The following is a 241,785-nucleotide window of genomic DNA, read 5'->3' as shown; positions in this document are numbered from 1 at the left end:
TATTTGGCATTTAATCAAGCACCGGCGAGCCGTCAAGATCTTGTGATAATTTCCCTTACCACAACTTCCACAACTAATGTAAACAAATTGTAATGTTTACCAGGCTGTTAACTCTTTATTATACTACTAACAACATATTCAAGAATGACCAAAATCATTATTTTTTAACTTTAACTCCATCATTTCATAGAATTTTTTTTTTGCTTGCATATTTTAAAATGTTTTGAAATAGCCCCCAACAAATGCATTTAGCTGATTTATCAAAATGCGCAAATTAAACATGGAAGCCAGGAAAATGAATGTATCGCTTACTCCAATTATAGTCTTCCTAGATAAACATAAATATCGCCTGTCGGTCCTTTCATAAGAGGAAGAGGAAATAAACCGATAGATGAATAAATGTTTGCTAAATACCAAGGAATTGCTCTTTCCATTAATATTGACTACGATTAATTAATGTTTGTTTTCAAGGAAGCTTACAGAAAATCTTGCAATATTGCGTAAAAGATAGTAGGAAAATAGGATCAGTCAGCATGAACACTGGTGTATATTCCTTATCATGTGTTGCTCTTTATTAATATTTAATTGTTCATCTATTTGAAATTTAAATATTAGTAGACTCCCATAGCCTACCAGTTTAGATTAGCCGTATTAGCACAGTAACCATAATACAGAAACTATTACGTTCAGCTTTTTGAATGACTTGTCAGAGCATTAAGTAACAGCGAAAAGCTGACAGCTTAGTCCAGCGTGAAGCTACCACTGGGGTTGAACTTTACTCCAGTTGTCACATCAGTTGCAGGTGTTTTTAATACTGACTTGGCAAAAGGAAAGGAGCCTTTTCAATGTTACATACAAAGCTCTTGTATGTCAACCTTATAGTTACAATCATCATTCACACAGTGCATTTAAACGTATAATTAATAAACTGGTTAAGCCTGTTATACAAGACACATATAAATGCTTGAAACACACAATCTGTTTGGAGTCCATGGCAACAAACACCTTGTAAAGGGATATAATTTACAATAGATATAGTAACTGGAGTGTTTATGTTAAAAATGTAAGACTGCCAATAAGATCTAAAAAGATGTAACAAATGTGGCTTGCATGTAACAGTTATGAAAGATATTTATATGCATTTTATCAGAATGTTAGCACCTATATATATATATATATATATATATATATATATATATATATATAACATATATTTAAACAATTTAAATAATAAACAAATATTAAAATGAATTTTAATAAATTTGCAACATACTTTAAACTGCTATGCTGTACATTTCATTTCAAGTCATGAATGTTGAAATTATCTGTAAATTCAATAAAAATAGTTCTTTAAAAACAGATGATATGCAGTGTAAGTGTTATATTTTATGCTGTGCACAGCCAACCCACATATGCTCGCACAAGAAACAATTAGTCACAAAATCATTATTTCCAGCTAAGACTTTTACCCTAAAGCAGTTTTGCATTTAATTATAAATTATCTATCTCTACACAATGTGTTTGCATTTTAGTTCCAGAATACGACATTTTCTGCTGTTCTTAAAAAGAGAAATATTGTGTTCCATGAATTTCAGATGTAACACTAACATCAAAGAACAGTCAAGCATCTGTCCGTAGCGCAATGACGACTTTTACTGACGGTTTAGTGACCATTTTCTACATCCAGCAGTAAAATGTACCACACAACTGCACAGAGAAAATGCAAATGTCGGAAAGCTCTCCATGTCTTTAACATCACATACGGAATATATTGATTTTTCCAATGTGCAAATGCCACTTTTAGCACTAAAGTTTATTGCATTTTTTCCCACCATACAAAAACAAACAAGAAAAATCATATAAGGCTGCATTTAAGCTGCCCCTTAATGGATTGAGCAGACCCAGGTCATGAAAGAAAATTGCAGTGCACATTATTATAGATCAGCGTGACCACTTTACTGCCCGAGCCATCCACTCAAGGGTCTGGAGTTCATCTGATTTCCAGTACAAGTGCACAGGCTCATTTGTTCACTGCACAATGAAAGACAGCTCATCAGCCAGTATCGCACTGCACTGCTAAAAGGGCCATTGACTAATTTTCTTTGTGTTGGTGGAATTATTAATGATTAAAACCAGGTGTTATGAATCGCATGTTTACAATGTAATGGCAAGCATGTAGGAGCTTGGCTTTGGCTTCCAGCCCTCAGCGTTTCTCAACGACTTTATTGACTCGTGACTCAAAATGAACTTCACCTATCATCACTCTCGTGTTTCACCTCTGAGTTCAGGCAAATTTCCATTTGCATAGTGTGTGGGGGTTAACCTTCTTACATATAACTCCACATCAAGACCATCTGGAGTAAAAGCAATCTATTTATATTGTTAAAGGAGCATTTAAAAATATGGTATTAATATTTATACTCTAGATCGGTGTTTCGCAACTCAACACACCTGTACCAGGTATTCGGTGTTCTTGATTGTACAATTTGTTCTCCATTGTTTGTTTCAGGTGTACTGTGAGCTGGGAGGGACCAAAAAATGCATCCCCATGGATTGAGAAACAGCACTCTAGATACTTAATAGATAGCAAAAAATGCAAATGCAATATTTCTTTCCAGCGTGAAAACACGAATTAATCAACATGAATTTATTGTGATCGACTGATAACACATGCAACTCATTCGGCATAACTCTTACTTTCAGTGCATTTTCGGAGATTCTTTTCTGCCAGGACCGGCGATAGATTCAGGATCTGTATTGCCTGGAAAGCAGTTTACATGTGAAGAGAGTTAATTCCCCAAGGAAGATCTCCAGGAAACAAACAAACAAAGCAGGAAGTAACCCACATGGGCAGTGTTCCTGTCCTCTACGACTCACCGCCCCCACCCATCCTTATATCAATGCAAAAGTCAACCGAAACCTTTGCGCTATTTAATTCAGAAAGCTACCATGTATACTTTAATGATCTATCTTTATAGTATTGCATCCAGGAAATATATTTCTGAAACCAAGTACAAGCAGGGAGTCGCAGTGGCTCAGTGGCTAGCATTGTCATTTTGCATCTCCAGGGTTGGGGGTTTGAATTCTATTTCTGCTGTTTGCATGGTGTCATGTGACAAGCATTTAGGCTAATTAGCATATATAAATTCATTGTGTCCTGTAATGGACTGCCACCCCGCATCAGGGTGTACCCCTGTCTTGTGCCCAATGCCAGTGTTTCCCAATTCGGTCCTTGAGGACCCACAGTTGTTCCATGTTTTTGCTCCCTCCAAGCCTCCTACCAGACTGCATATTTTTGCTCCCAAAGGAGAACTGGGAGGGAGTAAAAACGTGAACTGTCTTATGGTCCCCGAGCACTGGATTGGGAAACACTGCCCTATGCTAATCACTATAAGCATGTGTGGAAACGCTCCGCATTTTCCTCCTATAGGAGCTGCTAAATACCCATTCATCATGTCCCACCCCTCAACACATGGCACCCGCATCGGCGTCCTTTGATTTGCATGCAGTAAGCCAACCGTTTCTTTCCACTAAACAGACTGCAGACTCTGTCTAGCGATGCACTTGGAGAGCAGTGATGTTCATGCATCTTCTCCCACTACCCATCATTCATTTGGCTGTTATTGTAATATTATTTATTTGCAATTAAGTTACACTATATTAATTTAGAAATGTAAAAGCTATATTATACTTGAAAATGTATAATAATGTGAACATTACACCCCTTTTATTATTTGTTTTACTGGACTTAGCTTAACAACATAGTCTAAAGTTCTGTCTGCCTATTAAATTATCCCACAAGCTCCACAATACATTACCATGCCTAATTAAACAATTTTTTTCTCTACCCAAGTAAAAAAAGCATATTTAGCGCAGTCTTGTAAATGTTTGAAGAACACTTTTAATAGTTCAGAAAATGCCCTTTTATACCACTGCATATTTTTGTTAAAAAGCAGATGAAAGCATCTTTCTGAATAATTGTTTTCCAGTTCTAGGATGAAAATAAGATCTGAAGCAGCTATGACACAATTGGGTTTTGTGCATTATAATGGACACAGATGAGTTTTTAGTGATGATTACATTTTCTTGATATATGTCACTCACTACAATTGCAGCTGCAACTTGATTATTAGGGTGTTTCCCCAACTGAAGGCAAGATTGACTTTTGGACCCTTGGTTGCCTGCAGCAACAGTGCCTCCTGCAGGTCGGTCAGACACCTGCAATCAGCCAGTTGCCAGTAGTAAGTAGATTGAAGTACTTTTAGTCTTAAAACCTTCATCGCAAACATGCAAAACAAGAATTAGCAGACTGCACTCTTGCTGCATCTGATTTCTAGATGTTTAAATGTGTGTAGATCTAGTCGCTTTGTGTTACGCACAGGGGACACTGACACATTTGAGCGAAGCGGGAAGCTGACCACGCCCAGCTCCCATACACGATAACTCGATCTAATGCTTGAAGGAAGCGAGCAAGCCTGGACAGAGACAAGGATGCATACACACGATCTTATCGTTCCGCAGCTAATGCCAAATTCCTTCGTTACTAAAGCTCTCCCAGGCACCAATTTGACCCCCCCTGGAGACAGGTCCCCAGGGACAGCTGCCATTTCACACGTGCACACAAAGAGGAATATACACAGAGAAGTGAAAATACGCTGGAAGCTGGTGAGGCAGCGTGAAACGCCTTCTTTTTCCTAGTGTCTGTGCGATTGCTGTCAGAATAGTTAGTCCAGTTCCCCCTAAAAGATTTATCAACCCAGGAATGTGGAAAGTTCTAGTAAAGGGCTGCAGTCCGAGTCAGACAACAAAAAAACTACACCCACAATTGGTAGCATGCTGTTAGAAAAAGAATAAAAGCAGCAGTCCTTTATTTAGTATATTTAAATATTTTAAATGTATTTCCTTAGGCCTATATAGGTGTTGATAGGTGGCAAAGGGGCAATACTTATATGCATCATGTCTGAAAATGTCAGTCCTGTGATTAAAAACCATACACAAATTTGAATCATTATCATTACGGAACTTTTCTGTAAACATATTTATTTGACTGTCTTAAATTATTTTCCCAATGTGAATGACTTGCATCGTTTATGCTATAGTGTATATAACCTTTAGGGCACAGCAGTCATGCCCTGGTTAAAAAAAATGCTTTTACATTTTGCCCTTCCTGATGAGGGTTGATGTCAATGACCACTTTTGACATCTGAAATCAACTGGTAAACAAACACAGGTCCGCGCAAAGCGACGATGAGTAATCACTTTTTTGGATGGCCCAAACCTCAGTCTGTCGCACATCCGCTTTCTTGAAGGCTCTTGTCACCACAAACATACTTCAGCAATTACCTTGCACCCACACGCTGACAAGTCCAGAATCTCATAATTACAGCCCACTGCACCGACTCGTTCCAGCTGGATATGATGTGTCTTGGGACTGGAAAAGGAGTCAGGAAAGGGAGACTGGAGCCCGATTAAAAGTCCCCCTGGAGCCGGAGAACTGATAGATTGGAGACATGCAGTCTGACACAATTCTCGCTATTCAGTAGGGTATTCAGTCCACTAATCCAAAACGGTGTGGGCAATCTTCCTTCTCCTCCGCTACCCCCAAGTTCCTACCACCAGGGGAGAGGTGTGCGTACCTTAGATGCTCATTCTAGTGGGTGTTCATTACTTGCCGCTGGCAGATGAGTGTCAGTTCAGCGCGGTAACCATGTGTCGCGCATAAAAATAGCAGCGCGGTCTGAAGCTGTGGAATTTCACAATGTCATTTCTAATGGGGTCGGAGGCATCGTCGCTGATGGCGCCACAGTTTGCACTATAAAAATAATAATTAAAAAAAGCGCTGCATTAATTCCATTCTCCTTTTGCATCGATCTCATAACTAAGGGAGCCTGTCAATTTAATGTTGGTTGCAACCAAACAATGTGCTGTCTGTATTGTAGATTCATTTGCATTGGGTATCAGAGGATCGTAGTGATGACAAGATTACAGGAAGTTGCATTGTTTAAACAAGTCTACGTTAATTCTGTGGGGGCTCAACAGACTTCACGCTGCCTATTTTTGTAACTTATTCATCCTAGAAGTGGACTTATTTAAAAAACAACCCCATCGGTCTCGTGAAGTATGTTATCAAACATGCAATATAAAAGCAATATAAAATCAGTTCCAATTAAATTGTTTATTTATTAGTATTTTAATAAACGTTTAATCAATATCTGAGCTTGTAAAGCATATGAAGGGCTTTTAGTTTTGCGTCTACTTCCACCTAGTGAGCAGCTGAAGGTATTACATGGAAGATATACTTTTATACTTCTGTTCATGTCCGAACTTTTTTTTTCACGGTTCTGACCGCTTAATTGGTATATCAAAAATATATATGCATCCTGTTTGTGCATCATATTGCTTCTTTGCTACCGTTAACTTATTTAAGTAAATACACTGCGCTAATTTTACAATTATAATTAGTATTACCATCACGAACAAGGGATCTTCTGTACATCTGTCGGGCCAGTCTACCGTCTGTCTGAGATCCAAATACAATCATACCGTACACCATATACAAAATAATAACTGATATCTTTCACGAAGTCATTAACCGCGCTCCACGGGTTGGTCCCTCCTTTCCGGTTACGAAACGCAGTGACAGAGGCCATCTTGCTTTCATTTTCACTTGTCTGACATTTGTTTCTATTTAATAAAAGCGTTTACCAATCTGTCTGAATACTACTGTGTAGGAAGAAGGGTAACAGAAAGACGAAAATGCGTTCTCGTTGACCCTCTTAAGGTAGGCGATTAAGCCAGTTAATTCAGCAAAATACACTGATACTGAAATCCGCAGTTAACTATATCATGCAATTATTAGAGATGCATTTGCACCCAGTCCTTATCAGGAACGAAATGATTACAGGGAGTGTGTTGTATGTCCTGCATCTAAGCAGTTATTTATTTTATATACATTTACGGTTTTACAGTAAATGTTTTAGAGAATATACCGTAGCCTATAGTGCATTCGTCAGTCATTGCATCAACGATGGCTGGTGTTCTCAGTTGAATTGCTCATGATTAAGAACTGAGTATACTTGCAAGACGTGTATGACTGCTATACTAAAAAAAATAGTTTAGAAATTTAGTTGATTTCGTATTCATTTAATCCTGGCCTTGTAAACTTTTTTCATATAAACACCTACCAGCATTATTCGACGTAGCACGTACATCATATTAAATATCCCCGAAATAAATGTGGTCACGAGGTTTCCCGCTTGACATTTGCACAAGCACTGCTTACTTAAGATTACAGCTGCAAAACCGCTATGTTATCATTTAAAACGTGGCGCATTATGTACCAGCCTGGTGCTTCATGAACCCTTGAACCTGTGGTCAGCGGTCAGGTTTCACCCTGTAGCGTGTAAATATATAAGTTTTATTATACGTGTTTGCTTGAATCTGGGATCCAGTCGTTTTAATTGTTGACGACCCATAGTTGCTCGCGATATGGTCAGTCACATCCACTTTCTTAATACCTGATGTATGTATGGAAGTAATTCCTTTTGTTGGCGTATTAATTAAATTATGACTGGAAAGACTAATTCCTACAGCAATGTTGCTGATTTATCTTCAGATATGAGCTGAAAAACCTTTTGCCACATATCTCACTGGTTGGAAGTTTGAATCCTGTGTGTACCCAGACACATGCGAACCACAGCGTGTCTGTTTGTATTGTGGTGGACTGGTATCTCATTCATGGTGCCACGGGGACGGACTCAGTGATCACTATGACGCTTTACTGAGCGAGTTGTTGGGTGGATGTAGTAAGTTCAGAATGAGAAATACTGTTTTAATAGTAACCTGTGTGCCTTTTCAGAGGATCTGTCTGCCCACTTAGGCCAAGGTGGAAGACAATCATGAAGCGGTGTAAGTAATGAGGTACATAACCATAAGCACATTTGACTGACATGACGACCTTATTTATGTCATTTTTTTTTTTTTTACCTTTTTGCAGAATGGCAAGGGCCAAGTTAAAAACATACGTGACCGCGGCCGGATTTTTGCTGGTCGTATTCATCATTACCACTATCTTGAAGTCGCTGCAGCCAGAGGGCTCTGCGTTAGGGAGTCCGTTTGCTCTTGGGCTTTTCCCGCATCTCAGGAAGACTGAAAAAAGTGATACTCATCTGCACGTTCCGGAGCATATTGTGACTACTAGAACAGCCCCAGCAGAAGGGGAGAGACGCCCTGAGGAGAGAGCCATGAGTCTGCAAGTGGCACACAAGGACTTTCCGGCACCCAATTACAACCTGCATGCATTCTACTACTCATGGTATGGCAACCCGCAGTTTGACGGCAAGTACATCCACTGGGACCACCCCGTTTTGCCTCACTGGGACTCCAAAGTGGACTCGCGGTACCCCAAAGAAAGGCACAGCCCCCCGGAGGACATCGGGGCCAACTTTTATCCTGCACTTGGAGCCTATAGTTCCAGGGATCCATCAGTCGTTGAAGCCCACATGCAGCAGCTTCGGACGGCAGCTGTCGGTGAGTCAGTGTTGGATTCTCCTTGGTCCCACATTGCACATTTTTTCGACACGAAGCTTCATTAACATTTTAGCAGCCGTAGAAATCTCGCCAAGTGGTCTTGACCTATTTGTGATGTTCTGAAGATGTCTTCCATAGGCACTGGAAAGACTGAGCTTTGAGTCTTGTTATGGTCTGCCCTCTTGTGAATTTATAGAGTATAATTTATAATTTTCTGTTTGTATATATAAATGTGTTGTCTTGGAAACAAATGCTCCTCTCAGAAGGAGTATATATAAAACAAAAAAGCTGTACATTAATATATTAATATAAACAGCATGTACCTCTTCTAAAAGATAACTATCTCCCTCACAGAATATGGGCTCTTAATGGAGAACACTAGGTCACCTGGATTTGAGCTCGGACTTGATGTTTTATCATATGTCCAGCCAGCTCGCGAAATAGGCCGATTAAAAATTATGACATTGCTCCAGCGGAGAAAGATAAATAGCTTTGCCCAGGGAGAAGATGAAATGTAATCACTCGGCTCACGTTAATGGATTTTAGCTGTGCTTAAACTCACCCCCCACCCGCTCCTCGCCACCACCCTTTGCTTGCTGCCCCAAGGAAAATCTCACTTTTAAATAATGAAAGGGAGGAAAATAGAGCACAGTGTTAAATGTATGCAGCAAACACAGTAAACCTGGTTTGGCTCCCACCAGCTCCTGTGCACTGTCTGTAGAATGGAGGCTACCATGCATTGACGTGTGTGGCTCAGTGTAGTGGGGTCATAAAGTCCCCGGTTGAGGTCTCATGGTTGGCAGATTGATTTCACCATCAAGCCCTTGAACGAGGCTCTTAAACTCCAATTGCTCCAATGTCCAGCTTAACCTGCCTTCTTCGCTTGTGATAAAGGCGTCTGCCAAATGTGTTTGAGTTTTCTGCGTTGTCCCGTAGGTGTCATAGCCCTTTCCTGGTATCCACCCAATACAAAGGATGACAATGGTGAGCCTACTGATGACATCACCCCCCTGGTTTTGGACGTGGCTCATAAGTACCAAATGAAGGTGGGTCTGCGAAGTTAAGGGCGTGCGGAGCAGTGGACAAATGCGTCGTTTTCCTTAGGAATTACCTAGTCTTTATCCCATAGCCTTTAGCCTTCGTTTATATAGGTTTTGGGCAGTAGTTGAATATGCACCTAGTTACACGATAAGACAAAAGAGCTGGATGTGAAGCTATCTGTATGCTGACTAGGTCAGACTAGATTTATAACTATTCATTTAGAAAAGGCAACCTCAAAATGCCCCTTAAAAGCATCGCACCCACCTGCCTCATCTGCTTCTCAACGCCTCAAGGTGTTCCCATGGTCCCAACGGCGTCATTTCGTCTGCGATTAGGGTGCCTCTCTACTCATCAGAGTTTGCATCTGTTTAGAAACTTTCCTGCTTTGCTGTACGAGGAATGAAATTATATTACACAGCTCCTTAGAGATGGAGGCATTATTCCTTAGGGTTAGGGAAATTTTCAAACTTTTCTGATTCTCTGACACATTTTCCCCCTGTTTTTCCATCTAGCCAGGAGCTGTGCATCACAGGGTGAGCTGTTAAGTGGGCACATACATGCGAAAACATGTAAATAATACATTTTGGTGGCTTATGATCAAATGTCATCAGCAACTGCCTGTAGGACGGCTGAAATTCTGGAGCACTAAGTCACATGACCAATTCTGAAGAGTCCTTGGGCTCTCTGAACTAGATCATGATTTTCTTTTATCCTCTAATAACTCGAATGCATGGACTACATCCAACCCTGATGGCAGCTGAAAGAGCATATAGCCAAGGACCCACCAGCCTGAACTGTGTCCAGTCCGTTTAACCCCAGCCACATGCAGATGTGATGCTTTCACTGCCTGTCTTGCGTCGCATGTGATGACTTGGGTTGCGCTTTTGTGGCAGAGGATTGCATCACAAAGCACACCAAGTGAAATCAGCCAGCAAAAGGCCTTTAGTCTTTTTTCCCTCCATTTCCATAGTAACTGGGCAAAATACCGTCTATGCCTATTGACAGGGTAGATAAAACAATTCTAGGTACGTCCAGTTTAGCTATTACAGTTTATGGCAGTTTTCTGTGGTGTTCTGTTTAAATTGCAACATAGGTGGGTAAAGCAGTAAAGATTAATGGCTTTGTATGCAATTGTACTGTAGTAACCTGCATTTTCATCTCTGTCAGGTTGCTTTCCATATAGAGCCATACAAAGGAAGGGATGAGCAAAGCATGTTCAGCAATGTCAAGTACATTATCGAGAGGTGAGTTTTATTATAGGTGAGCATTATCCTGCTTTTAAGGAGGATAGAAGTTGCATCAGATATAAATTTGTTTCTTTGAACAGGTATGGGGGCCATCCTGCCTTCTTTCGCTACAAGTCTACTGATGGAGTGACTCGTCCCCTGTTCTACGTGTATGACTCGTATCTGCTAGGTCCAGAAAAATGGGCAAACCTTTTAAAGCGCAACGGTCACCATAGCATAAGGAACACGCCGTTCGACGGCCTCTTTATAGCTCTGCTGGTCGAGGAAAACCACAAGAGCGACATTCTGGCGTCCGGCTTTGACGGGATCTACACCTACTTCGCCACCAACGGTTTCACCTACGGCTCATCGCACCGCAACTGGAAGCCCATCAAAAGCTTCTGCGACAGGAACAGCTTGCTCTTCATACCCAGTGTCGGCCCGGGCTACGTGGACACCAGCATCAGACCGTGGAACTCGCAGAACATGCGGAACCGCATCAACGGGAAGTACTACGAGACCTCATTTGATGCTGCAGTGGAGGCCCGGCCGGACATCGTGTCCATAACCTCCTTCAACGAGTGGCACGAAGGGACCCAGATTGAGAATGCTGTACCCAAAACATCCGGCAAAACTGTTTACCAAGACTACCTGCCTCACAAATCTGACGTGTACTTGGAGATCACCCGCAAGTGGAGTGAAATTTTTGTTAAAGAAAGAAAGAAATGGCTAGTCTGACAGAAAGCACATGGCGTCAAGTAAAGAAAATCAGTCCAGCTATTTTGGAGTGAGAGTCTTTGGCAAACAATTTCTTTTTTTTATTTTATTTTACTTTACAGTTTCATCCAATGTGACTTACAGTAGAGTGAACGATTTTTTTTTTTCCTCTGTGCTCCCTGAGATTTGAACCTACATCCTTTGTGTTGGCTTGTTGAGCTATAGGGTTTCATGAACTAATCGCACCTTAGAGATGTAAGAGAACACCATTGGTTGGTGTTTAGGCTGTGGGAGGAAGCTACATGCTAGAATCATTCCTTCCAGGTGTGCAGGATAAATGCTATTGGCCGAGCTCACCTGTCACTCAAAATGAGAGGCGTAAATGAGACCTGCAGACTGATGACGTTGAGTGTCACATGCTTTGTAAATCTGTGTTATGCTCTTTACATAGATCTCCGTATCTAAAATGATCAAGCATAGGGGTGTGTCCAGCCTGTGCCCCTTCCCGCGGTATACGAGAGGACAGTTAAGATGAGCGATTCTTAACCCACGGGTCGCGGCAAGTACTAAAAGGGTCACGAGGCAAGGCTGGAAATGGAAGCATTTTAAAACCAGCAAGCTTTTATGCTGATTCATGATCAGATTTCCCAGCCTAGAATTAACCTGTATAAATGGGTCTTGGGTCTGCAAATGCTTAGCGCCAAACTAGTGAACCCTCAACCAATCCAAGAAGCCGAACCGCAGATGCTTAATTTAAAATTCGCTGGCACATCCGATCAGATTTGCGCGATAGGCATTCATTGGAGTAAATTGCAGAGTGCACTGTGTGCTTGATAATAGCGTTAATTTAAAGCTATACTTAATACAGGGTCATGACTGAGCAGCCATGGAAAAAATTAGGTCACGGTGCAAAAAAGGTTGAGAACCACTGGTTTAGAGAATGCCATTCTCCCTAATCACAGGTTTGTGGACTGTGGGAGGAAACCTGCACCAATGTGGAGAATGTGCAGACTCAGAGGCAACAAAAACCCTTATGGATTCTCTCTAAGCATCTGACCATTAGTGGCTGGAACCTGGTGCCACGGCAACAGCGGGACACAGACTTTTTACATTCCGGAACCACGACGCGATGGTCAGCCTTCCGAAGTCATGTCTGCATGCTGACAGCTCTCGTTCTGCACAGATCGTATTGTGTTTCAGGTAAAATGTGTTATTTAATAAAATGAAATCTAATAAAATCCCAAAAAAAGTTCTTTTGAAAATGCTGATTTGTAATTTTGTGGTTTTCCTTTGGCACGTTCTTTAACATAATGGTCTAAATGATAATTACCGTAATCTTAAAAAATATTTAAATTGGATGTTCTGCTAATTTCACAAAAATACCTGTGCTGGTTTAATAAGCATTTTAACTGAACACTTAAGATTTCCAGACCAGATATAATGCACTTTTAAATTATACAAAGGCACGTTTCATGATTTAAAAAATATGAAACACTTCTAAAAATATGCATGTGCATTTGTGAGCAATTACAAGCAATTTTCTCTTCGTTTTACAATTCATATGGTTGCAAGAGCTCATCATGAACTGTCAACTTACTGAATCCTTTTTTTTTTGCCTGTGACATGCAGCACCCAGCTATAAATAGTAAGGCAAAGTATGTTAAATACACTGGGAAATGATTGACAGGACTCCAGGGACTTCTGGGATTTCTGGTGTGTCTGGAAGCGGCACCTGTTGTTGGTTTAGCTCAGCGTTGCTTGACGTTCTGGAATCTGCCGTTATCTGTTTATGTTTGGTGTGTTTTTTCATGCCCTCATCTTGAATGGTTCCTTCTAAGCATAGCCTCCAAGTCTTGGACTATTCCAGCAATGCAGCGCTAATGTTCTGTGCTACTAAAACCCTGAACCAGGGTTCTCCAATTCCGGTCATGAAAGGCCAGATTACAAGGCACTTTGCAGATTTCCTTGCTGAAACGCACCTTATTCAGCTCACCGGTCAGTTATCAGATTTAATAGGTGTGTTTGAGCAGGAAAATCCGCAAAGTGTGTCTCAGACCCGCCCTCCAGGACTGTAATTGGGAAACCTGCCCTAATCTATACCTATGTGTGCAACGGGGCCACAGGAAATTATAAACACACCGCAGGCGTTGTTTTATGTTTACATGTTTATTACCCTAAATTAAGAAAGGTCACAAAATTCCAGGTTCAATTGCAGGTTAAACAGATTTTTTTTTGCTGCTGCAGTTCCGCTGTTTTGCATATGATGTGTGTTGCTCTTTTGACGCCTTTTCAAATCAAATGCTCTTCGTTGCACGAGTTAACAAGCCAGACTCATCAAACCCCAGTGGATCATCCGCTTAGCAATGACCCAGGAGGCATCACCATTTGGTCACCCCGAAGAGGTTGCAACGTTCTCCAAGATAGTACCACCTGACCTTTTTTATTTCCTGCTGGAGCCTCGTCCATGGAAGACCTTCTCAGTCCAGTTGGGTGCTTTGCAAGCAGTTTGTCACCTTCTGTGACTAACGGGCAGTTATGTCACGCTCATGCTTTCCCTCAAGAGGCTTGTAATCCTGTCATTCTGGAACATATCTGACAGCTGGATACAAAGTTGGGCTCTAGTAGTGCCACCAGGAAGAGTCATCGTTTTTTTTTTATGAAAAGAAAGAGAACATTGATATGGAAGACAACCAAGGAGACAAATGCGATGGATCTGATTGGCTCATTGGTAAAAGGACATTTAAATAAGAGATGTCACATGAAGCAAAACCGTGGTTCCCAAATAGTATGCCCTTAATTCCTGTTTTATTGCAAAATATATGATGAGGGATAAAACATATATTTGCTGAAACATGTTGGGATGCGATTTTCCTTCAGTCAGTTTTAGGGGAATTGACCTGAGTTTCTTGTGGTATTTCATTTACGTATGTATATTTATATATTCTTGGTCTGAGCTTTGAATTGATGTCCATTGTCACATTCCCCTGAAAAGAACTGGCACAAAATCTGGCATTCGTCTCGTCAAACCGAGGCAGAAAATCACACATGGGTAGTTTTCCGGGTACGATTTCCTGGGTGGGTTTTAAGGACTGCAAAGTCGCTACTCTGCCACAGACCGAGCTTGGAAACCGACGATGTGAGAAAATCTGAAAATGCAAATTCTTCCACAGAACAGTTATTTGAACACAAATAGGAAGAAAGTTCTCATAGGTATCGATTTCTGTTGTACATTTCGGAGGGACTGAAACAAACTACACCGTGCTTAGCAACCCCTTTTGTTTGTAACATTTGTTTACGGTCGGCAGGATGACTAAGGCTGTCAGATCAGCCTCACGCCTCGTAGCTTCTCCATAATGAGTCTTTACAGCTATTTGTTGCTTGTATTACGTACAGTGGGCTTGTCAGCAACTGCCTACTTCATTAAAATGAAGTGACAGAAATTCCACAGGGCTCTATGTATTTGTCAGGGTGTGATGTATTTTCTCAGTGCTATAACATGTGCATATATGGTCTTATCTTACTCTTGCACCTGAACAGATCGTCTAGTCCACGTCTAGTACAGCATGCCAGTCCAACTTTTCTAATTATAATTAATTAGCATAATTAAGGAAATGCTCATTTATGTTCTCTGAAAGCTTCCTTGCAAAGGCAGTACTCAAATTGGTTTCATTAAAACCATTTCAGACCCAATTTTCTTGTTGTATCACTGTTCCAAACAGTTAAACACAACTTGTATAGATTAAATAAACACTTCTGAAGCATTGTTTCAAAAATGCCGTTTGCCTTATAAAGGGTCACATTAAAATTGTACCTACTGCTTCATTCCTCTGCTCTTGACCTCTGGAGCCACTGTCGTTCCCGGATCTCTGTACAAAGGACAAAAACTGCAGCCTGGTGAATTTCCCGGGCTATTTTTGCAACGCAAATTCACTCTATAATCCTCTTGACAAATGATACTACCAGATGGCCTTGGCTATCATCAATAATTTTTTAGAAACGTGTCATCGATCTGCATGGTGAGTTCATCTTAACACTTTTATTTAAACATTCGTCTGTTGAAAAATAAAACTATTGCATCCAGTCTGAAAGCAAATGTTTGCATCTGTGGCCTTCAGAAGGATTAATGTCATTTTCCTTCTGTATCGCTGTCTGAGTTACATGACTTTAAAGATTCATTTCATTACAGAAAACTTCAATAATTCAACTGGGATTTCTGCGATGCTACATGAATACATATATATCATCTATTTGCTTAAATATATTATTAACTTCATAGTCATTGTATAGAAAAAGCAACATTCTAGAGTCCAAAGTTGCCTTACAAATACCATGTGATTAAGAAAGGTTTGTATAAAATGCTAACTTAGGATCATTAGGTTTAGATTGCAGCAGCTCTCAGTTTTCAAAGGATGCGTTTGCCAAGGACAAAACACTGGCTCTGTGATCCCAGGCCAAGGCAGGACTCTCAGCTACTGTCGAGGAGGGGATTCACCATGAAAAGATTCTAGTTTGCACCACAAGGGTATGACCACGGCCTGCTCTGTGTGTTCACTTTTCATTTTCTATTTTGTTCAAGGTCTTTTTGTTAGTTTTTACAATAAAATCTCTGTCCACATCCCTTTCTCCAACATCCCTACTGTCCTTTACAGAGAAATATCAGCACATTATTCCATGTGTAAGAATCCAAACGTTGCAACAATGACACAGAAATAAAAGGAAAATAAACAAAAGGAGATAAAAAGTGGGCATAGAGTTGGCGCACACAAAATGGGATAACTTCAAGCATAAAAGGACATTGTATCATTTAGTAAGGTTTTATATCATTATATTTCTTCTACTTTTCATTTTTTATGTGTCAATATCACTATATAAACAGGATTAGTGATTATTTTGGGGGTTAAATATCATTAACAATGTAACAAAAGAAATAAGCAAATTAAATCCCTCAAATGCCCATATTAAATTCTTAAACTGCACTTGAGCCAGAATGACAAAATGTTGAACCTTTGCTGCAGTTGCTATAATGATTTATTAATACTTTGCACACAAACACGGGCCTGCAATCGCTTCCTTACGGGTCTCTCAGTCTTGTCGGTCCCATCACTACGACGGGTTTTTGATGGTCCTGCGGATAAACTTCTCCCTTAAAAGGTCCCAAAATGTTCCAGGCACTGTGGCCTCTCTGCCCCCCAGAGATTACGGCTAATAGGAGGGAACGTATTTATAGATGGACTTTTCCATGTGTGTCCTCCTTAATCTCTGCCCTGCTGCTTTCCGACGTTGCTGAAATCCCCCACCCACTAGCTCTGTGAGCATCAGGTCAGCAGACAAGGTAAGCTTGCAACTAACCATCAGTCTTAAACCACAAGCAAAAGAAAACTGCATTCAAAACTTCATTCTGTAGTGTTCCGGAGAATTGCAGAATTTTTTAAGTAGACCAGGTTGTTGGGTGACCAGTCTGGAAATGATCAACCTTCACTTGCACATATGCTGAAGCCACCCTCCTTGTTAACCAGACAGATGAAAATAGACTTTGCAATGCTTGGTAAGACCATAGTAATGGCTAGTTATTATTTTCATATACATCTGGGGAGGAGAAGGCTTCAGTGCTGCATTTTTAGCTTCAGTGAGTATATGTTACTGATGATATTGCCTCAATTAGCACTGCCTAATTTGAAACTGTGGTGTTTTCCTCATGCTCAGTCTGTAAGGGTGAGGTGCTGTGTGATACCCTTTAAATCAAACTGCATTCTAATTAACCTGATCTCAGAGTTATCGATCTTAAACCTCAGTATTCATCATTCCGTTCAGGTCAGTTTGAAGGTAGAGTAAAAACTGCCGTTAGCTTTCTGCCAAATTTCTACCAACCCATCTGTCTTCTCTCAGAATCTACCGCTAATGGGTTCTACCTCCCATTTAGGCCAATCAGGTGGAGAGCTAATATGTCCAGTGAGCGATTCGACTGCCATTACTGCAAGGACTGTTTGCTGGGGAAGAAGTACGTGTTTAAAGACGACATTCAATACTGCACGAAATGCTACGAGAACTTGTTCTCCAACTGCTGTGAGGAATGTTCAGCGCCAATTGGGTGTGACTCTAAAGTAAGTGAGATTTGGTGAGGTAACAGCTAATGCTGCCATGTTAACATGAGTCAGGCTTTCACATTTGTTCTCTTCCTCAGGCTCTAATGCAAGGTGCAAGCTTTTAAGTGACCTAATTCGAGGAGCTTGGTGGGATTCCTTCACAGGCAGTTCAATGTTTGGTCACATCTCCGTTTGATTAATTTTATTAATTATTTTAGTAACTGCAGCATTTTCAACCCTGTTGAACGTGGATTTAATGCTTTTGGTAAACTCCAAAGTTATAAGTGTTTCCTTTCATTTAGGTATATAGTTTAGTTAAAACTGCCATTGTGAGAGTATTAACTGACAGATCTGCAGTCATTTATTCTGAGCTTTGGTGAAGTCAGCCTGTATATTTGTATGGATTCCATCAGTAATATTACTGTTAGCAAATTTTCAACATGTTTGGAAGAAAACTTTAGTAACCTGGATACACTGAAAATAATCTGAAGTGCTCAAACTATTGCTCAGTATATTAGTATTTTTTCCATCATATTTGTATGTTTAGTCAGCATTGTTACTCTTGTGAAGGTCTGTTTTTTGTTAACAAAATACCTTGATTGTAGGACAAGAACCTCAAACCCAGAAATCAGTAAACAATTATGTTGCTGTGACGATTCCTTAAATAAAAATTTGACCTCATTTATTTGTTAGGATCTGTCGTACAAGGACCGCCACTGGCACGAACCGTGCTTTAGGTGTGCCAAATGCGGCCGCTCACTGGTGGAGAAGCCCTTTGCAGTTAAGGATGAACTCCTGCTCTGCACTGAGTGTTACTCTAACGAGTACTCATCCAAGTGCTCTACCTGCAAGAAGCCCATCCAACCAGGTGAGACACTGCCACTGCTGAGATGTACACTGTCCGAAAAAAGGATATCGCGCTGGTACAATTTTGTTCCCCACGGTACAAACAACATTAACATTAACCCCAGTGGTGCGAAAATGTTCCTCAGAGTCCATTTCTATACCTTCTAAACCACATGTCCATGTTTCGTGGGAGGAAACTCGAATGCCTGGAGAGAAACTATCCAACCACAGGGGGAACCTACAAACTCCACACATAGACAGATAGGGGTGATCCCGGTGCTGTGAGGTCACGGTGTTACCCAGTGAGACACTTTGCCGCCAAGGCATGCCCATTTATATGATAAACGAGTTATCCCTGGAAGTTTGACATTAGCGGTCACGTCTACCCTGGGGTCAGATTGACCCCAAAGGCACATGTCAGGTGACTTCCCATAGTAACATAATTATCGTAGGAGCGTGTAAGAGTTAGAGTGACAGTCTTTGTCTAATGGCGCACTCTCCCATGCTTGAGGTTCTCGCAAAATGGAGTACAAGGGCAACAGCTGGCATGAGACCTGCTTCCTCTGCCACCGCTGCCAGCAGCCAATCGGAACCAAGTCCTTCATCCCAAAGGAAAACAGCTACTACTGCGTGCCCTGCTACGAGAAGCAGTTCGCTTACCAGTGCTGTGCCTGCAAGAAGGTGGGCTCTTTCACAGCACAGTGGTCGATGTAAAGCCAGTTACAGACCGGTGCCCTTTCTATAAAGTGCTTGTTTGGGTTTTTATAAGGCCATAACGACGGGGGGGGTGACGTACCACGACAAACCCTGGCACCGAGAGTGTTTCCTGTGCATCGGTTGCAAGAAGCAACTAGCAGGCCAGCGCTTCACCTCCCGGGACAACTACCCATACTGTCTGGACTGCTTCAGCAACCTCTACGCCAAGAAGTGTGTGGGCTGTACGAAGCCCATCACCAGTGAGTATCTAAAAGCATACTGTGAGTCACGGAATACTGCACTGAGAAGCCTGGTGGTTTTAAACCAGGGGTCTCCAACTCCTGGTATTTACCTGAGAACAAGTGCAGCTCATCAGTAGGTTGAACGGGGAACCAATTGGACGTCATTGAATGGATGCTCTGCTTAATGATACATAATCGTAATACATGATACATAATCTAAACCCTCTATAATCCATAGTTGTGTATTCCTTGAAAATGAATCTAGAACTGTCTTGCTTTATTGCTGAAATTCCTCCTACCCAGTTTACACATTCCAAACCAAGACCTAGATAAAAAATCTAGAGTTCCAAGTACTTTTATGGTGGGTTATAAACATGGTGTAATGTGTAGCTGGGAGGTGCAGGATCGGAGTGATTCTGTAGATGCAGCCATTGGTGACTGGTCATTGTTTGGTCCTTGTGGGGGTCGGTAACCATAGCGCCTGTGTGGCAGGTCTGGCCGGGGCGAAGTACATCTCCTTTGAGGAGCGGCAGTGGCACAGCGAGTGCTTCACGTGCGTGCAGTGCGCCGTCTCGCTGGTCAGCCGCGGCTTCCTAACCCACCGCGATGACGTCCTCTGCACCGACTGCAGGAGGGAGACATGAAACCACGCCAATGGGGGACACTCCCAAAGCCGTCAGATTGACCTCAGAACCTCCCCCTGCTCCCAAAAGCACAGAGCCAGGCTTCTCTGCACATCTGCTTGTCTACAAACACGTGAAAGTGAAGTTGATAAACAATTATTTAATCGGAATCCTTTTCTTTCCATGTACAAAAGTACAATGCATTTGTTCTGGTGCAGCTGGTGGCATGAAATTAACATTTAAACACACCACCAAGCCAAATGCACACAAAGTAATAAATATAATAAAGATAAAAAGAAAGATAATAAAAATCTGCTATTAATAAATAAATAAACATAGACATATAAATCAGGGTCAATTCATTGATTCTGAAGCATGACTATATATACATTTTAATCCTGGATACACTGATATGTCTGGAAATATTTAAAATATAAATTTAGCAGATTTATTGTATCAAATACAATGCAAATGATGAATTGTTAATGTTCACTGAAAAAAGGCGGACTTACACGTGCAGATAAGGAATTCGCACAATGCTGAACTTGTAATATTTTATTTGACACAGCTTGCTAATCAGATGATATAACTGTGATACCTGATTGCCATAATTATAAGAAACATCTGTATTTATCCATATTTATGTCTTGCTTTTGTTGAACTGAATAAAATAAAAGCTTTAAAAACTGTGACGGTAAAGTCATTTCATAACCCTCATAAATTCTTACTTATATTGGTCATAATAAGCATTAGGCAATAATTACAGAATAAGCAATAATTACATCCATATGAAACCTTCCCAGCCCTGTGCTCTATTCCTCCTGAGATCCAAGTTGGATTCATTGATATTCCATGTCACTTTCAGCTGCTTATGATCTTACACTTTAATAACGCCATTGATGGGGCTTTTTCTGCGTCACAGTACTGCTTAGTGAGGAACAAACGGCCCGGAATCGCTGACTGAAACTTCCTCTCAGGATGCAAGTCACATGTCAGGGTCAAAATACACTGTAAACGAGCTTCTACTTTAACGGCAATAAGACAGGACTGCTGGAAAAGGTATGTTCATGTTTTCTGCTAACAGCTCCGTGTGTTGCCGCCTTCATGGCATGTGTTACATTATATGTAATATAAATCATATGTCATTTCATAACACAGAGGAAGTTTATGCAGGCAAACCTACTTTCTGTTTCAGCTGTGATCTCTGCTGTAAATGTTTTGGACTGGTTTGAACAATAAACCCACTGACTGACTAATTTATAAAGCATTTAAGTTATTTTACTTGTTTATTTCTGGTATATATAAATCTTCCATTATAATACTGTGAACCTCACATTGTCTCCTTTAGTGGCTCATTTGAAGAAAAACGTTATCGTTGCCAAAGAGGACAATGAGCCTGACAGCTTTCGTGCCCTTGTTAGTCCTTGAGAAGCCAGCCGCAGGTAAAGAAAAGCTTAAATCTGGCTTCCAAGTCCTGGAAGGTTGTGGTAGGAATCTTTACCTCGGGAGCAGAGATGGTACCATACAGCACTTCACTCTGCTAGAACCTGAAGGGAATCAGCAGACAGTTCGGGAAACAAGGAGGAAACAGCTGGGATCAAAAGACCTGATAACCCAAATGAAGGTCCTTCCAGTCCTGAACCACCTTCTGGTGCTCTGCAACGGTTCCATCACAGCTCTCAATATGTTCTCCTTGGAGCCAGTCCCCACCCTGTCGAAGATCCGCAACGTCTCCTTAATGACTGTCAATGACTCCTACAGCCTTACCCAGCCCCTAGCCGTTGAGCTTTTCACGCTGTCCTCCAGGAGAAGAGCTGTGAGCATCCACGTGGTGTCAGTGAATAAGTGGGAATGTGTCAAAGAGGTATCGCTGTCCCAGGACCCGATATCGTTGGCTGTGGATGGGCCCTGTCTTTGCATAGGCACAGATAAAAACTACATACTCCATGACCACAACAGTGGCATGACCCTTGACCTTGTCCCACATGATTCCACCAATCAAAGAGTCATTGTACAAGCTGTGGGGAAGGGCGAATTTCTTTTAAATGGGCCAGGATCCTTGGGTAAGAAAATATATCAAATATATATTTATCTACTCTACCAGCCGTGTTTATGAGAATGTGATTGATTTTTTATTATTTTTTATAATGCAAACATGGTATGAAAAAACAAAATCGTGAAACATTATACATTCTCAAATAAAAACACGGGCATTTCATGAAGTTAATTCCAAACAGGCATATTTGTGAACAACCATGGGATTTCCCAGCGTCCACCATTGCAGTGGTCACAGGGGGCCTTGGCTGCAGTAGGGTACCCTCCCTATGTGCTCGCCCTGCAAAGCGAAGGGCTCTTTATCTACAGCATGTTGGATCAGCACCTCAAGCAGACCGTCCCTTTGCACAAGGCAATAGGCCTGCTCTCCACAACAGGTAAAACTTCCACCTGCCTCTGTGTGAATGTCCACTATTTATTCGCTAATATTGTAGCCATCTTTGCTAAGAGTCATGAGACTTGTACAGGTAATACACCTGCAAGGTTATGAGGCAGTGGCAGCCCTGGATGGGATGCCAATGGATCACAGAAAAAGACCAGTAATTAGTAGTAAATATGCTTTTGACTGCATTCCAAATAATGTCAAGTCAAGCAGGACTTCACTGTTGTGTCACCCATACATAAGTATACAGTGGTACAGGACGTCGTTCCCCCTGGACCATGGTGCAACATAAAACACATGGGAAAATTTTGTAATTTTGTATGTACAAAATTACAGTGTTAAAATACACAGTATATACATGAATAGAATGTGCTTTGTAAAAAAGCAGGAATGTAGCAGCAGAAGATTTCATACTGTGTATTGTGTACAGAAAGTTAACTATGTAGCATAAAAAGAAATGTAGTATGTATGTTTGTACATAATGTAGTATGCTATAATACTCTTAATATGTAACACCCTTAATATACCTGTAATTTGTAACATGCAAAGCATACTGACCCAGAAAATGTATTTCTGTTTCGCACTGCATTCTGTTCTGTTACTGATCTTAGTGTTTTTAAGAATAAATCACTATTTTCCTTCTCTTCTCTTCAGAGAGTGTGTTTGTTTTCACGGAAAGAGAGGTTTACAACCTGCTGCCCGTCCCCCTCGATGAGCAAATCACGGCCCTTGTGAACAGCGAACGTGTGGATGAAGCCTTGGAACTTCTGCAGGGTGCAAAAGGACAGTTATCAAAGGATACATACGAGGTAAAAGATTAACTGTCTTAATCAGGGGGATTTTATTTTCACCATGATGTCCATCCCAATATTGCGCTTTTTGCAGTATAGCATTAACAGCAGTTACCTGTGTTATAATATGCCGCATTTCCAGCAGTGAATGTGTCAATGCGTATGTTTCCAGACACTTCAGAAGGACACAGCCTGCACGGCTGGCTTTGTGAAGTTTTATCAGGGATGTTTCCAAGAAGCCAAGGAGCTTTTTATGTGAGGATGACTCTTTTTTTAAAAAAAAATTAAACACATTTGGTCAATTAAGTCGCCCTAGCTAAGTTACTTACATAGCTAAGAATGTTCTCAAAAGCAACAAGTATGGCCATATTATATTAGCTTTAGTAACCCACAGTGGCGTACCTAAAAATTCTGGACCCCCTTAGAAGATGTTACCTTCCCTCCCATCCGATTTTATGTGTACTTTTACGTAGGGCCCCTGTGAAGTGCTGGGCCCCCTGAATCTGCCAGGGTATACATGCCCCTCCGACACCCCTAATAATGCAGGTCAAGTACCACATTCAAAGGCACTTCAGGGATGAGTCCCTTAAGACTTGAGCCAGCAAACTTTGGGTTACGAAGTTGAGTTTTTAACCAGCATGCTCCCCAAATGCATGCTTTAAAAATATAGTTGCCCTTGCCTCTTTTTCAGAGAAAGACAATTCCATCTTTTGGTTACGTATCCAATGTGGTTTCCTTCCACAGCAAAGGTGACATAGACCCTAGAGAAATTATTAGCCTGTATCCCGACCTCCCGTCTCTCGGTGACGGATTTACGTCACAGCTAGCGGCCGTCTTCAACTCCAGGGATCTCCGTGCAATGAGGACAGAGGACTACGCCACTTTTCAGCGCTACCAGGAATTCCTGGGCGGGTTCCTAAGCGTCGTCCGGGGGACGGACCAAAGTCACGGGCACAGCCAGAACGTTGACTGTACACTCCTGAAGCTGTATGCGGAGGGAGGATGCCACAAGGACTTGGACCAGCTCCTGTCTTCCGGGAATGACTGTCTTCTCGACATGTGTGCGCCATACCTGGAGAAAAACAAGAGGTAGGAGGTGTGTTATTAAAACTACCTGCCGTTGGCTTTTAAAAGTTCTCCTGATTTTCTTTGCCACCACCTTTATAATACCTGGCTGAAAACAACCTCGATAATAAGTCCTGATTTATGATTACTTAGGAAAGCACATTTCCATTTGGTTGAATATTATTGGTCCTCTGTTCACTTCACCCCTTTTGCTCTCCATAGGTGAGATCACGCTTGGCAACAATGGGCAACCACCCATAGCGGCGCCCAGGTTGCTGTTGGTTAAGGGCTTTGAGCCTAGAGATGTGCCAAGGCTGGGCGTGAACCGGCAACCTCCTGGTCACAGGCGCAGAGGCTTAGCCCACTGAGCCACCCACTGTAGTTTTGAATAATATTAAAGGTGACACAGAAAGATAGCTTGGGGAATGTATGCTTTAGGATATATGCTGGTTCAAATCCTGATCTGCAGTGATTTCACCACAGGGCCCTTGAGTAAAGCAGTTACTCCTCAGTTACTCCTCAGTTACTCCATGGACCGGCTGACCCTGCTTTCTCAGCTGTACATCGCTTTAGACAACAGCGTCTACCAAATAAACGAAGCGTGTAGCTTAAATGCGAGTACAGCCTCTTGAAGAGATTAGTGAAGATGAATGTCATGCAGTTCTAATTAAGATATTATTTTCTTTAAGATTCTTCTCTCTTGGTTTGCTGTATCAGAGTCATGGCCAGACAGATGATGCGGTTCAGGTAATGACCTCCGAACTGATGAAATAATGAAATAGTAAACTAATAACCAGCCATATTATAATAAAGTGATGGAAAATGGGCAATACTAAGTGATATACAGACACACACTAATTAATATACAGTATCCTATAATATTAAAATGTGTAGTATTAAGTGCTGCTTATAAGCAGTGCAGAATAAGAACAGAAATACATTTAGAGATGTTTTAATATATTTTAAGGATATTTTGACAATAGCAGTGCGCTATTATTTTATACAGTTGCCCACAGTCAGTGCATTTGGAATTAAAGTAAGCGGTACTTTATGAATGTAGTAACTTTGTGATAATTTCTCTGTTTCTTAGTTGCGGCACTTTTGACCAGCAGCATTTCGACTAACTAACGTGCCGCATGTCGTTGCAGACCTGGGTGAAAGCTGTGGACGGCTTCCTGCCCGACAGCTCGTGCCCCGATATCTACGGGCACATCGTGAAATTCCTGAGCCAGCAAAAGTGCAGGAAGTTCCTCTGGAAATACGCAGACTGGATTCTACAGAGGGATCAAGAGGTACCTTATCTGGCGCAAAAATGCAGATTGACGACTATTATGCGGTTGCTCTGCACATAGTCTCAACATTCCCACACCTTATGGATGAGGCAGAACTGCATACAAACACACACAGAATGATAACTTACCAAAGGATTTAGCAAGGATTTATTCGCAGCTGTGTTTTCAACTTTGGCAAAGGCAAGAAAGATGTTGGCAAGATACAATGCCTTATTAACTGTATATTTACAATATTTTGACAGGAGACTGTGTATACTTTTAAATATATACTGTATCTGCCCATCCAACTTTCATATTTATATTCACATTTTATAATTGTATATAGACTGATGAAAATCCAAATTGCTGAAATTCTTCCAAATCCTATTACATACTGTAGATAGATTTCCGTCAGTATATAGTAACTGACAGAATGTGCAATATTTAGGAGCAAGGGTGTAGGCAGTACCTTTAAACTGGCTGTAGAGGGCAGCAGGGATTTTAAAATGCACAGTCAGAAACATGCAAAGACAATTTTACATACTTTACTTTAGAGTAAACGACAAGAATTATATATAAACAAATAGCCTTGCTCCAAACAGCGAATCATAGCGTTAAGTGGTTCTCTTACTGACTGGCTAAGCATTAGAGTGGTTAAATGAGCATGCACATAAATAATCACTGTTACTAAGGTACTATATTTAATAGGAAAATGTAAAGCATTGTTTGCCTGTAATCCTTTAGGTTGGAGTGTAGATCTTCACTAACAGAGGAGACAGCCAAGAATCACTCTTAGGGGAAGATATTGAATTTTTAACTAAATACCCAAAAGCTTTGGAGCTGTATCTTGAACATTTAGTTAAGGACTTCAAAAGTAAGGTCAGTGCTTTAGAATCTCGTGTTTATGTAATATGTTGAAACTTCTGGATAAAATAATTGTTTAAATCATCATTTCGTTTTTTTTAATTCTTCAGAGTAGTGTTGACAGAGATTTTGGGCCCCAGCAAAGAGTATCGTACTGGGCCCTCAACCTAACCCATTATGTTCCAAATTTTTTTAGGGCCCTTGAGTACAATTATCCTCCCCTTTTCCTTCCCATTACGACACCCTGATTTTTCAGGTTTGTAATTCCACTTTTCTAGGAGGAGAAATATCACACCCTTCTTGCCACAACGTATGTTGACCATATACTGCGGGATTTGGAACATGGACAACCCATGGACACTACAACCAGACATAAACTCCAACAATTCCTACAAGAGTCCACTTTCTACAGTGCAGAGGACGTTCAAGGTGAGTAATAGGACAAAAATCTCATTTCATTAGTTATTTTATTGAAAAGGTACATGCATGTTCAAATCTTTAAAATCTTCCTTTTGAGTAAGACGTTCCTGGATTCAGAGTTCCTGATACATTTTAGTAACAACATTATGATGAACCAACTTCATAAGGAAATTTCATTTTCTCATTTTGATGTTTTCCATTACTGTAGAAGCACTCAAATGCACTCCTCTTTATGTGGAGAAGGCCATCTTGCATGGAAGAGCTGGAGAACCTTTGAAGGCTTTGGAGGTCTTGGTCCACAAGGCAAAGGACCAGCAGGCTGCAGAAGATTACTGCAGGAGAACCTCAGAGGGCCAGAGCACGGAATTCATTAACCAGCTCTACCTCACCCTACTGGGAATCTACCTGCAGTCGCCCGATTTATTGGGCGCTGCGGTCGACCTGCTCAATGGCAACAGCTCTGCCTTCAGTTTGGTCGACGTGCTCCAAGTGCTGCCTGATTCCTGGTCCTTGCAGCTGGTGGACAAGTTCCTGATCGAATCTCTCAGGTGGAACTTCCACAGCAGACGAATGAGGTGGATTGAGAAGAACCTTGCCCAAGCGGAATATCACAGACACAAGATAGCCTGGGTGAGTACAGTAGCGTAAAAGGAGGAGCGGTCATATAAAAAGAACAAATGTACTGAAAATACAGGAGAATGTGTATTTGTTTCGTACTGAAACATATTCAGTTCTCCTTTATAGGACAATATGACTTCTGCGACGAATATGTTTTTGTTTTTGGATACAACATTCATCACATGATCAAATAATCCCATTGTGACATCACACCATTGTCTTCCTGACAGATCATAGACGCTAGAGGAATGATGAAAGTGGAGAAGTGGCAGCTGTGCCAACGGTGTGGACGATACCTCATGGAGCCCATCTTCCTGCGTTCTCCGAAAGGGGAACTGATTCACAAGCACTGTGGCATGTGACAGAATGAACGGCATTATGGGAATATGCCCAGATGGGTGAATTCATTGTAAATGTATGGCTTCTGCAGTAAATGAGATTTCTTTGTACATTTCTATTTAGGTAATGTAAAAAAAAACAAAAAATCACACATAGGTTCACCAACTGACTTTGTTCATCAGTGTAGAATATAGAGGCATTCCCCAGATAACGAACATTCCCTAAGTCTGTCTTTAAGTGGAATTTGTAGGTATGTCAGAAAAATAATACAGTAGATAATGACAGTAATTATCATACAGTAATAATAAAGGTATCATATCTACATACGATCTGTATCTGTGCCTCAGGCCGACGAACTGCTGAAGCTGTGCTATGTAACTCGGATGTTCTTAACCCGAGGACTGCCTGTACCTTCATTTAAACAGGTACATTTGCCTTCAGAACCACTTCAAGTTTAGACGAGATGCACATTCCACAGAGCCAGTCTGCACGCCACTGTTGTACTGAGCTGTTATTTTTGCACTTGCGGCCTTTCCGGTGGCTTTAATAAGTCTGGCTGCTCTCTCCTGACCTCCGTCATTAGCGTGGTGTTTTCGGAGACCTAACTGCCACTGACTGTAGGATTTTTGTTTATCCCCTGGAAAGCCTAGATGCTTTAATGTGTGAAAATCCCAGGAAGGTGGCTGTTTGTGAGATCCTGGAACGACCATGCCCGGCCCAATCCAGCACGTCGCATTCAAAGTCATTTTGATCAGGGGTCTTAGACATTCTAATGCTTAGCCAAACAGTAACTTAACCTCTTGACCCTGTCTGTGTGCTGTCTGTATTCCTTAGCAGTCACTTGATTCACCCTTTGGTGGAGCAGGTTGTCTGCAATAGCGGGCAGGTGTGACTAATCAACTGACCACTTGTATTTATCTGTACTCTGATTTATTTCTGAAGAATGAACACAGGTTTCTGCTTGTTTTGGGCAAACACTCCATCTTCTCCTAGAAAACACATCCAGTCATCAGGCTCCCTCCCCACCTTCATGAAATGCTTCAAGACCCATCTGTTCCAGGAACTCCTCTACTAGCCTGATGGCTTTTTGGCTTCCATGAATATTCTTTTGTTGCCCTTCTGGCTGTTTCATAGTTTTATTGGATTCTTTCTTTGTTAGAAGTTGTTGTGTAGCTCTTGCTCCTATACTGCTTACACTTGTACCTGGGCATCAACTTAAAGCTCAGCCTAGCTGCACTTATGCCTAGTCACCAGGTCATTACACCTATAGGAACTGTTCTGACATTCCATTACAAATCCATGGGCATCAATGTGGAGTTGGTTCCCCCTTTGCAGCTGTAAGAGCTGCCACTCATCTGGGAAGGCCTTCCACAAAATTTTGGAGTGTGTCTGTTAGAAGAGCATTTGTGAGGTTAAGCATTGACGTTGGATGTGAAGGCCTGGCTCTCCATTCTAGTTCATCCCAATGGTGTTCAGTGGGATTGAGGTCAGGGCTCTGTGTGGGACAGTCAAGTTCTTCCACCCCAAACTCATCCAAACATGTCTTTGTGGACCTTGTCTTGTGCACTAGGGCAAAGTCATGCCGGAACAGTAAAATGTCTTCCCCAAACTGTTCCTATGAAGTTGCAAGCATAGAATTATCCAAACTGTCTTGGTATGCCAAAGCATTAAGAAGTCCCTTCACTGGAACTGAGGGTCATAACACAACTGCTAAGAAACAACCCCATACCATTATCTCTCCTCCACCAATCTATACAGTTCTCACAATGCAGTCAGACAGGTAACGTTCTCTTGGCTTCTGCAGACTCATCCATCAAACTGCCAGACAGAGAAGTATGATTAATCACTCCATAGGGCATGTTTTCATTTCTTTACTCCATCCAATGCTTGGTATTGCGCTTGGTGATGTGAGGCTTGCATGCAGCTGCTCGGCCATGGAAGCCCATTCCATGGAGCTCCCAGTGCACAGTTTTTCTGTTGGGGTTAATGCCAGAGGAAGTTTGGAACTCTGCAGTTATTGAGTCAACAGAGCATTGGCAACTTGCGCAATGTGCCTCAGAACTTGGCAGCCCTGCTCTGTTACTTTACCTGGTCTACCACTTTGTGGCTGAATTTCTGTTGTTCCTAAACACTTCCACTTTGCAATAATACCACTTACAACTGATCATATATTATCTAGCAGAGAAGAAATTTCATGTACTGACTTATTGCAAAGGTAGCATCCTATGACTGTACCATGCTTGAATTCACTGAGCTCTTCAGAATGACCCATTCTTTCACAAATGTTTGTAAACCTTACTGCATGGCCAGGTACTTGATTTCATATACCTTAATCCATGATTAAGAGGTGTGTCCCATTACTTTTGTCCATATACAGCAGTGCATGTTTGTAATGTGCTGTTTGCCTCATTTGTACGTCGCTTTGAACAAAACTTTCTGCAAAATATGTAAATGTAAAACAGTATTGGCTCCAGAAAAGCCAGAACTTTTGTTGATCCCTGGCTCAAGGAGCTTGAAGCATGGGTAAACATGGTTAAACATGGTGAAACGTAGATAAGTCAGGTCATCCAGCATGTCTCCTTTCCTGAGGCATCTGGATGCAAAAATCGCAGCTGGGCTGGTTACACTGAACTCTGAAAATGCATCAGTGCATGGAATACGGCGGTAAGCTGAACCAGGGCGAGAAGACACGCTGCACAAAAGACAGAAGAATGAGATGCAGATAAGCGATGTGGGAACCCTCTTAACTGCACACAAACACCATGTACATGGTCACGCCATTAGATCTAAGAACTGGCACGCCAAACAAACATTTCACATTTATGACCTTTCATTTATTTATCGCTGCGTGTGTGGTCCTTAGAGAAAAATAATCGAAAGGTCATATACAGTTGTTATCTGAATAACTGATCCCCACCCATGAAAGGATTACTGTAATTAAAACCCTTTAAAGTCATACAAATATTTTTTTAACTGAATTTCATTGTACTACTAACAAAATCTGCGTCGGTAGTTCATTTGCAAATAAATAAATAGGGTTTCCCATCAAAACCTCACACTTTCAAAGCTTTCACTGTGCTCACAAAATTCTTAAAAGTTCTTGAATTACACATGCAAACTGCAGTATCGATTGATAGGTATTTTACAATGCACTTTAGCACTTGTGCATTATTTTAGTGTGTGAGCCTATAGATAAACGTTGAAAACCTTTATATACAGAGTCATGCTCAGATTTGGTCATATCCTTCACATTTTAAGGCTAACTATTTTGTAAGGACATGTTTGTTGCGTGCAGATCAGACATGTGCAAATTTACCCTGTTTACAGCATGACTCAAATGGCAGGAAAATGCGGTATATTTTTTAAATTTGTTTTCACAGGTTTGGTTATTTTTTGTGGTCTTGTAGTCAATATGTACCCAGACAGGTGTCTGGGATACCAGTGATATTTTTGCAATATACTGCTTTAAAAAATGTTTTTTAAAAGTATATTTTATGCTAAAGTGAGTACAGAGGATAACAGTTTTGCTTTTTGTGGTAAAGACACGTGCCACTGCTGCGGTCGCGGTCTTGTATAATAATATCTTTCCTTAGTTACAAGATGGTGCAGGTGAGTCTGTGGAAATCAATGTCTACATTATACCGCTGCTGCTGAGCAACTGAAAACGCAGCCAAGAATCCAGTGATTCCCAGTCTATGTAATCGCCCGCTCTGAGATCCAGTAAAAACAGAGATAGATAAATGGATACGACAAGATGTACAGTAAAAGTATGTAATCACCAAGATAATGCCGACCCTTTAAAAACTAAGACTACCAGCTGTTGTTCGTTTCATGTAAGCTGTAAGTTTAGCTATTGATTATTGGACAAATAACAAATACTTTGTATTAAAAGCTATATATGTCACGCGACGTGCCGAACGAGTGATCGCTTTGGCAGCGCGAGCGAACAGGAACGAGCAGGCAGGCAGAAAACGGGGCGAACTGGGGGTTTATTGGGGAACAAAGTACAAACACCAGGTAACATCAATGATGGACGAAGGACTCAGGTAAGACACGGACTGAAATACACAGGACTGATTGAAAATAATCAGACACAGCTGGGTACAATCGGGAAAGAACACGTGGGTAATCCGGGGGCGTGGCACACACGAGGAGCCGACGAGCAGGGCATGACAATATATATATATATATATATATATATATATATATATATATATATATATCCATCCATCCATCCATCCATCATCTACCGCTTTTCTGGGTTGGGTCACAGGGGCAGCAGTCGAAGCAGGGAAACCCAGACTTCCCTCTCCCCAACTACTTCGGTCAGCTCCTCCGAGGGAATCCCAAGGTGTTCCCAGGTCAGCTGAGAGACATAGTCACTCCAGTGTGTCCTGGGTCTTCCCCGGGGCATCCTCCCGGTGGGAAAAGCCCGGAACACCTCCCCAGGGAGGCGTCCAGGAGGCATCCTAATCAGATGCCCAAGTCACCTCATCTGGCTCCTCTTGATGCAGAGGAGCAGCAACTCTACTCTGAGTCTCTCCCAAATGACTTAGCTCCTCACCCACTCTCTAAGGGAGAGCCCAGCCACCCTGAGGAGGAAACTCATTTCGGCCGCTTGTATTCGCGACCTTGTTCTGTTGGTCACTAACCACAGCTCATGACCATAGGTGAGGATAGGAACGTAGATCGCCTGGTAAATCGAGAGCTTTGCCTTTTGGCTCAGCTCCTTCTTCACCATGACAGACCAATGTGCCGCATCACTGCTGACGCCACACCGATCCGCCTGTCGATCTCCAGCTCAGTCCTTCCCTCTCTCATGAACTTAGAGGTGCTGATTTTCATCCCAGCCACTTCACACTCGGCTGCGAACTGCTCCAGTGAGAGCCGAAGGTCACGGTCTGTTGAGGCCAACAGAACCACATCATCCGTAAAAAGCAGAGACCTAATCCTGAGGTCACCAAACTGGACACCCTGAACTCCCTGACTGTGCCTAGAAATTCTGTCTATAAAAGTTATGAAAAGAACTGGTGACAAAGGGCAGTCCTGGTGGAATCCAACCTTCACTGGGAACGAGTCCGACTTACTGCCGACAATGCAGACCAAGCTCTGACACTGGTTGTACAGGGACCGAACAGCCCTTATAAGGAAGCCCGGCACCCCATACTCCCAGAGCACTCCCCACAGGACTCCGCGAGGGACGCAGTTGAATGGACTCAATGTCCCCCGCCTCCCCCGGGACATGGGCGAAGTTCTGCCAGAGGTAGGAGTTTAAGCTCCTTCTAACAGGGGATTCCACCAGACGTTCCCTTGGGTCTGCCAGGTCTGACCAGTTTCCTCCCCCTCCAGCGGAGCCAACCCCACCACCAGGTGGTGATCGGTTGACAGCTCCGCCCCTCTCTTCACCCGAGTGTCCAAGACATGCAGCCGCAAGTCCGATGACACGACCACAAAGTCGATCATCGAGCTGCGGCCTAGGGTGTCCTGGTGCCAAGTGCACATATGGACACCCTTATGCTTCAACATGGTGTTCATTATGGACAATCCATGACGAGCATAGAAGTCCAATAACAAAACAGTGCTCGGGTTCAGATCGGGGGGGCCGTTCCTCCCAATCACGCCCCTCCAAGTCTCACTGCCATTGCCCACGTGAGCATTGAAGTCCCCCAGCAGAACAAGAGAGTCCCCATGAGGAGCACTCTCCAACACCCCTTCCAAGGACTCCAAAAAGGGTGGGTATTCTGAGATGCCGTTTGGCGCATAAGCGCAAACAACAGTCAGGACGTGTCCCCCCACCCGAAGGCGAAGGGAGGCTACCCTCTCATCCACCGCGATAAACCCCAATGTACAGGTGCCTACCCCTGCCCGGCGCCTCTCCCTGTGAGCAACTCCAGAGCAGAAGCGAGTCCAACCCCCCTCAAGGAGACTGGTTCCAGAGCCCAAGCCGTGCGTCGAGGTGAGCCCGACTATATCTAGTCGGAACCTCACAACCTCGCGCACTAGCTCAGGCTCCTTCCCCACCAGAGAGGTGATATTCCATGTCCCTAGAGCTACCTTCTGCAGCCGAGGATCGGACCGCCAAGGTCCCCGCCTTTGGCCACTGCCCAACTCACACTGCACCCAACCCCTTTGGCCCCTCCTACAGGTGGTGAGCCCATTGGAGGGGGGGCCCACGTGCCTTCTTCAGGCTGCGCCCAACCAGGCCCCATGGTGCAGGCCTGGCCACCAGGTGCTCGCCTCGAGCCCCAGCCCCAGGCCTGGCTCCAGGGGGGGGGGGGGCGGTGACCCGCATCTGGGTGAGGGAAAAGGTGGATCTAACTCATCATCATAAGGGGTCTGATGAGCCGCACTTTGTCTGGTTCCTCACCCAAGACCTGTTTGCCTTGGGTGACCCTACCAGGGGCATAAAGCCATGAGCAACTTAGCTCCTGGGATCACTGGAACATGCAAACCCCTCCACCACGATTGGCTCCAGGAGAGGTATATACGTGTATATATATATATATATATATATATATATATATATAAACTGCCCCTTAAGTTTACAGTGACTAATTTATAAAATGTTTTAAATGTTTTCAGCTACATTCATTATTATTTAACGCGTATAATTATCAGTACACTGTTACGTTAAAAGTATTCAAGGCATATGGTAATGTGGTTACCTCCCACAGATTTATGGTTCATAAAGGTCATCGATGCCACAGACAGCTGGATTTGAAACCATTTTTATGGTTGCTGTATGCTTTTGAAAGCATCAATGAAACGCTTACATGAAGGAGAGCCCACAAAAATATAAAAATCCATAGGATGGCCTTTCATTTTCCTACCGCAGCCGAACTGCGACAGAGGAAAACGGCAGACCGAGCTGAACAGGCACGGCTTTGTGTGTCATCGCTGCTCGATGATTCACTTTTGCTGAGCTGCCGGTATACAACCGTCTCCACTTCTACACTTAAAAAAATCTGTATGATTTATGATTGTGATTGTTACGTGACTTTCCTCCAGTTTCCCCCCACAGTCCAAAAACACGCTGAGGCTAATTGGAGTTAGTAAATTGCCCGTAGATATGTATATGTGAGTGAATGGTGTGTGAGTGTGCCTTGTGATAGGCTGGCCCCCCATCCTGGGTTGTTCCTTGCCTCGTGCCCATTGCTTCTTGAAATAAGACAATTATGACTGACAGGACAGTGTACTTTGAAAAATAAAGAACTTTATTGATATATACATGACAAAGATGAAATATATGTATAACTGAATTTCAATTGTTTATATAGCAAGTGCTAACAGTAATTGGGGGTCTGAGTTGTTAGCTGCAGTTTTTTTGTAATTGTATTATGTGGGACAGATACAGCAGAGGGCACTATTGTCTCATCAATCACTCACTAGAATACTGGCATAGATAAGAGATACACATACTGTATGAGAAGAAAAAACAATATATGTGGCCTTTTTAAAGTTTACCCCCATGTATGAATCCTGTCATTGGAATCGTGAACGAGAACACAGCTCGCTAGAAAGAGAATCATAGTTTAATTCACCAAACAATAGACATGATAAAAGAAAAGCTGTTTTGGGAGACACTTTCAGATTATAGGACAGATTATATTAAATTGCTTTTTCATGACTGAGCTAGCCTGCTTACTGTTTATTTATCAATCAATGAACATCTAATATCTTATATGTAAATCTTGTTTTTTTTCCAGTAAAAAATATTAACTATAAAATTAAACAATGGCCAAAAAACATTTAAAAAAATGTATATGCTCTATGAAATCCTGTTTGTCAAGGCAAACAAGATTCCCACCAAGCTGCCGGACTGTACGAGTTTACCTGTATGCTGTTCGGTCTCTGCTCACCCACCGCCGGACTGTACGAGTTCACCTGTATGCTGTTCGGTCTCTGTTCACTGAGCTACCGGACTGTACGAGTTTACCTGTATGCTGTTCGGTCTCTGTTCACTGAGCCGCCGGACTGTACGAGTTTACCTGTATGCGGTTCGGTCTCTGTTCACTGAGCCGCCGGACTGTACGAGTTTACCTGTATGCTGTTCGGTCTCTGTTCACTGAGCCGCCGGACTGTACGAGTTTACCTGTATGATGTTCGGTCTCTGTTCACTGAGCTGCCGGACTGTACGAGTTTACCTGTATGCTGTTCGGTCTCTGTTCACTGAGCTGTTTTCAACAGCTGTTGCATGGGTCTAACAGAATGCCGTGAAATTAAACTGGAATACTTCTTCGAAGAAAGCTTTTCACTGTATAACTGTTTTGTTTCACATGAAAAGGCTAAGCTACAATTTTAATTAGGGCTTAGATATGAGATTGTTAAACAGTGATCATTAACAACCTATTCCAATGAAATGCAAGGAGCTAAAACAAAAGACTGTTTTTGAACTAGTTTTCAAACTCACTGGCCACATTAAAGAACATAAAGGCTAACATAACTTCCTCCACTCCCAGCTCAAATACAAAAGTACATTCTGAGGTAATGTGTTGCTTTTTTAAACCACTAATTGCATCTTACAGTTGCTTGGTATAGTTCAGGTAAACATGAGTTTAAGCAAAGTTACATTTCAATTTTCTTTTTTTTTTAATGCGTCTGCTAAAATGTGTACAAGCCTGTGTTTTTAATTTATTTATTCCATATTACAGTATAGCTATCATGTAACAAAGTGTGTTTAAAAATGAAATGGTTTGAATACTCTGAATTCACTGTATCAACTGATGATGTGAGTAGTGGAATGTTTCTGAAAAAAATGCAGTGGTTGATGTTTGTGATGTAACCATAATTGATGATCTATAAACATTACATGCAAATGGCATTGTGGACTTAAATAAGCTCCTTGATGAGGTTTTTAGACACAAATGTGCTTCTTGATGCCATTTGTGGTGGTTCTAGCATCTCAGAAATTTTTCACGGTCCACGGTTCACACACTACAGCACATAGAGTTTACAGTGAACACTGCGATAAACATCCAGTCAGTGGCGCTGTTAAAAACATTTTGTTAATGAGGAGAATGGCCAGACCTGTTAAAGCTACCAGGGAAAGCGGCAGATCATCACAACATTGGTGTGCAGAAAGGCACGATACGGAACTCTTTATGATGGATAGTCAACACGTTTTTAATATCCCACAGTTGCCGCCCAAATACACAAATCTTTGGCGAATGCAGTGGCTCACAGGAATTACACAGTGGCTTACAGGAGATTACACTGCAATCCATTTTCCATCTATCGCGGCTACAGTTTCCGGCAGAGAAACCAGTACTGTGATTCAAAAGTCTGTACATAATCAGTCATTTTCCAACCCCCTTGTTCATTACAGGGTAATGAGCTGTAGGAGCCAATCACAGGTGGCAGAGGATAACGGGCAGGAAGGATGCCAGTCTGTCACAGGACACACACAATTACACACCATGGGCAATGCAGAGACATGAATTCAACTAACTGCACGTCTCTGAAAAACAGATCAACATGAGGGAACACATGAATTCCACATGCGCAGAACAAGGGCAAGGTTTGAACCCCCTAACACAGGAAGTGTGTGGCAAGTGTGCTTCCCAGCAAGCAGCCTGTACCTAACCATTTAATCTGAATACCTGAGGTCACAGAGAGGATGCAAACAGTGTATTTGCCCAGTAATACTGCTCCCACCCACTGGATACTTATAAACTCCCCCCCCCCACCCCAGAGAGACAGAACCCCTTAATCTGAGCCTTTGGGCTCACAATGACACGTTTGTTGAATATTTTTGTTTCCAGACGCTGGCGGCCGTGGGCGGGTTCGAGATTCTTTATCACGGGGGGCGGTCGTCACATCCTCGCCGAATGTTTGGAGAACGCCCTTTTTCCTCGAGCCTGCTTGTGCGAGAAACGCACAAGCCCCCACAGGCTACGGCCCGAGATCTATAAAAAGCCCAGACCATCCCTCAGAAACTGGTTTCACACATCAAAGCGAACGAGAGGGAGGCAAAAATTAACAGTTTCAGAGAAAATTGAGCTAAACTACCCAGCTGACTTTCACAAGCAAATACATCACAGGCCATACAGTACTACACTACAGTTTTGCACATTTTCTTTTTTTTCCTTTTTTAATTTTGATTTTCTGCTTTTGGATAATGTCGACATTATACAGCTGTATATCTTTCCAGTGCTCCATATACTATAAAAGCCATGACAAGGTATTTTCCATACATGAAGCCTCATGTTCTTAATACATTTAACATAAATCTTAGAAAATATATTAGATTTGTAGGGCATGTTCAAATAAACATATGGCTGTTTCTAGCCTTTGATGCTGGCAAAAAATATCACTGACCTAAGTTTTAATTTGCTTAAAAACAGGTATGTGGATTAAATCATGGGAACATTCTCCTCAAACATAATACTGGTCAAACATTTCCGTTTTTAGAAGAGGGACCACAAATTACTGCATCATGTCTCTCCTGATGCATATTTCAATCTTTCGGTGGTTAACGAAAGACGAGTTATTTGTGTTATCCTTAGTAACAATAATGGTACGGTAGGCAAAACCTAAAAGGAGAGACCCCTCTTTTTTAATGTCTGGCTTTCCTAAGGGGACTAATTTTATAAGTGAATGTAAAGTTAAAACATAAATAAATATCTTAAGGGTGAGGATGCCTCTATTTTTTAACTCGTGTGCAAACACTGTTATTTACTGTTCTTTCTATACATTCGGTTTTGGCGGCAAACCACCCGAGGGGAAAGTTGAAAGTCCAGAGAAAGTCCAGAGAGAGAGAGAGAGAGAGAGAGAGGAAGCCCTTCACCACAAGGTACCGCTGGGGTTTTGGAGCTTAGCTACAGGGCAAGGATCATCATGTTGGTTTTTCCCATGCCCGGTAGACTCGATCTCCATGACTCATCATGGACTCAGAGACAATGGGTGGCTTTCTTCACTGCTCTGACAGAACGACTCTTCGAGACAATTGCCTCATGAGCTGTACACTTACGGTAAATGATGCACAAAGGGAATACATTTTGAGCTTAAATTCTTGCAAACGTCAGCAGGTTTTCGATATTCACATATATATACTTCTGAACATAATTCTTGGTTCACTGACCACTAACTACTCCACAAATGGGGCTTTCAACTTAGTCATCAACATGTAACGTTTGACTTTAGGAAAAGAAAAAACATGTACGGTGTCACAGACTAAGCAATAAGCAACAACGAAAGAATGAAAAAGTAGAATTGGTTTGTTCAGTGGTAGGTATCCGTTTTATGGCATTTTATTTACTATAGTTCTGTCTTTGAATTCCCTTTACTTATCCATTCTTGTAACTGTATAAAATGCAACAAATAGATAAATCAATATGCTATATAAACTCACATGTAATATAGATATGCTAGTTACCCTCTGTAACATGTACAGTAAGCCAGTGTTTCCCAACCCAGTCCTCAGGGACCCCGAACAATCCACGTTTTTGCTCCCTCCCAGCACCCAGCCAATCAGTAACATCGAATACCTGGTACATCTGCGCTAGGAGCTGAGAGGAAGCAAAAACATGGACTGTCTGGGGTCCCCGAGGACTGGGTTGGGAAACACTGATGTAAGCTGTATAAGTTACTGAATACACATGACTGATCAACCATTAAATACTCCTACTATATTGAAAGAAATATATCAGAAAAATAAGAAATGCTTTCACAGGAAACATTTGAATAACACAACACTGAGAAATCAACTGTTTCTCATATTATGAACTAGCATTAATCAGGTATAATGCTATTCAGGCAGACATTTATAAACACTATATAACACTCATTAAACAAACATACAAGCCAATACATGTTTGATTAACAGGAACTTTCCTCATTTTCAGTGTCATGCTCGTATCATGGCTGGTAGCTAGAAACTGTGACTCCTAGACAAATGTCACTTTGGGCTATTTTCTAAAGAAATAGAGGATGCCACCCACCATCAATAACATTGCTGAGTTTGGGGACTCCCCCACAGTAGAATTTAAGGGGGGGCATTTATTGTTCCCTGAGTGTATAACTTATAATGGGGTGTATTCAAGGGTCCCTACAATGCTGGACCCCCTGAATCTGGCAGGGGATCCCATGCCCCTCCTACCCCTTCTAACCTCCAGCACTCAGAAACACCAAGGAAAATGAACAACGATGAGCGGATTCCTCTGCGATTCCCAGCCTGAAGCTTTATCTCCTCAGGCTTACCGGCTCGAATTTGTCTGGAGTCTGACATCATTGATTACAGAGTAAACGCAGCCTGTGTTATATTTAAAATACAAAAAAGCTCTGTCTCGCACATAATTACAAATTTAGCACCGATGCCTCCCCGCAGGCGAACACGCCCAGTGCCACAATGCTAGAGGACGGCTCTATTAAAGATTTTATGACGCAGAATACAAACTGCCATAGTTACGCGGATCTCTCAGAGCCCAAAACCAGATCAGAGGTTTAATGCGCGCTGTAGTTACAGGGGCATACAGCTTATGTAAGCCATATTGTCTTATTTTAGATTTTATGCCTTATTTGCCACTACAATCAGCCAGTCCGCGTTTAAGTTCTCCCCCAGCATGATGCCACCCCTAATACGGTAATAATTACTAGGCCGAAAGCCCCAGCCATGGCAGCATTAGACCTGACGTAGTTCTGTGAACCATTTTACACTTCAGTAAACTCTGGTAAGTGTTAATTTTTTTTGGGGGGCGGTAGAAAGAGAAACCCCCCCCCCCATACGAGAGAAAATATGGTTCAGTGCCATCCCTCCCCCTACAAAAACCTTTTACCATCACCACTCCCCTCCCCCCCCCCCACCCTCTTCACAACCTTCACTTTGCTGGGGGTCGACAAATCTAACCATCAACACCCCCCCTTTTATTGTACTTTTAAATCATTGTCAGACTGGCCTCCAGAGGACCCCCCAAACACACAATTCCAGCACTGTCGATAAGCAGACCATCGTAGCATGAGCAACAGCAAGGGAGGGTTAGGGTTTTATCTGGGGATGGGGGATTAGAGAGGTGTTACGAAAGCGGCCGGGAACAACAGAAACAAAAGAAAACAAAACGAGGGAGGAAGCCAACACGCAAAAGGCAATGGGGTGGGGAGTTACAGAAGAGCTAGAGGTGAACACTGGGTCAGGCCCCCCAACCTCAGCACGTTTGCTGGCATGAGAGCAATGAGCCGCAACTTGCACGTCTACAGTGTGGCTCAACAAGGAGGAAGCAAAGAGGGGAAAAAAGGAGAAGAAATGAAAATATTCCTGTCATTCCTGAAGCTTTTGAAACCAAACAACTCGGCAGTGAAACCGTGCAACCAGATAATAGCCGAATCTGTCTACCCAGCCAGATCATTTTGCCCTTAAAAAAAAAAAAAGCGATGTTTACCTCACGCCATTATTGCGACACGTACTGTGAAATAAAGCAGGGAACAGAGGGGGATATTTAATGAACTTAAGCAGTAAGCTGTTGCAGTATTTTTTTTATCACTGATTGATATTTAATAGCGAAAATCACTTTAGTCAGCAGCCAGCGCAGCCACAGTGGCTGTATGGTAATAAGTCTGGAGAGTCCCAACCTGCAGCAAGGTGCTGCAGGTCACGTCTTTCAGGGCTGGACAGAAGATATGTAGTGTGGCCCCCTCTAGTGGTCAATGCATGTCACAACGTCTAATGTTAATATTTGTATTTTCATAATTTTTATGTATTAGCTCGTGTGAAGCTTTATATCTTACCATCTAATACACAAGTTCAAGCATTGGTAGTATAGTACACTATAGGGTAGTGATTGTCAAATAGTGCACATAAAAATATATATCTTTAAAGACATTTAATTGCTTAAAGGTGGTCTGGCTGTTAATGACAGATGCTCCTTCATGTATTAGTCAGAGCCCAATCTTAGGCTTATTTAATGCATAAAAATATTTTCGTTTTGGGTTAATTCTATTTTGTAAGGATCGTTTCTTATTTAACATGAGTTGTTTAATTCAGAATGCAGTGCAAGGATAACTGTCTGCAATAATGTTTAAAAACGTACAGAACAGTCAGCAGGCCTACTGTACCTAAATAAAGGAATAAATTTTTTTAAATAATATATTATTCTTGTGTTTTATAGACCTGATATGTACAATTAATTAATCTAGTACCCTAAGCACTAGATACTGCATCTGTTTAAAGACTCTTGTGATGTGATTCGTAAACATATAGCGATGTTGATAGGCTGCCATGGAAAAATAATCCCAAAACGTTCCTCTCCCTTCCTGTGTTTGAACACAGGATTCCTGTTTACAGTATTACATGTTTACTCTTTATTTTCCTTTGAACATTGAACTGGTGTTTACTCCCTGAATGAACAAATAAAGGTCAGAGAAGCATTGTGGCAGAACTGCAGATGGTCCCAGAAGGTCCCATGAACTGAGGGTCAATATACTCGAGGTTCCACAGTGCGAGGCTATGCGAATGTTCTACTGATGCATCAGTACTGCAAGACTTCACCCCTGGTTCTACTTTTCACCATGGCTGGTTCTTCGTGTTTTATGGGGGAGGGGGGAGGTGTTCGGCTGGGTGTTCTGTTCCACAGATCTACTTGTTAAAAAAAAAAACTGTCTAATCAGATAAACCACAAGAACTCGCAAGTATGACATCAGACCTCGACTGTTGTTATAAAAACACGGATACCGTTGCCAGGCAATGCGGAGGGCAATACAGTTAAACCTTTATAAGAAATCAAATTTTTATAAGTTAAACTTTAATTTCTAAGTTAATTAATTAGAAACAATATGTTGAATTACATTTATTTTGAATCTCATTGTATAGCATCCACAAAAATGTATTAAAAACCATGAAACTGTATAATGTGGTTCATTGTATTTGAAACAATATATTTGGATGTAACAGTGTGTGCTTTTCTGAAGGTGCCTAATGAACCCCCATGACCTCATTCATACAGCAGAACCGAAGAAACTAGTAGCATTTGTCCCTCAGAAGTCGCCGGTCTGCTGGAGGGTTTCTGGGAAAAAGGTGCTGAAACATAAAAAGTAACATCGAGCCAAAGTGCAGGTTTCATCTCCACATTAGTGGAGAAAACCAAGTTAAGTGTGTAATTTTCTCAGCAGCAATTGTCTGTGCTTTCAGCCAAGCCCAAAGATGGGGCGCAGCCACAAAACACTTTTTAGCCTTGGGATTATAAATAGTAACAAAATCGGACTAAATACCTATTATTACCAATTTTGTTGTTACAAGGGCGTAAAACAGTTTCAAAATATGCACAAAAGCTAAATAAAATGTGCTGAAAAGTTCCGTCATAGTTAACAGTAAATTAATACTTGAATGATATTTGCATATACGTGTGAAAACACTACAGAAACACTGATTAGCACTGTTGCCTCACACCTTGGGATCTAGGGGTCGAGTCTCCAGCATGGCTCCATGCATGTTGAGTTCTCATGTTCACGCTATGTTGTGGTCAGTTTTCTTCGAAGCATTCTGGTTTCTCCACAGTCCAAAAGCGTGTTGAGGTTTAGTGGAGTTACCAAATTGCCCATAGGTGTGTATGTGTGAGTGTGCCCTACGTGGCACATGAATGATTATGTCAACAGAAGTTGACTAAACTTGAGGGGAATACCGCTTTTCCTTGCTGATGCCACAGTAGATCATGCTACCACAGAAAGATGCAAACAGGACATATGTGGGATGTGTTAAAGCCTGAATTGACAAGCTTTGATCCCCTTGTGCCCCAGTTCAGCCAGACTTTGCTAGACTTTTGGTTTAATCGAAACTTGTTATAGCCACGTTGAACGAGTTGAAGGAAGATCTATCTTCGATTTCTCAAAACTCTAAAGCCAGGCAGCCATGTGTCATGTATATGTAACTCCCTTTAGCTGTGAGATTCTGTGAGTTTGTGCTGAATTTGCCTCTTGCTGCCTAAATCAGACTCTTCATTACCACCAGACCATCAGATGATGTTTCTCTTTTGCGGCTACAGCCAGTACATGCTACAGTCACAGGGAGGTCCGTCAGGGAATAACTCTGGGTGTGGTCACCCTGGGCCCCTTTTCGGAAGACCAGCAAGTGCGCTTTCGCCGAGATACAATTTATTCACCTCAGTTACGCAGCCAGTGCCATAACAGGTCTTTGAGAAAATAACATAATACACCCAGCAAAGAGAATTGTGCAAATAGCTAATTCTGTGCACGCAAATCCTATAATCCCAAATCCCCAGCGGAAGAAGCAAAACACTTCCCCATTTCCAAATAATAAAAAAAACCTTTTATTTTTAACTTTTGAACTTTAATTTAACCATCCAATAAGGAAAAGGGGTAAGACTTTATTAGACGGGGCACAAATATTTAGTAGTAGCTCGATTGCTATTGAGGTATAAATCACAAAAATGTATCAGATACTTGAGATAAAAGATGCGTCATGATTCAATAACGATGAACAAAAACAAGATCAGCATTTCACTTGCGTTATTCATTGCTCGTTCCTTCAGTAGTTCACAATGATTTACCAAATTAGAAATAGTAAATACAGTAGCTGCTTGCGATAAAAGACGCGTCACGATTCATTAATGATGAACAAACATGAGATCAGTATGTAGCTAAGATGTAGTTTGTGGTTAATTAATACAATACCAAGAGAATCATACTATATTATTTGCGCCCCTTCATGTAAAGTGTTACCAGAACATAATGACAGAATCTACAGCAACATACATGAATGAATATTTGATATGTCAGTGTATATTTCCAACTTCGGGATTTGTAAGTAAGTGAATACAATATTAACACTCTTAGAAGACTGTCTTGGAACAGAAGGCACTTTGGATTTTAGGTTTGGGACGAATACAGATACACTGGATTCAATGTCTTGGTGAAGTTGGCCAGAGCTGCACACTTTATCAGTGAGATACAACAACCACACCGGTGTAAGCTACAAACTGAAGTGGGTCTAATTTTAAGATATCTGTCCATACGTACTTTTGTAATCGTGAAATATTGGTTAAGTGCTGTCCATGGTACTGACTGTTGATTTTTCTACAAAACCGATACATGACGCTGACATGGTGGAGTGATTACCATGCTGGACTCAACCCCATCTTTCACACCTACGGACAATCTGACACACAAGCGGAGTTTGCATGTTCTCCTGTGTTGCCGTGGCCTATCTCTGGTTTTCCCCCACAGTCCAAAAACACATTAAGGTGAATCGGTATTGTGTGAAGGGTGAGTATGCCCTGTGATGGGTTGGTGTCCTGTCCGGGGCTGTTCCCTGCCTTGTGCCCACACCTTCTGGGATAGGCTCTGGACCCCCGCTTAGGACAAATGGGTATGGAAAACGGCTAGGTGACCTAAGCATGGTTGTCCTATGGTTTCAAATCTCAGCATTCTGCAAATGACCTCTGACTAAGAGTACTCATAAATTTTGCATAGGTTTAACCAGTAGCCTGATCTGCTTATATAAACGTTCCAGTTTTAGTTTCTTTAAATCAGTGAGGAATTGGTGGTATCACACTTCAAGGAGTCATCATTAACAGGTTCCTTAAAGAAAACAAAGTAGTAGAAAACAAAGCATTTGGGGTGAGGAAGCCCTGCTGCTTTCAGAGAGATCACCGTACGTGGCCTTCAAGGACGTGTCGAGAACATGCCCTTATTTTCAGCTAAGAGAACTTAGTAAAATTTAACCGGCTTCGTACATCCGAACATATAGGAAGCGGATGCCCAACCGCTGGCTGGAAGCATCGGGAGGGGAAAGGCCATAAAGCCTGACCTTGGTCCGCCTGCGGCTGGATAAATCGACTCTGCGGCACACCCTGAACATGAGCCGTGAGCCAGACGGAGAGCGAGCAGGACACGAAGCTGGCTGAGTCGAGCCAGGAGCCGTGCCAGACTAGGGGGTGGCTACTGGATAGAAGGAAACAAAAATCGACAGGCAGGAAGAGCACCCAGACGGAGTAAACATGACAAGCCGGATGGGGATGGGGTCCAGACCAAGGCTAACCAGAGGGGAGACAGAAATTTCCCTGTAACAGCAAATGGCTTCTGTTTAGGTCTAGCTGGAGAATGACCCTAATTAGCTAACCCTCTGAGAGCCAAGTGAAAGTGACACAAAGGAGTTTTGTGAGGTCAAGGCTGCTGTGGAATGGTAGATGTTGTTGGGGGACTGAATGAGAATTTACTAGGAGCTCATTGTCCTGCGTTGGCCTCACTGTGCCAAAAGGAGGTGGGATAGATATGAATAGAAAGTATCAGAGGAAATGAATTAGATATTGGGCTGGATGTCAAGCGGGATGCCCAACTAATGGAAAAACACCTGAATCAGCGCAGAAAATTCCCAGAAAATTATGATTGACTTGCTGCTTAGCTGTCACGGTTAGTGAAAGCATAAAGTTATGATTATTAATATAATGGACCATGAAAATGTAATTGGAGCAATTCTGGTTAAAATTCTGGGATTCTGGTATCCCAGTACTCTGCAAATGATCTCTGACTTCATCATGGGCTCCCCTCATTTTGCGGGTAGGGAGTGGCTCGGCAGGTTAGGATGTTGGACTTGTGACCGGAAGGTTGCCAGTTCAAATCCCAGAGCCAGTGAAGTGATGTCAGAAAATGTCTAACCTCCCAGTTTCTCCAGGGATTGTGTGACTCTGCTCTTTCCAAAAATGTATGTCGCTTTGACTAAAAGCGCCTGCCGAACGGGATAAAATAAGCCGATGTTTTGATAACCAGTGCCGAGTTCTTCTCCATCCATACAAGCAGCTAGTGCCGTATAACTGTCATGGCATGACAGAGTACAATATGTCTTTCTGATTTATTAGCAGGACATTTGTGCCCTACCACAGTTGTTCTAAATCTGACAGCTGTGTTTTGCTTGAGGAAATTGGAGATTTTGGTTGGCTGGCTAAGCGGAAGTGTTTTTGACCTTGTGTATTTTTGTTACACATTCGAGCCAAGTGCTTCTGGTTTGGCGTCCCATTTTCAGTGCTCACGTGTTCTCCTGAATCATGCCAAATACGCTTGTTTTATGTATTGTCATCTTCTGACTACGAGCCTTGCAGGTAGAGCTGTTGCTTCCTGCCTCGAATGGTTTTGGCTGAGGGCTGGGGTGTGCGCACGGTTTTTCGTCTCTCTGATCTGGCCCAGCTCTGTGTGCTGCGGTTCACACAAAAGCATCGGGTTCATTGCAGCTGAGTGAGTTTGGGAACAGGGGTATTGTTGTAATATAAGAGCCATTTTGGCAGGTATTGCAGGATACGCTGATTTGTTAGATATTTAAAAATGTCATCGCCCTTACAGCCCAGTGAGACCTCCCTGATATCATCGGCTGTTTTTTCTTTCCTTGCCTTTAACATAACTTAGCCTGATAGTGAGATTAACATTATGCCTCTTTCTTACTGCTAATTTGCCCGGTGAAAGATTAGAATTTCTTGCTTTATAATCATTTTTCTTTTCTTTTCCTGTCTACCAGCATTAAAATTAGCCGAACGCTACGCTCTGTGTCCCAAAGTGGCTGAACGTCTCGAGCGGTTTTTTGCGGCAAATTTACTTGTACCAACTTAACTGTGCTTGGCTATATTACTTCAGCTTTAAAAATACACCCTATGGTGTGTAATTTAGGTAATCAGATATCGAAAACATCTGTTACTCCCGCAGTGGTTGGCAATAAAGAAACGCACCAGTGTACTCAGTCATGAAACGCAGGGATATCTAGGTCTTTCTATCGTATGCATTAGCACACCGTAAAACAATGGCTGTCAGTATATTTTGGCTTTTCCAATCCATTCTAATCCTCTAAACCAGTGTTTCCCAACCCAGTCCTTGGGGACTCACAGACATTCCACATTTTTTCTCCAACCCAACTCCCCGCCAAATAGTCCACGCTTTTGTTCCCAAGTGGGGATCCAGGATGGAGCAAAAATGTGGCATGTCTGGGGATCCCCCAGGACCGGGTTGAGAAACACTAAACTAAACTATAAGTGTGTTTTTATAATGGAAAAGTATTTTCTCAATGCAGTGCACAAGAACAACGCTCAGCTATATAAACATTTAGCCAAAAATATACCTACAGTAGCAGATGAAACTAAGCCAGGATCTGAGTCTTAGAGACACTAATGTACAAAAGGGTTGCAGACAGTTTTTGGAAAAGTGTGAGTAATTTAATGCAAAGGTTCATTTTATAAACAAGACATTTATAAAATGAAGTTCTCACTAGAAGTAAAACAGGACGTGTCCATATTCTTTTCCTTTGAACTACTAAACGACTAAACACCTATTTTAAAACTCAGGCCACAAATTAAGCAGCTGTAATTTGATGAAAATTGTAGGTTTCACCGATAGGGATAGTCCACTTTGTTGGAAAGCCGTATATTTTAGGGGAAAAAAAAAACATTTTCACTCTCACTTTTCCAAACAGGAAATGTGTGCCTCAATTTATTTATGTCCTTTTAAGACATAAAACGTTACATAGAGCTTTAATTCCAAATGACACTATTATGTAATTTAATACATTTATATTATTTTTGCACTGCCTAGGTAGATGATAATAGCATGACATTAGTAGTGTGATGTCCTTTGAAAAAGGGAGCCAAATATCACGCCGTCTGAATGTCAACGGAGGGGTTTAATTGGCTATGCAATTTCTGTTGGTAAATTTCCCCTTATTTCCATATGACAAAAATTTAACATAATTAAAGACATTTTTAGTGTATGCCTTTAATTGTTGAAGCACAAATAAATAAATGGTATTACAAATGCCACAAATGTGGGGAAAAGCATATTTTTAATGAGGCAAGAAAAGATTCTTGCAAAGATTATAACAGATTTTTTTCTATAAATTAGATGTAGACTGATTTGCTAAGAAAGTATTTCGTTAAATGAGTCTGTAGCCTGTTACGCAGTGCTGATCTATACTATATTGTCCATTAATTAAACCGAAAAATTTGAACATATTTAAAAAAAAAATAAAACCTTTATTACCCAAACAGCCAGATGCCAAATCATAAGCCGTTAAGTCTGCCAGTGAGTCTAATGTAACACATCATTAAGGAAGTGGAATGAAAAAGAAACAAAGCTTAAATTTAACCACGGCAGTTAAAATCAAAGCCTTCAAATTCACATCAAGCTCCTTGCTTGACAGACAAGGTAGTGCCTTGTAATGGCGTTTCCTCCCTGCCGGTTGGATGCACGTAGCTGGAAAAAAAATGTACCTTGTGCCCATAAGTAAAGTTGCAGAACTGTGGAAGGTCTGAAACGATTGTGGCTCCCGTTTATTTTATGCAACGGGGAGAGATCTAAAAATGGAGGACCATCCGAAACAACCAGCTGCGTTATTCCCGAGCCGTGGTTAGAAGCTACCACATCAGCCACATGTAGCGGCGTTAGTTTAGCGACAGGAGGACTGCTTCGTTACGCAGAGGGAATCGTGGTAAACACGACCTAAAATCTTCATCTTTTAAAAATATTTCCCATACAAGCACTGCTACAACTGTTTCGGGGTGTCACGTAAGACTCAGATTCAGATGACTCGCACGTACTTACATATTACGAAGTTGTGTCATACAGACACGACTTGTTTTCGTGAAACAACGATCAGACTATGTGCTACATGGTTTTTGTTGTTGTTGTTCCCTGTAGCTTCTAAGATGGGACTGAAGAAGACGTGTCGGTTGGAAATATTGACTGGAAGTAACCCGACAAGTCTGGTGCATCTAAAGCTATTTTGGGGGGAATTTACGCTAAATTACTTTGGTTTCTTGTTCTAAATACCACCGCTGAGTGAAAATCTGAGGTCACGTTATAATTCTTTCTCTGGAAATAGGGGAAAGCCCTACTTGTGGATCCCTCCTTGGTCAGAAAGGGCTCCCCAGTGCTTATTAAAGTACAGTTTTGAGGCTTATTAAAATTATAGTGAAACTCTGACATACAGTCCTCTCTTGGCTTGAGATCAGTTGGCTTCTATCTGGGCAAACCTCCCTTACTGATGGCAAATTTGAGCTCAGTTGTTGTGATTCTGACCAATTCATTTATTGTGGTCAACAGGCCCAAAAAGATGATCTTAGGTGCTACCGCTCCATCCATCCATCCATCCATCCATCCATCCATCCATCCATCTTCCAGCTGCTTGTCCAGGTCAGGGTCATGTGGCTCTTCGGAGCTTATAAATACAAAGAAATACATTAAGCTACAATTTATAATGCTATGTAACTTTCTTTGGGTAAATTATTAGAAAGAACCAGCGAATCCACAAGTATTTTTACAAGCTCTACAGTGAAGAAAAGAAACAATAAACATTTTGCTGGCTTAGTGGTGTTTAGTAGCCTTAGTTCTCCTAGTACTCTGCTAGTTTTTGCGTTCTGTCTACTTCAGGATGTTGAGGCCCTTCTGCTATTTTTATTGTGTGGGTGGCGGCAGAGCTGTGCATAACTGCATGTGAGCAGCCCCCTCTACCTCTTTGTGTCTGACTTTAGCAGTTCCCAGCATCATTTAAGTTTCAAGCCATTTAGAGCACTCATTTGCCATCTGTCCTGCTGCTTTTCTTTAAAGAATACTTGCAGCCTGAGAGATTTTTGTATATCATAATTACGGTGAGCTTACATCTGCTTTTTCGGGACTTTCTTAAGTCCTTCACACCAAAATAAAAGAGAGCACAGTCAGCGAAGAAGGGTGTTTGGGGAATGACAGGCCAAGGGCCTGGAGTCTTTGAGGCGACAGTGACCATTCACATGTTCCCAACCACAAATGTGCTGGATAGTTTGGTAGCTTCCACCTGTCCAGCTTATACCTGCTTATCCAGTCAACATTGGGCTGTTTGTTGAGGAAAATCCAGGATGTAATACCTGTCCATCCCAGGGGGCAGAAAAACACGGAGATTAGAAAATTAGAGCAAATTAGAAATGGGTCATTTCGCCGAGTTGATTCTTTGAACATTTTGGAACAACTCATTGGGAGGTGGACTTGGACAAAAAAATTATACATAATGCACTATATTGCCAAAAGTATTTGAACATCGGCCTTTACACACACATGAACTTTAATGACATCCCACTCTTAATACATAGGCTTTAATATGGATTTGGTCCACCCTTTGCAGCTATAACAGCTTCAACTCTTCTGGGAAGGCTGTCCACAAGGTTTAGGAGTGTATTTATGGTAATTTTTGACCATCCTTCCAGGAGAGCATTTGTGAGGTCAGGCACTGATGTTGGATGAGAAGGCCTGGCTCACAGTCTCCGCTCTAATTCATCCCAAAGGTGTTCTATTGGGTTGAGGTGAGGGTTCTGTACAGGCCAGTCAAGTTCCTCCACACCAGACTCGCTCATCCATGTCTTTATGAACCTTGACTTGTGCACTGGTGTGCTGTTATGTTAGAACAGGAAGGGGCCACCCACAAAGTTAGAAGCATGAAACTGTCCAAAATGGCTTTGAATGCTTCAGCATTAAGAGTTTGCTGCCAGTTCTGTTGTCCTGCTAGTCTTTACTTTTTGATTAAACCCCATGTTCCCCGGTTCCTTACGTCCCGTCCTTGTTTCCCTGGTCAGTGCCCCGGCAACACGTGACAGGAACGCTAATGGTTACATAAATATTGGAAAATAGTTCATTTACTATTTTGTAATTGTAAGTACTCGTTAACGTAAATTCAACGCACAAAAATTATGAATTTAATTGAAAGGTGCTAATGTTTACGTACATAGGAAATGCGTCCCGAGTTCCCCTCTCGAGACACATTTGCTATAAACACTGAAATGATTCGTTTACTCATTTTACCTTACAGTGAATGCAAAACAAAACGGCAGCCAGTGTGGGGTTCTATGAATTAGTATAGAGGTAACATTAGTATACTGTACTGTAAAATGCTAGTGTGACAAATATCCGTTAGATCTCTATTTTTACATCAAACATTTGGGTTTTTTTAAAGGTAATGTATTAAGCTAACTTTTAAATGAAATTAAAATGTTTTGGGAGCATATTTAGGATTTAAACTATAGAAATAAGCACATATTACCATTTTTAGTGACTCCTTATTCGCGGCAGGTTCTGGAACGTCACCTCGCCAGTGTCCGAGGTCTCACTGTACAGTGTATGTGATCGCACACAATCTCCTAAAATCAAAATATAAGCACAACCGCCATTTTCCTTTTTTTCGCCTGAACCAATCTTCAGATTTTCATGGACAACTGGAGCCAAATCTGCAAAAAACAAGACACAGCTGTGTTTAGCTGGAACCGCTGCTACGCTGAAGACAGTTACGTTCTTTTTTTCCACTCATCGAACATCTGATGTGTGCAGTTCCATCCTATTTCAGCTTGCCTTGTGGTCACCTAAGCTTGGTGGCCAAACCACCCATCTGAGCCTATATCCAGATATGACATATCATGCCTCCCTGCCTGTTATTCTCTGGATTCTCATTCAGTGACTGAAAGCCAAGCAGCACGTCTAGTTTTTTTTTTAGTATTCTTTGTTTGTCCTGAACCTGTGGCGTCTTCCTGAGCAACACGAGAAAAAATTACCTTCTGGCCCTGCATCTCTGCTATTGGCTAATACTGCATCAGCCAACCATCCTGTCCCAACTCTCAGAGCCAATCAGATTGTCTGGAACAGTGTAGCGGAGAGACTAAGAAAAAGGTAGCAATTAGCATCGCAGTACCATGCAGTAACAGCCTGACAGTTGCTAGTTTAACCCCTAGGAAGTCACGGCTATATTCCTGGGTAAGATACTTAGCCTGAATTGTTCATCGATCATCTATACAATTAAAATGTACTGCTGCTTGTGTAGGTATAGTCTTCCTAAATAAAGATGTGACTTCAATAGGCATGTTTCCCCAATAGGTGACCTTACAGTTCTAACCCCCCCCCCCCCCCATACCCCTTTGTGGGCAGGTGTTTCTCCTCCATCCATCAGAGACACTTTGGGATCTTATTAAGATTCTCAGAAACTCACGAACAAAGTGAACAATAGTTTCTGTAACTGTAGCCAGCACCTTATTATAAAACGTGTGTAGCGAATAAAGAATGCTATCGGCACGTTTTACACTCCAGACCTAAAAATAAAAGGGAAACGCGGACCCCTCCGGTCATTTAACACCCGCAGAAATAATGGTGCATGGCAGGAAAGGACATCGGTTTTCCTTTCCTAGGTTTTGAATAAAGGTTTAGCGACACTCTAACAAGCGTAATTAGACCACATTTTAACAAGTGATCAAATGATACTGACTTTGTGAAAGCACCTCTGTGATCACCAAATAGATTTTTAACTATAAAGCAAATAAAATTTAGGGGGGTCACGGTCAGGGGCGCTGTAAAGGGGGGGTAAACGATGACGATTCTCGGGGCCCGTGACTGAGAGGGGGCCCAGAGAAGCCCCCAATAAACTGTGTTGGGGGCCCTGTCAAGATTCTTTTCATGGGGCCCAAAATCCTTAGCAGCGCCCCTGGTCACGGTATTCTGAAAACCTTCATAGGATGGCTTGTTGCATGCAGTCTACCTGATACATTAGATATTTCTACTGTACTACACGCAATTTCACACAGAATTCTCCAGACTGCATCATTTTAAAAATATACACAGTTATAACTAGGTTTCAACCAGCCTTGTGCTCTTTCCTGCATAAGCTTGAGGTCCCATGGATGGATGGATGGATGGTTGGCTGGTTGTTTGAAACAAGCATTGTCCATAAATGGTTTTTGGATTTATACCTGCAGATTCAAAGTCAATCCCTGCAGTTACACAGCCCATTTAAAAACTTGCACCTTTCACAAAAGGTTGAAACAAATACAAGAAGGTCAAATGAAATCACTATGATATTCTGGGTAATTTTTGAAGTTGTACATGCTTGTTGAAAAACAAATAGTTTAGCTACCCAGACTGATTACGGAACCTCGTCCAAAGCAATCCAAAATAAAGAGTACTTTTCAAATAGTATTTTTAGATGTTCTTGGGGCCACCAGGAAGAACAAACTGTGGGTTTCAAAGGATCATAAACAAGTGTTTTGAAAGTGAATACTTAGAATAATATCTGAACCAATCCAAACATCAGGCATGTAGCATTAAACTGAACTTGTAAAACACAACCATGTTTTTGTTACACTGCACACTTGTTTACTTTCATGCCGACTGACAACAGTCCATTCCGCCTCGCCTTTTTGTCCTTCATTCTGAAAATTGCGATAGATAAAAGGCATGAATGCATCCAGAAATGTCACAGCAAAACAACATAAAACACCCCACATGTTTACAACATGCAATTTGAATTCTGAGCCTAACACAAGGCTGTCTGGATGCACAGAGGCAGTAAAGTTGGAGGGATAGGTGTGAGTGTGCAGTGCCTGGCGAGGGGGGGGGGGGGGGGATGGGGGGGGGAGGCCATACATACTGCACCATGGAGTCAATCCTATTCCTACATGCATTTGATCCAAGGATGGGATCGGAGTTACAAGCCATCGCATGAAGAATGTAATGAAAAGGAATGGTAGCTAAATAATGCCAACCGCAGTTTTATTCTGTGAAATCAAGAAACTCTTTTAACTTTTATTCTTCGCTTCTGTGGAGGTAATATGCAAGGCGGTAAATTATATGGTTTACTGCAAAATGGCTCCCATAATTCCATGCAGACTGTCGCGGGTTCAATTCCCATAATCAGTGTCATCTCAGATGAGGAATTATACTTAAGTACAGCATGAATTTGATCACTGTCTTATCTTCTTAAACCTCATAAAACGGGCTTTGCTCGCCTATGTTTCGCATAAATCGTCTGTTTTATTATATATCTGGAAAGCAAAGTTAGTAAGGCAGGCTTACACTTAACATTTTTTGAGGTGTGGTATTTTCAGCCTGTTGGCATAAATCTAGACAGGTATTACGTTAATTAAGTCATAGTACGGTTCATCCACCCATCGTCCAATAGCTTGTCGGGTACAGTGTCAGAGAGGGAGTTGGAAGTCATCCCAAGGCAGGGGAACACCCTGAACGGCATGCCAGTCCCTCACAGAGCATCTCAAATTGTCATCAAAAGGTTTATTAATGAAAGGATAGATGAGCAGTTAGCCGTCAGCACACAGGATGGATTTTAGTTTCCTCTGACTTTTGAAGCTGTTGGAAAATACTGAAATGAAACGCTCATGTTTTGCGATAACTTGAACTCCGCACTGGGTTTTGGCCTGAGGTTTTCAAGCCCTCTTTTAACGCACACCAAGCCTCATCGCGGTCATACTTTCGATAGCGATTCCTAGACATTTGTCTTCGTGTCCCTGTAATTGTCTTCGGATTCGGGCTCCGCGGCCACCATCAATCCTTCCATTCATAAAACTGCAAGTAGCTCTTAGTGGCCTATTGAGTTTACTGAGATGTTAAATCTGTGCGCCATTCACTTCCCAGTTAAGGAGAGTTATCTTTAGCTTCTGCTTACATCTTCCTGTAACTAAGTCTCCCATACATTAACCCCTCATTATATTCTCTTCCAGGGTTTGTGAGATATTCGATGTTACCAAGAGGAAAACCAACAGCATTACTCTCTGTGTACGTGTCCAAAAACAGTTGCGGATAACGGATAGGTCCAGTGTTTCTCCAAGCACTAAAAAAGCCCACGTTTGTGTCAGCAGAGACGGAACCAGATCTAATGGAGGGAACCAATCAGATTTGAGAAAAGGATCTGAAGATTGACCTCCTGATCTAAAGATTGAATTCAAAGAGAAGGTGGATTATAATAATATGTTTTCATCTCTAATGTTTCCCTGGATTTTAGGTTTGCGTTACAATTGCAACTGTACATGGATGCATTCAATTAGGTTATAAACCAAGGCCGTAGGTTTGGTTTCATGATCGGAAGTTACTAAATCACCCTCCACACCTGCTGAACACACATGGTTCTCCTACAATATTGGTGGGTACATGTCCCTACCATCTATACCCTAATCTACACCATTGTTATAAAGTAGGTTGTTAACTTAATGTGTTGGAGCACAAATACACTGATTTTAATGATCACCATAGCTACACAAGAAACCAGGGTGAAAGAGTGCATATGTAGGTCTATACTGGGGATCATTGGCCAGAAGCAGACCCACCCATACATCTTCCCTGACTGTTTGTCCACTACAGGATAGTGGGGATCCTGTGGAGCAGGGCTGTCAAACTGCAGTCCTGGGGAGCTAGAGTCTTGTGTAAGATACTGTAATGTATAATAAAACAATGTAATATAAACATAATACACACACACATACACACAGTCGCCCTGCGATAGGCTGGCCCCCCATCCTGGGTTGTTCCCTGCCTCGTGCCCATTGCTTCCGGGATAGGCTCCGGACCCCCCGCGACCCAATAGGGTAAGCGGTTTGGAAAATGGATGGATGGATGGATACACACAGTCCTCTCCATCCCTGCAATTCCTTCATGCCCCACCAGGGGAACATGCCCCACAAGTTTGAATACTTCTAGCTCAGAGTATGAGGTATGAGAGAATGACAGTCCCTTGCCGGTGACAGATGTAATACCACATTAGAGACAATCCCACACAAATTCCAGGCACGTGGGGTTCAGGGTGGCAATGGATCCCCCAACCCTGAATATGTAAGGCTGGACCACAAACCACTGAACAACTGTACCCCCCCCAACCCTAACACTAACCCCCCCCCCCCCCCCGACAAGAAGAATAGATGACTGTAAATATGTTGCAATTAGAAAAACTGTAAATTTTTCTCATAAAAAATCCTTAATTGTATTTTTAATGCCCGTCAGTCAGTTCATTGTCTCTGTATTTTCTCAAACTACAATATATGGCATCAAAGAACAAAGAAACAGATGACTCCACCCCCAATGCCCTCATCCTGCTATTTGCCCCACCCCCATATACCCCCACAATACCAGATGCTAGGTTCCCATATCATATTAATAACACCAGCTGTGACCATCTAATGAGAAAATAAATTAAGCAGGGCTGTGCTGTCACGCACATTCACACGTTGCTACAACAAGCAGGCAAGATGGAGTGAGTATCTGATGTCTTCTCTATTAAGTGTAACTTAATTGTCAGTGTTAGGGTGATTCGTCACATCACTGAAGTGCAGTGTTTAATAGATTAAAATGTTTCCAGTGAGGGGGGCCAGCAATATCCAAACGATGCCATTGGTTCCCCTTATATAATGAACCAGTGACCCTAATTCCTAGAGGTCATGACAACAGTTGACAAGCCACCACATCAAGCAGATGTACAGCGACAATGAGTCCAACAGCAAAAACCCAGGCTGAAATACCAAACCACAAGCCCATTTTATAGGTCTACTAATGGGGGATTCTTACCTCCCAAAAGAAGATTAATCATTTAGAAGATTTTTCACAGTAAAACATCTGCGAAACTGTAAAGAGGAAGGCGTCTCGCCGTGTGAGCTTTAAAAAAGTAGCTATTCTAAAGGGCTGCAATACATAGCATCACTTTTTCTTCCTCTCGACGCAAGTGAGGGTGCGCACATTAAAGATATATGTTTTAATTTCGTTATTCTTTTGCATTCGGGTAAGTAATACCATCTCGCGCACGCTAAACAAAAAAAAAAGATAAGTACATTTTGCTGCCGTGCGGTCTGCGAGACTCTCAGAAATGAAAATAAGATGGAATTATCTGAATCTACCAACTTGTAAAGTGTTGAATCCACTCCCTTCCACTCTGTAATTTAGCTAAATGGGGCTCGGCCAGGCTGCTCCTGCTTTCTTTCTGTGGGCAATAAAACATAAGGAGGGTTTCGAAGAATAGTTCTTTTTTTTTAAAGAAATAGCCGTTTATTCATTATTTTTCTATAAAATCGTAGAGACACGTGCTAAATGAAGACTACATGCTCTGTTGTCTTTGAATATCTCAATGTAGACCTGTATTCCCCAGTGACATGATAAAATACATCCAGGCTTCGTTAAATTAACCGAATGGATGCTGGTGAATCACGTTGAATGGAACGCAACGAAATCGCTTAGTATTACATTGCGATTCCTCTGTATTCACATCAAACACCGTTGGCTTGACGTGTTAGTCCAAGCATTAAGGTGAACTTAACCAGTTCATGCACACGCCGCATGTTTCAGTTCACAAAGACAAAACGTGCTCAAGCCGTTATTTATCAACGGTGATTAAATTTTATAATTATAGGGTTTGTGGAGGTAGCAATTTGGAATAACCATACTTAATGAAAGCTAATTATAAAATTCGTTTAAGCAACCTTGCCGTTCTCGGAATGCATAATCATACTCTTTTCTAAGAATGCCGCCAAACATAAAGTTCTGTAAAAATCACCTGCATGACCCGGAATAATCACTCATTCAGCACTCATGGCACACGAATACACGAAATCCGTCAATCTTCACGCTTATGGGTCTTAATGGAATAAAAACGTAGGGATATCAGTTCAAGCCATACATTGGATTAGTAGTATGGAAAATGTATAGCTGCATTGATTAACACAGTTTTTGTTTATATATTCTATATATTGTGTCCTGATGTCCCACTCAAAGTTTGTCAAGACCTGTCCTTTGAGTGTTTACACTTATTTTTCTAGATTTAATTAAAATGCATGTTTGTTTAGGCGAAACAGTGTGAAAAGTATTAGATTCGCAGACTGAAGTGTGAAACCATCTAGAGAGCATTTGTTTCTGAAAACAGATCGTTAAACAATTCAAATAAAACAATTACAAATCCAAATATTTAAGCAATAAAATGAATTCAGAGAAATTGGTGTAATGCGCCCCCTGGTGTACAAATAAAATAATACATCCCCTTCAAACCAACCACTTAAGTAGTTGTGCTCATTTACTAAGGCGAACGATAATGAAAACACAAGACAGATATAAATGTATTTTTCCTGTGCTTTCTTTTTTTGGCTGTTTTTATTTTTCATGAAAGAAACACACAGAAAACATACACAAGTAAAAGACTGTACATTGGCTGCCCTGGAAATAGCCTGTCAATGAAAGACTGACTATATTCAACCATGCAAGCCAGCTGACTAAACATAAAACAAATAAAATGTTCATTTGGTCCTGCGGAGTCTAAAGCTTGTTTGCAGATGGTCTAGTATTTGGTCTAATCTTAAGTGCTACATACTTATACTAAGATGCACGGAGTGTGCAGAGTTCTGTGTGTTTTATTCATTCTTTTACGTATTCACTGTGTATGCAAAACTAAACTAAACTAATTAAAAAAAAAAAAAAACATGTGCAAAAAATAAATATTTTCAGAACAGCAACTGTACAAGGTGGCGAATAAATGTCGCACAAAGTGTGAAGCTGTTTTCTAAAATACATGACAACTTTGTATAATAAAATAGAACCACAATAATCATTCGGTCCATACTGTCATCTCTGTTTCAAATTAAGACATTTTTATTAATTTATGTGGTGTCAAGTGACAAACATACAGTAATGATTATACCACAATTTTAAAAAATCATATTTATACTTAAACTCTGCCAAATGTGCAACGTGACATGAATCATCTTCTTGCTTTGCAACTTATACAACTAAAAAAAAAATGTAACTGCAAGACAATATAAATTCATTAATCTAAAGAGCCTAGTATCCAATGAAGCCGTTACGGAAAGAGTTTTTTTGTTTAAAGAAATGTATAAATATACTGTAATTTTATGCTTTGGGATTTTCTGGGACTGGGAAAGGGGCTATAATGGATTTAAATATCGTGAACTAACTACCATCCTGATCTAACATGCCCTGATGGGGCAGATCTGACTCCTAATTACAGCTTACATCAGTGGGAGGGAGGTGTCTGCAAAGTGCACCAGGTCCTGTTTCAGCCATGTAGATATGGTATAAATACCCACATTACAGCACTGAACAGCAGCAGTGTTCCAGGCAGCCTCTAAGCCAAGGAATACAGGAACGCAGAAGCGGGTCTTCCAGAACCTCTTTGTTTTTGGTGCTCAGGCATGTTGGTATGTATGCAATTTGTTGTCCCTGTATCACCTTCAGTCTTAGACGCTGCCCCATGCAGTTTGCTCCTTGCCTGACCGAGGGTTTCTGCTCCGTACTTGCATAGCTAGTCTTTTTTTTGCTGGGATATAGTGAGAGAGATTGCTGTGAGAATCAGACCGCAGCCTCCCGCAAGATAACATTTGCAGTGTCTCTCACGCGCCGCTTACAGTCGGTGGCTTTGGAAATCCAGGGAGGTGCCCAGCTGGAAAGGCATGAACCGAAGGTGGTGGCGTTTCTTTTTCAGATTTAGCCTCAGAAGATGGAGCTACGAGTCACAAGTGTCCTTCTTCTCCTCCTGGGCTTGACCGTGGTACATGGAGAACGTTACTACGTCAAGAAAGCCGCAGCCCCAGTCAAGGGACCTCAGTATCAGCCGTACCCCGTGAAGGGCCAAAGTAAGTGCACCTGCTTTTGTGCTTTTTATTCCCACTGCGTATAGAAGCGAGGATTTCTGAATCCGCAGACCTGTCAAGCATTAGAAACTCAGATTTTAAAATTTAGCTTTAAGACTAAAGAACTGCACACCCTAAAGCTGAATTTCTGGAGTTTTAAGCTCATGCATGCCTCCAGTGTCTATAGTGAAGGTGCTGGATGCGGTCAAAGGTACAGTTTGGACGAGTAGCTGTATTTCTTCCGTCTGCAGTCTTTCCATGATGATTTGCATTTTCACTGGATCTGCAGTTCCATTGTTAAGGGTCTTTCATTCCACTGGATTTTTGATATTTGAATGCCTCATGCATTACCACTGTCTTCTTTGACTTTTGTGCTACTTTAGTTGTCTTTCTCATATTTAAAGCCCATTTTCCTGAATATATTAATCATCTTTAGTTTTTTTTGCCTGCAATTCGGATTGAAAACAGAAAAAAAACTGACTGATCTGATTGGATGTGACTAATAATGTGTGGTCACATCTGTTTTGATTCCACTGGAGGAAATATGAAATATAGATGCAAATATGGACATCTAAGTATCCAATCAAACACCATCACATTAGATGTTCTTCATATATATACATACTGTATATATGAAGGGGATTAAGATTCAGTGAAAACCTTATGAGGCTTAAACTATTCTAACAATTCACTGTTACTCAACATCACTGCTTTAGGATCAGCTTTGGAATAGAGCTTTATAGTAAATTGCATAAAAGCATTGAAAATCTGCACAGTTTCAGATGAGGTAACAGGAACAGAGAAACAATTCTGAGTAGGAGTTGTGCATCTGGACCACAGTTAACTTTTTTTGTAGAATCTGCAGAAAGTGCTCCATTTGGTGCAAAGAAAAAATTTGTTTCATGCAAGCTCTCTGCTCACTGTAGTCTTTTTAGTACTTTGAATCCGGAATTGTTCTGACTTTGTGGCTTACATTATAAAAAAAATGGATACACCCACAGCTAGTAACAGATGCTTCTTTTTAAAAAACACATAAAACACAGCAGAGAAAGACAATAAAAGGCAGGTAACTCGCGTATTTAAAATTTACTTTATATTCTGTGGGTGGGTTAATTTAATAGGTGCTGAAGTGATATCACTTAAATGAGTATTTGTATGTGAGAGTGACACTCATATTCTATTGTAACGTCTTGTTTCAAGCATCACATATCACCGCATTGTGTTTGCTTCAGTAGATACTTACGGCTACATTCATTCTTAAAAGCATGCTCAAGCCAAGCTTACCAAGTCAGTAAAACGTGCCTCTGTGCTGTGGGTCAGATCTTACTTGTCAAATCAAGGATTGAAGGAGAGAGAGAGAGAGACATCTCACCAGCTGCCACAGGAGGCATGGCAGCATCAGATTAACTGGAACTGTTTAGCTGCTGAATGCACGCTTAAGATCTCGCCTGGATCCAGCTCCTCCCACAGCCGCTGGCCTCTCGCCAGGGACACTTATGCCGTGGCCTCGGTTGACGGCAGTTCTCCTTAATGGCAAAGAGGCATTTGAATCCAAAAAAAGGAAACAGTGGACTTGACTTGATGGAGTTTTCCGTCTTGATTATAAAATGACTGCGAATGCAACAGGAAAAAGAAGCTTTAATCAGACATTTTTCATTACTATAAAGATTTATTTAAGCTCTACATGCTTAAATAAAAGGAAATAATTGCTAGGCAAAGCGTATTCACTCATATTCCATTTAACCAGTATACCTCAAAATAATTGGATTTTGCCATTTGATAGCAAATAGTAATAATAATAAAAATATATTCAAATAGTAGTGTATTATCATGACAACCAGCTGCACTAATATCATTACTATACCACTTTATTGCTATTTTACCATGATATCAGAAGCCATTTCACTTACCATGTAGCCTTGCTATGCATTATTAGGGTGTGTGTATACATATATATATATATATATATATATATATATATATATATATATATATATGCCTTCTTCAGAGGTGGACATTTTCGGTCCAGAGTGTAAAAATCCAGACCAAGATTTTGTTTCAACCAACCAGTTTAACATAAGGAGTCACTGTCACAGAGTACTCACCTGGTTGGTTGAAACAAAACCTTGGTCTGGATTTGTACTTTCTGGACCTGAAATGTCCATCTCTGACCTTCTTAAGGTGTTGTTGAAGTGTTTGTGTATCCAGAAGTGGAAAACTCTGGTTCAGAGAGTACAAACCCGGAACAAGATTTTGTTTCGACCAACCAGTTGAGTATAAAGAGTCAAAGTCAACTGATTGGTTGAAAGAAAATCTTGGCCCAGATTGGTACTGTTTGGACCTGATCTTATTTTACTTTGTTTGTATTGTTTTTTAAAGCCATGGCGGGAGAGCCAGGTATCCCAGGGGAACCCGGTTCCCCAGGAGCACCTGGACCTGCTGGGCCCCCAGGCCCCCCTGGATTTGGGGTGCCAGGACCTGAGGGCCCACCTGGACCCCCGGGACCAGCTGGATACTCTGCACCTGGGAAGCCAGGCACACCTGGTGGACCTGGAAAGCCTGGTGATAGAGGTGCACCTGGACAAAGGGGAGACAACGGAGCTTCAGGACCGCAGGGTCCTCGGGGCATGCCTGGACCTCCTGGTATTCCTGGGCCTGCTGGTTTTTCAGCACCCGGCAAACCCGGAGCATCGGGCCCGGTTGGGCCTATGGGACCAAGAGGCGAGTCAGGCCCTAAGGGACATACTGGTGCTACTGGTGCTCCAGGACTGAAAGGAGAGAGAGGCTATGGCATTCCAGGAGCACCAGGTGAGAGAGGTGTGACAGGACCAGGCGGTCCTCCTGGGCCAGCTGGCCTCCCTGGTATTGGAAAGCCAGGCAAAACAGGGTATCCTGGTGAGCCAGGAAAGTCAGGGGCACCAGGCAGGGATGGGAGCCCTGGACCCATGGGATTACAAGGCCCAAAAGGTCACACTGGGGCTCCTGGAATAGGAATGCCAGGAAAATCTGGTGATAATGGTGCTCCTGGTATGCCTGGTCCTATGGGACCAAAAGGCCCCCAGGGTGCAACTGGAGCACCAGGAGAACCTGGTATTCCAGGCTATGGAAAATCAGGAGTTCCTGGACAGAAAGGAGAAAGAGGAGTTTTTGGTAGTCCTGGTACAACAGGTCAGAAGGGCGAACCAGGGTCCATGGGACACACTGGGCATACGGGTGCTACCGGTCCTATGGGCCCAGCTGGATCTCAAGGTGCAAGAGGCTTTCAGGGAGAACCAGGAGTGCCTGGGGCTAAAGGTGACATAGGTGCAGTTGGACCACAGGGGGCCAGGGGACTTAAAGGTGATCAGGGAGCACAGGGATTTGAGGGCAAACCAGGTTACCCAGGTGCTGTAGGCTCAGTTGGACCAAGGGGAGCAACTGGTGCTCCAGGCAGTAAAGGTGAACAAGGCTATACTGGTGCACCTGGTTCTCAAGGGCCATCAGGACCTCAAGGACCTAAAGGCCATCAAGGACACGATGGGGCACCAGGAGAAAAGGGACTGGATGGAAATCCTGGGCCAAGAGGAGCAACTGGTTCTCCAGGTCCTGCTGGTCTACCAGGTGCTAAGGGTCACCCAGGTCTTCCTGGATCTCCTGGCCCTGCAGGTAGTATGGCTAAGGGAGTGCCAGGTCCTCAGGGTCCTCCCGGACTTCCTGGTGCTAGGGGGCAGGACGGTTCACCAGGACATTCTGGACCTCCTGGCCCACCTGGTCCTCCTGGTGAGGTCATTTTTGAGAAAAGCATGGGGCCGAGTGGCATCATGATGCCTGGCGATCTCGTTAAGGTCCCCGTGTCCGCGTTTTCAGCTCTGCTGAACAAGGAATATAATCCTACAACTGAACCCATTCAGTTTGACGTTATTGTATACAATGCTGAGAATCATTATGATCCCAGCACTGGCATTTTCACTTGTCATGTTCCGGGTATCTACTACTTCCACTATAGTCTGCATGTCAACGGTGCTGATGCATTGGCAGGGCTGTACAAAAATGATCAGCCTGTCGTGTTTACTTATGATGAGTATAACAAAGGCGTTTTGGACCAGATGTCTGGAAGCACGGTGCTCGCACTGCAGGAACAGGACACAGTGTATGTGAAAATGCCTAATGTCGACGCCAACGGTATTTTTGCCGCTGCTCATGTGCATTGCTCTTTCTCTGGGTTCCTGATCGCTTCCACGTGATGTGGAGTCTTCGAGTGACACTTCTCAGTCCACAAACAAAATCCCTAGAGAGCAACGGCCATGTTTCATTGGCTCGTCAGCCAAGCAGGTTATTTTTTCTTTGGGGGGGGGTGGGGGGAAGAGAGGGGGGGAAACGATAGCAACTTGAATATACAAGCAGTGGGTGCCTGTAAGAAGGAAGTTATTTTACGTTACAGTTTATCGGGGATAGGCTGCAGTTTAATTGATATCAATGGTCAAGGGCTTCTTAAGTGGATGAAGAGAGCAGGTTGAGTGTGATGAGATTTTCACAGTGATGTTTCCTGATAATTACTTATTTCTTGTTTCTTTTGTACGGTTTAAAGGAAACTATTTTTGTTTTTATGTTTTTTTTTTAAAACAGTGTTACTAGTAGTATAACCCGTATTGAATAATCGGTAAAGATGCGGTTATATTTTGAAGAGTGTCGAGTTTGACCTTCTGAAAAGCTGTAAAAAGACAAGAACACAACAAAAGAATCACTTCTGGGAAAAAGTAAAATTACGTACTGTATGTTAACAACTGCATTCCTGGAATTCTGTATGCTTTGTACAACGTGAGCAAAATAAAGATTTTCATTCTTACTTCTTTGTATGTATTTTGTGCAATTTGTTGCGAATTTTTTTTTTCTTTAACAAATAATCCAAAGAAATCTTTCTGAAACAAAGAAAAACTTCCAGAGTATTTCAAATCTTAGTAAATAAGAAAGCAAAATGGCTGTTTACTTATAAGTATTGAAAATAGTCAAGGAACAATATGTCACCCTGGCAGAATCTTGGGAATATATAAAAACGAAAATACAAATAGCAGTAAGAATAACCGCATATGAAATGAGATGCTATTTTCAAGCAGAGTGGGGTGTGGTTTTTATGTAGTGGGCTGGTCAGAGGAAAATATAGTTTTCAGACTGGTCAGGGGAAGGAGGGCTGTTTTATGCCAAGCGTGCCATAGGACCAACCGCAGTCCAACAGCAGTCCGGGAGATTATTGTCACATTGGAATGTGGGTGTGATCTGAAACAAGGCCTGATGGACGTGGCCAATCCCAAGGTAGCAGAAACACACCCTTCCCAAGGCTGTGTGTTTAAATAGCAAGAAGTCAAACTGAATCTGAAATAAGCTGAAAAACCATCTATATTTTAATCATGAAGACAAAACAAAAATAAAATAACTGATGCTCACTATGTTGCAGAAAGTGAATTTATACAAGAAATTCAAGTAGACCAACACTTAAGATGGTCCAGCCTCCCACTGGCAGATATTAAGTTGTTCAATCATCCAAGTTTACTTATACCAGAGGACAAGGGTAAGGTAGCCACATATATAAATTAACAGTCAAGACTGGATTGGAGTTAAATACCTAGTTCTCAGCTACAGAACCAAGTAAAAACTAAAGACTAGTTCAGTGTTTCCCAACCCAGTCCTCGGGGAACCCCGAACAGTCCACGTTTTTGCTCCCTCCCAGCCAATCAGGAACACCGAATATCCGGTACAGGTGCGCTAGAAGCTTGAGAGGAAGCAAAAATGTGAACTGGCCAGGGTTCCCCGAGGACTGGGTTTGGAAACACTATTAGTTTCACACACTTACTCAAACTCAGATGTCGAATCTTCACACTTGGACACAAAAAAGTAATTTGCACATTAAGCACAATTAGTCCGATGGTCATACAAAATTTTATTAAGGTCATAAAAATCAATAAACCTATGCAACTTGGGTTTTACAAAATGACACGGCCCAATTAAGTGTTTCCTACAAATCAAATCGACTATCTAAAGCTAACTGACCTAATCCCCTCCTGTTCTGCAACAATGACAATTGTCAACTTTAATGGTACAGCTCAGACAAATGATTTGGAGACTAACCCTCATATGTATAAAATCCCATTGCACATTTAAATTTCATAAATACAGGAGGTGTCAACTACTGCTCAATCCACCTCCAAACAGCAATCCCTTTACACATTGCGTCTTCATAGAACAGGTTGTAAAATTTGCCAAGTCTGTGCACAAAAAGCCATTTAATACTGTTAGAGGGATGGGAATACAGTAGGTCGACCCATTCCTGTTTTATTCCTCTTCCACATGCACATCACTGCCCCTCGGAATGGTAACTGGACAAAAAAGTGGGTTCTGTGCAGGAATTGAATCAGTCGCAGACAAGTTCACCTCCCCCAAAACCAGTGCCTATTAACACTCAGATGCAAGTTCTTCGGTTCTCCTTCGGGTGTTCCGTCGCGGTCCCTGCTTATTCCGCGGTATCGGCAGGCGCCTCTGTCTCCGTCACAGTTTCTTGCGTTGGAGGTTCGGTGACAGGGACGTCCGCGGCTGGGGGCTCTGCCGTTTCAGGCTGGGCGTCATCCGGAGGGGACTCCACTTTCGTTTCCTCTACTGCTTCTTCGGACTTGGCTTCCTGTGGAGAACTCGCCTCCTGGCTTGCCTCGGTGGTACCTTCTCCCGCACTAGGAGAGCCCGCAACCACATCGTTGCCCTCTGCTGGGGCCTCTGCCGCCCCCTCAGCCACTGCTGCTTCCTCCTCTTCTCCTCCCTCCTTCTTATTCTTCTTGAAGTTGAAGCCGCTAAGCTTGAAGGGCTTCTTGAAGGAGAAACGCTTCTTTTTCTTGGAGTCGCTGCAGTTGGAGGTCGTGGCCCCATCCTCTGTGGGCTCATCGGTAGCAGCTGTGGCCTCGGTCTTCTCCTCTGCCGCCTCCACCGCAGCCCCACCCTCGACTTTGGCCGCCTCCTCTTTCGGACCATCATCGGCTGCAGGGCTGCCATTCACTTGGGCCCCATCCTTTGCACCATCTTCCCCTGCTGGGGATGCATCACCATTGGCCTTTGCATGTCCATTCTCCTGCAGGGGTACATTGGTCATGTCAGGAGTACTACATGCCACACAATCACAATCATGCCTATGTTTGTTGCGTTTATATAAGGGTATACCTAATGAGTGTTAAACCACAATGAAAATGTAGTCACATTGAATCTTAATCATATACAGTTTGTATGAACAATATTATGGCTTTAAACTTTGTAAAATCACAGCCTCCCCCACCCCCCAAAAAAGTGTATGATGGCCATAAACCACTGCACATTATTGTCACTGGTGAATATTTCCAGTGGACACCTATACTTTAAATACAACACGTCAAGAATAAGACAAGCTTTTGGCAATGAAAAACCGTACTCAAACCTTAACCTGGTCAAACGTCCAGTCTTTGAAGCTCATAAACAATACAGAGCACTAAAGTTTGTTTTCCCTATTTCATCTCCAAAAAAATACCCCCCAAACGTCGCCATTTTAATTTGTAAAATCGTTAAAATTTTGCGTTCGTATGTATTGCGGAAATGCCCGTTGGGAGGGGAGGGCGCGACCTTCGTGCTGGCGTCCACTTTCGGGCCGAAGACGTGCTGCCCCAAAACGGTTGTCCATTTTAAACCGAAAGTCTCTGGCTAAACCATTCGTTATCGTCATCTGAAGAGACCCCAAATTCCAAGCTTTATCCATGCATTTAATGGCAAGGCTGTTGAGACCAACACAGCCATACTATGCACGCACCTGGAAGACACAAAAGCGGTCTAGACTGCAACCCATTGTCGCACCGCAAAACCACTGGGATTAATCTAAGTGTTCGTTCATTCCTGGTACAGTATGGTAATTACACTTAGATTTTTGCAGAGTGAGGGGGGAATTGTTTTTTAAACACCGGCAAATGAACGAGATTTGGCGTAAACGACAAAGCTTTTGTCTGCGTTGGCCGCAGTATGAATGAACCAGCAGCGCCATCCTTAAATTACACTCAATGGTGTTAAGAGGAGTCGTCTACAGCATTGATTGTGGCGGCAATTTAAAGATAAAAAAGCGAACAATCAAACGTAATACTTTGTATTATTGCTTCCAGTCATCTTCCACGCCACTCGTTTCCCCCAAATCCCTTAAGAAAAATGTCTTAATTTGGATGCAAAGCAAGCAATCTTTGTCTTAGCTGCTCCCCCAATGCGTGAAGCGGCGTGAAAAGACCAAGCGCTAAGCATCGTCTGTCTGCACACAATCCTGAAATCAAAGAGTTAACAAACCAGTTAAACCAGTAATCCCCCCGTTTTTTGAAAGTTCCCTGGTGGGATTTACCTGTCCATTAGACTTGGCCGACGACACCGCGGCTTCTCCCGGCTTTTCGGACTCGACTTCCCCCTTTGTTGTGGTCTTGGAAAACTGCGCTCCCATGCTTTCGGTCCAACAAAAGAAACCAACCGATGCGATAAACGAACAAAGACACTCGCAGACTTGCAGAAAGAGCCTTTCTTATATTAAAAAATAATGCACAAAGTTTACCCTGGTGAGAAGAACTCCCCGATCTTGCCCAACAAAGCCTGAAGGACGGAAGCAATATAAAATTCCCGATTTGCGGCTATCGGCGGATTGGGAGGGGGAAAATGGAGAAGTATGGCCCTCTACTAATAAGATGCGGAGTACAACGCCCAAGTGCACAGATGAATGGGCATTCCCGGCGATGACGGCATTCCCGTACGAATCAAGCCAATCAAGGGTCTCATCGGGGAAAAGAGGGTGAGGCATCACACAGGACAAACAATGAGATTGAGTCGGATTGTTAAAATCCGCGGCCAAAATCACTTTATTCCGAATCATGACCTCTGTGGAGTTCAAACCTTTCATACAAACATGTGCTTTGTGCATGAGAAGGGATGTTGCATCTATGTAATATAAGAGGTAATCGTGCACAGTTATCTTGTAGTACTGTTAATTGTTCCGCAGTGATAATATGAAGTATTTAAATAGCCTAATGAAGTAATTAAGTACAAACAAGTAGTGCGATATAAGTTACACCATCACAGAATGGAGATCAATGTGCATGTCTATCGATGCAGTAGACAACTAAGATGAATTTCCTTTAAAAAATTTAACTGTTGAAAGAAAACACTGTTGTGGCTTCCCACAAACCTCCATTGGTCCGAAGTCTGCATAACCTATTACAGATCTCCGTATATCCATGGATCGTTAAAATTGATGTTTAAAAAGTTTCATCTTCAGGGAAAAAATGTTTTGAATTCCTGCTGGAAACAGAGAAAAACTCTCCTCTCGAACCTGGATTTCTGAAATGTCCTCATCTTTATATATTATTTTGTTATGCAAGAACTCACATACAAATAAATATATTTTCACCAAAATGTATTATCCAAACTTTAGAAGCTGACAAAAGACCAGAAGTTAAACAGAACAAATCGAAAGACTCATATTGCTGCTTAGTTGAAGACAGACACAGAATCCTAGTGACCTAGACTGAGTCAGTTTGCATCAGTCCCAGTTGGGATTATTTACCCTTTGCTGCTGGCCTGGCAATACACATTAGTTCTTCCACCTTTGTCTCCATGGAAACTACTCCACAATGTTCTGGCGATGCTCTGGTGGCCATTGGTGGGGAAAATTTTCCTGAAAACGCACAATAAACAATTAGCAGTGCACTGATCGTTTCCCTCCAGTGCTACACTACATACAGTCCTATTGCACATGCACATAATTGCAATACAATATCACTTAAATTATTGTACCATAGAGTATGGGCCAGAGAGGGAAAGTCTTTCGTTGCTGATGAACAATGGCAGGTTGAATCAAACCAGACAAAACAACCCCCACCCTCTCACCCCCTGCTCCAGTTGCCTTTTCAGAAAGTTGAAGAATGCATGCCTTTTGTCTTCGGTAATAATAGATGGTTTGAATGTTTTCACTTAGTAGTTTTTCAGCTGGATGATCTCAGATCAGTTTTTCAGTCTTTTTTAAACTTAAGTAATAACACAATGACAATAGACTACCCCAAGTTACTTTAATTTAATATAAAGGACATTGCATTGCCAATTTAATCAAATTTACTACACATTTACCACATTTGGTAAATATAAATTACAGAGTAACTGCATTACATATTCAGTTATATTCAATTAATAGTTATGGAATTAATTTGGAAATGAACCTTTATCTATTTAAAAATTCTGAAAATTACCAGAAATGTAGCTGCAGTATGTTTTTTCATACTTTGTGATTAGATCTGTTATCATGTAACTGAACTGTTTAACCTAGTTTCTTCAACAGAAAATCTATGAGAGAAATGGAACAGAACAGCCTGCGTTTCTGCAGGAAGGAAAGCACGGCTTCTACTAGGAGTGTGACTTCAAAGATGTGCTCAAACTCATTTTGGGCTGAGATAAAATTTTTGCTATTCTACAGTAGTAAAAGAAGGCGGTTTGTTTATGTTCATTTCTCAAGTTAAAGATGTAACTTGGCAAATGTTAGTTGCGTCAGTGTCAAAAACTTCAAAGCTATTCCATGCACTGCGTACAAAGACACTGGAAACAGCGATCTCTAGAATGCACATAGCTAAGTGCACACAATTCCTCACCAGCTTCGTCTTTATTAATTTTATTAACAGGCTCCTTTGACTGGAATGGCGAATGACCTGCAGATTTACCAGGCAAAAAAAATTCTGAAATGTCAATTTGAAATATTGATATTAAAATACTATGATATACACCAGTAGGTCTTCATTTTTCCGGGGAATTCTCATGTGAACGACCCCAAGTGAAGTAATATTGCCTATGACAATAAGGTCTCTTTAATAAATCTGGAAAGAGAAATGGTGCTGTGGGCCAATAGGGGGCAGTGTTTCCTCTGGTCAAAGTATAATACCCCTTTACACTGGAAGCGAGACTGCATTCATTCCCTTCCTTAAGATAACCCATTTGTTCTGATGTCCATTGGACTATGACCCTGGACCATTGTTTTGGGTGACACGTTTCTGCCAATGAGCGGTTTATTAACAAAATGCTTAATGTCACGTAAGCTGAGAAATGTCACCATTCGATATCACAAATAGAAGGAACAGATTAGGATCTGTTCAGATAATTAAATACAATACGGCTAATAGGCTTCTATCCTGTGTTTGTCTAACCTGAAATGTGCGAATTTTTATTGATACGCTACTATTTTCCATTTATTTCTCTCTCTAAAATACACCTCTGGTTATATCGAGCAGATTTTAATGGGACATAAAAGTGCTTCAGAGATCCGTGTAATATAAAGGCCTCATGAGATCATTTTGTAGGAGAAAATGGTTTTCCCGTTAGAAAAGGGGAAAGTTATGTACCACCATGAAAACGATTTCCAAACAATTATCCAAACATCCATCCATCCATCGTCCATTCTGGTCTGGGGGTGGAGCCTGATTTTCCTGATTTCCTTCTTAAAGAACAGATTTACTCTCGTTTGTTCCTTTCACCCATGTATGGGTCAACAGCATAGGAGAGAGTTTGATATTGGGGGGCACAACTTAAATCATTTAAATGTAAAGGCATATATTTGGGGGTGGTGGTAGCGGGGGACAAATGAAGCTAATTAAATATTGCATGACAGAAGCCCCTGACCCATTCCTGCCTACGCCCCGGGTATGGTTTATCACTTAAATCATTTCATTAACACCCACACACTCCAACAGCATTGCATGAAAGACTCTTTCAGAAAACTTTATGAAATCAGTAGTCTTGTGATTCAATGACGTGCTATTCTGAAGTGTCCCTGAGACACGTACATTTTAGGAATCTTTTATGGATATGCTATTCCTTATGTACATGGTGTCACCTATTTCCTCCGGGTACTCCGGTTTCCCCCCACAGTCCAAAAACATGCTGAGGCTAATTGGAGTCGCTAAATTGCCCGTAGGTGTGCATGTGAGAGTGAATGGTGTGTGAGTGTGCCCTGGGATGGGCTGGCCCCCCATCCTGGGTTGTTCCCTGCCTCGTGCCCATTGCTTCCGGGATAGGCTCCGGACCCCCCGCGACCCAGTAGGATAAGCGGTTTGGAAAATGGATGGATGGATGGTCACCTAATGCAAAATTATAAGTATGTTTTCATATCAGAGTGAAATTCTGTAGCAAAATAAAAAAAGACTATAAATTCTGCTTAACTTGTGCCTGTCTAATTTTATCCTGTTTTTTTCTGTTTTCTGCTTAATATGAAGAAGACGGTGTACATTTTTATTACAAAAATATCAGAATTACATTTGGCCGTATGAGTAATTCAAAGTAATTTTGAATGTTCGCCAAACCTTATAAAAACTGAACGCACTTGCCATGGGGACTTGCTTTCTTTGCTCACAATGCTATACTGCAGCTACACAAATACACAAAGATACAAAATAATTGTTTAATCGGAGATAGTATCTACAGCGGTTAGCTCCACCCCGTAGCCCTCATGCAAATGAGGAGGCATTCGATCATTGGAGTTCCCAAAGACAGTTCTCATTTGGATTGGCTCTCGGTGCTGTCAATCACATCAGCTCTTGTTATTTTCATTGTGGATGGGAATCTAGCTAGGACATCGTTTGAAACGTTCAGCGACAGAAATAGCCTTATTAATAATATAACTGCAATCACTGCTGACCATATACATAATATCCATACACACGGATTTGAATATACAATACATTAAACGCCTGGGGTATAGGTAAGGATTTTTTTGTCTTGAATTTCCTTTGGTGCAACTGCCGCATTTTCCAGCCAAGTCAATCAGCTGATTTAATTGTGGAAAACGTAAGTTAATGGGCGATCGTTGATTTCGTTGTAATACTCGCGTTTAATTCCCCTCCCAGTCTGTACTGGGGGCCCTATAGACAAGCGTCTGCTAGGTAATGTAAGCGAGGACGTGGTGATGCATGTCTCCCAGTGCTCTGATTTCCAAAACGCTGTTTTATGGCAGTGCGCTTCAATGCGTTTGCAAAAACATCGTGCGCACAACCACAATGCACACGATCCCCGGTACGTGTGAGCTTTCGATCAGCAAGCAGGTCTTTCTTTCTGCATCCCTTTATCTTTGGCGGCTCGATGTGCTGTGTCGGCGAAAAGAAGCGTTTTGGACGTATTTGTGGCTCTCCGTAGCAGCGTTGAATATGGACATCAGTGAATTTGCTAGGTTTGCCACTAGCGCCTTATATAAATCTGACTAATACTCATTTTTATACACCCTTCATTAAAATCTATATTGTGTGAGCATTTTAACACCCCCGATTGAAAATATCGGTGATTTCGTGCGTGCGTGGATAGGACTTAAGTGCAGAAGAGGTTGCTTACAAGCCTTCTGGTTTTATATATCGAGCATGGTCATTAAACGTGCAAGTTACTTTATCTTCTGAATAAATGACATCTCCCTTCCATAGTTGGTCGCAGCCAAGCCCCATTTGACGGTCGTGTGCTGGATAACTTGCTTTATTGTGCCCGACTTTTTAACACCGAGCCCTGCTGGGGGATGCGAGCAGTGCCCAGCGCTGGGGTCGCATTTAATTTGGAGGGCATGGGCCTTGTACAAAGGGAGCCAAATGCCATATGGACCTACTGGATGCTCAGTAAGGAACCCACTGGCTTCTTGACCCTGTGGGCAAATGGAAAATAACCTAATATTGCTACAGATTGCTTTATTAGAGTCACTTTTGTATACTGTATAAGGCATATATAAGGGAATCATTGTGGTACTGTTGTAGATTCTTTATTGTGATTGACTATATGTTGGAGGGATATTAATAATATATGGACAGTTGCAATTCTTACAGCAAAACACAGTTGTTTTTAATTTGGTAATCTTCATTTTCATGGTAGGTTCCAGGTGAATATACAATGAAAGCACCAGGTTTAATTTTACGACTGAAAGCATCCTAATTGATTTATATAATCTGTAGAATAAGTTACCCACCTGTCAAAATACAGTATATATTTCATTATTCCCAGTCTTGCACAAAGCAGTAGCTGGTAACTTGCTCATAGGTGTGAAATTTTAGAGTGTATATGTTGTGGGGTCTGTCTTATTAAAAATAGAAGCGTATATTGGACAAGTTTAGCTATATATTTTGGGGAAGGTGGCAAAATGGATTTTCGTTAACAGAAATATGTTATCGTTTTGAATTTTTTGTAACTTGGCAGTTATTTATATTCTCGCACTGAAAAAAACTGTCTTTTTTGATATTGCAAAATACCCCATACTTCAGGAATTCAAAACGGCATTCGTCGTGAATTTTGTCTTAACTCCCTTTCATTTGAATCTAACTTGTTAAGTGCAGGGTAATTAAACTTTTTTTTTATGAGTTATCTCATAAAGATCACAGTCATTTTTCAGTGCTAATTCAGTGCTTTGAGTCCCAAAGACTCCACCAACCTGCCCTCTGTAACTTCGTACTAACGAAGCCATCCACTAGTTATCATTTTTCCAATAACAAACAAGGCAGCTGTACTCAGACAGTCAGTAACAGCAAAACAGAAATCAACAAGTTTCACATCTATGCAATGCCATGTCTGACCAGCAGACTTCAGCGTTAATGTTGTAAACCTGCTGTCGTCTTATACTGAGATGCTTGATATTGCAACTCTTGAAGAAAGGCAGCTAGAGAGAATTGAGAAAGCAATCTATCACTCCTTTGTGTGGCCTGGCGATCTTCATGCCGAGGAATGCAGTAGAGCTGAAATGTGTTTGTGTGTACTGACTTCATAATAAACAATAATTAGTGGAGCGATTGAGTGTGGGCGTGTTTCCCTGTGTTTCAGTGTAATGCTGAATCCAGTGCTCTGGTACATTTCTAAGGCTGCTTTGTGAAGCCTCTGTTGAAATTGAAGGTTTCGGTTTAGTAAGTCAAGAAAAATGTGATCTGTCTCTGCCTCGTATCTCACCATATCCTTATTGCTAAACGCTGGTGTAAAACCTGTTGCTGCGAGCACCATGACACGATGCCAGCCTGTGTGTTAGAGGAAACCATGCTTATAAATGCTTTAGGGATCTTTGTCAAATTTTGAGTATTTGAAGGCAAAATAAAAATAAAAAAATGATTCTCTTCATCTGGGGAAGATTGTTTTGATATTTCAATTTCAGTTTTATGTATTTCTCATGCGTTTCTTGACATCGGGTCAGCATTGTAATGAAATGCTTTAGACAAGGGGATAAAGTAAGGAAATAATTAGCTGATTTAAAATGACAATGTTTATAAATAGACTATATATTACCCACCCACACATGAGGATGAGGATGATGATCTAGTCTGTTTTTCCCTGGACAACAATTTTGCTGTGGCTAATTGAGTCGGTTGCCTCCGTCTTCCGTGATACTGCCCTTTATCTGATACTTTGCTTGCAGTACTGATGGTAAAGAAACCTTATCTTCTTTTCCTCTTGGCCTCAATAATTTCCTTCTGCCGCACATTGTCACGGGTAATTGAATCATGCTCTGATCTGCTGAGACTCCTCTATCATCCTGTAGACAAAAGCACTAATTAAAACATTTAACGGTGAAGCAAATTGATAGAAATGCAGTAAAATTAATTTGTTGGTTTTAAAGCTTGGTCTAGCTTTTCGATTCACTTAAGGTAGCATGACGGCCAGGGACAGTATACTGACCCTCTGAGGATTCTTCTTCTTCTCTGAGGTTTGTTACACACCATAATGAGATGTTCGATTGGGTGTAAATGAAAACTCTTTATCTATGGGCAATGACTGCTTTCACTTTCCAGAAATTTCAGACACATCATTTGACGTGGGATATATTATGACTTATTGAGTAGCGTTATGTGCTTATGTCAGCATTTTTTGAAGCTTGGTAATGAAGGTAATTTTACTCAGAGCTAACAATCCAATTCATTATCCTCAGCATCTGCTTAATTGTAGTGAGCTCTGAAATTCTTTTCCTTGCAATGTTTATAGAGGCTGTGATCTCCTTTATTGTAATGTACATAAGCTTTATGAGACTAATTCTGCGTGGAACATAACACAGTGGGGTGTGTCCATGGAGTTTGCATGTTCTTGTACTTCTAAGGGCACCTTCGGGTACTCAGATTTGTTTCCTGTGATCCAAAATGTCTCTTAATTGTCCATAGTGTGTGTCCTGTAATGGACTGGCGTCCCATCAGGGGTGTCTCCTGTGTGTCCTGTAATGGACTGGCGTCCCATCAGGGGTGTCTCCTATGTGTCCTGTAATGGACTGGCGTCCCATCAGGGGTGTCTCCTGTGTGTCCTGTAATGGACTGGCGTCCCATCAGGGGTGTCTCTTGTGTGTCCTGTAATGGACTGGCGTCCCATCAGGGGTGTCTCCTGTGTGTCCTGTAATGGACTGGCGTCCCATCAGGGGTGTCTCCTGTGTGTCCTGTAATAGACTGGCGTCCCATCAGGGGTGTCTCCTGTGTGTCCTGTAATGGACTGGTGTCCCATCAGGGGTGTCTCCTGTGTGTCCTGTAATAGACTGGCGTCCCATCAGGGGTGTCTCCTGTGTGTCCTGTAATGGACTGGCGTCCCATCAGGGGTGTCTCCTGTGTGTCCTGTAATGGACTGGCGTCCCATCAGGGGTGTCTCCTGTGTGTCCTGTAATGGACTGGCGTCCCATCAGGGGTGTCTCTTGTGTGTCCTGTAATGGACTGGCGTCCCATCAGGGGTGTCTCCTGTGTGTCCTGTAATGGACTGGCGTCCCATCAGGGGTGTCTCCTGTGTGTCCTGTAATGGACTGGCGTCCCATCAGGGGTGTCTCCTGTGTGTCCTGTAATAGACTGGTGTCCCATCAGGGGTGTCTCCTGTGTGTCCTGTAATGGACTGGCGTCCCATCAGGGGTGTCTCCTGTGTGTCCTGTAATGGACTGGCGTCCCATCAGGGGTGTCTCCTGTGTGTCCTGTAATGGACTGGCATCCCATCAGGGGTGTCTCCTATGTGTCCTGTAATAGACTGTAAAATATAAAAATATAATAAACTATAAAATATAGATCCGATCCTGCCAGCCAGAATTAATGAATAGTTTTGCTATGATGTTTGATTTCGTTTAATGCATATATTTAGATCTTCACGAATGCAAAATATCCATATAAATACATATAGTTATAATGTTAGAAAATTACCATTTCAAAGTGGTTAATGTCAAACACTGTCATATCAGGAAGGTGCACACCTCTCCAGGAATTTTGGTTGTTTTTTTTCCCCATCATTTCAATATCAGTCATTGCTGTGAAGCTCTGTTACTGACGTTCAGGGGTGTAGCCTATCCAGGTGGTATTGAGGGAGAATAAAAATGGATAAGTTACTGATTTGCTTTCTAATAACGGGGGTCTTTTTGTTGTCTCGTCTTGTGGCTTTGTGGTGCTGACACATTGCTTTTAATTCGTTAATTGGTTTTCAGTTAAATATCATATTGCCACTGCATATTACAGCACAGGCCTGATATATCGAACCTAATTTGTACAATTTTGAAAAACTATGTTTTAAAATGTCTAAACTGTTGGCTTTGCAGGGAAATAAAGGCATAAGTTTCAGCATTAAAGGCAAAATCTACATGCTTTTGAATAGCTTAGTGATAGCTCAGTGTGTTTACTTTTCCATAGTTAGTATTAACCTAAGACTGATACTGGATAGAAATAATGTTTGCAAAGTAGGCGAGCAGTTTACTGAGCTACGAGAGGGAGGGAGTGGTTCTTTTCTGCAAAAGAGTAAAAATTAAAGCAAAAATGTAAACCTCACGTTCTTTCCCAGTAGACAGATGATCGGATACCCTGGAGGAATACTGTCGATGTGATCTGTTTTAAATGATGTTGACTTTAGTCATGATTTTAATGTATTTTTCACGCATGCTTTTAAATTTAGAATCTTTACTTAACTGGTAGAGGAAGAAAAAAGGAAAAACTTTCATATTTTTAGTCGAATGCAAATTGCATATAAGAAGCGATACAGAGTTATGCATCACCAAGGAAAATGGAACCTGAGTGATTTACCCCCCCCCCCTTCTTCTCTCTGCAGGTGCTTTGTTTTTTTTTTTTTAGTTTTTTACTTTTCCTGTGCGCAAGGCAATGTGGAGAAAATAAAAGATCCTGATATACTGAAAACAGAGGTAAGTGTGCTCGTCACGGGAGCCTTACTGTCATGACACAGTGATTGTAGTATTTGTTTGATGCTGTGTTGTGTGCTGCTTACTGGTGTCACTGTGCCTCTGGGTAATGCTCACAGCTCCACAGATGGAGGTTTAAATTCCATCACAGCTGTGCAGTTTGCATGTTCTCACCGTATTGCGTGGATTTCCACTTCATCCTGTAATTTCTTCCCACAAGGATATCCGATTGGGCAGCCATTGCTTACTGTGTGCCCTGCCGTGGACTCAGGGGAGATTCCAGGATATTTTTTTTTAATGGTGGGAGGCTTGAGAGGAAGCAGGGATGGTTTTTGTTTTTCATTATCCAATGATATGTTTTTAATTGGTGAGTGACAAAGGAGGGGCACTCCTGGGGCCAATCAGAATTCCACCTGGGTCCAGTGCCCCTGTGGGCCCGCCCCCTCACTGGCATCCTGTCCCGTGTGTTCCCCTGCCAGTGATAGGTTCCAGACTCCTCCCGACCCTACAGTTGATCAGTAGTTATGGAAAATGGATGGATTTCTCTGAGGAGGGCTCACAGAGGAGAAAAAAAAGTCAGCATTCAGGGAAAAGGAAAATGATTTCCCTTTGTAAGGAAAGTGGATGAGTATGAGTTTTCTGCCCTAATTCCTGGCCCAGCAAGACAGTCCCTCAGCCCAACAGATCATTATATTTTCCACTTGAAATGTCTTTGCACAAAGGATGGCATCTTCACTGAGTTATAATTATTAGGTTGAAATAAAGGTATAACTAGTTAAAAACCCCTCAGTGCTGATTCGACTGGATCGCTGTCCTACATTCAACAACCGGCCGCTGGCAGATAATGATTCAAAGCCGCAACTCGAAACACCAGCCAGACAACTCCGAGGTAACATCTGCGGTCCAAAGACGCAGGGAATGCGGTTTTATTTTCCATCTTAAAGCGCAGAAACTGAATAGATGAAGCATGGCGATGCAATGTGTTGACACATTTTCAGAACGATCGTCCATGCATAGCTGCTGTTGCAGATCCGCATGCTTCACGCTTCTGTTGATTTGTGGCCCTTTTCTGACATTTGTGCTCGTCGCAACATGGATGCAGGCGTGGCTGTATCCGTACGCAAGCCGAAAGCCCAGTATTATGTTTTTTAAGTGATTTGTAGCAAACCAAAATTCTCCGACTGGGTAGGAAGCACAGCATTTATATATCTGCTAATCCGAATAAAATGTTTACTGATTTTCATGGCAAGAACGTCTAGTGTGTCTCTGGGCTTTTTTGGCCTTTTACCCTCCTCACCCAACTCCCATCAAGACATGTGACCTGACTGTGTTTCCGACTTACTGCAGTGTATGTGAGTGCATGCATGTTTGTGTTATGTATGTATTGCATTGTGGGGACCTAATGTGATTAAAAACCTGTCATTTTGTACTCTGGGAAAACTTAATGTATTAAAAATCTGTGGCTGCAGTCAAAAAACTTTTCGCCATATGAATAAGTTGCCGGTCGCAATAGCAGACCTTGTGTGGGTCTCTCAATAAAAATGCTTCTTTTATTCAAATTAAGTAGACTTAAAATAAAACAATAATAAATGCTAAAAGTCTTTTCTTGTTAATCTTATGCATGTTGCTCCTATAATTTTTATAACTTAATATAAGTCCTTTAATCGCTTCTTCTGCTTATTAGCATGCATGAGTGTGTGCGTGTGTCACCGCCTCTGCATGTCTTCCTGCCCGCGGTCTGACCGCACGTCACCCAGGGGACGTGTCCCGGTTCATGGTTTTATGAGCTCCGTCACCCCAGGGGAGCGCGGCTGTCTTAGGCTCCTGGGTGAGTGTCTGGGTTGGTACCGGAGAGGCAATATCAGGTGACAAAAAGAGGCGTTATTTACAAGTGTGGGAGGCAGATGGTAGGTCAACTACAACCCCTCTGGTTAGCGAGTGAGCTACATGCTAAACTGCGTCGCTTGGCAATTGTTTGAGGTCGCATGGAGCTGAGATGGAAAGCCCTGATGCGCTCGCTGGGGAGCCTCGTGGGGAACGGCGAGAGAGAGACAGGGAGAAAATTAAGTTTGAGATGAACAGGCAAGACACCCTGCAGCAGCTTCCCCTTGGTGCCGGTACTTCTCTTCATACCCGATTTATTTTCAGTATTTTCAATTTCAATTTGAGTGATAAATACGTGATTGGCAAGTGGCCTCAAATGTATGATCTCCACTTAGAGGCGGCAATATCCAAAAGCCTTATTGATGTTTTTCAAGTACTCTTGTCATTAAGTATCATTTTAAAAAAATGTCATTTATTCTTAAATTTAATTTTAAATTAGTAATTGAATAACAGTTCTTTCATTCAAATGTAAATATTTTTAAATGTGGTTACCTTAGTGACAGGGAAAAGGATATTTTTACATTTTAGATAACAATAAAGCCATAAACGTTCACTGGTTTTGGATATTACAATTATCAGTATTATCACTTCATATCTCTTTTGAAGATTCGCTATGAATTAAACAGGCCACATTTTAATGAGGACTCACAAAGATGAACTACGGCTGTGCTTAGCGTTTAGCCCGCGGCGTTTGCTGCGCGAGCTTTCCGGTGAAGGACTTCCCCGAACACCCGAGACGGGCAGACCTGACACCTTTTATCTCCCCCCCCCGGGGAAAAGTGTGACGGTGGTAAGGATGGGGTGACACGTGATCGTTTTAAGACACATAATCATAAATAAACCCCCCCCCCCCCCCCTTTCATGAGAGAGTCCCAGAGATTCCCGGCAGTATTAAGTCTCCCTGTTATTTCGAGCTGTGTCTAAAACGTGCTTATAAATCCTTCTCAGTCTCCTCTGTTTAAGTTGTAGTGGGTCCCAATCAGGCTGAAGCGTCGCGGTTTCTCACCTTGTAATGAATCCTATGCAGCCTGAGCGTTTATAGCAACATTCAGGTGTCGGCTAATGGAATAGTTGGGAAACCACAGCCAAAAGAACACAGTTTTTAAAAAATGTATTTCCCCGCAATGGCACAATAAATTATAAACTATGCGAATATCACAAGTTATGCCCTGCAGCTGGTTCATAGTCCCAGTGAGGCAACAGTCTCGCCTGCTCCACTTAATGGTATATTCAGTAATACCTGACCTGAGGTGGAAATTGGTGCCTTTTTTAGCGATTAGCATCTGTTTATGCTCAGAGGAAAAGCTGGCCTGCTCATTCCCGACTCGACTGAGTCGATGGCGAGCAAATGTGTTCTGAAAGTGTCGCACTTGGGCGGCTCCCAGCGGATCGGGGTTTTGGAATGGTACTCCGCAAAGCCGTCATTGGCCAGCGCTATCCTCAGGGGTGGAGAGACGTGTGCTCTCTGAGTTTTTAATGGATGGCCACTCCTTGCTTTGAAAACCTGCTCAACTCAGATATATAGCATATCCTCTTAATTTAAGAACAGCTAGATAATTAGAGTTCTTTTTTTTTTAACTTAAACTTTTATAATTTAAATGGGCTGCATGGTGAGTCAATGGGTAATACTGTTGCCTCACACTTCCAGGGTTGCGGGTTCGAGCGTGTTGAGGTGCAACTGGGAATGGTACCGTATTAAAATCCAAATCAACGTGAAGACAAATTTTAGACAAGTAGTTAGTTTGCATAGTAGTACTGTATTTGCCATTACTCACTCTGTGACAGGTGAACAGTTAATGTTCAGACGTTTAATATATTTCTCTGGAAGAGAATGCCTCCTAAGGCATCTTAAAATGTATGTGTGAATACTTATGGAACAGATCAAAACGTTTGAGTCAGGCTGGGCATGGAATGATTGAATAGCTTTGTTGTGTTTGAGATGCTTTGTTGTGTTTGAGATGCTTTGATTTATGTGAAAGAAAGCAGAATATTTTTGTTGGAGCCAAGTCATTAAGCTACACGTCAGAAACGTGTTGTTGAAGTCAACGTAAGGAGCGTTTGATTTGTCTGATTGGTTAGTGCCGTTCTGTTTTGATCTCATCGAGGCTGTTTCCTTTAGATGTTTTAGTTGTTTTGGTTGTTTCCATAATTTTTAAGCTGGGGTATTTCTTGGTAGCTTGAATTAGCCTGAAAATGCCGAACAGTGTTTGACTTGCTAGGTCAAGGGTCAGTCCCAGTGTCTAGAAGGTTGTAGGTTCAAGTCCCCTGAGTGTTAGAGTAATTATCACCCTTGTGCAAGGCTCTTAATTCCAGGTGCTCCAGGAGTGCTTGATAAGCTCTATCCACAAGCTTCTCTTGTATGTTGCTTTGTGCAAAGGTGTCTGCTAAATGAATATAATTGGAGAAAGTGATTCTTTCCCACTGAGCTGTCTTGAAGTTACTGTGCCAGAGTGGGAATGAAAGTCTTTTGAAAAGGGATAAATACTCCTCCTACGCAGTCTGTGATTTGGAAGTCGCTGAGAGGGCTCTGGTTGGTTATTTTACAGATGCCAGCAAGCATTGTTTAGTTATTTATTTTTTACTGTAACAAAATGTAAAAATTTAAAGCGCCTGATTTTTGGCTTTTCCCGTGGATTGGCCAGCGGGGGATGTGTCAGATGACAGCTTCCAGCTTTTGAAGATGCCGCCCCGCCTGTCTCTCGTTATTTTCCTTCTGTTCTCCATATCCTTATACGGAAGTGATTAGCGTGTTTGTGGTGGATGTATCTGGAAGCCAGAGTAACGTGGAGTTTGGTCACCGGGTGCATTAAGAGCTCTTTGGCGCGATGCAGGCTCCTGCTGACGCCCAGGCATGCCTTCAGTGATAATGGATACATGTAGAAGCCATACGGAACAGCCGTTTAATTTCCATTTAACATCCAAACCACAAGATGGCAGCTGTCCAGCTGTATTCTGTGCCTTAATCCTTTTTATCCCTCTGTACTTCGGTGATTATGGTGAGCGTGTCCGAACAACATGTTGGTGGCGTTCTGTGTGCCAATGTATTCTCTCACTCCCTCTCTCTCCCACTCTTTCTTTTCCTTTCCCTCTCTCTCTGTTTTTACTCTTCTCTTGCTTTCTTTTCCCTCTCCTTTTCCCTCATTCTTCTTCTCCCTCTCTCTTTCCCCTTTTCCTCTTTCCCTCTCTATTCTTCTAATTCTAATCTCTCCCTCGTTTTCCTCTTCCCCTCTCTTCCCCCTTTTCTACTTCACGCCCTCTTTCCCCCTCCCCATTTCCCTTTCTCTCCTCTCTCTTCTTCCATGTCCCTTTCTTCTCCCCTTTTTCCTCACTCTCTCCCCCTTTTCCTTTCTCTCCGCTCCCTCTCTTTATTCCTTCCCTTTGTTTCCCCTTCTTTTTTCCTCACTCTCTCCCCCTTTCCCTTTCTCTCCGCTCCCTCTCTTTATTCCTTCCCTTTGTTTCCCCTTCTTTTTTCCTCACTCTCTCCCCCTTTCCCTTTCTCTCCGCTCCCTCTCTTTTTTCCTTCCCTTTGTTTCCCCTTCTTTTTTCCTCACTCTCTCCCCCTTTTCCTCTCCTCTCCTCCCTCCCTCTCACTCCCCCTTCCTCCTCTCACCCCTTTCCCCCCCCTCCCCCACGCTCTCAGAGTGTAGAGGATGGGCTGTGTACAATGCAAAGATAAGGAAGCAGCCAAATTGACGGACGAGCGCGACACGAGCGTAACTCAGAACTCCGGCTTCCGCTATGGCGCTGACCCCACGCCGCAGCACTACCCCAGCTTCGGGGTCACCGCCATCCCCAATTTCAACAACTTCCACGCCCCCGGCAGCCAGGGAATAACGGTCTTCGGTGGGGTCAACTCTTCCTCCCAGTCGGGGACCCTGCGCTCTCGCGGTGGGACAGGTAGGAGGCCAGGATTCACACAGCAATCAACACCTGCTTCTGCTCCTCCACGCCCAATATCATGCAAAGCTCATCTGGGGGGCGGGGGGGCGGAGTTCAGACGTTTTTATGCAAATCAGCTTCCGGCTGTGTACAGCCCCGACTACCAGCAGCAGGGCCGTGACAACATGCACCAACACTCCACACTGAGATTAAAAGAGAGGTACGGGGCCAGAAGAGACACCGGGGGGGGCTATAGTGCAGAAGAGGAGATGGCATGTAATGAAAGATGGAAGAGTGGAAGGGAGTGGAACTCCAGTGTTGCCTGTTGTTCTTGTGCTCTGGAACTCTCTGTACCATGCAGTTTTAATGAGGCTGCACTCAAGCTTCCATAAAGTTTGGATTTTCCCCACCTTTTTAGTGCAAATTGTTCTAAAGCGGTCGCCACGGCGCCCCTGATGCTGAATTCTTGCCTTTGACTGGTTCGTTTACCAGTGGCAGAGACCTCCTTTGACACTTGAACAAGGCAGCAAATGTAGTTTCAGCCGAAACTCTGTGTGCTTTCCTCTTTCCAATCTGCAGCACATTACCCATCTGTCCCTGAAACTGGATGCACTTTATCTTGGCCTGTTTTTTTTTTCTCTCCTTTCATTTTGACCTATTTTACCAAGCCGGTTATATGAGTGACAGACACCCAAAGTGACATCTCTGTTGGTTCCTAATAAACCTTTCTGACATAAAAAAATAACGCAGCGCGTCAGTGGTCAAAAAAAAAAAAGTGTGAATGGGTGATTAGATATTGAGCTCTGATTGGTTCCCGTCTTGGTCCGTCTGTCTCGCAGGGGTAACCCTCTTTGTGGCACTTTATGATTACGAGGCCAGGACAGAAGATGACCTCAGCTTCAGGAAGGGCGAGAAGTTCCAAATTCTCAACAGCACGTGAGTGACGAGCGCGGCGCCTCATTGGTTTGCTTTGTGTCATGAATGTTCGTGCCGTGAAACTTCAGGCTCGCGCAGCCGCAAGCGGTATTGTTGAAGTGGTCGGTCATGGATGAATGGACTGGTTCTCTCTGTCATGCAGCTGTGTTTCAATCTTTTGTTTTGTTGTAGATGGTCGTGTGTGTCTCTCACCCTTAGCTGACATGTGAGCAGAGTTTCTCGCCTGAAAATACTTGAGGAAATACCTCTCGGGTTAAAAGCACCACACTAGGTTCTCTGGTTCTTTCGCGGGGGGGAGAGCTTAAGTTGTAATAAGCTTATGACATGTAATTTAAAGGTTACGGGGAAGGTGTTTATGAGCATGAAGTCTTAATCACTCTTTAATTTTAAATACGTCACTTCAGGCACAACTGTAATGTGTTACCATGTTCCTTTTCCCTCCTGCCCCAGTGAAGGGGATTGGTGGGAAGCCCGTTCGCTCACCACGTGCGGAACAGGCTACATCCCCAGCAACTATGTCGCCCCAGTGGATTCCATCCAGGCCGAGGAGTGAGTCATGGCTTTGGGTCCGATGGGTCCGCATCTAGGGACGCCTCACCCCGAACCGACAGATTTGCATGTTTATCCGTAGGACGTATCGTCAGATCTAAGTAAAATAATTCCACATGGCTCCAGTGGCCCAGTGGCCCTTCCTCATGCTAAAATACTTCTATCGTCACTCAGAGCAAAAAAGAGGTTATCTCTCAAATGCTTTTTAATTTTAGCGGCTTGTGTGCTAGCAGAAGTGGACCAGCAGATGTTGCTTAGTAGGCCGTTAGCATTATATATGCAGCCAGAAGTAACATAAATATGACATGGCTTGGAGGACACTGGTCTGTGAACTGGTTTTTCCTCAGAGAAGTTCCCCATTATAAAGGCTTAAGAGCCAGTTCTTTATTTGACTGGTGGCTAAGATGGAAATGTGCACTATATTTGCTGTATGCCATTTTCCACTTTTCCAGCAAATACAGTTCAAACTAGCACCTTGCTTAAGGAATTTCAGCCTCAGATATTTTGTAATGCAGCTTTTGAGTGGAGAGGTTTTATTAAATAAAAAAAAAATAATAATTTTATTAAGACACTGGAGCTTCAAGTTGGAAAACAATATAGGCAACCAAGACCCAAACACAGACTGTCACACTTTGACCGTCTGACCTTCCTCCCTCAGCTGGTACTTTGGCAAATTGGGCCGAAAGGATGCAGAGAGACAGTTGCTGTCCAGCGGTAACCCTCGGGGCACCTTCCTCATCCGGGAGAGCGAAACCACCAAAGGTAACCATGGCAACGCAGCCCACGCCAGTCGGTGACACCTTCCGAAATAATAAATGAAGAAAGATGTCAACATGAAGGATCTGAGAAACTGAGACTATCTGATCTAAACCAATGGAGGGGAAAAAAAAACCTAATTAGGAAATCATCTGCAAGAATAACTAGTTATACCAGTAATATGACCTCATAGATTTTCATTATCGCCGAATATTGCGTGGAGCTCATTTTTCCCTTTTGTTATATTCTTAGCCTTAGACTTCAAAAAGCATTACATTTATCTCATTATTTCCATTTTAGTTTTAATTAAATGAATGAGTAAAGCAGGTTGTAGGTCTGTCGTGGAGTTTATCTCCAGCCATAATTGAGCTCCTCACGATTATGGTTCCCTCCACACCTAGGGGCCTTTTCCTTGTCTATACGAGATTGGGATGACATCAAAGGCGACCACGTGAAGCATTACAAAGTCCGGAAGTTAGACAGCGGTGGATATTATATTACCACCCGAGCGCAGTTTGAGACTCTCCAGCAGCTTGTTCGGCATTACTCCGGTAAGCATCGAGACAAATGGCTTAACATTAATCAAAGAATCCCAGTATAACAATTAGAATGATCATACCATTGAACATGGGGTTTTTCTCAATACCAAGAATGCAAAGATCACACTTGCTAACTTGCCATCCAAGAACAAACCTGGGGCAGGATGAATCATGGGAATTTTACTGTCCTCTGTACTTCCGTTCTTGAGGATTAGAACTGGTCTTCGACAATGGGAGATGACATAAAACGGGTATACAAGAAGTATGGATATTGATAAACACCCACCGTTCTCAGTCAGGGACTGTTTTTAGGCATCGTTATTGGTTGACCTCTGTTACTGCTGTTGTGCCCACTGCATCATTGGCCAGTCTCTATGACTGCTGTTGTGCCTATCGATCGTCGGTCGATCCTTACGATTGTTGACTTCCCCTGTCCCGCCCAGAACGTGCGGCTGGCCTTTGCTGCCGTCTGGTGGTCCCCTGCCACAAATGGATGCCCCGGCTCGCTGACCTGTCCGTCAAAACCAAAGACGTGTGGGAGATCCCACGGGAGTCGCTCCAGCTGATCAAGCGCCTTGGCAACGGCCAGTTCGGGGAGGTCTGGATGGGTGAGCAATGTCTGGAGCTGCTACACATCCTATTCCTTACAGTTATTTACAGATACCTGGGAATGGCCTCCTGTCAAATTAAAGACGTGTTAGAATGAGTCAATATGAAGTAGCAAAATTAATCTGGATCTGTGATGGTTTATAGTTATTATAATGCTATTTTACCCTTCACCATGGGGTCTGTTATTGCTATTTATTTTAAACTAATTCTTTGACTGCTCTGGATTGTCTACAAATGAATGGCAACTATCATCCAAGTTGGTAGAGCACGGTGTTTTAAGTTCTTCCTGTACAAAGACTTTGAAGTACCAGGAATTTTAAAGCACTGTGCAATAGTTTGATGAGACTAAACATGGTCCTGAGGATTCTCACCCTGACATTGGCTGCTTCCTGCTGGCAGGGACATGGAACGGCACCACCAAAGTGGCCGTGAAGACCCTGAAGCCTGGCACCATGTCCCCCGAGTCCTTCCTGGAGGAGGCCCAGATCATGAAGAAGCTCCGTCATGACAAGCTGGTGCAGCTGTACGCCGTGGTGTCCGAGGAGCCCATCTACATAGTGACCGAGTACATGAGCAAAGGTCAGGAGCCCGCCTCCTTCTCCGGCCCGGCCAATCGGAGAGCTTTCGTGAAAAGATTGCATCCGTGTGACATTCCTATCACCTCCTTGTTAGTCATAGTATAAAAACTCACTGATCACAGAGACCCTGTGATGATTCATTTCCTGTGCTTGACTAAACACATCAACACTTGCCATAATGTCTTAATACCACGTAGTCTGATAACGGAAATCCCGTGAACTGCATATACTGCGTGGACGTCACAAGGAAACCTGGTCATCGCTAACGTTTGGCAGCATTCTCTGTATTACAGGAAGCCTGCTTGACTTCCTGAAGGACGGGGAGGGACGAGGCCTGAAGCTACCGAACTTGGTCGACATGGCGGCACAGGTAGACTGGTTTGGTTCTTGGTTTTGCCGCTGTTGGTAGGACGAGCAGTAATAATCATGCCGCTTCATGCTAACAAAAACTAGCCTAGTGCTTCATTAGTTGTTTTATTCGTATATTCCATTGTTTAACTTGACCGGTCATCGTTTTCCATCGCAAATCTGAAATGTAGCACTTAGCATTTAGTGTGGAATCGTTTATACGTTCTTCTTGTTTCCAGGTGGCTTCAGGCATGGCCTACATTGAGAGGATGAACTATATCCATAGAGACCTGCGGTCAGCCAACATCCTCGTGGGGGACAACCTGGTGTGCAAGATTGCAGACTTTGGACTGGCCAGGCTAATTGAGGACAATGAGTACACGGCTCGCCAGGGTACGTGATGGAAGTGGATCTGTGTAATATCTTGCCTCTGCTGCCAGCAGGCCACCCATTCACTCTCGGTCTTCTTCCATTGCGTCATCAGTCAGAAATCTGTAGAGAAAACAGTTCTGACTCTTATTGTTTAGTTATTGTTGGCTTAGATACATTGGTGATGTCATAAATGTTTCCATGCTAACCGCGAAGTTTTGGACTCCACAGTGGTGATAGGATAACTATCCTTAGCTTGTGCTTGTTTGGAGATTGTTTACTGTCCTCCAAGAAACCCGAATGGTCTATCTGCAGTGTCTTTTTAAAGACATGTAGCCTTGAACGATGTCAAGAAGTTAAGAATCCACTACATTAAAGTTTAAAAACGCAGAATTTCTCCGAAACTCTTCACAGGGAGCGTGGAACTCCTTTTAATGTTTCCAAGTTGATGTTTGCTCCAGGTGCCAAATTCCCCATCAAGTGGACGGCCCCAGAGGCTGCTCTCTATGGAAAGTTTACCATCAAGTCTGACGTGTGGTCATTCGGCATATTGCTCACAGAACTGGTGACTAAGGGACGGGTGCCTTATCCAGGTGAGTCAGGATGGCCTGCGATTAGAGTGGGATTATTGGTTGGCCCTCAGTGCTGTCATACACCTACACACCTTTCGGTCACCTCTTTTGGTGTTATCGTTGGTTATGGTGTAACGTTGTCTATATAAATAATTTAGCACTTCTTTAGATCTGTAGCTGTAGGAAGTATTTATGCCATTTCTGGAACCTTAGATCACTTTTTTGGCTGAAATATTATCGAGCATCAACTGTGCTTGACTGTTAATCCCCATGTCTACCCTCCAGGCATGAATAATCGAGAGGTCCTGGAACAGGTGGAGCGGGGTTATAGAATGCCATGTCCTCAGGACTGCCCCATCTCCTTGCACGAGCTCATGGTTCAGTGCTGGAAGAAGGACCCCGAGGAGCGGCCCACCTTCGAATACCTGCAGGCCTTCTTAGAAGACTACTTTACCGCCACCGAACCTCAGTACCAGCCCGGGGACAACCTTTAGGTCTGACCAGCAGAGGGAGCTGCTGAACCTCCTAGTGCCATGACAAGACTGCCTTGCAGGGAATATTTCCAGGGCACCGCGGTGCCCAATGGATATATTCAGCTTCCTGGTTTCCCCAAACCCTTTGACATGCACCCTTAGCACCTGACACGTTCAAATGGGAAGAGAGTCCATGTATTTAAAGGGCGAGGTTTCGAATTTTGATCATGTTGGCTCCTTGTAAAAGTAAAAGGTGGGAAAAGGTAGCGGGTTCAAACCGTGATGACATAATAACAACATGCCTGTATTTACTGTAAATATCATTTGCTTGTTTACTTATCCGCTGGTTTGTGTTTTTAATTTTGCCTGTTGGTTTCTTTTTTTAATACTGTGTTTTGTCCAGGACAATAATACTGAATACAGTAATGTTGATAGTAAATATTAAACATGCACTGCAATATTCTGGAAACCTGCCTCAGTGTTAATAAACCTGTACAAGGATCTTCATCATGCAGCCATTATTTTCTTGAGATGGATTTTCTGCGCTCTTGTGAAATGGGAAATGTGTTGAACAATAGGATAATGCTCTCCTAATGGCTAATGAATAGCTATAATTCACATGTTATTTATGTACTCTGGGTATATTGTCTATACTGGATATGAAGTTACGAAAAGTTATGGAAGGTGTGTATTTCTAAGGGCAGCCTGGTGGCTCAAATGGTACTGTTCTTCTGTTGGTGTGTGTGAGTGAGAGAGAGTGAGATCTGTGTGTGATCTGCATGTTTTCCCCATGTTTCTATACCCTCGCTCCTGTACCTTTGCTGAATTGGCGCTATACCCCAATATAACTTGTACACTTAAGGGTCTGTGATAGGCTGGCATACTGTCCAGGGAACATTTTCCCTCGCACGCTGTGCTTGCCAGGACAAGCTGTGGGTAACTGAAACCCTTGGCTAAGTTACCATTTACACATAACGTTTGTGACTCCTGAGGTAAACCCAGTGCATTACACCATAGCACCAACTGATGTGGCCCTAAAAACGGAGTAGTGTGTGGAAGTGACCCTTATCAACAACAATGATCAAATCGATGGTGTGATATACAACTTTCTTCATACTTAGTGTTTTTCATCGTTTGTTTGAGTGCAATAATGGTGTGAAATGCAGCACCCTTAGTTTACTGCTGTGAGAGTTTAGGCCGTATAGTTGAGTGTGAAATTCCAAGGTCAGCCCTAAGCACGCATGACCGCGCATGCAAAACCCCTGAAAAAAGCACCATTTACTATATAATCAGGGTAGTTTACGTACAGCCCAAAGAATGAGCTTTGGAGTCACATTTGAACAGCACGAGAGATTCTGCAGAACCTGTCAGACAACATACTGGGACCTCACTAATGCCTCACTAAAAAATCTACGGCAGGTTTGCACAGAAGTGCTATGTCTGATATGGGCTTCACCTGGTATCCAGTGATACTTGCGGAGGAATCGAGGAAACGATGAGTGAGGTTTTGTTATGGATGAGCTCCTATGGCAAGTCGAAGCTCAGTCTGGACAGGACTACAGTAAACTTCGTGAGAAATGACAATATCCTGAAACATCAGCTGGGTCAACAGCTTCGCAGTGAAAATCTGAATATCTACAGCGTGAAAATCCATACGTAACATAACGTCATTCACGAGGAACTACCAAAATGAATGCTCGTTTTAGCGACGAAAGGAAGCGAGATACTAAATTATATGTATTATCATTATTAATAGAGAGAGGGGAGAGAATTCATTTGGATTAATGATTTAATTCAGCGTGTATTATTTTACGACTGCGTCTCGTCTACAAAAATTTGCATTTACTGTACGTGACAGGCCTGCTTTGCATAATCTTTTCCCCGAAGAAAAATGTTTAGACACTTCCTTGTATGCAGTTCAGGGCATGCTCTTTTGTTGACTCAGTGTCAAAAATATCCGCGAGAAGGAAAACACGGAGGTAATTTAGCGATTTCTTCTTCATTGTGCGTTTTAGTGAACAATAAAAACTCATGTTTTGTGCGTATTGAAACGACTTATTGGCGATTATAACATTAAACACTAATGAAAAGCAGCTTTCCAAGGGAATTTTTCCAGAAGGACATAAATAAACGAGTTTTACTGCTCAGTTTCCCTTTTTGTAGCCTAATTATGATTCCTTACAGTTACAATGTCATTATTTTAAAAAAAAATCAAAAAGTGAAGTACTATGTTGGTCAACTACTGTCTTCTCTTTTCTTATATGTTGTTATTTTACAATATTCATATGTCAGAACTTATCAGTGGATTTCGACTGTTCATTTTATGATGTTTTTGTGTGTTTCCCAGCCTAGAAACTGAATACCGGTAGAGCACAATGGAGTCTTTCATAGGTAAGATTCACTCTTATAGTCACGTTTAGATATATTTAAATAATAATAATAATAATAATAATAATTTCCGTATAACGCGTTATTTCATTATAGAAGTTCTCTCTCATTCAGCCCACAGTTTACCCAAAAATTAAACTTAAGTCAAATTGGTTACATATTCTCTTCTTCTTTTGTTACGTTTCTTATGTTTTTTTGTAAAATGTAAATATTACAAAGTCACTTCGGCGAAGCACAGATAAATTATATTGATACAGATTCTAGATGCTTACCGTCTCTTATAATTCTTTAGGCTGACAATGCGAGACAGCAATCTGCGGTGTTTCATGCTCATGAAATCTGTCCGGTAAATTGCCCGTGATTTTGTTTTAAGGCCCGAGCATCCCGATAGAGACTGACGAGTCCATGACCGTGCAGGAGTTGGTGAACAAACTGAAGCAGCAGCAGTGCTTGGCAGACAGTGGCTGTGAATCGCGAGTAAGAGACGGCTTCGCAGCTCCCAGACTCACGGTTAACGAACACAGACAGCCTTGCGAGGGGAATATTGACTGGAGACAGCGCTGGATGAGCCTCGGGGGAGTTTCCTGTCCAACATCATCAAGCTCACAGTACATCGATGGATCTCAGCCCCAAAGGGCGGAACCAAAATCATTTCCCGACCCTCCAAGCTTCTCCCAGATCCCTGTGGAGACAAGACTCCGCAATCACGGACAACAAGGGTGTAGTGGGGAGGGTTCGAGGAATACCACTGGCTTCTGCCCAGACTGGCAGGATTTGATCAGACCTGTGGACCCCCCGAGCAAGGACACAGGTTATGAATCCCAGACTCAGAAGGATATATGTGAAATCGACCCGCCTCTTCCCTTGCGCTCTGATATTGAATATTATGACTTTCGCATGGAACAACAAAGTAAGTGACACCTGCAAAGTTGTTTTCCTTTACATTTTCTTGCCCCCCCCCATATCTCATATGTTCATGTGAGTCTTTTCCTGCTGGCCCAAGTCATATGGTTACGGGAAATGCTGTCTCTAAATTGCCATAAGTGTGTGGCCTGTGACAGACTGCCATCCTGTCTAGAGTGTGCCCTGTGCTTCTTGGAAGGGCCCCTATTCCCACTGTGACTCTGTACTTCACAGGCGATTATGGTGGATGGATGAGTGGGTTAATCTCTGTGGCTCGGTGGGTTTGGCATCTGTGCCTGTCTCCAGAAGGTTGTGGGTTTGAATCCTATAGCTGGCAACACCATGTCTGTCACATTTAGGCCTTTAACTGTTTCAGGGGTGTTAAATAAACGTAACATGAACGGTTTGTCACATCTTATTATCTTATTTTAGGTACCTGGGTAAGGAGTGTCCCATTATGTCTGACATAAGGTGACTGAAGTGCCTGTTTAGAGAATGCGGTAGGATGACACATGTACATATGTTTATATTAGCTTTGCCGCTTTTCCCACCTTTTCAGGCTGTGATCCCATGAAGCAACGTGGCACTGCTGGTCATCAGCAGTTTCCAGGGGAAAGTAACGATCCCGGGAAGTGTGCCCCCCCGGTGCCTTTCGGCTATTCTCAGCACCCGTATTACCACTCTAAACTTGACAAAAGAGGTATCTCAAGCCCAAATCGCAGGTGAGTGTGCCTTCAAAGGGATTGCCATTATCGTTTTTAATTAAGCAACATGGGTTATATTATCAAGGTTAAAGTTGGAGTGGTATGCTGAGTACACGGGGAAAAAAATGTAGAATTTGGAATATATTTAATATGCAAGTAGATATTGTATATTAAAAATGGAGGCAGCGAATAAGGGAAAACATCTAATTCTACTGTATGCTAAATCAAGAATAAATATTTAGACTTATTAAGTATGTATATATTTAAAAAAATCTGTGTAGTACCATCATTTTCTACATTATTTATATATATATAGGTTTCCATGCATCTTCAGTTACCTTTAGCTCGGTTTTTAGGTGAACAAGTTTCAACAATTTGAAATAACTAGAGCTGTATTTTTGGGTTGCTGGTTCTGATGATTCAAAAACGTTAGACCGGGTCAACTTGTGGAGTCCATTGTTCTCCACCTCCTCACAGGCCCCAACCCGAAGGCCCCCCCAGAGCTGCCGTCGCCGTCAACGCTCTGTGTTCTGCTCCCTCACCGGCAGAGGTCATGTCTGAGGTCTGCATGGTCCCGGTGTCACCGCAGTCTCCCGGCAGGGGTGAGGCCTGCTCCCAGGAACCAGGCATAAAGAAGACCATCAGCCTGCCTAATGAATACCGTAAGTACTGAGCTGCTGTGGAATTTCACAGTGCTCACATGGTAAATTAAAAGGTACAACAATCAAAAATCCATAGATGTGTTTATAAGACTTTTGAGCATCTTGAAGGCTCAAAGGAAGGCCATGGAGTCAATATTGGGGGGGGGTACCAAGGCTGTAAATATAATTATAATTATATGTGTGTGTGTGTGTGTGTGGTCCAGGTATACCTTACCTTGTGGGGACCAATTTCCCCTCTATTTTATAAAAATCAGTGGCTGCAATGAAAAAACTAAAAACGCAAAAACTCCTGTATTTTGTTTGATTACTTATGGTTATGGTTAGGGCTGGGTGGGGGTTAAGGTTGTCATATTGTTGTTAGCATTAGCATTTTTCCCATATAAATGAATGAGCTGTCCCCAAAAAGATATGATTACATGACTCTGTGTGTGTGTGTATTATAATTATAATAATTATAATATGTGTATTATAATTACAGCCTTGGCTCAAAATATTTCGAAATATAAATAATTTCTGACACAGGTACTTCATGTTGACAGAGTCAATATGCAATATGAAACCATTTTAAACGTTGTTTTAAACTACTCCATATTTTTAAGACCCTATTCATAAGCACTATACAGAAGAACAACAACCTTATAAGGATTCTTGCCTGCGGTTTTGATATTATCTTTATTCATATCTTCTTCTTGATTTAAGGGAATGTTTTTGTGACGTACTCTATGGATACAGCCCCTGAAATGGTTCCTTTTGTTGAGTTTCTGACCAAACATGGCTTCTGTCCGGCGGTAAGACATACAAAACTATGTGAAAATCGTAATACGATCTGAATGTCGGCTTCCTGTTTTGTCTGATGTCCTTTGGCTTATCATTTGTCTGTGTTGTGTTACAGATTGACATATTTGACAATCCCGTTAGACGCATGGATATCAACATGTGGATGGACAGCTATTTGAAAGATGTACGTCCTTTGTACTGTTTAACCCTCATTTATAGAGTTTTAAATCATTTTGTGTTCAACGATAGCTGTCCCTCCTCATAAAGTGACAATAATCTCATAATTTGATGGTTGATGTGTCGCAGAAATCAGTGCTTATAATCATAGCCATCAGTCCCAAGTACAAGATGGACGTTGAGGGATCTGGCCGCGATGTGCATGGCCTGCACACCAAATACATCCACTCCATGGTGAGATCCTGACCACATTGTCATCTCCAGCTCCATCATCTATTTACTTCAGTTCCCTCAAGTGGTCCACAGAGACATAGCTCAGCTGAACTGGCAAATCTAGATTTCGCATAGCATGGGAGTGCCTGGTCCAAATTTAGTCTCTGAATCATCATAACCTTATTAGGATAAGTGGTTATTTATAATGAATTGAGGCCCAAAAGCTCATTGCTCATGTTAACGGGCTTCATCAGTCACCCTGTGGTCTGACCCACCTCCTGTTCATTGTTTATTGTTTCTTCCTGGGTTGAAATAGGTTTTTTTTTTGGCAAAGCACAATGATCCCACCCACCCCGGGTTTGAAACCTCATTACTGCCACTGACAATCATTGAAAACTGATATATCATTGAAAACATATCTGTCTATCTATAGATGCAGAATATGGTACCACTTGAGGAGACACAAATAATGTAGTATTATGCTATTATGTATGTATTAATTGACCACAAATTAGATGATAGTTATAAACTGATCTCACGTTTGTTCATCATTAATGAATTCGCATACATTATTCTGCCTCAAGCAATTACTATAGTTGTTACTATACCTGTTACTATATCTGTTAATCCTGTACACCAGGGCTATTCAAATCGTGGTCCTCAAGGTCCACTGCTGATTTTCCAGCCTTTCTTTACCCACAAGCCAGGTGTGAAGCCTCTGGCCAATCAGAATCAGTAATTATTAAACTAACTACCTGGGAGAACTGAAAACAAGGCATGGATTTGGAATCGTGGGCCAGATTTGAAAAGCCCTACTGTAATCCTTTTGTGAACTACAGAAGGAACTACAAGAATGAACTATTAAAGAACTGTCGAAGGAACAAATAAAGAATAACACAAGTGAAATACTGAACTTGTGATGTCATACAGTGCACAAAAGAACTACATTTTTTACATTGTGGGTCTTAGATGCAGCACGAGTTTATCCAGCAGGGCAGCCTAAACTTCAGATTCATCCCTGTTCTCTTTGTGAACGCGACCCAGGTGAGTTGCGAGGCATCTCTGCAGGCCTTGATCGCTCAAACCGTGTCATAATTAATCGAGTTGGTACATGGATCAAAAACATAACCTGGAAGATAAATTTCATAATCTATGAAAGCAGCATCAGAGCAAGTGTCTTTACTGATATGCAGAGGTAGTAATATCAAGTCCAGAGACTAAAAGTCCAGACCAAGGTTTTGTTTCAACCAACCAGTTGCGTATAGAGTTACAGACACAGAGCACTCAACTGATTGGTTGGAACAAAATCTTGGTCTGGATTTTTACTTTCTGGACCTGAACTCTTCCACCTCTGCCGATACGTTGTAAAAGAGGTGCACTGGTAAGATCTGAACGTTACTATGTGGTCCACAGAAACATGTACCGGGCTGGCTTCAGAACACACGGATCTACAGGTGGCCCCGCGATGCAGAGGACATTCTCCTTAGGCTGCTCCGTGAAGAGAGGTACATCCCTCCACCCCTGGCTCCCACGCTTACTCTCACCATCCGCCCTGTGGGTTTGGACCACGCCATCACCATGTAACCACTGAAACAATCCCCCACTTCTGTAAACTATTCATGATTAAAAACAGTCCAAACCTCCTGTCTATATTAAACTACTGTTATAGACTTTCTGTTCTGTTATGGAAGTACTGTTACATTGCCAAACTGTTATTACATATTGTTATTACATAATGTAAACCTACCAAACACAATTTTTTTTTACCATTATTGTTTAAGGAATTCAAGTTTTAAGGCCCCAATAATAAGTCCATAATAGAATTTCAAATCAATAGTTTGACTTAAAGATCGCATGAGCTGTAATGATATGTCAATGAATGTCATTGTCAATGAGTAGTAAAGTGTTTTCACTGCTGCATTTGAAAATAAATTCATTTTATTGTAATCATGTGTGTTTGAGCTAAAATTCAGACCATACCTAGTATTGGGCTCGTGGGAGTTTTACATACAGAAAAATGTTCTGTAAGGGCAGAACAAAAAATGATTAGTTCAGAGAGAAAACCAATCAAGATTCAAGATTCTTTAGTTGTCACATGCATAGTTATACAGGTACAACATGCAGTGAAATGTATCCTGAACCTTTCTTTTGACTATGCAAAATTAGAATAAATCAGATTGTAGAGGAGGCGAGTCTAAGGAACTGGAGGAGGCGGGACTAAGACATTTGATTGGTTGGTCTGACATCTGACTAAGATCTTATTGGTTCTCTTTCTGAACCAATTTTTTTTCTGTCTTCAGAACTTTTTTGAGTAAGTAAAACTGCCATGATCTAGTCGTGGCCTGATCTCAGTCTGGAATTAAGTAAGTCCTTGCTAACTGGGTGCATTATCACGATTTTTAAGTTGTATTTATGTTTTTACTTTGATCTTCAAGTACCTGTCAACAGAAGTTTTAGTTGTCCTTTAGTGGCTTTGTCAAAGCCTTAATTGTGCTTTGCCATGGAGATTAAGCTTATAGTACTGAAACTAGTTACAGTAACATAAGAGGATCTGTGATCACCACTCGGCAATTTTACAGGTTTCTTCAACAATAAGCGGTTTTACTTGAGTGACACGGTACTATCGGCAATTTGCCAAGTACAGCAAGTGGACTCTACAGTACAATGTGGAAAGATATTAAATTGACCAAACTGTCCAGGTTTTTTTTTTTTTTTGGGGGGGGGGGGGGTAAATTTAGTTATATTTATTGCGTATCAGTGACACTATTGTATTCTATGAATTAAATTACATTCCTGTATTAGTGCAGCATGTAAGTCAAGTGCAAATCAGCAGAATATATTAAATGCTGCTATTGAACCTGAGAATTCAGTTCATTGAAGACAGTTGCGACCTTTTACAACGACACTGTTGGGTGTCCTAAGTGCCCCAGAACAGCAATACAGGGAGCACGATTGAAAAGATTCACTGATTCCAATGAGAATATATACCATGTGGTTATCTCAGTCTGCACATAGGTTATAATGCTCATGTACTAACAGCTTCCCTTAACGTTTGTGATTCGGGGTGGTTATAGCTTCGGATGGACCTGCTCGGTGTGGGCAAACACCCTAACAGCAGCATGCGCTCGCTGGTCTATAGCTCTCTGTCAGCCTTCAAAACTCAATACATCTACATTGTAGATTATGGGAAATCTGCAGGTTTTCAAGGGTTAAATACGTAAAAAGTACAGTATTATACTTGTGACTGCGACTGCTATCCTTCAGAAGGCGTAGCTACTATAAGACCCAGAAAATTAAATGAAAAATATCGAAATTAAAGCAGACCTAAATTGCACAGCAAATTTTGTTTCACGTTTGGCATTAATTTCACATTTGTGTTGGTTTATATTCAACCTTCTCCTCAGTCATTTTATTTTTCACTTTTCGAATAAATTTTATTTATAGAAATTTATAATTATAATGACATATATCATCCATCCATCCTTTTCTAAACCGCTTATCCTACTGGGTCGCGGGGGGTCCGGAGCCTACCCCCGAAGCATAGGGGAGGCAGGGAACAACCCAGGATGGGAGGCCAGCCCATCGCAGGGCACACTCACACACCATTCACTCTCACATACATACCTTGTACATACCTACGGGCAGTTTAGCAACTCCAATTAGCCTCAGCGTGTTTTTGGACTGTGGGGGAGAACCGGAGTACCCGGAGGAAACCCCACGGCGACATGGAGAGAACATGCAAACTCCACACACGTAAGCCAGGCGGCGACACGAACCCGGGTCCCAGACGTATAAGGCAATACTGCTAAACACTGCACTACCATGCCGCCCCACCTAAAAACATGTAAGAACAAAATAATAATAAAATTATGTTAATTTTAAAAGTGTCAAAGTGTAACTGTATACCGGTCGAATAATACAAAATTCCTTCGTCTCAGAAAACGAAGTGCAAAAAACATCACGCCAACTAAGCCTACGACTATTTTACTCTTCGTTATCAAACTTTTTCCATATTTAGCTGGTTAGACATACTGGTTTGACACGCCTAACCGATGCGATTAGCTTCGGCTTAATTAAGTGTCGCGCAAACGTTAGATAAGAGCTTACAGTAACATACAGATCGGGTAGATGAATTGCGAAAATGCAAATTGACACCAAAGTTTCAAAACACATCGGTTTAACAAGTCGCAAGAGGGCGCCATTACGCAGTTTATTTTTCTTGAAATGTAATTTATGTAATGCATGTCTTGTTTAGTTAGTCCTTTATATATAAACAGGAAACTGGCTCATCCCTCGTTGTTTCGCAGATCAGGTCACATTATAAAGCTTTATTTCCATATGCTTGTTTAGATAAATAAACTTCACGTGCACGGATGTTGCTACATTACTGCAGTGTATAGATTACTAAATAATCCTAAATATTATTCACTGGTTATTTCTTTCCTTGGGAAAACTTTACTAGAGGGGACACAAACGTACACTGTAAAAAGTAATACCTAGATCTAACTTATAAAAAGTGAGGCAAGTGGCTGCATTGGATGTTTTAAGTTGAGTCAACTTGCAGCCTTTTTTAAGTGTAATAAACACTGTAACATTACTTAATACAAACACAACAAAATCAAGTTGAGTTAACTAATAGTACTAGTATTGCTCAGTTAGATAAACCTACTTTTATTGGTACAGGTAACTTATTTATGGGTTGCTACAAGTAACCTGTACTCATTTAATTAGGTTTTATTAACTTTATTTTCTCAGTACAATTAACCTAATCAAATGTGAATAAACATTTTAATTGAGTCCTGTCTATAACCTCAGAAAAAAATCTAAATGGCTATATAGTCTAAGTACTACAGTGATTAACTGTACATAAACAGGCTTTGTCAAAAACAGTTACAAATTAAATTGAAGAAGAAAAAGATGGGAAGATAGATTGAAAACAATAACATTTATTCAATGTCAACCAGTTTCACTTTTAACAGGGACTACAAAACAGCCAATAAATGTCAGATGCCACTGAGAAATAATCTAAGACAACTTGGTAAGGAGGTTTGCATACTTGGATGATGGCTTAGGACGCATGGGGTCCAATCCCACAAAGAGATATAATATATATATACATACATATATATATATACATATATATATATATATATATATATATACACAAAAGTATACACCATTTTTGAGGGATACTTGAGGTCGAGGGCATAGGTAAGTCCAAACAGGAGGCAGCATGCTTTCGACAGGTTTGGCACACCTCTGACCACAGGCTGTCCTTCTATGATAATCCCAATCATGTCGGGCTGATGGCATATGTACATTTTTAGTGGGCAACTGCCAAGCTCAGCGTGCACCTCTGTTTCATCATGACTCTATTGGTGGAGACAAAAAAGAATCAAGAGTTTGGTCAGACAAACAAGTAATGAGATAAATATGTATACTTCACAATATGAATACATACAAACAGAAAAATAGACAAGTAGCTCTAAGCACAACACATACGTGGTGGACACTGATGAGGTCTTCCTGTCTCTCCCCCATGTACTCAATCAGGCATCTCAGGACCACTTCTCTCCTTTTCTCCACAGAGGCAGATGGGTCCTGTTAAAAAGTAAAATCTGATTAAAATTCACAGCCTGATGTCAGATTGCTGTTAAAGGTCCTACTATACATGTAGCTCTGTACTACAAGATCTCACACTAGCACCGGCATTTCAAAAAAACAAAACAAAAAAGCATATTGCATGTGCATGTTGTTTATTCAAAAACGTCAAGGGGACAATTCACAAATTTGAGATTTAACTGTCCAAGTAGGCTGTGTTCATTAATATGAATCAAGCTTCTATTAGTACATTGTCTATTTCTCACCTCAAATGCTTTCTTAAACAAGTTTTAGTGGACCTTTCATGTGTAAAGAGACTGCTTAGGAGCAAGGCACAGTCTTGGAAAATGGTGACAAGGGAATTGTATTACTTATGCAATTACATACATATGCAGCCAACATGTCTATTAACCAATAGAACAGTCGTGGAGTACACAGAGGAAGTGTAACTTCACTGAATGTTTGGGCATACATTTTCACACTAGATCATCATAATAGCAAGGTCATGTTAACTCACTGTGGGGGCTAACTATCCCCTTAAACTATGCTACCTTTAGAACAATGCCTTACATGTAGTTGTCTTTTAAAGAATGAGAGGTGGGGGGGTCTCATGATCAGTCTCTGGGTAGTATGAATGTGCTCATTTAATTTTTTAATCTTTAGTTAACGTTAACTTAAACTAATATTTGACATTAAACTGTAAGGCAAACGTCATAGACAAAACAGGTTAACATTAGTACTACGCTAGTTTAAAGTAACGCTAACTTACGATTAAAAGTGATATTATTGGTAAAATTAAAACCAAGTAGCCTTGAAACACATAGTATACATGACTACAGCACTTATTTAACTTCATATTAACAACACGGTCTCAACCGCCATCTTGCCTACAAGACCACACTGCTTCTACACTGTGCAGCCAACTTAGCGTGCGATGTGTGCAGGATAGCTAGCTATACAGTACAACTTGCAAACTTAACCTCAGCTCCTTAGTGGAGTAGCGATTTTGCGTGACTTTACATCACCAATCATTTGGTTAAATTGCTCAACTTACCGTGTTAACCAGTCCCTGAAATCCAGATCCGCTGCAGCGAACAACAGCCGAGAAAAATGCTGCACCTGCGTGGGAAAGTCCCCGCCAGTGAAAAAAGGATAATGCCAACTTACAATAATTTTTAAATATTTAAGTTTGATGAACACAAATGCCACATCGGCAGCTGCTCTAATAAAATGTGTATGTCAACTCACTTTTATAACATTTCTTGTACACAACAACCACATACAAATAACTAACCTGAATAAATTGCAATTGTTTTATTTACAATATATAGTTATGTAAAAAACTGATATATTTTAAGTAAAGAGGAAGTATATTGAGACCTATTAGTAAAAAACAAATAAAATAAACTAGATTACAAATATTTAAAATATATAAAACCTACTTTGTGGGTGTAGCACTTTTTACAGTGTAGTACTACACTATTATTTAATTAATTAAACAGAAACTAAGTGTTATTTAAGTACTGATCTCATGTTCGTTCATCATTAATCAATTTAACAGTTGGCAATCGAGTACAAATCATGAACAAATATAGTAACTGAATTTCATGCAGTTGCCATATTTTTTCATGATTTGTACTCGATTAGAAACCGAGTTACTAAAAGGTATTTGCCCCCCTCAAGTAAAGTATTGCCCTTTCCCTTGTCCACTGATTCCTACCCGCACCTTCCAGTAAGGAAAACCTCCACGACTAAAAATGCTCTTTCTTGATGCTGGAATTCCCTGTTAAAATTCTGCAGAACCTAATTACAAGTTAATTGAAAGGGATTTTATTTCCATCCTGAAATGGACTTATATCCTCAGTTTTACTTTATATTCTTTTCAGTCATTGTGAATAATCAATGTCTGGTATGTGAGTTCAAATATAAACAGAACAAAGTGATCGTGTCCTGGATGTGCGTTGAGAAGTTGCATGGACTTCTAAAATTAAGTTTAAGGAAATATATGCTAGAAATCTCTGAAGGATCAATGTAAGATTTCCTTAATTTATGTGATCAGTAAAATCAACTGAATTATTAATTAAAAGTTGAAGCTTATAGTAGAAATAAGTTGACTATTCCTTCATTATCCTATTATGTGCTAAAAGTAAATAATATGCTGAAAGAAAAAGGAATTTTGCTGAATAGTGCCGTCTTGGTGTTTTCCTCTACAAATAACCCATCGGTATTCCAGCTGAAGTGGATTAATTGCGACAGAGGACTGATCTTCTGGAAGACTCATCTCATGAGCTGTTGACGACAGAAGCTGTGCTGTTATCTTTAAATGGCAATGCAGACTGTGATTGGCAGAGCCAGCACCTAATAATAAACCTTGACAGAAATGGATTAGGTTACCTTAAAGTCCCAGTAGTGTAACAAAGTTTTCCTTCCTATACCAGTAAGATCCAGCTATTATTCAGGAGAGGAAATCCAGCCAACATCAGCCACCTACCAAAGCCTGGCCATTTTTACATTCCTCTCCTGCTTTGTTTGCTCGGTTGGAATAACAGTGGATCCATAAATAAATTAGCACTGTGGACTTGAATAACAGAAACATTCAAAAACTACAAAAATCTCAGCATACCTTGAATAGAATGATTGAATCTGTTTGGATAAAACCACACCTTCTGGAACAGCCCTGAAGAGTTCGTTATTGAGGGTCGCAACATTTTCAAGAAGAAAACTCTCTTAAATCAAGCTCTGCACCATGACTGAGGCTGCAGCAGAAGGTACCAAATTTTAATAAAAGCTCCATTGGTGTGTGTGTATGTTTTCAGAGCAAGTTCCACAGTAGCAGGAATGCACTGAGTTGTGGTATAAGTCAATTTGTGATTTGCAGGTGTGGCTGAATTTAAAGATTAGAGACATTTAATAATGTTACATAAATGATGGACAGGACTGAATGCTTTCTGTCCATGTGGCATACTTGTGTTGTCCCATAGGAACTACTTTTCATGGAATGTATCGTAATATTGATATAATAGCCTGTTACAGCAGGGCATGTCATGTTTAAATATCTGGATTTGACACAAAAATAAAAAAAACCCAAATGTCTGGGAAGGACCCTATTGTATCATTTAGCAAAGTACTTTTATTTGAAATTACATGTTACTTAAGCTTAATACTTATTGTTATTATTAAGCAAGAATCAATATTTAGACCTCTAGCAGTTAATTAACTGAGGAAGGGTCAGACGACTATCTAGATTATCACATGTGCACTAGATGTTACGTTTGCCATCCTGTGCATTAAGATAATTGCAGCTGTCAAACACCCATAGTAATTTGGTGGTAAATCTTCAAAGAAATTTCTTGCCTGTAACACAAGAGATGCGAACTGGCTCAGTGTTTGATTGCTGTGTTTGTTTTGAGGTCCACTATAGCCGATTCGTTTAAACATGAGAGGGAATGAAGCGTACAGCAGTTGTAGATCATGCTCTGAATACGCAGATGCGGGGGCCCTGTAATCCTGGGGCAGGCACGAGGGCACTGTGTAACGTACACCAACAGGTGGTCCCACTGGGGAGTTTCCACTGCAAACCCCCTCCCTCCTCAGCAAGTCACATCATCCCTGAATCAGAGCATTTGGTATCAGCAGCTTTCACACTGTGGCAATCTGCTAAATAATCGTTACATTTAAAAAAGAATAACACCACTAAATTATAATGCCGGACTGATACACACCAGCAACTTAATGCTGCACATTTCTTTTACATGTATAGTTTATATCCGGTAACACGTTACATTAACCGCACCTTCATAATGCTTTTATACTGCAGTCATAAAATGTTCAGTACACCTTCATAACATATTCATTAAGTGTTCATAAAACATTCATAAACATCATCCTAACATCCCTTAACAGCCGTAATATATATTAATAACAAACGTCATATAACAAACAATAATAACAAACATTAATTAATCCAATTAATTGTATAATCATGTAATGTTTGTTATTAATGTATATTAAAGCTGTTAAGGGGTGTTAGGATGTTACAGTGTACTTGCATGCTGCTTATGAATGTTCAACGATTGCATGATGAAGATGCACTGAATGTTCTATGAATGCACTATGAATTCATTATGAAGGTGCACTTAGTGTAAAGCGTTACCTTATGTTTGGTGGACCAGCCACTTAACACTACACATTCTGGTCTAAGAGCTGTATGTATATGTATTTACTGTTTTAAGGTATATATTTAAGTATGTGTATATTTTACATGAGTATATATTGTTTCCTTTGCTGTTATTTATTTCTCTGGTCGATATGTACTGTGTGTTTTACATACTATTTACTGTGCTATCATGTTTTGTTTTCTGCAGCATCTAGTGTGAACAAAATTAACATTTTTTGGTGTTCTGTACATATGACAAAATTGTTTGAATCTTGATAGTCTTCCGCTTGCTCTCTAGTGTGAAATAAATCCATATCATATATATTATGTCTATATAAGTACATATGTGTGTATATATACATATATTTATATACAGCCATGGAATAAATTAAGAGACCACTCTATATTTTTAAACAAATCTGGCTTTTTAAATCCGGGTTTAATCCTGGTTCTGCTGGCAGAACTTGATATATATTAACATAAAGTTAGATGATAGTGAGATTGCAGGATTTCGGCATATTCTGAATTGTTTTCTATCTGTGCTTTCATTTGCAGATTTGTTCAACGTGCCGGCACCAGTCATTGACCATGAGAATGAAACCACGTTACAGCCTGAGCGAACAGCAAACAAGAGCCCGCGCTCCATCTTCAGCTCCCCCTGGCCATGGCTTCTGCTCCTCTCCCTCGTCTTCCTCGGGTCATCAGTCGCCATCACGTTCGACCTCATCAACTACAGAGGCCTGACTGGTAGGGCCCGCTGGTGACTGCAGAGGATTATCGACCGGGGACGGATTATGGGTTGTGTGGGCCCCTGGGCAAAACGTTCGCGAGGGCCCCCCCCCCACCACCACCACCACCACCAACAGCACCACCACCACCACCACAATTCAAGGGCCCTTGGCAGCCAAACGCCCTCCCTATAGGGTCAATGGCCCTTGTAGGCAGAGGATCAAAGAATGTAGGCCCTCTAAAATAGACAAACGAAAATACATTGTTGATAAGCGTTGCAAATTGTTTTGGGCTAGGGGCCCCATGGGCCCCCTGCACCCCAAGGGCCCCTGGACAGCGGCCCCGGTGGCCCGGTCCATACTCCGTCCCTGTTATCGACCCAAGTTCAAATGAGTCAATAAACTAATGGCGTAGGAGAGAGTTTGATATTAGGGGTGGGGGGTGGGTTACAATTTAATTATTTAAGTGTAAAGGTATTTTTTTTTCATGGGACAAATGAAGCCAAATTAAATAGGGATGGTAACTGCACTCCTACAATAAACTGTTTGGAGAATGGGAGCCTTTGGATAATCTCAAATAAATATGAACCAGAACATTCTACTAACTAATTTTTACATTTGACCTCATTATATGGACTTTAGGGAGGTACGTAACAATACCTGTCTGTCTCCCTTTCACATCGATTTTTGTCTTCTTGTGTATGACGTTACTATATATGAAACGTCTTGCAATGATGATCAAATGTTTCTGTTTTTAGGAGAATTGTGTGACATGTATTTTGATCCCATGGAAATGGTCAGCGAGGCAGTGGATGAATTTTCCAACTTGACGAGACAGTCCTTAACCTCCTTATACAGCATTCTCCTAGAAGAAGGTATTTGTAAGCACAGATCATGCTTCTCAGTTAACTGACACGGAGCACATTTTCTATATAACAAAAACCACATCCAGTAATGAATCCTGTGCATGTTCCTCTTATTTGAATTTTAGACTAAAATCTTAAATTCCAGGTAGGCACATTGAGAGCAACGTGCAGCATGCAAACAGGAAGATAAAGAGAAAGAGTATACAGGAATACGATAAAAATAGATATATTTCAATTTACTACTTTAGTTCAGTCACAGCACATTACCACACAAATGGAAAGAAATATGAATAAAGAGCAAAAAGGAGAAGTAACAACCGCATGTGAAACTCACTGCAAATCGCGTTTCCTCCACCTCTAATCCGCAACAAAGGTGTTTTTACAAACACTATGTATATAAAATGCACCCTTTGTTCACATAATCCTCACTCAAAATTTACAGTACGGATCAAAGTGGTGGAACCACAGGAGAAAGAGCGAGAATTAATTTAAAAAGCACGTGTTAGACCTGCCAGCTAAAATGCCAGCACAACATCAAAGAACATTAGTAAGAGATTCACTAACGAGGCTGAAAACAGGAAACTGCGGCTTTTATTTAACAGACACACATCTGAAGGCGTCTATGTAAGAGCACCACTCACCCAATAAACAGGTTACATCGCTGCTTCCTATGCGTCAAATGAGCAGAATCACTCTTTCTTCTGCTAAATTAAGCTCATAGATCTGTCACATCCAATCGCTTTGTTGTCCACTTTCTCTGTGTCATCAGGACACAATGGAAATGAGTTCACCTTAAGTTTCTCATCTGGCTGTGTAAACGTCCAGTGTAGAGTAGGCAATACCCACCTAACACACAAATTTACGGTTCCTCACCTAGATCCTCGTACTTAAAGTAGGGCAGAATCAGACCAGCAAATAAGTATATCCTACTTCTGACTGCATCTGCCATCTCCCTGCTTTTTAGAGTCTACATAGCCAACCCTTTGTCAGTTTAACCTCTGCAACTATTGTATTATTTTCTTCAGTTTTTAAATTTTGGATTGTCAGATAAAGGTCAGCATATCTAAAAAAAAAAAAAAACCTGTTCTGTGTATTAATTACTTAATTTTCTTGCAGTGATGTTGTAGGTGCTGCAGTTCTTTAATTGTCAGGCTGTGTTTGGAAAAATTTCTGATGATTTATTTTTGTGTTTTTGTTTAAGATTTAGCCCCCAAACGACATTCAGTAAGAAAGAAAGGTTTGTCCCTCCTCGTTCACTTATATTCTTTTTATTATCGCATTTCATCAAAGGATTTTTATTGAATGAACTCTGTATCTGTAAGATTGTACATGTCATTTCCATTACACATGATTTAAAGGATAAAATAGCAAAAAATGCCACTAAGTTGTAGATTTTAGATCTGTGATTGTATTTTTCCTTCTGTTTCTTTACTAGGAGAATTTCTGCCACCAAAAGAGAAAGGTTGGTTATTCCCACCCTTAGAATCTACTGAACTTATCTTTCATGCACTGATGAACTGAACTATACAAGGGAATTCATTCAGTGCTTATTAATATTAATTCTTACGATCAAGTGGCTGATCATAAAGCTTTTTTGCATACCTAGAAATCTTAGGGATTTTTTACATCCACCATTCCATAGTTTTATACTGTATAAATTAAATGTATATATGAAGTGTAAATTAAATTTAAATATGCAGTGTTTATCTTGATGCTCAGAGTAACACCGTATATGCAAATTGAAATTTGATATTTGATTTTCTTCTGAATTCTTTTGCATTGTTAGTTATTCTTCACAAATTTATTGGATTAAATGTTGAACAGAAAGTTCAATAGTTCTTATATACAGACAGGTGTTGCAAGCAAGACTAATAATTAGCAATAAAATAACAGAAAAAGGGGCCGGCACAACACTCTCTCAGATTATTTAAATTTTTTTTCTGTGAAAACTGACAGACGTGTTGCCTTCATTAGCATGTGAAACGTATCAGTATTGGTATATCGATAGACTCATTCTCCTCTCTTAGGTGAAATAATATCAACTGGCAAATAATATTTACTTACAAGTCGCGCTCAGTGTTTACTCCATGTGAAATACCAAAATAATGTTTGTTGCAGTGCACATTTTAATAAACTGAAGATCTGGGAGATTGAATGCTGGTCCCTGTGGTTTATAAACATAACAGTGCTTTGCAATGCAATACTAAGCATCTTGCACGCTAACTAAAATTTCCAAATGTGGCATGAAAGCAAGCCTGTAGAAACTCATCCCTCCATTCATCTATTCATCTTCAGTTCTGTTTATCCATTTGATATGTATGGCAGAACAGTTCATAAAGTCTGGAATGGAATCCATGTCAATCGTTAGTCACATTGTGTAGGTAGGATGTGAGTGCATGCTTGTGAGTGTGAGAAAGAGTGATAGAAGAGTAAGAGAGAACAAATATTTATCATTTCTTCATTTGTGTTACATTTCTCTTTGAAGACTTAGATTTATAAATGTTACATCATTCTTGTATTTTCTGTTCTTACACTGAGACTGCACCTTGTGATGTGAAGTACAAATAAAGTCTGTTATGGGAAGCGTGGAGACTATTTTTCTCTACGATATGTCGTGTATGACACGTGTTTAAAGTTAAGCATGCAGAGCAAGAGAGAAGAGAAGCTGAAGCTCGAGGAGAAGCTGAAGCTCTTTCTAAATGTCTTCATGTGTCTCCTACTGTGTGGTTCCTCTCTGTCACTGACTCTCTTGTTGCTATTGGACTGCGAGGATCTAACGTCGGCCCATTGTCAGCATGATGTATGAGGTTGTGCGACTGTGAGTTGCAGTTCCCAGTGGCTCCCGAATCATCCTGCATCGTATCACACTGCTCACACCATATCTACCTTGCAGCGTAAAATCAGATTCAGTTCAGTTTCGTGCATATATCCAGAAATTGGTAAGAGGATGGGTAGCGCTGAATTACGTTGCCGCTGCGTCATAGTTATTGTTGGAACATTAGTTTATCAGTGTCATCTGTGAGGCAAATGTATCGAATGTTGTCCATGTCTTTGGTAAATTAACGAAACAGCTGAATGATGCAGTTGCAGAAATACTGGGAAGGAAAGACACCGTCTTTCAAAGGAAGATGCGAAAAAAAATGAAAAACGTGGAGGAAAGTGACAACAGAATTCACAAGTTTCAATTTTTTAAAGATGCTGATATTAAAATAAGATCGACCATTTTTGATGATGATGAGCAAGGTCATGACATAGAAAATGAAGATGATGATAGTCATATCCATGGTGATAATGCCCAGGACATCCATGATGAAAATGACGCAGGTCTAGATGATCATTCAGATCCTCAAAATATTAACCTTAAAGACGACATTAATAATGATGATGTCTATAAAACTGGTCAAGGTGATGATCTTTATATCGCCGACGATGTCCATGACATTCAAGATAAAGATACTGGTGACCATGATGATGATGAAGTTCACGACATTGGCCTTGCTTTTGGTAATGCTGAAGATCTTGAAATTGAGCAACGAGAAGATGGCCATTTTGGTGATGATAATGCACATGACATTTATGAAGAATATGATGGTCATGTGGATAATGTTGGTACTCAAAATACTGATCCTGAAGATGATGGCTGTGCTGCTGATGATCATACTGCTCATACAATGAATCAAGGCCAAGATGACCATGGTTCTGATCGTGCAGATAGTCGTGACAATGATGGTGATGCCCAGGGCACTACATGTGAAGATGATGGTGCTACCCATGGGGATCGTTCTGAAGATGGGGATAGTCCTGATTATGGTGATAATATCCATGACATTGAACACAAAGAAGGTGGCAGTAAACTTGGTCATAATCAGGCTCCAGACATTAGCTACACTGCTAATCTCGATGTCCATGTTACTGATGAAGAAGACGAAGGCGTCGTTGATGATGGTCATCACGTTCATCAAAAGATCAAAGATGACGACGATGAAAAGAAAAAGGTGGCAGTAGATGCCGGAAGTGATCAAAATATAGAAGATGCTGAAGATGATACCAAAGACGATGAGGATATGGACAGAGACAGAGAAGGAGAGGATGCAACAGAGATGGGTACTGTGACTGTGACTGTGACTGTGACTGGCCATGATGCAACCGATAGAGATGATAACAATATTACACCCGAGAAAAATTTGGAATATAAAACTACCAAGATTGAGGTTCTGCCTACTGCTGAAGACCAGTCTGAAGAAATAAAAGCTGCAGAGAACGTTGAGAAAAATGATGAGGAAGACCAAAAAACAGGTATTCAGGTATTCCTTTAAGAAAGTTCTGCCCAATTTCCATAAACTTGTACAACATAATGAAAAACATGATTATTTTAGAGTTTAAGGTAATAGTCACGTTATTGTGTTCCGTGAACAAACATGCATGTAATACCGTGCTACAAACACAACAAAACGAATGAATCGAGGATTTATACACTGCCACAGCTGAGTATAATCACATATACAGTAACTGATATACGCTTTGCTATGGTTACTGCTGCTAGAATGAAGCATTATTAATAATAGTATATGTCATTTTTGCATTTAATTCTGGTAAAGCGTAATATAACGATACTAATAATTATTTTTAAATCCAATTAATTTCTTTTGTACTTACCTGTTTTACTGGTATTTTCAATATATGTGCTGTTATGCACAAAGCAATGCAATTTAACTTGAAAGCTTTGCTAAATATAAATGTTTCCAATGAAGTCATTATGTCTGCTTTATAAATGCTTAATAATAATGACTTCAACAATATGTAAGCAGTTGTTCATTAAAAGCTTAATATTGCTCGCAATGCTTTTGTCCATGTACTGTATAGAAAATGTTATGTGATTGTTAATCAGTATAGCACGAGTGTTTACATTCTGATGTATATTTTGGGAGTGGGACATATATATACAACAAAGTGTTAATCGCATGTTTTATTTACAGAATTACAAAGACAATTGAAATGTCACTGAGTAGCAATACTGGGATGTTTGAGGCTTTGTTTATTGTGTATTTCGCATGTAATTTAGAGCTTAATCATTGTACTTTTCTCTGTTTTCTTTCACAGAACCTATAGGTAAGAAATATTAATTTGATTTGTTGGGGTCAGTATTTTCATTGCAAACATTTTCCTGTAAGCGTAAACATATACCATCCTGTTAGTGTAGCACAAGCTAAAATCCTGTGTACCTTTAAGTCAGAGCTAGATAGGAATTTAACAACTCTGAGCTATTAGTTAAGTTCTCTCCAAACGAGCTTGATGGGCTGAATGGCCTCCTCTCGTTTGTAAATTTCTTATGTTCTTATTTATAATTTAATTATATGGAACTCGCCATTTAAAGTATTCTGTCTCCTTTAAAGCCGACACCTGTCAATCTGAGAGTAGCGATCTGCATGGAAGTTCAGTTCATAACATGGACACGTTTGCTTATGCAGAGATATGGTTCAGGAAAACTTTCCAAGCAGAAGAGGAACATCTGGCAAAACCAGAGGCTAGGATACAGAGAGATGAAATAGAAGAGGCAGTGACAGAAAAAGCCAAGCCCACCCCCGAAGAAAAAGTACACAAGCCATCTGAGCACGACGGTAAACAGCAGTGCAGAATATCCGGGCGGATGCTAATGCTGCCGGAGACATGCAGTAAATAAGGGAACTTCCAGTTAAACATGTTATATGTAGAAATATGATAACCCAAACTTACTATATACCAGGAGTTAACATAAAATGAGTAACAGAGGCAGTCTAACTTCTCTGGGAGGCCTAGGCTGGCATGGGTAGGCGGCCATTTCAACAAATTTTTGGCGCCCAAATTGAAAAGAGAGGGAGGTTAAAATGATGGAACGTCAGTAATATGCTGATCAAAGCACTGGGTGGCAACAGTGAAACTTACCGATCAGGGTAGGGGGAGGGAGTTCTGTCGGCAAAAATTTGCTGATGGGGGGCAGGGGGGGGGGTATTGCTCTGCCCATTTCATTATAGATCCTAATATTTTAAAAGAATTAGTAATATAAATGGTGTATAGTGCATATTTTTTCGATGTGTTTTGTTGCTCAAAAAAAAAGTCAAGATCATTGGGAGCCCCTAGAGTGGGTGGCCCAAGGTTGTTTGCCCTTTTCGCATGACCCCCCCCCCCCCAAATTCCACCTCCCATCATTAAAGGAACCTTACAGTCACACCTCATATTTATTCAGTTAAACAGTTTGAGTCACAGTTGTTTTCGCCGACTATTATTAATTATAATCACTTCTAAAGTGTTTCGAACGGTAAGCAGGCGCTGTGGTGGAAGTTTCCTATTTCCACGCCTCATGCTTGCAATTACAGTGACGCTTGTGTGTCCGCATGTATCCTGTAATCTGTATTATCTGGTTTACATTCAAGCTAAAGTGTCAGAGAAGCTGAAGGCCAAGGAAGAAAAACAGAAAGACGGGAAAAAACAAGAAAAGCAGATAGAAGAGAAAAAAGCAGACCGGCCGACACCGGAAGAGCTAAGAGAAACCAAACCTGAGGGTAAAGAGATTAGCAGAAAATGCCATAATGCATGAAGTAAACAGTAATCAGATGTGTTAATAAAGGGAGTTAGCTTCACCTGCAAAACTAGCACTACAGCAACCACAGAAACCAGAAAGTGAATAAGTAAAACTATTTAGTTCTTTCCAGCTACACTATATTGCCAAAAGTATTGGGACACCTGCTTTTACATACACATGAACTATAATGGCATCCCATTCTTAATATGGAGTTGGCCCACCCTTTGCAGCTATAACAGCTTCACTCTTCTGAGAAGGCTGTCCATGAAGTTTAGGAGTGTGTTTATGAGATTTTGACCATTCTTCCAGGAGAGCATTTGTAGGGTCAGGCACTGATGTTGGATGAGAAGGCCTGGCTCACAGTCTCCGTTCTAATTCATCCCAAAGGTGTTCTATTGGGTTGAGGTGAGGGTTCTGTACAGGCCAGTCAAGTTCCTCCACACCAGACTCGCTCATCAATGTCTTTATGGTCCTTGCTTTGTGCACGGGTACACAGTCATGTTGAAACAGGTTGGGAGCATGAAATTGTCCAAAATAGCTTCTAATGCTGAAGCATTAAGAGTTCCTTTCACAGGAACTAAGGGGCCATGCCCAACCCCTGAAAAATACACCCACACCATAATGCCCCCTCCATCAAACTTTACACTTCTCACAATGTAGTCAGGCAAGTACCATTCTCCTGGTAACCGCCAAACCCAGACTCGTCCATCAGATTGCCAGACAGAGAAATGCGATTCATCACTCCAAAGAACATGTCTCCACTGCTCAGTGCTTTACATCACTGCATACGACGCTTTGCATCACACTTGGTGATGTAAGGCTCGGATGCAGCTGCTCGGCCATGGAAACCCATTCCGTGACGTTCTCTACATGCTGTTCTTGAGCTAATCTGAAGGCCACATGAAGCACATGGATCACCTGAATTGAATCATTTGGAGTGGTATCCCAATACTTTTGGCAATATAGTGTATCTTCCACAAAAAGCACAATTTTCATTCTGTTCCATAACTTGAAAATCATACAGATCTGCATTTATTTTTGATTTGGGGCGTGAGTTAATATACTGAGTAAATGTGAGTTAATTTGCTTAGTCATATACAATATATAATAACAGAATTTTGTGGGACAGAAGCATACTTTATGAGACATGATGCTTTGAATCTTAGAAAACACTAGTGGACATTTGTGAACCCTTTAGCATTTTGCTAAATACTTTTAACTTTTTTGGAAAGTTATAAAATTTTGCACGTTTGTGTGAAGTTTGTGTCTGGAAAAACACACTCGTTGCAAAGAAACCACTGTAAACGCTCTGAAAGTTCTCACTCCGTTTGATTCTTTAGAAAAGCTTGTCACAGTAGCGGAGACAAAAAGAGAAAAAATACAGTTAAAACCTGAGAAAAAAGTAGAGATATCAAAGAGGAGAGATATCAAACCCTCTCCTGAAGTGGAGAAGCCAAAAGAGGTCGACGTCAAAGGTAAAAACCTCATCCAAAAAATGTCAACAGCCGAATTACTCACTGCATATACTGCTAAATTATGCTCAGCAATGGCTTGTGATTTTTCTTAATTCCCTTATAGCTATTAAGCCTGACAAAGTAACCGAAAAACCGAAAGAAAAGGAGGAAAAAGACAAAAAAGAACAAAAAATGGAAGGCCCTGTGAAGAAGAGAGTAGAGATACCAAAAAAAGCGGAGATAACTGTGGGAAAAGACAAACCTACAGCTGGAACCAAAGTCGAGAAACCAAGGACGACTGAAAGCAAAGGTAAAAACGACAATGCCAATTAGCAGGACACACTACTTAGGAATAACAGGACAATAAGAAATAAGATGTAACGCCTAATTGAACCTTATCAAAGGCACACAGCTTGCGTTCTCAATGAATGCCCATTTCCGCTGACAGCAGCACCTGAGGAACCACAAAAGGAGAAAAAGCCGGAGAAGAAAGCGGAGGAACTGAAAGGAGTGGAAAAGAAAATAGAGAAAAGCAAAGCTGCTGTCGAACCCACAGTCAAGAAAGAAAAGGAGGGTCAGTCCAAAGGTAAGGAGAGAAAGACGGAAGGCAGGAGGACAAAAGCCCCATTTGTGCGCAGCCCAGGGCTCTCGTTATTTCTAAGATGTGACACTTCCAAAGAGCTTTGTATCCACCCAATGTAGGACACTGTAGGTCATCAAGTTGCAAATACAAAAGTGTATCAGCACTGTAAATCGGTAAATGTAATTTTAATTGTATAGGGAATATACTTAAAATAACCTACAACGGTACTGGTATTCTTGTCCCCCAAACTCCCCCCTCCCCCCACATACAAAATATGTTACAGAACTAGAACAAAAACTCAGCGAGGAGAAACCTGAGGAGAAAACAGAAAGAGAAAAGAAAGACGAAAGAACCGCGAAGAAAGCCGAGCCCCCCGCGGAATCCAAGGCCGATAAACTGGCGGAGACTGTATCTAAAGGTAAACATATCGACGCAAGTTACAGTCAAGATTTATGGAAAAGAGGCTGTGACGTCAGTAAGAAAACTTTAATATGACAATAAACTAGTCAGATTATTGTAGATTAGTAATTTTAAAGCAGGAACATTTAGATTATATTTTGGGCATATTTTTGGATGTCTTAATATACGTATTCATTTACAGTCCTCAAATAGAAAGTGGGTCATTAGATATCTCAACAATAAGTCAGCAATTAAGTATTACCGTTTGATGTTTTGGGACAATAGTATTGTATGGTTTACAATGAATTGACTATAATATGTCGGTGGCTACTAACGTTGTCAGATTCGATTTCCACAGCGCTTAAGCCAAAAATATCAGAGAAGCCAAAAGTAAAGGAAGGGAGAATAAAGGACAAAAAAGAACAAGAAAAGCCTGCAAAAGCAGAAAAGAAAACAGTGAAAGAAGAAAAGGCTGAGGAAGTAAAACCTGCTCCTGAATCCAAAGTGGAGAAGCCAAAAACAACCGACATCAAAAGTAATAAACAAACAAACAAAACATTTGAATGAATGAATGAATGAATGAATGGATGAATTAATTTAGCATAAAACCAACCAAACCACCGAATAATATTTAGCGGAAGACAGAACAAAGCAGATTTTATCAACCCCTAATCCAAAATAGAAATATGTTGAATATAATGAATTTTTAATTGTTCAGGCATCAATGTTCCTAGTGCTAAAGTTGAAAACACAGCATTGGGTTAAAGGAAAAATAAACTGCATTATTATTTAATGTTTTTACATGTAATAATTTTACAATTAATTCACATTTCAGATGGTATACGATGCAATTAATGTTTAATATATTTATCATATGTAATATAGTGACAAGAAAGTAAAGTCGCCATGTTGTCTGTTTTTTTACTGTCAGAAGAACACAAAGAGACAAGAGAAACCAAGAGGCCTTCAAAGCAGAAGGGAAAAGCACAGAGATCAAAGGAAAAAGAAAAAGCCAAGGCAGCTCTGGAAGTCAAATTGGATAAAATGAGAGAGTTGGAACCCAAAGGTAAATGAAACCATTAATTTACAACTACCTCTATCTCAACCCCACCTTAATACAGATGATGATGATGATGATGATGATGATGTTAGACTGCACAGGACTGGCATCCCACCCAGGGAACTGCTGCTTTGTGCCGTAATCTGGCATGGGATTGGAATTTTGATTGTTATAGAAGTTGAGCAGCTTTCAGTTCCCTTTGTCTGTTTGTACTTGTAGAAAAACAGAGGGCAAAGGCTGATAAAGAATCTGAAAAGAAGTCTGTAATACCTGAGAAGGAAGTGGGAAAAGCAAAGGAATTTGAACCAACTATAGAAAAAGTCAAACCTACTGCAGAATCCAAAGTGGAGCCACCAAAGAAAGAAGAACCTGTTACAGAAAAGGTCAAATATACAGAGGGACTTAAAGTGGAGAAACTGAAAATGGAAGGACCAGTTACAGAAAAAGTTAAACCAATAACAGAATTAAAAATGGAGAAACCAAAGAAAGGAGAACCGATAAGAGAAAAAGTTAAACACACTGGAGAATCCAAAGCGGAGAAACAGAAAAAAGAAGAACTAATTACAGAAAAAGTAAAACCCACAGCAGAACCTAAACTGGTGGAACCAAAGAAAGAGGCAGTTTCTGAAACAGCCAAACCCACAGGAGAACCTAAAGGGGAGAAACCCAAGACGGAAGAACTGGTTACAGAAAAAGTGAAATTCAAAGTTGAACCAAAACTGGAGAAACAGAAGCTGAAAGAACCAGTTACAGGAAAATTCAAACCAAGAACTGATGACAAAGCAAGGAAAGAAGAACTGGTTACTGAAAAAGCCAAATCCACTGCGGAACCCAAAGTAGATAAACAGAAAAAGGATGAACTAGATACGGAAAAAGTCAAGCCCACAGCAGAAACCAAACTTGATAGATCAAAGAAGGAAGAACCAGTTATAGAAAAAGTCAAACCTAAAGCAGAACACAAAATGGAGAAACTAAAGAAGGAAGAACTGGTTGTAGAAAAAATCAAACCAAGAACTGAAGTCAGAGTGGAGAAACCAAAGAAAGAACCCGTTTCTGAAAAAGTCGAACCCACATCAGAAATCAAAGTGGAGAAACCAAAGAAGGCAGAGCATGTTACAGAAAAAGTCAAACCTACAGCAGAACCCAAAGTGGAGAAACCAAAGAAGGAAGAACCAGTCAGAGAAAAAGCCAAACCCAAAGCTGAACCAAAACTGGAGAAACCAAAGAAAGAAGAATTAGTTACTGAAAAAGCCAAACCCACTGCAGAACCCAAAGTAAAGAAACCAAAGAAGGCAGAACCTGTTACAGAGAAAGTCAAACCTACAGCAGAACCCAAAGTGGAGAAACCAAAGAAGGAAGAACCAGTCAGAGAAAAAGCCAAACCCAAAGCTGAACCAAAACTGGAGAAACCAAAGAAAGAAGAATTAGTTACTGAAAAAGCCAAACCCACTGCAGAACCCAAAGTAAAGAAACCAAAGAAGGCAGAACCTGTTACAGAGAAAGTCAAACCTACAGCAGAACCCAAAGTGGAGAAACCAAAGAAGGAAGAACCAGTCAGAGAAAAAGCCAAACCCAAAGCTGAACCAAAACTGGAGAAACCAAAGAAAGAAGAATTAGATACTGAAAAAGCCAAACCCACTGCAGAACCCAAAGTAAAGAAACCAAAGAAGGCAGAACCTGTTACAGAGAAAGTCAAACCTACAGCAGAACCCAAAGTGGAGAAACCGAAGAAAGAACTGGTTACTGAAAAAGTCAAACCCACTGCAAAAACCAAATTGGAGAAACCAAAGAAGGAAAAACATGTCACAGAAAAAGTCAAACCCACTGCAGAACCCAAAGTCAAAAAGCCAAAGAAAGAAGAACCTGTTACTAAAAAAGCCAAACCTACAGCAGAACCCAAAGTGGAGAAACCAAAGAGGGAAGAACCCGTTATAGAAAAAGCCAAACCTACAGCAGAACCAAAAGTTGAAATACCAAAGAAGGAAAAACCCGTTACTGAAAAAGCTAAACCTACAGCAGAACCCAAAGTGGAGAAACCAAAGGAAGAACCCGTTTCTGAAAAAGTCAAACCTACAGCAGAACCCAAAGTGGAGAAACCAAAGAAAGAAGTAATAGTTATAGAAAAAGTAAAACCCAAAGCAAAACCCAAAGTGGAGAAACCGAAGAGGGAAGAACCCGTTATAGAAAAAGCCAAACCTACAACAGAACCCAAAGTTGAAATACCAAAGAAGGAAAAACCCGTTACTGAAAAAGCTAAACCTACAGCAGAACCCAAAGTGGAGAAACCAAAGGAAGAACCCGTTTCTGAAAAAGTCAAACCTACAGCAGAACCCAAAGTGGAGAAACCAAAGAAAGAAGTAATAGTTATAGAAAAAGTAAAACCCAAAGCAAAACCCAAAGTGGAGAAACCGAAGAGGGAAGAACCCGTTATAGAAAAAGCCAAACCTACAACAGAACCCAAAGTTGAAATATCAAAGAAGGAAAAACCCGTTACTGAAAAAGCTAAACCTACAGCAGAACCCAAAGTGGAGAAACCAAAGGAAGAACCCGTTATAGAAAAAGTCAAACCGACAGCAGAACCCAAAATGGAGAAACCAAAGAAAGAACCCGTTTCCGACAAAGTCAAACCCACAGCAGAATTCAAAGTGGAGAAACCAAAGAAGGAAGAACCAGTTGGAGATAAAGTCAAACCCAAAGCTGAACCCAAATTGGAGAAACCCAAAAAAGAAGAAGTAGTTATAGAAAAAGTAAAACCCAAAGTAGAGAAACCAAAGAAGGCAGAAATTGTTACAGAAAAAGCCAAATCTATGGCAGAACCAAAAGTGGAGAAACCAAAGAAGGAAGAACCGATCAAAGAAAAAGTCAAACCAACAGCAGAACCCAAAGTAGAGAAACCAAAGAAGGAAGAACCCATTATAGAAAAAGCCATACCTACAGCAGAACCCAAAGTGGAGAAACTAAAGAAAGAAAAACCCGTTATAGAAAAAGCCAAACCTACAGCAGAACCCAAAATAGAGAAACCAAAGAAAGAACCCATTTCTGAAAAAGCCAAACCTACAGCAGAACCCAGAGAGGAGAAATTGAAGAAGGAAGAACCAATTATAGAAAAAGTCAAACCCACTGCAGAACCCAAAGTAGAAAAACCAAAGAAGGAAGAACCAGTTACAGAAAAAGTAAAACCCCAAGAAGAACCCAAAGTGGAGAAACCAAAGAAGGAAGAACCGATCAAAGAAAAAGCCAAACCTATAGCAGAACCCAAATTGGAGAAACCAAAGAAAGAACCAGTTTCTGAAAAAGCCAAACCTACAGCAGAACCCAAAGTGGAGAAACCAAAGAAAGAACCCGTTTCTGAAAAAGTCAAACCGACAGCAGAACCCAAAGTGGAGAAACCAAAGAAAGAACCCGTTTCTGAAAAAGTCAAACCTACAGCAGAACCCAAAGTGGAGAAACCAAAGAAAGAACCCGTTTCTGAAAAAGCCAAACCTACAGCAGAACCCAAAGTGGAGAAACCAAAGAAAGAACCCGTTTCTGAAAAAGTCAAACCGACAGCAGAACCCAAAGTGGAGAAACCAAAGAAAGAACCCGTTTCTGAAAAAGTCAAACCTACAGCAGAACCCAAAGTGGAGAAACCAAAGAAAGAACCCGTTTCTGAAAAAGCCAAACCTACAGCAGAACCCAAAGTGGAGAAACCAAAGAAAGAACCCGTTTCTGAAAAAGCCAAACCTACAGCAGAACCCAAAGTGGAGAAACCAAAGACAGAACCCGTTTCTGAAAAAGTCAAACCTACAGCAGAACCCAAAGTAGAGACACCAAAGAAAGAACCCATTTCTGAAAAAGCCAAACCTACAGCAGAACCCAAAGTGGAGAAACCAAAGAAAGAACCAGTTTCTGAAAAAGCCAAACCTACAGCAGAACCCAAAGTGGAGAAACCAAAGAAAGAACCAGTTTCTGAAAAAGCCAAACCTACAGCAGAACCCAAAGTGGAGAAACCAAAGAAAGAACCCGTTTCTGAAAAAGTCAAACCTACAGCAGAACCCAAAGTGGCGAAACCAAAGAAAGAACCCGTTTCTGAAAAAGCCAAACCTACAGCAGAACCCAAAGTGGAGAAACCAAAGAAAGAACCCGTTTCTGAAAAAGCCAAACCTACAGCAGAACCCAAAGTGGAGACACCAAAGACAGAACCCGTTTCTGAAAAAGTCAAACCTACAGCAGAACCCAAAGAGGAGAAACTGAAGACAGAACCCGTTTCTGAAAAAGTCAAACCTACAGCAGAACCCAAAAAGGAGAAACCGAAGAAAGAACCCGTTTCTGAAAAAGTCAAACCTAGAGCAGAACCCAAAGAGGAGAAACCAAAGAAAGAACCCTTTTCTGAAAAAGCCAAACCTACAGCAGAACCCAAAGTGGAGAAACCAAAGAAAGAAGTAGTAGTGATAGAAAAAGTAAAACCCAAAGCAGAACCCAAAGTGGAGAAACCAAAGAAAGAACCCGTTTCTGAAAAAGTCAAACCTACAGCAGAACCCAAAGTGGAGAAACCAGAGAAAGAACCCGTTTCTGAAAAAGTTAAACCAACAGCAGAACTCAAAGTGGAGAAACCTAAGATGGAAGAACTGGTTATAGAAAAAGGCATTCCGACAGCAGAACTGAAAGTGGAGAAACCAAAGAAAGAACCCGTTTCTGAAAAAGCCAAACCTACAGCAGAACCCAAAGTGGAGAAACCAAAGAAAGAACCCGTTTCTGAAAAAGTCAAACCTACAGCAGAACCCAAAGTGGAGAAACCAAAGAAAGAACCCGTTTCTGAAAAAGCCAAACCTACAGCAGAACCCAAAGTGGAGAAACCAAAGAAAGAACCCGTTTCTGAAAAAGCCAAACCTACAGCAGAACCCAAAGTGGAGAAACCAAAGAAAGAACCCGTTTCTGAAAAAGCCAAACCTACAGCAGAACCCAAAGTGGAGAAACCTAAGATGGAAGAACTGGTTATAGAAAAAGTCATACCGACAGCAGAACCGAAAGTGGAGAAACCAAAGAAAGAACCCGTTTCTGAAAAAGTCAAACCTACAGCAGAACCCAAAGTGGAGAAACCTAAGATGGAAGAACTGGTTATAGAAAAAGTCATACCGACAGCAGAACCGAAAGTGGAGAAACTAAAGAAAGAACCCGTTTCTGAAAAAGCCAAACCTACAGCAGAACCCAAAGTGGAGAAACCAAAGAAAGAACCCGTTTCTGAAAAAGTCAAACCTACAGCAGAACCCAAAGTCGAGAAACCAAAGAAAGAACCCGTTTCTGAAAAAGTCAAACCTACAGCAGAACCCAAAGTGGAGAAACCAAAGAAAGAACCCGTTTCTGAAAAAGTTAAACCAACAGCAGAACCCAAAGTGGAGAAACCTAAGATGGAAGAACTGGTTATAGAAAAAGTCATACCGACAGCAGAACCGAAAGTGGAGAAACCAAAGAAAGAACCCGTTTCTGAAAAAGTCAAACCTACAGCAGAACCCAAAGTCGAGAAACCAAAGAAAGAACCCATTTCTGAAAAAGCCAAACCTACAGCAAAACCCAAAGTGGAGAAAGCAAAGAAAGAACCCATTTCTGAAAAAGCCAAACCTACAGCAGAACCCAAAGTGGAGAAACCTAAGATGGAAGAACTGGTTACAGAAAAAGTCATACCGACAGCAGAACCGAAAGTGGAGAAGGAGGAACCGGTTGTAGAAAAAATCAAACCCACAATAAAACCCAAAGTGGAGAAACAGAAGAAGGAAGAAGCAGTTATAGAAAAACCTAAACCCATTGCAGAACCCAAAGTGGTGAAACTGAAGAAGGAAGAACTGGCTATAGAAAAATCCAAACCCACAATTGAACCCAAAGAGGAAGAACTGAAGAAGGAAGAACTGGTCATAGAAAAAGTCAAGCCCACAGCAGAACCCAAAGTGGAGAAACCAAAGAAAGAACCCATTTCTGAAAAAGTCAAACCAACAGCAGAACCCAAAGTGGAGAAACCTAAGATGGAAGAACTGGTTATAGAAAAATTCATACCGACAGCAGAACCGAAAGTGGAGAAACAAAAAAAGCCTAAATACCAAAGTAAAATGATTAAAAAATGACACAAAATACCTATGTTTGCTTTGTTAGATGTACATTAAGCAAACACCTACAGTATTCTTGCCAATTACTTGTGTTTTTTATTTTTCTTGCAGCAAAGCTTGACAAGGTTTCAGAAAAAGTTTCAGAAGAAAAGACCAAAGTCAAAAAAGAACAAGTCAAGGAAAAGCCTGGAAAACCTCAGACAAAAACAGAGAGAAGAAGGAAGAATGAGGAACAAGCTGGAACAGCCAAACCCAAAATGCAGAAACCACCAATTATTGAAACCAAAGGTAAAAAACACAGCAGAATACACCATTTAGGATAAACAAAAAGGAGATAAGATATGACCTTTTAACTAAAACTAACTTAATCCTGGAACTCTATAAAAGCTTGTTCTACTTTTATATACAATACCAGTCAAAATTGTACTGTATTATCTCATGACCAAGCAGAGAGATGGAGCGCCGTGGCAGACGACCTGCCCCCCACAGTCACTCCAGCCTAAACCATATAGAGCTGCTCTGGGATAAGTTGGATCAAAGAGTAAGAGCAAAGTAGCCAACTCAGCCCAGAACTTGTTAAAACTCATTCAGGATTGTTGGAAAAGCATTCCAGGTGGCTGCATCTGGAAGCTGGTTTAAAGAACAGAAAGAGATTGCAATGTTGTCATCAGTAGAAAAGGGGTTATTTTGAAAATTTTGGAAAATTTTAAGATGTTGAGCATTTCTCTTGGTCGTTACAATATCTGATGTGTATTACCTCATTGCCTCAAGGCCCTTTACTATAAGGTGAATAACACAGCTAAAATAGAGATAAATACATTAAAAGCAGGTGTACCCAGACTTTTGACTGATACTGTATGTACTTGAACTGTTGAATTGTGGCTGCCCATTATTTTCTGATTTAGCTTGCTATCTACAGTAAGTCTGTTAATAGAGAACTGAAAGAATCTCTATAGTCATCATGATGGTTCATGTGGGCCCAGTACACTGGTTTTGCACATCTAACCCTAACTTTATTTAAAATTAATTCTTCCATTTACTTTAATGAGGAAATGGTCCCCTTTCCAAACCTGCTGAAATTTCCTATACCCACGAGTTGTTTGTCTTTGCAGAGAAGCAGAAAATAATGGCTGAGAGAGGAGCTGTAGGGGAGCCTGTGAAACTGGAGAGGAAAGGAAGGAAGGGAGAAGATGCTGGAGAAAAAGTGGGGGTCGCCGCTGAACCCAAAGTGCAGAAGCGCAAAGAGGCCGTAGCTAAAAGTGAGTAAAAGAGGTGCTTAAAAAGCTTTAAGAAACAAGGGACGGTGCATTGTGGTCATCTTCTGGTCCATTCTCAGAAAGAGAAACAATTAACGATGCAAAGGTATTCCGTATCATTACTGGATATCGCCTGAATGAAGTCGAGCGTGTTACTATATTGCAGAAACAGACAGTACTACTGGAAAGTGAATTATATTCAGTAAGACCATTTCAACGCACATGTGATAATGACATCTTTAATACGTACATATTTAGTATTTTCCCTTAAAAGAACATCTTGGAAAAGTACAATTGGCAAGTATTCAAGTTGGGGCAATTTTCAGAGGTCCAGTCGTTCAGCATTTATTTTAAAAATCAAAACCTTTATTGACCTTTGCTTTATTAATTTATTAATTTAGCAAGCTAAACCAGAAAGTAACGGGCAGTCACAATTCAACAGTTCAAGTGCATCTTATTAATAATTAAAATTATTAATAATTATTATTCCACTCCACAACCCTGATCAGAATAAGCAGTTGGAAGAAGGATTGATGGGAGGAGCGTTGCTGTTTTCACTGTGCCATTTGTAAAATGTGTAAATTTGTATCTATGTACGTAGGTATGTGTGTATGCAAGAGTAACACTCAAGAAAATTATTTTGTTTTGCTTCTGTGCACCTACACTGAACACCAGAAGTTCATGGAAAATCTGAGGAGAAGCTTAAACTGAGCGGTAAGCACGACTGTGATCGCAATAAATGAATGATTATTACTCATTAGCTCATACATTACAATTCCAATACATTATGCATTTGATTTATTGGTAGCTACAGTGTAGCTCCATGCTTATAACAATAGAGGCTTTTGAGAATACTTTTAATGGTTGGTGATGCATTTCAGTACATTGTCAAATAACTTTATCTTTGTTTCTTTTTGTTCAGCTCCAGAAACTCCAAAGAAAGTGCACAAGAGGAGGGGTAACACTAAAAGTTTTTAAAATTATTAATAACACTTTACTTGAGAGTGCACAAATAATATAGCATTATGCTATTACTTATTAAATAACCACAAAGTAGGTGTTAGTTACATATTCTCATGGTAATTCATCATTAATGAATAATATTGCTGATTTTATCTCAAAACAGTTACTATATTTGTTACTATATCTATTAATTCTGTGAACCTTTGTGAGCTACTGAAGGAATTACCGATTGAACAAGTAATGAATAACCCAAGTTAAGTACCGATCTCATATTTGTTCATCATTAATGAATCGAGATGCCACTTTCATCCCAAGCAGTTAATATATTTGTTGCTATATCTGATAATTCTGCACACCTTGGTGAACTACTGAAGGAAGAAGTAATGAATAACGCAAGAGAAATAAGGATCTCATGTCTGTTTATCATTAATGAATTGTGATGAATGAATGAATGAATGAATGGTACATTCATTCACCCCAAAGCACTTTTCAGAACCAATGGGGAGCCACTTCATCCACCACCACTGTGTACCACCCACCCGGATGATGTGACGGCAGCCATTCTGCACCCTTACACTCACCACACAGTAGCTAAGGTGGAGAAGGGGCAGGGGGGAATTCAACAATTTGATATAGGGGTTGATTGGGAGGCCAGATTTGAAAGGACCATAGTGGGCAATTTAGCCAGAACATTAGGGAACCCAGGATGACTTGAGAGAGTCAGGGACTCAGTTTCATGAAAGATGACGCTCTTTTTAAAGCACGGTGGCCCCATCACTGTGACATCAAGACCCACACAAACCACAGGATTGCTCAACCCTTTTGACCACACCAACACCTCTTCCAGCAGCAACCCAGCTTTCCCAGTTAGTCTCCCATCCAAGTACTAGCCCACTTCAAACCTGTTTAGCTACACATAGATTATCTAGTCTGAAACACAGGAGCTACACGATTTGTACTTCAATAGTAACTCAGTTATTACTATGTATTTGTGCCCCATCAAGTAAAGTGTTACCAAATGATTATTTTTTTAAAGGTTTCTAATATATTAAAAGTAGTACTATTGTAGTTAAGGCTTTACATGATATTTCATTTCACTTTCACAAATTATTGCAAGCCTAATTCCAGCAAAGAAATAGGTGTCTTTGTTATGATCCCAAGTCCAGCGCTGTGAATTATACATCAACATTATGATTCACTAATAACCCGGACAGGAGTATTGAAAGGAACGTGCTGGAATTAACGCTTTGCTGTATGTGACAGGACCTACATGTGATCCTCTGCCACGCTACTGTCCGGGACCCCCGCGTTGGTATGGTAAGGTTCAGCTACTGTACTTGAGTTAGTATGATGGGACCATTTAATGAATTTTTGTTTTGTACTATTCTCAGGTTTTATGTTTTTCGGGAAACTGTGCTAACCACTATACTGTGCTAAATACTACGCAATTGTATTCCAGACCATCCAATCATCACGAACAGATCCGCAATACAGACTTCGAAAAAAGGTGTGTGACTTTTCTAACTGATTTGCTTAATCATTCACATGCATTTTGTCTCTGCAGTAGAGAAATTTTTTGGTCAGGTTATGTATGTCAGTCTTGAGGATTAAAGTGGTGCAAAACATTTTATTTTTTTAGAGTCAAACGTCACGCTGACAGCCAAACAGCCAACTTCTCCAAAACGAGGTACTCAAATTCATTATCTCTTTTTCTTTTTTATTTAAATAAAATTTTTTATTGAATCATTAAGATTATCGGCCACCACAATCCTGGATAGATTTGCTGTTTTCTTTGAATAATTAGTTTTGATTGATTGATTGATTGATTGATTGACAGGATTAAATTCATATTGTGTTTTTCAGAAGCTGAAGTTTCTAAAAAGAAAACTGTGGAGGTCAAACCAAAAAAAGGTATGAACATAAACAGCAATATGGGGTAAAGGAACAGTAACTGACATACAGTAATATTTGACAGTAATTTTGCAAATATCTTGTGGGTGGAGGGCAGTATGGTGGTGTGGTGGGGGGGTGGAGTATCAGAAATGCTCATATGAATTGGAGTTGCCAGCTTCACACCCTCTGGGTCGACATGCCTTGCCGAGTGCCCATAGGCTCTGGACTCCTGTGACCCTGAATGAAAGATGGATGGATGGATGTTGGGGTTGGCATGATGGCTCAGTGGTCACATCCTCACACCTCCAGGACTGGGGATTTAAGTTCCATCTGTGTCATTTGGGTTTCCTCCTCAATGACACCATTAGGACACCTGGCATCACTAAAATGCCCATAGTGCATGGTTGTGTATTTGCCCTGTGCTGGACTGGCTTCCCATCTGGTATGTGACCCAACCCAATGACCATGTTGATGTTGAAGCTCCTGAAGACACAGGCCAGGCTAATACAGAAATGTATGTAATATTTGGTAGTCATGAGACATTAAACAGCAAGCATTAAAGTACTCCCGTTGTTCTGTGGGTAACTAAATTCCTGTGTGTCTGTCATGTTTCAGAGCCAGTACGTACTAAAGACAAGATTAAGCAGGTTTCTGAAAAGAAAGGTATGGATTATTTTACCTTTTTTTTTTTTTTTTGAAGTCATCAGTAATTTGGCATATTCTATCATTTTTAATGAAGGCATTTTAAATTACTTATTATTGTAGTAATGTAGTTCATGGTAATAAATTGATTATTGTAGTAAATATGTAAACATTGTAGTAAATGCTTTTGTTCAGAGCCTGTCGTTCCGAAAAAGGCCAGAAAAGATAAGTTGGAGAAAGGTAGAAGTGTTGCTTTAATATAACTTCTGCATTTCTTTTGCTTTTGTTCACTCTGATAAATAAAGGCAACTGCATGTCTCTGGCATTTTGGTATATTTAACAACAATATTGCTTTTAAGTGATGCTGATGTTTCATTCTTTTTCCAGAGAGTAAGGTTCCCCAGGTGAAACCTCCCCGAAAAGGTACTTTTCTTTTCTTTGCGTTTTCAAATTCTGAAAAATATTCCCTTGTGTCTGAGATATGAGGGTCTAGACGATGTGATTACGCCAATATTTTCATTTAAAAACAGTTAACTGTTGACTCCTATATTATTAATGTGTTTTTGGGGGGAGGGTAGTATATTAATTCTCTTCATAATTTGCATTTTAGTAATTTCAGTGTTTTCTAAACAAAGAAGTTGTGCGTTACACGTTTCAGCAAGTAATTTCTGTTGTACTTTGGCTTTTATCTCCCTGAATTATACTCATTTTGCAGAAGCATTGGGCATGAATTGGTCTATTATATAGTTACATTGAAAGAAATGTACTTTTTAAAATTGTTTCAGAACCTAAAGACCTTAAAGTGAAGGCCAAACCAGCCCGTGCAAAGAAAGGTATTGATTGAGCCAAGTAAAATAGTGATAAAAACGTGATAAAATAATATTACGTTTTTTTTTTTTGCTTATATGACATAATGATGACATCAGACTTCTCATTAGCTGTGCCGTTTTAAGGCCCATATTCCACATGTGAACCACTTCTACACATTCTGAGCATCATTTGTTTTTTTTTTACAAATCTTTGAAAATCTGTTGAACACTGCAGCAGCGTCAGAGGTTTCAGTCATTCCGCTTTTGTGACTTCACAGATAAGCCTGTTGAGAAGAAACGTATCAAGATGGAGAAAGTGGAAGGTAGGTTCCCTCTAGGTAATGAGGCATCAGTCAATATCAAGCTGAGCGAATGGGTAAAACTGCAGTGGTAGGCCAGCCATTTGGGTTGGATGACATTTTTTGTTGAGCAACAAACAACAATAATTTATTGAATTTCATGCTAATTGTGGGGCCCGTCAAGCCTATTCTGGCACTCTGGAAAACCATAATATTTTTAATATGAACATAGGCAGGTATATAAATATACTGTAAAGGACAAATATGTCAAAATATGTCACCTGATGTTAAGATGTGCGGCTTGAGCTGACATCTCTGCTCAATCCCTGTTTTTGCAGAAGAGCCGGAACCCGTTGCAGATGACGTGACGGAAAGTTGTAAGTTCAGTCTCATCCAAAACTCGAGAGAAATGGGATAAAACAAATTACTTAGACTTATGTCATTTAATCTGTTCTTTTTGAACTACTCTTTTAAGCGAACAAAATGATCTCGTTCACTACACTGATTTATTCAGTTCGGTCAGTTCGTTCATGACGTTCATCACCCCCATTCTGTTCAGTTCGTTTAATAAGTAAGACATCATTGGGTTCGTAGAACAGCCCCATCGCTACAATGATGGACCCATCTCTGAAACTGTCAGTATGCCAATATCAATAAAAATCAACCCCCCCCCCCAGAAAAATATTCAAGGGGAATTGTCTCAAGTAGATGAACCAGTGAACGAACGTAAACACATCTTAGCCGAAATAATAAATTCACTGCAAATAATTACAATCTCAATCTCTAAAAGAAAGGCATAGATGTATATATGTAGGTGTGTTCATATATATAAACCTTTTAATTCTGTAAAACTCTGCAGGGGATATCCACTTCTTCCAGTGTGTCTTTGTGGATGAAGAGAACGGCCAATACCCACTTTTCCCCTTCATGCCTTGGCAGAACATACAATTCAGGCTGCCTCTGTCAAACTACTGAGGCAGCCTGGACCCAGAGCAGTGGGGCAGCTTTACCTGACAGCAGCTGTGCTTTTCACCTTCCCTGCCGCGGCCGCTACTACGGTTCAGCTGGGCCTCTGGTACTTTTCAACAGGTCTTTACCAGTAAGCGAAGACTGCCTGGAATGGAGAGAACGGCGTTTATTTGACCTGTTATGGTGCAGTGTTCCTTTGCTACCATACAGGTACAGCAGCGTGAACCCAGATCCTTTCCAGGAAACTTTACCTGTTGCAGATTTTGGTGAAAATCATTCCCAGAATCCTCAGTGCATAACTATGAACTCAAAATGTTCCATGCTGAATAATTGTTTACATTTCTAATGGTTGACAGTTTAACAGCGCTGAATACATGTAAAATTAGTAGATACTAGGGAACGATTAAATACCCTTTCCTACTTGGTAGGTTACATGCAGAGTACTTTTGAATCTATTTGCATAAACCTTCTAAAGTGCTGTCAAAAGATGTAATAAAAGCATGTTTTTAAAGTTTACATTTTATTCAGTGACTAAGAAAGCTGCCTTACGTAAACCTTAGAAATGTATTGACGTGGCCTTAGGAAGCCACCACTTCTGTATATATACTGACTTATCTGTCAACCTACTTTTGACGTTTTTGACTTGATCGTAACGCAGGGCACAGAAATTTGTAAATAGCCCTTCTGCACCGTCCTTGAGTGGGAGGGGCCTGGAGTGCTCATTTCGTACGTTCGCATGTGTCACTATTCAGCGAATGAGGATGTTCGGTGGATGGTACAGTGTCTCGTGATTGGACCTGCCAAGATACTGTGTATCGTCTTCAAGCTTGTGCTGTGCCGGCCACACTGTCATGTAACGGTAATCGTGGGAGGCTGGTTCAGTATTCATTTACACTGATGTGACCAACTGGCATATTTTGACCATCACTAGAGTTACTTGTAACGTCTGACTTGTAATGTCAGAAAGGTGGTATGTAATATGCATTATTTATGCGTATTATTGCTTATAAAGAATTCAGAGAACTTCTAGATTTTTAAGAAATGTGATGTGTTTTACGTTAATGTCATTTTCCGTTGGGCTCATTATTTGAGTCAATGGTGGCATTTTGGTGCTGGAAGTACTCTTCCTGAACGAGTGAAAACATTTTACACTGGTCTCCTTTATTTGTGACCACGCAATTTTAAAAAGTAAATTAACTACGCAATAAATTATATATACTTTATATACGTTTATCTATATAATATAATAAATTAATAATACAGTATAGTATTTAATATAAACATGCTAGATATAATATATAATATTAGCAGTGAATATGTTATATTTGTATATGGGCAGCAATAGGCATTTTTTCTGAGATTTACTCAGTACTGTGCCTAACTGGGTTGCAGGTCAATTCCATAACACTAGAACTGCCAAATCTACGCAAATTTGCGTAAATTCCCTGGGCCTAACACCTACTAGCATCCCTGCTGAGAGTTTCTTGGGCCATTGTCCTCCTGCTTTTGTTGTGCAAACACACCCATTACCTGTGAGGCCTGGCACATTTGCATTTTTTTACTCAGAGCAGGTAAAATCCAAGGCAGGCTAAACCTCTGTGTGTGACATGGAAACCTTCACAAAAGTCTGCCATATCTATACCAAATATCCCACATGCTGACTGACCTGCAAATATGAAAGACACACATTCACAAAATATATGGAAGCACAAGTCTGTTTTATTTATAAAAAAAATTGAGTGTTTCAAACTTTGCAGTGTTTGCAGACCCAGTGACCATCATCCCTGCATTTGGCGCAAGTGAATTTGTAACACTTTGCACTGGTAAACCTGCTGCGGTTTCTGTTGCAGTTCTCCTGTACCTGACACTGAGTTGTCCATACAAGTCCTGGCACAGCAGCAGCCTTCCTCTGTCCCCATAGCCTTTTGTGGCATAAATTGGCAATGGAGTTCCTTGGCTAGATGACTCAAAAATAATCTTCTTTTGCCTTCCCACCCTGTACATGCCTTGTACAGAACGTAGGAATTTGCCACCACCAGGTCCAGCATGTTGTAAAATACAGCTACTGGCCACCTGCATGTTGCTGCTCTTACGGAATACATGCGCGCCATTTGGTCCAACACATTTACACCACACTATAACAGCAGAGAGAGAGAGAGTCATGAGTGTATTTGCTTTTTTTCTACCTTCTTTCTATATAGGCCTGTATAGTACATATCAGAAAACATTGTAGCACTGATGTAAAATTATACACACATTCACATACCTTCATGTGGTTATAGTCTGTTATCGTGTTGGGTTTCCTCTTTCTGCCTTCACAGATCGCCACATCTTGGTCCAAGGAACTCAGAACACACACAATCTTGTTTTTTTAGGTGCATAAATTGTCAAGGAGACACTGCCACTTCTAAGCACTGACGCGGAGAATTCCTCTTGCTGTGCAGTGTCCTTTGAAATTGGAGGAAGTTCATACCAAACTTTATTCCCTGTGCTCAGTAGTGTTGTTTTGCGCTGAAGCAGTCTGTGTGACAGTGCCAGTGAGGTGAAGAAATTGTCCGTTGTGACATTTCTCCCGTCATCCAGAAATGGCTCCATCAGACTCATGACCATGTTCTCTGCCAGCCTCTCCCTTTTCTGGTGACTGGGGTCCTTTCCCAAGTTAGGGGACACGTTGCAGACGTATTTGGTCTCCAAATCCGTGGCCATCCAGAACTTGATCCCAAATTTGTCCGGCTTGGATGCGATATACCAAGTGACATGGAATGGATCCACATCTACTCCACGTTGTCTTTCCACCGGTGTCCCTCAGGGCTCGGTTCTTGGCCCTCTCCTATTCTCCCTCTACACTAAATCTCTTGGCGAAGTTATATCCTCACATGGCTTCTCCTACCACTGCTATGCCGATGACACTCAACTCATCCTCTCCTTCCCTCCCTCAGACACTCATGTCTCCACTAAGATCTCTACATGCTTGGCAGACATCTCATCTTGGATGACCACTCACCAGCTAAAACTCAAAACTAGTAAAACTGAGTTGCTTTACATCCCGGCTGACTCATCCCCCCTCCAGGACCTTGCGATCTCCTTTGACAACTCCCTGATCCGTCCTTCGGTTTCTGCTAGAAACCTTGGAGTTACCATAGATGATCGGTTGTCATTTTCCTCACATATCACCAGTCTTTCTCGCTCTTGTCGGTTTCTCCTCTTTAACATCAGGAGGATACGTCCATTTCTTTCCACCCAGGCTACCCAGATACTCGTCCAGTCCCTCGTCATCTCACGCCTTGACTACTGCAACTCGCTTCTAGCGGGTTTACCACTGAGCGCCATCCGTCCCCTCCAACTGATTCAGAATGCAGCTGCTCGTCTTGTTTTCATCCTTCCCAAGTTCTCCCACACCACTCCTTTGCTGCGCTCCCTCCACTGGCTTCCTGTAGCTGCACGCATCAGATTCAAAACACTGATGCTCGCATACAAAGCCAAAAATTCTCTGGCACCATCCTACCTAAAGGACCTCATCACACCCCACTCTGCACCACGATCTCTCCGATCCTCCAGCACTGCTCGACTGGTCCCACCTCCCCTCAAAGCACAAGGAAGACACGCATCTCGGCTCTTCTCCGTCCTGGCACCTAATTGATGGAATGAACTCCCCCTAGATGTCCGAACAGCTGAATCCTTGAATGTCTTCAAGCGACGACTCAAAACTTTTCTTTTTCAGAAATACCTGACGTAGAACTTCTATATTCTTACTCGACTCTTTTTCTGGTGTGTGTTTTAAAAAAATAAAATAAAATAAAAATTCTGCACTACTCAATGGCGTTCTCAGAGATAGTATTCGTAGCTGGGGTCCTTATTGAGCTAGCATCGGAAATTCATTGCAGAGTCTCAAAGCACTTATGTAAGTCGCTCTGGCTAAGGGCGTCTGCCAAATCCTGTAAATGTAAATGTAAATATACTGCATGGACAATGAACCTTGGTCGAGAACAGCTGTACATCTATGTTCATGTGTTCTCCTGGAGTGAAACTTTCAGCACAGTTCTTGGTGAAGGCTGGCAGAGAACGTGGTCATGAGTCTGATGGAGTCATTTCTGGATGACGGGAGAAATGTCACAATGGACAATTTCTTCACCTCACTGTCACTGTCACACAGACTGCTTCACTTTACTGGGCATGGTGAATAACGTTTGCCGTGAACTTCCTCCATTGGCAAAGGACACTGCACAGGGAGAGGAATTCTCCACGTCAGTGTTTAGAATGGCGCGCATGTATTCAGTACGAGCAGCAACAAGCAAGTGGCCAGTAGCTGTGTTTTACAACATGCTGGACTTGGTGGCGGTGAATGCCTACGTTCTGTACAAAGCATCTACAGGGTGGAAAGGAAAAAGAAGATTGTTTCCGATTCTTCTAGCCAAGGAACTCCATTGCCAAATACAGGGATGATGGTCACTGGGTTTTCAAACGCTGCAAACACAGACTTTGAAAGATAGACAGACTGTGTGGGACAGTAACCACTGAGACAAAAGGCAGAAAGATGACGAAGAGATGAACCTGGAACTGAGGCACGGATACATCAATTTTTACATGAACAGCCAAACATGCAAAGCTGGAGAGATCACACAAAAACAAAATTCACTTTTGGTGTTATAATTCAGTGATGGCCAATGAAAATGAAATGACATTTTATTCTGTATGTGTATGAGCATGTCAAAAACCATGGACCATGACTTCACTCAGCTTATGACATTTATATACAAACATGCATTGGAGACTGAAGTGTTAGCATGTTTTCATTTTATTCATTTCATTCTATTAGCAACTTTTCATTCTATTTTCACTCAATTTGTTTTATAAATAACACAGACTTGTGTTTCCATATATTTTGTGAATGTGCGTCTTTCATATTTGCAGGTCAGTCAGCGTGTGGGATATTTGGTATAGATATGGCAGACTTTTGTGAAGGTTTCCATGTCACACACAGAGGTTTAGCCTGCCTTGGATTTGAGCTACTCTGAGTAAAAAATGCAAATGCGCCAGGCCTCACAGGTAATGGGTGTGTTTGCACAACAAAAGCAGGAGGAGGATGGGGCTGAAGACCTGCGAAAATCACAGCAGGGGTGACAAACACCTTGGGACTCTCAGCAGAGAATAAAAACTCGGTAAATCTAGTGATAAAGAACCACTGATGTTGATTCATTAAATATCCTTCAATATACAATGTGTCACACGATGGGCAAAGAGTGATAAGCTGTATATCGACTTAAAACGCTGATCAAAGTGCGCTGAGAGTGTGTCATGCACTTTGACTCTTACTGTAGGCCTGTACGATTCACGTATTGATATCCCAGCAAAGCCTTTCACCCGACGTATCTGACTGCAAGGAAAACATGAATCTGTTTATTGATCTATAATCCTGGGCCCATGTTATCATGTCTAATGTCCAGAAGCAATTATAGCATTGTCTAACTCATTTTGTTTTCCAAATAAGATGTAAAGCGTTAAAAGAAAAATGCTTTTCTTTCCCAAAATGTAACACTGAGAAATATTTCATATTTTATTCTTTACAGCATGAACAAGGGTGTCCAACTGTGACACTTTTTTTAAAATACCGTTTTTCAATTTTGCATATAATATGCTTTTATTGTCTGGCATATGTAGAATATTTTCAATAGAAATAGTTGTTTTGAGTAAAACATTTAAATTGGTTGCGCATATGGATGTTTTTCTGCTTGTTCATAGCTCACAAATGTCTCTTTCTTTCTGATGATCCTTTCCAGCATAACAGTAAAGAAGTGTAGATACTCTTTATGAAGTAACCTCATTTTCAGTTTTAAAACCGCATTACTTTATTGATATGTCACAGTTATAAGGCAGGTTACTAATTAACAAACAGCATGACATTATTGTTTACGCAAAATGAAAAATTTCAAATTAAACATACTTTACTCCAACCTCCGTGTAGTAATATAAGTTGACACCTACTGAAAAAAATCTGAATGAATGGTGCATTGATAAGTGTATATTAATTTGTTCATTGTTTCCCAATCCGGTCCTCAGGGACCCACAGCCAGTCCACGTTTTTGCTCCCTCCCAGCTCCCTGTCAGATAGTCCATGTTTTTGCTCCCTCCCAGCTCCCTGTCAGATAGTCCATGTTTTTGCTCCCTCCCAGCTCCCTGTCAGATAGTCCATGTTTTTGCTCCCTCCCAGCTCCCTGTCAGATAGTCCATGTTTTTGCTCCCTCCCAGCTCCCTGTCAGATAGTCCATGTTTTTGCTCCCTCCCAGCTCCCTGTCAGATAGTCCATGTTTTTGCTCCCTCCCAGCTCCCTGTCAGATAGTCCATGTTTTTGCTCCCTCCCAGCTCCCTGTCAGATAGTCCATGTTTTTGCTCCCTCCCAGCTCCCTGTCAGACAGTCCATGTTTTTGCTCCCTCCCAGCTCCCTGTCAGATAGTCCATGTTTTTGCTCCCCCCCAGCTCCCTGTCAGACAGTCCACGTTTTTGCTCCCTCCCAGCTCCCTGTCAGACAGTCCATGTTTTTGCTCCCTCCCAGCTCCCTGTCAGATAGTCCATGTTTTTGCTCCCTCCCAGCTCCCTGTCAGACAGTCCATGTTTTTGCTCCCTCCCAGCTCCCTGTCAGATAGTCCATGTTTTTGCTCCCCCCCAGCTCCCTGTCAGACAGTCCACGTTTTTGCTCCCTCCCAGCTCCCTGTCAGACAGTCCATGTTTTTGCTCCCTCCCAGCTCCCTGTCAGATAGTCCATGTTTTTGCTCCCTCCCAGCTCCCTGTCAGACAGTCCATGTTTTTGCTCCCTCCCAGCTCCCTGTCAGATAGTCCATGTTTTTGCTCCCCCCCAGCTCCCTGTCAGACAGTCCACGTTTTTGCTCCCTCCCAGCTCCCTGTCAGACAGTCCACATTTCTGTTCGAAGAGTTGGGAGGGAGCAAAAGCATGGACTGTCTGTGGGTCCCTGAGGACCGGATTGGGAAACACGTGTTAGTTGATTGATTGTATAAGTGTTCAGAGTCGAACTCTCCAAAGCATGTAGCCTGATCCCCTGCCAGCTCTGTGGATGACATTTAATGTCTTAAAAGCAGCACTTCTTGTTTTAGTCAAGCTAATAAATAAACTGTTCATGTTCGCAACATTGACATCTGGATTTTTTCTTTCAAACGAACCTTTCATTTCGCTCAGATGTTGTGCGTAAATAGCAAGCATATTCCATTCATGTCATCGAAGCACGGATGCTTCTGGAGTTTATACTATGTCACAGATTTTACGTGATTCTTAAAATCCATCAGGACATCTACCGTGCAGATCTGCCTTTCTGTTCAGATGCACTGTCCTGAACTCTCAACTGAAATTTAATCATATATAGCCTTCATATCAAAGGTTTAAAGGTAAACAAAAAATAGTATCAGTAGAACAATAAAACTATTCTAATTTTATCCTGTATGTTTATAATTTCCAGTGTTTATTATCAAGAGTGAAGAGTGTAGTTTTAATGCCGTTTCCTAAGAAATCATATGTGGCATACGAAATATGTTAATGTAACGTCTCCCTGCTTTTTCTAAAGTATTTCACGGTTTGAGCATGTCTCCCATTAAAAATGTGAACAAACACTTTTGCCTTTTATGGACAAGAAAAGCAACACAACCATACAAGAAAACCTTTGTTTTCCTCACACAGTGTAGGATCATAAAGTCAGGAGGCAGAAAGTCGGCATTTTGTTACATCGAAGCAGCACTTTAATTACTGTGGCTACAGTTTTTTTTCATTAATACTTGGACTCCGGATCACTGGCAGTCAGTACTGCCCATTGTACATTGTACACTCCCCCATCAAAGATTGCCCTATCACAGTTCTTCTTTATGTAACGGAAATACCCCCCCCCCCCCCTTATTTGGGGTTCCCATGGATGTCACTGGGTTGCGGTCTTCCTGACACCCAAGCCGTCTTCTTTTCAAAGAGGACAATAAGGGTAATTTCTTGTGGAGACTAAGGAATTTCTGTCAGCATTGTCATGCTCACACTCAGAGCCAATTGGCTGCAGACTAACATGTTTCACTCAGTCCATGGTGGGGAGAACAAATCAGCTTAGAGCTAAATCGGACCCAAGGCCCGGTCGTCCTCTCAAAGGGGAATAAAAACGAGCATTCAGGCTGGCTGAACACCACCACTGGGGAGCGAGAGGGAAACCTATTCTTCTCATTTCACAATTCCGTCCCCTGTTCTTTTATTTAAAAGAAACTGTGCACAACAACATCCTTGTGTTGCGGTGAATGAAGTATATGCACTCAGTGCCCAGTTTATTATCTACATCTGCTTGTGAAGGCAATGAACCTGCAGGGATGAGAGACTCCGTTACTGTTCAACTAAGACGCCTGATCTAATTGATTTCCGACATGGAGCGACTGCTGGAGCAGGACCTGGTGTTTCCAGCATCTCAGGAACAGCCACCTTTCCCGGCAGAATCAGACACTATGCTGTGTACAGTTTGCAGTGGACAGTGAGATGAACAAAAAAAATTAAAAAAAAACACCCTTTGAACGGCAGTTCTGTTGTCCGAAAACACCTTGTTAATGAGTGAGGTCAGTGTAAAATAGCCAGAACTCTTAAATATAACAAATATAACAAAATATAAGAGCTCAGAACGTCTGTGGTGTGCATGATGGCTTCGCTGAAAGTGTCACTCGCCTTAACCTTAAAGTGTGTCTGGAACCCGAAGTGAGTCCCACCCAAGACGACTGAAAAGCTTCAGCTCCGCACCTCCCATCCCAGTACTCAAGACCAAGGAAGCTGCTTTCATTGCACACTGCAGATCTAGAGAACTAGAGGAGCTGGCTGCACATCGTTGGCTACTGGTGATCATCACCATGTAAGTACCTGCACAGCCTCTAGATGGCGCTTTTGCGACAACTACCTCAAATTCTCAGACCAGCATGGACCAGCAAACAAAGACCAGCATATAACTTGTAATGAACAAAGGTTATTGTTTGAATTTGAACCGTGTTCTCAGCTGTAAGACTGCAAACCGGTTCTTGAGAAAAACACTAAACATTTTGCGTTGAACTACTTAAACTAACCAGGCCATGTCAAAATGTTCCACCTCTGTTTTAAACATGAATGAATTTATGTGGTACCTCAGCACCAAAAAAGCTCAGCATTGTAGTGAGGAGTAACCGTCCTTTTTAAAAATTGATTCGGCGTGGATGTACTTGTGCGTTGATAAGTCTTTAACTGAGCGCTGCAGCAGCGTGTGCCGAGGGCGGGGACGGAGTTACGGGGCAGTGCAGTGTGCAGTGCTTATTGCTTTGATTATTTTGTAGTGATAATCGAGCACTTCTTGGGTGTGATGTATAGCGCTGTGTTACGGTGTTACCTCCCAATGCTTATTATTGCCCCCGGAAGATGATGCAGCCCTTAATTTATTTATTTATTAATAAAGAATACTTATTCGTATCTTTGTCTCCTTTGTCTGTATGGGAGGTATTTTCTGCAAAAAATCAAATGAAAATGATAAAAAGAAAATACAATTTCCACTTTGTCATTTAGTTTCCAGAAGCTATAATAATAAGAAGAAGAAGCTAACTTAAGCCGTGAAATACAACGCTACGAACAAGAAGCTAAACGATTCGGAAGCTGCAAATAAGTAGCTAACGAAAGACGCGTGTGACTTTGCCATTAGTTTGGGCGACACGGGCGACCATGGCCAAGAAACACACGGAGAACGGAATCAGCAAACGCACTGAGAGCGCAGCAGTGATCCGTTGCCCCGGCCACTGCCCCGCTCCAATAAACATGTATTTGCATGTCGTGAACTTGAAGATGAATCGGCAAAGTAGGAAATGAAAAATCGAATTGGAAAATGAAAAGGCAAAAAGGGTTTTTAATTTTATTTTTTCAATGTTTCACATCTGACTCGTACATGAGTGGAAAATTAAAATACGAATGGTGCTATTCCATTTTAAGGTTCATTTTGGCAGGATTTTTGCGCACAAGCTTTGGAAACTAAATGGCAAAGTGGAGATTGTATTTTCTTTTTATCATTTTCATTTCATCGCTTAGATAAAATGGTAAATAACTATAGTATTCCAAATTGTTAGAGGCTGTGTCGCCTTTAGGCGACATAGAAGACAAAGGTATAGAAGATAAATAGTCAAAAAGTCAATAAGAAAATCAGTAGGTCTGCTTATTTTTTATTAAGTTCTATTTTTCAGTATAGCATATTCATATAAAAATTAAGTGGACGCAACAGACGTCGATGTGTTTTCATAAAAGCAAACCAAAGGAAAACATTTTAGATCTAGAGGCAATTAAGTAAGCATAAAATTATTAAAAGAGAGACGACGTATTTTACGCCTTTTCGTATATGCGCAGTGCATTGACATCGTTACAGGTAAGGTTCTGCAAAAAGAAGAAAAAAAGAAAATATAGTTAACAAAATCGTTTCGCAAAATACAGTCACAAGAGTGCACACCTATAATCGTCCAGTTACAGGTACACTAGATTACTGCAGCTGTAAATATGCTGACGGCCAAAGTCTACATTCAGATTATTTCATAATTTTGCTACCACTTTGCAATCAGGCTCCCTTTTGCCGCTTGTAAATGGTAGTAACTTATTAATAAAAAGAAAAGTGTTATAACTTGTTTAAATTAGTCTATTAATAATTTACAAAGTGTTACAACCTAATTAATAATCAGATTATAATCCATTCATAAACCTTTTATATGGAAAGTGCCATTATTTTTTACTGCACTATAGAGATCGCAGTGCACTGATCGCGATAACAAGGCATATATAGCTCACCATGATCATCTTCCCGTCTTTGACCTCTCGGACAAACGTGGTTTCTTTGCCGTCCCACTTTTGAACTTGGACCAGTTTATCATCTTCCAGGGTCACGGTAGACTATAATCAAAAGTGATTCAAGTTGATCATTGGACTTTTGTAGTTTGTAGTGGTACTAATGAATACTATAATATATCTACCGTAATACCCATAGTAGGTGCCCCATTGTCCTTTCGGATATATTCACGCCTATCCTCTCTCTACCGTAGTATATCCGAGTGCTTTGACACCTGCCACTCGAATGCCATATTATCAAGAATACTAGTCAACAAGGTGACAACTCTATATAAAGGCTTTGCATATTTACTGCATGTAGGGACGGTAAGACGGAATTAAGCACTAGTTTATCCAAAAATGCAAGAGGAAAAAGTTGGATACGCTTACTTTGCATTTCCTGTCGTCCGGCGTTGTCTCTTCAAATTCTTCTCCCAGTATGAATGATATTTCGTTGTTTTTGAACGTACTCTGGGTTTTCAGGACGACCTTGTCTCCATCCTCACTGATGATGATAGTGGGCTTCGTAACGTTGCCAATTTGTCTGAGGGCAAAGCCCACTCCTATTTGAAACAAATTAAACATGAAATACCAATTACTCTCAAAATCAAATATTCAGAACAAACAATATATATTGTGCTCACGAATGCCATCTTTATAATATCTGCAATGTTTGCATCGAGGGAAAACTCACCAATCGCTTTCATATACTCGTCAAAGTTCTGACTGTCTACAAGCTTCCAAGTTCCACAGAACGCTTCAACCATACTGACAGCTGGAATATGTACTAATACTAAATGATAGCAAAAGGCAGTGTGATGCCTGCGCGGTACGCAATTCGAATGAACTGTATTGGTGAGTTTTTTTCCATTTCTTAATTTAGAATAAACGCATTAGTATGGACGTAGACGGTGATACGCTCAAATCAGTGTGTCTTTTCTGATTGGTTCCGAACTCCATGCGTGTGAATCACGATTGGTTCATGTAGATGGCGAGAACGGGTCATCGATAATTTATGTCCGTAATCTGATAACAGGCGTTCGTTTAAATTTCATCAATTATTACAATGAAAATTAGTCTTAATTATTTTTACTCTTATTTGAATAAAAGTCTCGCAGTTTTATTTTATCTATCAAAACTACATGCACCGTGTGTTTTTCTTATAAACATAATTCACACTTAAATCTAGAATCATATATGTATAGAGTCATATGTGCATGCAATGTGTCTAAGACAATAGCTCCAAGGGTACTTTTAAAATAATATAACAAATATTCATCTCTCAGCACTTCATAGACCGTGCTCGTTCCATACGAGGATAATATAGACTTTGTATGCATACTTCCACTGCCCTCTACTGTTCGCATTTTTTTGTCCTCCTGCCTTTTTCCCAAAATGTTTTTTACCGTCTTAATACTTTGAGACACTGTGTCACTAGAGAAAAAAATGCACTGATATTCACCTCAGTGGATGATTACTTCAGTACGTTTAGGATGTTTAATAAAATAGTTGCCTGTTTGCTTACCTTATACCTGCGGCTAGTGGCATTTGCCTTTTTCATTGTGTTTAGTTTCTATGAAAATCATGCCCAGGTGTGGCAGGATGCATTTTAGTCAGTCTGAGCCATTTTTTTTACGTTTCTCTTTCAATTAACTGAATTGCTTCGGTAGTCTTAGAGCTGTCCTAGTGGATTGTCGTGTGACTTTGTGCTCTTCAAACACGTTTATTTCCTTGTAAGCTTAATTTTTTACTCGGGTTTATCCTTATACAGACACACTGTCCAAATGTATGAGATTATAAATTGGGGGGGGGGGTAGGCTCCGGACCCCCCGCGACCCAGTAGGATAAGCGGTTTGGAAAATGGATGGATGGAAATTGGGGGGGGATTCGGTCGGCCCGTCAGTTGGGGAAGGGAGATGAGAAATGACACCTAGGATAATTAAATTTTAATTAGGGCCCGAACCATACAGACACAGTAATGGTTCACATGTGACACAGCATATACAGGTATGAAACACAGACGGACAACTGAGGACTTAGCTATTAAAATACACAATAGCGCCCATTTAAAATCTGTGTTTCAGCCTAATGTTGGTAACTACTGTTTTATGTGTTTTCCTCATTATGTTATAGCTTGCTCTCTTTGTAAGTGTATTATTTAAATCAAATTTGGAAGTACTCTACACAGAAAAAGCAAAGCCTATGATTAAATACAAAGCTTAGTCTAGACAGGTAACACAAACACGTAATATTCACAATACTCATTGTTAACCAAGAGAAAAGCATCATAAACTATAGAAGTAAAGATGGTTGAAAGCAATATCGTACCTTTTATGATTAAATAATGGACTGCCACAAGTATCCAGTTACATTTTTGAGATGCCAGTGGAGCAGAAACTGGGCTGACAACTGCAGCACTACATCAAAAGATATCAAAGGGCATTTTAAATGGCTGTAATTAGCACAGTGTCATGCTACAGGGGCAAAAAACCACGCCGGCATATTTCAGCAGTTCTGTTACGGCACTGTCATTATACTCAGGTGCATGAAAGCCTGCCCTTTTAAATATTGCATTCTGCAGTTCGTGAGCTATTTTCATCTACTAACCAGGACCACACAACTTCAGCGGAAATATGTCACGTGTTACAATGAATCACGATGATTAAACAATATGTGTTATACCACCAAACCCCTTACACAAATCAAAATGCTTAGTGAAGCTGGGGCTGGGGCCTATAATTACTTACCCATTGTTATCTTACTTGATTGCTTGATTAAAATTACTTGTTCGTAGAAATAATGCAGCTTGTGTTCTTGATAGGATTGCATTGGTACAAGAGAACAAACTAAGCTGCTATGTTTACAGATGCAGTAGCCGTGAATTGACGGCATGTATTTCATTGATCCATAAGGTGGCACTGCAGAGCAAGAACTGCTAATATCGAGAATAGTCCTACTACAAAATTTGGCCATGATTCTATGATTTTAATCTTCTTTGTCCAGAGTCGCGTAATATAAGCATATGTATTTTATGTGCTAAAGCAGATGCATCAGTTGTTAGCTGATGGATGAGAATAAATTCGTCATTCTTCTTCGTGTTGGAACTTATAAATAATGTTTTAAATGATTTAATTCTAAATCTCACTACTTTCCAGTAAGATTTTAAGTTTTTGTGATCTCGACCGGCACGTATCCTACGTGTCTAAGTACTCTGTGCACATTGTGATATAACCTTCTACCGGTTAGTGCATTTACTGATCACTGTATATATTTGCATTGACAGTTGTGTGATATTCCCTTGCCAACAAACATCTTGCCATCTTTGCCCGTTCATCAGATATACCGGTTATAATTTCCCGTATGGCATGGGCGTCGCCGCCATTGAATCACGTTTCATTAATTTGTGTCCCCCACCACACATTCAAAATATTTCTGACGCCCCTGCCATATGGTATTATTTTTTAATATGGCGCCATAACCCAGCATAGCTGAAATGACAGCTGTGATTGTGTGTATAATGTAACAAAAATATTTTTTTACTGTTTAATTCATTCTTTCTTTAAATATATTTGTACTATATTTAAAATTCACAATGCCGTGCATATTAATTTCTATCTGGAATCTATGTGGCGGTTATAATGTAATATGTGCATATAATAATAATAAATGTATTGTGTGACAGGCCTGGAATAATAAAAAAAATGCAGATGGAAACTGTTTCTAGTTTCTGTTTTATCAAACTACGAACTACTACCAAGTGTTATGAGGGGCTGCAGCCATAAACCAGGGCCGCTCTGTGTCCAGAGAAAAGAGTGTTTTTGCTGTGTTAAACCAAACAAAATCAAACAAAACCAAACAAAACAGCAAACAGTTGAAATAACAAGATTTTCTATGGCGACTCAAACACAGAATCATGACGTAAAATGACGTCATCTCCTAATTTTTCTACCCATCTAATTCATTCTGATGCCCTTTTATTGTTTTGTCACAGCTTACACACAAAGTATCTCTGCTTATACTATGATTGTTACTATAATTTCACTGAATTCAATTGCATGGTAGGTAATGATATTTTTCAGCCTTTTACCACACGGGAAATTTACCATGAGTTTAACTTTTTTTCCTTTCAGGGGATGAGGAATCTAGGCACAAAAACATTCCTTCCCATGGCTGGGTAACGGCTTGGGGGGGAGTTTGCACCCAACAGACACTGCTGCCCCAACCTTAGAATTAACAGATGTCTGATCCACACAGCTGGCCAACTCAACTAGCCCAACTACTGCAAAAAAAAGGATGGGGGTGGATGTGGGGGGTGTCCAAAATTCTGCATTTTAGTTTTGACTTCAAAATGCAAAAAAAGAGAGACCTAAAATGATACATATAAGTATGATAGTTATAATTTTTCTGATTTCTTGCTAAACCGAGCATCAGTTTCTTATTTGTGAAATTTCGGGGTTGCTTTGGTCGTAACCTCAGCATATACTGGTAAATCAGTCTAAAAAGCATCATCTTCCAGCTTCAAGATTCACTTCAGTAGTTCAGTGTCATCACGTACGAAAGCACAATTAGACTGGGCACACAATGAGATTGGGTTTCAGATGACCTTTGACCCTTCAAAGAAACCATGCCATGAGAGTGACTAATCCGAATCAGCTGTTTTCTGTTTGATGTCACTGAAAGATATCAGAATAATCAATGGATTAGTTGTTGATCCATCACCAATTATCCATCTGCTTATCCTGCTCATTTCATTCAGTTGAATTCATTGCAGTGGTTTGCGCTGTTACCTCACACCCCTGGGACCAGGGTTTAAGGCTCTGGCAGGTTTCCATAAATTTGCATGTTCTCTTCATGTCGTCGTGGGGTTTCCTTGGATACTCTGGTTTCCCCCCCACAGTCCAAAAACATGCTGAGGCTAATTGGATTTACCAACTTGTCTGTTGGTGTACATCCATAGTGACTGATGTGTGGATGTGCACTAGATGGGTTAGCACACCATCCTAGGTTGTTCCCTGCCTTGCACCCCTAGCCAGAATAGGCTCCGGACCCCCACACCCCCCCCCCCCCGACCCTGAATAGAACAAGCGGTTCCAGAAAATGGATGGATGGATAGTTGTGACCAGCTTTCATATTGCATAGATGTTATGGGTGAAACCTGGACTATGAAGAAGAGAGAAGCTGCTCTGGTCTGCAGACTCGCAGGTATGTATCCAGACCAAAATATGACCACTTGTGAGTCCTTGTCTATCCGAAGAATGGTTCATTCTCAAGAATAATCTGATATCATATAACTGAAGTTGCTTATTTAGCCTAATTTACTCAATAGCTTTGCTTTAAAAAAAATAAAAAATTTTGCAGGGTTGTTGGAGCCATCAGACAACAAGTCATCACTCTGAAAGCTTGATAGTCTTTTCCAGAGCTTTTATAATATGTAAAATGAAAGAAATAACTAGGATGAACATTAAGTATTTTTTTTTTCAAAAAAACAACACACTTAACAACATAACTTTGTCATTTTCTGGACACGGTTACACTCAGTGCTCATTTAATTACGCACGTAATAGAGAACACATTTTTGGACTTGCTAAAAGAAGAGATTGGTTATATTCACTTAGGCCATCATTTGGGCAAACAGTCTGTCTGAGGGAGACAGATTGCCAGAAAGTGAAATAATTTCCATTTCCTTCCAGACTTCAACTTCTTGAAAATTCCCCCCATGTACAAAACTTAAATTCTTTTTAAATCGTGGGCCGCGGTAACAATTGCATTTATAAAAGGTCTGACTCCTATACAGGTAAACACCATTGGCGTTTCCAAAACAATGGGGGTTAGATTATGAAACACCAGCAACGAAAATCTGACAATCAGTCATCCTATACAGTTCAAACATGAAGTCTAAAAACAGAAAATAAAGGCAGAGACGACTGGGATTGCAGAAAATGCATTTAAATGGGAGCAGAACGATTTCCTGCACCTCAGGAGTAAAATATGAAAGCGTGTAGCGCAAAAGGCAAAGAGGTTGTGGTTGTATGACACCTCAGCCAGAATAAATATTAGCGCATTGTTACCAAGCCTTGCTATGGTTACCGAACGCCATACTTTTGAATCACTTCTGGATCACGCACAAATAAATAAATGAGTTCTTTTTATGATTTATACTTTTGCGAAAGGCAACCATAACCTCATAGAGAAGTTAAATTTCAAAGATATTGCTGTAGATGAATCATTTTTTGAGAGCTATGTCCGAGCATGCCGCATTCAAGATGAAAAGTAATAATAATGGTTTGACGTTTATGACACATTGTTCTTGTTTATGGAAACATAAAATGCAAAATAAAACAAAATAATGCTAACCGAAGATAGTTAAAATCATTCATAAATGTAAAAAAAAATTTAGTTTCACATAAACACCCATTCATGGATCCATCCATCTTCCAAACACTTAAACAATACATGGTGGATATAATCCATTCCTGGAAAAACAGGCATCTTGCTCCTGGAATCTGGGCCCACACTTTTTGGTCACAAGTCACAAAATAGTGTCATTTCACACAAAGCCCATTAACAGGTTTAAATGGGAAATACGAATTCAGTTCACTTTAGCAATTTCATGCATAGAGGAGGTCTTCTGAAAGTGAGGCGTTTGCATCGAAGCAAATTAAAGGGGATAAAATTTGCATGGAGATTGTAAACAGTAGCACTTATATTCACGTGGAGGAACGTGACGAGGAAAACAACACTCTTCCCATCTGTGGATCGCTTCGCTGTGTAAGGGATCGATGATGGCCTCACATGACAGATATGACAGAAGGAAGAAGGTTTGCAGGACAGAGATGTTTATGTCCATCTGTAAATGTTAAGGCTAGTCAGCGAGCGAGTCTGGCGGAGTGCAGCAGGTCCTGGAGCATGTGCATCGTTCAGACTGTTGTTTTATAACAAACAAATCAGTCAAATGTCGGACATCTCGCGTGGCTGAGGACCTGGGCTAGCGGATCAGAAACGTCTGTAAATTCACAGCCCAGGAGGTGAACTGCTTCTGTACCTTAAAGTCAAGCACTAAAATTTAAACTAAAATTTGTAGTGCAGGTCCTGCTCCAGTACTGCTTACACTTACCTGGACATTCATTGGAAGCTCAGCCTAACTGCACACACGTCTAGTCGACTCCTTCAAAGCATGCATGTATGCGAGCTACCATGTGCCTCACTTGTACATCACTTCGGACAAAAGCGTCTGCTAAATGTATTAAATGCAAATATGAAACAGAAACCTGGAAGACGACCGGCCAAATTGGCTTAAAATGTATTACATGTTAGTCATGTTGGGTGACAAAATCCACTAAGCCAGGATTCGATATATTAACCAGCTTTTACCCTGATCTTACCATGTCAAGTAGCCATCATACCTGAATCAACAGCACTTTATCTTTATATACCTCTGTAGTATTAGGCATCATCTTAAAAATGCAGACAACTCTCTAAGAACAGAAATGTATAAATCTACCGGTAACACCCAGAAAATACAGATTATCTGTTAAAAAGATATGTGATAATAGTATTGCGCAATCCAAAACTTTTTGCGCCAGTGTGATACTCATCCGTTTGAAAGTGAAATATATTTTATTAAAGATAAATTATATAGAAAAAAAATTGGTTGCTGAAATTCTCTGTGCTCCGTAGATGTGGGCAGTATCATTCAAACACCTTTCCGAATTGCATTTATGTATCTCACAGATGCTTTTGTCTCAGTGAAATACAGGTGAGGAAAGCTTGGGGTCAATTGAGGTCGTACTGCATCTGTCAGAATCAGACCCTGCCCTGTTGTTTTCCTGCCTGGCCAGCAGGTGTCGCTGCTCACCCCTTTCCTAGAGTTATGACCCACACCTTCATCTTCTTATGATATGATTACTCTGCCATCCACAGGATTCAAACCCATTCACCCATACATGGGCACCAATCCCTAACCCAAGCTTTTTTAAAAGCCCCTCCCTGACAGCTGATTGGCTATTGGCTTCCATGTGACACATTAACATCCCACAATAGCCCAGAGAATTTTTCCAAAGTTTACTCTCAGAACTTCAAGACAATAAACATTTAAACTGCCCCATATTGTAGGCTATTTAATTTTTTTTTTTTTTATAAAACCATTAAATAATACCTGGGGTATTTATATGGCTCTTACCACTAAGATAAACACAACTTTTATTTTGCTGTTGCATAAAAACTTCAGATCAATTAGCAGCATATGAAAAGACATGGTCCACATGTGGCCAGCAGAATTTACCCCAGACATATGTTATTATTTATCTTTACAAAAATGTTAAATCACAAACAAAAAACAGCTTTGTTACATTTTTCCATGTTATTCAATGTTACTTGGACAGCTTGTTTGAGTTCCATTACATTTACAGGTGGTAAGCTAGAGATTAACTGTGAAACAGTAACATTTAAATAGGCTGAAGGCAGCATTTTGAAGTTCGGTTTCTGCTTTTTGCAGAAAATAACTAATAAATGTAGCGTGACCTAAGTCTTCATGACTATGAATCCCTGTTATTCTGCTCTCCACAGGAGTTGGTCTGTACCCCAGAGGCTAATTTTCACACTGAAACAAACAGACATGTAATAAAACCAAGGAAAGGTGTAGAGAAAAATTTTCACAGTGGTCCTTTGATGAAAAGTTCACAGTTTCTATAAAGCATATGTAGCTAAAGTAAAACAAGCTTGTTGTCGGCATGCATTATTTTACGCTCCTGAAACCAAAACAGTGTTGTGGCAGTCGTATAACTTTAATATAACAGAATTCTGCAGTACGACAACAAAGAGGAGCAGCAATAGCAATAATTTCATTTACGTTTCTTCACAAGAATACATCTTTCAAGTAACTTAAATATTATTTTATTAAGCTTTGTTTTAAATTCCCTCAAACTTAAATGATGCCTGAATTCTTTATTAAACTAGTTTCACATTAATGTGTTAACATTTATAACACAATTCCCAAATGTTACTTTGCCTTCTCACAGACAGTATATTTTTTCCAAGTTGTTGGAGCCTCATAAATTAAGGGAGATTAAAATGTAGATCATCATGGAGATAAAACATTGCCTTTCGTTATGGGAAAACTCTTTTCATATTTTCTAGAGACACATTTGGTGTTACGGCCAACGATTTCAGCCAGGGTGGATTTTATCCAGAACACAATAACAAAACAACATGGCTAAAGCTGTTAGAACTCTGGGTTCATTAGTGTATCTCTCCAATCAATAGCAGGGGTGGGAAATTTTATCCTCAAATGACCAGTGTGTATGCAGGTTTTTTGGGAAAATCTTTAGCTCATCCATTCAAACCCAGGCGTGAGAACTCTTTAGCCAATCAATCCTCTAATTAATCAAATTAGGGAGTTGCAGTGAAAATCCGCATAAACAGTGGCCCTTTCTGGATAAGATCGATAAGATTACCTGATCTACATCAAATTAATATCTGCAAGAAAAACTGTTTGTTTGTGTAGGGAGTTAGGAAGGATATTAAAAAGCTGTTATAACCAAAAATTCTGCTTTACATTCATTCAGACCTGATTCACTTTTTTTTATAAGTGAGATCAATTGCTTATAACAACAGATTGAAAGCCAGGTGCTTTAAGTGATGTTAATAGCTAGAATCCCTATGTTACATGCAGAGGTCAGCTAATTTTACACACTGCATGTACTATAGTAGACAGCGTACACTGAACTTTGCCTCACAAAATGACATAAACTTAATACATCACCAAAGGCTTAATCTGGAAAGCTATAAAAACATAGATCTCAATCACATAAAATCTTTTATCAGTTTTTAATTATTATCAATAAATGCAGCACCGCTGCAATGAGTTGGCGCCCTACTGTAAGTTCTTTCCTGCCTTGGGATAGGCTCTGGACCCCCCATGATTCTGCATAGGACATTGGATGGATGGATGGATGGATGGATGGATGGATGGATGGATGGATGGATGGAAATATGGCTCATAATTGCTAAGGATATAACACTGTCACAAAGAATTTTGGCTGAAGAGTTTTAAATGTAAAATAAATCTCAAATGCCTGCATTGACTCATGTACTGACTTTCCAACGAAACATCATCCAAATGAACCAAAGTTAGGGTTAGTAGAGCAAACATTTTTTTTGATGGTTAATAAAACATATACGTATAATTTAGAATCAGTTTTATTAGCCAAGTATTCATGCACACAAAGAATATGACACGGTGTATTTGTTCCCAATACAGAATTAAAACAAAACAAAACAAACAAAAACCAAACTAAGCTAAAACAAAAACTAAAGTTAAAGGGATAAGGATGATAAGCAAGGATATTATATATTATAAAGATGTATAAATGTGTAGTAAAGTGCAGAGGTGCAGTAGCCGGAGGTAGTGTTGGTCAGGTATTGAGCTGTGCAAATGCTTGGGGGGAAGATGCTGTTTTTGTGTCTTGATGCGGTGGTTCTGGAAGACCGGAACGTCCCCCTCAGGGGAGAATTTTGAGTTTGTGGCCAGGGTGGGAGGGGTCAGCGATGATCTTGCCAGCTCGCTTTTTTTGTACTTGAGGTGTGCGGTGAATCAGTGGGGGTGAAGTGAATGACCTTCTCTGCTTCTCAGATGATGCTGAGCTGAACCAACCGTGAGGGAGGACATGAGAACTGATTCTCAGCTGTATAGACCGGGACCAGCATTGTCTGTGGATGGTCAAGCTGCCACAGCAATAACATCCCCTGTTCTTGACTATGCAGTCAATGATGATCTTCCACTTAAGGACCTTGGAGATAATAGTTCCAAAGAATTTGAATGACTCCACAGTAGTCGATGGGGAGGGATTTCCAGAGGTACACAACCTTCTCCACTATCTTCATGGTGGTGAGCTCCAGGTAGTTGATGTTCCACCAGAACGCAGCTAAGCCACTGTATTCGGACTTGTCACTGTTCTAGATCAGTCCTCTCATGGAGATGTCATTTGCAAAATTCAGGATCTTAACAGAGGAGTTAGTAGTGGTGCAGCCTTATAATAATCCCAGTGCTGTGCATTTCAGATCCAGAAGCTACAAATCCAGACCAAGATTTTGTTTCAACCAACCAGCTGAGTTCTCTGTGACTGTGACTCTTTATGCTCAACTGGTTGGTAGAAGCAAACTCTTGTTCTGGATTTGTAGCTTCTGGGCCTGAAATGCCCAACACTGAGTAATCCTGTGCCGTGGATCAGGTTATCTTCCCAACTTTATATGCTGCCTCCATTCTGATAGGAAGCTGATGATGATTCACAGGCACAGAGATTCTGGCAGGGACAGTGGGGTGAGCTCGGAGCGGGGGAACTCCGGGACAACTGTGTGAAATGTCAAACTGACGTCTACAAGCAGAGCTCTGCTATAGTTTCCCTGATGGTCCAGATGTTGAAGGATGAAACGCAGGCTAAGGCTGACCGCATCAGCTGACCCGTAAGCCCTGTGTGTGAACTGCAGGGGGGTCCAGTAAGGGGGTCTCAAAGTTTTTTGAGGTGAGCAACCACAAGTCTTCAAAAAACTATTATAACTACAGCAGTCACTGTACCTGACCTGTAGTGAATGATGTTCGGCTTTAAACAGCATAACTGACTTACCAAGTGTCTTTCCTTCTCATTGGTATTTTCCCTAAATACAAAGTCAAAATTAAAGACATTTTCTCCCTTGTTTCATTTCTTTTATAATCAACATTGCACCTTATGCTCCGGAAGGTTGTTTTGAGACCTCCCCTAAGCTCACAATAAAAGCTAACTAAACGTTCTATTGGGAGAGCGTCAATAGGCTCGCAGACCTTTTATTTGTCCTGTCAGCTTGTTACTATATTGTTTCCCCAGTTTATGGTGCTCTAATAGCCTTACCCTCAGGGCCACGTGAAACAATTCCAACAGACTCCAAGCCAGAGGTAATTCACTACCATTTACACACAAATCCCTGCATAATCCCATCCAAAGCTACCAGGCGCGAAACCCATTGGCAACAGAAATATGTTAATAGTTTAATTACTGAAAGGAAAACAAGGTGTGGCTTTTATTTTAGCGATGCATGGACCAGTTAAAAGTCTTTGCACACACTGGGATTTTCTACATTTGCATGTTACTCATTTGACGTTTACTAAAAATACACTTAGTATTTTTAAATTTAAATAAATTTAAAACAAATATTAAATAAATTTACAATATGTTCACCATTTGAGTACCATTATTAGCAAGAAAATATCATATATTTCATTAATCAAAGTTACCTCCTCTAGCAGCTATAACAGCAGAGAAAATTTGAGACATTCTTTCTACAAGGGACATTAAATACTGCTGTTTCATGGGATGAAAGAGTACAAGATATTTGGATGGAGATGAAAGAAACTAGTGCATTTAAAGTTCAGGACAGCATAGAATTTGAGTATGCCATCAAAGCACAACCGTTTAATAGGATGTCAGGCATGCACTGTTACACACTCATTCCATGTTATAAAGGAAATTGTCAATGTAATTAGACTTTCATTTTCGTTTATAGTTGTTCACTCAACTTTCCAACGCTTAGCAAGAATAAAAGAACATCAGCAGTTAGTGAAATAAATGGAAAAGTAGTGAAAACCTGTGGTGTGCAAAAACTTTTCACTGGTAGCGTATGTAGCTTAGTGTTGCTAGATGAAATGAAGAAAAAACAAACGTAAAACGTCACGTCGCTAAAAGCGTCGTACTGCAATTTTAGCTCCTTCGTCGCTTGTGCTTAAAATATTTGTCAGACATTCTTAACTCTTCAAGTCATCAACATCGTATTAAGTCACTGACATTTATTATTCGGGAAAGCTATTAGGAATGCTGAACATCCCCCAAGGACATTCCGATGTGAAAACCAAGACTTAACATTGGGTCTGGCTAAACGTCGAGGTCGTCCGGTCTAGCCCGGCTGCTAATGCTAACGCGGCTAGTCTGGCTGAGCGGACGAGGTTCCAGAAGACCGAGAGGCTGCAGCTCAGGGCTCATTCTCAGCTTCGTTTCATTGTGGCTCAGGTTCTCTGAGTTCTCGAAAGCCCGGGCGTGGGAATTGGAAATGGTGCTGCCGTTCTGACCCAGCCGGCTTTGCTCGGCACTGTAGTTAGCCCAGTTCTGCTTGCTAGCTTGCGTATTGTAGTTACGGCACGAGTTCGCCTTGTCCCCGATAGCCAGCTTGTACCCTGGCGGAGGAATGGGAGCCGCGATCGAAAAGCAACCATTGCAGGTAGCGTACTTGGAAGAGGACAAGTCCTTGGGGTTGGGGCTTATGTGGCCGCTGGTGAAGAAGTAGCTTTTGGTCATCTTTGTTTGATCCTTAATTCTTTTGAAGAAGATGTACGTCAGCTCGATCACATTCAGAAGAAGAGATGCGAGGGACACGACCAGCATGAAGACGATGAAGACCGTTTTCTCGGTGGGTCGAGATAGAAAGCAGTCAACTTTGTGGGGGCAGGGCCACCTCTCACATGTATAAACAGCATCCAGACTGAACCCATACACGTACCACTGTATGAGCAGGAAGCCAACCTCGAAAATAGATTTGAAAACGATGCTCACGATGTATGTGCACAAGAGGGCACCCTTCATCTTGACCCTACCGTGCTCCTTCAGCCCATACTTGAACTTCTTCAGCTTGATGGCCTTCAGAGGGAGGTCCACGTCCACACCCTCATCTTGAAGCACTTTCAATTCCTCCTCTTTCTTCCTCAGCTTCTCCTCCTTGTGCATCAGGTAGAAAATGTGACCGAGGTAGAGAAGCGTGGGCGAGGAGACAAAGATGATCTGCAGCACCCAGAAGCGCACGTGCGAGATGGGGAAGGACTTGTCATAACAGACGTTCTCACAGCCAGGCTGCTGGGTGTTGCACTTGAAGGCCGACTGCTCGTCGCCCCACGCAGACTCCACCGCGGTGCCCAGGACCAGGATGCGGAAGATGAAGAGCACCGACAGCCAGACCTTTCCTCCTGCCGTAGAGTAAGCCTGGACCTTGTCAAGCAGTCTTCCCAAAGCGCTCCAGTCACCCATTCTGCATCACAGTTAGACAGAAAACAGCATGTCTAAGTCTTGGTTTGGTTAAAAAAAAAAGATCTTGCAGAACTTCTGCAAGAGAACCGAGACTCCAGACTTGAAGATGTGACAAAACAGGATTCTTATACTTAAGTCAATGTGTGCCAATCTGTTCCTCAGGGACCTACAGACAGTCCATGATTTTTGCTCTGGGAGCTGAGAGGGAGCAAAAATGTGGACTGTCTGGTAGGGCGCTCGAAGGGAGCAAAAGCATGGACCGACTGTGGGTGCCCTTAGCCCAGATTGGGAAACACTGTCTTAAGCAACAATAAATGATAGTTTCAGAATGAAGTTCTGCAGGGTCAACTTTAGAATTTGATCCTTAGGGGGGCTCAGCTCCCAGAAGGCCACCCCTTCTCCCCTGGGTCCCCATTAGGAAATGCGTTAAGGGGGGAATCGGAGATGAATTGAAAATATGGGAGAAATGGCTAAATGATGTTAGAAAACTTAATTTTTCAGGGGGTCTAAGACAAAATTAGGGGGGCTAATAAATAGGATGTAGAACCACCTATGGACTTCATGTTATTTATTGTTTTTAACTGTCGATACAGCCAATTAGCACACCTATGTCAGGCTGGATAGGCAAGTCTGCTTCTTAGCAATAGACTACTGTATTCAGTCTCCTGCCATAAATACAAAGACTAAGGGTGATTATACAAAGGGGAACTTTTTGAGCATGCTTGTTGGGCAATGTTGTTCAGGCACTTTCTCATTGACGATGAACAACAAATTTCCTTTGAAAAACTTTGATTGGCAATGGGAAACTTCTCCCGATCATTCCGGATGCAGATGAGCGGCCCTGTGTCTCACCTGGATGGCAGTTGCCCAGCAACACTGCTCAGAATGCCACCCTGTACCATCACCATAAGAGTACCTGGCTTCTGTTCAGAAAGTGCATCACATTTGTTTTTTTTTCTCTCCATTTTCTGGTAATAGAAAAGGAATTGCGGTCATTCTTTCCTTGTAATCTCATTTAAGAAAGTGGCTTAGAACATTCTGCTGGAGATATTTGTTCTGACAGGCACTAATAATGCGGCACATTTAATAATGAGGGCGGCCTGGTGACTCAGGGGGTACATTTAGGTGAAATGCCCCTAGTGTGTGTCCTGCGATGGACTGGCATCCTGCCCAGGATGTACCGCTGCCTGGACAGATTTCAAATCCTCCAGACCCTGACCAGGGAAAGATGGAAGGATTTTTACGACAAGTCACATCCAAAACGTTTGTGATATCAGAGTCCGTCTTGTAATTACACGTCTACTGTAATTACCTGCCTGAAAAAATAAGCACTTTGAAACAGAAACTCTATGGAACGTAAAAGACCACAGGTGACTGGAAAATACTGAAGATAAGTATGATATAAATGTTTAGGACTGTTTATAAAGAATCAATAACATTCAGCTTATCCAGCATTTAAAAGTAACTGTTTAAAAACTCATAAATGTGTGCCACCTCAACTAAACAGATCAATGACAAATGGAGCCTCACAACTAGTCAAAATTAACACCATGAAACATAACGTTAACCTTATTCTGTTTTTTTTTCCATTATTTATTTCCATCACACGAAAGAGGTATATAATCCATATTATGTATTTATCCACACAGCAAATTACAATGTTGCGATCCGAAATTCTGCTGCATATATAACATCAGGACTTTTAACATGTATTTATACAAAACGTAACTTTTAACATTCCCAGTTATAAAACAGCTAAAATGTAACGAACGTTTTAATAGTGACATTATGCATTTACTGAGATCCTTAGAGATAAATGCCTCACAAATACATTTTGAAGAATGCGAATAAAAAATATCTATTACGAGGAACCAAAGAAGTGTGCTACGTAGTAGGCTACGTAAACATTAAACCTTTATCAAACTTTTCAAATATTCAAAATGCACTGCAATTAATCTGCGACTGTTTCCAGTCAGACCGTTTCCACATTACAACATGTACAAAACTATTATCTGAACAACAAACTGTATTTAACAAGAAAAATAATAACAATACACTTGCTAATCTCGGTAACGTACAGCAACACGAGGTTCAAAACCTCATTACTGGATTTTACGTTTAATTACTAGAATGCGTACCTGCGCAAAAAAAAAAAAAAACTTTAAAACATAAAAAACATTTTTCCTATATAATCATCGCATAAAACTACACATTTAATGTAAGAATCATTTCCATACACGTGTTCCTAAGAACAACAGTTTCAATCATGCATTGTTCTGTAACGTTATGTTTTTACTTTACCTGGAAATCCCGCTGAGACGAGGTAACAGCCCTGGAGAATCTCAAAAATATCCGCCGGTCTTCTCTTTCAAATCAGTGTCAGGGACTCGGGGCTAACTTGTCAGAATTACGACACCCTTGAAATAGGTTGGAAAAAAGAGAAAAAACTTCAGTCACCTGATACTTGACGTGGATTAACTGCTGGACCTCTGGTTTTTCAAACTTTTTAAGTTACTGAAGCCGGCAAAGAGTCACATTTACATCTATAATTTACAATGAAATCGCTGTGTTTCAAAACATATGTGTATATTTTTAAATAAAGTGACCGTTTTCCTTCATTAATCGGAAATACCGCGTACCTTGACGGGGATATTAGTTTTGTCTGCACAAATTAATAATGTTATCTTTGAAGAGCAAGAGTATGTGAAACTATATCGCCACCTGCTGCATATATTCAGAATTTTTCATATTTAAGCGTTTATTATGTTGGTAAATGAGAAGTTTGCGTATACAAAATAAATTTTGAATCAGGGGTCAACACCGTGACCAATTCTGACGGTCATTTTAAACATTTTTTTTTAACCACCGACATGTCACCCTGGGCCCTGCAAAATAGGCTTGCCCATCTGAAAATGGGGTCCCCCACAGTAAGATTTGCTATTTGTTATTTTGCTATTTTTGGGGCCCCAGTAAAGTGCTGGGCCCTCTGAATCTGCTAGTATATGCCCCCCCTCCCCCCAACACCCCTGACTGCACATAGCGAATTCACTGGGTCACTTGCTCAGTAATAAGGTATCGATTCACTACTTAACTTTAACATTTAACATTAGAAGACGTATGTGTGGTTAGTTATCTGCATCTATAAAAGGTATTTCAGTTCTGGGGGTTCCTGAGCTGCGGAAAGAATTTCTACACTGAGTACAATACAGCTAAAGTAGCCTAATATCAGAACCTGCAGGCATGTTGTAACAAACCAGTGTGTCAAGTCTTTGCCATAACAGTTTACAGATATAACAAAATATGTACGGTACTAAAATATGTTTCATATAATACTACAAACATGTGCTATATCTGAATTGTGCCAAAAACAAAACACGTGTTGCTGAACTTCAGAGATTGTTGTCTTGTTAATTTGGGGCGTTTGTTATTAACGCGATAGAATAAGTGATGTTTTACTAGGCTAAGAATTCAAAAGAGGACACCTACAAGCAAGAGTGCATCGTTTACTTTGCATTAAGTATTGCTGGTGTGTGCCAGGAAGCAAGAATAGCAGACGAATGCAAAGAAGCAGGTGTGAAGATTTCAATTAATCTTAATCTGTCATCACTGCTTCTTCAGCACCCACTTACTGGTACATCCAAATAAGGCAAGAGACAGTGGGACAGGGGACGGCATGGTGGTGCAGTGGTTAGCACTGTTGCCTCACACCTCTGGGACCCGGGTTCGAGTCTCCGCCTGGGTCACATGTGTGTGGAGTTTGCATGTTCTCCCCATGTCATCATGGGGTTTCCTCCAGGTACTCCGGTTTCCCCCCACAGTCCAAAAACATGCTGAGGCTAATTGGAGTTGCTAAATTGCCCATAGGTGTGCATGTGTGAGTGAATGGTGTGTGAGTGTGTCCTGCGATGGGCTGGACCCCCATCCTGGGTTGTTCCATGCCTCGTGCCCATTGCTTCCGGGATAGGTTCCGAACCCCCCGCGACCCAGTAGGATAAGCGGTTTAGAAAATGGATGGATGGATGGACAGACACTGGGAGAGAATATTGCAGGGGACAGTTATTCCTTTTCATCCTCCTGCTATATATAGACTTTTCTCCAAATCTATTACAAAGCTTATGAAAATTGTAGATTTCTAAAATTCCAGATAAAATGAAATAATTCTTTGCACAGAATGTAAAAGTTTGAGGAAAGTATGCAAATCATTTTGTTTGGCCTACTGGTGGCACCTGTTTTTGCAAGAGCGATTTTAACCGAATGTTTTTGATTTTCCACCATCGTGCTTCGGGGCTGGGATGAGGGCTGTCTTCCTTGATTTTTATCAAAGGATTTCGTTCTTCACATAACTTCCTGGATCACCCATATGGTCTTAGGTAAATTTGCGGCAGAGGGCAGCATTAATTTTGCAAAGCAATGATGTCACCCTTGGTACCCACCATGCACCATGCACCATGCACTATGCACGTCAGTTTTTCTTATGATGCATGTGAGTGCTGCTGGTGGCCAGTGAAAAGACACACTAGCTCCAAACCAGTTACCCTCGGATTCACTATGACTTCCTGAGGTCCTGTATTCCCTTAAGAATTCCTTTATTCAGTGATAATTCCGGGAAGGTAGTGAGAGTGAGCTCATTTAACTATATTATTCATTTCAATTTTATCCATCTTTTGGGACTTTATATGAAGGCAAAATAATACTTTATTAAAATATTTATTATTGGAAAGAATTCAGAAACATTCTCCACTTTAAGTTTGTAGAGTAATGTTTATAAATCTAAATTAATTAAACAAATGTTTAAACAGAATTAAGTGGCATTTAAAATTAATTGGAGAGTCCTTGTTTTTGCTTGTTTGTTTTGGTGCTATGGAGATAATATGCAGTTTCATTGGGGTGGCCTTTCTGAATTAATATCAATCGCTTGGAAAAGTAATACAGAAGCTCATGTCACATAACGTAGTTACGATAAACATGCCACACTGATGACAGACCATCGTAGTCCCTTTTATGAAACCCACAGACCACCAACACTCAAACACTGCAGAGAGTTACAGCCAAGGACTTTGCATTTGATTTCCCTGCCTTGAAAAACATCATTAATAATTCCTGAAGGATTGGTCTTAACAACAAAAAACAAAACGAAAGCACATTTCAAAGTAAATCTCAACCAAAACAAAACCTCTTGACCTCTTAGTTAAATAGGCTGAAAAAAAATCCATTATCTTTACACGCATAAGCAGATTTCCATTTTGTCACATGCATCATTTCAGAGAATTTGGGCTTTTTTTTTGCTGGAAGAGAATTTCGGTAGATTTCAGAGGCATCCTAAGCTGTGCCAATGGTAAATGAGACTGATAATATACAGTTATAACATATATTATAACATATAACAGGAAAAATATTCATGTTTTAGCCACTGTGTTTCAAAGCTGATTGCATTATGTGCTCTACAATGACATACTAAAGGTTTTAATAAATAATAATAATAATAATTGATACTTTATTAATCCCCGTGGGGAAATTGTCTTTTTTACGCCTCCCTCAACTTGGTGGAGTAAGTTGTCCGTGAAGAGCTGCCACCCGTTGGACACTATTGTTGCAATAAAATAAGCTCTTTGTACCCATAACATTGTGAGGGAATTACAAGGGCGTGAGACGCTGGATGGTTACCCTCAGCAATATCAAGTTAACCTTCCACCTCCTCATCTCAGCCACTCTGGACTGTAACAGGAACGTGATGAGTACGATTAGCTTATGGCTTCAGAGCGGACCTGCATTCAGAGGGAAGTATTTAAATTAACCCTGATGATCTCCCAAGTCCAAGAATCCATGATAGCGAGACCTGCTGGAGCACATAATTTATTTTACAAACCTCTTCAGCAGCTATAGAGAAAGGTTTGTGTGAAGGTCCAGGCTTGGACTGTAAGTCTTCACTGAAGCTATGATCAAACGTGTGAATGTGTTTCTGCTGATCTTGATTGTTGTCCTGTAGTTACACACGCTGCAATGGGTTCCCCAATAATGTCCTTCATGAAGACAATCCTCATCAAAAAGATCTTCAGGACCAGGGACAGCAGTCCATTACCGTCACACCTGTGGGACATTTCGATATTATATGGTCTTAACCAGTACATGATCACAGTGGATCAAAATGTATTTTTAAAATTGTTTTATTACCCCATTCTCATATTTTCACAGTCATGCGTATATAAAGATATCAAGCCACGTGACTTCTCATTTGTATTATAAGAATTAAAGAACAGCTCATTGAAAAAAATTCGGGTTTTTATTTATTTATTTTATTTTGTGCATGTGCTGTTTACAGTTTTTAGCAGCAGGACTGTAGAGAAGCTATGAAAATCCCTTATTGTGTTCTTTTTAGAATTGCGCGTTACGTGAGTATTTTCCGATAAGGTAATTTCTTTCTTTAAAAATACTAAGCAATAAAACCTTCTGTTGTATTTGTGTGAAGTTGTACGACCAAATACCCTGGGGCGTTTTTCGTAGACCACAATGCCAAGCGGCCACGTGCTGGCAGACTTTGACCAATAACAGAACTCCACGTCACGTAGAGGGACAATTCTCATAGAAATAATATTATAGATCGGCAACCGCAAGGGTCAACGCTGTCGGCACTGAAAACGTGCAATTCGGTATATGATGAATGTTTCTTTATAGATTTTTCTTTCTTTGTATCGATATGCGAATTTTATTAACTGACGAACAACGTAAAGATTACTAGCTAGTCTTACATGTAAATATAGATCATTTATTTCATAACTACTTTGATGCTTAAATGCTGCCGGCAATTGTATTAAGTTTGCTGGTTGAGAATACACACATGGAAGCACCCTTTTCCATGTAATACGCAATCAGTATCACTTTCACATGTGCATTTCTGGGTGTCCGGGGAACAACAAATGGGAAAATATAAGCGCTACTCTTTCATTTAATTTGTATTAGGATAATTAGGCAATGCAAGTCTTTGGGGAGCCTGGGTGCAGTGACTGCCATTTTTATCTCTTCAAAATCACATCGGGGTTTTCTAGCATGTTTCTAATTTCTGGGGGGCGACTAGATCAGTACTGCTCTTGTTTTCGCTCTGATTACCTGTTCAACTTCGGAAGCCGGTAGGAGGGCGAGATTCAAGGTAAAGAAACTAAAGAATACACTGGGATTGCTAAAGGTTAATTAGTCATTCGGTGTTCAACTCAACATAGAAAATAATCAAATTAGTGTATGCTAAGTTAGCCACTCTTTGAGTTGTTGTATGTATCAGTGTTTTACTACGGCCAGTGTTAACTTGCAATCGATATGCGTCCTGATTTATAATAAATATTGAAAAACCAGTATATCTGAGTAGCAATTTAAAAGCTGAAGACAGACCTTTAGACATGAAATGCTCATTATAATCTTGCTTCAGTCTTTATAATACTACATGCATTTTTTTAAATATTAGCATTTTCAGATACCCCGGTTTAGGCATATTGATCCAAGGGAGGCGGAAGTTTTAGTCTGCCGGCAGGGTTGGGGAGGTGGGGTGCCGATATTCTAACAGGTGCTGTGCTCTGAACTGCCCCCCTGCCACGGATTGCTTCCCCTGACGTAATAGTGAAAATTAGCTGACTACCAATTACTTTTGGTGCGAGAGATTCCCGGAACTTCAGAGAGAGGTTGGATGTCTGTATTTTAAAATACCTGAACAAGCTGATGTCAAGATACTGAAGGGCTTTGCTGTGGGCATATTAGTTCGGCACCCTTATGCATCCTTGTTGGCAGTCATGGGAGACTTCTTGGAAATTTGTAGACATAAAGAACTAGACATTGAAGAGAGGACCCGCAACATGGATTTCATGAGTCATGACTTGCTATGTGAGCATTCCTTACAGGCATTTATATTGTCACTTGTTTTTGAAGATGAACAAAACAAGTTTGTAAAACACACAAGGAAACCTGCAGGGATTAATGTATCGTCTCCTCCCTTGAACTGTTGCAGGAAATGGCATCCGGCCCTCCGTCAAACTTCTCCTGGGTGGAGCCAGGGAAGCTGGCTGGACTGGCGATGCCCCGCATGCCAGCCCATTATCAGTACCTGCTGGACAACGGCATCCAGCACCTGATCAGCCTTTCGGAGAGGAAACCTCCCTATCATGACACCTGCCCAACGTTAACGTTACATCACATCAAAATAGACGACTTTTGCCCGCCTAGGGATGACCAGATCGATAGGTTCCTGTCCATCGTTGAGGATGCTAACTCCAAGGGACAGGTAAGCACGATTTCTTACCGTTATTGGGCAAATAAGTTGCCTATGCCCTATATCAGGGATAAGCGATCTTACCCAGAAAGGGCCGCTGTTTATGCGGGTTTTTGCTGCAGCTCCCTAATTAGATCACTAATTAGAGGACTGATTGGCTGAAGAGTCCTCACACCTGGGTTTGAACAGCTGACCTAAAGGTTACCCTGTAACAATGCATTATATAATAATGCCGCACTTTGTAATGACTCGACAAAATCAGTCACATAATGAAATGTTATTACATAATGCGTTGTCCCACATCATGGAACAGCATATTATGTAATAACTCTACAGAATTTTACAAATATATAAACTACATCATAATTTTATATTGCACTGTTACCCTATTATTATCATAATTTTTTATCATCATTTGATTAGTTACATTTTGTAGAGTTATTACCATAGTGTGGTGTTATTATATAATGTGTTGTTACATTGTTACATTTCCCAAAAACATGCACAAAGAGTCCTTGAGGGTAAGATTGCCCACACCTTCCCTATATCCATCTTCCATTGTGTTAAAAGAACACTGAACCTGAGGGTGAAATCGGGACAGAATCTTCCACCCTGACCCCTCCCTGCACTGCAGACTGGCGGCATAAGCCTGGGTTTGTCAGCCTCCTGCCGCAGACACCCCACCCTGAGACTAGGCGAATAAGCGGTCACCACATGCAGCAATATAATCCCTGCATCAGCAAAACAAACATCAGGCTTAAGCAAGGCCCAGTCATGTATTTTTCCGCGAGAGTTATCGGGAAGGCCTTGCCATTATTGGTAGCGTGCTACAAAATTTGGGTCTCGTTCTTGGCGTTGTACCTTAACGTAACGCCTGAACGTTTGAGGATTTTATTTGCACCAATATTTTTCAAGAATGGAAAAATCAGGCATTTAGCGCAATAGTTGTGGTTGCATGATTTGTCTCAGCTGGTCGTCTAAAAACCCTAATTGGTTAAGAGCTCCTCAGCTGAACATCTGCATAACTTCTGGCATCTGGGTCTGAAAAACACTGCTTTATTTAAAAGTAAAGCATGACTGTTATGCACAATTAGCAATGCCCAGGAGGTGTAGGCAGGCAGTTGACCTTTGCCCTCCGATGGTTAATTTTTCCCATAATCCTAAGGCATTTGTGTTGCTCAGCTGGCTTTTCACTGCTTGTGCTGTGTGCCGCGCATTTTTATATATTTTTTTTCTATATATGCATAGAAAAACAGCACTGGGAGCTTTTTCAGTGCTCAGCAGGTTCACAGGACTTGCTAACAAAGTCACCATCCTTGCCTCAGGGTGTGGCCGTCCACTGTCTGCATGGCTACGGGAGAACCGGGACCATGCTGGCCTGCTACCTGGTGAAGAAGAAGAAGATCAGCGGCGTGGAGGCCATCAACGAGATCCGGCGGCTACGTCGCGGGTCCATCGAGACCCACGAGCAGGAGAAAGCCGTGGTGCAGTTTCACAGCCGCAGCAAATAGAGGGCGGGACGGACATGGCCGAGTGAGTATGGGGAGCCTTGAAGCCAGTACACTGTGTGTCTCCAGCTTCTCATGTCCGGCTCATGTGATCCCATGTTCTCCAGTTATATATAGCAACGTATCCATGGAGACTGTCGTACTGGAATTCATCACAGAAGATATATTTTTCCTTTGCTCCAGAAGTTCTCCTTCACAGGCTTGACTGTGATTTTAACCTTTAATTACGGGTAGTGGTTTTTCTGTCAGTTATAATTAGGTCTTTGTACATATTTTTTTATGTTTAACTGGGACTGATCACCTGTTAAGTACTGCCGGGTTCCTACAAAGACAATTTGTAATATGATTATGGATTGTTTATATTGCTTGCGAATGTGCATTATCAGAAGGATATGCAAAAACTGCCTTTGATTGGTGTGTCATATACTGGGTTATACGGTAAGATCAGGTTCCCAGGCCTGGTTTTCCTTTGTGATATGAACCTCTTTTTCAGGATTACCAGACAGACATTGTAGAAATATGACAACATGTTTGTTCATAAACTTCCATAAATGGTAGCAAGTGCTTTGTCCTGAAAATAATTTCTCACCATTCCTAAACCTGAAGTAGAAGTCACACAAGTCTTGTTTCTTGTCCTTGTAAGCGGAGAGATCAGGGAACACCATGAAAGGAGCCCTGTAACAAATTATAGGAAGTTCCTCGTTGGGATGCTGCATGGTTAGTCCTGACATTGGGGAGGCATTGGGGTTGTCTGGCAGGGCGTTTCTGTGGCAACGGTACAGGGGTTAAAGCGGCGCTCGAGCACCGCATGTGATCTACAGTGTCCTGAAGCAGTCTGCAAACCAGCTATGTGGTCATGTGCACTAAATGGCCCCTTTTGTAATAACCTCCATAGTCATTGCTTGTTAGTAAGATATCTCTTCAAGCACCAACCAAAATGTTGGCATACAAAACTGCTGTGTGTTGCTGAATGGAAGGAGATTATCTCTTTCAGGGGCTGTGAGTCACCGAGCAGCATTTTCATCCAGCCAGATTTGCTAAGTAAACAATTTAAACAAATGACAAGTTAGACCGCACTGTGTTCTCACAAGATTTATGTGGGTAAATATTTTGGTGAATTTTCATATACATTTCTTAATATTGAATATTCTTATTCAGAGTTGCTTCAGTTGAATTTTACAGCAAAATACAATTAGTAAAAAAACAATAACAATACAGTAAAAGAGATTATCTTTATCTGGTGAATAATTGGCCTTGTGTATTGGGGAAAACTGAGATATTCTTATAGCAAGGAACACACCACATGACCTAACAAAATATGAATTCAAAGTTATGAAAACCTAAAATTCATTTTAAGTGCAGCTTTTACAGTAATAGTTGTACCAACAATATGCTAAATGTAATTTTGTTCGTGATCCTCATTTGTTGTACTTTCTGTAATCTATATAATGTAAAAATTAAGAAATATAGAAAAATGTTAAAATCAAAAGTTGTTAATTATATTCACAACACAGTTTAGGTTAAGAAAAACATGCAGCTCTCTTCAGTAACCTGCAGACCGCTACACTACTGAAATTAGACTAAATTTGGGTCTCAAAATGATCAGGGTCCCCTGGTTTGCTAATCCAATCGCACAATATTTCTGAATAAAATGTGTACATTTTATTTAAACTATATCGTACTATTTCCCCCCCTAATTTGCATAATGTACAAATCCAGGCAACTGCTAAACTAAAAGAATTACAGCTATCTTGGTTCTATTAATGGATTTAAGTATTCTGCAAAAGTTGAAATGTTTTGTTCATTTTCTGTTGTAGCTAAATTACTTGACTGAATCTTAGTTTTATGTAAAGGTTTAAGTGTAGCTTCACTGCAGTATGACATTTTCATGGGGAAACTCAGATTAATGGGGTATGTTTTTACAAGCACTAGATTTTGTGATCTTCAGACCCTTGATCAAAATAAATCATGTGAAATGGTACATTATGATATACAAGGCCTGCCTTTATAGCTGCTCAAGGCCTGTCTTTTTAAATGCCTGCTCTATGTAACGGAAGTGGAATATTTACGTGAAGATAGGACAATACCATTTTAATTGAATCACATGATCCACCATTTTGCCCCTTTTCATATCATTCAATGTCAGTCTAGCAAAACAATATTACCTAAATATCCTGAAAAACGAATATGCAGTCATCTGTTGACTGACATCCTATCAAATAGTGTCCGGTCATACTTACACCCCACAAAAGCCTTAATAGAATTTGTCGAGAGATGTTCGAAGCAGACGTACGTATTTGTGTGCAGGGTGCGACAAGAACCAAAACCAACTGACTGCGCTGCTACTGAAGAGATTTAGTTAAATGTGTGTGATGTATCTTATGTTATACCGTATATTTGACCTCTCCCCTATAATGATCAAGATACGGGCTGAGACCCAGACGTATCTTTAAGATAAAAAAAGGATTGATGACTGACAAGATGTTTTAAAGCGTTTTTAGGGCATTCATTAATAACCTGAAGATAGGTCCAATCATATTTCTACTCTACACATTGTGTTTAGCAAGTTTTATCAAGCCTGAAAGTTGCATATATGGTAAAAAACCTGGATCCTGACATAAACTCGCACTGCTTTGTGATTGGGTCTGCCCTGGCTCCGCCCATTTTCCCATTCCTTGCTGGAGGAGGCAACGTCCTGTTTGTTCAGCTTTTCGGGAGCTTGTGCAGTGACATAGCTGGCCTCTATCCATTTGTAGGTGCCATTTCAACTCTGGCAAAAGTAACACAAACACTCATGAAACCAGCTAAAACTCTCAAACCTGCTTGTCTGTTGTTGAGCCAGATGTAATTCTCTCTTCAACAACTTAACTTCCACTTGCTACAGTCTTCCCTGGAGGAAAATTCTTCATTTCTCGTACAACGTTTTGCACCCAAATGAGTTCATTTGACTGCTGTAAACTAACGCTGACTCCGTACATGCAATTTCTGGTTCCAAGAACATCACTTAAGCATTAACGTTCATGTTCATTCAGTTTTCTGTGTGCTTCTGTGAATGGGTGCCTTCCGTCAAAGATATGGAGGAGTAATTTCTTAGGTACGGCATACAGATCACTTCCCGATATACTGAAAGCCTTTTTTTAACGTGACACTGGAAACACGGAATTGGGCAAATTGAAAAGTTCTGTTTTTTAAAGATAATAACTTTACCTTTTCAGAGCTTCTATGTCCTCAGTACTCTCAGGCAGATCAATGCCTTTTGTCTCGGGCAAGAGAAAAACCAGACCTCCATAGATTAAACACATGAGTCCTGAGGAAAACACAGTGGTATGCTTTAAAGTATTTGTTTATATTTAGCTTAGAAGAAGCGCAGCTTGCGCCGCATCTTACCGTATAGAACCATTGGAAGTTCTGTCCACACGCTGGCTAACCTGAAGAGCAGGAACGGGGCTGCAATTCCACCGATATCACTGAGAGACGAGACCACGGAAACGCCCAGGTTCCTATGGTGATTCATCATAGAACGCACACCTGCATCATTTCTGACAGAGCTGTAATATCCATTGCTTTCCTATTGTATGCAAATACAGAATACATTTTAATTTTTACTAAAAGCGGTAGGTCTTTACCGTAATGTTGTGGGATAAAGTTCAGTACTGATTAGGTACACAATTTCAAAGCCAAGCGTTATTCCTAGTCTTCCAATGACAGCTATAGTGGTCTTCAGCCATGAGATATCTATATGGAACAACAACAGACGTCCATTTTTATATATTTCACTACTCCCCGTCGTTAAAGCCTGTGAAGTGTGAGCCAGTCAAGTTCTTCCACGCCAAACTCAGCCAACCATATCTTTATGCACCCTACTTTGTGCACTGGAGCACAGTCATGGTGTAACAGAAACAGCCATTCCCCAAACTGTCCCCACAAAGCACATAATTGTCCAGAATGTGTTAATTCCACTTCCCATGTATGTATATTACATATTTTAAAGGTCATTACCTTCTGGTATAAAAGCAGTGGCCAAACATGACAACCCTCCAATGATGTTAGATGCTGCAAAAGGGATCCTGCGGCCAAGCCAATCAACGGTCAGGTAGAAGAGCAGAGCAGAGGGCAGCTCCACCACGCCAGTTATGAAGAACTCCAGGTGCAGGTTGCCCCAAATGATGCCGGTACGCATTATCAGGCCCTGGTAGACCACTGAGCTGGTAAACCTGGAGAAGTGTCCAGAGCAGAGGTTAGGTATGTCCTGCATTCAACCTCCAGGCCATGAAATAGCAGCAGACGTTTGAAGGTTCAGTCCACAGTGCGTCTCTGCTTTCCAGAAAACAGAGCTTTGGCTTTTATGGGGTGACATTTTACATGATCCATTAGCTACTAAGATGTATGGATGGACATTGTGGTATTGTGTGGTGAAAGAAACATTAAGAAGTTACAAAATTGGCTTGGGGAGATATTTATAGCTACCTAAAGTAGAACTTGTTTCTTTGTGGACAGTGTGTGAAAGACACAAGCTATAGTCGGCTGTTATTAAATATACAGTAATTCTGCTTCAACAGAGTCTCATATTCAAGCAATTTCTTGGGTATTATGATATCCAGCTGACTTGTGGTGTTGATCACCAAGTGGTGTAAGATCTCTGTAGCAGTGGCATATAATCCAAGATCCTTAGATCACGTGAATGTAGTGCTTTACAATATATTTATTAAATAAATTGCTGCCTCTTCATTAGTGAAAAGTTTCCAGGTTATTACCATGAATACATCAAGATTAAAGTGATCTTCTTCATCTGAGGAGTCTTAAAAACATCCCAGGGAACTGCATTGCTGGATACATTATCCTCAAGTCTAGGCTGTAGAAGTTGCATCTGAAATACATGTATGAAATGTGTGTTTTAATAAACAGAAAAGAAAAGTGTAGGAGGGGATGAGGGAGACGGAAAGAATGATGAGCTTCTAGTTTGTACTTTATTGTATTGCCGTAATGTGATGAATCGTACAGAATGTGTCTGTTGCCTTTGTGGATGCTTTTTTTTCTTGTTACACCAAATGTTTGCAAACACACTCACCTTAATGTAATCTTGTGGGAGGGATTTTCCGTTCTTTTTGGCCATATGCTTGACTATCTCCATGGCCTCCGTGGTCCTTCTCATAGAGAGGAGCCATCTTGGGGACTCTGGAAGGAGCCTTCAGAGGAAATAAGTCCCCACACAAAGTATTCTGGTCACATGTGACTTAGAGAAAGAGAAGCCGATGACAGGCATCCTGTCCAGGGTGCCCCCCCCGTGACCTATGCTAATTGTCATAGGCCCCCGACCTCTCCCATGATACCATCTTGGATATTTACTCGGAAGATGGACGTATAAGGAAACTTACGAACAAAATAAACAATAAAATAATAATTATTCACTGATGCTTTATGAAATTTTTAATGAAGAAGCAGCAAAAACCATTATCTGAAGCACCTGTGATTCTTATGTACTGTATGAATACAGTCACACTCTATTCTACTATTCTGGATTTTTTTTGCTGCTAATCTAATCCAAACTCTCTCCTGTATGAAGGCACTAGACTGCAAATGAACTAATTTGCAGCTGAATGAATTAGACTTGATGTCTCAGCGGCACAATAAAAGTGCCAATGAAATCCTTTTTTATTATGAAGTGGAACAAATCCAATCTTGGACAACTCAGAGTCGGGAATGAACAGCACTACATGTCAGGACAGAACTTATTTTTCGGGTGTCAGTATGTATGGGAGGGGAGCTGTTACAGGTGCTGTAACCTCACCTGGGTATTTCTCATGGCTCATAAGCAGTGCTCTGCATTGAAGGGGGAGCAACGGCCTGCAACCTGAAGGTTATCAGGTCCAAACCCCACATGGCTTTAGGCCACACCCCCTTAAGGCTCCCCCTTGTTCTTTGCTTTGGAACAAGAAAAAGCGATAGCTAAGCATCTTAAGAGTGATCTTATTTTAAAGACCCACCTACCAGTAATATACCAAAAAGAGGAAGCATGGAGCAGACATGGAGAACTGCAGCGTCTTCCATGACGGGATGAGGTAGGCGATTCCCGGCAGAATGATGACCCCGGCGGTGAAGAATAATTGGGCCACGGTCCCCACCAGTCGCCGCTGATCGGAACCGACGATCTCAGTTACTGGGTGATGAAAAGGGAACGGCCCATGTTAATTGCATCCCTGCCCCGGCAACCTAATTAGGTGCAATGAGCTCATCCGGTGTTACCCAGCCGAATCCCATTAAAGGAACAGCGACGGCCCTCCAGCCAGAAGCCGTGAGATGCGGGGCTCTTACCCAGGACATAAGCGGACATCCACGCCCCTTTTCCAAAAACTCCCTGGATGATGCGGATCACCAGAAGGACTATATAATTCGGGGAAAATATCATCCCTACGCCAGAGATCCCAAGTCCAAAAATGGAAATAAGGAAGCAGAGCTTTCGGCCGTATCTAAAAAGGAAAGTCAGGGATTCTTAGCGGGACTGGTTCAAGTTAGCAATAAGCTAACAGCATTAGCTTTAGTTGTACAAAATAATTGGGTCAAAGGTATAATGTATAGATCTGGAGAGTTGAAAGCCCATAGGATCTTATTGGTTAAAAGGTTATACTGTATATGTGAGTTCTAACATCAAGCATTAAACTCTATACTGCATATTAAAGTTTTAATGTCAACATTTTCCAAATTGCTAAGTGTTACTCAGGCAAATGCAGGCGGGGCGAACAAAAACTGTATCTGATATCTGAATAAGGTTCACCCATTTTAAAATGAAATAACAAAATAAGTATGAGAGTAGTGGCATGTGCATGCTTCCTGCCATATGGCCGGTCCGTGCTCTTGTAACTCCTAACTGTTTCTTGGTCTGTGTGATGTCCTGGAATTTTTTCAACCACATATAAAAACATCATATGTCTTTTCTAATCAAGTTCCTACCTGTCTGCTCCATATCCGATCACCAGAGCACCCAGGAGTAAGCCGACGTTTAAAAATGCCTGGTTCAGGTCCGCCTGCCATGCATTCTCACATACCAACTGGAACTGCACAAAATTATGCCATTCAATAAAAAGAAATATCTATCTATACCTCCATTTTCCATAGCTACTCATTCAGTAAGGGGCTGCAATATTAATCAAAATAATATACCAAAGTATCAAAAAAATCAATCAATACGCAATTTGCCAATTCAAGGATATGCTTTGTTTTTAATTATAATTTTTTTACATTTTTATATGGTTCTAGAGTCATAAAAGTAAACTATTTCGTTTTTTTGTGAGTCCGCTGAGGTAACATGGCTGGCGATTTAACAAACATCCACTTAACGACTTCAGAATTTAAAAGTCTACCTCAGAGACAATGGTGGAGAGAGATGGGTCAAATGCCCAGCCATTGGCACAGGGAGCCAGCCGAGTGGTGTTGAGGGAGTTCAGGTCATCCTGCGGGTTGCTGCAGCTGAACCGAGTGGTGTTCCAGTCTACGTCAAACCTCTGACAGTCGCTGAAAGTGCCCGGCGTCGATCGGGACACCGTCAGCCGCCTCAACTCCTCTTCTGTCCAGCCGCATAACTCCTGGATCCTCTCTGCTCCTGGGTCCCGGCACCGGTGTGCTGGAGTGCTGCCCAGAAACACGACGCCCACGTACAGGAAGGCGAAGAAGATTCCGGTGATGCATGACAACATGCAGAGCCTTTTCTGATAAGGCCCGAACTCTCCTACGGCGACCAGCAGCTCGTCAAAGGGCAGCATTGTACCCGACTGTGCGGGATGAAAGTAACGAGGCTCTCCTCTTATAGGGAAAGGAGAAGGAAAAAAACTTTACCGACTCCCAAACACACATGCGCAGCCATGCTAAGGTGAGCCGCCCGACACAGCATTACAGTAAAAGCCCCTTACCCACGAAAAACTGTGAGAAAACATGGGCCAGTGCTCCGGCTCCAGACCTGCCTTTTTGGCTCACAGAAGATATTTACACTGGAACAGAACAATGAGGTGCTCTTGCATATTTAAATCCTCTATAAAGCAAGGCAGTAAGAGAGTGCAGGCTTTGTGTTTTTTAAATACAGCCACACGATTTACTGACAAAAAATACACATCACAAACAAAATTCCGCTAAAACAACAAATGTACCCATGAATGAATGTGTTCAAAAACATATTTCCCATAACTTTTTTTGCAAACATGTCCTTTGTGGAATTTCCTAAAGTATCAACGAGGATTTACATAGTTTCAAGCAGGAACGGAAACAAAAAAATATATATAGTACATTAAAAATATATATAATATTATGATTCCTATACTAAACAGGCAAAAATATGCTGTCATCCACGTACAAGTCAAATAATTAAGAATACCCACATTTTTTCCTACGCTCAGTACAAAATCCTCAATCATGACAGACAACAGAGAGCCAGGATAACTTACAATGGAGCATTGTGCCGTTCGAAATGAACTTTTACTAGGAGAAACTTCTCTTTCTCAGTTTAGTCGTGCTCTGGCGGGAGTTTGGAGAGCGCACTTCAGCCGAGGGGCACAAAGGACACCCAGATGCAAATGTAAGATACAGGACTCGGACAAAGACAGTGGCCCTTTCTCTTCCCCTTACCCTTTACCATGTCTTACAGGCCAATTACGGTGTGAAAGCGTCAATTCTATGTACACTGTTTCAGGCAGACAGTTGACAAAGTCTTGCAAGCAAATTAGACACGGGAGGCCAAAGACTGTTTAGCTGCTCATAAACAAGGTTGTCTCCTCTGAGCTTGCACCCGCCAATTAAATATGATTACATCTGCATGTTTGCCTTTTCTTAAGAGTAATTCAAACAGCAGGTCCTTCCTTTTACAGTATATAAGGTCATTGCAATGTATTAAATTTTAATATTAAGTTTGGCGAGTTTCGCAATAGTGCTTAAAAAATTGCGTTATGTCCAAGGCAATCTGTCTTCTTTTTTCAAAGATGTTATCATATAGCAATGTCATGTCTGTCCATCCATTTTCCAGCCACTTTTTTTGGTCAAGGTCATAGGGCAGGGAGAATATCCCTGGCAGCAGAGAGCGGTCGGTATAGGTGCATCATAAACGGGATGCCAGTCCATTGCAGGCCACGCACATGCACTGTGGTCAATTTAGAGATCTCAGTTAAAATGTCTTTGAACCGTGGCAGCAATAAAGTAATATAAATGGTATAAGACAATCAGCTTTGTTTGTTTTCTACAAATGTGGTTACATGTTTTGTGTGTTTTACTATCATTACTTAAGAATTTTTAAAGTTCATTTTACACCACTAGATGTCATTCTCACACATCTAGGTGTGGATTATATAAAAATCTATTAATCCGTCCATCTTCTAACCTCTTATCCTTGTCAGAGTCTCTAGGGAGCCTTTAGCGTTTCCAAGGTAGCATGTGGCACAAGGAGGGTACACACCCTGGACCAGATAGGGTTATAAACAAATTTTGTAACAATATACAATATAAACAAAGCATAATGAATATTTCAGATGCTACAGTAATGTAAGTAACATGCTATGTCCATGAATGTCTCAAAATATACTTTAAATGTAACAATGAAATACGACACAAATACATTATGTAGCAATTGATCTGGAACAGACCATCGACTGGTGAGAGGCGGAATATATGCAACGTTACCTCTTTCCTCATCTTTCTTCATTCCTTGGTCCTTTGCTTCAACAACTAGACTCATAAATTCAATTTAAATCACAACTTGCAGAACCCCAAAGACTTGGTATCTGGCTGGCTTTGTCTACCTTAGGTTTTAAATACACAAAACCACACATATACACACACCTGCACATTCACTTGATTAGTTGGAAAGGCATTAACTTTGATTGATTGTTGTCAATATATCAAGTGCGAAATATGCAGAAAGCAAATTTATTGTGTATGTGTGATAATCTTATCAAATATTTGTATATAACTTTGCATCACATTATATTAAGATCTCCATTACAACAGTTTCAAAGGCTTTATTAAATATTTAGAGGTTTAAGATCTATGCTGTTAGTGTTATCAGTGGCAAGCCAGTAATAGATTTCCATATATGAAATGTGTCACCCGAAGTTTTGCCAATGCGAGGAAAATGAAAACCACCAGGAATTCACAAAGCCAGCAACCGTATCAAGCCTTTATTGGATGTTTATTTTGAGGGGGAAAAGCAAAAATGGAAACACAAATACCCAGAAATTAAAAATGATGATTAAAAAACTATTTTTGGAAAATAACAGTAGCTTATCTCAAGAAATCAAAGACAGACAGACTGTTGAAGGTCAGAGCTCACTTATTTTTGTAGATAATTTTTGCAAACAAGAAAACATAGTCTTGCAATGAACATTAGATTCACAGCAATGGCAATGTGGGCCAACCACCAATGTTTGTTATGCATCCCTCATATCCTAATGCACTGCCTCCAGTTTATTGTCTGTTTCTTTGGTCTTGGATTGATTTGGGGTTTCCTGGGCGTTAGCTGTCTGGTCTTGAACTGGTGAGTATTCCTTTTGGGAATCCTGCTGCACTTCAGGGCATTGGCTTGAATTTGCTTCCTGGTTAAATTCCTCCGAGGTTGTGAATGTCGTTGCTATCTCCTGTAATATGGCTTGTTCGACCTTTAGGCTGGCTAGCTTACGAGCGAGGAGAGTTTCACCAGCCGTCATGGATTCCTCCAAATGTGCATACTCAGAAGCATTCTCCCCTGGTAGCAGCTCGTCTTTTGCCTCCACCTTCACCTCGTCACCTGGGAGTTGCATCCCCTGGACCTTATGGTGCAGGTCCTTCCTCTCCTCTTGGAGTGCCCGACACAGCTTCTCCAGCTTTTGGATCTTCTGAGTGCACAGTTCCAACTCTTTGTCTCTCAGTGTTTTCTAGAATGCATAAAAGACCGGTTTCTCAGTTCTAAGATGCGCATGAAAAATAAATGAATCCAAAGAACTTCTTTTCATTTTTTTTTCACAACGGTATGATGATTTGAAAAGCATAAAAAACTGAAATAAATGAGCATTACCTCTTCAACCATATTTACAAGAGCCTTATTGCAGCCTTCAAATCGTGTTCTCCAGGTGTTGGACTCCTTCTCTAGCTTCTTAATTTTCTTTGACATCTACAAAATATTATATATTTAATGTGATTTTGTTACCATATATATTATAATAGAGGAGGCCATGAATTGTTCAATGATGTTTTATGTACATTATTTTAGGGTGGACTAACCTTCTCCATATCGTGTTTGAAAGTGGAGTAAATATCTTTGCTCTTGGACACTGTGCCCTGGAACTCATCAAACTTATCGGAGTACATGGAGAGCTGGGAAAGATTCAGTGTTACTCGTAAACCACAAAGGAAAATACTCAAAATGTATTGATTTGGAAGATCAAAAGGGAAAATTATTTGATGACAGACAGTGTGATGGATTTTTACCTGGGTCTTCATCACACTCTCCTGCTCCTTCAGAATCTTCACCTGCATTGTTAACTCGACAGTCTGCTTGAGGAGCTGGGGCCAAATTAAAACCAGGTGATATTCATAAAATTGCATTTAAAATAGAAAAAAAAAAACTAATTGTCTTAGTCAAGTACATGACGGAACTAAAGTCGGTACAACTAATGGTAGGTGAGTAAACACAGATGTAACCGTATTTTACATTTTGCTTTGTAAAGAATACACTCTGTCCATATTGTCATTTGTACATGAAACGAATCTCGTACAGTTAATATTTCTGTGCCACTAGTACGACTCACGCATTCTTTTTCATTCTTGTGTTTCTCTCCCTCTTCCTTAAGCAGAAGTTTTGCCTGTTCAAGTTTGGTCTCGGCTAATTTCTGCTGCAGGTCGCGGTGTTTAAAGACTTTTTCCAAGTTCTGAAAGAGAAAAGTGAGGGAAATGGAGATTTTACTCAATGTGCAGAGTGTCCATGTAGATTATACCAGTCCATTTTCTGCTCAGATTCGGTTCCACCTTCTTCAGTCCGATCAGCAGGTGATGCAAAAAGCACCAACGCTTTCACAGAACAAAATATGGTTACCTTTGGAGAACTCCACAAATGAGTTGTAACTATCCTTAAACGCTAAAGATCTAAGGCTGACTTACCGCCTCTCGCTGGTCATACTGTGCAATAAGCCCTTTCAGCTTCTCTGCCAGATCACCGTTTTCTTTACATAGCTTGGTGTTCCGGTCACTGTGCTCCTCAATTTGGGCCTGTATGTCCGTCAGCGTGTTCTGGAAGTGTGTGGTGATCTCCTTGCGCTTCAGATCATCCTCGCGGCACCTCTGCAGGGTCTCCTCCTACAGACATGATACATGTGAGAAAACACAAGCCAGTGAAATTCACACAGAAACCAAGTAAAAATCAGTGACCACCAGAAACAATCAATGCATCAGTATAGTGGTCAGTGTCCCTGCCTGTCTTGTCTTGTCCATGAAAGTTTGTTTTCTTTTCGGAGATTGTAGCTCAGTGGATTAGGCCTCTATGCGTGTAACTGGAAGGTTGTTAGTTCATATCCCTTCCTTGGCAGAATGGTCACATGTTGACCATTGTGCCAGGCCCTAAACTCCCTGAAATTCTCCAGAGCACTGGACAAATGCCTGTCTAGAGCCAGGGGTGCCAAAAGGGGTGTGGGAGTTGGGACAATTCCAAGACAGGGACACTAAAATATCGTTCATTTTTTACGCTTTCAGTTTCTGCACCCACTTGCCCTATTCAGAGTCACGGGGGGTCTGGAGCCGATCCCAGAAGCTACAGGCACAAGGCAGGGAACAATTCACATGCACCTTGGTAACTCCAGTTCAGCTAAGCATGTTTTTGGACTGTGGTGGGAAACTGGAGTACCCAGAGAGAAAGCCCATGATGACATGTTGAAGGACATGCGAACTCCACACATGGAGCCCAGGCAGAGACTCGAACCCTGGTTCCAGACATGTGAGGCAGCAAGACTAAATGCTTCACCCCACATCAAAAGAATGTGAAACATAATTGAATTGGTTTGGGTTAGGGGCCCAGAATCTCTTGCAGCAAACCTTATGCTTTGGTCTATGTGTATGTCTCAGAGGAGAGCATGATGGGATATGCAAAAAAAAACAATGTACTTGCGCAAACGAAGCATCATTTCATGTTAACCCAACCTTGAGGGTCTTGTTGTGCCTCTGCAGCTCCCTGCACAGCCCCTCCAGTTTGCTCCGGGCTAAGACTGCCCGGCTGTGCTCGCTCTGCAGCAGATCCTTCTCCTTCATGACCTGCACCAGTTTCTTCTGCAGGACCTTCAGCTGCTTCTGGTCTGTGCGGTGTTCCTCCAGCTGTGAAGGACATGGGCATGAGAGAGCCCCATAAACTTCTATATCTCAACAGCACGGACTTTTACTTCAAACATATAAGCATCAGTTTATTAGTTCTTCATAGCATTTTCTTATACATTTGCCCATTAGTATTATTAAAACTAAAACCTAAAACTAAAATTATACATAGAATTCTTTTCTTTTCTGCATTTCACGTTTCAAACTGGTCACATCATCCAATGCAGCCTTGGATTTATTTCTGCTTAATTGAGGCAAATGAACAAGAACTGCAATTATGCAATTTGTGTTAGTCAGACAGACATAAAAAGTCAAAAGGTCTTCTTCTTTCAAAGTGTTCTTTGTCAAGCTTATTTTTATTACGGCTATATTTATTTGCTATCGATCAAGGCTGGCTTGCAGGGCCACTCACCAGTTCAGCATGCTTCTTGATAATTGCCTCGAGTTTTGCGTCTGGAGTGCTGAGCTTGTTCAAATTTTGCATCAGAGTCATTCCCTCCTTCCCTGCATTAACAGAGAAGGTCACACAGCCCTTTTCCTCTAAGCCCATGAATATCCTTGATGCGGATTTGAATATACTCAAGAGGAATAGCACTTAAATCCATCTAACCAGGTGACCGTGCATTTTAATCACCAAGTCATCGCTATGTTTTAAAACTGGGTTGCAGTTGCATGTATCCATCACAGTCTGAAAAATGGCCATTTCAGCATTTCAGTAGCATTTCAGCCTTTATTATGCGGTTCCATTTAAGTCTCCCCAAAAACGTTTCATTTTTCTTTTCCGTTCTGATATACTTATTTGTTTACTTAGCAAAGTCCTTCTGAATCAGTTCCTGATGCTCCATGAATACCCACCTAAAGCCTTCAGCATCTTCTTCTCCAGTTTTTGGTCCTTGCCCATGCTGGTGTCCATCATGCCCGTGACCACCGCATCCTGATCTCCGATCAGTTCTTCAGGCTCCTCAAGCTCCACCAGGCTGGCCTCTGACTGGTACGTACTGATGATGTCCTCTAGCTGCTGGTTTAACTCTTCCGTCGTGTCCACACATCGATCTGCAGTGCTGCAGGCACCAGCAGTGACCTCTGAGAGTGTGGCTTGGTTCTCCATTCTACCAGACATTCCTGGAAAATAACTTCACGTGAATAATTCCAGAACAGAACTGGAAAATCATTCCACTCGAAATTGGCCACGTCAAATGTGTATAACTATCATGAATATCAGGTTCTGTGGCGACTGGCATCCCATCCCGGATTTCTGCTGCCCTGTATTTTCTGGGATGGGCTCCAGGCGCTATGTGGCCTTGTACTGAATAAGTTGAAAGTTGGGACGGATGGATGGATGGTTCCCAGGTGGCCACCTCATGAAACTGACATAGAGGAGAAAACTGGGTCTGCCAGTCCCAGGAGCAACTGGGGTTAAGGCCCCAATGGTGGAATCACTCTGCTGATCCAGGGATTTGAACCAGAGAATCCCCCCCCCCCCCCAGCCCTCAACAAAGTATTATCAGTATTTTTTTGTTTAACACTTTTTTTGGTCAGAGCATAATGAGATATATCTTATTTTATAGTTTAGATGTCTTTATAACTATTCTAAAATATAGAATATTGTACAAATAAACCTTAAACTAGGCGTGTCTAAACTTTTGACTGGCACTGTACCTTGACCGTTTTTTTATATACAGGTCTTGAACAATCAGCAAAATAAGAATAAAACACACAGTTGTATGTCATGGTATGAAAGACAATATTTTTATTACAGTGACTTTGTGGTAAATGCCTCATCCTTTCAGTGTATTGCTTTAAAATAAAAAATAAAAAAAAACATGCATATATATGAGAATCCAAAGCAGATCAATGTCGGTGATCAGTAAATATATACTTCCTGACCCTGGAAAGTTAATACAGAAGTGCTGTGCCAAATTTTTTCCAAAATATGCTTTGAATGTCAACCATGTATGCAAATGGTTCTTTGAGCATTCTGTTCTGAAAAGTCCTGAGCCAGAGGTCATGTAGTATCATTTCTTCCCCCCTGTTTATCTGTAGGAAGTTAGCTCTCCACCCTGACCCTCCCCCATCTCCAACACCCCTTCTCATTCCACAGGCAGTCACATGGCACCTGTTCCAGTGCCATAGTCTATTTTAGGAACGTCTTAATATGGTCAAGCTATTTTTTATTCCAGCCTTGTCCTTACTGCAGTCAGTGATAGTACAGTATAAAGCATAAACTCAGAGCCCACTACAAAACTGCACACTGGAATTGCAATGGGATTTTCATTGGAACCGGCGTGTCTTCCCTCTCAACGTTCAAGTTCAGCTAGCTTATTTCAGATAGACTTGTTGCATATTGCTCTTGTCCTGTCCGAATGGAACATGCTATGTACATGTGTCTTAATTTACATCTTGACTTACAGGCTCACAAACCATGATTCACTCTCATGTGAAATACTATGCTTTGGTAAAATGTATGTATGTGTGTGTGTGTGTGTGTGTGTGTGTGTGTGTGTGTGTGTGCCTGTGTGTGTGTGTGTGTGTGCTACCCGCCAAAGTATTCCTGGCTACTGGAGACTCAGGCGAGTCACACAGCTAACTGCACTCAGTAAGGTAACTGTTCCTATACAAATGAGAAGCTGCACTGTCCTCAGAGAAACATGCTAAATTAGCAGCACAGCAAATTGGAGACCACACAGAGGAGAGACCATGGAGCAGCAACTTACCGGGACCAGAGGGGTGAGAGAAGAGAGAGAAGTAAAGTAAGGTCCCAGAGGTAGGCAGCGTGGGGGCAGCTGTGACAGGCAGGGCCTAAAATAACTAGGAGGAGTAGCTTCTGCAGCCCTAGGCTTGTGTGGGACAGAGGGACAGAGAGTCAGAGGGGTTTTCTTAGGATGGTAACCTGCATGTTCTTGTCACAATGAAAAAATGAAGTTGGGAGGGTCATAGCCAACCTTAACCCCTCCTTAGCCCTAACCTTAACCAATTTGGTTTTGTTTAACCAAACAAAATACAAGTTTTTTGGCATTTTTTTTGATTGATGTTTACCTGGGTCTCACACAAAAACACACACACATTTATATGTATATTTATAAACATATACCACTATGGGTCCATGTGTGGAGTTTATATGTTCTCCCCGTGTCATTGTGGGGTTTCCTCCAGGTACTCTGGTTTCCCCTCACATTCCAAAAATAAGACAAGGTGAATTACCAAATCGCATAGGTGAGCATGTGTGAGTGAATGGTATGAGTGTGCCCTCTGGTAGGGTGGCACCTCATCCTGGGTTGTTTCCTGCCTTGTGCCTATAGGTTCTGGAATAGGATCTCCAGCAGCCCTGTGTGTGTGTGTGTGTGTGTGTGTGTGTGTGTGTGGATTATGTTTATATTACATTGTGGGGACCAAATGTTCCCCACAATGTGATAAAAGCCTGTTATTTTGACATTGTGGGGACAATTTTTCAGGTCCCCACAAACATCTGTGAATGCAATCAAAAAACTAAAAATGCCAAAAAGGTTAAGGTTAGAGCAGGGTAAGGTCGTCATATTGGGAATAGACTTTTCCCCATAGAAATGAACTGAGAGTCCCCACAAAGATATAATTACAAACCTGTGTGTGTGCGTGTGTGATGCATTATGGAAGAATTTAATAATACATGTGCATTTGTTGTGTGTATCCATATCCATTTGCTAAGCATTATCACGGCAAGGGCTGGAGTCCCAGTCAGCTCAGGACACAAATAAATAAAAATTATGATCGATCATTGTTCAGCGATGCACCAACTGCACTGCATTTTGTAGCAGGTTTTCCTCCATCTGTGTTATGCAACACTCTCCTTTTCTGCCGGCAAAGAGCTTAGTGGGGATTATGGTGGGACCACATGTTCTTTTGTTTTTCGTTTTCTTGTCGTCTTTTTTTCCTGCCGAGGGGCTAAATTGATAAAGGTTGTGGCAGATTAAGGGGATATAGGCATGAATAAGGACAGCGTAAGAAGGAGACTTGGACTCTGTGTCTAATGTTGACAGATTCACAATGAGGGAAACACGTGGTATGATAGATCTGACCTCGGCTAGTCAAGGCTTGACTATATCAAGAACTTTTATGAGGGATCACATAGTTGCAACTGCTGCAACTTTTCTGTTTAAAAATAAACTATTTATGGAGGTTATGTACTCATTCTGTGGTACGTCTATTAATTAGAAAAAAATTCGCACCTAATAAATGCTTTCGAATAGAGTCCGATCTTAAGTCGCAACTGTCACTGTAAGTTCTGCTCTCGGGATACAAGCTCTTTGTGTGTGTGCGTGTGTGTGTGTGTGTGTGTTGTCTTTCTAAGTCTTTTTAAGCTTTTCTATGTCTTTTTAAGCTGAAGCCTCTAACTGTGGTTGGTCTCTTATTTAGCTTGGCTCGCGTGCTCTTCTGTAGAGTCACGAGCTTTGGGGGGTTTATTGCAATGAAGTACTTTGCTTCAGCTGTGATCCAGACCTCAGTGAGACCAACCTCTACTGTCATCATCACTTCAGGTGGGTAACACCTCAGGTGAGCGATAGGTCAGGAGGAAAGTGCACTTCTTAATGACTGAATCCCTGCATCGCACAGCTGCTTATTAAGATACATGTTTACCTGGAGTTCATCCCACGCAGCACAGGGCACAAGACGGGGGACTCACACACAATACTGGCAGCTTTAGAGATGCTAATTAACCAGGAGAGCTTCAACCTTCACACACACAGGGCTGGAGCCAGGAAAGGAGCCTCCAGTGCAGGAGATGTGAAGTTACCTTGCTGCCCCATGAGTCAATCTGCCAAGTAGTTATTAATACTAGGGAAGACTCCAATATAAGCAGAAGAGGGAGTTGGTTAGGGCCCCAAATTACCTGTGTTGCAGAGGAAGTGAAATGATCATCGATTTTCTTGGTAGGGTGACCTCTCAACTGAAGCCTAGGCCCCCTGAAAAGGTCGAGCCAGTCCTGCCTCAGTGCCTTGACGTTACAATTTTGCGCCTTAGAGAAAAGGTTCAGCTTCACCTTTACTTTACTGCGATCGCGGTGTCGCTGCGAGCAGCAGGGATTTTCTCAGACACTCTGTTGGAAATTCATTTGTTTGACGGGTCAGTGATTATCTTGCTACTGCCTAATGAATTTGGAAACACACAATAAGGCCAAGGCACGTTAAGGTTAAGTCTGACTGTGAATTACCTGCCAGTTACATTGTTCTTTATTTCACTTAGATATCACTGGATTAAGTATCTTCATTAATATCTCTAAACATATAAATGACATCCATCCATCCATTTTCCAAACCGCTTATCCTACTGGGTCGCGGGGGGTCCGGAGCCTATCCCGGAAGCAATGGGCACGAGGCAGGGAACAACCCAGGATGGGGGGCCAGCCCATCGCAGGGCACACTCACACACCATTCACTCACACACCAGTCACTAACATGGACAATTTATTAACTCCAATCAGCCTCAGTATGTCTTTGGACTGTGGGGGGAAACCGGAGTACCCGGAGGAAACCCCACGATGACATGAGGAGAGCATGCAAACTCCACACACATGTGACCCAGGCGGAGACTCGAACCTGGGTCCCAGAGGTGTGAGGCAACAGTGCAAACCACTGCACCACCATGCCACCCCAAGTATGTACATATGAGGCCTTAATGTATTTTGAGGACAGTTGTGCAACCTGGATCACATTTACAATAATAATTTGCGAATTTACATTAAATGGTATTGTTTGTATGGATACTGTGTAGTCAGTTCAGCATGCGCATGTATACAGTGTATATTTCTACTTTTTTACATAGAATTTTCTCAAGAATTTTTTTACATTAGAAATTCTTGTCCTAAAAATATAACAATCAGCATTTTGACCATTTAGCATGCCATGTTGTTTTATCAAAAATCACTGAAATGCTTTTCTCTTGCCCCTTTTAAACAATTATTCAAAATATTGCAATTAGCTAAAATCATAAATTATTATTGTGTATGTGTATATTGTGCCACCGGTTAAAACTACAAGTAGTTCCAGCAGATTGATGAATGGACATTGAAATTATCACCGCTTGACAAAGAAGCACATTTACGAAAATCAGACTTTACGGGCTATTTGGTTAACGTCCTTTTCATTTATTGCTATGGCGCCACTGAAGTTACGCACTGAAGTTACGCACTGAAGTTACGCACTGAAGAAAAGCACAGATTTACAAAGTGGGGCAGAAGACTAATCAAAAGAAATGAACAAGTAGGAAAGCTATTATTAATTACACATAAGAAAAATACTAATTTTTGTTTATAATATCCTGTAAGTACTGTGTCAGTTTTTGCAGCCTCACAGCTTAAGTTATAATGACATGATTCACAAGTAACAAAGTGCAGTGAGTATAGACGATAAGCAGATAACACTGATATTTATATATACATACGTAAACTATAGCCTACCTGTAATAGGATGTCAAGTTTAATTAATTTAGTTAAGGCCAACAGATTTTCAATGAATCGCCATTTAAATTCCATCCACTTAATCCAGCTAGTTTCTACACACTTAGACTCAAGAAAAAGTGCTGTTTATTTTCATTTTTGTACACATTTAACAAACATTCATTTAAAATGCTAGCACTTTTTAAAATTCCAATCTGTTATATATTACGATAGTACCCTAAGATCTTTGCTCGTTAAAATTTCATATACATATTTATAGCAGCAGTACCTTGCAACAAATGCACCAAACATGATCTTAAAATGTTAATCTCATCATATATATGCATATACAGACATTAAGGTTTATTATACATAAAGCAATTTTACACTATACATATTCCGTATTTGTTTTTCAGATTTAGTGACAGAGATCGATACATACAAAGAGGCAACGATAATAATTACATACCACCGTAAATACAATTTCAGAGTAGCAGCTGTACACAAAAATATTTAGACTCCATTCATGTAAAAATATGTTTCAGTGCAACCTCACGTGTATTAATACTTCACATCTCTCAGACTCCTGTTAAGTTCAAATTTATTACAAAGGTAATTTACACAAACGAAATATATGTACATCTCTCCATTCTCAATATAGACTTAATCATAGCACAAAAATAAAGAAAAGGCACACATATCATAACATTGAGAAGTACCAGATTGGACAAAAAACCTCTATGAGCAATTTTGGCCAGACATACATGTCAATATATACAGTATAACCATACACAACCACTTTTTAACTCGTAATTACTGGAATTCGATGTTATAAAAGGCATGCAATACAGTACTTTACATTCAAACTACAATATTAAATTATTGGTATATGTAAAGACTTCAGTACCAATGTATGGTGTTTGAATTCTGTGTGTTTGTGTATGTGTTTGCGTGTATTATCCATTTTTTGCCTGTGATCCGTGACTCCTTGTCCAGTTTTTGTTGTGCTTATTGGTAATGCCCTCAGGTCATTTTGCCAGTAAATCTCTTCCTGGAACTCGCAGTGCAGAAGGCTGCCCAGGGCGATGGAGGATACGCCAAGCCCGAGCCGTCCAGAGCCGAGTCGGCCAGGGGTGGGGGAAAGCTGACACGTCAGTCCTGGGACAGTGCGGATATCGGAAACCGCTACAGTGCTGCATCTGTGACCCGTGTGTCGTCTCAGGAATTCACGCGAGGATGGGAAGCCGGGGAAGGCGGCTGGCGGTCATCGGGATGCTCTTGCTTCCGGCGGTCATCGGGATGCGCGGCTTCTTCCGCGCTGATCCTGAGGGAGGCGATGGCCTTCATGCAGATCTGCACACTCTCGTCCGGCACGCCGGCCTTGTCCCCGGCATCCTGGCTGACTCTCTGGGGGGTGGGAACGGACAGCCCCTCCTCCTTTCCGGGAAAGACGCCCGCCACTTTACGGCTAGCTTCGCCATGCCGGAAGGGCACGGTGCCGGCAACGGCTTCGCTAAGCGTGTTCTTCAGCAGACCTCCGGCAGACAGCGGTGCTGCTGGGACCATCTGGATCCCCCCAATGGGCACGGTGGAGACCGGAGTCCGTACCAGAAGCTGGGAATGCATGGGGAGATGACTGAAGAGACCCTGCTGGGTACTTGGAGGTACTAAGCTGCGGTGGTCTTCACTGGGAAGGTGTGATGTTTGGGGAGAGCTTTTCCTCTGCTCCTGAAACCAGAGATTTCATTTGTATCACGTTTTTGTCAAAGGAGAATCAAAACAATTTGAACAACAAGACAGAACTAATGAACAAGACAATACAGAAATCCAAAATTTCTCAAAAGGTGTTTTTCTTCATCAAAGAAATGAAATATCCAATGATACCTACCATGTTTACATCTGAGCGACTGTCGAATGTGGTAAATTCTGACGGTAGGTTCGATCCCTGGTTCCAGGGGACGCTGTGATGGTGCATTCCCCTCCGAGGTGACACAGGCCTTATGGTGCCTCGGTGTCGACTCCTGGGAGACAGCTCACGTTTGCAAGTTATGTCTCTTCCCGGCGACACAGGCCTAGCGATCAGGTCAGTGGAGGAGTGCGCTCGTGGAGAGAAGCCCCGCCTGATGGAGACGTCCTTCTTTGGAGACACATGCCTCAGGTGCCCCTGGGATAGGAGTTCCCGCGAAGGACACAGGTACCTGTGCGGTGTGGGCGAGGGCTCCCTGTGTGGTGATGAGTCGTAGCCAGGGGATGGCAGACTAGATGGAGAGAAATCGGTGGTAGTGAAGCTGTGTTCTGGTGACAGTGCAGAGGTCTTGTCCAAGCAGCCAGCCATATTAAGGCTTTTCTCATGCTCATCGCCTGTCAGCCCTTGCGTGGACCTCTGGCCCTCCACCATCTGTGCCCTGCAAGCCCTATCACCTTTTTGTCTTAGCTGGATGTCAGGCAGCCCGAAGAGTGGCTGCCTGGCAGCTGGGTATGGGAAGTCCGAAGAGGCCCCCAGGGACACCGCGGAGGCAGTGATGGGCACAGAGGGTGACCCAGACAGCTGGGGGCTTGTGCTTCGGGAACGTGTCCGGGGTGTGGAGTCGCCCTCGTAATCTTCATCCTCATCATCGTCCTCCTCATTCTCATCAGCTTCCTCTTCGACCCCTTCAGAGTCATCGGCGTCAGAGAACTGGTGCTCAGCAATTACTCCCGTTCGGTCTGACTTCCAAGGTGCCCGCTGTCCTTCATCCACATTGTCTAAAACAAAGCATATGATAGACACACTAATTACGCCTTTGTGATGCTCGGCTGCAAGCTCAAACCAAGTAAAGGAAGTCGATGCTAAACATTTTATATTTACAGGAATAAATGCAGTAATTCTGCTGCCTACCAGCTTCCTCGGCCTCTGGTGTCTCCACAGACGTCAAAGACACGCCAAGCTCCACGCATTTCTTCATGTGTGCCTTGGACTTCATGTGTTTCGTCAGGTTTCCTAAATCAGAAATCAAAGAAGTCCAGGTCAACATTGTTTTTTGTTTGTTTGTTTTACCAAACAAACAAACATGATACATTCTAGAAAAACGACCTTTCGTCTTGAAGGCGAAATTGCAGAACTTGCAGACGTATGGCCGGACGTCGGTGTGTGTGCGGATGTGCTTCTTCAGCATGCTGGGCTTCTTGCAGCGGATGCCACATTCCTCGCAGATGTACTTCCCCCTGCCCCGGCCCCTCACATAGACGTAATCTTCATTGGATTTGTACCTGGAACCCAAGCAGGCCTTAACATCAGGAGATGTGATATTGCACAGCATATTCTGCAAGCAGGCCGGCCCAAAAGATCACAGGGACCGGACAGCCATCCATTCATTGGATACACATCGACCGCTGCCGCAATAAATCATGGGATGTCACTGGACCTACACCATCCTGGCCGCAAGCTTTTATCACCCCTAGAGTCCGATTGAAGGTTTTGCAGCATGATGACATCAAGTATCAGATTTAAGAAGAGTTTCTTCCTCCCAAGCTATCCATAATCATCCATCCATCCATCCATCACGTTTCTGTACCCACTTGTCCTATTCAGTGTTGCAGGAGTCCGGGGTCTATCCTGGATGCTACGAACACCAGGTAGAGAATAACCCTGGATGGGGAACCAACACACCGTAGGACACACATACTATTCACACAGACATTCACAGATACAAACAATTTGGTGACTCCAACGCTATCCATCATCACCCATGCATCCATCCATCAATCTTCTGTGCCCACTTGTCCTATTCAGGGTCACGGGCAGAGCCTAACATGGAAGCTACTGGCTAAAAACTAATGCTGGACCAATCTGATATTACTTGCACCTGCATTTTATGCTAATCGTGATGCCTAGCTGTTACTCGTGCATCTACTGGCTATTTATTTGTTAGTAGCTGTTTGTCATTCTTGTACTGGATATAGCTTAACAAGAATGCACTGTAATATACTTGTTGCGCATGAGCAAAAAAATACTTAAATCTTGAATCATATTCACCAAGCTCATGTTAATTAAACCAAATGTAGCCTAGCATCCTAAGTCATGCCAAAGCACAGCAGACGAAAATCTCTCATAAACAGTTTTGCTATATTCTTATGAACTTTTCCATTGGGTTGTCACAGACACACACTGCATCAGATAAATAAATAAGCACAGCTTACTTCTGGGATGTTTAAAAATAGATTTTTTTTTTACAGGCACTGCATGAAATATTCACAATTTGTCAGTAAACGAGAGTGACTCATGTATCAGGTTTATAATGTTGCGTGGAGACATAGATCACACCTGCGGGAAGGGATTCTGCTGGCAAGCGAGAAAACCAAGCATTACAGCTGAAAACTCTGCTCTTTTTGATGCTGTTACACACTACGAGCCATTAAACCACAGTAAAAATGTAGTATACTTCATGGTTAGACAAGTAACCCCATTAATGTGCACTCATCTTCTGGGTTTCATTCTTATAGTATGTCATTTTTAAAGCAAGACTGTCAGATTTATATATATATATATATATATATATATATATATATATATATATATATATAAAAGTCTTATCATAGCAGACCAGCGGTGCTCCAGCTAGATAACTAACCATGTAACATCTAACTGTTTAATCTGCTCAGTATCACCAGGGGCTTTGCAGCACATCACAGGACACAGCCTGGATGGGATACCAATCCACATTCACACACACACACACACACACACACACACACACACAGATCAGTTATATATATGTTTGTAGGGACTCACCAATTATGCCCCAGTTATGACGACCTTCACCCCTTCCCATTCCTAACCCATAAGTAACCAAACAAAACATTCGATTGTTTTAGTTTTTTGATTGCAGTCACAGATTTTTAGTCACACTGTGGGGACACCTGGTCCCCATAAAATAATATATACATGGCCAGGTACAAACTATAGACAATTAAGAGACACTAATTATCCTAATGAAATGTTTCTGGACTATGAAATTTGTGTGACATAGGGAGAACATGGAAACTCCACAAACACCCAACAGAGGTGAGATCTGAACTTTGAAAATGTGAGGTAAAGTGTCTGGTACGTGCTACTTGTTGTTTTAACTTAGTGTATTTTTTTGTGGGGGGGGGGGACTCACACACGCTTGCACAGAGAAGCCCCCTGCACTTACCCTCCTTCAAAAATCTTGATGCGGTTTGGCTCGGCCGTCTTTGCTGAAGACTCCTTGTGCCTGTTGCCCTCAGCTACTCGCTCTCTGACGTTGGACTCTTTTGTTCTTTTCTCCAGCTTCACATCTAGCTGCATGACTTCTGGTTTCTCCTGAGCATGAAATACAGAGAAAACCGTCCATGTGATAAAAACAAAAAAACACATATTTTTCTAAACCAGAAGACAAATGTTTTAATGGTCAGCTAGATACTGACTGATAATAACATGAAATAAAACATTCGCTATTATGAATGGTTTTACTTATTAAAAGTGATATTATAATGTACCCTGATGCTAATGCTAATAGCTATATACTCACCTGGTCAAACTTCTGTTTCCACAAGAGCGAGGAAACAACTTTCCCAGTTCCCTGCGGATACATGGAAGCCGTCGTGTATGACTCTGCAGTCTTCCTCTGCTTGGAACGCAGCAATGCTAGGCTTGTCTTTGTGTTTAGGTCAGGTGGATTTGGATTATAAGAGCTTACAAACCAAGAACCGTAAACAGAGGCGATGGAGCTGGTCTGAGCTATGTTTGGCTTTGTATAATTCAAGAAACACCAGCTCACACTCGTGGACGTGCAAAGACTAGGGAACTGAGAAATCATTTGGTCACGACCAACATCAGCGAGCAAAATCGTACTCCCCATGATAGTGCTATCTTGACTGGTAGCAATCTCTACCAGCATCTTTAAGGGTGCCTTACTGTCCATCATCTCTTGGATTTCAGCTGCAGGTGGGTAAGGTTCATCAATGTCTAGGCTCTCTGGGGAATGCATTCCTTCGCGGGTGTCTACTACCCCTTGTAAATGAGGTTCGGCTGCAGGTAAGGCGACGACCGTGGAGGGTAAATGTAACAGCGGTGAAGCTGACATTCTCTTCTGGTAGTCAGCTGACCCACGGCTCTTAAGGTCAGACTTCTGTGACTTCCCGCTGGCTTTTGTCACACGGGTATTGTCGAGCTCCACAGCACTGAGCTCTTCCACAATCTGACCGTACATTTTTTCCTCCTTAACGCGTTTTTGCTGTTTGGTTTCAATGAAGAGCTCCACGCTATTGGCTGGGGATAATATGCGTTTATTTCCACCAGTACCTGAAGCATCAGTGGTTGAGATGGTTCCAGAGGTCAAAGTCAGAGGAATTCCTGTGTTCATTCTGGCAGGCTTAACTTCTTGTAATTTCCATAATGGATAATGCACAGGTTCATTAGCATTACTTAATATATGGGGTAAACTAAACACCTTTCCATCATTTGAACTGGTCTTTGTGTACGAAGTATTATCCTTGACATTGCAAATAGCCATAGCTGAACTGTTACTTTGGGAATGGGTAGCTAGTATCTGGGAGACGGTTGTATACATGACGCTACCAAAAGATGGCACCTGTGTTTGAATCCTGACAGGAACTGACGTGTCCGGTGGAGGTGGCTGAGAACCAGCAATTTCAGGGGGTAGGATAGTTTGAAATGGTTGCAGAAGCCCTGTGCTACCAGAAAAGGCTTTAGACAGGAGATCACTGAGACTCCAAGGAGAAGCCCTTGGAAGATACGGTCTCTGTGTTAACTCCGACTGACAGAACACTTCTGACTGAGGCGACAGGGTGGCAGGTTTCCCTATCAACTCTTTTTTAAGGGCTTCAGTTGACCAATGTTCACGTTGATGCTCCAGCAAGTGAGATGTTCTCTGCTTCAGGAAACCTGTCCCTGGATGGCTGTCTTCACCTTTGCTCGATAAAGCCACATCGTAAGCCGGGGAGCCGTTCGGTCTTTCGGTCAAAGATGAGGGAGTACTCAGCCATAGGCTGTGTAATAGAGGGGAACTGTTGCTTTCTAGTTGTTCTTCCTTAATTTTCAAATCTAAGCCCTTGTCTTGCGTGACGGATTCGGGATATACGCTTAGCGGTGCCTGTCTAACTAGATAACCCCGTCTGCGTTCCTTCATTGCTGAAGCGCTACCATAGACGTCACCCAAGTTCGACGAAGACAACAGCCCCGCATAGTCGAACGACTTGCTGCGGATCTCCGGCACCTCTGCGTTTAAGACACACGCTGTCTGCTCCGAAGAGGAGCGCCTCACCTCCTTCCGCTGGGACTGGTTGCGTACAGGGAGAGTGCGTCCGCTGCATGGCACAGTTAAGAACTCGGACTGCTTGCCAAAGTCGTCCTGCTTAGCCGGCGAGGCCGACTTATTACTTTCCTCCCTGTCAAATGACATTGAGAAGCTTGAGCTGGGAGACAAATGACTCTCTTGGCTGGGGCTCCGGGAGAGGCTGGTGCAGGTCGATTCAAAGCTAGATTCCCCAGAGGAGTGTTCCATTTCAGCCAGGCGCAGTCGTTTCTTTTTCGGAGGCAACTTCTCCGCAGGAAGCTGAGACAGGGTTTCACTTCTCTGCGGCCATTGGAAGTCCTCCACATGCTTCTCCGATTCTTTATTTGATGTATCTGGCCCCTCTTCTGGTTTGTCGGGCTCCTCTGTCACTCTGATTTCAGGCACTTGGATGTTAGCTTGACGGACCAGTTTGTGCGGCAACCGATAAGATTGGTCTGCTGGTTCGCTGCCCATCTGTTGCAGCTCCGTGTGGCTAGACCTTTTCGGGTCTGAACCATGCGCTTCTCCAGGTTTTTCCGAGTCGGACTGCTCCAAATACTGGCCAGCGAGTGTACCCAGTGGGTGGAAAGTTTGGTCAATTGAGTCCGACTTCTCAAAAGAGCTGGGCCTACTTAAAGAGTTTGTGTGCTGAATAACTGAAATTACATTCCCTCCAGTCTTCCTGTCAAGGTCTGAAATGAGCACTGTTTCATCTGTTGCCATGCAGGTACCAGTAGCTAAATTCTCTGGTTCCCTATGTATACTGTACAGCTGTCCTATACCAGTAAATGCTCTTCTGAAACCATCCTGATGTTCTTGTTTTGAATCGTACTCGGTAGCAAGCATCTCAACCGAACTGTCAAAATCATTGTCATGTTGAATGGGGAAGTCTTCTTCATCGCCGACACTCTTTTTCTTCCTTCGTTTTCTCGTGGCGATTTCGGTCACCTGTTTGTGATGCATAACTCTGACCTGACCCAGAACTTCAGGGTAGCCCTCTATGCTAGAAGAGTATGAGCCATGTCCTTTTAAGTCTGACAATGAAGGAATATGTTCGTCTAATTGTACTGTCCCAGGTGGTGGAAAAATGTTTTTGGAACTGGTTCCTGAGTTATCATGTTCCATGTGTCCCTCGTGGGCAATGAACTCAAATGCAGCTTGTCTCCTAAGCCTCCTCAGACCCACTGAACTCCGATAAAAGCCAGTGTCAGAGGTCATCCTCTCATCAAATGAGTGACTCCCCTGTAATCCTTGCGGCGCACTTAGGTTCCCTGCTGGCGGCGTTGGCACTGAGTTGCTTCTCACCAGAGGCCCGGTGTCAGGCACAACTTCTGAGGGACTTGTGGCAATTTGGCAGAAATTGGGAGAATACTGCCTAGGGAATGAGCTTATTTTCATTTGTGAATCTACATCATCCCTCAAAAATGTGGTAACATTCTGATGAATTGGGTTAATTAATTTCTCATCTTTTGTGTAATGACAGGATTTATGACACTCCAAAGCCTTGCCTATTCCTGAACCTGGCGTCGTGTTCGATTTGTCCTGTATATTAATAATATTTCTGTCTGGGCTGGTGACTTTGGCCATCGCCATTGGAACGGTCTGCCTGGACCTTGGGCCAAGTTTGTAAAACTTTCCAAACATAATTTCCTCATAGGATTTAGCGTTTGTGTTGGGTGGGCTGATCTGCTGCTCGGCGCTTTCTGAGCGTGAGAAGTAGCCCGAGTCGGTGCTGCCTTTGCTGTGTGGGCTCAGAAGGTTCATAGAAGTTCCAGAGTCTTGCCCTTTTTTCCCAGTGAGCCTCAGAGCCAGTTTCTGTTTGATAGTGGGAAACTCATCCCCACTACTCCGATGACCACTGATATTGATATCTGTGAACCAAGGGCATTCCCCCACCGTGCACGGGATTCCCCGTTCTGACGCGACAACAATGGGAACCTCCTTAGGCGTCGCTATCAGCTCTTCAGCTGACTGAGTACAGTCCGGTCCAATTGCCATGATGCTTCTGTCTGCCGCGAGAGATATGCGAGGGACGGGGCTGCCTTTGCTCAAGAACGCGGCAGACTCTTCATCTGTGTCAGTGTTCTGCTCGTAATCGGAGTGCACTTCGGCTTCTCCGCCCAGCGATGACGGATCGACACCTTTACACACAGACGTCAGCTCCGAGAATGGGATCAGCCCTGCCTTAACACTATGAGCATGTGACTTTTTGTGTTTGTACAAGTTGCTCTTGGTCTTAAAGGAGAAACCACAAGGAATACACGGGTACGGCCGTTCTCCTGTGTGGGACCGAATGTGTTTTTTTAACACACTAGGCTTAGCGCAAGCCCTTCCGCAATAATGACAGACATATTTTCCGGGTTTCTTTGATTTTGGCACTTTCCTGAGCATGCCCCCTAGCTGATCGATCCCTGACTGGGAAGTCTGGCTGAAAGAGGTAGGTACGCGCGGAGAGTTCCTGCAAGGGAGATCAGCCTGTTGCCCTGACGCGTGGAGCTGCAACTGGCCAATCAATGGCGAGGCAAGCATTTCCGGGTCAGCCGGTGGTTTCGCCCCCGCCAGGGACCCTTTCTGCTTAGGCTTCTGTTGGTTCGAATGCCGTAAGCGGTAGGAGTAACCGCGAGGACAACGCTGTGTGCACTGTCTTTCTAGAGGCGACTGGCCCGCCACAGAAGAAAGCTCTTTGCCAAAATGCTCTTCTGCCAAACATCTTCGCGAGCCCAGCTGTGCATAACCTTTCCCTTTTGAATCCGCAAAAGTGCTTCTTTTGGTGCTGACTGTGGGTGCCGAAATGCCTGCGCCTTCGTCCGTCTTCCTCTCTCGGGTCTCCACTTTAGATGTTTGCCCGACACCCGATTCAGGTGGCTCCATGTTCAGCCTTTGCTCTGCAGGGAATGTCCAAAGGGATGATGGTCAAAGAGCTCCTGACTCTGCGGACATATTAATTGTCTTCTCCAGAAGGGTATTCTTCAGCGGCTGGCTGCTGCATCTTGACCTCACATGAGTCCACCTAGGTGGTGCTGATTTTATTACAAAAGTCTTCCTTGCTTATACCAGATTTCTTCACAGTTTGGCACATTTTTACCATCTCGCTGATTTGCTCGCTTTCAAAACAAGTTCATACAAATCAGGCTTAACACAACAAATGAATTCATTCCTGTGTTGTTTCCATCTGCTTGCCCGCACAATTAACATGGTATCTGAAAAAGAACATAAAAAACAGGAGTTAATAAGGCACTAGAAATAAGATAAAAATAATTATTTTTCACTAATAATCATGCATGTTCTTTAATGAAGAATAATATTGAAGTGTAAAAGCTGAAATTTAAAATAAATGAAATTTAAAGTTCCAAAATAGTTTTTACATGCAAACATTAGTTATTTGTATGATCGATGTCCTTGATTATTTGCCCCCCTAATGATTACTTCAGCATCCATCTATCCATCCATTTTCCAAACCGCTTATCCTACTGGGTTGCGGGGGGTCCAGAGCCTATCCCGGAAGCAATGGGCACGAGGCAGGGAACAACCCAGGATGGGGGCCAGCCCATCGCAGGGCACACTCACACACCAGTCACTCACACATGCACACCTATGGGCAATAAGTCCAATTAGCCTCAGCATGTTTTTGGACTGTGGGGGGAAACCGGAGGAAACCCAACGACGACATCGGTAGAACATGCAAACTCCACACACATGTGACCCAGGCGGAGACTCTAACCCGGGCCACAGAGGTGTGAGGCAACAGTGCTAACCACTGCACCACCATGCCACCCCGATTATTTCAGCAAAATTTGAAATTAGTACTCTGAGCAAAACTGCAGCCCCTGACAAATGATTTGCACAACCAGTAATCCATTTTAAGAAATTTGTTACCTGAGATGTTAAATGGTTGCTGGACACGGGCAAAAAATATAACCTCTTAATTCCTATATGCAAGACGATTTTCTTGTAACATTATCTGGGCCTAAGCAAGATACAATTTGAATATGACATCATCCCCCAGATGACAAACCCACAGCCTTCATATGGCTAAATAATCTGTCTCTAACTCAAAGTGCAGACTTTTTACAATTTATGCTCCCGCCGTCTCACATAATACGCGTCTCGGAGGAAGGAAACCAGCTTATTTGACTACACTGGAATCTGGCAAAATAACCAGTTCAGGTAAAATTGCAAGCGTGTCTTTTTTTTTTTGTCAGTCGGATTAATGAATGATAAAAAATGTCTGAGACAGATTTAGGCAAAGCAGCATTGACTTTAACATTACAGACTAACATAAAAATATAAAAAATTTGTGACACTTTTGTAAGAGTTTTAAACGTAGTACTGAAAGAAAACCTTTTTCCAATCTCTCCAGAAAACACAAAGGAAACAGAGTGAAAAGAAGCACCCATAACCTTCAGCAGTACTTCAGTGCAAAACTACAATTCGTTTTCCCATTAAGATTCTACAATTTCACCCATTCTAAAGAACCCCCCCTCCCGCCCCCCCAGAATGTGGTGCTTATAAATATGAATGAGTAGGATCCAACTTTCAAAGCAATATCTTTAAAAAAAACACCATGTACAACTGTATATCCACAACACATCATTTGATTTATCCCGATACTGCATCACAGACTTTTGACTTGAGATAATGAAGCAAATAAATAAATTCCATTTGGCGATTAAATGTAGTAAAAGAAGAGGGAAACACAGTGGAAATAAGTTTAATAGCTAATTAGTTTAATAGATAAATGCTAAGAAGTTCAACACAGTGAAGCAGACATAACCAGGTGCAGAATGTAATGCATGTCAGCTACTCCTATATACATTTAATGCTATAAAATCCATTATCCATCCATCCATCCATCCATCCATTTTCAGAAACCGCTTAATCCCAACAGAATCCATCATTCATGATCAATTTTGATTGTCATCTATGTTACAAGCAGAATTGTGTTTAATGTGCTACCCCCCCCCTCCCAAGTCCCAAATCTAAACTTGGGAGACCTTAGGCTTCCCATATATACACAAACACACACACACACAAACATATATATATATATAAAAATTCTGATTTCAAACTGTGCAAAACAAGCAGAAATCTTTCAGTTGCTGTGAAACATCACTTCGTGAAGAGCAATGAGGTCAAGTCTGGCTCTCTGCTGGCTCTGAGACGCCATGGAAACCACAGGAAACCATGGGAACGGATGACTGCCTCGTCAGGTCCACCTGTGCCGGTTTGACGATTCTACAGCCAAAGCAACATAAGGCTTCCCGGCTGCTGCTAGCACATAGCACTCTGTCACGAACGCTCACCTGTTTTGCCGCTGTCCCAAAGGGTGGAAAACCAATCACAACTGCACACTGCAGACCAGTTAAGAACATTCAGACCCCCAAGGAAAAAATTAATGGATCCCCCTGTGTGTCAACATTATTATAGTGGAAAAAGTGCTATATTGAGACTTTGGATGATGTTTAGTGAGTAACCTCTTCCCTGTAATTCTTTGTAATAATTTCTGAGGTAGCTTTATACTAAAATTATTCATTCCCCTGGCCATTCATCCATCCATCTATATTCCAACTGCTTATCCTTGTGAAGGCAGTATAATTATCATCTCTTTATCATTTTTTTTTTAAAGTATAACACGACACACACGTGTATCTACTACACATCGCGCTAATATGCCGGTTAGCCTCCCGATGCTAATGTCAAGCGATGTCGCTTAAGTGCCTCCGACATCACAGATCTCCTCAAATCCTGCCATCCCGGTGACTCGAGGCATCAGAATTTCATAATGGAGCCGAAAGATGAGGAGGCAGTGAGGGATTTTCGCCGTCCTTTCAATGATAGCGCCCACTCGCGTCTCCTGCTGCAGCCTGGCCAGGCGACGGCAGGCACAGACGTACACACGCCAAAACGGCAGGCGAACAGAGCTCGGTTTCCATTCTCTGAAAGAGTACAAAGCAAAAAAAATAATACATGTGCACACGCACATACATACTACAGATTCATTGATCCAAAGCACTGCTGCTTTTCAAGGACACTATAGAAGTGCCATTACACAACTAACAGACCGGCTGTCGTACTCACTGTGAGTCAGCCTGTAAAATTCTTCTGAGCCCATCTGCTGTCACCAAGCACCCCACAGCCCCCAGACCCCAAACCTCCCCGGCATGACTTTACTTGACAAATATTTTGGCCTTCAGAGCGATTTCTCACAACCGAACAGGGAGTTACAACATACCCGCAGGATGACTTTGGTTGTGTAATAGCACCCCAAGCCGTTCATATACCCCCCCCCCCCCCCCCCCCCGTTACACCGATGGTCTCTCTGAAAATGTCTTTTTTTTTTTCCAGAACACTCCGGGCTATGCTTGGCAATCAGAGCCAAAGCCCAAGTCAGGGATTGGCAAACAGAGCGGATTATCGCCAGAGATTGATTCACGTCCCTCACAGACTGGGACCTCTGAGTACTTCTTTAGAGAAAAGCTACCTGCCAGGAGACGGAGGTTTGAGGATTTACTGAGAGTGTCACCACTGGTCACTGACTCTACTCTTCAACTTTCGCTGCAAAAACGCTTGTGTGCCTAAGGGGGAGTGGGACGCTCTCGCCTATTAAGCAACAGGCAGAGGTTTATTTAGAAAATATGGAGGTTTTCCTGCTCTTCAGACCTCTGGATTAAGGAGAAATAGCTTAACCTCCATCACAGGAACATTTTGTTTTACAAGAAACAAAAACTTAAAGTCAAAGTTTAAACTGGAAAGATTCAAAAGACTGACAGGATCCAAATCAAGAGTCCGGAAGTCTTTGATATAATTTCTAATTTTATTCATTCATTTTTTAAAAATACCTTAAATTATTTAAATATTAGCAAAATGAATGCCAGTGAAATATTCCACTATCCAATTTAACGTCGTATCATTTTATTCATGTTGGTGACACAAAGGGGAAACTATTATTAGTATAATAATATTAATGATGATGATTATTATTATCATAATAAAGGTTCCCTGGTGCTTGTCCCTTTTAGGGAGCGGTATATCACTACAAAAAAAAATGACCCACACAAATCAGAATATGTCTCTCAGACGTATGTTTACTCCAGAGAGGAATAAGCTATTCCAGGAATTTCCAGGACATCGGGCTGCCTTCTTCTTCAAAGAGGCTGTTATTGTCTTGTAGCAGTTATTGATGCTTTAAAAGCATGTGTAACAATTAAAACCTAATCGTGTTTTTTTCAGAACCAGCCCTGCTATTTACACGTCTGCTGAAGACCCCTGCATGTCCACTGTTTACAAATTGCACCATAGTAAATATCGGCCACTACTGTAAGCCCACCCCCCCCCCATCCCCCACCATGTGATTCAAAGGTTGTCTTAGTTAAGAAGCCTCCCAACCCACAGAAGCCTCTAGTAAATTATTTTAAGCAACAGCAGGTGGAGCGTGATACATGTAGTCCTGGCAACAGTGATGGCACAGACACTTACAGTCATTTAGAGTGCAAGCAAGGTGTATTTAGTGCATAAGAGAGAGATCTGACGTTAAAGAAGGTGGCTGGGAGTGAAGGCGAACTCCCTAACTGACGCCCACCCTACAGATAAAGGAAAAGTGACCCAGAGCTGAAGGTTGAAGCATCGACTTAAGCACTAGGCTGAGCAGGACTAGATTGCTCAGCTCGGGGGCAGGAGTTACACTCAGATATCACCGCCAGAGCCACCGGTTAGCGAGGCAGCAGGCAGCTGGGCAACAGGCCCGGCGCTTCTGGACGTGGCATGGGCAGATCCACTTCCTCCCGACCTCGGTTTCATTCCGCCAGCCTGGAGGCCTAACCGCAGGACCCTTGGCAGATCTGACGATGGGATAGAGCCATAAAGCATAAACCAAGAGGATGGCTCACGGACAAAAGCGCATAACTGAAAGATGCACGACCACTGTACTGAAGAATTCAGGAAACCAGACCTGTACAGTACAGTCCCAGCGTGGGCCTGCGGAACTCTCGCCTTCCACACTTGTGGCGGGCATATTGCCGACAGTATCTTTATACATATTTAACATCACGACTTTGTTACAATATGCACCAAGCTCATGGATCAACAAGGGTGAAACGAGGCTGAAATATTAAAACGATTTCCACAAAACTTGAACTCTTGGCTCAACATTATGAGGTTCTAAGGTTCTTGTAGGAGATGCTATAGAAGAGGTATAAAAACAAATGCAGACCCAGAAGGATGAAAAAGTATAAGAAGAAACGAATGAAAGGCATTCTTCTGCACCTAGCCTCAGCTACGGGTAGGTGGGGGTAGCAGAAAGCGGGGGGCGGAAACTGATAAATGTTGGAGCTGTTCAAACTCATTTCAAGGTCATTTCAAATTCACCGCTACTTTCCCCGCAGGTGAGTGGGGGAGAGCGGTAAGCCTGGCGTGGCATTACGCACGTCAGAGTCAGGCTGGGGTGGAGAGATTGATGACAACACGAGCAGGCAAACTGTGGGACCAAAACCAACACGGTTCCCAAGTCCCTGAGCCCAAGGTATCACGATGTGCTCATGTGCGATGACGTAGTGCGTCGGAGATAAAGCCCCCCCCCCTTTCTCCGGACCCCCCTCTAGTTTCGATCCTCAGAGATGGAGATATCATTTGCAAGATAAAGACATTTCACATCCTTTCTGAAAATTAACAGCTATGTCCTCCGATCGGAGACAATAAGTGACTTTGTTCTATGCCAATACTGTCATGGGTACCACTCCATAGCATGGTGGCTTTTTCAAGCAACGAGGGACCGGAACCAGCCGAGCTAATGGTCACAGCACCGTCTCACCTACATCGGGACGGGGCTCACAAGTTACCGCGGTATGGGCAGTTCCGCTACCCAAGATGAGCAGCACAGTGCTGCAGGCTGCCATGGCCAGAGGAGCTGTCATTAGCAGATGTTAGCACAGGACATCTACACATTGTGCTAAGAAGGAAATAAAACGCAACAACAAAAGACACCAGCTGAAATTCTCCCCGCCAGCCTCGCTGTTCCTTAACAAAGAAATCACCTTCCAGCAGTAGCAGTAAATGCCAGGAAAGAAAATGTATCTGTCAACCAACCTGGTTTACATCAGCTCTTCAGACCCATAACGTCCAGTTATCCTGAAGCAGCCCTCGGAACCTGAAATTCCCCCCAGTCCATTCTCCGTCGTCTCCAGTAAATCCAAGCAGCAGAACGAAATTCCCATCAATCATAAGTCAGACACTGATAGAGCGTGTATTAAGAGACCTACTCAAGTACATGGTCACCAGAGAAAATACCCAGTCCTGACGCATATCCAGGAACGAAAATAGAAATGGGGCCCCCAAAGGGATTATACAACAGCCCACATTTAGAGACACTTTCAGCAGGGCACACAGTCAGACAATTCAGAGTGCTCTGTTTAGTGATTAAGTAGGGTTTTTGCAGTTAAAATGTTATGATGATCATAAACAAAATGTTGAAATAGCAGAAGTACTGATAAATATCTGCAAATAGCTAAACACAATTCAATATAACTCTTAACTAAGATAAGCACCAACTGCTATTTTGACAATAAGCCTCATTCTTTTGGACAATCAGCATACCAGTTTAAATAAACTTACCGAAACAAGGACAACATCGACACTAGAGGTTCAAAGGAGATTAACACACCCATTCAGCCAAAGCTACATTGCCACCGTAAATCCAGCTCTCGGTGAATCAGATTCAGAATCAAATTTAAGCACCAGATACATTTCCGTGCACCCAGAATTTGTCTTGGTGAATTTGATACTACATTTGCCAGGGAAAAGAATGCACAGCACTCTATGAATGCCACAAGCGCGAGTAAGCACTGTGCAATTCTGTCTTAAGAATACTACAAAGCTACTTACTAGAAGTACTTACTATTACTAAAATTACTTACTAAATAAATGCAGAGAAAGGCATCTTCTGCCTGTGGTAATAGCCCACGTGCAGCAACGGTACCTACAGCAACACGACCCTTTCGCTGAGATCGGATAGAATCCAGCACCTCAGCTCCCACCGCTGGGATGCAGCTGCAGGCGACCCAGGAGGAAGAAGGACCTCCCTAGGGTTGCCAGCGTGTGTGGAAAGTAACTCCTTCTGGCAAAAAAAAAAAACATTTTAAGGGGAAGCAGGACTGGCTTTCTCATCACTATCTGAGCCACTGTTAAATAAAAAGCTCCATATACCAACAACATTAAAAAAAAACACTGGAAAGTAATGTAATCCACCCCACTTAAGACAAAATACAGGTTTGCAATCTATTCATATAGTTTAACAGAGAATTGTGCTACTGTATATACCAAAAATAAGAATGGATTTCCTGCGTATTTTATTTACTAGTAACTTCATATAACTAATAACCACCTTGCATGCATTCACATTTACAACAGTCTGGAGTTGTGGGTGAGCCTGGAACCTATCCCAGGAGACACAGGGCACGAGGCAGGGTGATGCAGTGGTGGGGATGGTAGTCCATCAAAGGGAACTAACCCAAAGAGCCACCGACGCGGGAAAGCAGAAACCCACACACCCTTTGGGGCGAACACCCCATCTCCTCAAGCAGAGCCAGAGCCCAGGAACTGAAACCAAGAAACCAGAGGCGTGAGACCACTGGATTCTCCACCAAGCCTCGGCGACGAATGAGAAACAAACCGATCCATGGATCCGGTACCTGAGACAGCCGGGATCCAGCCTGGTTAAGATGCTCAAACATCCTTCATGGATGATACTTAGCGATCCGTATACATTTCCAGGAATAATCCCTTAGACCGCCATTGTTGATGGTTGATGTGGGTGTCCCTCAGACAGAACAACCACCCAAAGCCACGCTGTAGCCCTGCCATTCCTCAGGATCTAATGTTGCCAAAGGCACCTGTTGCCCCCCCCCCCCAGGAGAGGCAGGCTGTCAGTAACAGGAGGGTTCCTTGCCCGCCCCCCCACCACCCATCCTGCCGTGTCGGTTTACGCCAAATGCCCAGACAAGCTTGGCCAATTTTAGACTTCAGACTTGCTCCTGAAGAGAGGTCAGGTAGCTTGTAGCTCTTGGGGTAATACCAGGGGACATGAAAGGGGAGCTTTTTATTTTCTTTAAGCCAGGAACCCCCCCCTTCCCAAAAACACGCACGTACATAGATTATGTCATCAGCCAGTGCTAGCATGCCACACAAGTGGTTAATTATTCATGCAAGAGCACATGATCTCTTTCATCAGAACGGCAGCCGACAACGCGCTAATGAGATTTCGAGTTGGGGAAAATCAGCAAGCGGTTCAATCAGGTTAATTTGTAGCTTAAGCAACTAGGGCGAGACACCAAGGTTCTTAAACATCAGCACCGCCCATTATATTGTCGCTCATCTCCGCTAATGACTAAAGACCCAATGTACCCAGCGACTGTTCTGTCATTTGCTCGTCTACGTGGATGGGCAGGGCTGAGAACTTTTTCCCTTTTTTTCCTGCTTCACAGCACAGCTGCAGCAAGCTCCGGGAGGCCACTGGGACAGCGACACCCGCCTGGGATGACAAGCGAGACCTGCATGTCGCGACCTCTGATGTGTGAATCGTCTAGGTGTGAGCTCCAGTGTCACATGACTACACAGAGGCACCTGTGAGATACTAGAAATGGGAAGTTATGGACTTTTACCACATTCCTCAGATTTCATTACCGGAAATGCTTAGCGATATAAGGTGCTTTATACCCAAAATGGAACAAAATGGAATTTTTTAAGGTGGGGACTTAAGAGGGACAATAATTCATGCAGAGAAGCCAACTTTATCATTAGCCAATAATCTGTTTTGAATTGAATTGCGATAGGGGAGGGGTCATTGCAGGGGGCAATCAGCTTTCAGCTGGGCCCAGTGCCTTTGTAGCCCCACCCTGGCACACTCCCTGCACGTTGCCATTCCTGGAAAGCAATCGACACATGAATGGTGACTAGGATCACTGCAAGTTCTGTTGGGGGGGAGGTTCCATTCTACGAGCCTCCACGTCGCAGAGATTGCACAGCTCATACCAGAAACATCTCTCCCAGCTCTCCCTTCACCTCCGAGACACTGCAATGACGGGAATCTCTTTTTCGCTCTTGCTTTTAGAGAAGCAGCCCGTGAGAACACTGGTCAGGAAACGATTAGGTTAGAGGAAGTAGGCAAAGAATAACCCTTGGCTGAAGATCATAATTAGCAGCCTGCAATTGCAGGCTGTTCGAGCCCAGCAATCAGAAGGTGTTCTAGCTGTCTTAGCAACCAGTAGCAAAAAATCTGTTGGAGACATCTCAAGCCAGATGGTACGACCTGCCAGGGAACATTGCCACCCTTCCCTTGATGCATTTTCTTCAGTCTCAGCTACATCCTTCCTAGTGCTTTTAGCCAAATGTCTCTGACATAAAAATGGTGTCATATTCTGAAGGCCCATGGAGTTAGACTGTTATAGTACTGAAGGGGTATGTAGCGTGGCTCCCCCTATTGGATATAACGCTACTATAAATGATCTATAGCCAAGCTAAAGCATGTGAGTGAGGAGTTAAGAATCACTAACTGATGACCAGGGGCCTGATAATATTGATATAGTTTTACCCATGGAAGATCTCTTATGTTGGTCTTGCTGTAGATTTTGTGCTTCAGTTATCCAAGCTGGCAGTGAGATAGTGTAACACGCTGTAATTTGGATAGACTGCAATTGCTAGCTAGCTTATTTAGACGGAAACATATCGGCATTTAAAGAGTCAGCTAGCTGATCGGTTGACAACTTGTAAATAAATGATAGGATACGTATCACTCGCTGACATGGTTCGACACGCCCCTGTCAGATCGTTTACAACTTTGTTGTGCTATCCTACAGCTGTTTTGTAAAGCTGGTGTTTGATTTCATCGTGAAGTTACTTGTTCAGCGTTATCGGGTTATTCCTAGGGGTCACCCCAGCATCCACATTTCACAAACATGTGTTTCTTGAAGATGACACGCTTCCATACATGAATCACTGTGCTCACACCCCAGGCTGGTAATGGTGTGGAATTCATGACTTGTGACAATGTCTAATTGCTCTGTGTATGGTTGTGGTGGATGTCTAATTGCACCATCTGTTTCTGTAATGTAGGGTTGTGCTGAATGTGGCGTCCATCCCAGACAGCAGCAACGATCTTTTGCACCACTCAAACCTCACATTTGTTTGGGGCCGTCTTGCCCACAGTCACTACACGGAGGGGGAGTGGAGCCCCAGAAATAATAAATCCACCCCAGTCAGGCAAGGAACACCCTGCATGGGAGGCCACTAAAAGTAGTGTAAAGTCTCATTATGGACAGTGTATAGTTTCACTAATGGCAGTGTAATGTCTCATTAAGGACAGTGTATAGTCTCACTAAGGGCAGTGTAATGTCTCATTAAGGACAGTGTATAGTCTCACTAAGGGCAGTGTAATGTCTCATTAAGGACAGTGTATAGTCTCACTAAGGGCAGTGTAATGTCTTATTAAGGACAGTGTATAGTCTCACTAAGGGCAGTGTAATGTCTCATTAAGGACAGTGTATAGTCTCACTAAGGGCAGTGTAATGTCTCATTAAGGACAGTGTATAGTCTCACTAAGGGCAGTGTAATGTCTTATTAAGGACAGTGTATAGTCTCACTAAGGGCAGTGTAAAGTCTCAGTAAGGACAGTGTATAGTCTCACTAAGGGTAGTGTAAAGTGTCACTACGGGCAGTGACTCACTAAGGTCAGAGAAAAGTCTCACTTAAAGCAGTGACTCACTAAGGGCAGTGATTCACTAAGGGCAATGAAAACACATGCAAACTTTATGTATTGGGACAGAGGGAGGAAACAGGAGGACTTGGAAAATAAAGCACAATAACTCAAGGATAACAGACAACTACTCACCTAGAGGCACTGCTGGAGACAAAGATAGAGATTCTGCCCCCCTTGATAAAATGTCACTTTGGGCCACTGCTAGAGAACCCCCAGTATATAGGGGGAGGCTGACAATACATTTTGGGGCCCCTCACACCTGCTGGGTCCCCTGAATCTGCCAGGGTCTCCATGCCCCTCTGACCCTCCTGTGGTCCTGGGTTCAGCCCTGAAAGCATAAAGCCAAAGTTTTAGCCATTGGGAAGCAATGAAAACGCAGCAGTTTTCAAACAGGTATTAAAGAATCAGTTGCCATGGTGATGACAGATTTTAAATTACTATTGCAGTTGTTACGTGGTTGTTTGTCATATTACTCAGATGATTTCTATATTTTTATTTAAAGCAGCTAAATAACTTTCAGATTTTAAATTTAATTGATGGTTGGGTATTTTCCATTGAATATTTTAATTGTGAACAGCAGGTCCTTAAACAGTACAACAGGTAGTGGAACATAAAATAAATCCATGGATAAAATTATATATTCATCTCTGAATGTCGTGACTCACCAATCACTTCCGTTACTTTCCGGTGTGACGTGTTGTTGCCCAGGGACACTTACAATACTCTAAATATGACCCTGACTCTGACCACTTGTTAGAATGGAGTTCTGATATTTACTGGAAATTAATGGAAGTATTCTGGCCAGATAGGACATTGCCATCTAGTGGTCATTTTCCTTAATATCGGAGTTACATATATACAATCATAGATGGTCCTATACAAAGTTGCATCTACTTTGTACACATGAATAACTTTTCGTTATTTACAGGATTTAAACGGAGACAGTGAATGATCAATAACTGTAAACGTCTTTCTCTCTGTATATGGTCTTTTGCACACAATAAGGAATCTGTTATTCGATCGTCATATGAAACAGTTGAGTACTGGTATTTTGAACTGACCATTTTTTTTTGCAAAAATATATAATGCACATATGTATATCTAGAAAAATAATACGGAAACTATAATACATTTGTTTTGCCTTTCTAAAAGAATGGCAATTCAGTGAGGCCCTAAGCTCAGAACAGACATATTCATGTAAATATGATTTTTTAACACATAACGTGAAAGGTTTAGAGCGAGCCTTTCTGCTGATTGGCATGCTTTCCTAAATATGTATTACAGAGCGATACAGTAAAGTCATTCCCACATGCCTCCAGTAACTCATCTTGCCTTATAACGCAGTTACGATAAATCTCCAAGCGAAGCAGCTTACAGAATTGTCTCGGGTCTTAAAAAGAAAATATTGTGATTTATTTCATCGCTTGCGCTGCCAAGAGCAGAAGTAAAAGTAAAAGGGATTGGAAAGTCGTCTAATGACTTTTTGACGTTTGAAATGGCGCAACAAAGGAGTGAACAAAGCCTTTCTAATGTACATGAGGGAATTCTGATGGTACTTCTGGTAGGAAAACCTAATGAACAACGTGCTAAAGTTACTCCAGTGTTATAATAATTGAGTTCAGCGTTTTTCGTCTATCGGCAACTCGACAACGCAGTTTCAGTGTTTCCTGGTAGTAGAAGATGAGCTGCACCCAATTCCAAGGAACGTGAATAAAACACTAAAATGCTTTCTCATTAAGTATGAAGTGACCTCTATCATGCCAAATAGCGGTCTTGAACCCTCCGAGTTTCAGGGAAGCATTTGTTATTATTCATAACAAAGTACGCGTATATGAACCAGTGGAGTTATTAACAATTAAAGTGGTTATTAAACCCTGATGTAATCATTCTTCCTAGATTGCAACATACGAAAGTGCCCGCAGAATCCATTATCATTAATCAAATCACACTCAGATCAATACAAACGGTAAAACAAAATGTCAAGCAGAACATTGCAGCGCAGTCCTGGCACGTTTCTCATTTGCTTATAAACAAGGCATCCATAAAGTGTCATAATATTTTAAATGGCAATACACAATATAACATGGGGCAATTTCTCATTGTGGCGTTACATTAAAAGAAAATACTATATGGACCGAACGGGGCCTTTCTGCGGAACGTCGACTTAGGGGTCTCTACGGTTGTGCACAGCTTAAGATAAGATAAGATAAGATAAGATAAGATAAGATAAGATTGGGGTTTTTGATCCGTGTAAATGATATTTCTTTGTCCTGTAGCACAGAAAGAAATAAATATAATAAAAGATAATGTAAGTAAAACAGCAAAGAAACAAACATTAAATAATCAAAATAATACGTTTTAAAAGACCACTGAAACCTACTCGGAAAGGGTTTTGTGCGGTAAGGGCTGAGAGCCCCTTGATCACCCCCTCTGTCGGCGCAGACGTCATGGAACTTTCACCGCTTGTCCCTCCCACCGCTCGCCCACGTGTTGGCGCTAGAGAGGAGCCCGCACCGCTGGCTTACTTTTAAATGTATGACAGATCCCAGGTGATGCGGCGCCTTCAAAGATCCGGCGGAGATCTGCGCAGAATGCAATACATGAGAAAATGAAAAAAGCGAATCAACGAATCAAGTGTGCGGATTTGTTATTACATAGCAGTGTCCCGACCATTCACTTGTCACACAATGTCCATGAGTCGTCAGTATTTCAATGCAAAACCCGCGCTTTGTTTACTGAAATATATACATTTTCCATACATACAGGATGAAGCAATTAATTAGCCTCTTTCGCGTTTTCGACATCAAAGGATGACGGAAAATCTTAAGCATTCATGGTATTTGTCAGATACTTCACGCGAAATTTTTAAACTATCAGGCCATTTAAAGACATTAAGTTATCGACCAAACCTAGAAAATGAATCCATTAAAAGTAGACTATACCCTATGACTTGGAAAGAACTGACAACTATTATTTTTTGTTGTGGTTATATATATATATATTTAAGTTTGTAATTGTATCTTAATGATGTAACCGAATCACTTATAAATTGTTGCAATGTCAACTAAAAAAGCAAGAAACATGAATAACTTAATGTATCAAACGTCATCTAGATCTTTAGTCTTTAGTTCGAGCTTTATATCCTTTCCTTTTAGCAGCTGCATATTCACATCGTTTTTATAACACGCGCCATCTAATCAGAAAATACAGTAACTGAAGCACGTGCCAGTTTCTACCCCTTGTTGAACTCTTTGTTACATTTCTGCTGTTAATTTTGAGCCAAGACCGCAGTGCGTGTAATTAGCTTATTGCCACCATGCAATGTCACTTGTCTTTTTTTCTTCCTCTTTCCCGTGTATCACCTGAGCCATCACAAACTGTCACGAGGTATCATGTGATTAAACCCGGAAATAAAGATCATGTGCTTGTAAACAAAGGGGTTTGTAGAAACCTGTTACGTGTAATTTTTATGTCTGAATGTGACAGCAATGGTCCCCTCGCTGTCGAAATACACGATTGAAGCTTTGCTTCTGCTCGTTTCGGTGTTTATCGGCAGCTGTAGATGTCAGTATCAGCCCACTTGGGAGTCTATTGACTCCCGACCCTTGCCGGAATGGTACGATCAAGCTAAATTCGGGATTTTCGTGCATTGGGGAGTGTTTTCTGTCCCAAGTTTTGGAAGCGAATGGTTTTGGTGAGTAGTTGGTTTGTTTATTTCATGCATGGCAGTAAATGCACTTGCTCACTCGGATAGTGAATTGCAGCCTGGTTTGCATTGTACATACCGAGAAGCGTAGGTACACTTAAGCTATTAAATTATGTAAGGATCTACTTTATAACGTGGATCTATGCACATCAGACAATGCGATAAAATGTTTAACGCGTTAAGAATTATGAACAGTGATATCCATAATGTCTGAAACGTGCCACGAGCAAATAGTAATGCTCAACAAGGATTGCCTTTTGGACTGTAGGGAAACTGCGGCGCTGTCATTAATACTCAAATGGTACAGAGCTTTACACATTAAAATGAATGACTGCAGTTCACGCATCCCATCGGTATTGCAGACTAGTTGTATTTGTATTATTTTATTTTACTACGGATCACAGAAGTACAATTGTTGTACTTATTTTTTTCTACTGTAGTAAAGCTAGTTTCTCATTCAGACGTTCGGATGTTTTATGTCAATACCCAAATGATAATTAAATCATTTCTAAAATCACACGATGTGAATGTGGAGACAAATGGAAAAAAACCCTTAATCAAACGAAATACCTCTTGTTCGCTAGCTAATCAAAAGTTTCTTCCGTATACCAACTGAATATCTGCTATCCCTGTCGGGAAGACCTAAGGGACTGTCTGTAAAGTGAGAATGCTTTCTATTAACATGATTTTCTGGTAGGCCTAACAGCCAGAGGTTGTATGTTTTTTGCGTCTTTGCCAAATAAGTCTATAGATATTTCCGACCAAATAGATGACTATTCTTTGTCTCACTTAAAATGTTTGCAATTTGTCCACATTTCTGTTTGCAATGTCTTGCTCCTCTGTTCTATATCACCCTTTGGTAGCAAAGCTCCGTAATATTTCTCCCAGTTTATATATAGGCCTAATGGTTGCTCTGGACTTCTGATTGACTGGGGGCTTGGATGCGTTGGTCAGGAGAATAACAACCAGTATATATTGGCTGGAGAATGATGGTCATGAGTTGTCCCTGTAAATCACAATGGGAGTGTGTTTGGCTGGTTGTCATTTGGTGGATCTCTATAAACTCACCAATTCATCCCGGACACCTGATGCACACCATCCTATAATTAGCCCAGATTCATTGCTTTTCACCTGCATGTCATTTGTATGAGTGCATAATGTAGATTTTTAAATAAGATGTCACCGAATTATGTGATGGCCATTGGGACCCAGTCAGGGGAGGTTTTGGAGGAGGGAGCAGTGCCCCATGACAATATGCATACCCCCCTGTGGCCCCCCTAAATACGTATTACATATTGGCATTATTATTATTTACATTAATATATGTGGGCTAAGACTTTCTTCGTTGGGAAAAGCGAAACACAAACGTAAGCACATTTTCTTGACGGACCCTTAACGCGCGTGCGGCGGTCGGTCGAGCCGCTTTCGTTGGTGAAAAGCGAAGTTAACGACAGAAAATAAAAATCAAACTCGTGGAAGCAAAACAGTCTAAACGGGTAATCAGAGTGAGTCACACATTTATAAAAACTGTAAAATGTAACTGCATAATTACATGGCATAAATAATTTTTTCAAAATTGTGTTTTGATTCTTAATGCTGGTAATCTAGTGTAAATAATACTTGGAGGACATTCATCTGAGTTTTTAACGGTAATGCTTTATTTAATGCTTATGCTGTTCACGTGCATGAGTGCTAATAAAGGTAAGTAATGCAGCAAACACGTAACAAGTGACATCAGTGCATTTCACCGGCTCACTTAAAGAAATCTAGGGCAGCAAACAAATATGCACTCAATGCCAAAAACGAATAGGGAGAAAAAAGGAAATTTTAAATGAGCTCTGAATTTACCATACTAGATGCATCATCTAGCTTGGAAAAACCTTTGCAATAATAGAACAAGTTATGTAGAATTCAGAAACCAGTTCAAGCTTACTGTCAAGCCATGCAGTCTAATTTGTAGACGGTCCCTTAGCTCTGTTACGAGCTAGGGATGGTATACTACTGATTTTCTGACAGATCCGATTTGATTACATATAAAATTGATTATTGGTATTGGAAAAAATTCAAACAGCAACACGTGATATGTTCGCAATATTGTGATTTTTTTTTTCTAAATGGAGATGCGACATTTACCGTAAATATGTTCTGTTTGGCTATATATTATCTACCAGTAGTCAAACGGGCTGTTACACTTGCCGTAAGTCGTGCCAACAAAGCACTTGTTTTTGATATCATCTCTGTGGAATCCAAAATATTTCCTTAAAGTAGAAGATGAATGTCTTTCGATGGCAAGTGCTTGTTGGTGTTTCTTGTCACTCAGGCATTTTTGTTAAACTTCTTACAAGTACACCACACTGTCTATAAGTGATTCCAGCAGCAAGGACAAAAATTATTATACATGACTCTAATAATAATGAGGATGATGATAACAATAATAATAATTATTATGCAAACATTAAAAACATTTACATTTAATCTAATTAAAATATTGACATTTTAACATTGGTTCATTTTTGACAATCCATTCTATTCAGATTGATAAAATCAGAATCATTCTGCACCATCCCTAGTTAACACTTATGGCTGACTGTAGACATCAATGTAGATATTGTACAACTTTTAAATGGCAGCAATTTCTGAAGAAAACACAGTTGTAGCTGATTGTCTTAAGGAAAATGTTAATTTACCCACGCTATTCTTTTTGTACCAACCATTTGAGAACTATTGAAGAGAAAAAAGCGAATGTCTGAATGTAACACCAGCATTACTGCAGTCTTCTTTTTCTCGACAGCCTCACCCTTTAAACAGTAATAATCATGGTTATGCAACAGTAGCGTGTCGACAGGTTGCTATTCCGGTTGTTGAGCTGTTGTTAACAATCAATGCACAACATCTGATGTAGCTTCTCTGTTTTTGTTTTCTTGTCAGGTGGTACTGGCAAAAACAGAAATTGGCGCCATATGTTGATTTTATGCGACAGAATTATCCGCCTGATTTTCAGTACCCCGATTTTGCACCTCAGTTCACCGCGGAGTTCTTCGACGCAAAGCAGTGGACGGAAATCTTTGCAGCCTCAGGAGCGAAATATGTTGTACTCACAACAAAGCACCACGAAGGTATGTGAGATACCAGCACTTAAGCCTGCACCACCTGCTTTTGTAAGGTGCACTATATGGCCAAAGGTATGTCGTCACCAGCTTGTCCAAGATCTCATTCTGATACTGGGCATATTTATATGAAGTCAGTCAGCCCGTTGTCGCTCCAACAGCCTCTTTTCTTCTGGGAAGACTTTCCATTACATGTTGCAACATGTCTAGTGGTATTCACTGCCATTCACTGACTTGCAGTTGACCATGGCAGCTGTAACAGGGCAGAAATGTGGAGAACTGACGTGTTGTAAAGATGGCATCTTGTGATGGTGCCAAGTTGAAAGTCATGAACATCTTCTATATCACCACCCATTCTGTTGCTGATTACTGGAGATTGCATATCTGTGTGCTTAATTATGCAGATATATTATATATGTGTCAGCAGTGGTTGTGGCTTAATTAAACTATTCCTCTAGTGAATAGGAGCGTCCACATACGCTTGGCCATATGTAGGATATACACCTCACTCACACAAATGTGGATCTATGCCCCCAGTCATATTCTGTTCTGCTCTTGGCACCTCTTTGATATGTCACACTGTTCCACAAACACTATTACTGGCTGGTGTGCTGCTGAATTCCATTTCACTTCCTTATATGCAGCCACAACAATTTAAAAAAACAGTCATTATAACGACAATGTTTCTGTAATCCATTCCTTTAAAAGCGACTGGTCGTGTCATTATGTAAAAAGAGTCACGGGCTGTTTATTAAATAAACAGAAGCAGGACTTCAGTGAAAGAACCATGTATGTCCCTTCAGGTTTCACGCTCTGGGGTTCTAAGTACTCTTGGAACTGGAATGCAGTTGACGTTGGGCCACAGCGGGACATCGTCGGGGAAGTAGCTGACGCCATTCGGGCCAACAGTGAGCTCCGTCTGGGGCTGTACCATTCCCTATTCGAGTGGTTCCACCCACTCTTCTTGCAGGATGCCGCGAATGTCTTCAAAACCAGGGAGTTCCCCATGACCAAATCCCTGCCCGAGCTCTATGAGATCGTCAACAAGTACCAGCCAGAGGTGCTGTGGTCAGATGGGGATGGAAATGCCCCAGATACCTACTGGAATAGCACAGGCTTTCTGGCTTGGCTATATAATGAAAGGTAATGCCTGATTGAGGGCATAGCTTAGAGGAACACCCTTTGCTGGGACTGATGCCATAAGAAGTGGTGGTGCAATGGTTAGGGAAGTGCACTTGTAATAGAAAGGTTGCTGGTTCGAATCCCCTACCAACAAATTTGCGCTGAGGTACCTGGAGTAAGGTACCGCCACCAAGCACTGAATTAGCTGCCCCCTGCTATGTCATATATGAATTAATTGCAGAGGACACATTTTGTTGTTGTGCAGTGGTGTTAACATTGACAACTAATCAATTTCACTTGACAACATGACAGTTTAAACCTTTGTTGTGGTAACCACTGGAGATATTAAAGGTAGCTTGTTTGCTTGCTGTTTAAGGAAGACCAGGCTGATGCTGCTGATAAATAGGCAATTAATATTTTGCAGCCCTGTGAGCAAAACCGTCGTGACAAATGACCGCTGGGGACTTGATAGTATCTGCAAGCACGGGGGATATTACACCTGCGCAGACCGCTACAACCCCGGGCACCTGCTGAATCATAAATGGGAGAACTGCATGACTATAGACCAGAAGTCCTGGGGATACCGGAGGAATGCAGAGCTGAAGGATTACCTCACCATTGAGCAGCTAGTGGCGGTAAAGTCTATATATACAATAGACACCATGCTTCACAAACTTCAGGATATTGTTCATGCAGTGAACAGTGTTTCAGCATATAAGCTGTTATTTCTGCTCAAACTTCTCTGAGGCAAAATTCTGTAAAAATGCACAACTGAAGAATACAGTAAAGAAAATATTTTTCAAAGAAATCAAATGAAAATTACACCCTTCTCCTTGTGTATATACAAGAAAAGTGGTTCCTTTTCACCAGGGGTGAATTTTATTCTCTGGAAGTATGAAAGTGCATCTAGATTGTTGTATGGCAGGGTGTGCAACCGAGAAGCACTGTCTCATAGTAGAATTTTCCGCAGACATTAGTGGAGACTGTGTCCTGTGGGGGTAACCTCTTGATGAACATTGGGCCCACGCACGACGGACGCATCGCCCCAATCTTTGAGGAACGCCTGCGACAGATGGGCCAGTGGTTGAACGTCAACGGGGAAGCCATCTACAACACTAGTGCATGGAGGGCCCAGAACGATACCACCTATCCAGGAGTCTGGTCAGTCACTACTGGGGCTACATGACTTCTAACTACTTTCGTTATAATAAAACTCATAATGTAAGCTCAGAAGACAAGCTGTGTACTTTAACTGTATGGAAGAAGCATTTATTTATTATTTAGTATTTATTATGATTCTGTGTGGCAGGAGAATAACAACCAGAGAACCAAGTTTTTGCATAAAATTTCCCTAATTAAATACCTTTCACCTTTCTGGATTTGACTGTTTTGCCTTCATTTAGGTATACATGGAAACCTGAGACGAAAGACATATATGCAGTGTTCTTACAGTGGCCCACAAACGGAACAGTAAACCTCAATGTTCCAGTTGTTTTTAAGGATACTAAGGTAGAGTATTCCTTATTGCATTTGTTGTAGTTTGTGTATGCTACTTTCCTTCAGACTTGGACCGTTTGAGTGGGTTTAATTGAAAATTGTTCTTTTGAAAAAGAAATTATCTGCAAAATAAACATTAAATTCTTTGTGTGCCAGAAATGAATAACAGGCGTACGTGTAAAATCAAGCAGAAGGTGATTGTTTTTTAATGACATTTTATAGACCACATATTAATCAGCTTCACGTGCAATCTTCTTCCCCAACAAGGTGGTTCTTCTGGGATATGCTCAGCCTCTGAAGTGGATTGCCTTGAATCCTGGACTGACAGTCTACCTGCCTACACTTTCTGTCAGTCAGATGCCCTGCTTCTGGGCTTGGACTCTCAAACTGAGTGGAGCAAATTGAGTCATTTTATCTTAATTTTTAAAAATCTTAATTATTAATATCTCTGTATATTGATTTTTTTTTTCAATAATTCTACCACACGATGTTTTTTCTGTCCACCTCAATGTGTTTTGTTTACATTTTTTTTAATTGAATTGATTTACATTGCTACATTTTCATGGTAATATATATAATATGGTGTAATTAAAATCCAGAGAAATAAAAATTCTACGTTTCACCAGTGTTCATTTTAATTTGTATATCTAACCTTTCTTAGCTGGGTTGAATTCTTGCTCAATAAAAGTAAGTATTGATGCAGTTATTACTACACTACGTATTAAACCGATATAGCACATACTGTACCAACACGATGTGTACTTTCATATCTAAGAAAATATGCTTATCGTTTCAACACGTAAATTGAATTTTCTCACGAGGAAACCCATGATTGGACACTTCAATAGTTCAATGTGATACGTGGTTTTTAATGTGACCTTTGAACCGGAACCGGAAGTGTCGGAAGCCGTGCTAAGTTTTGTTAGTATTGTAGTGGTGACTCAAAGCTGTCGCAGAATTTTTTCGAGATAGTGAGCTAAATTATCTGTGTTGCACATTTTGCATTTATGCCGAAGAAATGCTTTAGTTTTTAGTAAGACATATGTAATTGTTTAGCTGCCGACCACATGAAAGGCTTTATTGACTGTCATTGTCACATCTCTGCTGAAGAGTTTGATAGCGTAAGACATATATATACGTATTGTCTATTTTTGCTCTTATTCCTTAATTTAGCCACAATAAAGGCAGTGTAATATAACTTTACGTATTCAAATTGCATGTATCGTTTAGCGATATACAAATTAATAATCTAGTAATTTTCTTTTTAGGACATCGAAGATGTCGTTGATAATTCCAAAAAGGTACTTTTCTAGACGAGTCCACGTTATTTTATGCTCGTATATAAAGTTATAATAGTATATATTTTTTAGTAATTGACGATCCCCTGTGTCACAGAATGGGCTCATAGCGCTTGTGGCCGTTGCAGAATATGCAGGGGAGTTTGAGAAGATCATACAGCTCTCTAAAAGGTAGCCTGCCCGGCTACCCAGACAAAGACAGTTACTGTATTTAAATGTGCCAAGTAATCCAGTTGGCACTGCTGTCTTTTAATATGTACGCTATGTACTGCATGTGTTACTGTACCAGGTTCCCAGGGTTTGTGTTTCCATGCCTTGGCATCCATCCAGTTCAGGGTATACATCCAGAAGAGCAGAGGGGCGTGACATTTCAGGTATATTGTGCAGGAGGTGTTTATTTTCTCTGTCACCACTATGTTCTAGTCTGGGACTTTATAAATATAATTCAGTCAGGGAAGGCCTCAAAGATGTAAATATAATATTAAAGTACCCTTGTACCATTTCATTTCCTGGGGTTCGGTATAGAAGCCTACGCTTCCACATCAGCAGGCTGAGGAACCACTTCTTCTCCACTGCTGTCCCCCAGCTAATCTGTCACCCCATCATTAATCTTCACTTAGTCACACCCATAACTATGGACTACCCCCCACCTCCATAGTTACTGAAATGTACTGTGTTTAGATAGATAGATAGATAGATAGATAGATAGATAGATAGACTATACAGAACTCTCCTTATTGCGATCACAGATACTGAATATAAGCCACAACATACCACTGCATAACGTAGTTTTATTCTGTTGATCTCAGATGTATATACTGTATAGTTGTTTCTAGCACCGTTTCTCACTTTAAGATTAGATGCCAGGGTGCATTTTGTTGTCTGAATCTAAACTAAACCAATCAATCTAATCTAATAGGTATATATTAAGCATACAACCCACAAGAGTAAATTGATTTGAAATTCCATGTTAAATGTTCTCAGAATCTCTAAACATGGGACAGTTATAGCAATAGACGATGCTTGACAGAGTAATAGAAGTAAAAATAATAAATAAAATGCGTACATTACATTTAAGCAGCAGGAAAGTTTAATTTATAATTTATTCCATCATATATTCAGATGTGCATTTTGAGGATGATAAGCCAAGCTAGAAGGGATTCTCTGATTATTATTATTTTTTACAGGATTTAGATGCTGCCTTGCCTCTGATAGAGAAATATAAAGACCAGCTTTTAGCAATAGGAGAGGTAAAGTTCCCCTCATTGCACTAACTGCACTTACTCATCTGACTGTGTTGAGCTTGCTCGCATGGGCAGACTTGTCGTTGGGTTTTCACAGAATTAATAATAGCATCCCTGTTAACGTCGTTATATCGTGTTCATGGACAGGTTGGTCTTGATTTCACTCCTCGAATCGTTAACAATGAAACTGGAAAGGAAGAACAGCGACGGGTGTTAATTCGGCAAGCTGAGATTGCGAAACACCTCGACCTTCCACTGTAAGTCTATAAAATATGAAATACGGCACAATAAGAAAGCAGACTTTAGATTAATCTAATGTATGCAGGTTTATTATTCCCCACTGTGCAGTTTAGATTTTCTTATTATCCCAGTGATACAGTAAATCATTCATTCAGTGACTACAGTCTTCTCCTACAGACACACAGTTAGGTGAACTGGCACTTCTAAATTGCCTGTAGTGTGAGTGTGAGCATGTATGTGAATATAATGGACACTCATCCCCAGCCAGGATATACCCCTACCTTGGGCCCTTTGCTTATAAATACACACATACTCACACACTTACACGTGTATATATACATTATTTCCAAAATCAAAAGAAAAGGAACTTTTCATTCATTGATCATTTCAGATCTATTTATAATTCATAGACGTTTATATACTGTTTTATGAACTGATACATTTAAAAGCCTGAAATGTTTCCTTTCTATATATATCTAGGAATGTTCATTCAAGATCAGCGGGCAGGCCTACTATTCATCTTTTGAAGGAGCAAGGTATTGGTGCAGAGCAGGCTAATACACTGAATGTTCGACTCGTGGTGTGACCTCATACACCATTACTTTGTTTTGCAGGAGTGCAGAAGGCTCTGCTCCACGCCTTTGATGGAAAGCCCTCAGTAGCAATGGAGGGTGTAAAAGCTGGTTACTTTTTTTCTATACCTCCTTCCATAATAAGAAGTCAACAGGTACTGATTAATCGGTGTAGATGTAGCTTTGGGCAGCCTTATAATTTGTTTGAAACTTGTGTATGTTTCCGGACTGCTATTTCTCTTTTTTGAGAACCTTGAATCTTTGAAATATGCAGTCATTTTGCCTGTTTTAAATGATATCATTCTTGGGCAGTATTTGCATGTAATTTGAATAGAAGGTCTTGCACAGAGCTGGACTTCTCCACAGTTTTGATGACGGATGTATCTTGCCTAAGAAGCAGAAGCTGGTGCAGCAGCTGCCGTTGGAGAACATGTGCCTGGAGACGGATTCACCGGCCCTCGGCCCAGAGAAGCAGGTAGACTGATGATTAGCTGGAGACGGCAACATCAGCAGGAATGTTTGATGCTTGTGCAAAAATCCAGCAAATGGTATAGCAAGTAAAAAGGGGGCGGGAATGCTATATATAAAAATGGGCAAAATCTATTTGTAAGCCTTTGTTTAGTCATCTTTACCCTTAGGTATGTTGAACATATTTTATATGAATATTTTTCTCAGTTTGTAATGAATTTTTTTAGTAAGCAAAACAAAACACAGGCCTAACCCAACACCAGCAGAACACCTTGACATTTGTAACCAAAATGGCATGCTAATAATGTTTTTACAGACGTTTAACATGCAGCTTAATGTTTTATGAATGCTTTATTAAATTGAAATTATTTATCTTTTATGTTTTCATGAACAGGATTAAAATACACAATTCTGCATCCTTTCACTTCCCTGGTGAAAAGTGAAAAGCATTTTTCTTATACGTGAAACTTGGCACTTTGTGGAACCGTGATTGTTTTGGCTTTCTGTAGGTGGCAGTATTCTGCACGCGTCCACATACTGTATTTGCCAGTGTGACTTTTCTTAGACACCATAGATGTCCGTACTGTGCGCTATGGCTAGTTTAGCTGCAATTCATGTTGATCTCGCTGCACCTGTAGAGCCCAACCAAAACAATCCATGTGTCACCGGGTTACAGGTGAGGAATGAGCCCCGGAACATCGTCGTCGCGGCGGAGTACGTTGCCAAGGTCAAAGGTGTCTCCCTGGAAACAGTGATGGAGATAACGAAGCATAACGCCCTGAAGCTCTTCCCTCGGCTGAAACCTTTCATCATGGCCTGACAGGACAGATCTTACAAGCTGTAGCGTTAATATTATGTTACACAAAATGTACATGCAGCCTGTGATTGCTTTATGATTAGAAAAAAATAAATATGTGTTGTTATTTGAGGATTTTCAAAAGACATTTTCCTGAAGGTGTCAAACACATCATGTGAAGTCATAACAGTAAGCTAATTCCACAGTCCCGATTTTAGGGGGGCAATTATTCAAAGGAATAATTGCATTGGCTCAGTTCTGCTTTGAGAATTTGTATGGGGAGAATACACTGCGTCGATACCAAGTTCTCTATCTTTCAGTTTCCCATTTACAGTTCGTCTGTATAATCGTTGTACTTTAGAAACCTCACGTATTTGGTTTACAATCCGATATGCTTTAGCTATTGACGTGCCGGTAAATATGTACTGAATATGATGCTTGGCGCCCCCTTGCTATTCTGTATTTACATGTAGTTAATTTATAGCAGAACACTCGTTTTGAGACGTAATTTTGAAATGTGGGCATTAAACGACAAGTTGCATAACGTTCTTTTTAACGTTAAACTTTGCCCAGAACAATATGTAAGTTAGTTATTGATTTTTGCAATACGTTAATATTTGGGTATGAACCGCTTTCACACCAGTGGTGAATGTCCGTGAATTCTGTTATAGCTATAGAACCAGTGAAAGTTTTGCGAGTTTCCTCCATATAGGATATGTCCATTAACTGAATGAAATAATGAAACCTTTAAATAATAGATGCTATCACTCTTTTAGTCAAGTGAGCGACCAAGGGAAACTTCACACAAAGAAACGAGCACACGTAATTTATTATGTAGGGAAATCATTAATATACTGTAAAGTTTACTGGAGGAAAAAAAATTCTCCGATTTATTTAGAATAGACTATAAAGAACTTAAATGAGTCTGACTTGTATTAAAATATGCAATACAGGATCGGAAAATCTGGTCAGCTGGCTGGAGTGAGATTTTCAGTTCGAGAGAATCTGCACGCACATTTGCAAACGTGTTTTATTACCTTGTAAATAGTCTGTATGGTTTGCGGAAGTTTATAATGGAATAATATAGATCTGCCATAATATTCCATGCGTGAAAGTCTGAAAGCGTGAGTGCTACGCCAGGTGCGTGAGAGTTGGCAATCATGATACTACATTCTTTTGTACCTTAATATAGTATATGCTGTGTATACATTCATTTCAACACGCTATGCTTTTCGATCAAGCCCTGGACAAGCGTTTGGAAGATGGATAGAAGTATATATGAAATAACTGTTTATAGACCGGAAAAAAATGTTACACTACTTAAAGGCGGCACAGGTTCAGCTATGCTTTCTCCATTTAAATACTGACCGTACTTGTAACTCGCTTGAACGATGATTGAGCGGCCAGGGGTCCGCTAAGCACCAGTCAGCTGGTAACGGCGCGGCGGCGGAGGGAGCGCAGCCAGTCGGCGATCCGCTGAGGCGGGCCATAAGCCGCAGGGCAATGTGGCACCGCGCAAATTTGTAAATAATAGCTTTGACCTCATGGTGTAAGACACATACCGACAGCCAAAGGAGGCACTTTCCAAAGTGTGTCGGTTACCAGCCCTGTCGGTAAGTGTGTAGGTCGTGTAATTGATTTAGTATTCTAAATCTATTAAAACACGTGTTTTTCCAGTGTTGCGGTTTTACGGGCTTCTTTTATATATGTAGACATTTTCAGAGAATTTATTGCATGGATGTTTTTCCGCAGTATTTGTAATAAATACTAAAACTGTTTTGCATAGGCTACAATAATGTAGGGTATATATGTATATTTTTAAATGCAATGTAGAGGTCGTTGTGCGTGAACTTCAAGTGAAGTCAAGCAAACTTGTTTTGCGCGTTGGGTGCTTTTCAAAGTGATCCAGGAGGCTCTTGTAAAGCCTGCGCGCTGTTCAAGAAAGTTTTGGCTGATGAGCTGGTCGGTTATGAGAAAGTGAAAACTTGATCTTTATTAATGAGCGTTTCACTTGCAAAAGGAGTCGAAAACAACCCATTTTATTACTGTTTAGGAACTTTAATTGCAACTGTCTTCATATTGGGTAATTGTCCTAATCTGGAAATATTGTTTAAGTCCAAAATTGTACTTTTTACAATTAATTGTTAAAAACAATTAGCAATATAATATTTATTTGGCAGTTATTGCATTCACTTTTTAGTATGAATGGAAGTCTTTGCCTTCCAATGTTTAAATACAGAAGTACATACTCAGCTTTTGTTTATTTTCAGACATTTTCGACCAAAGATAACATTTTGAGTTTGAGGTTTTAAATTAGCAGGCGTTTGTACACACCAACGCTGGGCTTTCTTAGCGGCGTAGCATTCGGCTTGAACTTTAATCTGTGTTTCTTTTTCACCATTTTGTTGACAGTGGATAAACGTATTATTAGACAGGCATTCGGGAATACGCCCGCACAGCCGTGGTCACTTTTTAACTGTACGCCGTGCCGTGCTCCTATTTGGCTCGTGGTCTAATTCATATCTCGTATTTCTGAGACTGCATACATTGTTCCGTGTGCAGCGTTTTTCTTATCAGCAGTCACTGGCTTCATCCGAAAGCGCCAGCTCATTCCTGGCACCTTGGTAAATGCCTTGACCGGAATGCAGCCCCGGTGTTTTTCCTCTGCGTTAATCCCAGCCACCAGGCGAATAATCTGTGCTAGAGCCGGTCAAGCATATACAGTAGGTGACATAGGCGGTCGCCATGGGCGCCAGGCTCTGAGGAGGTGCCGACTTGTCAACCAGTTTGCCTCGCACAGGGGGCACTGTGCTTTACCTGACATTAAGTTATGCTTGTCTAGGGCCACATTGACTAGGACCGGCGCTGATCTGTGTACATGCTGTAGGACGTTTTTAATATTTTGGGAGGAAAACATTATTATTATGAGTCACATATACTCTGAAAAGTAATATACAATCCAGGTACGAGTAAATGGGACACATGACATTGTCCATAGTCATCATGTAGCGTTCAACAGCACTAAGCAGAGTGACCCCCCCCCCCCCCCAATGCCATTCACAATTGTCTTTTAACAAGTTCATGCAGTTTAATATTGAATACATTTAATGTGTTTGTATATTGTTTAACATGGCAGAACCTAAAAGGCTGTGTAACATTTTCCTGATCTTTTTTGCATTTCTGAATTTTGTGAGCCACCAGTCAGCTCAGTTTCTGATGTGATGTGGTGTGATGTGATGTGGTGTGATGTGGTGTGATGTGGTGTGATGTGTGCATGTATGTACCTGTGTGCCTGGGGTTTCCCCACACTCATCTAGGTGGAACAGTGGAACATGATCCTGCTGATGAGCAAGGTGGCCCGACTCAGCTTGGCCGTCACCCAGACGCAGCCCCGCGTCGCGCGCTGTGAACAGCCGGTCCGCTACACCCGGGCCACAGCCGGGCTCGGGACACCCATGCCTGTTCACAAATCACGGGCTCATGTAAGATCACTGGTTAAAGCTGGGCTCTGTGCTGCACGTTGGACAGAAAAGGAAACTTCCAGACCTGCTCTGCAGAGTCAAAAATGAAGGGGAAAAAAATAGTTACATGATATCAAAAGGATAAATCTAGCATCACAAGAGTCTTCTGACAAACTGATAGGATTTAGCCAGAATTATGTTGCAAATATTTCTTGGTTGTTGCATTAGCGCTGACATTCAAACACTAGCATACATATCTAGTTTTGAGTTGGAAAAAATTCAGTTCCTATCTATTTATGTAAGAGCTTCCTAATAAAATATTTTGCAGTAGTGGTACATTTTCTGCATTTCAGTATATAGAAATTACTGGAAAACTTATGACGTTTAGTTCTTGCCCTGCTAAATCAAACCTGTAACGTCATTCCAGTTAATTGTTTGTTCTGTTTGTGAAAGGACCTCCAGCACTGGCATGCCTCTGATTTTGGACCAGAGAGAAACCGTTTGCACTGTCTTCATGGACCCAGAGAAGCCTTTGCCAAGCTCGATCAGATTGGTTCCATGATAAAACACGATGTGATGTGGAGGGACAGTATTCCTCCCAGTGAAAGACCAGTGAGTTTGCAGGCTGGGGTGTTCGTCCCCGTCAGTAGGAAACATAGCATGAAGATGTTTGGAAGCTGCAAGGACCCCAACAGGCAGGTTTTAGGGCAGCCCCGCTCATTCCATCAAGACCACTCGTCAGTTAATGGACTTGCTGCAAAGGAAAATGGCAAAACGAAGGAAGACAAAACGAGCAGTTCCAAACAGCACAAACAAGTGGTAACACTTTCCCCTCAATTCTATTTTCACTTTTTTAGTTGAACTGAAAGCAAGTTTGTATCATGCCTTAATTAAGTGTGTTTTTCACCACGTACATGAAAACGATCATATAATAGGTCGCGTATCATTCTTATTCTTTTCAATTGTTTTGTGTTTTTTTTTTTTCTCTCAGCTGAGTGAAACAGCCCGAGAACGGAAAGTACCCGTCACTCGTATTGGGAGGCTGGCAAATTTTGGAGGTAAAGTTTGGTCACATGTGACCTTGGCTAGTTGTATGTTTTGAGGGTCAAGTATAAGCCTGCACAAGCCACCAGGTGAAGCCTTGCTCTTACTCTTTGATCCAACTCATCCCAGAGCAGCTCTGTATGGTTTAGGTCGGGTGACTGTGGGGGGGCAGGTCATCTGCCACAGAACTCCATCTCTCTGCTTGGTCATGAGATAATACAACACTTACATAACCTTGAGGAGTTAACAGTTGATTTTATGTAGGTGTGTCCAGCTTTTAACTAGTGTTGTATTCGCTGCTAAAACAGCTTTAGTGCACCAATAACATTTTTCTATTTATAGCAGTTATTGGCAGAGGTGGAAATTTCAGGTCCAGAAAGTATAAATCCAGACCAGGATTTTGTTTCAACCAACCAGTTGATTATGAAGAGTTACTGTCACAGAGCACTCAACTGGTTGGTTGAAACAAAATCACGGTTTGGATTTATACTTTCTGGAGCTGAAATGTCCACCTCTGCCAATAACTGCTATAAATAGAAAAATGTTATGATGTCAGATTAATTGGCTGAAGATGATTGGTTCGCATATCCAACGAAACTGTGCCAGTCAAAGTCCATGTGGAAAAAGAAAACTTTACCGCCCACTTTCATTTTTTCCTCGGGCACATATATGTGACCCATCACCACAAAATGAGTCTTAAGTCGCACTGGTAGAACTGCATCCATAAGACTCATTTTGTGGTGATGGGTCACATATGTCAACCTAGGTGGTGTAAAAACGGTGGAAATTGCCCATCTTTGCCTCGCCGGGATCCACCCCTGCATAATGGCCCAGAACCATTGTTTGTTTGCAGTTATAAGACATGGGGACCTAAAGTAACAGTACAAACATGAGTGAGACCCACAAGTCAGGCTCTTACTAGCTAATTAGGAGTTCCGCTTTCGGCAGCTGTGGCACAGATAAAGATTTTGTTCAGAAAGGTGTTTAAATCTGCAGCAGGCATCTTAAAATGAAGAACGACGCCATCTGTTCAGTCACAAAATGCAGAAAGACGGTGACGAGGCGCAGTACCCCAACCCCCCCCATTCCACAAGCGGGGGACAGTAAAAAAATGAGCTGAGGTATAGCAGATAGGTGAGGTACTGCAACTTTTACTGAGCAGTCTTATTCAGTAATAATTCATAATCTGTCATAAGTAAGCACCATCCATCCATCCATCCATTTTCCAAACTGCTTATCCTACTGGGCCGCGGGGGGTCCGGAGCCTATCCCAGAAGCAATGGGCACGAGGCAGGGAATAACCCAGGATGGGGGGAGCCAGCCCATCGCAGGGCACACTCACACACCATTCAGTCACACCTGCACACCTACAGGCAATTTAGCAACTCCAATTAGCCTCAGCATGTCTTTGGACTGTGGGGGGAAACCGGAGTACCCGGGGGAAACCCCACGACAACATGGGGAGAACATGCAAACTCCACACACATGTGACCCAGGCGGAGACTCGAACCCGGGTCCCAGAGGTGTGAGGCAACAGTGCTAACCACTGCACCTCCATGCCGCCCTATGCTATATGTGTTTTGCTATAAAATTCACTTTTGTAAGTGAGTTGTAACACCTGCTGTTGATGAGGTCTCCAGGGAGCGATTTCCCTAAACAACGCTTCAGATTCCCTCTTTTTGACAATCGTTCTGCAAAGCGCTGAATTTACACAGCAGGGAATGCTTATCCCTACCAAAACGGCCAGGCTGCTATCGTAATTGTTGTTGATGGTGACACAGAAACTACAGAAGCGGCTGACAGCTGCCTTTTCAAAACACGATGGTGCAAACTACTACAAAAATATCCCCAAACAGCCAATGAGGAAGGTGATCTTCGGTGGCCCGTTGCTGCCGGTCTTTGCCTGGGCTATCATGTTACTCCCTGTTTCCCCCCTACGTGTAGCCCTATTGAAATCATGGGGACAAGTCGGTCGAGTTGATTGCATATCTGATTGATGCCCACTCTCCCCATGGGGTGTTTACTGGATCTAAAGTCCCCCCACTCTCCTCACCTTGGCTGCCACCTGTGGGGCCTCCTGTATTTTCGCTTCCATGCTGTGTATAGTTCACGCTTAGTATCTAATCCCTCAGTTTGTTTGGCTGGCAGCCTCTTCGGTACAGAGGTGATCATACTCTTTTTGCCGGAGCAAATTCTTTTAAAATAAAATTTCGTTTTTATTCCGAAAAAAATTTGAGCCATTAAACAAATACGCATATTTAAATATTTGAACGATATGATGTTGTCACAGTTTCTTAAAGGCGGAGTAATGGTTGTTTTATTTCAGTCATTCTGTCTTTTCTGTTCTGAATTTATTTGTGATCTTTGTGTAGTTAGTATTCAAACTGGATGTTTGGATTAATCCCACAGGCCTGGCAGTGGGACTTGGCATCGGTGCTCTTGCTGAAGTAGCAAAACAGAGTCTTAAGGCAGAGGACAGAACTGGTGCGTTTTTTTCTTCTTTCTAATAAGTATAATGATGTTTTTGTAGCTAAGTTCATTTAGTTTGTTTTCAGATATTTTAAAGTAGTTAAGTAGTTATTAAATCTGAAGTTTTACCTGCTTTATTTGCAACCTAAGAAAAAAAAACTTAACGTTAAATTTAGCATTTTTTATATAGTTTGTTAAAAGTAACTTAATATCATGGTCATGTGATTTCCGTCCCCACGGTGGCAGTCTTCCTAGTGGAGTCACCCAGTGTTCTGCGACCAGACCCTTCTCAAGGTTTTCCTGCTTCTGTCCTAGGAAGGAAAAAAGCCGTGCTGGACAGCCCCTTCCTGTCGGAGGCCAATGTGGAGCGGATCGTGCGGACGCTGTGCAAGGTGCGCGGAGCGGCCCTCAAGCTAGGCCAGATGCTGAGCATCCAAGGTGAGAACTGCCATTTCTCAGCCTCGCTTTCATCATTACACGGGGTCCCCTTCGATCAAACAAAAAAGAATCATTTTTTGAGTGCGAATCCTCTGGTCCTACCCTCTTGTTGCTAAACCGCCAGTAGCACCTCAATCTGGACTCGTAAAAATCGGCCCTTGCGACCTAAAATATATACAAGATGTGTATGATTTCTAGCCTTGCTGCCATCATCCTGTACAATACAGAATGCAGCACGTTCCACTACGGGATCCTCCCATATTATGAGGGATGGGCGGCAGCTCTAATCGCTTCTCAGTCCTTTTCACTCCCCTGTGCCTTACGACTTGCTCAGTTTCAGTCACCTTGTTTGCCCCCACCCCAAATGCCCCCCCCCCCTCGCTATTGCCCTTGACTGTCACAGTCTCTTTCTAGGTTATTCCTGCTAGCTATCCGTCAGCATGTGAAAAATTGGCCGGTCGTCCTGCTCATTTTCATTCTGGGTCAGTTTGGTTCCCGGTGGACAATTAGGCTTTACTAAAGCGGCCACGTGTCACACCCGAAGCGCTTCCAGCTACGAACGCACAAGGGCGTAATTTCCTTACACGGTAGACCTCTGCTGTTACCATTTGCTCTCGTACACGGCAAGTAGTGTTTTTTCCCCCCCTGCACCATCAGAAATTCTTGCACTCATGGCTCTGTGTAGCTAAACTGCACGGTCATTGTCCTGCTGATATGATTGACAGGCAACAACCACCATTCCTTACGGACCAGGAACGCCTTCGGAGATGCCAGCTCCCAAAATAAGGCGCCTGCCATTTGACCTGCGAGGCTAAATTCAGTCGCCAAGCCGACATGCCTCATTGTGTGGAAAAGCGTTCTTAAACGTACTCCTGTAAACAATTAATGTGGCAGGGGAAAACACAACCTCTCAAAGCAGCTGAGAGCCTCTTTTTAAATCTCATCTCTTTTTGCTGGCCTGTTATGAGTGTTCGAAACCGTTTACTTAATACACTGGTGCATATCTGTCAGAGTTTACCTTGAAAGACCAACAACGAAAAATATTAGCACTGTAAAATAGATTTGGAAACTTAATAATAACTTAATGTCAGGTAAAGTTCAGTTGCTGGGGGGGGGCATGATCTGTGGCCTAAAGTGACTTTATATGGCATAGTCATTAATTATATTTTATTTAGTTTTTAGCTTGTCGGTCTGTATTGTTCCTGTTTTTGACATTTCAGAAATTTGAAAAGACATAAATCATTTAAAAAAAAAAAAAATTGCATTTCAGTACATAGTATTCTGGTGGTACGCAATACAGACAGACCTGCATGTGCTTTGAAATTCCTTTAATCATGGTACCAAAAACAAAGGATGCTTAAGTCTGTGCTCCTTTGCCTTTTTTCCCGTAGATGATGCTTTCATCAATCCCCAGCTTGCTAAGATCTTTGATCGGGTGCGGCAGAGTGCGGATTTCATGCCCATGAAGCAGATGATGGTATCGCCTTTCGGTCCTTTCACATCAGTCTTCCTTTCGGTTCCCATGTGTAGCCGTCCTGCTCTGCTTTCGTTTGGCTTCGACAGCTACACACTTCTCAAAATCAAAAGTCAGGGACGCTAGCTTAATATGCATTTTTTTTTTCATGGATAATTTTTATAAACTTTTATTTGCTTCATTATCTCTGAACAGACAGCAATCTGTTATTGCACTTTATTAATTATTATAATAAAATTGCAATAATATACTGCTCTGGAAAAAAATAACGGATCACTCGATATATTTTTTTTTAAATCTGCGTTTTTAAATCATTCATATATATCATTCACAGACACACACCCATTAACTGAGAAATGAGTGAAACAAAATATTGTGCTGTGGTTCTCTTCATTTTTTTCCAGATGTTCAAGAGTGAAATCAAATAAACGCTAGTCATTATTTTTTTAGCTCCAGTAGCAAGGCACTGGCAGAATTCACGTGCATTTTATCATCTTCCCTCATAAAGAAGACCACTTGAAGGATGCTTCACTCCCATGTACCAGTCTGCTCTACTCTAACTTCTGCCTCTTAAAGAAAACTATCAACGGCGACTTGGGGCCCGACTGGAAGGACAGGCTCGAGTTCTTTGAGGAGAAGCCCTTCGCTGCCGCCTCCATTGGTCAGGTGCACCTGGCCAGGATGAAGGATGGTCGAGAGGTGGCCATGAAGATCCAGGTGGGAACCATACGTGTTTCAGATAGTTCACCTTTGGTCTCAGAGCGGGTTTAAAAATCAAGTGCTAATTGGTAGACTGTAGCATAAACAGTACAGTAGACTGTAAATTTTAGTACTCTAGTTCAGTACTAGACTCTGGAGTAGACAGCAGAGTAGATTTTAGACTGTAGAGTAAACTGGGACTGACTACTTCTCTCATAATTTGCAGTACCCTGGTGTGGCACAGAGTATCACCAGTGATGTGGATAACCTCATGACCGTACTGAGTATGAGCAATGCTTTACCTGAAGGTCAGGTACCCTAATTCTCATCACTAAGATCAGAGTCCTGTGTATATCTCACCATTTCACTAATCGGATACGAGTACCGTTGGACTGTGACTGGGAATACTGGGAATACTCGTAGCTCCCTCCGGTCAATGCTCATAACACTTTAGAACTACTGAAAAATAAAGGTGAACATTGAGCACAGCCATGAAACACTGAGAGAATGGAAACATGCTAAAATGCCAAAAGTGAGCAAAATAGGAGGCGTCAGTAGGCTGACCGATGCTGCCTGTCGCTGCCCATTCCTTACAAAGCAAACGCATAATTCATAACATTAACAGGCTCCCCCCCTGGACTCTCCCCTCCCCCAAAACCTCAATACCCTTCCCATGGCACATAAATCAGTTTTATGTAAATGATGTCTGCCGTCATGTTCAAAATGTTTTCTGTGTTTCGTGGGGTAATGGGCCCCTTCTTTTTGTCCCGGCGCAGGGCTGTTTCCTGAGCACCTGATTGAGGTCATGAGCCGGGAATTGGCACTGGAATGCGATTATGTCAGGGAGGCAGAATGTGCCAAAACGTTCAAGTGAGTCAGGAAGAACTAGTTTCCCCCCCAAGTGGGGCATTGCACCCCAAAACTGCACAATATATGTTTAAGATGTTGCCTAGTTTTTGCGATATCGGCCATAGAAATGTCAGGCTTCTCTCGAATATAATGGGAGTGAACGGCATTCTTACTGTGGTGTTTAAAGCGGCAAAAAAATGTATTATTAAAATTCAACAGCGGCATCTCTTACCAGAAATCATGACCCGGTTACTCAAGATGATCCACAGACTGTGTAGTGAGCAGTTTAATGTAGGAACTATTTCCACACACCAATCGTATCACCGCACAGAAGGGGCGGGCACGAGCACCTCGGCAGTGTCTTCTGCCCAGTGATATGATTGGTGTGTATTTATTTAGTGATTTAAACACCACAAAAAGATTCAGTTATATTGTCATATAGCTCACAATGAGATGCACAGCAGACACGTGTTTACTACAAAAAAGTAGCTTGTCCCCTGTAGCTCGCCTTTGGGTTGACGTCTTTCGGCTAGCATAAGGCACCAGACCTAACCGGCAGCATTGCATTCTGGGATGTCCCCAGAGAGCTGCTGGAGGGCCACCCGTTCCTCTACGTCCCCGATGTGGTGGATGAGCTCTGCGGCCAACACGTCTTCACCACGGTGCTGGTGCCCGGCTTTCCACTGGACAAGGCTGACGACCTCTCCCAGGAGCTTAAGAACGAGGTAAGAGCTCCAGCTGTGACTGAACTCCAGTACTGTTGTTCCTTTTGGCTCATTGCACAGTGGTTACAGTTGTTTCAGTTCTGCTCTGTCTTAGGCTCACTGTAACTGTATTTTAGGTTTTCACACTGCAAATGAGTGATCTGACTTTTTAACGTAAATTTTTCAGCTGTATATAACGTTGGTTGGTTTCCATCATTACTTTATTCGCAGGATTTACATATTCATTTCTTATTTCTGTAAGCTCTTGCGAAGGAGCCGTAAACTGAGCTTCTCTGCCTCCCTGCAGATCTGTGAGAACATCCTCATCCTCTGCCTGAGGGAACTGTTTGAATTCAGGTACATGCAGACTGATCCAAACTGGTCCAACTTCTTCTATGACCCGCAGACGCACAGGGTGAGTATTTTCTGTCAGCGCTGATGAATTGGTCGACATCATGTTTGCTGAAATTCACCATAAATATCTGTTCTTTATGCATCAGGTTGCTCTGTTAGACTTTGGTGCCACCAGAGGTTTTGATAGGAGTTTCACAGATGTCTATATTGAGGTAAAGCCATTTGATATATGTAGTTTGCACGTAGTAGGATTATGCAAATTTACATTATATTCGATAATTAATTTAATTTGATAGTATGTTTACTAGAAAAATTACACTGCATTGTTTAGTTTACTGACTTTTAGAAAATAAAATATTATATTGTATAAAACCCTTTATTCATGGGATTAAAGTAAATTTCTCTTTCATTGGGTAACAGCCATTAAGTGACGCATGAGTAGCTGATTTGGCGATTTTATTATCTCACAATTCTGGATGGGTCACGAGGCTGATGGGTTTATTTTGAACATTCACGTAAAAGTTAGAGGTCTTGCATGCGTTTATGTTTCCATCAGATCATCAAGGCCGCTGCGGAAAGGAACCGGGACAGAGTGCTTCAAAAGTCGATAGAAATGAAGTTTCTCACAGGCTACGAGTCAAAGGTAAGAGACTGGAGGCAGGTCATTGGGCAGCGGATGTAATCATTTCAGTCCATGATTTACTCGTTTGTTTACTCTATTGGCCTCACCGCCATCACCTTTGAACCAAATTCAGTGTCAATAGGGTTAGGGTTAGCCCTCCTTACACACTTTTTCCCAGAATACACTTCCGGGCAACCCTGCATGTCTAAGGAGGCCAAGAAGGAAAATATTATGCCCAATATAACCTCTGGTTTCTATTTAAGTTTAAAGACCCAAATTAAAAAGGCGGCCATTTCTGTCTCTGCCTTGTTCGGTCCTTTTTACATTTCATTTCTTCTCACGCTTGCAAAACCGTACAGGGTAGGCAGTACGGTCCATGGTGGTCAGGCGAAGTTAAATATGGAGCAACAGAGTGGTTATAGATATAGGCTCGCAACCAGAAGGTGATTGGTTCAGGTCCCAGGAGAGACCCTGTTGTAGAACCTGTTCCCACGGTAATTATGCCATACTGCTCCTGTAAAATATAGAGCTAAATGTGGAAGAAGACGATTTAGATGAGCGCTTAAGCCTCGCAGGTTATCGCCTTGCCATCTTTCGGAAAGAACTAGAGGAGTGGCGTAAAGCCCCACCCCCTCTGAGCGAGCTGTGAGAGCGGGTGCCTTCCCCGTAGGCCATGGAGAACGCCCACGTGGACGCTGTGATGATCCTGGGCGAGGCCTTCTCCTCCGACGAGCCCTTCGACTTCGGTGCCCAGAGCACCACAGAGCACATCCACAGCCTGATCCCGGTCATGCTGAGGCAGCGGCTAACCCCGCCCCCCGAGGAGACCTACTCCCTCCACCGCAAGATGGGCGGCTCCTTCCTCATCTGCTCGCGGCTCAAAGCCCAGCTACGCTGCAAGGGCATGTTCCAGGAGGCCTACAGCAAGTACTGGGACGAGCGGCAGCGGGAGCTCAGCCAGTGATGTCACATGGCACCGTGATCCTGAGGATCTGGGCATCTCAAGCTAACCGACCCGCTGCTGGATTCCGCATCTCACACCTCACTCCCACACAATGTCCCTCTCCCTAAACGCAGTTTTGAGTCAGGTGGTACAGTATAAGATGGCCCGGAGAGGGCTGCGTGTGTAGGTCGCTTTTTAGCTGTCGAGTACATGCCCACAGCAGGAAAGGAAGGATCTGAATCAATGCGATGACTCCGTGATGTATAAGCCAGTTACGTGTGTGCGGTTTTAATCAATTGTGAGTAGTCACATGACAGCGATGACGGAAAGTAATTGGATGGTCTAATGGCCAGTGAATTTCCTCTAGCGAGATGCCGAGGGAGGCCATCTCTGATCGGCTCAAAGCAAACACACGTTCAGGAGACGTAAATGAAGGTGGTAGCCATCAACCAGCTGTGAATTCTCAGAGCATTCTGGTCATTTCTGGCTTCCAGACGTTTTGCTTAAATTGCTATTTTTTTTTTTTTTTGTACTTTCCATGTAAACATGACCTTGTAGATGCATATATTTTTCAGGTAGATATGTTATAAAGGTTTATTTTACTTATAGATCTCTAAGCAGAGAGAAGTTAAAATGCAGTTATTTTTGAAAAGCTTATTGGGACACTGTCTATATGCTGAAAGATATATAGCAAAAACTAAACAGAAATGTCCTTCGGCAAAGAGCGGAAAAAATAAAATTATATGAAAATTTTGTTCTGATGTTAAATAAAGTGAGTTGTTACCTTCAACCTCCTAGGTTTCATCGCCATGTTTTGTACATGGTTTAGTTGTGTTTGTGATAATTATGTGCTAATGCTGATACCAGACACAAAGGGAATAATATGTATTTTTTAAAGAAAAATCTCAGTAACAAATGATATCTTTTATTATTTCTGCCATGTTTCCCTATACTTTTGCGTGAAAGAGGCACTGTATTTTAAAAACAGTAATAAATGGTTTTGTCACTGGTCTTGGGGGGGGGGGCAAATCTAGTCTTTGGCTTTATAATGTCACATGCAATGATTGTGTAATTGTCATTCTCATCCATCTTGTGTGAATTGATATATTTACATTAATCATAAAGCTATAAATCTAGCAATAATAAAAATATTTTAACTTTTCTGCCTCAAGCTTATTTGATTTTGTTTGTTATAGTCTATGTATTTATAGATGTATTAATATCATTATAAACTTTGATTTGATATTTCTCGCCGTATTATCCCTAAATGTCACTCGCGCGTTGCGAGAAGGCAATATGCCAGCGAGATAAATGATCTCCACAATTTGAAATTCGCAACTGGAATCGCACGTAAGTAGGCTTAATCCCACGCAGCGCAAATGTCAAGTGCATTGCGCCCGTGTTAAATACTGAGTAGTTGACACCAAAGATCACAAAGCTCAAGTACCCGCTTTTAAGACATGCTGTACTCAAAATGTTTTTTAAAAAACAGTTACTTCTACTGTCTCATGGGTTCCATTTAATCTTCTACGGCGATATACCGAAGGGACGCGAAAATCATGCAAAAAAATGGAACTCAGTATGGAGTTTTAATTCTTTTTATACAATTCGGAGAACGCTCTTAAATATTTAATACAGGTTTACCTAATAGAGCAGTTATATTCTCAAGGTCATGCGATACAATCAAGCACTAAGATGAAAGACCTGCGTAATGCATAACGACGACTGAGACATGTCGTTTTGTGGCCACAAGGGGGCAGAATTGACCTTTGATAGAATTTGACCTTCTATTAGAAAATTTACAAATAACTATTACGTATTTATAACTGCCGAGTAAATACAGTACTTTATTAGGTTTGAACTCTATATCATATGGGGTATAAAGGTTAAAAATGATTGTTATTTTTATTTTTCAGCAGCGAAAAAGTGCTATAAATGTTATATTTGTAATAATCTATATAAAATAAATTTTCGTGAATGACGTAATAATAGTGTTCGTTATCAGAGATTAAAATATGACATATTTTAATTATGTAGACGACTAAATAAAGAATACCAAATGTCTTCAGGTGGTTGTCCGGTGGTTGAATTTGAGCCTCTGTGGTCCGACGCTGCTGTATGACGTGCCCTGCTAGTTAACTTCCTGCAGGGTCACCTCCCTCTTTGAGCCTGTTAATGCATTAAGAATTTGTCAGGCTGATATATACTCGTTGCTCGGTGCTACCCTTGCAGTTTCAGCTGAACGAAAATGACGTGTTTAGTGAAAGGTCTAGTTCGCATAGACGTATATATGTATAGATACGAATGCAGCTGCAATATTAACAGGCAGCTGAAAAGCTTGTTAAGAAGATATGAGTGCTTAGCATTTTCATTGGTGACGAAGTCTACTTGGTCTTTTTTTAGGCCTAAAAATGCTATTTGCCTTAGCATATTTGTAGCCTAGATTTGTATTTTCTGTCTTATCTCGTAGAATACTTTTCACAACGTTGACTAATTATAGAAAAAATGTGACACAGGTCTTGTCAAGTGGTGATTTCAATTACTAGGGTTACATTTTACATTTGCATTTTTCCATTTCATATTTAGCAGACGCTGGTGTCCAAATAGACGTACAAGTACAGCAAATGGTTAAGTAGTAACGGTTCGGTGTTGGATTTGTTTAGTGGTTGAGGAACATGATCTTGCATACAGGCATAGGTACGCATACAAAGGAAGTCCAGGCTGTCAGCGATACCGCTGGATACGTCGTGATTTGCGGAAAAATGAGGAGTTAGTACAATATGAGAAAGAATACATTTAGGGTCAAATTTCAGAATGCTGCTGATAAACAGTATCTATAAACATTTTCTAATTGAACTGACCGCCTCGAATGAACTTATCCAGAAAATTAACTCAGTATTTCGTATTTCAGCATTTCGAACTTTTTGGAAAATTACAAAGGTCTTTTGAAATAGATAATTACTAAGGGAATACCTAGAAAAATACAACAACAATTCTGACATTTTATATTTAAACAAATCTTGGTCATTAGCTATAAAAATACGCTTGATTAAAATTTCTTTTCCGCAATATCCATTTTTAAAATATATATATATATTTAAAAATATCTATTTAGTGTTGTATTGGAATTTGTTAATAATTTTCAGTGGATTCTCGTAAATTAGGCTAAATGAAGATTTTATATTACTTAGAGAGTTGGTTTTCCGTTCCCTAGTCATACTGCGTGATAATACTATACTGCTGTTTCGTTAGGGCCTCATGCATTATTGAACTAAGCTTCATATTTCCGTAAGACTGAAGACATTTCCAGTTTATTTACCTGCATGTGATTGTCTTTTACTGTTGGAATTTAATCATTTGCCCCTGTGTTGCTGACGTTAAGGTCACAAAGTATTTATCAGTTAAGGCTACATGTAACATCAGAACAAACTGGGACTCTTACGAAGTTATACAGCTTTATTCGTTTTAGTATTTGGACAGCTCTACACACAGAAACTGCCAATTTTGAATAAATCATACATATCATGATTATATTTCCAATTTAACGCAGTGGGAGTTTCCCAATCGAATTCCATATTAGAACATTTTACATTCATTGGTTTAATATCTTCATTTCTGATTCGGCATTGAAAGTGAAAAAGTAAGCCGTGTGAGTTTGTTTAAATTAGAGGCTACCGTTATTTGCCACCGATGACTTTTTAACATGAGAATTTTACGTCACAAACTGAAAATATCGTTTTCACTGCGACAAACGTATCGTAACTCCTAATTCCCCGTTACAGTGCTTTTACATAATATATATATATATATATATATATATATATATATATATATATATATATATGTGTGTGTGTGTGTGTGTGTGTGTGTTTATTTCGACGGAACAGATGGCATTCAAAAGTGAAATGAATTTTGGCAAGATACATTTAAATCAAGCTGAATTCATTCTACGAATGTGTCTGTCTTTGTATATAACTTTTTTTTTCCTGGAAAATGATATTATATATTATGAGAAATACACAAATACACAGACATATATAAATATCCGCATCAAAACCTTGGTGTAAATGCGCATAACATTCCCCCACACGTTTTAATAGTCGTAATAATAAAATCTAAAAAAAAATGTAAAGGCACCGCAATAAAGAGTACACGAAGGAATTCCATGTTAAATACACACACTTAAGCTGTTCTCTCGTCTCCATATAGGTTTATGCAAAACCAAACCCAGTTCGGACTAAATGATTACTGAAAGAGAGCAGCTTTTTAGAAAAATTATCCTGGGATAAGGTTAGAAATTAGGATTAAAGTTACGTAAACCACCCCAACGCTTCTTTTTTTATAAAGAATCCACGAACTGACTCATTTTTGCCATGGTTTTGTTCATCCCTCATATCTTGCTTTTAATTCTGCAAATGAAACATACTAGGCCCGCATTCCACACTGACGCATTGCCTATTTCTCATTTAAACCCATATGACATCAAAAAAACATCAAAAAAACATCAAAGTCCGCTGGGGCTCCTGCATTGTTTGGCTTCGCACATGAACTGTAGTCCATACAACACGCGGACCTTTATTATTTTCAGTTTATTTGGAAGCGCTCCATTAGTAGTGCACTCGATTGGTCACGCAGTGTCTGCATACGGCAGATACGACTTTAAAATAAATGTAACACTATACAAAATCGTAGGTTAAACCCAGTGCATAAATAATATGCTTTATATTTGCATGCGGGAAAAACAGGTGCATAAGATGCTTTTTGCCCCCTCTCTTGGCATTCACCGCGTGCCTTAATTGTATGGCCATTTAAATCAAGGTCCGCTGTGAACACGAAGAGAGTTGGGCGGTATTTTATGTATCCTTTACCGTACAGTTTTGCACGAAAAAGGGAAAACGTTACCAAACGATGCCTCGCACGTAATTGTGGAACGTGCTGGATTTTCTTTATCCGTGGTATCTCAAAATTTCTCCTATGTTGTAAAAATCACTGCGGAGGCAATGCGCATTTTACCTAAAAATAACAAACTGTTAGCTATTGAAGAAAATGACAGCGAACAGGAATAGATGGCATGCAATACTGTAAGTGCAGAAACAGCAGAAAGGTGACCGAATTTTACGTTACCTATATCGGTAGTCGTTGTAGCAGCTCGTTAGGACTATTTTCCTTTGCACGCTATGAAATACTGGATCTATGGCTATTGCACCAAGGCCTGACTGACAGAAATAATAAATAAATAAGATAACATAACATAAAATATGGCGTGCTGCAGTTAGTGCGTTTACTCAACTCCCAAGTGGTAGAAGCACTAGAGCCGGGCCCTTTTCGGCTTTGTCATCTCTCGCATACCTAAAAAAATGCTAATGACCTAGATTGCTCATGCAAAATGCAGCAGAGGTGGAGAGAAACTTTCAAAAAAAAAAAGAAAAAGACAAGCGTCCCCATTTTGTGGGGGTCGGTCGGGGCGTGTCAGGAGATGGGCGGATTTTTCAGGTGGTTTAACCCCTTGTGCTCATAGTGCGGCTGATTTGTTGCGAGAAATGTGATGCATCCTCTCTCCATAAACACAAACAGCCTTCGACGAAAAGATCCACACTAATCATCCGCAGTGGCGGCACCGAGGGTTAAATCACCTGAATTTCTTTGAGATGGCTTACACTGAAGGTCCTTGATAAACCTCAGCCGAATAATAAGTGAATTAAAAAAGAACAAATTAGCTAACACTAAGAGTCGAAATGAAATGCCAGCCTAATCCGTCTTGCAACTCGAGAATATGCAGAAGAAATTACGAAATTGTTTTGCATTTTTTTTTCATTTAGCGCGAGCTATGTAGCCCATTCATTAGCAAAGCATGCATCCCGTTAATATTGCGCAAAAAACATCTTCAGAGCCTGAATATCCATCCACTGAAGGAGAACCTGTCATACTGCCTTGATTTCATAAGAACACTGAAATGGAATCCCAATAAAAGAGCATTAATGGTGATAATAGAAAGTGGTCATTTCCATGCACATGAGCAGAAAAAATAAATAAATTACATTCATCTTTAAAAACCAAGTACACGGAAAAGAGCCAGACGTAGACGGTAATTCATATAAAGCGTCTTATGTAACCAGCCCGCTGAACAAAGACAGGGAGGGCATCCCGCTTTGTCGTGAAATGAGCCTCCTCTTTGTCTCCCATTTTCTGCCGTCCATCCACTTCTCTTAAAATTTACCGAGATGAAAAATAGTCGCATCTGCTCGTGCAAACTAAAGCAGTGATTTTGTTAAATCGCAACGGGACGGACCCAGCTCCCAGCCACCCCTCCTCGCAGAATCGCCCACCGCTGAAATACATCATACATACGAATATTTTGTAAAGGGGTGACAGAGAGGTCTTCGTTTAACCTATTTAACCTCGGGCAGGATTTCGCCATTCGCCGCGGCATCGTATGCATTTTCAAGTCATTAAGGGGAAAAACTACATTGCGTAAATTATATTAAGGTTGCGCAGTTTCGTGAAAAAGCAGACATTCATTATACGTAGCGCGTGAATACCCCATGTGTAATGGGTTTAAGTGACGATGACACCAAGTAGGCTGTGTGAATCGATATTAACATAAGATTTTACTATAACCTGCATATTTTAAAACTATCGTCATTTTTTTACAATTAAGTATTTTTATCCTCGCGTTGCGGTTTTCTCATTCACAATTCGATATTGAAACTCTGTTTGACTATTAACATTTTTCGACTGTAGGCCGTGTGTTTTAATCTAATTTGTAATGTTTATGGCTGTACAGCATTTTCTTGATTCTAGTGCTTTGTTACAGTGACGTTGGATGTCGATCTCGTCAACGAACGCATCGTAAAGACATTTTCCATCCAGTCCATTATATAAAAACAGCTTATCATGATATTCTTACTATGAAGTGAAACAGTATATCACCTCCATCTTCGACTTACAAAATAACTCATACAGCCGACCGAATTGGGCATATTTGCAATCATGGGGAATTCATCTCCTTATCGATGTAATTGGATTTTTGGTCATTTACCGAGTTTGTTATATTTTGTAATATTCCCTTTCAAAGCTGTCATTTGTCACGTTATGTATATGTTACGTACGTATAGAAATCACATGAACGGACGAGATATAGAGGTCGTTCGAGATGTGTATCTCTTCTTTCAAGACCAAGCTGTGTGCAAATTTCACGTTTTACTGATAAGGCTTGTTGGCAGATCCATAAGGCAAGGTCTTGAAATTCACTGGTTAGCTTATCTATATTAAAATACGGATTTTGAAGATTCGGTGATGATTAAGATGAATTGAGCAAAGCCATCTCTCTTAATTATGCAATTTGCGTTTGGAACACACATCGTGTTTGGTTAAGTTCTGTCCGTTGATACTAAAGGATATATGTTATAGCAACATTTATTGGTATTTTTGCATATGATGCTGGGTTCATATACTGTAGATATCAATACTGATTTCACATTTTAATTGGAAAAATGTTTTCCAATTTTTAAACTAACATTACGCCATAGTGGTCATTATTTTGTCTGAAAATACCCAATATTAAAACAAATATCAATATATTGATTAGTAGGCATACACTGTGGGCTTGAACAATGCATGTTTTAGTTTTGTGCTTGTATATGATTTAATATAATAGCAAATATACTCATTGTGACGTTGCATTCTAGTGTACTTTTATACATAGAAATTGATTCAAGATATACAGATTCTTGTTGTGACCTAGACATTTTCTTTTCAAGCACAAATTGGCATGTTGATTAACCGTCAAGCTTCCCCAGATCAGTAGAACAGAAATATTTATGTTCACATTTCCTGAAAGCGTAGGTCAAGAATGAGAAAGTATTGGCAACGCAGTAAATGATTTTTGTCCTCAGTGCTCAGCGTCAGCTGCTGTCAGGCACCACTGTGGACAGAGCTGACTGAGCTGATGAATTATGGGGAGTTACAAGGTCTCACTCAGGCATCCCCCCAATTTCTGCCTGTCCATCCATCCTGGAGCCTGTCCCAGACAGCACAGGGTACAAGGCAGGGGGACACCCAGGACGGGATGCCAGTCCATCACAGGAAACACATATACACACTCACACGCACACATTCACACGCACACATACTCACACGCACACATTCACACTCACACACACTCACACACATATGCAAGATACACATTGCCAGTGAAAGGTTTTTGCACATACTGAAATTTTCCACATTTGCCTCTTATTCATTTAACATTTAATAAATATACATTCAATATTCTTCGCTAACGAATACATTTACAGTATCTTCACCATTTGAGTACCTTTATTAGCAAGAAAACGTCATATCTTTGATTCATCAAAGTGACCTCCTCTAGCAGCAGAGAAAATTGGAGGGATTCTTACTAGAACGGACATTGCATACTGCTCTGTCTCATGGGATGAAACACTTAACTGGTGCATTTAAAGTTAAAGGACAGCCTAGAATTTAACTCTGCCATCACCACACATCCAGTTAATAGGATGTCAGACATGCACTGTTACACACTCTTTCCATGTTATAAAGGAAACTTGTTTTATTTGACTTATATAATAATTTATATTTGTTCATTCCTCTTTCCAATGCTTGACAAGAATAAAAAAATCTGCAGCTTATGGAATAAATGGACGTTTGACTGGTACTGTACAAGCAGACACTAAGGGCAAATTTACTGATGCCGAGTCACCTAACTGCATGTCTTAGAACTGCAGAAGGAAGCCCCAATGATATATGAAGAACAGGCGTCCTTCACCCCTCAGTGTTCAATAATGTCTTAGACAGGGGACAAACAATGAGACAGGACAGAATTAATGGTAGCGCTTTACATTAACTGCACCTTCATGGTGCCTTTATAATGCATTCATAGAACATTCGGTGCCCCTATGTAATGCATTTATAGAGCATTCATACTGTAAGAAGCATGTAAGTATACCTTAACATCTTAACCTTAATAGCCTTAATATACACTTAAAACAAACATTATAATCATTTAATCTGATAATGTTTGTTATTAAAGTGTATTTAAGCTGTTAAGGTATTTTAGGATGCTGACTATGAGTGTTCTACAAATGCATTATGAATGTATTACGACAATGCACTGAATGTTCTATTAATGCGTAATGAATGCTTTATGAAGGTGCAGTTAATGTAAATCGTAACCGAATTATTAAATAAAGATTTAATTCGCACACATGGATCTATATTAATAACCACAGTTCTAATAGGAAACCAGGCAAAACCAAAGAATCGGAAACACTGAAGGAAGACGAATATACAACCGGCAGACATGGAACTGAGGCCAGATTCAAACTCGCAGCCCTGGAGGTATGAGGCAG

General features: G+C 41.4%; 18 protein-coding genes and 1 long non-coding RNA gene across 85 annotated transcripts; 12 read left to right on the top strand and 7 right to left on the bottom strand.

Annotated features, from left to right (window-relative positions):
- The first annotated feature begins 6,641 nt into the window (after nt 1–6,641).
- manea (mannosidase, endo-alpha) lies at nt 6,642–12,775 on the top strand. Of its 3 annotated transcripts, XM_048973950.1 has the most exons (7): nt 6,642–6,781; nt 7,859–7,908; nt 7,997–8,529; nt 9,466–9,575; nt 10,083–10,103; nt 10,738–10,814; nt 10,898–12,775. In XM_048973950.1, exons 3-7 carry the CDS (start codon nt 7,998–8,000, stop codon nt 11,532–11,534), a joined length of 1,377 nt encoding a protein of 458 aa, XP_048829907.1. In that variant the 5' UTR covers nt 6,642–6,781; nt 7,859–7,908; nt 7,997; the 3' UTR covers nt 11,535–12,775. The 3 variants fall into 3 exon arrangements, with proteins under 3 accessions (XP_048829907.1, XP_048829908.1, XP_048829909.1); XM_048973951.1 differs by lacking the exon at nt 7,859–7,908; XM_048973952.1 differs by lacking the exon at nt 10,083–10,103.
- Nucleotides 12,776–16,711: 3,936 nt separating this feature from the next.
- fhl5 (four and a half LIM domains 5) lies at nt 16,712–20,692 on the top strand. 2 transcript variants are annotated; one of them, XM_048973966.1, is made up of 6 exons: nt 16,712–16,845; nt 17,434–17,614; nt 18,290–18,464; nt 18,954–19,123; nt 19,212–19,398; nt 19,873–20,692. In XM_048973966.1, the coding sequence occupies exons 2-6, from the start codon at nt 17,456–17,458 to the stop codon at nt 20,022–20,024; spliced, it is 843 nt and encodes a 280-aa protein (XP_048829923.1). In that variant the 5' UTR covers nt 16,712–16,845; nt 17,434–17,455; the 3' UTR covers nt 20,025–20,692. The 2 variants fall into 2 exon arrangements, with proteins under 2 accessions (XP_048829923.1, XP_048829922.1); XM_048973965.1 differs by lacking the exon at nt 16,712–16,845 and adding an exon at nt 17,021–17,139.
- A 265-nt stretch (nt 20,693–20,957) lies between these two features.
- Nucleotides 20,958–30,201, top strand: si:ch211-266g18.9 (transforming growth factor-beta receptor-associated protein 1). Its single transcript, XM_048974214.1, has 12 exons — nt 20,958–21,062; nt 21,352–22,066; nt 22,241–22,435; nt 23,095–23,249; nt 23,404–23,486; nt 23,976–24,320; nt 24,986–25,043; nt 25,445–25,588; nt 26,324–26,446; nt 26,710–26,860; nt 27,060–27,481; nt 27,700–30,201. Exons 2-12 carry the CDS (start codon nt 21,394–21,396, stop codon nt 27,829–27,831), a joined length of 2,481 nt encoding a protein of 826 aa, XP_048830171.1. The 5' UTR covers nt 20,958–21,062; nt 21,352–21,393; the 3' UTR covers nt 27,832–30,201.
- A 29,379-nt stretch (nt 30,202–59,580) lies between these two features.
- On the top strand, nt 59,581–64,966 carry col10a1a (collagen, type X, alpha 1a). Its single transcript, XM_048973939.1, has 3 exons — nt 59,581–59,709; nt 59,994–60,144; nt 62,521–64,966. The coding sequence occupies exons 2-3, from the start codon at nt 60,009–60,011 to the stop codon at nt 64,362–64,364; spliced, it is 1,980 nt and encodes a 659-aa protein (XP_048829896.1). The 5' UTR covers nt 59,581–59,709; nt 59,994–60,008; the 3' UTR covers nt 64,365–64,966.
- Nucleotides 64,967–66,035: 1,069 nt separating this feature from the next.
- Nucleotides 66,036–68,917, bottom strand: LOC125708094 (myristoylated alanine-rich C-kinase substrate-like). 2 transcript variants are annotated; one of them, XM_048975611.1, is made up of 3 exons: nt 68,711–68,917; nt 68,507–68,603; nt 66,036–67,231 (listed from the first exon to the last, which is right to left on the bottom strand). In XM_048975611.1, the coding sequence occupies exons 2-3, from the start codon at nt 68,600–68,602 to the stop codon at nt 66,626–66,628; spliced, it is 702 nt and encodes a 233-aa protein (XP_048831568.1). In that variant the 5' UTR covers nt 68,603; nt 68,711–68,917; the 3' UTR covers nt 66,036–66,625. The 2 variants fall into 2 exon arrangements, with proteins under 2 accessions (XP_048831568.1, XP_048831569.1); XM_048975612.1 differs by having other exon boundaries at nt 68,507–68,917.
- A 3,808-nt stretch (nt 68,918–72,725) lies between these two features.
- Nucleotides 72,726–90,276, top strand: LOC125707556 (tyrosine-protein kinase fyna). 3 transcript variants are annotated; one of them, XM_048974785.1, is made up of 13 exons: nt 72,726–72,889; nt 78,190–78,280; nt 83,802–84,058; nt 84,880–84,976; nt 85,427–85,525; nt 86,184–86,287; nt 86,683–86,832; nt 87,264–87,428; nt 87,829–88,008; nt 88,301–88,377; nt 88,595–88,748; nt 89,186–89,317; nt 89,582–90,276. In XM_048974785.1, the coding sequence occupies exons 3-13, from the start codon at nt 83,812–83,814 to the stop codon at nt 89,788–89,790; spliced, it is 1,614 nt and encodes a 537-aa protein (XP_048830742.1). In that variant the 5' UTR covers nt 72,726–72,889; nt 78,190–78,280; nt 83,802–83,811; the 3' UTR covers nt 89,791–90,276. The 3 variants fall into 3 exon arrangements, with proteins under 3 accessions (XP_048830742.1, XP_048830744.1, XP_048830743.1); XM_048974787.1 differs by lacking the exons at nt 72,726–72,889; nt 78,190–78,280 and adding an exon at nt 78,871–78,888; XM_048974786.1 differs by lacking the exons at nt 72,726–72,889; nt 78,190–78,280 and having other exon boundaries at nt 79,698–84,058.
- An 844-nt stretch (nt 90,277–91,120) lies between these two features.
- Nucleotides 91,121–97,540, top strand: traf3ip2a (TRAF3 interacting protein 2a). Its single transcript, XM_048974788.1, has 10 exons — nt 91,121–91,748; nt 92,117–92,160; nt 92,531–93,067; nt 93,620–93,782; nt 94,242–94,426; nt 95,126–95,214; nt 95,319–95,387; nt 95,510–95,614; nt 96,563–96,637; nt 97,007–97,540. Exons 2-10 carry the CDS (start codon nt 92,145–92,147, stop codon nt 97,175–97,177), a joined length of 1,410 nt encoding a protein of 469 aa, XP_048830745.1. The 5' UTR covers nt 91,121–91,748; nt 92,117–92,144; the 3' UTR covers nt 97,178–97,540.
- Nucleotides 97,541–100,081: 2,541 nt separating this feature from the next.
- Nucleotides 100,082–102,664, bottom strand: LOC125707622 (uncharacterized). Of its 2 annotated transcripts, XR_007382310.1 has the most exons (4): nt 102,637–102,664; nt 102,249–102,313; nt 101,096–101,194; nt 100,082–100,965 (listed from the first exon to the last, which is right to left on the bottom strand). It is a non-coding gene; the product is annotated as an uncharacterized LOC125707622 (long non-coding RNA). The 2 variants fall into 2 exon arrangements; XR_007382309.1 differs by lacking the exon at nt 102,637–102,664 and having other exon boundaries at nt 102,249–102,503.
- Nucleotides 102,665–103,602: 938 nt separating this feature from the next.
- Nucleotides 103,603–111,275, top strand: LOC125707473 (protein PFC0760c-like). The gene is made up of 6 exons (XM_048974675.1): nt 103,603–103,962; nt 105,906–106,097; nt 106,837–106,953; nt 108,146–108,181; nt 108,380–108,406; nt 110,350–111,275. Exons 1-6 carry the CDS (start codon nt 103,941–103,943, stop codon nt 111,258–111,260), a joined length of 1,305 nt encoding a protein of 434 aa, XP_048830632.1. The 5' UTR covers nt 103,603–103,940; the 3' UTR covers nt 111,261–111,275.
- A 1,100-nt stretch (nt 111,276–112,375) lies between these two features.
- Nucleotides 112,376–130,423, top strand: si:ch211-266g18.10 (titin homolog). 50 transcript variants are annotated; one of them, XM_048974670.1, is made up of 26 exons: nt 112,376–112,562; nt 113,355–113,483; nt 114,844–114,978; nt 115,082–115,267; nt 115,406–115,543; nt 115,824–115,958; nt 116,298–116,474; nt 116,871–117,005; nt 117,219–120,722; nt 121,749–121,808; nt 122,052–123,074; nt 123,188–123,364; nt 124,189–124,335; nt 125,008–125,046; nt 125,255–125,290; nt 126,559–126,612; nt 126,755–126,802; nt 126,935–126,982; nt 127,159–127,206; nt 127,804–127,851; nt 128,026–128,070; nt 128,218–128,253; nt 128,616–128,663; nt 128,918–128,962; nt 129,277–129,315; nt 129,798–130,423. In XM_048974670.1, the coding sequence occupies exons 1-26, from the start codon at nt 112,391–112,393 to the stop codon at nt 129,911–129,913; spliced, it is 6,768 nt and encodes a 2,255-aa protein (XP_048830627.1). In that variant the 5' UTR covers nt 112,376–112,390; the 3' UTR covers nt 129,914–130,423. The 50 variants fall into 50 exon arrangements, with proteins under 50 accessions (XP_048830627.1, XP_048830628.1, XP_048830620.1 ...); XM_048974671.1 differs by lacking the exon at nt 121,749–121,808 and adding an exon at nt 121,083–121,142; XM_048974663.1 differs by adding an exon at nt 121,083–121,142 and having other exon boundaries at nt 117,219–121,022; nt 121,749–123,074.
- Nucleotides 130,424–140,081: 9,658 nt separating this feature from the next.
- LOC125708100 (fatty acid-binding protein, brain-like) lies at nt 140,082–141,619 on the bottom strand. The gene is made up of 4 exons (XM_048975618.1): nt 141,445–141,619; nt 141,141–141,313; nt 140,715–140,816; nt 140,082–140,309 (listed from the first exon to the last, which is right to left on the bottom strand). The coding sequence occupies exons 1-4, from the start codon at nt 141,515–141,517 to the stop codon at nt 140,259–140,261; spliced, it is 399 nt and encodes a 132-aa protein (XP_048831575.1). The 5' UTR covers nt 141,518–141,619; the 3' UTR covers nt 140,082–140,258.
- A 9,465-nt stretch (nt 141,620–151,084) lies between these two features.
- On the bottom strand, nt 151,085–157,347 carry LOC125708114 (gap junction alpha-1 protein-like). Its single transcript, XM_048975635.1, has 2 exons — nt 157,094–157,347; nt 151,085–154,793 (listed from the first exon to the last, which is right to left on the bottom strand). Exon 2 carries the CDS (start codon nt 154,790–154,792, stop codon nt 153,650–153,652), a length of 1,143 nt encoding a protein of 380 aa, XP_048831592.1. The 5' UTR covers nt 154,793; nt 157,094–157,347; the 3' UTR covers nt 151,085–153,649.
- A 4,032-nt stretch (nt 157,348–161,379) lies between these two features.
- dusp23b (dual specificity phosphatase 23b) lies at nt 161,380–165,108 on the top strand. Of its 4 annotated transcripts, XM_048974029.1 has the most exons (4): nt 161,405–161,439; nt 162,594–162,658; nt 162,783–163,055; nt 164,369–165,108. In XM_048974029.1, the coding sequence occupies exons 2-4, from the start codon at nt 162,647–162,649 to the stop codon at nt 164,552–164,554; spliced, it is 471 nt and encodes a 156-aa protein (XP_048829986.1). In that variant the 5' UTR covers nt 161,405–161,439; nt 162,594–162,646; the 3' UTR covers nt 164,555–165,108. The 4 variants fall into 4 exon arrangements, with proteins under 4 accessions (XP_048829988.1, XP_048829986.1, XP_048829987.1 ...); XM_048974031.1 differs by lacking the exon at nt 162,594–162,658 and having other exon boundaries at nt 161,380–161,439; XM_048974030.1 differs by lacking the exons at nt 161,405–161,439; nt 162,594–162,658 and adding an exon at nt 161,472–161,936.
- Nucleotides 165,109–165,637: 529 nt separating this feature from the next.
- On the bottom strand, nt 165,638–172,478 carry slc22a3 (solute carrier family 22 member 3). Of its 2 annotated transcripts, XM_048974022.1 has the most exons (11): nt 171,910–172,478; nt 171,500–171,603; nt 170,864–171,018; nt 170,540–170,708; nt 169,620–169,737; nt 169,306–169,418; nt 168,551–168,765; nt 168,178–168,286; nt 167,939–168,051; nt 167,759–167,858; nt 165,638–167,321 (listed from the first exon to the last, which is right to left on the bottom strand). In XM_048974022.1, the coding sequence occupies exons 1-11, from the start codon at nt 172,306–172,308 to the stop codon at nt 167,294–167,296; spliced, it is 1,623 nt and encodes a 540-aa protein (XP_048829979.1). In that variant the 5' UTR covers nt 172,309–172,478; the 3' UTR covers nt 165,638–167,293. The 2 variants fall into 2 exon arrangements, with proteins under 2 accessions (XP_048829979.1, XP_048829980.1); XM_048974023.1 differs by lacking the exons at nt 169,306–169,418; nt 169,620–169,737.
- A 2,212-nt stretch (nt 172,479–174,690) lies between these two features.
- Nucleotides 174,691–180,708, bottom strand: txlnbb (taxilin beta b). The gene is made up of 10 exons (XM_048974024.1): nt 180,574–180,708; nt 178,715–178,981; nt 178,272–178,363; nt 177,692–177,862; nt 176,660–176,854; nt 176,311–176,430; nt 175,991–176,065; nt 175,784–175,876; nt 175,578–175,673; nt 174,691–175,437 (listed from the first exon to the last, which is right to left on the bottom strand). Exons 2-10 carry the CDS (start codon nt 178,977–178,979, stop codon nt 174,973–174,975), a joined length of 1,572 nt encoding a protein of 523 aa, XP_048829981.1. The 5' UTR covers nt 178,980–178,981; nt 180,574–180,708; the 3' UTR covers nt 174,691–174,972.
- Nucleotides 180,709–184,398: 3,690 nt separating this feature from the next.
- hivep2b (HIVEP zinc finger 2b) lies at nt 184,399–208,290 on the bottom strand. 5 transcript variants are annotated; one of them, XM_048974018.1, is made up of 8 exons: nt 207,691–208,290; nt 205,443–205,638; nt 189,800–194,766; nt 189,443–189,591; nt 187,342–187,517; nt 187,147–187,248; nt 186,157–187,013; nt 184,399–185,996 (listed from the first exon to the last, which is right to left on the bottom strand). In XM_048974018.1, exons 3-8 carry the CDS (start codon nt 194,435–194,437, stop codon nt 185,487–185,489), a joined length of 6,432 nt encoding a protein of 2,143 aa, XP_048829975.1. In that variant the 5' UTR covers nt 194,438–194,766; nt 205,443–205,638; nt 207,691–208,290; the 3' UTR covers nt 184,399–185,486. The 5 variants fall into 5 exon arrangements, with proteins under 5 accessions (XP_048829975.1, XP_048829976.1, XP_048829977.1 ...); XM_048974019.1 differs by having other exon boundaries at nt 207,836–208,290; XM_048974020.1 differs by lacking the exons at nt 205,443–205,638; nt 207,691–208,290 and adding an exon at nt 202,249–202,373.
- A 406-nt stretch (nt 208,291–208,696) lies between these two features.
- Nucleotides 208,697–215,364, top strand: fuca2 (alpha-L-fucosidase 2). The gene is made up of 7 exons (XM_048974025.1): nt 208,697–209,004; nt 211,945–212,132; nt 212,927–213,266; nt 213,670–213,880; nt 214,216–214,406; nt 214,649–214,754; nt 215,010–215,364. The coding sequence occupies exons 1-7, from the start codon at nt 208,799–208,801 to the stop codon at nt 215,145–215,147; spliced, it is 1,380 nt and encodes a 459-aa protein (XP_048829982.1). The 5' UTR covers nt 208,697–208,798; the 3' UTR covers nt 215,148–215,364.
- Nucleotides 215,365–215,615: 251 nt separating this feature from the next.
- On the top strand, nt 215,616–219,490 carry LOC125707113 (putative deoxyribonuclease TATDN3). Of its 2 annotated transcripts, none has more exons than XM_048974027.1 (10): nt 215,616–215,863; nt 216,011–216,043; nt 216,138–216,211; nt 216,330–216,414; nt 217,228–217,290; nt 217,432–217,541; nt 218,005–218,060; nt 218,139–218,251; nt 218,494–218,571; nt 219,241–219,490. In XM_048974027.1, the coding sequence occupies exons 1-10, from the start codon at nt 215,810–215,812 to the stop codon at nt 219,382–219,384; spliced, it is 810 nt and encodes a 269-aa protein (XP_048829984.1). In that variant the 5' UTR covers nt 215,616–215,809; the 3' UTR covers nt 219,385–219,490. The 2 variants fall into 2 exon arrangements, with proteins under 2 accessions (XP_048829984.1, XP_048829983.1); XM_048974026.1 differs by having other exon boundaries at nt 218,491–218,571.
- Nucleotides 219,491–220,788: 1,298 nt separating this feature from the next.
- Nucleotides 220,789–233,588, top strand: coq8ab (coenzyme Q8A, genome duplicate b). 2 transcript variants are annotated; one of them, XM_048975521.1, is made up of 15 exons: nt 220,789–220,973; nt 222,678–222,842; nt 223,284–223,640; nt 223,813–223,879; nt 226,275–226,349; nt 226,650–226,772; nt 228,164–228,249; nt 228,823–228,963; nt 229,172–229,253; nt 229,722–229,815; nt 230,378–230,519; nt 230,806–230,913; nt 230,999–231,064; nt 231,409–231,495; nt 232,145–233,588. In XM_048975521.1, exons 2-15 carry the CDS (start codon nt 222,693–222,695, stop codon nt 232,436–232,438), a joined length of 1,872 nt encoding a protein of 623 aa, XP_048831478.1. In that variant the 5' UTR covers nt 220,789–220,973; nt 222,678–222,692; the 3' UTR covers nt 232,439–233,588. The 2 variants fall into 2 exon arrangements, with proteins under 2 accessions (XP_048831478.1, XP_048831477.1); XM_048975520.1 differs by having other exon boundaries at nt 220,792–220,973; nt 223,275–223,640.
- Nucleotides 233,589–241,785: the final 8,197 nt, after the last annotated feature.

Source organism: Brienomyrus brachyistius, chromosome 14 (genome assembly GCF_023856365.1).
Source record: "Brienomyrus brachyistius isolate T26 chromosome 14, BBRACH_0.4, whole genome shotgun sequence".
Taxonomy (NCBI): Eukaryota; Metazoa; Chordata; class Actinopteri; order Osteoglossiformes; family Mormyridae; genus Brienomyrus; species Brienomyrus brachyistius.
This window is presented reverse-complemented; position numbering and strand designations above follow the sequence as displayed.

Coding starts and splice junctions, on each gene's coding strand:
- manea (XM_048973951.1), top strand. CDS start 7,998: ATGGCAAGGGCCAAGTTAAAAACATACGTGACCGCGGCCGGATTTTTG. Junction 10,104..10,737: donor CAGGAGCTGTGCATCACAGG/GTGAGCTGTTAA, acceptor CATCTCTGTCAG/GTTGCTTTCCATATAGAGCC. Junction 10,815..10,897: donor GTCAAGTACATTATCGAGAG/GTGAGTTTTATT, acceptor TTCTTTGAACAG/GTATGGGGGCCATCCTGCCT.
- fhl5 (XM_048973966.1), top strand. CDS start 17,456: ATGTCCAGTGAGCGATTCGACTGCCATTACTGCAAGGACTGTTTGCTG. Junction 17,615..18,289: donor CAATTGGGTGTGACTCTAAA/GTAAGTGAGATT, acceptor TTTATTTGTTAG/GATCTGTCGTACAAGGACCG. Junction 19,399..19,872: donor CTGTACGAAGCCCATCACCA/GTGAGTATCTAA, acceptor CCTGTGTGGCAG/GTCTGGCCGGGGCGAAGTAC.
- si:ch211-266g18.9 (XM_048974214.1), top strand. CDS start 21,394: ATGAGCCTGACAGCTTTCGTGCCCTTGTTAGTCCTTGAGAAGCCAGCC. Junction 25,044..25,444: donor AGACAGATGATGCGGTTCAG/GTAATGACCTCC, acceptor ATGTCGTTGCAG/ACCTGGGTGAAAGCTGTGGA. Junction 26,861..27,059: donor CAGTGCAGAGGACGTTCAAG/GTGAGTAATAGG, acceptor CCATTACTGTAG/AAGCACTCAAATGCACTCCT.
- col10a1a (XM_048973939.1), top strand. CDS start 60,009: ATGGAGCTACGAGTCACAAGTGTCCTTCTTCTCCTCCTGGGCTTGACC. Junction 60,145..62,520: donor GTACCCCGTGAAGGGCCAAA/GTAAGTGCACCT, acceptor TGTTTTTTAAAG/CCATGGCGGGAGAGCCAGGT.
- LOC125708094 (XM_048975612.1), bottom strand. CDS start 68,602: ATGGGAGCGCAGTTTTCCAAGACCACAACAAAGGGGGAAGTCGAGTCC. Junction 67,232..68,506: donor CGGCCAAGTCTAATGGACAG/GTAAATCCCACC, acceptor GTACCCCTGCAG/GAGAATGGACATGCAAAGGC.
- LOC125707556 (XM_048974785.1), top strand. CDS start 83,812: ATGGGCTGTGTACAATGCAAAGATAAGGAAGCAGCCAAATTGACGGAC. Junction 87,429..87,828: donor GTTCGGGGAGGTCTGGATGG/GTGAGCAATGTC, acceptor TCCTGCTGGCAG/GGACATGGAACGGCACCACC. Junction 89,318..89,581: donor GGGACGGGTGCCTTATCCAG/GTGAGTCAGGAT, acceptor TCTACCCTCCAG/GCATGAATAATCGAGAGGTC.
- traf3ip2a (XM_048974788.1), top strand. Junction 93,783..94,241: donor ATCTCAAGCCCAAATCGCAG/GTGAGTGTGCCT, acceptor ACCTCCTCACAG/GCCCCAACCCGAAGGCCCCC. Junction 95,388..95,509: donor TGGACAGCTATTTGAAAGAT/GTACGTCCTTTG, acceptor GATGTGTCGCAG/AAATCAGTGCTTATAATCAT.
- LOC125707473 (XM_048974675.1), top strand. CDS start 103,941: ATGACTGAGGCTGCAGCAGAAG. Junction 106,954..108,145: donor CAGCATTCTCCTAGAAGAAG/GTATTTGTAAGC, acceptor TTTTTGTTTAAG/ATTTAGCCCCCAAACGACAT. Junction 108,407..110,349: donor TCTGCCACCAAAAGAGAAAG/GTTGGTTATTCC, acceptor AAACTGGTCAAG/GTGATGATCTTTATATCGCC.
- si:ch211-266g18.10 (XM_048974624.1), top strand. CDS start 112,391: ATGGACACGTTTGCTTATGCAGAGATATGGTTCAGGAAAACTTTCCAA. Junction 113,484..114,843: donor AAGAGAAACCAAACCTGAGG/GTAAAGAGATTA, acceptor TTGATTCTTTAG/AAAAGCTTGTCACAGTAGCG. Junction 127,852..128,025: donor GCAGGTTTCTGAAAAGAAAG/GTATGGATTATT, acceptor GCTTTTGTTCAG/AGCCTGTCGTTCCGAAAAAG.
- LOC125708100 (XM_048975618.1), bottom strand. CDS start 141,517: ATGGTTGAAGCGTTCTGTGGAACTTGGAAGCTTGTAGACAGTCAGAAC. Junction 141,314..141,444: donor CGAGTATATGAAAGCGATTG/GTGAGTTTTCCC, acceptor TGTTTCAAATAG/GAGTGGGCTTTGCCCTCAGA. Junction 140,310..140,714: donor AAGACGGGAAGATGATCATG/GTGAGCTATATA, acceptor TTCTTTTTGCAG/AACCTTACCTGTAACGATGT.
- LOC125708114 (XM_048975635.1), bottom strand. CDS start 154,792: ATGGGTGACTGGAGCGCTTTGGGAAGACTGCTTGACAAGGTCCAGGCT.
- dusp23b (XM_048974029.1), top strand. Junction 163,056..164,368: donor ATGCTAACTCCAAGGGACAG/GTAAGCACGATT, acceptor TCCTTGCCTCAG/GGTGTGGCCGTCCACTGTCT.
- slc22a3 (XM_048974022.1), bottom strand. CDS start 172,308: ATGCTGCCCTTTGACGAGCTGCTGGTCGCCGTAGGAGAGTTCGGGCCT. Junction 171,019..171,499: donor ATCGGATATGGAGCAGACAG/GTAGGAACTTGA, acceptor TTTCCTTTTTAG/ATACGGCCGAAAGCTCTGCT. Junction 169,738..170,539: donor CTCTTTTTGGTATATTACTG/GTAGGTGGGTCT, acceptor TTTCCTCTGAAG/GCTCCTTCCAGAGTCCCCAA.
- txlnbb (XM_048974024.1), bottom strand. CDS start 178,979: ATGTCTGGTAGAATGGAGAACCAAGCCACACTCTCAGAGGTCACTGCT. Junction 176,066..176,310: donor ACAAGAATGAAAAAGAATGC/GTGAGTCGTACT, acceptor ATTTGGCCCCAG/CTCCTCAAGCAGACTGTCGA. Junction 175,438..175,577: donor TTGTAAATATGGTTGAAGAG/GTAATGCTCATT, acceptor TATGCATTCTAG/AAAACACTGAGAGACAAAGA.
- hivep2b (XM_048974018.1), bottom strand. CDS start 194,437: ATGGAGCCACCTGAATCGGGTGTCGGGCAAACATCTAAAGTGGAGACC. Junction 187,518..189,442: donor ATCAAGATTTTTGAAGGAGG/GTAAGTGCAGGG, acceptor CTTGGGTTCCAG/GTACAAATCCAATGAAGATT. Junction 187,014..187,146: donor ACCAGAGGCCGAGGAAGCTG/GTAGGCAGCAGA, acceptor GCTTTGTTTTAG/ACAATGTGGATGAAGGACAG.
- fuca2 (XM_048974025.1), top strand. CDS start 208,799: ATGGTCCCCTCGCTGTCGAAATACACGATTGAAGCTTTGCTTCTGCTC. Junction 212,133..212,926: donor CACAACAAAGCACCACGAAG/GTATGTGAGATA, acceptor ATGTCCCTTCAG/GTTTCACGCTCTGGGGTTCT. Junction 214,407..214,648: donor ACCACCTATCCAGGAGTCTG/GTCAGTCACTAC, acceptor GCCTTCATTTAG/GTATACATGGAAACCTGAGA.
- LOC125707113 (XM_048974026.1), top strand. CDS start 215,810: ATGAAAGGCTTTATTGACTGTCATTGTCACATCTCTGCTGAAGAGTTT. Junction 216,212..216,329: donor ATCATACAGCTCTCTAAAAG/GTAGCCTGCCCG, acceptor TTACTGTACCAG/GTTCCCAGGGTTTGTGTTTC. Junction 218,252..218,490: donor CCATAATAAGAAGTCAACAG/GTACTGATTAAT, acceptor ATCTTGCCTAAG/AAGCAGAAGCTGGTGCAGCA.
- coq8ab (XM_048975520.1), top strand. CDS start 222,693: ATGATCCTGCTGATGAGCAAGGTGGCCCGACTCAGCTTGGCCGTCACC. Junction 223,641..223,812: donor CCAAACAGCACAAACAAGTG/GTAACACTTTCC, acceptor TTTTTCTCTCAG/CTGAGTGAAACAGCCCGAGA. Junction 231,065..231,408: donor TCACAGATGTCTATATTGAG/GTAAAGCCATTT, acceptor TGTTTCCATCAG/ATCATCAAGGCCGCTGCGGA.